Consider the following 287,064-nt stretch of genomic DNA (forward strand, 5'->3'; position numbering starts at 1 on the left):
ATTGTATAAAAATAAGTGACTGTAATCAGCCCAGATTACACTGTCAAGGATTATCTGATTTTTTTTTTTATTACATCCCTAAAATATGACAATTTTAAAATTATGAAATATATTTTTGTGAGAAATTATTGATAAAACAAATTCTAAATGCTGACTATGTTCTGCTGTAAATAAAGTTAGTTACTCCTCCCTGGTTGCCAGTTTTATTTATGGTGACTTAACTGCTGACCTAAGCGATGATTTATGGATGATGGAGTTTCACCTCTTATGAGTTTGCAGGTCTGAGTGCTGTTTCTCTAAGATTAATCTGATTTGACCAACTGTACATGCTGACTAAATGCAAAATTTAATTCTGACCCAAGCCCGGTGACTTTGACCAGAGGAAGCTGCACGTCTCAAATTCAACTCACCGCTGTCGTCTCCTCCAAAGTCCCACACCTGCAGGTCGGAGCTCCGCCCGTCGTTGGTAACAACACACCTGTCAAAACAACAAGACGTAACAAGACTCATGAACACCAGTCCTTCACAATACACCACGAACATCCTGCTGAGACGCACATTTCTCCAGCCCCGTGTCACATTATCATTCTGCTAAAGGGGAAAAACAAATCTTGGGCATCACTGAGCCCAGGATGCATCATAACCGCAGAATATAACTTCAAAAATAAAATTATCTGAATAAAAATCTCCATCTGCTTCTTTTTAACTGGCTAACACACTACTCACTGTGAAAAAATGTAAATACAGGTTCATTTAATCTGACTTGGTGGCAGCCATCAGAACAGCCATCCAGAAATAACTGATCTTCTTGCAGATCGTGTTGTTTGCTTTTGTAGGTCATCAAAAGGCATCAATATTAAATTGAGATTCTCTGATAATGACTTAAAACCTCCTTATGGCAGGTTTAAATGGCAACAAATCTATTTATTTTATCTTCACATCACTGGGTTTAATAAAATAATGTGAATATACTGAATATATAAAGTACTATTATAAAACAAAATAGGTGTAGGTTGATTCCAGGTGAGACAGCTGGACTGTTAGAACCTCACCTTGTTCCTGGGACGTGTGTGAGGCGGCGAACTGGACCGTCTGTGAAGCCACCATGGACAACTTTGAAATCCCGCTCTGCACAGAGACCCTAAACACAACACACACACACACACACACACACACACACACACACACACACTCAGTCACACTGTAGCAGAGGCTAAAAAGTGACATGCAGAGGTTGTGTTTGTATGATTGTTACCTTATTTTCATCCGCGAAGAGTTTCAGAGGCAAACGCAGCTCCAGAATTTCATTTTTAGACGAACGGTTTCCTGCGACACACACGGCTGCAAACAGAAGAAAGCCAAACATTATTATTTTGTCACTGGAAATCTGCACTGTGATCATTTTCTCTTGTAAAGTTGTGAAACATAATCAGACGTGTCCTGCTGATGTTTTGTGTGAATGTTTGTCATTCATTTTCGTCTCAGTGGATAAAAGACGGGTCTGTTGGGGGTCTGTATCTTCCTAAATCTGTCTCTTATTAAGTGTTATTTCCAAACATTGTGGGTTGTTTGTTATGTTTTCTCTTCTTCACTATTATCTGATAACTTTTAAAAATTGTCAGACAAATTTGCAGTCAGACCAACAGCGTTAATTTTGTTGACTAATAATTTTCGTTATAGTTTTTGTCAAAAACATTTTTCACTGACAAAAACAAGACAACTAAAACTACTGACACAAATCTATTAGGGAGGGATGAGTTCAGAAAGGATCCAATCAGAACTAATCTCTGTGTGATGGGGAGGTGAGCTGCACACAGTTGGACTGATACACCTGAAGTCAACAAGCTGCATAAACTGTTCAGAAATGTAAAATGTTTGGGAGAAAGAGAAGATTTGATGTCAAAGAAAACAAGTTTGTAAACCCTGTGGAGCCACAATCAGATGTAAAAACATAACAAACCTGAAGCGACATTTGCAAACAAGTTATCCCAAAATTCATGCAGACACAGAAAACTGAAACAAGTCAGACTAAAATATGACTGAAAGTAAATGGTATTTTAGTCAAAACACTACGACTAAGAGCATTTTCACACCTTCTCTGTTTGGACCGAACATTCAGTCTTTTCAGTTTGATCCAGACCAGAATCACAGGTCCGTGGACCCGTGGAGGTCCAGACCAAACTGGATCAAACTGAAACAAGGTTCATGGTGGAAGTTACGACAGGACATCACCAAAACAAAATGAGCCGCAGGAGCAGATGAGCACAGGAGGAAACCAGATGTTTAATTGACATCTGGTCTGACGAACTCATAAAAATGCAACACTTTTCTGTTGTTTCAGTTTGGTGTTGCTGTTAGTGGTGACATCATAATAATAACATGGTGACAACGATGTGAATCTGTTCAGTCAACTCTCCATCAAACCATAAACATGTCGATGTCAGAGAGACCAATCAGTGTCAAACAAAGGGAGACGCCGCCCACATAGGACGAATCTATGACATGTAAAGTTCTTTAGTCTGCTTGGATAACTGCAGTGTAAAACCAAATCTAACCGGACCAAATGTAAACCATGTCTCAAAAAAAAAGCTTTAAGGTGTGAAAGCAGCCTAAAACTAGATCACACAGAATAAACAGTACTTACTTACTGTAGATATAAGGTAAAGATAAGATTCTCATTCTTGAGAATTGGAACAAAACCCTGTTTTGAGGGGGTTTGATTTTTACTCTTCACTTCTGCTGGAAAATATATTTTAACAGATTGAATTCTACTATTAAACTTTGCAATGGGCCAAATTCGTGGTGATTACATCTTTTATTAAACGCAGACTCAAAATCAGACAGAGCTGACAAAATGTTAGATTGTTTTAATTTCACAGCATCATCAAGAGGGTCCCTCTAACATCTACTTAGCGGCTGCCCCAAAGCCCTGGATGATGGATGCTGTCACTGGTGCCACGTCCAGGGGCTCAAGGCAGCTGCAGAAGCAGTAACCATGGCAATCCAGTCCAACAAGCACCATCCTAGGAAGAAAGAGGTCCATCCCTCTGAGGTCTTTGTGTGGGAGCTCACCAACTACCGTGAGCTTGTGCAGCAGTGCAGAAGCCAGGGCTGCTGTGCTCACTGCGAGCCAACCGAAGTAAGCTGGTACGGTTTCGTAGGACGCTCAGTCTGTAAAGGCTCGGAGTCACTGGAGCTGTGCAGAGGGGGCCCAGAGGGAGCTTTAGATAAAGAGGGCAGACCCGTGGCTTATTGCTGCTGGGATGAAAGTTAGGACCTGATCAACCCCCAGCTGGGTCACCTGGGTGAGGGGGTCTGATGTTGAAAAACCCAAAACCCCCTGTGACCCCGGGAACATCACTGAGGATGCAGCCCAACGTGCTGAGAGATGTGTCTTCCAATCATATGGGAAAATACATTTTTTTTCAACCATCAAGCTGCAGCTTTTCCTAATTTCAAGACACCCTCAGTGTTTCATAAGCTGAATATTTTGTCTGTTTGACATTAACAGAATTCAAACGTGTGAATTTGTTTATGAAGCCGTTCATAAGAGTGACAGCTTGTATTCAGTTCTCTTGAATTATTTTAAGTTCAACTCAGATCATCACTCCTGTAAAAGCAGACGGTCCAGTCATCTTCACATTCCCTGTGTTAAAAACACGTCTCGGACCATTTTCTGATCAAATATATAAAACTCATATTGTGGAATGTTAATCAGCTCTCAGTCAGTCCCTGTCGGTGTTAAATAATATCTGAAAATCACTTTTTTTTTTTTTTTTTTTTACAAAATTCCAGAACTTGCTTTTATGTTTTTGATTCATTTTTGATTTTTAAGGTGAATATATTTTTCTGACAGGATGTTAGGTTGTGAAACTAAATAATCAGATGTTGTAACTGTATTTTGATTTGCCTTGTGGGCTTTTGACCTCTCGTATATTTTTGTTATTTATACTGTTGTTTTTGGTTTTTTAAAATGCACTAAATAAATCAAATTAAAATCAGATAATGGTGATTTTTTTTATAATGAAATATTGACTCACTCTTCCCTGATGTCCACTCGATGACCTGGGTGGGAGACTCCAGCTGATACACATACAGATCTTTGTACCTGCAAAAGGAAACCAGACAGTTGTTAAAGCCACTCTCTTTAATGTAAAAATCAAAATTAAATCAAATTAAAACATTACAATAATATTTCTATGGACATGTGGCAGTGTTAGGTTACTCATCATCAGTTAAGTTCATATACACATTATATATTTGTTATTCCAGCCTGCAGTATTTTACATTGACACCAAACTCCTGTCAAAAAAATAATAATATTTAATATTTCCCATGTCGGGGTTAAGCACACATGCCTCAGCTATAAAATATGACTTTATGTTTTTAATCAATAGAATCAGCTTTTTAATTCGACATGAATACAGTTCATCGAGTATAAGTTTCTAAGACAGAGTTCACACGTTGCTGCATTGCAGCGGAGTTGTAGCATCCTGCGATTTTCAAATGAGAAAACGTTTGAGCTGACTGAGCTAACCACTTCTCAAACTTCAGCTTTGAGCAGAGCGAGGGGCTTTTAAGTGTATTAAATGCGAGCCGAATTGAAAAACAGCCGAGTTAGATGCAGGAAATGTGTTGTAATATTATATAAAAGAAATGTACACCTGCAGGTAAGTAAGGAGAAATAAAACTACAGGATGTTTAAACGGGGTTCAGTTGGCGATGCTAGTTAGTAGCGCTTCTTGAATGCATGTGGCTTCTAGCTGTTAGCTTACATGAACTTTAAAGGTTTTAACAAGAAATAAACATTTCTCACGTTTTCAGGGACTCGATAAACCAGTCATCTAAAATATCATCAAACTCTGTTTCTTCCATTTCAGTCGTTTCTGCAGCGGTCAGACATGAGTCCGTTGTTACTTTACTTCCTCTGTTTCTTCAGTTCACTGGTTGTTCATTCATCTAATGGTGAAGGTGCACTGCCCCCTGCTGGACAGGCGCTCCTACTGGTTATACTGTCAGAATCAAACCACATTCAGGTCTGACACGAGGAATCGAGGATACTTTAATTATGACAAGAATGATGATTATAATAATAATAATAATAAGAAGAAGAAACCTGAATTTTCTTTCTAAAGCACATTTCAACAAAGTTAAAGTTATAAAGTGCTTCTCAACTGCAAAATAAAAGCAGAATCCAATAAAATAAAAGTATTTAAAAAGAACAAAAGTAAGAATTAACTAAAAATAAATAATAAGATATTAAAATAATGCTTCCTTAATCCCACCACCAACTCCTTGTCCTTGCAGTAGACGTATAAAGTTGCAGAAAATAGGAAATTCTCAAGTGTAAATACCTTAAAATTGCAGTGAAGTACAGCACCTGGGTGTTTGCTGCTGTCACCGCCCCAGTTAATGTAATCTGAAAAACATTTATTGATGATTTTGGTTTGAAAATAGAATAATAAATAGAACATGTTTTTTTAATACTGATTAACTCGGTCTGCAGGTCACTGTGTGCGCTCTCTCAAACTTTAAATTCATTATAACACAGAGACAAAGAAACAGGAGTCTGTGTTTAATCATCTCCAGTTTTAACATCATGATTTGCATCAAGAATCCTTCCTTTCTCAGGTGGCGCTATAATAATCTGTCTTGTTTATAAATGTTAATAACTCATTCATTCAAAGATTAGATGTGTTTCCAGTGGTCTAACTGTGTGTGAATAACTATCCTTCAGTTTTTCTTCACTTTTTAAAACTCTTATGCAAAACATTAATGAAAATAGCAAATTAACTGATTATGAAATGTTTAAAAGTTGGCGAATTAACTATTTAAAAGAAACAAACAAATTAATTAATATCCCAAAATGTTAATATGTGCACATTTAAGGGTTAAGTTCCTTGGTTTCCTCCCTGACAGGTAGGTTGACAGGCAGCTGGTGACAACAGCAGACACTTCGTTCGTCCCACGATGTGCAGAGCTCCATCACTCCGCCTGTTGTTTTCCTGCTCCTCTTCCTCCTCCTCCTCCTCAGCAGCCCTGTCGTTCTGCTCTTCCTCCTGTTTGACAGGAGAGAAACTGAGTCACGTCTGTCACTTTGTCTTCCTCTCAGTCCATCACGCCTCCTCTCAGACACCGTCAGTGCAGCTCCGTGCTGTGGATTCAACTCCCAAACAGAATATAAAGTTCTTATGTACTTTCACTTTTACTTGGTCAGAGTATTTTTACAGAGTCATACTGTTGGGTGGTTTAACATACATTAATATTTAAAGGGACAATCCACCACCAAATCAAACACATGGATTTTTCCTCTGGCCTGTAGTGATATTTAATCATCCAAGATTTTTTTGATGTGAGTTTCAGAGTTTTAGAGATATCAGACGTAGAGATGTCCGCCTTCTCTCCAAAATTAATGGGACTAGAAGGCACTCGGCTTGTGGCCAAAAAGTGCATTTGAAAAACTCAACAGCAACGTTTCTTTCCAGAAATCATGACCAGGTTACTCGAGATAATCCACAGGTCTTGTTGTGAGCAGTTTCATGTAGGAACTATTTCATTTCCAGGAGAAAGAAAGTAGTTCCCACATGCAGCTGCTCAAGATCTGAGGATTGTTTTGAGTAAGCAGGTCGTGACAAAACAAACAGGACCCTCCAGACTCCATTTACAATTTTACATTTACATTTAAATTTACGAGGATGTCGCAAAATATCAGATCATCATCCTGTGGCTGAACTAGACGATGTGTTGTAGCCCTTCATTCATAAAGTTCAAAAGCTGAAATAACACTTAAAGGAGAAATCTTTTTTTTTCTTCCTTTATCTTTTACAGTGTAGGACACCAATTCCTGAAATGAGACAACCTAAGTGCAATTAGGAGGAATTAACAGGCTTTTTTTTTTTTTGACTCATCAGTGAAATAATATGCACATTTTAAATGCTGCAGATATAATTACTACTTTGGGAATGGCTGAAGGGCTTGTAGGCCGTCATCAGGTGAAGACACAGACAGAATCAGCGTATTTTTAGGCAACAGTGGTGCACAGACAGAACTCTGCCTGTTAAACACAGCAAGAGTCAATTAACACATTGAAGGCTGCCGCATTACACACACACACACACACACACACACACACACACATACACACACACTCACCAAGTTATCAGGTAAGTCACTGCCACTCATCTCTGCAGAGGCAGTCCTGCAGAACAAAGAGTGTGTTTCAGATCAGCTCAGTTCGTCGCAGTCTCCTTCTCGCTGCTGTCATTTCACACTCGCAGCGGGACACAAAGTCTGTGTTTACCCCCGAGATGATAATTGTCGGACTGTCAGACGAGCCAGAACTGCCCCCTGCTGAGCGTCAGCAGGATCCCAGCAGGTACTAATCATTTCTGCTGAAAAACAACAGAGAACAAACAGTGTGTGGACGGTGTGGTGAGAGGCTGACGGGTGTTTTATCATTTTATATTTGTTCACAGATGTTTAACTACGTCTCACGGTGACTCAGTGACAGAGAAGAGTTTTCTTCTGATCTCTACAGTGATGTGATCACTGAAAAAAAAAGAGTAAATTACACTTAATTACTTTTTCAAAAACTACAATAACTTCACCCAACATTATGAATAATAACACTGTGGCTTTACTTAACCACAATTTGAACTATCCCTTTAAGTAGAATACTTGCAGCTCGGTCAATAATCCAGTTTGCATCGACCTTCTGTGAAGGGAAACATCTTCACAGGCTTCATTTTCTTTCTCCACAGTCTGTTTCTCTGTGCAGCCTCCTCTTCCTCTGCAGAGATTCATCTGCAGTCCTGTTTGTATCGATCGAATGTGAACTGAGAAACGGAGACCAGCGGGTTTTGTAAACAAAAGACTGAGGAGTGACCTGGGCAGATTTTTGGTAACCCGTCATTCTGTCTGGTCTGAGGTTTCTTTGGTTTTTTTTGCAACAAGTGATTTCAGTTTATCTGCGTTGTTTTCAACAGGACCGTCCTGCCCGTCTCCTTCTCAGAAACAGAAGCAGGTTTAATGCCAAGAAGGTTTTTACCTAACAGGAATTTGCCTTGATGTTGTGGAGAATAACAGTCAAAGTTGGTACAAAGTAGGAGAAACACAAGTACAGCAAAAAGTAACGTAAAATAGAAACTGAGAATAAAAATCTATACAATATATATTCTATAGCAGTGATTCTCAGAGAGCAGAACTGAGAAAAATGACTTTAAAGTTTTCTTGCTGTTGAGCCAAAATAGTTGCAGGCAGATTATTGGATATGTGTCAGTTTTATATCTTTATATCAGGTTATTGTTTCTACATATTAATCCTGACCTCTTATTTGACCTTTGACCTTATTCAGAAGTTCCTGTATTCTGCCTTTGCAGAGCGTACCAAAAAATATTGAGTCGTACGAAAGTAAAAGGCAGAAACTTCTATTTTATCTGATTGCTTTAGCTTTTTACTGTTATTCTGTACATTATTGTTGTATTATATTACAGTACGCTTGTGATGTTCTGAGTAACTTTTAAAATCAAATTATTTCAGTGGTTTGGGATGTTTCTGAGCGTTTGAGATACGAGAAATTTTGTGTATTTGCTCATTAATTTAGTCATTTTCTCCAGGAAAAACAGTGCAAGTCGTGATATACAGATGAAAGCCTGGCTTATAGGGAACCGCTCTAAATATGTATCAGCTGCATGTGCAAAAATGAGTACAGCGGTCCAGATATTGAGGTGTTAATGAGCAGGTGAACAGGTGTACCTAATAAAGTGGCTGGTGAGTATACATCCAGGAAATTATTCTGTAGTGAACTTTTTGAATTTAAACCAGGTTGAGTGTAAACATCAGCAACATGAGGTGATGAAAATATGGCTGACATCTTCACATAAAACGTTCTCTGGGTAAAACTGTAAAATAAATAGATAAGTAAGCACATACAGTCTAAACTTTCAAAATTTGATTAAATTAATTGGATTATCCCTGATAACAAGTCAGATAATGTCATATTTTGGTGGTCTTAGAGAATATTCTGATGCAGCAACAAGTCTGGGACGACATCCTTTGTAATATAAATCTTTAAAACTCTGGAAATGGGACAAACATTGTTTGTTTAGTTCTGCACATGAGGTTTTTGGACAATAATGAAAAATACAGAATAACACCAGAGTTGTCCTTCAAAAATTAAAGTTAGCAAAAGTTTTACGTCGGGATTTAAAGATTGTGTGAACAAAGAAAAATGTTTTTCGTGTGAAATGATCCAGTACACTTTGAAATCGTCTCATTAACCCCGAGGATCAGCGGTTTACCTCAAACCTTCGCTTCTGTTCCACCAGCTGCAGAAAGAAAAGATGAAAATCACCGACGAGTGATTTATGAGGTATTTACTCGACCGCAGTGTTATCGACCCAGACGCCGCCGCTCTCTCCCACTCATCACTTACTGAATAATTAGACAGCTGCTGTTCCTCCTCGTGGCTTTGTTTGTGTTTGCAGCTAAACAGAAAGCTTTAATCTCACTAAACTGTGACTTAACAACTGTGAAATCACACTGCAAACACTGTTACTGAAGACCAGCAGGGCAGAAAACTGCAGAGTCCTCAAATCACCACATCGAAACGCCTTTCTTGTGACTTTAATTGAACAAATTATCAGTCACAGGATGAGTTGAGGTGATTAATATCCTGAATCACAGCAGGACTGTTTGCTACGTTGGATAACACAGACATTACAATGGAAAACAATGCAACACGAATGCCTTCTGAAATAAAACCTGACCAAGTTTGGAGTGGAAAAGTGTGCTGTGGTCTGACGAGTCCACATTTCAGATCATTTTCACAAATCATGGACATCATGTCCTCCGGGCTGAAGAGGAAAAGGACCATCCAGATTGTTCCCAGCACTGACTTCAACAGACAGCAGCTGTGATGGTATGGGGGAGTGTTAGTGCCCATGGCATCATGGGTAACTGTCACACATACAGGTCATGAAGCAACATATGCTGCCATCCAGATGATCAGATCTTTTTCAGAGACGTCCCTGCTTATTTCAGCGAGACGCATTGTGGACGTGTTCCAACAATGTGACTTTATTGTAAAAGAGTTCAGGTACTAGACTGACCGGCCTCCAACTCAACATGTGGTGCGTTATGAAGCACAAAATACAACAACAGAGACCCCGAACTGTTGAGGAGAATGAGACAGAATATAACTTTAAAAACTTCAGCAGTGAGTGTCTTCAGTTCACAAACACTGACTGAGTGTTGTTAAAAGGAAAACTGAACATGGAACATGTTGCAATCATCTAATTTAGAATCACTGTATATTTACATAAAACAATAAAGTTTATCAGTTTGAACATTAAATATCTCGTCTTTGTTCTGTATTCAATTGAATATAGGTCAGAAAGTATTCCATAATGTTTTTATTGACTTTTTTTACACAATGTTCCAACTTGTTTGGAATCAGGGTTGTAATTCTACCTTTAAATAACAGCTTCAAAATCACACTGATGCTACTCTGACCTGTAAAAGATGAATGGTTCCTCTGTTATTCCCACTCTTCACTCTGGATGCCTCTTATCACACTGTGTAACTCTGACTGAGCGGACATGATCTCTGATGAGAAGTGTCCAACACGATGTCAGCTAACTGCAGCTAACTGTAGCTGCTGTTAGCTCAGTTGGTTGTGCAGCACCATTAACTTCTTAATGGCGATTAATCAATTAAGTTAATCATTAACATCCCTAGATATGACATCAGAATTGCCACGTTTCCTACTTTCCTGCAGAATTTGTAACTCTGAGCTGCAGCTTTTTACGACATTCCTGTCTAACCTTTCTTAAGGATGGAGTAGCTACCAGAGGAGTAAGTTCCAAAAAGAAAAGTGACCTAAGTAGTGTGGAGGTGGTTTGGTTACAAAAGATCAGATGTACAATAAACCACAGTAATGTGCAAGAAGTGACAGAGGACTAACTGTAAAAAGGGGCAATACAAAAAACTTTTCTGTCACAATTCTCCAGTCGGTACCCTGGACTAAGGTGTTGGCTTCGATCTGGACTTGGTCCTCGGGCGCTGTAGAGTTGCAGAGTTGCTGCCGAGCTATAGTTTGTTTCCTCTTCAGCTTAACATAAAGTTTAACCATTTAACACATAAGTAGTTAATAATTTCAGGATCTTGTGAGTCTGTACATGAACCTAAAGTGTATATAAGAGACAATTAAGATGTTAAAAATAATGTTGTGTGGTGTTAAAAGCAGATCACCAGAGTAATGGAGCTGTCCACAGTTTCCCATAAATGCTGAAACCTCTTGAAGATCCATTTCATAGGAGAGTCTCTGGTAGGCTGCTAAAGTCAAGTGGACGGATGGATGGAATAAAAGACAGACATCAGGTAAACGGATCGGTACACAGGGAGGAGAGGTGAGCAGCAGCAGTTCCTGTTTTGTGGCCCATTATCCAGAAGGAGAATGAGTTTTTTTTCACAAGTCCCGGTGTTTGCCGCAGACCCATCTGAGCTGAGGCTGGTCCCTGAGGTCTGTCGGCTCCAGCGTGGAGAACCAACTGCACTGGCAGGCGTACGCCCGTAAACCCCTCCTCTTCCTCAGCTTCGCTCTGAGCTTCTGACGGTCCGGCATGTTGTTCCTACACAGACGGACACACAGACAGCAGGGAAAGTTTAATGATTACTGGGGATGTGACCTTAATACACACAGCTCCTCAGTCACAAACATTTTAATCAATCAATACCAAATTTCATGCATGGAAAGTTACCAGATGGTAGCAATTATTAGAGTGAGACATATTAAAGGCCCTGATTGGTTGATGCCTAACTATTTTTCCCACCCACGCTCTGGGAACTCTGCCTCTGATTGGCTAGTCGGCTACTTGTTGCGTCTGATGATTGGGTTGGGCATGAATGCAGGTGTGCCTTGAGATTTTGGTCCTTGTTGTGTTCCTCAGGGACAAAAAGTTTGAAAACCTCTGGTCTACAGAACAAGATGTGCTGCAAATGTATTCATTCATTTTCTGTAAGTGCCTTTTCCAGAAGGGTCGCGGGGGGCTGGAGCCTGTGCTGCTGCAAATTGTTTTTGCAAAAGAAGTCTGGTTGCTTTAGAGAGAGTGATGTTTGGCTCATGCAACAGCTGATTTCTATCAGAAAATGCTGTCTGACCGCAAAGTAAGCCAATGAAAATATTCCAAATAAGATTTTTTTTTTTTTTAAAGTGGCCAAACTGTTGAGCGCCATCTACTGCAGGTAAATAAGTACATCACACAACCACACTTCAAAAAAAAAAAACAAACTATCCCTTTAATATTAATGGGTTTCTCCAAATCAACCAACTTCATACTTTCATAATTAAACGGGTTAAAAACAGCTCCTTCTCTGAGCTCTGAACAGCTACACTTTAATTCAAGTCATCACACCTTCATCATCGACAACTGTAAGAGCAATTATGAATTCATTTATAACAGTTTTTACGAGAGCACAACGCGCACTCGCATTTTCTATTAAATTACTAAATGACTAAAACGCCTGCACTGTTATCAACATTAACACCGTCTGGTAATTAAAAAAAAAAAAGAAAGAAGTGTGGGCGGCCTCAGTAATGGATGCACACGTTCTGTTCAGGCAAACATAAAGAACAGCGTGCAATGAAAAGGAAACAGTTTTGCTTGAGGAGGAATATTCAGAGGGTTGCAAAGGGAACATTAAACATCATATTTTTTAAAGGTCCAGTGTGTAAGATTTACAGGAATGGAATATAATATCCATAAGTATGTTTTCATGAGTCTATAATCACCTGAAAATGAGAACTGTTGTGTGTTTTAGAACAAAGGTGTGAAACTCAACTCAGCATTATGGCTGCCACTTATAAATGTAACACTATATAAATAACTTGTTACCGTATTGCACTGCTTATTTTTTTTTTTTTTAGAAATAACTGAAAGCAGAAGTCTAGAAAAATCATGTGAAGCAAACATTCACTTGTACAACCATCACATGTGTCTACAATGAGCGCAGGTTCTTTTACACATTTGCAGGCTCGGGGAAGTAATGGATTACATGTAATAAGACTGCATGATTCGGATACAAATAAAGGCAACTGTATCTGACTACAGTTACAGATTCAGATACCAGAGAGAAAGTAGTTCCTACATGAAACTGCTCACAGCAAGGACTGTAGATGATCCCGAGCAAACAGGTCGTGAGTTTCAGGAAAGAGATTTTGCTGTTGAGTTTTTCCAGACACCTCCAAAACTCTGCAGCTCACACCAAAAATATCCAGTTTTGATTCTGGGGTGAACTGTCCCTTTAAGCCTCAACCTTTTTTTTTTTTTTCAGGTGATGATGAATCAAAATATAAAACAACGGAACAATCAAAGCCTCAGACCTCAAGAGAAGCTTTGAATGTAAAAGGAACAACGTTTGGTGCAGCCTGAGTTGACAGGTTTGTAACATGATTACAGGAACTAAAGGACTGATAAAAATTGCTTTGTTTTGTTTCCTGTTTATTTTTAGTGATCCAGTGAATCACTTTTTCAGACAATCTCACCACATGTTGCCTCGTGGCCACTGGATCCAGCTGTGTTACGTTCTGGTTCAGTCACTTTGAAAACATCTTTCCAGCTTTTTTTTTTTTTTTTTTCAGATGTGGTAGCAGATGCTTTGAGGCCGTACTTTAAAAAGACGTTTCTGCGTGATCACTCATTTTACGGAGGAACAAATCAGAGTCTGTTTACAGGTGTTGGGGAGTGTTTGTTGTAAAAAGCCCTTTTTTTGTCTCCAGAGGAAACAGACCTCTGCAGCTCGCTCCTCATCTCTGCTGCAGGCCAGAGGCTCCAGGCTACATTAGCCGCTACTAGCATAACTCACACATGTCAGTTATTTGTTGAAGCCTCTGATCTCAAAGTTGAGCGTCTCATTAAGCGTCTGCAAAAATCTGAGTGAGAATAAACAGTCATAACTATTAGAAAACCTTCTTCAAAAACAGTTCAGAGCGTTTCTGAAGACTGTGAGGCGTGACACGTTTTGATAGATTCCATCCTTTTTCTGATGAGACACTGAAGGTGCCATCTGTGCTCTCATCAGACTCCTTTGACAAAAACAGATTTGATCTCGCAGAACACAGAGGTTTCTGGTCTGCATCAGTCTCTTAGTTGGTGTTATTGTGTGACTTTGGTCAATTCAAACCCAATAACTGCTTCTTAACATGTACACAAGACCTTAAATTACATATTTAAAAGGCTGTTGTGGGTTTGGTGTTTCAGTGGATTTAATGCTGCTCCAGTGGGATACAGGTTATGTCATTAACCTTTATTTATGTTATTTTGTCAGACAACGGGATCATAAAATTATTGTTGGTTCAATACTGATACCAGTGTCAAAAATGCCCCCAATACTTCCTAAAATAATGTCTTTGTAAATGCAGAATTAATCGAGTGAGAGACATACGACCCTCGTCCTGCTGTCGGCGTTATATTCCTGACTGCAAATAAATAAAACCAACATAAAACTGCAGTAAACCTCTGTGACCTTCTGTTAGTGTCACATGAAAACAAACTCTCATCTACACGCGCCTCCATCGGCCGAGTGTGTCTCTGTTTTCCCCCTGTGGTCTGTCAGGAGCTGTTACTGTAACAGACAACACTGTGTCAGCAGGAGTTAGTCTTTGGCCCTGTTCAGACCGGGTTTTAACCTGCTGATCCGATCACGAGCGGACAGCTCTGAGTGCAGGTGTAAACACACTCAGGACTCCCTTAAAAAACACACCATGTTTTGAGAGGAGAAACTTCAAAAACTTTGTGAAACGCTGTCACTGACACATTCTTCATTATCTGGGCTTTCTTGTAAATTTGAAAAATATTCTACATCAAGTAATTTCTTTCTTTGTGGATAAAACACCGGGCCTCACATCAGAACCACTCGTGCGAACAGATTTGTTCTGAAGTGGCGCCTACAAGTGATTAAGAAGTACTTTGTTTTTCAAGCTCAAAATGTCTTAAATCCTGTCTTATGTTCATATCTGAAAGAAAATTAAAATTACACTTCATAATTATGTCGAAAATTTCCTATTTTTAGGCGATTACACACTAATGAAAACATACTTGTGAATATTCTAGTCTATTCCTTCCATATTCTGCCTCTAAATCTTACATACTGGGCCTTTAAACAGTGTAACTGGTCTGTATGAGCCTGAAGAGAAAGCCTTCCTCACTGCACTCAGTTGTGTTAGACTGTGGTTTTCAGCGTCTAAAATAACAGCGCCTCTTATCCACCGTGTTCTGCAGCGGCTGAATTGTTCCCACTGGGATTAAAAAGTTAACAGCTTTATTTGTGGTTCGTCGAACACATGGAAGAAAAGACAAACAAACCTGAGTGTGGAAAAAAGTCATTTTCTCGTTTCATGTGCATGTAAGTTTGAAATGAGTTCATGAGGTTTTAACTTTGCTCTGCAAGGTGGAAATTTTTTGCCTCTTAAACAACCAACACGTTTCTGCACCTTCTCATTTCTTTTAGATACAACAGGCCTCATGCAAGAAGTTATATACCAACAAATTTCCTCTTATTTTTGCTCGTACCCACAATTTGTTCTAATTTTTTTAGTACCTATGTACAATACAAAGAAACACAAGTTTAATAATATTTAAATATGCATAATCATTAATTACAATAATAAATCATTGTTGTTATATAATTATGTGTTATTATAATTTCAATATCTATAGTTATGTAAAGTTTAAAAATAAGCATTTCAGCATGTCTGCTTTTGTTTAAATAAACAAACTGTCTTAAAGGGTTAAAGTCTTCCATCTGTTCCCTGCTTCGTGAATTTGCAGATTTCATTTCATTTCATCTTGTATTCAACAGTTATGAGTTTTTTTTTTACTTCTGCTCGGATAAAATAAGTAATTTGAATTTTAGAGATGTCAGTGGAGCCCATAAACTGACTGACTGATGAGTCAAAACATAACTAAATATATTATTAAATAATTCTGTTAGTTAAATATTTAAAAGACAAGTATATAAAAAAAGATAAAGCTTTTCTTTCTCCAGTTCTTGTATTTGCACACGGCATAAACAGCACCTGTCTTCACTCAGTGTTTACGGGGTGTAATCTGTGCTAATAACAGTCAGCCACGTCTGTCAAATTTGTGATCAAGAGGGATTCATCTTTGAGTAACTTCTTTGGGTAAGATTAGATTTGGATGATAAAGAACACATGCTGCATCTGGATCTGCTGAATTAAGAGAGAATTAGGAGAAAATGTCAGGAGTTTAAGAGAACATTGCTGCAGGAGGCGCATGGTTTCACTGGATGTAAAGCAGAGCTTCAGTTTCACGGCTCAACACTGCCGCCTTGTGACCAAACTCAAAAACATCACCCAAAACCAACCACTGACAAATTTCTCTCACATACAACATATAAATAACATACACAACCTGACAAATGAGCTGATGAGGATCCATGTTAGAAAGCAGTGGTGGAAATATGTTTTCTGTGTGGAGTTTTCCCTCCTAACATGTTCACCTGACACTCACCTGAGGAACAGGTAATCACAGGACAAGTCCCACTCGCAGTCATCAAACATCAGCACCTGGAAGTCACAGGATGTGCACCTCAACTGGTCACATGACCTGTTGATACAGTCCTCATTACTTACAAAAAAATCACATTGCAACAGTAGTAATTGTTAATCAGTATGTTAAATGTTACTTTGGTTTAACTGATTTAAACAAACGTTGTGGTCAGTGATCAGTAAAATCTCTGAAAAGTGATCTGCTCCAGAGTCTCGTATCATTACAAACCAAAAACAATCAGTCATGACAGACGCTCGCAGTATGAAATGATTTTTTCACACCTCTTGGAAGTGGCTGTTCCTACGCCGTTTGTGACGGAGCTGCCACCGACAAAAACAGGACAGCACCTGAATGAATCACAGAGCACATCGTGATGAACACTGCAGAAATTTAAGAGAATCAAAAAGACTTAACAGAACATATTGATTACTGGCACAGATTATTAGAAATATAAACCTAGTATAATATAAAAACTTTCATGTAAAAGTATTTAAGGGACAGTGGGCCTTTGGTGCATGAATTGTTCTTACACACAGATTTGATCTTAAATTGTGTGTGCAAACAGTTTAAGAACTTCTGTGGCATTCATCAATACTTACTTCCAGTTAGAGCTGCAACGATTAATCGATTATAAATGGACTAATTAACAGCTATTTTGATAAGTGAATAATTGTTTTGAGCCATTTTTTTAATTTAAAATGTCCAAATTCTCCGATTTCAGCTTCTCAAATGTGAATATTTTCAGGTTTCTTTACTCCTTTATGACAGTAAACTGAATATTTTCGGGTTGTGGACAAAAGAAGACATTTAAGGACGTTTTCTGCTTATAAAGGGAAATTATTATTCCCACATGTGTGTCTTTGATACAGAATGAACCCATCTGCTTACTTTCTCCCTCCAGACTGAGACGACACCTTCTTCTCCACTTGTTTTCCTTTAGGACACTGTTCAGTCTGAAATTAAAGGAGACATTATTTTTCTTAAACTGGCCATTTTTGCAGTTCCTTTATTCACCCTCTGTTAAAACACTGTTTTAAAACTGGAACTATTACGAACAGAGGGGCGGATCAGAAGAAGAATATTTCAAATATAAAATGAAGAGGATGACGTTCACAGGTGCTGGTGGCTATTTAAGAAGTTGCAGTGAAGCATCAGCAGCACCTGTAAGCACCAAACAGTACAAATCAGTAGGAGAGCTCAATATTTTATGAGGTGGTACGCAGTGTAAAAAGTTAGAGAAACACTGGGACGGGGCATTTGGAATAAATGTCAATACATCTTAAAATGCAGTAGATGGCAGTAAAATTCAATAGTGACAAAACACAGCCAATTCACAACTACAGCCAAGCCAACAGTTACAGTGGGGCCTTTTGGTTGGAAACATACAATCTTTGTCAATTTAAAAGACAATTTTACAACACAGGAGGCTTGCAATTTATTTTCTTTTGTTGTTGTTGAAAACACAGAATTGTAATATTGACCATGTCAGATTCTTTTTAAAACTCTCTATAAAAGTGTGGTTGTTTATTTTTGTAAAATGTCTGCTGAATAAATGACCAATTTATAAAAACACATTATGCAGTAATATTTTCAAATCTCCAGTCAGCTTTTGGCACCGACTTAATGTAGGGCCTCCATTAAATCTGTCATGGCTTTTCTCTGTTCCACGATTCCAGATGTGATTATTGTTGATGTCTCTATCTTAATGCTGCCATCAGTCTGTCACTCGTCCACACCTTCTTCCAGCTGAAAAAGAAAATACTACTTGCTATCGAGCCTGACAACTTTGCCGGGCAAACCTTTGTAAATGTTCAAGCTTCACACAGAGGGCAGTATTTTAAGCGCTACAGCTGTAAAATCACTACAAGTGTAAGTTTATTTCTCAAACTAAGGTGTGGCTGTTCAAACATAAATACACACAAATCCTTCAACTAATTATTCTCTTTTACTCTGAATCAAAACATGACTTTTCTGCAATAAACTCCTCAAGAGATGTTAAGAAAAACAAGAAATAACCACAATATTGACTACAAGGTTTGTACTTACAGATTTGCATATTATAATACAGTGGACTGCTGGTTTGGGCGGAGGTCACTCTCTGGGCCTGCTATCGCCAAATATGCCCTGGTTCTCAAACCAGTTCCATTCATGAGCCGAGTCTCAACACACACTTGTTTGAGGAGGAGAAAAGGGGGTCGCCACGGCTTGGCTGCGGTCACTGCAGCCTGCTTGGAGGCGGGTCAGGCGGACAAAAGTGCCAGTAGAAAAGCCCCATGAGTGACCTTCTAGTTATAAGTAGGGATGCAGGATAAATATCAGGGCCAACAAATTATCAGCCAATATTTGCCTATCCAGCTATATCGATCTATATCGGTATCGGCATATATTAGCCAATAAATTTGGGCTGTATTAATATCTGACTTCACAGATTATCACTGCATTTAATTTGAACCGTACTCGCCACATTATGGCTATAAAATACACATCACGATACAGGGGTTACGATTCAGTAGGTTGTGACATATTGCAATAATGTACGCAAGGTGATATATAGGTGTTTTTTAAATTTAATTTTAGGAAAACTGTCATAGTATAAAGAACACCCAACCTTAATAAGAGTACCCATGGTTTCTTACAAGAAAGTATATATCACCAACATACACGGGTGTGCTGACGGCTGTGGCTGAAAAGCTAAAAAAAGAAAAAGAAAAGAAAAACTGTGACTGCGATAACAGTATGGGGATTTTCTCCTCTTTATAAAAAATACATGTTCACCTTTAGTTGAGGGGAATCGCTGTCGTCTTCCTCCAGTAATTCCTCCAGAAGGGCGTCGATGTCTTCAGTGATGCTTCTTATTGGCTGTTCAGGTTTTGTTGCACTAAATCAGAGGAAACAAAATAATGAATTAATGACTTTGCTTTGTCTGTACTGCACAGTCAGATAGTGAAAAACATCAGTGAATACTTTTGACAGTAAATATTGGGGGTTTTTTTTCATTCATCACTTTAAACCTTACACATACTGAATTATTTTATAGACTGATTGTTGTATTTCTAGACTCAGTAGCATTTTTAGTTTTATACATGAATAAAGGGTTTAGTGTTTTTCCACCATTTTACTCCTGGTAGTTTGGAGAAGAGAGCATTAGAGCTTCATGCAGGACAGTAAATATGTATCATTTATAGTTTTTGGTGCCTGATGGACTTTTCTTTGAAGGGGATAAGGGGTGTGTTGGGTGGACTCTTTTGTAAAGGAAAAAAATCTGGACCACCTAAATATACCATAATAACATCATTTGGTAAAAAAAAAATGTCAAACTATTGTGGTGTACTGAGACGAGAAAAACAAACTCACAAGGGCCACAACTAATTTTCACTGTCAATTCATCTGTTGATTATTTTCTCAATTTCTCAAATAGTTGTTTGGTCTATTAAATGTCAGAAAATGGTGAAAAATAACAAACAGTGTTTCTTAAAGCCCAATATGACATCTTCAGTGTCTTATTTTGCCTACAACCACAAAGATATTCAGCTGTCAGAGAGGAGTAAAGAAACTAGAACATACTCACATTTAAGAAGCTGGAATGAGAGAATTTTGACATAAAGTTATTTGATCCAAATACTCAATTATCGGTTATCAATTGATTAATTTATTAATCAAGTAGTGATCGTTTAATAACCAATTAATCGTTGCAGCTCTAATGAAAAATACACAGTGAAGCCTGAATATACCATATATGCACATGTAACACACACAAACATTTAAAAAAGGCTCCACAGTATAGTTAAAAAATACAATTATCTGTCAGGTCAAAAACCTTGTACAGTACAAAGAGCTTAGTCAAACCAACTTGAATATCACATGTACAGCTGCAAAAATTTACCGATCAATTATGAATCAATTATTAAATTAATCAGCAACTATTTTATTAATCCATTTATCGGCTTGAGAATTTTTTTTAAAGAAAAAAGTCCAAATTCTCTGATTCCAGCTTCTTAAATGTGATTATTTTCTGCTTTCTATACTCCTTTATGAGAGTAAACTAAATATCTTTGGGGTGTGGGCAAAACAAGACATTTGAGAAACAATGATTGACATTTTCACCATTTTCTAACATTTTATGGACCAAACAACAAATCGATTAATCGGGAAAATAACAGACAGACAGATTAAGCAACAATAAAAAAGTTATTGTTAGTTGCCGCCCTAATCACATGACTGGAGAATCAGGTTTAAACACCCATAATGTAATGCAATAATCAAGATGTAAAAGGAAAATGCAGCCTAACCTACTTGGGAGGCTCATCTGCTAATCTAAAATGTAGTAATGTTGAATGGAAATCAAAACATGTCCTTTCTTGTCATGTAGCCTACTTCTGTACAGAATCTGTCCACCTATCACGTTTGGACGTGCTTGCTTTTGTAAACCTCCTACAAATAAGTGTGTCCCTGACGGCTACAGTTATCAAAACAACAAAAAACAACCAAAGTAACTAGTTTCACTTTAAAATGATATATTTATAGCTAGTCCACAGCTACTCTGAACACAAGCTAACTTTATTGACATCCTGCACCTCTACTTAGCTTGTTGGATAATTAGCTGACATTTAAGCCATTTAAGCTCGACAACATTCAGCTCTTTGACGTTACCGACACAGAAATGTTTAGAGGCTTCAGTAATGTGATAAAGTGCAGCCACACGGCATGTCTCACATGTAAATGTTAGCTTATAGCTGGCATTAGCTAGCCAAATTAGCATTGTTTACCTGTGTTTTCTCTGTCCTACATTGTCTTTCCCACATTTTCCCGCCTCGCTGGAGCCCACGCGAGCTGACGATGCGACAGAGACGTTGCTGCAAAACTTCTTTTCAACTTCATCCAGCAGTTCGTCCAGGTCGTCGTCGTCGTCCATGTTTAGGTTTCCTATCTATCCTGCTAGCTCTGGGGCTAACCCAGCGACCCCAGGCTGCTAGCACACAAGACAGACCGCAGCAGCACGCTCACGGCGTTCGTCGTTGCTAAGTAACAGGAGAACCGAACGGAAGTGGAGCAACACATCCTTCAAAATAAATGTCGAAAAATGAATGTCGCTTCGAGTTTGTCATAAGATTGACTATGTATTTAGAGTCTGCATAAATATTTATATATGCACTGAATATAAATCAAACATAATGAGTATTTTACGATCACTAGAGTGGCGCCACATTTCACATTATGGCGGTGCCTTTTCCTACTTATTAAAGATCTTATTTTGAAAATGTAAAAAGAAGTACTGTTATAGGCTTGTTCCGCTGAGATTTGCATTAGCACAACAGCATAGTTGAAAGAATAGTACTAACGTCCAAGCGTTAGTTAAATGCTTGTGAAGATACAGTGAGTTATTTTTTATGTGAAAGTAGAAAACGTTGTCGGCAGGATTCGAACCTGCGCGGGGAGACCCCAATGGATTTCTAGTCCATCGCCTTAACCACTCGGCCACGACAACGGGATGACTCCATAAGGTCTAGGAAAGCCTATTTAAAGAGCAAGATATACATCATCTGAACAACATAATTATACTTAGGAGGGTAGGCTGAAAGGTTCATAGGTTGGCCAAGAAGGAGTTACACCACAGCGATGAAACTTGGCATGCATTAAATTCAACCTTTCCTGATAAAAACTGCATTGTTTCCTTCCGGACACACACTGAAAAAGGAATTCAGGACATTGAGAAGCAGTACTAGAGACATTTTGTGAAAATTTGGCACCGTGGTGTTATCAAATATCTGAAGAAAAAGGGTGTAGCCCCCAAGGACAGTCATGCTGGCATGGTTGCTACATTAGGGGAAGATGCTCCAGCTTTATCAACAGTGCAAAAGTGGGCAGCTGAGTTCATGAGGGGTAGGCAGAGCCTTGAAGATGACCCAAGGTCTGGACGTCCTGCCACAGCCACCACCACATGGTGATGGATGACAGACGTTTAACTGTTAATCAGATAGCTAATGCTGTAGGCATCTCCCATGAACGAGTAGAGAACATTGTGCACAACGAACTTGGCATGTTTCCGCTCGGTGGGTGCCACGGCTTTTGACGCCTGATCAAAAGCACGCCGGGCCAGTCATGTCGCAGGCAAACTTGGCACTTTTTGAAGCAGATCCAGCTGGTTTTCTAGAACGTTTCATCACCCAAGATAAATGTTGGCTCCACCACTTCAAGCCAGAGACCAAACGGCAGTCTATGCAGTGGAAACACCCGTCTTTTTCCCCTCCAAAGAAGGCCAAGGTGGTGTCATCCGCAGGGAAGGTGATGGCCTCCGTCTTCTAGGATTACATTCTAAGTAAGGTTTCATTTCTTTGTGGAATAAATGAAGGCTTGATACCCCTGCACCTTCCTGCCCCCCCCCCCCCTCATAGTTCACATGTAAAACTTGTTTCTGTTCCGTGGAATTGAAAGTTAGACATGTAACTGAGGCTTTGTTGTAAATGAGGAGACAGACTTAGATAACCCCTCCCTCTTCCTCTTGCACAGCCACCTCCTCTCTGCCCATATATTTCCTTTCTCCCTCCCCTTTAGATCTACAGTTGAAAGAGAGTTGGTTTATGTTCAGGGGCTGCAAGCTAGTTTCATTTCTCAGGAAGTAAGAATCAGTCTTTGCCACTGACAAGTGAAATGGCGCAGAGAGGAGTTCAGCTGCACCGGGACACCTTCTCTTGTTGGCTGTGTCTGGATCTACTGAAGGATCCAGTGACTACTCCCTGTGGACACAACTACTGCATGAACTGTATTAACAGTTTCTGGGATGAAGAGGGTGAGAAGAAAATCCACAGCTGCCCTCAGTGTAGGCAGACCTTCACACCGAGACCTGTTCTGCTGATAAATACTATGTTGGCTGTTTTGGTGGAGGAACTGAAGAACACTGGATTCAAGGCTGCTCCTGCTGATCACTGCTATTCTGGACCTGAAGATGTGGCCTGTGATTTCTGCACTGGGAGAAAACGGAAAGCTGACAAGTCCTGTCTGGTCTGTCTGGTCTCATACTGTGAGAAACACCTGCAGCCTCATTATGATGTAGCTCCATTCAAGAAACACAAGCTGGTGGAGCCCTCCAAGAACCTCCAGGAGAACATCTGCTCTCATCATGATGAGGTGATGAAGATGTTCTGTCGTACTGATCAACAGTGTATCTGTTATCTCTGCCCTGTGGATGAACATAAAGGTCACGACACAGTGTCAGCTGCAGCAGAAAGGACTGAGAGGCAGAGAGAGCTCAAGGTAAAAATCCAGCTGAGAATCCAGGACAGAGAGAAAGATGTGAAGGTGCTTCAACAGGAGGTGGAGGCTATCAATGGCTCTGCTGATAAAGCAGTGGAGGACAGTGAGGAGATCTTCACTGAGCTGATCCGTCTCATGGAGAAAAGACGCTCTGATGTGAAGCAGCAGGTCAGATCCCAGCAGGAAACTGAAGTGGGTCGAGTCAAAGAGCTTCAGGAGAAGCTGGAGCAGGAGATCACTGAGCTGAAGAGGAAAGACGCTGAGCTGGAACAGCTCTCACACACAGAGGATCACGAGTTTCTACACAACTACCCCTCACTGTCACAACTCAGTGAATCTACAGACTCATCCAGCATCAATATCCGTCCTTTGACATACTTTGAGGATGTGACAGCTGCTGTGTCAGAGCTCAGAGACAAACTAGAGGACGTTCTGAGTGAGGAATGGACAAACGTCTCACTTTCAGCGATTGAAGTGGATGTTTTACTGTCACAACCAAAACCCAGGACCAGAGATGAATTCTTAAAATATTCATGTGAAATCACACTGGATTCAGGCACAGCATACAGACATCTGTTAATATCAGAGGGAGGCAGAAAAGCATCAAGAGTAAGACAAATGTGTTATCATGATCATTCAAACAGATTCACTGATTTGAATCAGGTCCTGAGTAGAGAGAGTCTGACTGGACGTTGTTACTGGGAGGTGGAGTGGAGCGGAGGAGGAGTTGGTGTTGCAGTCGCATACAAGAATATCAGCAGATCAGGCGACTGGAATGAATGTGCATTTGGAAACAATGACAAATCTTGGATGTTATATTGTACCAAGGACAGTTATAATTTTCGGTACAACAATATCAAAACTCCCGTCTCAGGTTCTCATTCCTCCAGAGTTGGAGTGTACCTGGATCACAGTTTAGGTATTCTGTCTTTCTACAGCATCTCTGAAACCATGACTCTCCTCCACAGAGTCCTGGCCACATTCACTCAGCCTCTCTATGCTGGAGTTCTGGTTAATTATGGAGACACTGCTCAGCTGTGTGAACCCAAATAGAAAGAGGTCAGGCAGTTAAATACTGTTTCCTTTCTGAAAATTGTTTTGTTTCCATCTGAGAGCTGATTGTTGTGGCATTTCTTCACTGCACAGAGATCAGCAGTCAATCAAATATTGTGGGCGGTACTTTGACACATTCACATTTGATGTTCTGTAGTTCTGTTCTGCTGTTCTTTATAAGTGTGTTCAATATTTGTATTGGTGTATTTCTATGTTATTGTGTCTCTTCCAGTGCGTGGGTCTACATTTACATTTATTGGTTTGTCGGACCAAATGTTATTTTTGCTGTTCAAATTGCTGTACAAATGAGGGACTATGAGGTATTATAAAACTGCTATTATCTTGAACATTATCAATAATGAAATCATTCCTTATTTACTTGTACATAGCTGAGATTCTGCTCAAACAAATTGATCATGTGGATGAAGTGATTCTGATAACAGAGTTATTTAACAGACTTTCCTGATGGATGTGTGAACAAACTGAGGATTTACATAATGAGCAAATAAACATGAACAAAGTATTTTCTTCTCGTCTTTATTCCAGGGTCTGACACAAAGCTGATGGAGAAAAATGTGAAGCTATTATGAGAGTATAACTGAGGCAGTTTTCCTGCTGTAGTATCATTTATCCAGAGTGTCTTGTGTTTTGCAGGATAAGAGAAGATCTTTAGTTTCACCTACATTTATTAAACACACTCTGCTCGCACCACGGCTGCAGAGAAACTACATGATTAAGATGTGTGCTCATACAGAAGGACAACCAGCGCCAAATCATGAATACACTGTTGGAAATTAGAGTGTGATTCTTGGATTTTAAAGTCTTCGGTTTACAAAGAAAAGAACAAAGGTGGTAAAATGGCAGCATCCTCATCCCATGATTGTCACTCTACACTTTATTTTAACATGAACACATGTTCTGACACATTTCAAGGTGAAAATTTAAAATGAAGCTTTAATAACTTAAAGTTAATAATGAGAATAAAAAGTCTGAGTGTGATCTCTGTAGATTAGTAGTGAAAAAAACATTAATGACATCTTTTAAAAAGGTCTACCACTTTACTGATTTATGAGCAGTGGTGGAAAGAATACTGAAAAACTGTACTCAAGTACAAGTACTGTTACATTACTAAAATATTACTCAATTACAAGTAAAAGTACTGGTGTTAGAAAAATACTTAAGTAAAAGTACAAAGTATTTGTCTCAAAAACTACTCAGAGTATTAGTTACTTTTGAAGCACTGATGTTTAATACAGTATCAGTCGCAGCATTCAGTCAGAGGAGTTTCTGTTTCTCCAAATCTTCAGTCTTAATTACTTCCAGCTCCTTCTCTGTTCTGCTTACTGCTCACAGTCACCTCTCCAAAATAATGATGCAAATTTTGTGCGTTTTTCTTAACTGGTAGTTGAAAATGCTAACAATCAATTACATATAAAACGTTTTTGTTAACTTTTTCTCATTTTTTCTCATCATGTTTTGTCTTTTTTTCTTAAGTTTACTTGTTTAACAAATGGATCCACCAGACAAAATAATGTCAGATGAGGTGCAATAACTACCATTTCTAAACCACTGATTGAACATCCATTAATACATTTTTAATTGGTAAAATTCTCATTGACGATTGATCGATAAACAACCTTACTCCAAACCTGTGCTGCTGCAGTGTTCAGTTTTCATCCAGATGTCCTGCTTTTCACCGGCCTGTTTGCGATCGATCAACTTATTGATTACAAAAATGAAGATGAAACATTTGGATATTAATATAAACTGTACTCAGTACTCAATTATGATTTTAAAAGTAACTAAGTAGACAGATTACATAGTGTAAAGCGTCCTTAAGTACAAGTAAAAGCCCAGATTTCAAAATCTACTCATAAAAGTACAAGTGCCACAAAATAACAACTTAATTACAGTAACTTGAGTATTTGTAATCAGTTACTTCTGCCCTTCTTCATCAGTTAGTGTTGATGAATACGTTAACAGAAGAAGCAGCTGATCTGGTTCCTTCACAGCTTTCTGGGTTAAATCTCGCAACAATACTTTGTTTAATGATGTTTGTGTTAGTATCTGTGGATTAAAATGCTGGTTTTGAGGATGATATTCTGAAATTGAACAATTTTGTCACAAATTCTTCAAAGTAGATTAATATATTAAATGTGAGAGATTTTTACAGTATTTTATCAGTTTAGCTTGATAACTCCTTGTTGACAGTCAACTGTTTTTCAACCAGTGGAAGAAAACTTGGGATAATCTGAGAAGGAGTTACTGATATATGGATCCATCAACAAAGCCTGAAGAACCAGGAAGTATTTTACCACTAAAAACAAAATGTTTTCAAACAGGGATCAGCTGAGGATTCATTGTAAATATGATTCACAGCACTGCTCCTCCTCCTGGAATGAATCAGAGCTTGATAAGCCCTCCCTCCTCCTCCTGCTCTCAAACACAGTGAGCTCCACTCTGCACATGTATTTCCTTGTTCCCTCCCCTTCAGATCTACAGTTTGAAGATGGGTGGAACCAACATGTGGTGACGTGCAGCAGCTGACAGGCCACAATCACTGCAGAGACACAGCTTGTTTAGATCAGAGCTCAGACTAGTTTCAGTTATAAGGAAGTGAAACTCAGACAGTCGTTGTTACTGAGAGGTGAAATGGCGCAGAAAGGAGTTCAGCTGGACCGGGAAACCTTCTCTTGTTCCATCTGTCTGGATCTACTGAAGGATCCGGTGGCTACTCCCTGTGGACACAGCTACTGCATGAACTGTATTAAAACCTTCTGGGATGAAGAGGATGAGAAGAAAATCCACAGCTGCCCTCAGTGTAGGCAGACCTTCACACCGAGGCCTGTCCTGCTGAAAAACACCATGTTAGCAGCTTTAGTGGAGGAACTGAAGAAGACTGGACTCCAGGCTGCTCCTGCTGATCACTGCTATGCTGGACCTGAAGATGTGGCCTGTGATGTCTGCACTGGGAGAAAACTGAAAGCTCTCAAGTCCTGTCTGGTCTGTCTGGTCTCTTACTGTGAGAAACACCTGCAGCCTCATTATGATGTGGCTCCATTAAAGAAACACAAGCTGGTGGAGCCCTCCAAGAACCTCCAGGAGAACATCTGTTCTCGTCACGATGAGGTGATGAAGATTTTCTGTCGTACTGATCAACAGTGTATCTGTTATCTCTGCTCCATGGATGAACATAAAGGCCACGACACAGTGTCAGCTGCAGCAGAAAAGACTGAGAGGCAGAGAGAGCTCGAGGTGAGTCGACAAAACATCCAGCAGAGAATCCAGGACAGAGAGAAAGATGTGAAGGTGCTTCAACAGGAGGTGGAGGCTATCAATGGCTCTGCTGATAAAGCAGTGGAGGACAGTGAGAAGATCTTCACTGAGCTGATCTGTCTCATGGAGAAAAGACGCTCTGATGTGAAGCAGCAGGTCAGATCCCAGCAGGAAACTGAAGTGAGTCGAGTCAAAGAGCTTCAGGAGAAGCTGGAGCAGGAGATCACTGAGCTGAAGAGGAAAGACGCTGAGCTGGAACAACTCTCACACACAGAGGATCACAACCAGTTTCTACACAACTACCCCTCACTGTCAGCACTCAGTGAATCTACAGACTCATCCAGCATCAATATCCGTCCTCTGAGGTACTTTGAGGACGTGACAGCTGCTGTGTCAGAGCTCAGAGACAAACTACAGGACGTTCTGAGTGAGAAATGGACAAACGTCTCACTGACAGTGACCAGAGCTGAGTTCTTAAAATATTCAACTGAAATCACACTGGATCCAAACACAGCAAACAGATGGCTGTTATTATCTGAGGGGAACAGAAAAGTAACAGGAAAGAAACAACATCAGTCTTATTCTAGTCACCCAGACAGATTCACTAACTGGTCTCAGGTCCTGAGTACAGAGAGTCTGACTGGACGTTGTTACTGGGAGGTGGAGTGGAGAGGGGGAGAAGTTTATGTTGCAGTCGCATACAAGAATATCAGCAGAGCAGGAAACTCAAATGAATGTTTATTTGGATACAACGACAAATCTTGGTCATTAAGATGTGACACAAACAGTTATACCTTTTGTCACAGCAGAGTCCAAACTCCCATCTCAGGTCCTCAGTCCTCCAGAGTTGGAGTGTACCTGGATCACAGAGCAGGTATTCTGTCCTTCTACAGCGTCTCTGAAACCATGACTCTCCTCCACAGAGTCCAGACCACATTCACTCAGCCTCTCTATGCTGGACTTTGGGTTTATTATGATGGAGCCTCTGCTGAGTTCTGTAAACTGAAATAAACACTTTTTTCAGAAACACCTTAAATCACCTGTCAATCAAACATGATGGGCGGTACTTTGACTTCTTCTCATTTGTTGTTTGAGTTTGTTTAGGCGGCGCTCCTTCCTGTGTCTGTTCAGCCATGGAGGCTCTCACTGCTCAGGATGACTTCTGTTTACCTGAACATGAATGAAAATGTAAATGTCTCTGTTGTTGTCTGTTGTCTGATGCAGAGAAAGCAACAGATGTTCATTTATCATAGACATTTGTTTGTCAGACTAAATGTTGTTTTTGTTGTTGCACAAATCAGTGTACAAGTGAGGAACTCTAAAGTTTTATAAAATGTAATTATCATGCTCATAATCAATAAGGAAATGATTAATTCTTTTCTTTTACATATCAGATATTCTGCTTAAAGAATCTGATTGTGTGGATGAAGTGAATCTGTACATGAACTGATTGATGAGGTGTGGAAACAAAGTGTTTTGCAGAATTAATAAACAAACATAAACTACGTGTTTTGTCTTTCTCTTCATTCCAGGTTTTCATACAAAGCTGAAAATATGAAACTAATATGAGAGAATAACTGAAACACCACATAGTTCAGTGTTGATGTTCAGAGCAGAAGAGCTTTCTTTTGCTTTTTATTAACAACATTTAATGTGAAAAAAAAAAGTCACAATTCATTGGATGAAGTTTTGGTGTGAAGAGGAGAAAACATTGTGCAGAAGGTCTTTCATGTATTTTTATATTGATTTTCTTGAAGATGAAACGTTATGAAACTAGATTAGAGAGGCTAAGGTGCGTTCACTGACCTGCTTCAACTTTATACCAGAGTACCTTCAATGATGTCTCTGTTTGTGTGTGTGTGGCTCTACCTGCTGGTTCATATTGATCTTACACTGAATAACTTCTGCACACTTTTTAAAAATTGTCCTTCACCCCAATGAGCCTCTGCTGTGTGACTCCCTCTTAACAACATACAGAACCTATACTGAAATCAACACACTGTTTATTTATGTTTATGTTTATCTTACTGAGTTGGGCTAAGAACAGACAAAAGATTTCTAAGAGCACAATCATACAAATAAGTAAATAGATTAATGAAAAAGGTGGCAGTAAAAAGTAGCATGTATTATTACACAGAGAACACACAGTCCTTCAAGTCCTTAAAGGACTTTTACACAGAGACTAGAAGATGTTTTTAGTTTCTTTGCAGGTGAAGTGTTTACTAATTCACAGTAATTTTCTTTTCATGCCACTTTTCCAGTTTTCAGCTAATCCAAGACAGTTTTTATTTAAAAGCAAGATATATTCCACCTATTTGGAGATACTCGGTTTTCATCAGACAGGACAGGTATCAAAAAGAGAAAATAACAAGGAGGTAAAGCTGCCAGACAAATGTACACGTGCAGGAAAATGTACAATATTTTCCTCTGAGATGTAGTGAAGTAGAAGTATGAAGTTGCTCAAAATAGAAATGTACTGAGGTTCATGTACTTTACATGTACCCAGCACATATATGGAAGTGCCTGGCAGGTCAGTTTCAGGGTTCCTGCAAAAAAACATTCTACTGTCACTACAACAGACAGTTAATACTGTCAATTTCAGAGAGGCTGAATAACAACAACATAAGACTCTGTTTCTTGTTTTTTGCTCTTGATCAATAAATGTATTATTGGATTTTGAAGCAAACTCCCCAGTGGCACAAACAACTAACAGAGCAAGCAGCATTGTGTTAATTAGTGAAGATGAATGTTTGGACATTGTACACACAACACTGATATATTTCTTCTATTATGTATTTCAGGAACATCATGTTTTAGAGCGCCACCTAATTTTGTCAAAGTCGTCTTTAAAGGGAGCTCGTGTCTTATTCAGGGGAGCTGAGCTACATGATACAGTTTCTCATTTGCTCTACATTTCTATTTAATTCTTTCTCATTTGCTGAATATAAGAAGTAAATGTAAAACAAATTGCATCATTTGTGATTTCGACAAACATTTTAGTGGATTTTAGTGAGTAAATATAATAATAATGATGATAATAACAATTTATACCAGTCTTAGACAATCAATCAAATCTATTACTTAATAATGTAATTAAATGAAACGGAAACGCTTCACAGGAAATGTTCTATTCTGAAAAGGTGAGAATGATGACACCTTACAAACCTACATACAGAGCGACGTGTAAAACCGAATGGATGGAAAGAAAAGTACAGGCTGTGATAAACCGCCTGAGCAAAGCTGTTCATTTACCGAAAAGCCCAGCTAAAACTGACATATATATGTTGTAGATGATGGTGGTTTCCAGTCTGGTTTGTGGGTCACCGTATCAGAACATCCCACATTTCATGAAGCTCAAACCTTCTGTTTCATTTTAAACGATCTCTCTGAGGCCTCCGTTACAGACACATCACTGTCAGGAGGAGGGAAACAGCAGGATTAGGATAAAAAAAAAAACATCCATCCATCCATTTTACCTTCTTCAGGGGCAAAAGTAGAACATAAAGGTCATGTCTGTGTTCAGTGTGACATTTAAGAACAAGCAATCCCACTTAATTAAAGGGGAACTCCACCAGTTTTACACATGTAGGTCAGATTTCTTATCACGAATGCACATCCCTTGAACAACATTTGAAGAAGATTGTGACAAGTTGCATTATGGGAACTAACTAACTTAAACTTTATCTTTTTGAAATGTGATTTCCTGGTGTTTGTTCGCTGTATATTGTCTCTTTTTGTGTTTTCTGTCTCTAACTTGATGTTTTTGAGGTTTCTAATGAAACTGATGAACTCAGCTCACTAACAAACGCTGTGAAAACAGAATGGAAACAAACACATGATTCATTTTTACTGCTGACTTTAATCTTGAACATGATCATCGTTACAGTCACTGCTTGCAGGCTACTTCTCCTTTTCTCCTTCCTTCTTTATATTTTAGAAACAAGAATTTTCTTTCCACTTTTCTGTTTCATCAGTGTCTTTTTAAGTTCTATTAGGTTTTAGTTGTCAGAGTTTTAGTTGCTCTGAAATTAAGTCATTTCTGCAAAACAGGAACTCACAGCAGCACTTCAGATGTAGTTCCCCTATAAAAATAAATGATTTGATATCCTGCCTACATGATTTCCTTTCATAACAACCACAAACCGACATGACAGAGTAGATAAAATCATGACTTTAGCTCTATTTAACTCTAATCAGATTGTGAACTTAATCATAAACCTCTCAAAAAGTCCTAATTCTCACCTCTGCAGCGGAAGCACACTAATCTCAGAGTAACAAGATCCATTTCTCAGAGAAAACTCTTTTTATTGTCTCATAGATGACACAAAATGACAAACACTGAATAAAGAACAGATATACAGCCATAACATCTCATTTTCAGACAATATCTACAAGCTAAGAACCCAAAATCCTATATACAACACAAATATACAGTTAATTCAGTCATTTTTTGGAGATTATCAGCAAATCTCCTCATTTTCCTCAGCGTGCTCCTCTGTACATTCTTCAGTTTCACATTATTTACATCGACATCAAACAAAAATTGACATTAAAAGTCTCAAGCTGAACGAAACAAGCAGCATTTCAACATCAGCCTGCAGCAGCATTTGACAACAAAGACATGAATGCAGACATAAAAACATCTGTGTTTCAACTGTAGTGCGACTAGGGGTGCCACAATTCTGCAAATCCGTTGATTTTAAGGCCACGAACTGACTTGATTTTTCGATTCATCAGGTTTTGATTTGTAAAGATGAACAGATCATTGGTTTTATGCCATGATAACTGTCATATGCATTTTCAAATTCTTCTTTAAAAGACAGTTTCATTCATACTTGATGGCATATACTGTGAGAATTTCTGATTCTGCCTTTCAGTTTTGACTTTTTCTGACACCCCTACTTAAAGGACATTGTGCAGATTTCCCCCAAAATATAAAGACTCGTATAAAAATAATCCACCTAAATCATCACCAGAAGTGTGTGGCGGCGCCTACATCCACTTATTCTCTCAGCTCTGTCAGGTGCATTTACGAACAACAACTGACAAATTCTACGTATTCTACCTTTAAGTAAAAGCAACAATACCACACTTCAAAAAAACACTCCATTATTAGTAAATCCTGCATAGGAAATGTTCCTTATTGTTGTTTTTACATTGTTCTACTTTTAACTTAAACTAAGTAAAGACTCTTCATCGACTTCTGTTACTTAAGTAAAGTTGTGGAAAGTAACCAAGTACATTTACTGGTGACATACTTGTAGTTAATACTGACTTACACTAACTAGTTAGTAGTTACATAACATATTCTGAGTACATTTACTTGTCACACTTTAAGTGCATTTTCCTGACAACAGTTTTGACAACTTTTGTACTTTTACTTGTGTAACTTTCTGAGTTTGATTTAATATTGAAATTGGAACAGCAGGGAAAAAACATGTCACATATTCACGTGGCTTCTGGGGGATGATTAAATTATAAAAGAGGAAGTGAAACATCTAAAAAGGCCACACAGTGATGACGTAGCAGACTGTGGGGGTTTCCCTGATGCCAAAACAAAAGTTCAGACAAAATGTAAATAGTACGGAGAGCGGAGGCGCGTGAATGTCATTCTTTCTCAGTTCCAGTTCTGAAAGGGCACGAAAGGCTCGGTTCTCACTGCAGCTCGAGGCGTCTGGACGTGTGATCAATCTATCAATCTATCAATCAACCTGTTTATAGGGAGTTTTTCCTTACCACTGTCCCTCTAGCAGGGGTGGAAGTATCTAATTACAAATACTCAAATTACTGTAATTAAGTAGTTTTTTTGGTTACTTGTACTTTTATGAGTAGACTTTAAAGTCTGTACTTTTACTCATACTTGTGTATGCATTCCAAGCTGTAATCTACTTAGTTACTTGTAAAAGTACAATTGAGTATGAATTTGAATTAACAGCCAATCATTTCATCTGTATTTTATTAACCAATCAGGTGATCTGATCGCAAACAGGCCAATGAAAACAAGACATACAGCTGAAAAACAAAACAAAAAACTGCAGCAACACACATTTGCAGTACAGACGTTAATTAATCATTAACTGATTAATTGTTGTGAAGAATTTAACCAATCAGAAATATATTCGTAGATATTCAATCACAAAGCCATTTGTTGAATATTCTGGTTCTTGCTCTTTTTGTTGGGATTTGTTAGGTTTCTGTAAATAACGCTGTTTTTCTGGCTCAGGCTTCACTTTTTTCTAATCTGTAAACTGTCACAGCTGTTTCATGGGACACAGAAACTCTGTCGCATGTTTGCTAAAGCTAGTTATTAAACTTTTCATGAAACTGGTAAATGCCACCAAAATGAATCTGAGTCAATCCTGGAAATGTTGCTTATGTGCACATCTCTGTTTTGTTCTATTTTTTTTGTTGACACTTGACAATGGACTACAAAATAATGTCTGTTTTGTCAAGCTGAATGTTTCTTCACTGTATATCATAACAGCCGAGACATTTTTTCATTCAGATTTCAACAGTAGGTAAAAGTTTAGTAGGAAAAATCCAGGCAGTACCAAAGCTGTGTACACACAAAGATTTTTAGCATTTTTTTTTTTACATGTACTGTAAACATTTGATCTTTCATTCAAAGTCACAAATAGAAAATTTGCCATAAAACACAACAAAGTTTTGTGTGTCAAAACGTGTCACCTGTTTGTAAGAAAACTTGGCATCCTGTATAACCTGAGCCTGAATATAAAACAGTCTCACTGAAACCTGAACCTCCCAGCATGTCGTTCTTAATTACAACTTCAAGCAGTTTCAAGCACGTCACATAAAATCTAAGCACGTTTCAAACACTGAAAACATTACATTAAAATTTTAAGGATTTCCAGCACCCGTAAAAATGTTGTTGAGAACTTAAAAAAAAATAAACAATTCACAGACCAGGGCCAAACAGCAAGTGAGAGTTAACTTTTGGCTTTGGAAAAGGGCAGTTTGACCACATCATCTTAACTCAAGGTCCACTTTTCTTGCTCAGTTGACAGTTTTGGGGTTGAGCTGAGGAGAAAGCTATTAAAGTGGGCGGATAATTTTGTCAAATTTTACAACCCTTCACTACAGCTGGTGCACCACACTCTGAAGTTACATAGGCTCACTTTAAGATGCTCTACAACCTCTATAGAAAGATGTTGCACTCTGCACAGAGATGTAGAGTAACAGATGGTGTTCAGCAGGCCATTTTCACACATTCGCACACCGATGGCGCCGATTTGGGGTCGTGCTCAAACACCTTATCTTTGCACTGAGCCACCAAACTGCCCGTCCCCGCTCTTCCTCCTGAGACGCAGCTGTCGTGTCTGCAGTGACGTCCAGCTCCCGCTTTGTGTCCATATCTGTTTTATCTCCACGAGATTGGTATGACTCTTTCTTTGTCCTCAGCTGAAGTTTGAATGATTCAATTAAACAAATGACCCGGTGACGTCGGTTCTGCTCCTCACTGTCCAAACTGGATAAGAGTTTCCTTTGAAGTGGCATCAGTTGAGGACAAGTACAGAGAGAGACATTTAACAACCTACTTAATGGACACTAAAGTGATATTTGGGACACGTCCTCGACCGTCAGGGACAGTCTTTCTCTCTTTCAGCATGCCTTTGTCTTTAAACGCAGACATGCTTAATTGTGGGTTGTTTAGACGTCTTAGGACCTAACGTATATATCAACATTAAGTCCTTTTTGTCAAGTGGTTTGAGCGGTGCGTCCAATAAAGTTTCTTTTTTTGGTGTCTTGTTTCTGTCTTTGAGGGTATTCTTCAAACTAACCTGTGATGGAGACACGAGGAAAGACGTTTAGATAAGGAATGAAAGAGATCAGTGAGGCATTAGTGTTTAAAAAGCTTTGTGTTGTCGTGCTCAAGTAAACTGGATTTCTTTGAGACACTGTAAACTTTTCTCAAGCTTTAATGTGTGCATAAGCATATTCTATTACTTACATAGCTGAATCGGAATATTATGAGCGCACAGATCAGCACTACTGTGGCGATAATGACCATGGAAGCATCTGTCACCAGCTCCTCCGTGGGAACGTCATGATCACAACCTGGAAGTGAAAACGCAAATTAAAGTTAGTCAAGTTTGAACCTGCATGAACTGCATCACACACTGAGCTGCTCAGGTCGCGGCTACTGTTTTTCTTAATGGAGGCTGGCAGCTTTGAGCAGAGAAATCCTTGACTCATAAAACTTCAGTTTCCTACTGCAGGTAATACGCTGACTATTGATCAGTACCTCATACAACCATCGACATGTACATCTAAAATGATGCACAGACGCTTTTGTACCTCACATGTTTTTCAGAAGCTGGTTTTGGTTGGATAGATAACGTGAAATTTCACAACTGAACATCTGCAGAGCTTTTCTGCAGATTGAAAATGTTTATTTTTCAGTAAAGGAGGTCAGTACAGGTTCAAAGTTAAAGCTGGGGGAGTAAAGCCTGGTTATAATGCTCTATGACCACTGATTTAATGTGCATAGATCATTAAAGGACCAGTGTGAAGAATTTAGTGGCATCTAGTGGTGAGGTTGCAGATTGCAAACAACTGAATACTCTCCTCACCCTCCCCTTCCAAATGTGTAGGAGAACCTATAGTGTCTGCAAAAAATCTCAGTCTAAGGTAACAAAAATATTATTATACATAAAACGTGTGTACACATCGACTCTTTCAATCAGTGGCCAATAATTGCTTTATATTGATTATCTTTTGTGATTTTCCTCTTGGAAATTGATTTTTTCAGGCTTTGATTCCCTGAACCAAACAAACAGTGTGATGTCTTTCACCTCCCACAGCGTCAAATATTTGTGTGTGTGGAGACAAACGGCGAGACTTTTACCTGTCACAGTGAGGAGCACCTCCCCCTCCCGGTTCTGTTCTCCCACAGGTGCTGCCAGGTGACACACATAGGCGCCGCCGTCGCTGCACGTCACGTTGGGCAGCGAGATTGTGTGGGACTCGTCCAGCAGCTCCACCTTTTGGGCAGCGTTGGCGTACCATCGCGTCGTGCCGTTGGGGAGGTCTCTGGTCAGGAGGCCGCTGAGACGAGACGGAGACGGAGGCTCTCTGACCTGTGACATCATCAAGGTGAGATTCATCAAAACCACACCAACATAAACCACTATTACAGTTTTATTACAATTTTAAAATAGCAGTAACACAATTAACAATTCATTATCATGGTCTAAAAAAATACTTTGCTGGGTGGAAATGTTGCTATATTTTGTCAATCAATCAATTAATCAATCAATCAACAAATTGAACACACCAAAAGATGGAACAGCTGAGGTAATCCAAAAGTAATGGAAAGTAATCCAGTTACGTTACTTTAACATTGTGATATTTAGGATTACGTTACTACAGTCTTTAAAAGGTAATTAGTAACTGTTACTGTTACTTGTTGCACATCAAATCATCCATTTTTGTTATTCTGGAACTGATTTTACTGAGACTGAAAAATTTTACTTGTAGTATAACTTTTAACCCTAACTTTTAGCAAAGTAAAGGCTCTGAATACTACTACATTCATTATTGTTACTTAAGTACAGGGGTGAAAAGTAACTAAGTACATTTACTCAAACACTGCATGATCAAACACAATTTTGAAATAATTATACACTTAATTAGACCTTTATAGTTACTATAGTTACATTAAAAAACACATTCTGCATAATGAACACTTTTACTCGTCATACTTCAGGTACATTTTGCTGATGACAGGACAACTTTTGTGCATTTTCAGGACTTTCACTTGTAATGGAGTATTTTTAAACTATTTTAAACTTTGTACTTCTTTCACTTCTGCTAAAGTGAAATTGAACTACTTCCTCTACTGCGACTGCTTTAACTTAAACAGCAGCACATCTGCTCGCACAGACAGTAAAAGTATTATTATTATATCAAGCCCATTATTCATTATATCACACATGCTGTATTTTTGGAGGGAAAGGGAAACAGAAAATAAATGTGACCTTAATTTGAATCAAAATCAGCCAATGAGAGGACGACATGTGCGATATTTCCTGGCGTTTTGTCTTTGTGAATGATAAAGTATTTTGCCTTAAGCCTTCGTGAAAACACATGAAATGAAAAGTTTTACCTTGTACCACCTGACTGCTCTGTACTGCACACCTGGCTTGGGTTTCGCGGTGCACTGAAGAGAACAATCAACACCGAAATCTGATTTAACCTCCAGCGTGTCCTCGCTGACAGCCATGCTCAGAGAGAGGCACACATCTGAGGAATACAAGAGTCCACACATGAAGTCATTGGGTGCATTTTTGTGTGATTCTGAAGAAATCCAAAAGTATTCAGATGACATCACATTTTTTTTTTATATAATTCAATGGATTATCGTGTCATAATTACAAAAAAGTGCCATGTAATTCTAGTAACTGACTATGAAGCTGAAGCATTTCATGGTAATCCTACACAGCCCTGTTCAGATTATTTATAAAATTATCATATGTAATCATCGTGTAAGGAGAAGGACAAAAAAAAAAAGACAATATTGCAAATGTTGAATCCGAAATGTTTCAGATACTTACACAGTGTTAATAGTAGTGCAAAGCTCAGCAAACGTGGATACATAATGATGTTCAGGTAGAGACACCGGTCGAGAAGCTTTAGCAGAGACAGACTGCAAGAACGGTGCCGGGAACCACAGAAGAGAACCTTTTATACGCTGCTTTGCTGGAAATTCCGAAAGTAACACTTCCGCAACAGACCGCTGTCGCTGGCATGTGCGATCTCTCAGTCATTGCTGAAGGTTGAAGGGTGGAGTGACGCTCAGAAAAGAGTCAAGCGGCGACACAGCAGCATCATGTTCCGTAAAGTCAGGGTTAAAACACATCTTTTCCCCTCATTTATCATTTTAGGTGAGTATCCCAATTATCACGATTTAATGTGTCTTCTGTTAAAGTTGATGCTTTTTTTTTTGTCTTGTGTGACTTGCGGTCCCATTGCATGTTGTGACGGGCGTCAGTTACACACGCCAAACTACATTTTAAAAATGTCAGTTAAATGTCTGCGTGCTTACAGCTTCATGCACATACTACTAACAGCACACACTGAGGTAGTTTGATAACATTTGGCGTTTACTGGTAAAATCGGCATGACAGTGATGCCTCAACTCGAATGGCAACCATGATTCCCATCCTATTACTTGAAACAGATTCGGTCTTTAAAAAAATACGCAATGTAAGTCATTTTAACATGAGCCGAATTAAAGACCGGATCATGCAGAGTTAGAAAAGTGTTAAAATATTTATTTGTTATCTAAAACCTTGGGCAGCAAAACACGATATAGTAAATTAACCGAATTTTGAATGACGTTTGGGGTTACTTTATAGGGGAGACCAGATTAATATTTTATTGCATGAAATAGAAAAGAAACACTAGAGTGCCTGTGCAGAAGGATTACTCATGCTTATTTACTAAATACTGATATGTGTGTGTGGTTTGTTGACCTTCCGTTTAGTTAATATTAGCATATAATCGCTGTGTCATCAATATGGCGTCCCGGCAGCCGCAGATCCTGCATTAACATGTTACTAACTATTTAATACTTTACTACAAAGGTAACATTTTTGTATTTCGGATGCCTCGAGCTAATGGTATCAACTTAACCATGTAATAATATGTAATTCGGCTTCAATGAGGTTGGTAAACAAATATAAAGGTAGGAGAAAATGAAAGCAGCCGGTTTTCCCCCACGTTTCCCTGCAAGAGGTGATTTCCAAGAAAGGAGGAAACAGGCTAGGAAAGTCCTAGAGAGTGACGTACCGTATTATTCTACAAACATATGCTTGCTCAATAGAAAACAAACAAACAAATAGAAAAAAAGACAAGCCAGAAAGTTCCTTAAAGTGTGGAAGCCCATTTCTGCCACCGAAAGAAAGAAAAATTTTTTTTTTTTTAAATGTCAAAATTATGAGATAAAAAGCTGAATCGTGAGATAAAAAGTCATATTTTGACTTTTTTTAAAAATCTTATAATTATGGGATTAAAAAAAATCAAAATCATGAAATAAAGAATCAAAATTATGAAATAAAAAGTTGAAATTATGAGATGAAAAGTCATAACCATGCAATAAGAAGTCGTTATTTTGACTTTTTTTGTAAACTCATAATCATGAGATAACCAAAAGCCAAAATTCTGTGATAAAAAGTCAAAATCATGAGATAAAAAGTCATAATTTAGATTTATTTTTAATATCATGATTATGAGATTTAAAAATAAAGTCAAAATTATGACTCCCCCTCATCACATCATCAAGATGTTAAACCAATAAATATAAGGAAAAGGTAAAAGCAGATTTTGGACCATGTGGATGAAGTTCTGATGTTTTGACTAAAGGGAAAGAGGAAAAATGACAACATGAGTTTCACATTTACAATCTTCTTCTTTGTGTTTAGTGACTGTTCTGTGGTCTGCCAGCTGCAGGCCAGAGGTGACGGAGACCACCTCACATTATTCCTGCTGTAAACCGACGCTGGAGTTCGACCAGCAACGTGAGAACACATGGACCATCGACAACAAGGTGAAAAATAAAACCCTGCATGCACTATGACAGTGCAGCGAGTATATTCTTACAAAGATCAGCACACAGTTCATTCTCCTCCTGTGATGTTTCTGTGCTTTAACTATTATTCAACCAGACATGAAGAAGCCCAGAGAAGAAACGGACAGGTAAAAAAAAAAAAAAAAACACCTGCTGCCAGATTACTGCACCTTTCAATAAAACTGCAAACTGCCATTTTCATTTTATTTCATGGGACCTAAAGTTATGCCATGATTAAAATCTAAATAAAGAAGCGCAGATTTACAGTTTTATTTTTCATTTTAGTTGAGTTTAGAAAGCTGATTCTCTGCTTCACTCTAAGCATCATTATAATGATGTCATGCTTATACTTGAGAGTTTACTAGAGATGTTTTTAGCCATGTTAGCAGCATGCAGCTGTGGATAGCAGCGCTCGCTGTGCACTCAGCTCTTAGATTATCATAAAACTTGGTTCAGATGTGTGCACATGAAATCATCTGCACTCAGTGATCAGATTCAATATTTTTTAATGCAGCACAGCAGCAGAACCTGCTGCAATAGGAATATTTATTCTTATCAGTGAGTGCTGATGATTTCATGTGCACATTTTCAGTTTTTTTGGATCATATACTAAAGATATTCAAGTTGAGCATGTCAGCTGTCTCTCTTTGTTTGAAAAATCTGGTTCAGTGTGAACTTGTTAGCTTTGTCACTGTGAGCGTGTTGCCATGCTAGTGTTAGCTGTAGCACTGCTGAGCTGCTCACCACTTTTACTGTCTTTTATTTGAGTGTCTGAGCGCCATTTTCCACCAACATGGAAATGGCATCGCTCCTGTTCGAGCAACTCATCTTAAACCGTTCTGAGCATTTCCAGAAAACATGGCTTCCAGCTGGAGCCAAAAAATATCAGGTTTTCATCGTGAACCAAAGTGGGCGTTATCTTTTTTTTCATACCCTCCTGACGTTTCACAGGGTTGTACGGTATCAGTGTAAAACTTGTGTAAAATGTCTTGTCCAGACTGTACTCCACGGTACTGTAGTACTCCCTCGATGTAGGCAGAACCGGTCGTCATAGCAACGCCATTCCCACAGCTGGGAACAACACACATGCGTGCAGGAGCTCAGCTTCGGTCTTGAGTAGCTGCAGCTTTTATTCCCTGACAAACTCAAACCCACGCTGCATTTACTGCGCCGTCGCTCCTTAATTTACTACAAGACCAACAACCTTTTGAGCACACGCTCTCCATCGCCATCGCTCACCACCACAGACAGTAATCAGTCTGTCTCTCGCCCTCTCTCACGGTCGCTAAAGTTACACAGTCAGTGTAACTCCACAGCTCCAGGGATCTTGAACAGAACCGGTTCTCAAACCAGACCTAATTTGGTGGAAAATGACCCTGTGTGAGAAATGACTGCGCTGTATACTGAACAACAGTGCCCTAAAACTTTACAAAACAAAAAAACAAACAGCTTTCTGCTAATGGATGTTGCAGTTGGGCAACTTTACACTCAAAACGCATCACTTCTAAGCTCAGGATAACTTATTTTTAGACACCTGTAAATAAATGTCTGTTCATAAAGTGATTTTTGTTGATGGTGTTTTGTTCCTGCAGCCCATCGCCCACTTCAACGGTGGGGAGCAAGAGTGCATCTCTCCATGCAAGAGGATTGAAGATGGATTGATGACGCTGGAGGCATGCGTAGATGTGAACACCACCGTGGTGTGGACCAATGTAGGTCACGCACCTTTTCATATTAAATTATGACTCCATTTTGTGGCTTTATACTATCTGAATTTTTGAGTTTTTTCAGACAATTAACTTTAATAATAAACTTTAATTATGATTCCCTCAGTGTTTGAGCTTTTCATATTTGACAAACCTGAACTCAAGAATCTGAAGAAGATCTTTTTATTTTCACTCATCTGTTAACAGGACAAGCAAGTGACGGTGGAGGAACGGACGTACTTCTCCGTCCAGCCATGCTCTGGTTCTCTCTCAAACAAGATGGCACCAGGAAATCAGGGTGGGTTTGTTTTACATACCAACAGGCTGATTCCTGGCAGTGTATTTAAATGATGTCTTTCATACACCTTAATTTGTTGCATTACAGCTGCGCCATTCTACCAGCAGCACCGAGACGCTCCGCTTCAAATACACACCGAGTCTGTTTTTGACAGATGCTGGGTCAGTTAGCACAGAGCAGATTGAACAGGCAGGAGGTCAGACACAGAAAAGGCAGGGAGAACCCACTTAATTTTCAAAATAAAAGACCCCGCGCAGACTCACCATCATAAAGACACACAGAAAAGAAACTATTTAACCATGTAGGCTGTTTATCCATGGTAGAAGCACAAAGAACAAGGAAAGAGCAGCTAATCAACAAAATCTGAGCAAAAAAACATAATCAGGTGAGCAAAATGACTCACTGCTGAAACGCTTCTGAAGCCCTGCTGGTGGGACCTGCAGCCGTGTGGAGGACGGATCAGAGTCGTGACACAGACGTACTGTGTTTGGTGGAATCAACTGGTGAGGCTCATCAGGAGATTTTCTGCACACTTCAGTCTCCTCCTGCATTCTGCACAGCAGAGCTGGTCTGGACTGTGAATGCTAATGTTAGTTAGCGTGTATTAGCCAGGCTAATGTCAGTTAGAACAGCCTTAAACCAGAGGTCTCCTGATTTGGAGCCGAAAATCTAGAAAAGTCACATTAATCACTGAATTGAGCTTCATCACTATCATGTTAATATGTTAACATGCATGCATGTTGAAAATGGCAGAGTTTTAGCATTTAAATATGGACACAGTTGACATGGTAACGGACTAACTTTGAGTCATGTCAGTGAAATGTACCTTTGTTACTTGTCTTTTGGCTGCAGGGTTCATCGGGCTGTTTTGGCTCTTCGGGGGACTGTTGGTGACTCAGATGATCTGTTAAGTCCTCATCCTCTGAGATCAGCAGGGATCTTCATTCAATGCTGCTATTCATGGTACAAATGTCAGGCTTCTTTCACTGACATATATTTCTGTGCCTTTGCTGACTGTTCTCTGCACTTTACTCAGAGTTAGCTTTTCTTTTTTTTTTACAACATATAATTTGTAGGAACCATATATATTATAGGAATAGTTTCGCACTGCAGGGCCATGCACACAGTATTATGTATGAATGTATCCTCTATTTATTCTTTTTAGCTTTAATCGTGCACATCAGTTCTTTCTTGGTCCATCCTGGTCTTGTCATATCATTTCAGTTGTGCATTGCTCAAAGCTTTTATTTATGAAGAAACGTGGATGCAGTGTTTCATGTTTACCATCATATTTATTGAGACATCTGCAAATTTGATTCATTGAAGTATAATTGATTGGTCACCTACATGCACTGCCCCCCTTTTGATATGATATTCCAGTCATTTTTAGCAAAGATTCCTACCAGTGCTGCTACTCAGAATTTAGATTTGTTGATTTAGATACACTTAGAAGTCAGCTTTCACACACTAAATGCCAAAACACTTGTTCCTCCCACAGTTCATAGAACAAAGCTGCTGACCCACTCAGACTCACTAAACCTTTAGTTAGCTGACAACATTTTAACAGATTTTTAGAAATTTTTTGTTTTGTAGTAAAATCACTGTAGAGTTGCAAAGTGGGATGAGCTGTTTCAGGTTCCAGAAATCCTGTGTATTTTTCCCATAAACTGTATTATGTGACTGACAATTTTAGCATGAAATTCTTATATCGGATTCAACGGTACACGCCTGTCGACAGAACAAAACTCAACAAAACGTTGGTGTTCCCTGTGGAGTTTCTGACCTCTTGTTACATCATCACACATACACGTTCGTGCCAGTGGTGCTACACTTTTCCACTGATCTGGTGCTGCTAAGGTCCCCAAGACTGCAAACCAGTAAACTTGAACGCACAAAACGCTGGACTCAAACTGTAAAAAAAGTCATTCTGAAAAAGTGTTTTGTGAAGAAGGAAAATGGCACAACATGTTTGTGTGAGGAGAAACACCAAGCTTGCAAGAAAACTTCACAGGGCACCTTTTACTAACTACAACCCCCATGGTGCACTTCTACAAGGCACAACCAGTCAACAAGCTTAAAGTAATATATTCACTATAATAAATCATGACATGACCATGACGTGTCATCAGAGATGAAGGAAACATGCAGTTAACTTGAAATACTCAGCGCTGCAGCCTGCATGTTCTCCTCTCAAACTTACATTCTTCATTCATTCAATACTCATTTTTAAACACTAAGAACTTAAATATTTCTTCTTTAAAAACCTGTTTCATGCTCCACTAACGGCTAAAGGCATCACTGTTTTTAATCAGATTTTTTATATGAATTTATTTTTAGATTTTGGGTTCATTTTAAATTAATTCAGAAACGTTTTGTTCACATTTTCAAAGTTCAGATGTTTGATGTGCTCCAGCTCTGAAGCTGCGTTCCATTTAGTCAGAGCTGGGAATGACATCACCAGTGTTGCCGCGTCCACGTTTTTCCCGCAGCGGTTGGTCCGGTGGATCTATTTTGCATGCAAATAGCATTAATAGCATAGAACAAACAACGCATACAACACTTAAGCCACATGTCCACACAGAATTTGACAGTACTGTGTGTACGACAGATTCAAAAACGTATTGAGACGGTGTACAACTACAACTTGAACGTACTGTTTATGCACAGAGCAGCCATCTTGGATTTTAAGGTCCGATTGGTAATGTTCGTCAGAAATCTGGCTGCTACGGTTGAAATTTCTGACTGGGAACTCAGAAACTTAAATTTCCAAATTCAAATTGAACGTAGCTGTCGGTCACTCCTCTGACTGTCTTCCTCTACACAGCAGTGATAGTATTTAAAGCCGTCCGCCATGAAAAACTGACTGAAACACGCATACGTTTACATTTACCCAGCTTATGTTAACACTGAGGATATTTTTTAAAGGAAAACCAAGAAACAGAACAGGGAAAAACACCGGCTGAACCTGCAGCTCCTCCCACCTCACAACCTGATACATTTCTTTATTAGGAGTTTAAGCCCAAAAAAACTTTTATTGTCTTTTAAACAGCCCCTCCAAAAAAATAAATGGTTTTAGAATATTAATAACTCGCTTACCTTTAGCTGGAAAATTTCATTAGCTTATAAAGTGTAAATTCTGGTAGCAGTACAGTTTTTCACACAGTAGCTAGTTTTAGTCAAACAGTACACAGGTACAGAACATAAGAAGAAGAAGAAGAAGAAGAAGAAGAAGGGATTTTTGTTTCAAAGGTAGAAATAAGGAAAAGTAATGGGAGCACTTTAAATGTTTACATGCAGCTGACAGACACGTAGAAAACAAATTTATACTAAACGCCTCCACTAATTTGACGTTTACAAGTCGATGATGTTAGGTACCCAGGTGTTACGGTTAGCTAGCTACAAAACCAAAGCCATATCAATAAGCTGATTCACTGATGCCAGTCGATCAAAGCTCCACAATGGAAGCCGCAGGTGACCACTGTGAACCCCTTTCTCAGATTCAGTCTCATCTCAGTTTATTTCATCATGATACATGAATGTATGAATGCAAAGTGAAGTAGAAAGCACTGAGAAGTTTATTTTTGCACTGTAAAATGTCCCGACCACAACATATCATGGTCACAGCTGTTTAACAGACACATTTAAGGCATTGTTTTAAAAAAAAAAGTGCCAGTACAGATGTGGCCTAAATGAACTTGAAGGAAGGTCAAAGAGTGTCGGAGCAGAAAAGAGCATCTGATTGTTTTCTCTGTCGGATTGGACTTAAAGTCCTGAGAGTGCTGCAGGGTGATGAAGCACAAATCAATACCAGCACACACCAGCACAGACCAGCACAGACCAGCACACAACAGCACAGACCAGCACACAACAGCACACACCAGCACACACCAGCACACAGCAGCACAGACCAGCACACAACAGCACACACCAGCACACACCAGCACAGACCAGCACACACCAGCACACACCAGCACAGACCAGCACACACCAGCACACACCAGCACACACCAGCACAGACCAGCACACACCAGCACACACCAGCACACACCAGCACACACCAGCACACACCAGCACACAACAGCACAGACCAGCACACAACAGCACACACCAGCACAGACCAGCACACACCAGCACACAACAGCACACACCAGCACACACCAGCACACACCAGCACACACCAGCACAGACCAGCACAGTATGATGAAGAAAATAGTATTTTTGTGAATCTGACAGTTGATTTCTGAGAGTCTCTGTTAGAGAAATTATAGCAGAGACCAAGTATTTTAATAAGATGCACTTTATAAACTTTAAATGATCAGCTGATGAAGCTGAAACTTTACATGCACTTTCTACCACACTGTGACGGAGACAGCTGAGCTCAAACCTTTCTTTTTCTTTTCTTTTTTGAAAATCATTTTAAGTCAGGCATCTCTTGCTATCCTTTCAAAATTGTTTGGTACACATCTTGAATCATTCTAATTCAGCGACGCCAGCTTTTAGCTGCTTTAGCAGAGTTGTTCCAAACTGTCCGTGACCTTCAGAGTTCTCTCATGTCATTTAACAGATCCCAGTTACTTTTCACACTTCATTTGACACTGAGCTGGACAGTTTACCAAATTTATCAAATAACAAACATAAAGAATCTCCTTCTGGCCTAAACTTACTCAAATCACACCTATCAATGATAAAAAAAAAAGTAAGATTCCTCCCTGAAACTGAGCAAATTCATGACATCTAAAAGAAAAAATAAATTAAAATGATGAATTAACAGTTCAGGGCTCAACAGTAAGGATTGCTCGCTGTCCTGGGGCAAGTTAAATGCCACGTTGGGCAAGTAAATGTGGCAACTCACGTGCCCAACCAAGTGGTAAAAAAGAATTAAACTAGTTTGATAATAGGTAACATCCACTAGTTAAAGTAATTTTTCATGCAAAATGGCAGGGGATGATGTTTTAAGACTCTCAAATATGGAGATTTCACACTTTTCTGTATTTCTGATCATTAAACTGATCATCTTTGGATTTTGAAACATGTCCAGTTCCCTCTTTGATTAATTAATTACATTGGTTTTAATTTAATTGTTGCTTTTTAATTGGTTTGATTCAGTTTATTGTAGTCTTGTGTTAAATTTGTTATTCAATCAATTTGGATCATAGACTGAGATTTTGATTTAAGGCTTTAAAGTCTAATTAAGGCTGCAAAGTTAATCAGAATATTATCAAAATTGTTACATGGCCATGTGCAATAAGGTGAAATCTTTTGACTAAAAAGTCAAATGTGTTACAAAATAGTATTATAATGAATTACTGTAGTGATGCAGAGATGCTCTGGTCTACAGAACCAAACAAATGTCACGTCGTCATGAAATAAATAGTTTCTTTCAGTGAAAATCAAATTTGTGATGCAAAAATAATCATTGCCACTAATCATGATATATCACAAATGCAATATCTTTCGAAATAATCACAGCATATAATAATTTCACCAAACAGTGCAGCTGTAAAAATGAAGTGTTTTGGGTTTCTCAGCTGCTCTGACCTACAAATCTTGTTCTCCAGATCTAAATAAAACATGTTTGTTTGGTTCAGACACCAAACAAAATGTTCCATCATGACGATCTTAATAGTTTTTTAAGTGAAAATGAAAACTGTGATGCAAGAATGATCATTCCCACTAATCGCTGACATATCTTTCAAAATAATCCTCATCTGTTTATAATTCAAAACACCCATCATCTGTTTTTAGTTCCTGTATTAAACCAGATGAAACATTTTAAACTTCACTGATGCTCTTCACTGCTTCTCGTCTCTTTGACCTTTTAAAACTGATCAAATCACTAAAATCTGGCATTAAGCATCATGTGGCCTTTACTGACAAGTACTCCACTGGTGTTGTTTAGGCATTAAAGACTTTTGTGTCAGTTCACAATAATTATTAGAATTAATGCCCCAGTAAAAAGCATTAAAGGGAAACTTGACTGAATCACCAAAGGGACATTTTCTCACTGCCATAAGAACACAGTGTTACTATGCAAGTTACAGCGTGGAATAATAATGGTGCTTCTGTTGTTTTTGGTTTGGGAACTTTTGCTTACTTTAATTGCTGGAATTAGATTTTTTTTTTTTTTTAATTGAGTGTTTGCATCCACTTTTAGCTCCTTAATACTGAATTTGTGCCAAAAAAATGAGTTCTCAATGTCCAAAATTGGCAGCTGGCTGAATATTTGTTGACCAACTGTTCAGCATGTTTTGGTTGTTCCTCAATAACGCGAGTACTACTGATGAAAAATGTGAAACCAGCACTGTGTTATATCTGTGTACTGTAAATTCTCATTTGTAATCACAAAGTCCTCCAAATTATGTGCTTTTTTGTATTTTTATACCCTGATAGCACAGTTCTAGACATTATATACTGTGATGTGTCATTTCATGCAGTAAGGACCAAAACTTTTGTGCAATCATTTCTGTTGTGTTGCTGCTCTTAAATCTTTCTGTGAAAATAAACAATAAATTTAGTTTAAATCTTTTCTGCGGTCTGTCTCATGTTCTTTATGTTCTGTATGTAGTTTTGTGATGAATTTGACAATAAAAACATTATTTTTTTTCATGAAAATACGGCACATGACCAGATGGATAAAGTAGACGTATTTATCCACAAATACTGAAATGCTTTTAATGGGGTGTGTTGAAGGTATTTAGAGGAATAGTTCACCCAAAAAATGAAAATTCAGCCATTATCTCCTCACCCTCATGCCGACTGATGGTCGGGTTTATTTTGTTAGTCTGCAAAACACTCCTGGAGTTTCACGGGAAAACAGTGTTGCGGAGTTTCAGTGAATGGTGACCAGTTTTCAAATGTAAAAAAACAAACAAAAAAAAGTCACCAATCACTTCAATTGAGGGCGAGTAAAGAACGACTGAATTTTCATTTTCAGGTGAACTATCCCTTTAAATGGCATTTTACCAGAGGTGTGGACTCCAGTCACATGACCTACACTTGAGTCAGACTCAAGTCACAAATTTGATGACTTCAGACTCGACTTGGACTTGAGCCTTCTGACTTGAAAATACTTGATACCGTCCCCCACTGAGCTCCAGCTGGAAAAAAAATGGATACCAAAGATCTTTTTATTCACGTACAAAAACTACAAGAAAGTCAACAAATAATTAACTCGCAGGTCGAAAATTACAGACGGAAGGTGTTTTGGGACATGCCGGATTCAGCAGTCGGCTTTTAGAGGCCGTTTTCAACTTTGAAAGAAAATTTCTCACAAATCTGAATTATTTATGTTTTCAGTGGACGACAGTTCTAATGAATCTGAAGGAACATGTCAGTTCTTGAAACATACAAACAACTGACAATTTAGTTTTTAATTTCTATTTAAATTACTGAAGAACTCTGAAGTCTGGAGACACCTTATTTCTGTAAATGATATCTCCTAGAATATTATATTTTAAAATGAATTTAAAGAAAAAAAAAGTTTCCATTATATCGTCACATAATTCGTGTAATTTGTTTACTTTTAAACACCAACAACTTAAAATTGAGAATTAATTTAGGTTGCATTTGTTCTTGTTTCATTTGGAAATTGTAACAGTGCTTTTATTTTGAAGTTTAAGTTACCTGAGAGCCTTGTTGGGCTGTTAAGCAGCAGCACCAGCATGCGAGCAAATTTAATTGGTCGTCACAGTGGACTTTAAGTGGACGTGAACATCTGAAAATTGAAGGCTGTTCCCTTTTTGCAGCATGCAGCCAATGAAGTATTTATTTTGTTTGTCTGTATTTTACTTTGTAAAATGATATTTCATATGCTGTGCAGGCTATTTTTATGTAAAGTTAACATGGTCTGAATTAATTTTTTTGACAATTAGTGTTTAGTTTTCAAGGTAGATTTGGAGAGAAGGCTTCAAGTAGCAAGAAAGTTGCTTGTCTGCCTGTGCTTCGAGCAAATCATACAACCTTTTACACACTAAAACATGGCGACTGACAAACTGCAGACTCAGATTAAAAAACATCAGACACTTTATCTGAAACATATTTCAGAGAACAGTACATGTATTTGAGATACTTTACAAAATATTTACATGTAACATTTTGTATTTTTATTTATGTAACAGGGGAAAACAAAAACTAAACTGTAGGACCGATTCAGTGAGGAATCATTTAGTGTTTTTTTTATATATATCAAATTACAACACATCAGATGCAGCTGCTCCTGACCAAAGCTGTGGGAGTTTTTTCAAACTTCATGAAGTACAAAACCTCTAAAATGTCAAAGTTCATTTACATCATTCTCCAACTCTGATGAAAAAGTCTTTTCTGTTTTGTTTTCCTGCTGTTTTCCCGTTTGTTACCAAACTTGCCCACCAGTGGAGTTCCCCACGGTACTATACTCAGTCCACTGACATTTTCAACAACAGTCAATGAAGAATAGATCATTCGCAGCTTTTAAACAAACTATTGTCATGAATCTATCAAAATCTTTGTCCCATTTAAACCCAGTCCCGATGTCACCTGGAATTCAATGAGATGAACCTTGAAGTTGCCACCAGGTGAATCTCAGATCTTCTATAATCTCACAGCGGTCCTTATCGCTCGTGTTCAGGTTCACATTTTTGAACTGACGGGTCCTTTCACCAGACCCTGCTCTTTGCGCACCACTGGCGCGTGAATGCTGCAGTCCCGCGCCTCGCAAAATCCAGGCACACCTGCGATGCCAACCATGCCAGGCTGGCCGACTGCACCAGGGAAGCCTCGGGGACCCTCAGGACCCTCCATGCCGTTCTTGGGCTCTGCTGGGTTACCTGGCAAACCTGCAGAGAAGAAATGATAAAATATATAAAACTAGGATTGGAAGACTTGGATTACACCAGACAAGCAGCATGGAGGCATTTGATGTTTTTTTTAACAGTTTTTTTTTTTTTTTTACGTTTGAAAACTGGTCACCATTCACTTCCACTGTTTGGGAGATTCTGCAGGACTGTTCTCCTGTGAAACTCCAGCAGTGTTTTGTGGACTAAAAAACTAAACCTGACCATCAGTCGGCATGAGGTAGATGAGTAGATAATGACTGAATTTTGGGCTGAAGAACAAGACTGTCCTCTTCCTTTTCATGTTATCATTAATTTAGGCATATCATATGATGATGAGAGCCCCTGTCTATATCAGTAATTTCTCAGTATACTTCTGAAAATAATGAAATTATATAAGCAAGTAAACCTTTGGACACCGATTGTTTTTCCTATTTTTTTCTCTTCCCTGATAGAGGATATAAAGCAAAGAGCAAAGTGATGTAACATTAGTTCCTCCTCTCCTCTCTTGAAAAATCAGCAGTTGTGTCTGTTGCATTTAAAGGAAACACTGAAACTATGTGTTGTCATGAAAACACACGCTAGAAGTGACATTAGATTATTAAAACTGAAGCATCAGTGTGGAGCATGTGTTGTTTCACACACTCAGACCTGTCTGTCTCCACAGAGCTGCACCAGTGATGCTGGAGGTGGAGCTTGTTTGAACTACCTTAAAACTGTATAGCAGCTTTATAATTACTTTATTCTCATTTTTAGATATAAATATGTGTACAGTTCTGTATTTAGGCTTTACTGTTTGCTGCTCTGCTGCTCTTCCATCTCTCCCTCCTCTGTCTCCCTCCATTGGCAGAGCTGCTGTCTAACTCCTCGAGTTGTTCGACACGACCAGATATTAAACATGCTTGATATCAACTGCGGTGTCAGCGAGTCACCATCGAGGTCTCTCTGAGCTCTGGATCACTGAACAGTTCACGGGTCGCATCCTCGCGTGCAGTGATTTGCCTCTGATCAGGGATGGTTTGTCCGCGATTTCCAGGATTTGTCAGTGAGAGGGAGATCTAAAAAGGCGAAGTGTTTTCCTAGCTTTACGTGAGGAGTGAGGGTTGGGAAGAGGTGACAAATGTAAAGTTTTTGACATTTTCATTTCCCTGTTCAGATTTCTAAAGACCCAGCAGCACTAAAACTGCAATCACTCAGCTTCTTCGACACACTAGACTGATGTTACATCATGAATGACTGTGTGGAGGTGAGCGGCGTCGCACCTCTGAGGCCTTGTGGTCCGTCAGGTCCCGGCAGGCCTGTACCTGAATCCCCGGCAACGCCTTTAGCACCCTTTGGACCTGATGATAGAAACACAGAGAGCCATTGGGAAAAGGTGCAAAACTAATTTTAGAATTAGCTAATTTTCTAATTGTCAATAATGTAATCCCTATGGGCAATCATGCAACGTCAAAGTCAGTTAGAGTGCTTTTTTTTTGCCACTGACAGGCTCAGACACTTTTTCTGTGTTCTATGTTTTGGGAAGGCTCCCTACAGATATACATCTTGTCTTATTTTAACCAGAACCAGCTGATCACTCTCGCCCAAAAACCATCAGACTCCATTTACAGAAACAGTAATTTTATAATTGCCATCTTCATTTGAGCTCGACAGAAACGAAATAAAACTCGGTTGAAAATCGAAATAAACCATTAATTCACAGAACTGGATGTGAAAATATCAGGAGTAGATAGCAGAACTAGAAGATAGTAGTAGTAGATAGTAGAACTGGAATATTTTCACATCAAACTCGTTGAATTAAGGATTTATTTAAACTAAACTAAAGTTGTCTGAACGGTGGAAAGACGAATCAAGATGGTTCTGGTGAGTCTGATTTTGTTTCTGTTGAGTTTGAATGAAATGTGTTTCACAATGATAAAACTACTGTTTCTGTAAATGGAGTCTGCTGGCTTTCTAAATCGTCTGTTTGTGGCTGAACAAAAAGGATTGTTCTCTTTAACATAAAGGTCCATCTCTGTAATGATCCTTTCCATAACGTTGTCAGACACTTAGAATAACAACCTGAGCCTGTCAGCGGACGTTCTTTGATGGCGCACAGTCACTTGGAGCGATTACACTGCAGCCTGTTTCGTCAGCTGCAGCGGTCTCGCTCAATACTGGACCAGTTTCAAAGACTGTTGTTTCCATTAGTCACTTAGACACATAAAAATAATTTTGGGCCTTGAAATGAGTATATGTCAATGCAGTCAGCTACAAACTTTTAGCACAGGATGTCAAAGAGCCAAAAACTTCATTATATTTACTCTACGTATCTGAGTCCATAATCAAAGTCAAACTGTTATTAGTCAGAGATCCACAGTGAGAATAGAGAACAGAAGAATTTTGAATTACTAACCTGAAAAAATGTAAAAGTATATTGAGCATGAAAATTAGTAATTTGATCTTGATCCTAACATCTGCAGCACTGAGCTCACTTGGATTATAATTTCACAAATCTACATATATTCAAACAAAAAAAGTACAAAAACGTGAAGTTTACCTTTGTTACCCTGCGCTCCTTCCTGTCCCTCCAGTCCTTTGTCACCTTGAACTCCTCTGGCTCCTTTGGCTCCAGGTTTTCCTGCTTTGCCCTGATAGGTGGAGGCAGAGACGGTGTTTTAATTAATCCTTAATGCAGGTGATATAATGCAACATAATCATCTACAAGAGAAATATAGTGTATTGTTTACTGTATTGTATGGAGGGATGGATCATATTGGACTTTTTAAAATCTGAAATGTTGATGTTTTCAACTCATGGCTGATTACAGATGTCGATACATGTAAATACTTTTCAACCAAACTGCAGGTGACATCAAGTCTCTCTTGACTTGGAATTAAAATATTATTCTGACTACTCTCATCCTGATGGCACACAGCAGTCTGAGGTAGAAGCAGGACTTACGGGTTTGCCTGGTGATCCCATCGGCCCTCGGGCTCCCGGGGGCCCGATGAGCGTCCGGTTGTTGATGGGGCAGCCCTGGGAGCACTTGGCCCGGATGGAGGCGGCGTACTGGGAGATCTGGGCCGTGACCACACCTCTGCAGAGCTGCAGGACCTGCTCATCAGTCAGACCAGGACCCTGCAGGAGAATAAATACTTTTTTAAGTTTTTTTTTTTTTTTTTTTTTTTTGTAGGACATGTTTTGGCTCAATAGTTCCTACATGAAACTGCTCACAAGTTCTGTGGATTATCTTGAGCAAGCGGGTCATAATTTCTGGAAAAACACTTTGTTTTTGAATTTTTAAAATGATTTTTTTTGGTGCTTTGAACGCCATCTAGTTCCATTACACTGAAGAGGAGCCTGGCATCTCTACAGCTGATATATCTCTATCAAAACTTGGCAACTCACAACAAAAATATCTAGATAAATAGCACAACAGGTAAGAAGAGAGATATGTGTTAATTTTGGGGTAAACTGTTTGAAAAACCAAAAACAAAAACATCCTGAGCTGTGTGACAGCTGAATAAGACTGTAAATACTGTTGGAGAAACACATTTTAAGTTACTTTACACAGAAACCAAGTTGAACATCATGTGCACAAACAAAAACCTCATTTTAATTGCACCTAGTGAAACGTTTACAGAGTTTGTCATTGCTCGACTGACAGAAACTGTAGTGAATGAATGGAAATGAGATCAAGTCAAAAAGTCTTTATTACTTTCTAATTAACACAGGCTCTTCAGGTGAAGTCGAACATCAAATTGAGGGTCATCTCTGTCATGTTTCTCTCTGTCTCATGTTTTAGGGGGGCGTGTCTGAGATAAATTCAAACAGAGGTGTCATTCTATAGTCGTGATCTTGTCAAAATAATCTTTGAAGTCAATTAAAAAACTGACTTTGAAAGCAGTTGCTTCGTTCCAATACACAGTGCTAAAGGAGCACCCCTTCACTGCTCATGAGAATCTAATGTGGTCAAAAGTTTTTGGAAGGAGGTCCTTGACAGATAACAAAACTGAAAATCTGAAACTATATTAAGGGTCTATCAGTATGCGTTTCCTTAGAAAAGGAAAGACTGGGAGTTTTTGAAAATATCTGGTGGCGCTTCACAGAGTTTCTGGAACTAAATGTTAGTGATGATAAATGGGGAGCTGGAATAAGATTATAAAGTGTATTAGCCAATGTGATCTTAAAGAGTTTTTATAACTTTTTGCACACTGTAATTGTGCTTTTGTTTATTTGCCTACTGATTTGATGGTTTACTGTATTTGCTACCAAGTCAGACCATTTTATAAAGTTCAGGTAGGCGGCTCTTCATTTTTAAACAGTTATTTTTTTGCACTTATACAGACTGATTATTACTCACAGTGGGACCTGGGACTCCTTTGGGTCCCGCTCGGCCTTTAACACCTAGGTCACCGATGGGGCCGCGCTCTCCTCTGCTGCCCGGGATGCCCGGCGGTCCCACAGGACCGGGCGTGCCGTCTCGTCCGACTGCGCCTTTTGGTCCACGCTGTCAGAAAGAAGACAAAAAGTAAAGATTAAGCAAGTAATTATTGTTTCATGAGCAGGCCATTCTAAGGTAAATACTGTTTACTAGGTTCTCTTCATATCACAGTGTCCTTTCTGTGTACTTTCAAAGTAAAAACACAATAGATTTTAACAAAAGAGGAATTTCAGGCATTTATAGGCATATTAGTATATTTTTGTGTTCCGTTTTTGACCGAGGTGGGACCAAGTCATTGATTTGCACATTACAAGTAAGTCCCAAGTCATGACAGACGAGTCCCAAGTCCTAAACTTTGAAGCGCTAAACAAGTCATAATATGCTCTTCACTCAATATAATATCACTTTAATTACAGAGCGCTGAATTACCGTTTTTGTGCAACTTCAAATGTCAAACAAAGTTAGTTGTTACATATCTGTGTGTAATTTTTTACCTGCATGTTTTTCATACTGCAGCTTGTTTTTTGTTGACCACCTCATAGTTTTTATAAACTAATTAAATTAACTCTGGAATCATTTTTTCCAGCTGGAGCTCAGCAACGTAACAATATTTCCTTGTGGTTTCCTGCTGTTGGATTGTTTCAAACAAAGTGGATCTGGTGAAATAAGTGTCGACTTGCGGAGAATTAACAGTGCTGACATTAACTGATTCAGGAAATGCAGGGAAATTAATTGATTTATGGATTCTCATGTTTCAAACAGACATTTTAACCTTTAGACTTGAGGAAAAGATATCAAGTATTTTCAAGTGATTCACAAGTCCAAGTCAAGGCACGAGTCACTGGTCGTCGTCGAGACAGGTCTTGTTGAGTCTAAAGTAATTTAATTTTAGACTCAGGTCTGACTTGAGTCCACATCTCTGGTATTTGTTGTTGAAAGTCAGGAAAAATGTATTTTTAAAAAAGTTCAACTTACAACCTTAATCTTCTTTTTCCAAACAGTGTTTTGGGCCGTTGTTATGAACCTGAACTTTATCATTTATATAAACTACAAAAATATCTGTAAAAATGTCCAGTGTGATGCCAGCTACAGTAAAAGAAAAAAAAAGTAAAAATGAAACTTTTGTTTCATGCCTTTATTTTGTATCCTGTATTATTGACTACTTGGGTAAAAGCAGGCAGCAGATGAAGCCTGTTCCGGAAACTCTTCAGCTAAATTTGTTGTGTGTATTTCTACAACGTCAGGAAATAAAATGTAAATAAACAGAGTAACCACCTGTCCTTTGTCTCCACGCTCACCGCTGCTTCCCTGAAAGGCAGAGGGAACAAACCGATCAGTGAGGAAATCCCAGCAGAGGAAGTGAAATTAATAATGTGCAGTTAAACAGAATGACAGTTTCATCATCAGACTGTAAACAGGTAAAATTACCTTTTGTCCTTTTGCACCTTTAATGCCTTTCTTCCCTGTTGCACCCTGCAGGAAAAAAACCCAACCACAACATGTGATGAAAGAGGAAGTTGTTATTACTGTCAGAAGAAAAAAAAACAAAACAAAAGCATCTGGCTGACTTCCTCGAAACATGTTACTCCAAAGGTGAAATAAAAGGTTGTCTTATAGTAAAACAAGCAGCTTGTAAAACAAGACCGACGAGACAGGTGACAAAAGAAGTCAGCCAACAGGGAAACTCCCTTCTGGGGGTTATTTAGGTCAGGTGACATTAATACTGTATTTTGAAGATGGCTGTTACTATTTTTCAAAACAATGGTGATTTTCTAGGTAAAAAAAGATTGGAAATATTACAAAAGAAAATATGAGAAAACATTCGTGCTATTATGTGCTAAAAATAGCATTTTACAGGAATGTAAATGTATGATAAAAATGATAATAAATAAAGAATTATCTTCTTGTTTTTGTTCAGCTTATAACTTTCATGGTGCGCTGTTTTAAAATCTTTGAAGAGATTACTCATGTTAATGTGGTTTATCTGAGGGCTGAAGCTCAACACAGACAGGCTTCCTTTGTATGAGCTGGCTCAACAAAACGTAAAACCCCCGTCGGAGATAATCTGCAGTGGTTATCAACTTTATTTGTGAGCCCAGACTTTCTTTTTCCGGCTCTGTGGGCGCTCACTTCTCACATAAGAAGGGGCTTTTGTCGCGCCATCTGACTTTTCCTCTGCAGGCGAACCGCCCACTTCAGTCGAAATGAACAGGTTCTTATGATGGAGCGCAAAGGAGAATATAAACAAAATATACACTACTACAAAAAGCAACACTTACTTTACTGTGTGGATGATCTGCTGTGTAAATTTAAAGTGTTAATATGACGTGAAGCAAACTGGGAAAAGATGACTCTGCATCACCAGACTGAGGTTCCCTTGACAACATGATGCACGCAGTTTGTGCTGCAGTAATACAGTTTTATTCTGCAAAGTCAGATGGAAATAATTTGTCTAAAAGTCAGAGATCACTGTGTGCACAGGAAGGATTCAGTATGAAGCAAGAAGAGAAAATTTGTGATTATTGTGAGTTGAATGAAGTGGAGGATGAAATTCATTTTATTCAGTTTTGTCTGTTATATCATGATTTGAGGCAAATATTATTTGAAAAAAAAAAAATTCTGTTTGTAGGTAATGTGTCTGAATAATCCCATATGGGGTGGGTCATGATAATTACCAGACACAGAACATAAAATATTAATTAATAAATTCATATTCGGTAAATTCACAAACATACAGCTCAGTTGCTCAGTTTAGAATCTATATAACTCATGAAGAACATCATCAGGAAAAGAATCAGTGAAAGTGATGTAATCTGAAACTGCGGCTGAACGTGACTCGCTCTTGACCGGGTTGTGAGTTCAGCATCAGTTACCATGGTGATCAAGGAGCTTAAAGGAGAGCCACCTTTGCATCACTGAAATCTGGTCTGCATATGATCTGATTTCAAGGAGGACTGGGTCAGATGGCACTCATTAAGAGTAACTATGGTCTTATTTTTTTATGCATGTCATCAGTATTAAATTGAAACTATTTCAAAACCAGTTAACAACTCCCTGTGGTGAGAGCTGAGCATCTCACCAACCATCACTTCAGTTTTAAAACATATTCTCAAAGACACTTCAGCGTACAGACTCACTGATGTGTGATGTCCAACACTCACCTTCTCACCATCAGGTCCCGTCTCACCTTTGGCACCCTGGAAGAAAAACAACCACTTCAACACTTATCACATTAACTAAACAAACAACGTAAAACCACACGGGGACTAAAGTTGTCACGATACCAGAATTTTAAACTGTGATAAAATACTAGATACCTCCTCTACTGTGCTGCAAGGCGGGTAAATAAAGCTGGAACTGAACTGAGGACTTGAGTGAAAAAAAAAAAAAAACTTTGATACTATTAAATGATTAATTAACTCATATTTTATCATCATATCAAACTTTAAAATGTTTATGACCGTCACAAACTGATTTGTTATTAGTATGAAACAGCAAAAGATCCAAAGTCAGAACAGTTACAATAAGATCTGGGACATCAGCATGAGCATTTTTCACTTCATCACAGTTTATTTAAAGATTAAATTTACAGTGTCCCGCTGTATGTGTCAATGTTCTGTAGGTGTCTGTATGTGTGATCGTAATAATCCACCATTCTGATGATGTATAATCTACTTTTTTTGATTTTGCTCTTTGTTTTAAATTTCATGTAACTCAGATGTGTGTTACGTAATTCCAAATTATATTAAAGTTGTTCTTTGTGGAAAGAGAAAACTCCCGGTGAAGTCTGGTATTTCATAAAGGATGAATCAGCCTGAATTAATAACTAACAGATAAATCTGCAGGTTTGTAGTCTGAGTGTTGTGTGTACCCACAGTCTGGCCCTGCAGGCCCTTTGGTCCTTGTTTTCCTGGTACTCCAGCATCTCCCTGCTCTCCTACAGCTCCCTGTTGGACAAATAGACAGAAAAATACTCAATCAATCAATGTGATCGATCCATGATAAAGAAATGAACTTGACAGTGTGTACATCTTTTTGCTTTTTTCTGTTTATTATTTGATTCTTTTTGCTCCTTTCATGGTCGTCTGAGACGTGAATTCTGAGGGACACACGATGTATGACCCAAAATAAAGGAGCTACATTCAGCATGTCTCATATACGCTGAATATGAATATTGATCTTGTATTGGTGAGCTGCTGCTTTCCTCCCTTTCTCTGCAGCGTCAGATTTGCTAATGTTATCAAAAACACAATGGAAATGCAATAAAATATTATATTTTTAAAAAAAGGAAATTATAACAAGAAAACTGATACAACTTCATAAAGAGAAAAAGTTAAGAAGAGGAAGTAAAAGACCTTTAGAAGTAACAAAAAAACCCTTCAGTGGGTATTTTCACCCTCATCTATAAAATGTCAGATTTGAGGAAGTGTGAACAACGGCTTTCTTCTTATCTTGACGGTCAGACAGTCTGGAGATTTTCTAACTGATTTAGTTTTGTGTTAGTCAGCACTAAAAAATTTTATTATCCAGTTACTGCAGCTTACTGTACTGTACTGTAACTTTTGACAGCAATGAGATACTGAAATGATGATGATAAGAAAACGAAAAAGTCATTTTCAGTCATAAGCCTGTTCCGTATGAGTGTTTTACGGTTCTGCTTGATCAGGGTAGAAGCCTTGGGGATCTGGGGATTTTTTTTTTTTTGTGGTTTGACTCAGAACAGTTTGACTCTTAAACCACTGAGAATCTCACCTTGGCATCTCAGAATCAAAACAAGCATGAGAAAAAAAAACACATCCCGTGTCTTTTCTCATCTTCTACAGTTGTACCACAAGACTCAGCATTGGGCCCCCTTTTATTTCTTTCATTTTTTTTTTTTTAAATATCCTTCTTTTGAGCCCTTAAAATACAACATTCACCACTATTGTTATATGCAGGCGACACTTGCACATAAACCTGGTGATTTTTTTTTAACTCTGTTGCTTAGCTGCTTTGAGGACCTCATCACCACCACCAGTGTGTAGACCTCAGGGGTTCTCTTCACTACAGCTTCATCACCCCCATTTATACATGTGCAAATTGTTTTCACCATGATGTGGTCTGACCGCCAAAGACTTTTCATGTTTCATATCTCATGCACGTGTCAATAAACTATTTTGACTGAAATACTGTTGCTTGCACAGCTTCCTCGCTCTCAGGTGGCTTCTGTGCGCTTGGGAAACATCTGGTGACAGAATTTTTTTTTTTGCTCTCTGATTTCTTGTGCAATAAGAATACCAGATGTAGTGTTATTTATCTGATCAGCTCATCCACGATTCCACGTCCAGACCCCTCAGATCTGCCAACCGATCACTGCTCTTCATTCAGTGATCAGGCATGTTTAAGACCATTGTTAGTATTAAACTGAAGAATGCAATAGTTTAACCCTCACTGTAAGCTCTTTCTCTTAAACTGAAATCATTAAAATTGGTTCTTAGACCTGTCTCATCCTTTCATGAAGACACGATCAAGAAATATATTTGTTCTGGACAATTTTAAAATTCCAAATATAATTTTTAAAGCACCACATTGCCTCGCTCTGAATTACATCATGTATTTATTGACCTTTAATGACCTCTGGAATATTCTGCCCATTGACATTAGATAGACTATATCTATAACATCTTAATTTTCCTGTGGTTTTACATTTTCATTGTTGAAGTTCTTTAAACTCCCTTTTTAACTTTTAATCTCCTGTGGTCGATGACGTCAGTTTGTTTTTATTTGCTTTATTATTATTATTATCTTTTTCTCTTCTTTGTAAAGTACTTTGTAACTTTGTTGAGAAAAGTGAGAATAAATAAAGTTATTTTATATATTATAATTATAACTCTTATTATTATTATTATTACTATTAATATTATACTATTGATGGACGGACAACATCTGTAGATTTTTAAAGTTCCCTATAATTTAACAAACTTCACTTGAAGTAAAGTGTTTACAGATACTGCATTCTCAACTGTTCCAGATGTATGTATGGGAGAAGTTTGCCTTCTGGGCTCTCTGCCAGAAAGCCCTTAGGAAGTCAGGTGACGTACCATAAAGAGTGATAAAGCCAGCATGGGAGGAAGTAAGTTATGGAGGATGAAAGGGTCAAAAACAAACAGGACTTTCATCTGGCAGATCTGCGTTCGTGTCCTGTCTGAAACCAAAGATTGACTCATCCTTTTCAGGCAGAAAGCCCTGAAGGCAAACTTCTCCCACATGCCCACACAATGAAATTCTGGATTAAAAGACTTCTCTGTATGTTGCAATCTGAGCGACCAGTGTGCTCTTTGTTCTTGTTTTTTTTTCTTTCTTTTAGGGACATTCCCTTTTTTGTTCCTGCTTTTAATGTCACTCATCTGACCACAACAATGTCAAAACAAAAAAAACTCCTGAGAACTGAACACTGGGAAATTTCTTAAGATTTCGGGTAGAACTACAGATGGTTTTTAATTACATGATGTGATACTTTGAAGTTATTAGGAATTACTTTCAATTTATTTTTAAAAAACACAACTGACTTCTTCAGAAATAAATCCAGATTACTACCAGATGTATTTTCAGCAGGATTTTCCCTGCAGACTTGTGGTTGGCTGATCTGTGTCACAACATCTGGTTTGATTGTTTATATCTGAGGCACAGGGTTGCCAGATTGGACAGTTTGGACAATCATCTTGCAGGTGTCCTGAACAGAGAATTTAAGAGTCAGCAGCTTTCATTTGCATATTGTGAGTAACACCAGCTCACCTGACCACATATCCTGTAAATCTTCTTAATCTATCTCAATATTTGGCTGTTTTATTTGATTATTTGTGTATTTTATTAATTACTTTTTGTTGGTATCTCAGTTCATTTGACTATTTGGTCTATTCATTTGCTTTATTTGTTTGGTCTTCCACCATCATCAGGTATAATCTTAACCCTTGTGTTTTGTTGGAAGTGTCATTTAGTACCCCTTGTGAATATGATATGAAATTTGAGATCTTTATTTAAGTATTTATGGTTGGTGGTAATTTTTTTTCTCTGTTCTTATTTTGCTTCGCTATTCAGGATGAAGTTGGGTGGTCATAAGGGTCCCACAGCCACCTCTAGTTGGGTTATTAGGTTTGGGGGATCATTCACAGGTCTAATGAGACAAAAAAAACCCTCTTCTTACAGGACAGTGTCTATAAATTAGCCAACTTGCTACCAAGTTTTATTCACACACTGTCTGTCTTTCCCAGATTGACTCAACAGGTGGTTTTCTGTTCTCTGAGTTTGCACTGGAACAACGGTCCATCTCTCGTGCTCTGTCTTCTGTAACTCCATGCTGATGTGTCAAAGCACAAACAACAAAAAAAAATTGGTTTGCAGCTGCTGATTTTCAAAAATGGTGTCTGAAATTAAATGGTGCAAGCCCTCGGCCAATCAGAAACCAAACCCCCAAACTTCCTGTGTTTTTGGAAAGTACTACCCGCTGAGAGGAGAGTTTTGGGGGGTTAAATAATGCGCCCAGAGTTCCTCCAAAGATTCCTGGTCCCTGGGAAAACCTTCTTGTGGTGGAAACACTCAGCAGTCAGGAATCAAACCCATGTCTTTGGAGTTACACAGCGGTTTTACTTGATCACTTGATCATCCTGTTGCTCACTTACCACGGCGCCCACTCTGCCTCGAGGTCCTCTCACACCACGTTCTCCCTTACTGCCCTGCAGACGTACAACAGACATTTGAGTTTAGCTTTTTTTTTTTTTTTATCTGACAGGTTAATTTTACAGCAGACATTTTGACTTTTTTACCAAAAGTAAAGAAAAGTAGCATGTGTTACTAATAACATTAATGGTTAATTATTCATTTTATTTTATTTTTACCTTTATTTAACCAGGAAGCTCCAATGAGATTGAAAATCTCTTTTTTACAAGAGAGACCTGCCCAAGGTAGCAGCCAATCACAACATAGTTTTGTGTGTCACGTCACATGGAGCCGCGTACACAATACCAGGACCTTGAAATGGAATTCAGCCATTAATCATGTCATGATTTACACCTGTGGCCACCCAACCTGAGCCTGGTTCTGCTTGAGGTTTCTGCCTGTTTAAAAGGCAGTTTTTCCAGTTCTTACATCTTGTAAAAATCTGTGGACGGCAGAGGAAATGATCCAGCTCCTGTCCGATATGTGCCTGTAATATAAACTGCTGGTCTGAAATAAAAGGAGTTTTGCTCACCACTATCTTCTGCTCATGGTGGAACTGTTGAGTCTCTGTAAATAATATTATTAAGATGACAGTCTGGACTTGCTTTTTATGAAAAGTCCCCTGAGATGACTTGACTTGCTTTTTCTACTGTCAATTGTCAACATGTCTTCTGTGTAAGTGACTCACAATTAAACAGAAAAAAGTGTGTGGGCGTTCTGACAATTTGCCAGCTGTTACGCACTTAGAAGATTAATAATAACAGCACAGTACAATAGTACAATAGTGATTGCTGAAGTCTTATCAGTTTTTTTCAATACTGGATGACTCACATGAAATTCTTCTGATGGGTGCGTGTGTGTGTGAGAGAGAGAGAGTTACAGTTTTAGAGATATCGGTTGTACAGATGTCTTTCAAATACAATGGGCTGAGTGGCACTCAGTACCAAAAAATGCATTTTTAATAATGCAACACCAGCGTCACTTTCCAAAAATCATGGTCCACCTACTCATGATAATCCACAGATCTTGTTATGAGCAGTTCCATGTAAGAACTACTTTCTTCTTCTCTATTTCCTACATTAAACTGCTCGCAACAAGGTCTGCGGATTATCTTGAGAAACCGGGTCACAATTTTTGGACACTGGTTTTGAATTTTTCAAACGTTTTTTTTTTTTTGGCTTTGAGCACCACAAGCCAAAAGCTATTTAGTTCCATAAAACATCTCTACGGCTCTGCAACTCACTGATTTTTTGAGGTTCCTTTAAAGTACATGGTGGTGTCAGAGGAACTCCAACAACAGATTTTTTTAGGACTTAACTAAATTTAAATACTGAGCAAATCTGTAAAGCTATTAATGTAATCTGCACTGGGAATCTATCTATATATCCGTCTTTGCTGTGCTGATTGTTACCTTGGCACCAAACAGTCCAGGGTCTCCCATCACTCCCGGCACTCCTATGGGACCCTGAGGACACAAACAACGGGGAGAAAAACAAGAGTTTGTAGCAGCAGGGGAAGCAAAGATGAAGGACAGTTTGTCGAGATTTGTGACTCTGAATCAACTCACATCTTCTCCAGGGTCACCATCGCTGCCCGGCACTCCGTCGAGACCTTGAGTACCCTGAGACAAAAAAGAAGAGAACTTGAGCAGAGAGAAAACATCTCTGTAACATCATCAAATCCTTTTTTAGCACAGAACTGAGCCTAATCAGCAAAATAGGGTAAACTGGCCAGAGCAGGAATTTCCTCTATTTTTTTCTACTAGACTGATGAGTTGGTTAAATCATTCCTCCTGCTCCTCACTTCCTAATGCATTTTTAATGTAGAAATTGCATCAAGCTTTAAAGCATTTATGCATTTTTTAAAATACAACCTAGAGGACAGGTGCACATAGGTGAGAGAACCATGAGAACTTTAAAGCCTTGATATAAGAGTTGAGTGTCTCATTAAGCATCCACAAAAATCAGAGTGAAAATAAACTATTAGAAAACCTAATTAAATGAGAGTGAATGCGCAAAAGTCACGGCTGCTACTTAAATACGTGCACGAATCCTCACGTGAATGTATTCACAACAATTGACCTCTGTGGCTTTGCAGAGTCCAGTGATGCCTCCTACAAGTTTATACAACAAATGAGCTGTTCATGAGTGATGAAACAAGGGTGTAGCTGAAGTGTAGGGGGCGAGAAATCATCACCAATGAAAAATGAACTCAGGTTAGTGCAACAATGACTCCCACATGTGCCTAAAACAAGCAGTTAATGGGTTATAAAGAGGCGGGCAAACTGGCATTATTGAAATAACAAGTGTGCACTATATTTAGAATATTTTCACCACTTCACTTTGCTGTCAAACAGCCCTTTTCGATGGGGAACTGAAGCTCTTTTCACAGCCACCAGACTTCACTGGCATGAACAGTAATTTTACCTCTCAGAACATGAGAGTTTCTGGTCCACCGCTGCCTCGATCTGTCAGTTAGTGTTTTTGTGTGACTTTGCTGTTTCAGCATGTCAGTTTGGATCCAATCTAACATTACTTGTTGACTGAGGCAGCAGTGGACCACAAACTCCTGTAAGACAAAATTACTGCATCTCAGTGGTGGTCATGAGGGGGAGTGCTGCTCTTTCACTTTCACTTCCCGACCCATATTTAACCTGCCGGTCTGGGGGCTGAACTGGCAACCTTCCATTTACTTTTACTTTTCTTATACTGATATTTTTCGGTTTACTTTTGCTTTCTTTTGCTTTAAATAGCTTTGATATCTACAACACTGACAGCTTTCATCCCACGCTGGCTGGTTTTGGTTTCAGTATTCACACACCCTGCACTTGATGAAAGATTTCTTCTTTTTATGTGTAATTTTGAGCTGATGTAACTGCATGAGAGAAAATGCAACACTTTTTAAGCCAGTCTTTAAAAGCCAGATGACTTTATTTTTCTTGATTCCCACAGAGTTCAAAGCAACAGAGAAAACTTTGGGAAACTTCAGAAACTAAATCATGCGCTTTAGTCATGCAGCTTGTGTGTCACAGGTGCTGTCCAGATGGTATCATCCTATCAATAAACAGACATAGTTATCACTGTTTTGGCATCAACTCACTTCTAGTTTCTGCTTTACTCTGATTACATCACAAACCAGACATCCGTCTCTTTATTTATTGCAGTCTAAATGGGCACTGACCGAGTAAAGAAAAAGTAAAAGTCCTTATGGTAATTTTGGTATTTTTCTTACTCGAAGTGAAAGTGTTCTGTATTGTGTGAGATAAGACTTCAGACATGCTAGAAAACTAATTTGAAATTTTCAAAATTGCACAGGGGACAGAAATGAGAGACAGAAATTTTCCATTCTTCCCCCTGGGAGAGTTAATCCTTACAGAATTTGCACTTGCTGCCAAGACAGATATCAACTCTACTGACTGACTCATACATGATTACCCATAAATCAGAAAAAGTCTTGTTTGGAGATGACTTTTTATATCATATTTCCTTGTGACTTGATCATCTGACAAAATTAGCCTGAGTTTTGTTGGGATGAAAAAAAGTATTTTGAAAAAAATTGTCATATAAGCCCTCAAAAGCTACAGCATGTCATCAACTTAAGATGACACAGAGAGAACTTAAATAGCAAATCTGATGTTGTGTCAAGTGACCACAGTCACCACCACCTGCTCTCGGAAAGAAAATAAAATATATATATATATATATATTTTTTTTTTTTTCTAACATTTTATGCCTGAAGTAATTCAGATGATTTCAGTGTGACTTAGCTGTCAGTCACAGTGAGCGAGGAGGTGGTGGTCAAAGACACTCAGCAGACCGTGTGACATTTGTAAAGTTCAAACCTGTGACCTGTCAGTCATTGTATGATGCTCTGTACTGGGTTATGTGGGTTTATAGACTGTGACCTATCATATTTTTTTGCACATGTTGTCATATGATGTTTTTTAATCACAACGTTGTGCAACACTTTCTTCCTACTGTTTTTTTTAACCATTTACTGTCAAGCAGCATTCAGCTGAGGCTGGTTTTTGAAGGTTTGTAATTATATGGAATTAAGACTATTTTTTCATCAGTCGGATTTTTCTTGAAATGCAATGAAACAAGCTTGTGTTTAATTTTTCCCAGAAAAAGAGGAAGGAAGAAATAGTTTCAGCTTCTGAAGGGGGGCATCCCCGAAAAAGTGTGAGAACCACAGACAGAGAGCAGTTCGTGAATTTTCAAAAAGCTGCCTGATGGCGAGATAAAGCGGTGAAAATGTTACAAATATGGCGTACACTTAAACTGAGGAGAGTTTATTTTAATCATTTTAATGTTGATGTGATATTTTGTGGTTATTTCGATGGAAACACTACTGCTTTTGTCCACGGGAGCTTCCAAAATTAACAAAATATGTAAGTTATTCTTGTAGTGGAGTATTTTTACAGTGTGGTATAAGTAGTTTTACTTAAGTAAAGGATCTGAATGGTTTTTCCACCACTTGCACCAATCATGACAGGTTGATTTTCTGTGGGTAATGTTGAATCAACAAGAACATTTTTCCATGTCTATTATTTGAGTAACTTTTGGAAACCTGATGACGTCAAAATATCCAATAATTCATTCATGAATTCACAGGAAAAAGACAAAGTTGTTGTTTCTCATTCACTGTCCTGTACATCATCTCACAACCTTTCAGATTTATTGTTCTTTACAACTAGTGGAGCAAAAACTTCTAAAGTCTGAAGACTCATAAAGTGTCCAGAAGTCATCCTCTGTAGTATATGGATGTGCTCAGTAAATTTCACTGCAGTCCGTCTCTTAGATTTTGATATTTACTGTGTGCAAGTCAAATTTTTGATCTGCTGGTGGGGAAAGAAGAAAGTTCAGGAGGTCGCTCTCAATACTTACAGCAAATGATAAAGGAATTTTATCGGAGATGTTTGAGATTTGTTGGAAGGATTTACTCACAGACTTCCTGGAATTACATCTTTCACTGAGGTTTCAGTATTTCCCACCTGGGATTACCTGTTGTCACTGAGAAACTAAAACTATCCACTGACGCGCAGGCTGATCTAACCACACACCCCCTCCCACACACGCACACACACACACACACACACACACGCCCACACACATACAGTCACACAGTGTGGTATGTAAACTGAGAACAAAGTCACGTTTTTGTACCTTTGGTCCAATGGGTCCGAAGGCTCCCGTCTGACCAGGATAACCCTGAGGAGGACAAACAAGAAAGATTTTGCTCAGATAATCATAAAAAACATCTCTGCACAATGAGGACAAAATCATTTCAAAGTTGCGGCAAAGGAGGAATAAATGCAGAAACATTTCATTCTGGAGTACGGACTGAGTCACCGAGTGAAACCAGTTATTAGAGTCACACTGAGTCTTATCTTCACATCGCTGAGCTCATTCTGAGAGGAAGAATTTGAGTGATGTCATCTGTTGCTACACAGACAAAACAAAACTCACTGACATGCAAACAGAAGTGAAACACTGGAGTCACATGTTCACTATTGTTTACCTCTTCATCTGTCATAACGGAAACACAACAATGGAGGAATTTAATGAAGACGTGTTGGTACACATACAGTCTGACTTAAACTCAAAATAAATCTTTGCTCTCAGTAAAAATGGATCATAAACACACACATAACAATATTCTGTACCATGTTTTCAACATTATGTGTAATATTACTTTTACAAAGCCTGATTTTGACGAATGGTTAAAACTGACGATGGATATTGCCTCTTTCGAGTCGGACATGGACCAGTAATTACCAAGTGAGGTTTTATGAGATCTGGACTAATTTTTTAATGTACATAAAAAAAAAGAAACATAAAGGACTGAAAATGTTCCTTCCTTTTTATTCAAATGTGCTTAGTACCCTCTTTTTTTCTTTTCTCTATTTATACTATTATTAGTTTTGCATTAGTATTATTATTATTAGTAGTATTATTTAGATTGTTGAGTGCCAAGATTTGTTGTTTGTTGCTTTTGTTTTGCCACTTGTTTTATGTTAACTCTCTGTGGTGTGCTGTATCATGTCATGTTGTATTGTTCATAAAACAGAAAAACTAATAAAAACTTGAATTACAAATAAAAGAGATACAGATACAGTGCCAAACGGAGTCTGATCACTGTTGATCTGCAGTGTTCAATCCTTTAAAAAAAACACCCAATTATGGTTGACATTCTGAGCCGTAATCCAAACCAAATGTGAAGTCGGAAGTTCAGATTTTCTCGCTGAGCGCAGATGATGATTGAGGATGATTTCTTACCGTGTATCCTCTCTCTCCAACGTCCCCTGGAAACCCAGGAGCTCCGGTCTGACCCTGAAAGATGGTTTATGAGATGTCAAGTTAGCCGTGTCGTCTACAGGCCTATAGAACTGCAACACGGCTGTGATATGAACCAGTGTCGCATTTTTCCCAAATATTATAGTTACAGTTAAAATCTAAAGAACAGAGATCTGGTGAAAAGGTCAGACATCAACAATTGTTTGGTGTATTTGTCCACGAAGTTCCTGCAGATAGACGGAACATTTCATGTCTGTTGCAGGAGAACGTGTACATCATGTACATGTATATAACCTCCTTTTAATTTTTCAGTGTGTTTTGTTTGTCATACCTTCTGTCCGTCTGGTCCCTCAGGACCCTGTTTGCCCTCATCACCACTAGAACCCTGAACACAGAACACAGAGAGAATCAGAAACGAAGGAAAGATTCAAAACAAATGATCAAACCTGACTTTGAGCTTTGAGCTGACACTTCACATAACATGTCGGTCTGTTATTATTATTAACCACAGGCCCAAAATACACAGACATGCACAAACAGGACCTGAGCAGTGTGCAGGAGGTGAACTGGCACCAGTCCACTCCAAACTGACTGGTCTGTGCTGGACTTAGACTGGCAACCCCCCGGTTCCCAAGCCAAGTCCTTACAGACTGAGCTACAGCAATAAGACTTCTTGAGTCTTTATACAAACAAAACTCTAAAAGCTCTGGAAAAAAAGGTCATTGCATTTTCATCACTGCAGGTACTGAAAAAATATTAACTGAGTTTTGAAATTTTAGATTATTTTCAAATTTGTGCCTGATTTATAACATTTTAAATGGTTTGGTTTGGGATGTGACTCTACTCGGTCAGAAAATTCTACTAGATGCTCAAGATTATCTTCTGTATGAGACTGTAACAAACCATTTCACTGCACTGCATTTCTAATCAGCTTTTTTTCTGTAAAAGCCACAACTCAAAATGTCTGTTAAAATCTTCTCAGCTCTGCACTCTCAATATTAAATACTGTTTTAGGGGTTTCATGCTCTTATTTGACAAGCATGTTTAAGGCTGTTATCTGGTATGATGCATCAAAAGGTGACATTTATGTTTTAAACTGCACACGGTCACTTTTAAATAATTAAAATAAAATAAATAAATAAATCAAGTATGTATGATGTTTCTTAAAATTAACAAAACAAGCATTTCTATTTGAAACAGGATTGAAAATCAAACCGCTCCGACAGATAAAAGATAAAATTTGATTTTTCAGAGTATACTTACTAACCTCATTAAAACTAAAATTAATTTAAATTGATTGTTTTTCCTGATTTGCCTTTACTCATACATTATTAGACTTGAGGTAAATATTCAGAGAAGAAATAGTAAAACAATTTCAAACCTAGAGATCTGCTGCTGCAATAATTAGTCAATTAATCAATTAGTCAAACTAAAGTAATTTAATTACAAAGTATTTTGATGATCAATTAATCATGTCAGGCATTTTTCATTTGTGGGTTCCAGCTTTGTGAGGATTTGATGCTTTTCTTCATCATGTATGACAGTAAATGAAGGATCTCTGGGTTTTGGACTGTCGGCTGGACAAAATAAGAATTTTGAAGATGGACTCTGGGAAATTGTGATAAGCATTTTTTATTTTTTATTTTTTAAAAGATTATAGACTAAAGAATTAATAGTGAAAATTCAAATAATCAAATAATTGTTGTACAAATAATAAAATTAAACTGTAGAAGTTTAAAAACTTCAGGTAAATATGTCAAGTGTAAATGTCTTTGTGTGTGTGTGTGTGTGTGTTTTCTTTACCTTGATACCTGGACCTCCCGTTGGTCCCAGAGGTCCAGCGTCACCACGAGCGCCCTGAAATCAAACAATTAATTAACTAATTTCACAACAGCCAAGGTGGTTATTTTGACCGTTTTAAAACTTATATGTGCAATAATTCTGTTGAATTAAAGAGTACAGTGCTGCTGGTACCCGACTTTTCCTAAAAGTATCTGCACTTTCAGAGTATTTCGTTTTGTTGAGATCATTTTTACCTATTTGAGCCATAAGCCGTCATACTGACCACATGAAAATTATCACTGTGAATCTTTTACTTTTTGCAAAGTTGGAGATGAATCTTGGTTGCTTAGCAACTATCATCGTGTCCATCAATAAAACTTAAAAAGTCTTGATTTCCAATTTCCCAAAATTAAAATACAAATAATGAATTAATTAGACTCAATTAAAAATAAAGACAAATAGCAATGATCCAAATTTGGGGTTATATTTTTCTACTCGTTTCCACCCTTTTCCCACAGACTATGATTATTTGTTGTGATGGTTCTAGGTGGAAGTTTGTTATCATTAATATTAAAATAACATGGTTATGAACATATTTATGTTTATAAAATACATTTGACTGTTTCTCACACTGAATAATTCTAAGTTAACCTTGACTCAGATCACTGATGGTTATTATCTTACAGAAAAATCCTGCTATGAATACATGTTACAGTTTACTACACACAATGACTGCATACTGACAAATTTATAAATACATTTTACAAAATTTGTATATTTCATTTTCATCATGACAGATAATAGAATTTGCAAGTCAAACTTCAAAATTATCTCTTATGGAAATAAGAGCGTCAGCAGCAGCTGTCGGCTGGTAAACCCCTAGATTCACCACCGGTCCTCCGTGCTGCGCCTCCGTTCCACCTGGCTGTTGATGAAAAGTAGGAGACTCCCTGACGGCTGGTTGACGAACCAAAACTTTGGCTCGGGAGGATGAACCAAAAGTCTGGGTGATTTCCAAACGTGTGAGGAAACAAACACCAAGCCAACAGATGAAGATCACCTGGATATCTACACAAATCCGGAGGTGGTTCCCCCCAACAGTTACACCTCCTGCCTCTTCATCTGCCTCTGTCTGTACTTACTGGACGACAAGTTTCTTTTCAGGATTAATGAAAATATTGATTTTTACATCACTGTCTCTGTACTGCGGAACCCTTATGTGGACACAGTTGCAATAATTTCATTTTTATCACATTTCCTCCAGAGATTTTTGTATTTCAGCATAATTACAACAGCTGTTTTCTCTTCCTGTACGACAGTTTGAACTAAAGTGTTTTTTAAAGGTTTGTTTCCAGGAGTCAGATAGTGTTTGGTGTTTCATCCCTAAAATATTAAGAATTAAAACTTAACTCTGTCACTAAATCTTCATTTATAGGTCACAATTTTAACATTTAAAATAAACTGGTAAAATCATTAATTTTGCATATCTCTTTTCTTCTATCTCATTATTGATACCTTACTTTCTATTCTACCTTTGATTTATCTATTTATAACATTACAGCTAAATTTATCCTCTTTAAATTAAACAGGAGCTTTTACCATCCATCCATCCATCATCCTCCATCAGGAACCTCTCACTCTCACCTTCTAAATAAAATGAATCAGTATGTTTTTTTTTTTACGGATTTTGGCAAGAAAATAGGAAGAGATTACACTAATATGTAGTTTCTTCTGTGCGGTTTCAGTTTCAGATCACATATGACAGAGACAAATGTTTCCACCACAGAGAAGTTGAGGTTGTGTTTCCTTACAGTCTCACCAGGACCTCCGACTCCTCCGCGGGGTCCCTCCATACCAATGTCGCCCTGTCGACAGGAAGACACGTCATATTTTAATAAAACACTATATATATACACTTAGGCCTGAACGATATACAAGGTGCAAAGGTTCCCTTAAGTCTGGAGAACATGATATGTGGGTCAGGGCAGCTGTCTATCATCACACAGCTTCATTTATGATGAATGGTAAGTTGTGACACATTTAATAATATTTTGATTAACTGTTCAGCCCTATATATTATATACAACAATCAATCTTTTTGCAACCTGTCAACAATCAAATGCAAAATATTCATAACCAGAATATTTAGTGTTGTGTGATTATTACACTAAAAAAGAGAAGTTTCACCAACTCAGTTACCGAGCGCTCAATTCTCCATTTGGCTAAAAGATGAAAATGTATATGATGTGTATTATTTATCAGCCACTTTAAGACGAGAACAGAATGTTTGGAGTGAAGTAGAAGTCACTGCTGATATCTACTGTGTGGTCTTAATAATAATAATAATAATCCTATAATCATTTTAAAGTTAAATGTATTTTAAACACCGGTGTTCATGTTAAAGGTGTATCCCTGGTCAGTGCATCAGTCTAACAGGTGTTTACCTTCAGACCCAGCTCCCCCAGCTCGCCTGGGTCTCCTGGAAGTCCAGGTTCTCCCTGTCGACGACAAAAGATTCACTTCATTAGTAACTTTTAAGTTACAAACAAAAATAATCAGCAGAACTCTGCTGTGGGACGGTCAGTGAACTCACCATGGCTCCAGAGAACCCAGAAGCTCCTTCTTCTCCGTCAGGGCCGGAGTCGCCCTGCGAGACAAGAGGTCAAAGGTCAAAAACCACCAACAAACAAACAAACAGGAGGAAATAATGTGAACTGTAACACATATAGTTAAATCGAACAGCTTTAAATTCTCTTATTAATTTTGCCAGAAAGCAGGTTTGTTTAGTTCAGATCTAGTTTGAATAATTATTTTTCAGCACATTCTAAACTCATTTAAAGTTTGGAGCATTTCAGATTTTCCTAAATATTCAGTAAAAATCTGCAGATTAAGACAGAAAATCATAACAATGTTGCACACTTTTGTTTTACTGTATTTGTTTCATTTTCAAATCAAATATATTTTATTTATTTTGTTGGTTTTAGTTAATGAGCATGTTTCTAAAGTTTCTACAGTTTCATTTTATTGCCCTTAAAAGAAAAAAATAAATAGTGGATTTAAAAGAAAAAAATATTGAACTTTTACTTTCTTTTCCATGTTGGCTTTACTTTCATTTTCACTTTCATTCTTTTTTTTCTTCCATCTAATACTTTTACTTTCTGTGTGTGTCCCCTATTTCACAATGTTGTCACTACAGTGTCAGTGCAGGTATATCTATAGATAATAAGTCATTATAATTATGCGTGGTGGTGTTAAGTTTCAGTGCTGCTGTAACCTGACTGACTCACCACTGGTCCCGTGTCTCCTCCTCTTCCTCGAACACCTTTGGTTCCTTTATAACCCTAAAAAACATCGAGATTAAACTCTCTGAAGCACCACAAACACCTGAACACACAGCTGTAACTTGATTTGTTATGTTATTCAGGTTTTCTCATCATTAATAAACATGCGGTGATGATGTTTTAGACGCTCACCTCTCTGCCTTGAATTCCTGGCTCACCAGTTTTACCCTGCAGACCTCTGGACCCCTGAATACAAGAGGAAATAAGAGTAGATCAAGATAAACATGTGCATTTATTGATTGATTCCTAGTGTGTACATTGAAGTATAAGGCATAATATAAAGATTTTCCTAAAAAAAATGTATACACTCATATAAACATAATTCCTTTCAATCTTCGCATATGTTCCACTGGAAGTGTGTGGTGGAGGTTGAATCTGCAGAGACCCTGCTGCCCACTTTCTCATTATTTTGACGCTTTACCAACCCAAAACATCAGTATTTAACATCCTGGGAATGAAACTCAATGATCAAATATCTTTCAGGTGTTTTTACAAACAGCTCGGACAAAACCTGCCGATTGTACCTTTAAATACAACTGTGTGTTCATAAACATTACTGAAACTGAAAGCAAAACAAAAATTCTCCAATACATCTGAAACTCTAGAAAAACTGATTTTCCTGCTGATGCAGTATAGTTTTCTAACAGTGTCAATATTTAGAGCGACACATATAATGCAGTACTTCTACAGAAAGGAACTTTATTATCCCATCAGGACAGGAAATATGTCTTTGTCTCATCAATCAAAACATTAATTGCAGTAAAAACAATTCAAAAACATGACTAAACTAAACATGCATCACAAATAAACAGAAAAACAGTAATCCATGTGAAAAGTTGACACAAGTCAAGAAAATCTCCTGCATATGATAATAAAGGATCATGTATATACCTATATGAAAGATGTAAAAATATATCGAATATCACAATATCACAATGAAAAATGTCAAATGCAAACAAAAAAGACAATTCATGCTAATTTTTTGCACATACTTAAGTCATGGCTTCTGCTTTTATTTTATTTTATTTTATTTTATAGAGAAGAAAAGCAGACGCACTTTAAGATAAAGGGAAAAACAAATTTCACCTCAATAAACAATGTTGTACGTATCAGATTTATAACTATTAAAGGACATTTTTTATTGTTATCATGATACTGGGGGACTTTTTTTTATCGTGGTGACATCACACTGTGAGTTTTTAGTATCTTTACATCCCTGATCTTCTTGTTTACCATTTGATTGGCTGATGGGAGACGGCATGTTCAGTGTCATTACCAACAAAAACAAGCTTTTTGGTGTAGAAACAGCAGTATTACACAGAGTATCTCATTGCTGCAGAAGAATATGGTGCATGAGATGTGTTACCGTTCAAAATTTAAAGTGGAAACATGTTATTAATAATTTATATTGAATGTGGGAACAGGTAAAAGCTGTTGTAATGATGTGCATTGCATAGTGATAACATAGTTTGAGAAATGTTATTGCTTCGCTCAAACAAGTATTTAGAGCAGGGCTTGTCATCGGGGTGGAGGGGGGAGTAACATCAGAAGAAAACAGGAGACAAAGCATGACTTTGTTCATTAATTTAGTCTATTATGAGAAACATTATTTTACCAGGAGAAATCACGTCTGGCTTAGAGGGAACCAGTCTAAATGCAGATGTGCCTTCACACTGTGCAATCAGCATTTACTTTAAATTTTGACAGAGAACAACAGCGCCTCCATCAGGTCAATCAGTGTAATGTTTTCAGAAGACAGAGGACAGTGAAGGTCCTCATATGATGAATAAAGTGAATATGATGTCATGAAATGAGTCGGTACCTTTGGCCCTGCGAAGCCGGCGAATCCGGGCTCTCCGGGTTCACAGTCGCACTCTGTCGGCCCCTCCTCCCCGAGTCCCGCTTCGGCCCCTGACTCCTCCTCCGAGGACTCTGTCTCTGGTCCTTCTGGAGGGTACTCATACGGGACCTGAAACACGACAATGTTACACCATGAGGAACATGAAAACACAACTGTCTGCTGAGATACTGAGGCTACAGTTGAAATATGCATCTCCTCTGACAGAAAAATTTAAATTCTGAGATAATGTGAGGCCTCCTTAACTTGTGCTGATCTTGTTAATTTGTTACTTTACATAAAAAAGCTCTTTGAAACTGTTCTCGAAACAGGGTTCAATAAAAATAAAGTTGGTGTCAGTTTTGCAGTTTTTACATTCACCTAACACATCAGAAGTTACTTTGTCATATATTAAAATATTTCCACCATTTCCTGACTTTTTTTTTTTTTTTTTTTTACAAACTTATTGATCTCTGACTGACCAGCTTGACATCTCAAAACCTTTCATGGACCGACCCCCTGGAAGATCCATGGACACCTGTTTGTGAACTATTGCCCTAAAAATTCAGGAAATTTTGGTGTCTTAAATTCTGAAATATAAGCAAACCTGAGGTTACGTATATTAAGTGGGTGGTAAAAGTGATAGTGGAGAAATGACAGGAGATGAAGGAGATCTAATAAAAGTCCTCATAGGCTGCTGATGAAAACTGTTTTTGCCGCCATGACATTTATTTTCCAGCACAAGCTGAGCTCTAATCCTGATTTATCATTCTGGTGGTTGTGCTCTTTTCTGCAAAACAATAATATACCTAAAATGATAAATGTTATAAAAACATACTGCAGAAAGTCTACACACTGGGACTTTTTAGTTAAAGTAAAAGTGATTATAATGATCCCCTTTAAAGTGAAATTAGACTCAGGTTCAAAGTTAATTACTGATCTTGGAAACAGCAGTCAAACTGACAAACGGGCTCACACTGAAGGCCATGCTGTGTGACTGAAAGCTCCAGAACAGCTACCAGAAGTCTTTTCTCTGAAACAGGAGCTTCTCTGACCCCAGAGAAGACCTCCAGCCTCAGCGGTCTACGTGTACCTGCATGGACTCTGTGTCCTCCTTGGCGTAGTGGGACTCGGCGGTGGTGGCGTAGGGGAAGGCGTCCTCTGTGATCATGGTGACCCGCGTGGGGGCGGGGCCGTAGGGGTCGTAGTCGCCCTCCTCGGGCCTCTGGTCCTCGTCGTAGCTGTGAGTCGGCTCAGGCGGATACTCTGATGGTGAAGAGGAGACGACGGGACATTTAGACTTCTAGCCCTGAGACTTCAGAGGTTACAAACTCCAAGTCACATGTAATCAGGTAAGTGAGGGTCAGTGTGCTCACCTGGTTGAGGAGAGGCGGAGTTGTCGTAGTGGTCGACCAGAGAGCCTTCATAGGTGTGTTCCTCACCTGGACAGACAGATTAAACATGTTAAACACCCGTGATCAGACTTGATTCTCTGCATCTACCTACATGTACGTGGCTCGTTGGTCTAGGGGTATGATTCTCACTTTGGGTGCGAGAGGTCCCGGGTTCAAATCGCGGACGAGCCCAAACTGTGAGACAAAAAAATCCTAAAATATTAGACCTAAAAACTACAATATAGAGTGAACTGGAATTTAAAACTTCATAAATTGTAAGTGGAGAAAAATGACAACAGAAACAACTTGCTATGAATTGAACTGAATCTTGTAATAAAACAAGGAGGTATACCAGATAAAATACGGTATGGAATAAAATATTAAATAATATAAAACAATAGATTATAATTATAATACAGCACAGTGATTAATAAATTAGATAAAACCACATTTTAAAAAGTGCATTTAGAAAAGATTTAAAAGAGGTGACAGCGTCTTGCAGGTCATTCCAGATCAACAGATCGAAAGAGTGCCTACTAATATCATTTCGAATCACTGATTCTAAAATGCGCTGCTACCATATGAAATGAAGCTAAAATTAAGGTTATGTGTACTCTTTCAGTAACTGAGTATCCTTTTTTTTTTTATTTCTGCTTATTTCACAAATGATTTGTTTGTTTTTATTTTGGGAGCCAATCAGACTAAGTCAGAATCCTTACGATAAAGCTGTAAATTCAGGTACACTGTGACGGATATTTGTCATTATTTTTTATATGTTCTAGACCTCAGAATTCAGTAAAAGTTGTACCTAACCTTGACACAAACACCTTTTTATTCAGCTCTCTCTTTAATATTTCATACAACTGTTTCCTACATTTCTTTTCAAAATAAAAGAGTTATCAACAATAAAAAAAAAAAAAACTCATTTAGATTTGCCTGTTTTTAATTTGGAATCAACTGTTTTCCTTGTTGTTCTGTGCAGTGTGGCTGTTACTGATGAATAAAAGTGAAATTTGTGTGTAATGTTCCATCACAGCAGTGTGTGTGTGTAGCAGCTCCGACCTGAGTGGTATCCAGAATATTCATCCTGGCAGAGAGAAGAGACGACACACAGCGTGAACACCAGCAGCCGTGAGAGGAGAGATGCCTGCAGGGGAACAAAAACACACAGCAGCTCTCATTTAAAAACCACGACGATACAAACTGTGTGAACAATTCACAGGAAGAGTCAAGAGCACCTCAACTCGAAAAGACCTGAAGATTATATTATTTTAAACGTACTGACCAGATCTTATTGAAAGGTGTGTCTGGAAAAAGAGTCTCAGATTCTCATCAGATAAAAGTAAAATTAATTTCATTAAAAGTAATAAATTGCCGCAAACGAATGAATTTGCTTGCTGAAGCCCTAACATGTTTACTAAGTGAGTAAAAGTGATAACGATACAAAGATATCCAAAATCTAAGACAATATCTAATCTCACATCAAGATGTTTATAATATCTATATATTACCCAGCTGTACTGGTGTGTTTTGTATTTCATATTTGTATGTTTAACCTGCTGTATATAAAACTGCAAGTGCCTAAACCAAAATTAATGCATGTGATAACTGCAGCCATGATGAATCAGACCAAAGCATGATGGTCATCTTCTTTCTGTCCTTATACAGACAATAGAGAACTGACAGCCTGCATCTAAAGTGGAACCAAAAGACCAGCAGGTGTGATGAAGTCAGAACCGTCAGTGATGGACTTAATAATGAGATCCATCTTTTAAAACCCCGCAGGACTGCGGTCCTGAGACTCTGTTGGGGTTTGGGTGAGGATCAAACGGACTGAGAGGTTTCTTTGTCAGGATGAAAAACGCTGACTTCTTCTCAGACTCGTCTGACATTCCTTAAGCTTCGCTCTGAGCCTGAACACCAACTGAGGAAAAACCTAAACATTTAACCACACCAGAGAAGCTGCACGGTAAAGTTAAAATTGACAGAACCACAGTTTCTTTGTCAGGTTTTTGAAATCACAGTTTGAGCTTGTGAAAAACTGGATTTTGTAAAATATTCCCCAGGAATATCAAAATCAGGATTTGTAACTGTTTCACCATAAATGCATCTCAACTTTCTGCTGACTGGCACCGTTTTTATTTTTATTTTTCACTGGTTTCCCTGAAACAGTCACGGCTGCTAATATTTTAGATTTTTCTTATTGTCAACAAATACCATTAAAAGACAGATGCTGACACTTCCTTTCCTTTTTCAGTTTCTTTCCGTGGAACTTTGAGGGGAGTTTTTGATTTTGTATGAATGCAGCAAAGAGCAGAGGGACAGTATTTTTTGTAGACCAAGACCAGGGCTGCTCAAAGTGGGGACCGTGGGCCAAAGTTGGCTGGCCAGATTTTTCCAGTGGGAGACAAAATATATATAATATATATTGCTATTTTATTAATTTTTATTTTATTCATTTATTAAAATGCTCTTCAAATATGTAAGATCTTTAATTATTAATTATTTACCATAATCTGAGCACAACAGTAAGACATTTTGTGCAGGACATGAGTTAATTATGGGAACTTTGGATCCAAATACCATTTTGCATCTTAACAATACGATACATGTTTGTTTTTGGTCAGTGGTCCACCGTTAAGTTTCATTTGAGGTAAAATAAGATAAACCTTCATCAGTTCCATAATTCAGAAGTTTTGGCCCTCTGAATGAAAAGGTTTGGGCACCACTGCCCTAAACTATAAACAGAAGGGTGGAAAGAATATAAAAATAAACGGTGTTGCATTTGTACAGTACTGAACCAAGATGAAGGAATGTTCTCACCATCCTGCAGTTCAACATGAACATTTTTTGCCACATTTCTATGGAGTATAAGAGGTTTTATAGTAAAGAACTGCATCATTCATCTTCGCTGTAAGAGGAGGAGCAGGTGGAGCAGAATCCTGACCTGCAGGACCTCTGGGACAGTGAGGTGAGACACTGCTGCTGCGCTCCCCACTGTTTCATATTTAACATGTTCTCATGTTTTTGGTTTGTTACACAAAAATCTTGTATGATGAAAATGTCACTGTTTTAGGTATTTGAGGTTATTTTGTTTCTTTTGGGACCTAAAATTAAAGGATATTCACCAGGATTACACAGTACTTTACTGAACTAAATTAAAAGTTCCTCAGATGAGTCCACATGGTCTGGCTTTAAGTTCGCACATTTAAGGAAAATAAATAATTTATTTTTTCATACAAATCAGTAAAGCAAGACGAGGCATTGTTATGATGAGTCTTTCAAAATGGCACAGGCAGCTGAGCGACTAAATAAAATCTGTGTTTTGTGAAGAACAACATAGATATAAATCTGCTTTTTCATGAATCACAGTGGAAAATGATACACAGCACAGAAAAATAACTTGTCCTTCATGGTTTAGGACAAACTGTCGAACAGCAAGATTCTCTCTGCAAGTCACAGTTCAATATAGGAGTTTGTTTTATCTGTTACAGGCCTTTTCCCAGTATGCTTTGCTGATGAAAATATCAATTAAAACAACAGACAGAAAGAAAACCTGCCAACATTTTCATGAAGAAATTAATACGTTATATATTCAAATTATATAAAAATATATTGTATTTGTACTGAGCATTTTCTCTGAGTAACTGAGTGTCACCATAAGCTAATGTTTTTATTTATTGTCATCTGTCTGGTTTGATGCAGCATTTTCTCTTTGTCCAAGCTAAGGGACAAATAAAGTAACCTTAATCTTAGTGTTTTTATTTTGTAAGGCATCTGCATTGGTAAATTGGTCACTTTCTAAGGTAGTTCATGTGTATTTCATATTGTGTTTTGTCCTGTGCAGTCTAGACTTACTGTTTTATTATGTAAGTCATCTGCATTTACTGTATTCTGTATTGCACTTTATATTTTATTTATTGCATCTCCTTGTTAAGTGTAGGACTACAGATGGAAATCAACGTCTTGGTGCAACCATGTTGTCATTTTCATGTAAATGATCGACATCATTGCACGCTGCTAACGAATTAAATAAACTAAATTTTTGGGAATAATGATTTTTAAGGCCTAGTATCTGCTGACACCTAAAAACCAACAAATTCAGATTAAAGAGTGTAAAAACCAAAACTGTGCTGTCTCTGCCAAGTGCCAAAACAAATGTCCATTTACTGTTTGTTCCATTTAACACATGTAAAGCTGAGCTTTATCTTTGATCTCTAAGGCGTCACATGATATTAACTGTCCAGTAACTCAAACCAACCCATGTTCCAGCGACTCTGTCCTGTTTGTCCAAAAGTAAACAGTCCACAGCTGACATTTTTACACAATCTTCTCTCCATTACATGCACAAGAACTGCATTTGATCCAAATCAACTAAAATTCCACCCCTGGTCCCATCAGGGAGCCAAAACAGACACCAAACCTGCAGGGCCCCGGGCCAAACGTGGACCCTCTCTTTCTTACCTTGTCACTGGAGGCTCCCATGGTGCTGCAGAGTCCCCTCAGACCAGACCAGATCGTGCACAGGACGCTCTCAGGATACAGATGAGGACAAAAAAACAACCTGATTTAGCTTTCCCTGAGCACTTCTCCTCACAGCATTATCACCCCGGTGGTTCCCCCTGTCCTCTCTCTGTCTCCTCTCTCTGTCTCTCCAGGATCCCTCAGGTTCCCAGGCACTGACGGGATCCTCTCAGTCTTTTTTTTCCCCTCTGTCTTCTTGTCCTCTGTCTCTGCGTCTCAACAGGGTGAGAAATACCTGAACCAGAATCCAGCACCAGCAGAGAAACACCAACACAGAGAAAAAGAGATGGATGGATATGTGCAGAAATTTCATACAAGAAAAGTCTTAAATTTCAGCCTTTATGATTCTCCTAACATGATGTTAAGTATTTACAGATGACAAAGTAATTATAATTTTAAAAGCTTTCCACAGGTGAATAAAACAGATGTTACAAAGTGTGCCAATATCAAGTACCCCAGCAGAATGTTTGAGTTGGTGGGATTAAGGATATTTTACTTTTAATTTAACTTTGACTTTTTTGATTTTTACTCTTTATTTCAAAGAACACACTTTGTATTTTGGTTGACTCTTTTTTTTTTTTTCATGTTTGTGGTTTGATTGGAAAGGAAACTAGGGGTTATAAGATTGGAAATATAATTTTCTGATTTACAGTGATGATGTTCTTGTTGTGTGCCAGATTCTTTTCTTTTAGAAACGACGCTTAATCTCAATATGCTAAGAAATAAATTTAAAAAGAGATCTGCACCAAAAACAAATTCCTTCGCTTCGTAATCGATCTTTTCACTGACAGACGACCAGACAGCCAACTTACAAAATGTCAGTACTTTGTAATTTGCAGCAGGTCTACTTTATTTCTCTGCAGCTTGAAATGGATCCTAAATATTAGTTTCTGTTGCACAGTGTAATTTAGTTGTTATTTTCTGTATGTTTTTTTTTTATTCATCCATTGTTTTTAAGCTTAATTCCTTTTTTAGTCCTTATGCTTGCCGTTTTATTTATTCGTTAAGGGCATTCAGGTATTTTATTGTTGCGTTTTATTTGTAAAACTCTTTGTAATGCTGGTTTTGATAACCGACAGAAATAAACTTTATTATTATTAGAAAATTAATCTGCAACTATTTTTATGATCCATAAAATGTAAAAACTTACAGCTTTTACTTGTTTTAACATTACTGTAAACAGAAAATACCTTTGAGTTTTTGACTCTTGATCAGACAAAACAAGATATTTAATGATGTCACCTTGAGCGCCGGGAAAATTCTTGTACGTTTCTTTTTTTTGACAAAACAATTGAGAAATTAAAATAAATAGATTGAATTTACACTGATCCATTTTAATTAAAAAAAAAAACTTGTAAAGAATTCTACATATAAACTTCTTTTGTTTGGAGTAATAACTACATTACAGTGTGATCACATAATTTTAAAATGATGACCTCCACATTTTAAATAGCATCTTTCTTTCTGAAATGGATTTCATAAAAACTATTTTGTAGCATTTTTCTAACAAATTTCAAGACTTCTGAAATTTCCTTCCAGGTCTTTCTTCTGATGACTGTGAAACAAGAGTGACCTTTGACCCCGTGATAAAAGCCTGTCAGCTATGACACTCCTGTCCAACATTCCATGTAGTCTGTGGTTGTGGACCGTTCCCAGCCAATCAGGAAGAGGCAGGAGGAGCCTGTTCAAGATTAGTAAACATGTAATTACACTGTAAAACACAGCAGTATTAAAACAAAACAAAAGAATTTTATGTTTTTGGTTCTTTAAACTTTATTCCCCAGTCATTTCTTTCCAAAATCCCCACGTTCATGAATTTAAAATGTTGTGACACCCGACATATTTTGACCTGCAGAGGCCACAGTGACCTATGACCTCATCTGATCGACTTCTGCTGATCCAGCACCATCACTTCTCCTTCTCCCTTTCGTCTTTCTTCTTTTTTTTCTTTTTCTTTCGGTCGTGGTGGTGGTGGTCATCAGGGGAGCGGGAATCCCTGTGACGATCCAGAAGGCAAACATTGACATTTAGAAGCCTGCATGTGCTTTACTGATACATGTTCGACCAATGATTGTGGCCATAAGTGGATTAGTTGGGGAAATAAAACAGTATCACTTACTGTTTGTCAATCCTCAATTTCTAAAGTAAATTAAGTTCTTTCTCACCTCTCCTTCTTCTTCCGCTTCTTCTTGCTCTCTCTGTCTTGACTTCGTTCCCGGCTGCGATGACGTCTGCTGTGGGAGTGACGAGACTCTGAGGACACTGACCGCCTTTCATCCAGCCGACGTCTAACAGACAAACAAAACCAGTCATCAACCCAGTGACCTTACAGACTGTTGTAGATAGACAAAGTTTCTGCTCTCTCAGCAAATCTCAAAACTGCACACGTCTTTAAGGGAGTCTGGAGATATTGGGGACACCAGTTCAATGGTGAAATCAGTTGAAACAGTGGTCTCAATAACATCTGTACATCTACTTTATCTAAAGAATTAGTTAAGACTAGTCTTTGGGATGTTGGTCACAACAGTCAGGTGTTGTTGTACCTGTGGGAGGAGAGTTCAGATCTCGTCGCCTCCTCCTCGTCCTCTTCCTCCCTCCACTGTCTGGAGAGCTCCTCTGAGTGGACGTTGATCACCTCTCTGATCACCTGCAGGGAAATCACAAGCATGCCAGATAGTTAATTTGTTTCTTCACATTAATTTAAACAGAAAAGAGTTTTTCTGAGGACGTCTGGTACACTGTACCACTAAACGATTCTGTGTTGATACACAATGCTGAGAAGAGGGGACAGCAACACATCTGATAACATCAGGTCAGCACAAACAATAGTTAGTTTTCTTAAAAGTTGCTTCTAAAGTGTTCCAATGTGTTTTTAATCCATGTTGGAGGATTAAAAACATTGTGTTTGTCACTTGTACCTCGGTGTAGGACTTCTTGGTGATGTGAACGTTCTTGGCTCGATAGGACTGACGCCGCCTCTTATAGTCCCTCATCTCTGCCATCAGCTCCAGGTGAGTCTTTGGTTCATTTTGTTCTTCATCTACACACAAACACACACACTCATTTTACCAGAGGACCACACTGATGGAGAAACAAAACTTCTCTTTCTTTATTCACCAAAGTAACAGCAAAATGTATTTCTTTCAAACAGAGGGTGATTTTAAAGTGAAATGAGTGTACAAACAGATGTTATAGTTATCTATTTTTCATGTACAGGTGGTCTGACAGGCCGTATTTTATCACTCAGTAATGTGCGAGTCTCACCCTTCTGGAGTTTGGACACCAAATCTACGTAAAGATCGTCATTGCTGGAGGAGGAGGCTTCCTTCTGTTGGCTGAGGACGCCGACCACATGATCGTACAGAGCCAATCGGTCGGCCACAGTGAGGTCACACACCGCGCGCTCGTGGGTCTGAGGCACATCAACAGGCTGTCCGGAGTACTGACCTGACGGAGGACCAGAAAAGGTTTACACACACGTCACCGCGGCACATCATTCAAAAATACTAACAGCACATCTTGATGGGGACAACAGAACTTGTCTCCACGTCCAGATGTTATTGATGGTCTTCGTCATCAGCTCCAAACCCAGAAACACTGTATGCATTTTTACTCCTTGCAAAGCAAATTCACACACGCATTGCTCTAAATCAGCGATGTTACCATGTAAATTTGACACAACCTCAGCTGGAGCACAGGTGTTACTGACGGCACAGAAAAGTAAAAAGGAACACAGTACAGTTATTTCTAATTAAGCAAAAATCAGCCTGTGGATCCTTGACAATTGCAGTTTATTTACAAAATGCAATGTGCTGAATGATGTAGTTTACATGCTACAAGTGATTAAACAGACTACAGACAAAGGTGCTCAACACGTTTCCCATCTAATCTACAACTCTGGAACCTCAATGATGTGTTTGTAATTCAGCTCAGTTTCTTTTTAGCTGCTGTAAAATATACAAAATATTCATACAGCTTTTTAAGAGTAAAATTCAAGCACTTTCAAGTTACCTAAACAAAAAACCTGCAGACTCTCTAAGCCTTTAGAATTGCATCTAAATTGTTTCTGCTGCTGGAGATTTCTCTCTCACAGCTATCTATGTATATTGTCATTTTGTTAATTTTTCCAGCTGTTCATATTAAGTTTGATTTGATGTTTTGATCATGATTTTGAAATACTCCTAGTTTCCTGAGCAAAGGATCAACATAGGACTTATCTAGCTATGAACGTCAAATATGTGACCTGAAATTATGGTGAAACGTGTCTCGGCAGAGTTTTTTGGCTGCTTGGAAAAGATGTTCAGCTGCTGAGCCAAAGTGTTATAATTGTAGGGAAATCCCTGCTTACATGTGTGTAAACACAATGAGTAATACTGAGGTCAGTAAAAACTATTGCGGTCACATAAGTTAGTAACACAATTATCCTGAAAAGCCTAAACATTCATGTTAACTGACAAGTCTGAATGCATGAAGACTTTCCCCAACACGTAATGGGAAAAGAATATATGTGGAAGTCCTGTGTCTACTCTGTCTGTGTGTGTGTGTGTGTGTGTGTGTGTGTGTGTGTGTGTGTGTGTATGTGTGTGTGTGCACACGCGTGTGTGTGTCCCAGCCCAGCCGTTTGAAAGGATATGATGTTAAAGGATACTACTCGTAATCAGGAAAGCCTGAACCAGAGCAGCAGAACTTTCAGTTCCTCTAATACTCACCACCCTGTTGCTGCAAAAAAAACAAACAACACACGGATTAAACATGTCAGCAGAAAAATGACATTAAATAATGATGACAATCCCAAAACTAATTACACAAGTTTCTTATTTCCTGGGATTACTGTTTGTGGGGACTGGAGGAAGATGCCGGTTGAGAGGGACCAAATAACTGAGTGATAAGTTAGCAAGGTCAGAACAAGATAATCCTCTAGTGACATCTAGTGGTTTGTTACTACATCTGCAATCTGAAATCTAACTGTGCCTTTGCTTCAGTTGGACAGCTGTCTCATCTGTGGTCAGGGTGGTAAACATCAGGACATCAGAGGAAACAGTTTAGCTGCGAATTGTTACAAATTAAGCTCCCACCTTGCCAAAAGACTCCTTCCATCCTCATCAGTGGTGCAGCAGATCTCGCCTGCAGGATCACCTGATGCTGGGTGGATTTGTCTGCATGAAGAAAATGACAACTGAAAAATGTACCAGTTTTTCATGTGTTTTCTGGACAGGATTTGTCAAGAAGCCAGAAACAGACATATTGAACTTCTAGAGTTCAGAGTGCGATTAAATATCACTTTTCTAATATCAGAAAGCGTTTCATTCTGTCATAAAGATCAAAAACTTTACCAAAGAGAACCACAGGTTCACAAGTGCACAGCTGAGGTACGTGGCTGTATTTTTTTTAAATAAAACCAATTAATAAGATCTCTATAAATTAAAATAATACTTGTAAATATCTTGCAGCTCACAAGGATTTTTTTCTTCTCTCTCCTTTAGACAAAGAAATCATCAAAACATTGAATAACAAGGACAACAGAAAGGTGTCATTGTTTTTAAGTTTTCTGATCTTCATCTTTAAATACAAGTTCATTAAGAGCAATTAGCACAAAAATGAGAACATGGAAATATTGTTATTTTCCAAAACATCTTGATTTTTCTTAGTTTAAATTTGGAGCTCTGAAAGCCGAATGACAATTTTAGCATCTTTCAAATATTTTCTTCAAATCTCAAAGGGGAAAAGGAACATTTTGTTGAACCCTTTACCTGAAGTGAAATTTGGATAACTCACCCATTGTAAAGCTTCTGACGCTGCTGTTCTCATAGCACACAGAAGGGTCGACCATCCCTGCCTGCAAAGGAGTGATGAAATTTTCTATTAATGATTAAGTGCATTACAGTGGCAGCACATCAACCCTGGAGTTCACGGTGTTTAATACTGCATGATGAAGACAAGCTTCTGCAGCCTGCTGCCATATTTCCATCCTCAGTGATATCACTAGCACAGAGGGAGGTTGTAAAATCTTCCAGCAGTGAACTGTACTGCAAATGAGGTGTGTCATTCTGGAATCCTGCTTCTTTAGATTCCATCAGAGCCGTGTGTGTGTGTTACCTGCTCCTCAGCTGAATAGCCCATCTTCCGGAGTCTGCAGGAGGTTTTATGTTTCTCCATGCTCCTGGCTGGGACTCTGTGGTTGGGGTCATAGGGGCACTGCTCCATCGCTTCCTGAAGAACAAAAAAAATGACAAACATCACCAGAGGAAGATTAGCTGTGAATTACACAGCTATGAAATGGTGAGCTCTGTGGTTTGGTCCGCACACACAAATATACTTTATCTTTGACCTGATATTTCCAACTTTATATCTGGCCATCAATCTGTCCAGGGAAACTTGGACTTCCAGGTTTCATATTAACACACAACTCCTGCAGAGTAAATATATTAAGCTACAAGCACTAATCAATGACTTGAAATAGTATAACATACCCTATCTATTGTTATATATATATATAAATTACAGCATCTTTAAAAGAATAAATTGGGCTGGTGGAAGCTGATAAACCAACCAGCCAAACTAACAGACTTTAGGGAAAAAATTATCAGCTTTCTTGTGGCAAGAAACATAAAAGTAACAACTAACGATCATTTTCAGAGTCGATTAATCAACCAATTATTTTCTCAATTAATCGATTAATTGTTGTTGGCCTATAAAAGAAAATAGTGAAAAATATTGATCAGCGTTTCCCAAAGTCCAAGGTGACATCCCCATATGTCTTATTTTGTCCACAACCCAAAGATATTAATTTTACTGTCAGAGAGGAGTAAAGAAACCAGACAATATTCATACATTTAAATACAATGTTTGGTACACTTAAGAAATTAAATCAGTGAATTTAAACTTTTTTTTTTCATACAAAATTACTCAAACCGATAAATAAATTATAAAAATAGATGGTGATAAATTTAATAATCGATTAATCAATGAATTTCTGCAGCTCTATTAACGTTTATAGCGTTAATTCAATATTTATCTTTAAAATTAACAAAACACATGGAGGGAATTTCCCAAAGTTTCTGGGTACTGCTTTCTGACTGAGGTTAGTCGTTAATATTAACAGTTTGATTAGCTAACACTTCAGCTCCTGGTTGGTTCGACAACAAATGAAAAGCAACGCTTTCCTTTTTGCGCATGTGAGTACTGTTCTCTAGCTGTGATAAAAACCAAGGTTAACTTAAAAAACACTTTTTAATATGAAAGAGTTTTACTTTCACTGAAAACGCCACTAGCTAAACTAACGTTAGCTAACGGTTAACTTACCTGTTTGCAGTCCTTGTAGTCCCGCGACCATCCCAGCGTTTCAAATATATCGTCCAGTTGTTTTTTACATCTCTCGGTGAACTCTGTCAGCTCCTGCAGACGCTTCAGTCGATCCTGAAGACTTTGTGTTTCTAACGAGTCCGACATTTTCAGGGTTTAAATCCAGTTTAGATGAGAAATTGCCCCGAAATCATCGGTGTTTTGTTTTCACTGCAAAGGCGGCGGCCATTTTGGGCGCGGCGTGATGACGACGAGGGCGTTAGCGGGAAAACAGAAGCAATGCATGCTGGTAGTTGAAGTCCATGATATGATATGAAATGATATGATATGATATGATATGATATGATATGATATGATATGATATGATAATTATATAGCAACAGCATCTTTATGTTTAATACTCATAGTTTTTTTTGGTTGTTGTTTGTTTGTTTTTTTTTTAGCTTTTATTTTCCAGGGAAAAAATACAGAATAATTCCTAATTTTTTTAAATTGCCCCTCTGGTGTGCACATGCATCTGTGAACTCTGTCAGCTCCTGCAGATACTTCAGTTGATGCGGCGATGGTGCTGCTGCAAAATAGTGTCGGGGAGAACTTGAGCCCTGACATAAATTTTGACAATTTTGTCATAAATAGAAATGCAATAATGACCGCTGGGTATGTGTATGTTAATGTTGTCCACTGTCAAGTCTCTATTTGATCACTTGATGAGACAATACATAAACAGTAGCTAGTTTAGGCGCTAAATCTGTGAGTACTGACAAGCTGAACACATGGATGAATCCCCCTCCAACAGTAATGTTAAGACAGCAACAGGTGTGTGTGCTTCATAAGCACTACACAGTGTGCACTGGGGCCTATTATAATTACTCTATGCCATAGCAACACACATCTCTACTGAGAAAACAGGTGGATGCAAATCTCAGTAGCTCCAAAATCTGTCGTGCCAAATAATGCACCCACCTGCTGGGTTTCTGTTTAGACACTTTTTTATATCTCAATTTTTAGAAATAAAAACAGTCATAACAAGTCATCTTTTTTTTATTGTTTTGTTTCCTGATGTAAACCTTATTAATCACAGTTGACAGTGGCTTTAAAAAGAAAAGACAAACAGCTCATCAAAAACACACTTGTACAACAACAGTAATAGGCTAAAAAAAATTACATATATGGAAGTAACATCTGCATACAGGACACACTGAAAGTTACACTGTAAAAAAAATAGTTGAGACAACTCAAAATTTCAAGGCAATGGACAATGGCAATAGATTTTTGAGTTTTGAGCCCAACTCAGACCCTTAAGTTTTAAAATAAACTTTAAAAAGTTTTGTTTGACCCATAATCTTTAGTTGAGATAATTTTAAATCTTTGAGTTTTAGAAACTAAAAAAGTTTAGTTTAGTTTCTCTGCCTGAAAAATTCAATAGTTTTAATTGAAAATATATAAATAAAAAACAAATTTAAAGCTTTCCATTTATCTAAAATGGAAAAAAATCTCAACAAAAGATCAGGAGTTGTTAAAACTTTTTCAAAACTTAAGAATTTGAGTTGGGCTGAAAAATCTATTGCAGTCTGCTGCCTTGAAATTTTGAGTTTTCTCAACTTTTTCATTTTGACAGTGTACTCAGGACTCATGTGGGGTACAGCTGGGCGTCTTGCAGCAGCTCAGGACCCAGGAGATCATCTGTATACATGTCCTCTGTTCTGAAAAGAGAAAAGACAGCAGCCATCTTTATTTATTTATCTTTTTCTTTTTACCAAACATGCACGTATGATTGTGATGGTGTGTGTAACACTAATTCTCTGTCAGACAAACAGGTAAGAGGAAGTAGAATGAATAGAAACAATTATATCAGTGGTATGATTAACTGTCATAATAATTCATACTGTACTCACATGACTTCTAGAGTGTCTTCAACTGCAACCTCCTCCACCACCTCCACTCCAACCACCAGGTTCCTCCTCACTGCATGAAGCAAACACGAGAGTGTTGTTATAGACATTTGTCCTTAAACCTTCATGATACAGGTTCTCTAATGATGGCAAACTAGACCCAATTTATTACAGATTATCAACACATTATCCTCTCTCTATTCTTTCAGTATTAGTAATATTTCAGTATGTGGTTGTGTCCAAATCCAAAATCCACTGGTCAGGAATCCAAAAATCCTGACCGGTAAGATAATTTGCTGGGCGACTGGGTCATGATTTCTTGAAAGAGACACCGCTGTTGATCGATATCTCCAATACTGCAGACAGACAGAAGTGCCAACAACAATCAGATAACACTCTTGTCAGCTGTAATCAGTAGCCCTGTTCTGTCTCATTGTTGTGTACAGTAATGAATGGGTGGTCATAGATGCATTTTAATCTGTGTAAAAAAAAAAAAAAAAAGAAGTCTGCCTGTGGGTGCTGTCTTGCCTCAAACAGAGGGAGGAAGTGCCCTGATGAAGGACAGCTGTCAAACAAGTGAAACTAGTTTTCAGTCGGTATGAAGCAGGCACAGCCTTCCACTGTGTTATGGCAGGGGATGAAGTGACCTGAGACTTACTGTTGAGGCAAAAAATGTCTGTGGGTCTTTCTAAATGTGTACTACCCTGGTTTCAGGTAGACATTTTTTTTATCAGCTGCTCATGTATGACAGGTTCATGGTATGAAATATATTATATATATATATTCTCCGACTTGGAAACACCAACACACAACATCAAAGGAGAAATCTGTAATATATTTACTGTAATAAATCATAAAATTACTACAGTGTGTCATCAGAGATCAAGGAAACATGTTAGGTTGAAATACTAAAGGAAAAAACAGAAAACTTCACCAAGTATACAGTTTGTTCATCACAGACCACCGTGTGAACACTCACCTCCGTAATAGATGTATGGAGATCCAGGCCAGCAGGGACCCAAACCCTCTGGTTCCCTCTGCCCATAAACACAAACACATCCCTGGGTCGCCATCCCTGGACCCTCCCAGCAGCGACCGCCAATCAAACGCTGCGATGCGTCTCTCCCATCAGCACCGATCACTGTTTTTGGCTGCTGTGAGGAGGAAGCACCAGGATCTCGTCCAGCCAGAGCAGAGCTGCAGGGAATCCCTGAGTGGATGACAGGTTCGGAGGTGGACCACTGAGCACCAGCAGCCTGACTGATGACGTCACCACAACCTGCAGAGTCAGATGAGACACCTGTGAGTCACCACTTCCTTTTTCTGTGGTTTTTGTTTGAAAATTGGTCACCATTCACTTCACTGGTCAACATTCTGCCAGAGTAATTACAGATTATGCTAAATTAATTATACACATGCTAACTAAACCAGAAATCTGACAGCTCTAAAGCAACATGATGTGGTGCCAGGGAAGAGGGAGTCCTCAGTCTGGGGATGACCCTGGCGTGCAACACAAATCTGACTTTTCCACTGCATACTATTAATCTTACTAAACTAAATTTAATCCTCATGCATGCAATTTACAGATAAAAAACAAACTTATTGGTTTTCACAAAGGAGGTCAATGGGTATATTGACTTGATTCAGTTTGGTTGTAAAAAATATTGATAGTCATGTTTTTTTTTTGTTTAAAACTCTCCCTAACTTAAAGTTGATATTTTTTTCCTCTGCAAACCATAAAAAACATAAAACACCTAAAAAAATAATTAAAAAAATAGCATCATAAAATGCGTTTTATTCTCACTTTAAATACACATCAAGAATCCAAACATGCACGGCTGGTTAACACGGCGGCTTGGCTTAGAGTTTCACGTCACGGCTGAATCATATGTCTGATCCGTCTGTTTCCTGCGCCTGCTGATGAGACCTGCTGGGTTTGGACAAGGAATGAAGTCACCAGTCGTCTACATGTACTGGCTCACATGCACACAGCACACGTGAACACACTGAGTGGGAGGTTTTCACAGCGTACGCCAAGTTGTTTTGATATGTGATACTTACAGGATGCTCTTTCTTTTTTTTCAACATGCTCATTTTTATAACATTTATTTCTTTTTTGAGAAGAAAATAAGATAAATAAGACACACAAAAAGACATAGAATTATTATTTCATGTGCAATTGCAATATTTCTTATGAACAATTGTGTAAATTCAGTCTTTTATAATTCACTGCAAACTTCTCTGTCATAGGATTATTTTAAAGGATTATCTTATCTGATAACAAAAACAATGACAGACATCTTAAAAATGTTCCAAATTAAAGTTTAAATTCCCCCAATCAGATGAGAAGTCTTTTGTGGTTTTTTTTCCATATTTAAAGTGCAAACTACTGGAAGGCAGTTCAGAGTTAGACAGTCCAGGGATCTGCTCTGATAAACAGTAGATTTTAATTTTAGAGGAAATGTCTGACATGTCTTCTAGTTGTGTGTGAGGACCAGCCTACTTTTCCATGCAGGGATGAATATAATATTTAGAATGAGCAGTAAAGCTGCAATGATTCGTCAATTGACAGAAAAATAATCGCCAACTATTGTAATTTGTCATGCAAAAATGGTGCTGTTTGTGCTGCTTATCATATTAAGCTATCTTTGGGTTTTGGACCGACAAAACAAGACAGAAGAAAAGACATCGTCTTGAGAAAGGGAGATGTACATCTGTGGTGAAAAAGTTCTTATCTCTGGTTTAGATTTCAACTGTTTTATTATGCGACTTAAAATACAACAGCTACTACACCTCTGTAATAAAAACACGCAGAGGCAAAATAATTTTTGCCGTTTATCATGTTTTATCTACAATAAGGGCATCAAAGACGACACTTTTTAATTTTTTTGCAGTTGGCTGATGTGTTATACCTGACTTAGTGCCTGACTTTGTTATATTGTAAATAAGAATTTGTTCTGAATTACTTCCCTGGTAAAATAAAATAAAAATCACCTTTATTGCCTCTCCACTTGCATACTAATGCATTTTTTTTAGAGTCCTGCAGTTTCTACTAGTGCATTAATTTATTAAACCTACCTGCAGTGTAGCAGCAAACAGCAGGATGCTCTCCTGCCTCTTCCTCCTCCTCTTCCTCCTCTTCCTCTTGATGGCTCAGCACGGCTGAAGCGAGGTTACCTGAATGTTGGGGAAGGAGACACAGAGGAGGTCTGGGCGACCAAACCCAGCAGTCAGGATTCAGTCTGTACATCCCGGCCCAAGCTCGGACTTCAGTGCCCTCCACCTGTGTGTGTGTGTCTATCTGTGTGTGTATCTGTGTGTGTGTTCGTGGTCTCCGTCCTGTCCTCTACCCCTCAGCTCTGTCTCTGAAACCAAAGATGCAGCATCAGATGGGTTTTCTCTGGACCGGAGGTGGACACAGCAGGACCTTATGAGTCACTTTAGAGAACAACATGATTGGACAGCTTGTTTCATCCACTGATGTAATGCCTTCTATTAAAGGATTATGCCTGTGTTTTGCATGCATTAAAACATTTACTACACATAAAGACTATTTTACATTACATTGTTTATGTATGAATGTGGTGTCCTCACTTCTAAAACTGCCACTGACTTCCATTTATTGCAACATGTTTGTTTTTAGTTTTTATTCATTTCAGTAGTTTTTAAAATGCTAATATTGGGAGTTTTCTTCAGGGTCAAGATTTAAGAAGTAGATATTGTAATACAAACACAACTTTGTGAAGGCAGTTGAACTAGAGGTGCTGCATTTTTCATCTTTTTTCTTTTTATGTAGTTTTTAAAGTAAACTAAGTTTTGTGAACTGAACTCAATGCACCACCACTTTAACTGGGGGAAACTGAGCAATATGAAACTAAAAAGTTTTATAAATTGAAAGACTCTGTTTTGCACTGGAAACAGAAGCATAAAGTACATATAAAATATAAAAAATATCCTCAATCCTAAAAAATATATATGCTCTTAAATTGCTGTGTTCATTCTTGCTGGACAATATATCAATATTATATCAATATCATGATACAAGGCTAAACATACTCTAAGGTTTTGGAGACTGTTATATTGTAATAGGGCACAATTATTGTCTTTTATTAAAGGCTGAATTACAGTAACATATTGTGATTTTCTTTTTGATTTTTGATATTATTTAGGTATTATTATTATGTAGTTCTTACAAATTTATTTTGGTATGTTCTTTGAGAGAAAAGTGTATATCGCAGCATAGCCTGAAGATATCGAGATCTTATTTATTTATTTTATTTATTTATTTTCCTCTATATTTTGATTTCTTTAGCTTTCAGATTTCTTTTTCCCCCATGACGTCTAATATTAATTTTTATTTCTGTTGAACTAAAACTAATGTGTCTTTGTTTTTTAGTTTTAATAACTTTGGTGTACATTTGATGTTTATTACAGTGTTTTTCGTTGTTGCGCAAAGCTTTTATCTCTGTGTATATCTGTGTTTGGCGGTCATGTGGTCACTCCCGGCCAATCAGAGTGCAGCAGGGTGGCTCGCGCTGAGGACACAGGATATTTAACAACCATCTCAGCGGTTACACCTCCCTGTTCCTAACCTGTGTGACTGCCTCATTCCGGGTTAAATCTACATTTAGACCCGCCTCGGTGCTTCAGACTAAGTTTTAACACTTTATAATCTCAGTTTTTGTCGTCTTTTCGCGCGGCAGACACGCCTTCTGAAGTTACGGAGGCTGAATCGCGGTGTACATTTCAGCTAGAATCCCTGTTTTTACTGGTTTTATAGTATAGCTTGTTAAAGAAAAAAATGGCATTTCCAGGATACGGCGCTGCCCCCGGTGGATTCCCAGGAATGGTAAGAAAACGTGAAAACATCGTCTTTAAAGCTGATTGTGTCCACAGACTCGACCACCGTCCTGGGACAGACAGCCTGTCCAAACAGAACCGGAAGTCGGTCGAGCTGAGTGAAACTAAACTGTCCAGCTCTGACTGCAGGTGTATTATCTGTTCACTCTGTTAAATGTAGAGAGAATATGGATTAAAACTGAGTAGCTATCAGGTTAACACAAGTCTGAGGCTTGTCTAATTTAATTGTTTCCATACAGTTGGTTAAAGTTAATCTTTTCAAGGTGCTTGAAGCTCTTTACTTCACTGGGGGAAGTATTCCAGTATTTTGCTAAAGTAGAAATAGCAGCACGATAATGTAAAAATACTCCGTTACAGGCAGTGGTGAAAAGTAACTTAGTATATTTTCTCAAAGTATTGTACTTAAAGGGATGGTTCAGATTTTTGAAGTGGGATTTTAAGAGGTACTTATCCATAGTCGTATTTCCAACAGTTTAGAGAAGCAGCAAGAGTACTGGTTTAGGAAGCTAAGCAATGTACTGCTGTGGACTAGGTCAGCAGTAAAATGTATTTTAGACACCTAAAAACTTCAGTATTAGTTAAAATGTATGCTGTATTTACAATGTTTTCACCGCTGTACCTTGCTGTCAGACCGGCTTTGCAGCTGGACAACTACAATTATATAAACTGAATATTGTTTTCTTCACCAGACTCCTTTGGCAAATACAATAATTCTACCTCACAGGACACAAGGATTGCTGGTTTAACGCTGCATCAATTGGTTAGTTAGTTTGTGTTATTGTGTGACTTCGATGTTTTAAATGATTAGTTTGGAGTATAAAATAACACAGAAATGAACAGACTGAGGCAGCGGAAGACCAGCAACTCCAGTGTTCAGCAAGTTTAAATAACTGATTTTGGCAATGGAGTCTGTCGGCTTTGGAGTGATATTTGGCTTATATAACTGCAGTGTCTCATCAGAAAAGGAGTGCAAATATTCAAAATATAGTGTACACTTAAACTGATATACATATATATGTATATATATATATGTATATGTATATGTATATATATATATATTTTTTTTTTTGATGGATAAAATAAGTTTGCTGCTGACCCTGTCCACAGTACGACATAGCTTAGCATCCTACAATGGTACTCCTGCTGCCTCTCACTTCAAAAACTCCAGACTCTCCCTTTAAATGCTGCTTACATGTTAATGCATCAGTAATAGTGTTTCCATAATATGATATACATGTAAACATATACATACATATAAACTCTAGTCCATTTGAAACAATAAATAATAGAATAAATGCTCTCATATTAACCAAGAAAGCTGAGTTTTCCTGCCCACAGAGTTTTGCTTGCAGTACCTCCATGTAATATGATGCTGTGGGCATTAGCCTGATGATGCCTGCACCCATGTTGCCCTGTATCACCATCCTAGCCTATAGCTATTAATTTGTTAGCCAAAATATAGCACCAGGTGACAAAACTCCTCATCTAGAATGGCCCCTGGATCCAAGCTGAAATAGCCTGTAGTTCTTCCTTACCAACTCGGGGTTCCTACATGTTCTGGGAAACCTATAAAACACATAGAACATTTAACATTCTCCTATTTAGATTGTTAGATTCCACAAAACAGATGACATTGCCACCTGAAAGGATTAAGTTTTGTTCAGGATCATATTTACATTCAAACGGTATATATCTCTATCTCTCTGGGTCGTAACTATGGTACTTTTTATTAGGTCTGTAGATTAATGTTGCTTTCTTTCCAACTTCAGTCTTAAAAAGCTTTCTTTCTAGCTTGTTTTACCTGCAAAGTTTAGAGGTTTAGTGTTTCAGATGTGGTTAGAAGCAGTGGTTTCAAATGTGCGCTGGTCTCTTCAAATGCAGTGCTGCTTTGGACTATAACATGACATGAAATTATCTTACAATTGATATACATAAGTGGAGCCTTTAAGGAGGGTAAAGTATGGTGTGATAAACTGATAAGAGTCAGTGAATTGTCCGTTCAGGTATGCGAAGTTCAGTTGAGATTCATTGCTAGCAAAAATAGAGGCTACCATTTCTGTTATTAGTGTTCAGGCAGCAATGGTTTATATAATTCATAAGAGCTCCAAGAGATTTAGGCTGTAAATTTAAATAAATACCACAAAGGGCTTTCAAAGAGAATCTACATAAAATACAATGATGGAATCCTACAAAATTATAAATATAATAAAAGACTGAGCATTAAAGAAATGAAAAACGATGGTAGTAAAGTTTATGCACATATGTAAATGTTTCTATAAAACTTGTCATCTAGTTGCAAGATTATGCAGCATTAAGTGAGGAGGACGGTGCAAGTTTAGGTTTATTTGTATATGCGAGATCATCACTGAAAATGTCCTGGAAAATAACCTTTAGAAAACGGGAGAAACCCTGTAACTGTGACATCACTGGATGCAGGAAGGACAACTAATTTTGCAGCAGGAGAAGTCAGGTTTCTTGGTCAAAGTTTCATGCACTTTATGTATTGCTTCAAGTCGACTACATTTACCATCAACACAGACTGGACATTCACAAAAAATGGTCCATTTTCCCTTCAATCTGAAATAAAGCTGTCTAGCAAATGTAGTAGAAAATTGGTGTCCTTGTTACATAAGAGAAGCCATTTTGTTTAACAGGAATCTTTGTAGCAAATTTTACTATAGTTGTCTTGTTTGTTGACTTTAAACTCTTTGACTGTTTGTCTGCAGGGATCCTTCGTAAACTTTTGGAGCTCTTGTAACCACATATTTTACCACCGAGGCTATCAATACTGCTTACATAATGTCTCTGTGTGTGTGAGAGTTCGTGCTTTATGGTGGAATTTACAATAAGTCTGGGGTGAGGACGGGTGGGGTTTCTCCTTTACAAGACCAGAGAAGGAGACATACACTAGATAATCAGCTCAATCCGCTCCAGTCTTGTCAGTGGTCAATATGAGCACTGAGTCAGCGCGGGTGGACTGTGTAAAGAATGCAGGCAGCTGGAATTGATTATGTATGAGAGAATGGGAGGTTTAAAATGCTAATTTGACTCAAATGCTGCACAAAGAACAGACTGAACTCTGTCGCATGTTTGTCACCCTGCATTGTCTTCCAGGGAAGATTTTAAAAGATCATTACAAAAGGGCAACAAAATTTCCTGAAACTCATTTCTCTTAACTTGTTTATATTTCTTGTTCTAAACCCAAGCTGTGCTCACACCTTTTATTTTCAATTTGTATTGTATTCTTATTTTCACGTAATTCTTGTATTTATCCATCTGTATCTGTTTTTTAGCAATGCAATTTAAATATCTGGGCAGATAAACTAGTGACTGATATTGGCTCATCACAGCTATATTGGTTTATGTTGGTATCAGCATATTTTGTCCACTGCTATGACTTTTTTTAATAGACCATAATGTAAGTTTTCTCTGATTGGCCAGGAATTGGCTCAATTATCCATATTTTGTTTTTCTCTCTCAGCAGCAGGATCCTCTTTTTGGATATTTTTCAGCTGTAGCTGGACAGGTAGGCCAAAACCCCCACAACGATTAACACCACTTCACCTCAGTATTATGTATATTTATTATGTTCTGTGACTTTTCCCTTCATTGTGTTTTCTTAAACTGTGACAGGATGGACAGATCTCAGCAGAGGAGCTGCAGCAGTGCCTCACACAGTCTGGCCTCTCCGGCTCATACAAACGTAAGAACACCAGACTTTTTGAAAATTAATTACCCCCATGGTTTAAAGGAGGAATAGGACAAACCTAAACCAACTACAGCTTTGTGTTTTTTTTGTTTTTGATGTTTATGCTGCTGTAAAAATCCTTCATTACTCAGAGAAAAGGGACTTATTTGCTAATTGATCAGATCTGCCTGCAGACATCATGTGTGTAATGCACAGTACCTCTGCTAAGTAGCAGTGTATCACAGTTTTTTATTCTAGGCTGACAGTTGAGATAGACAGGAAATGTGTGGACAGAGTGGTTGTGACATGAAAAAAGCTCTCAGTGACCCATATTTATGTTGTCAGTTAAATTCTGATAAAAGTCCCTATTTTTGTGTAGATTTTGACCATGCCCATCAAACGTGGCCTAATTTTTAGCAATACTGCATCATTATCTCACTAAACGTTTAACATGTAAATTGTGTTTTTATATTTGTCCATGTGATTGTGGACTTGGTCTCAGCCTGTGTGCTTACAGTGTGTGTTTACCTTTTACAGCCTTCAGCCTGGAGACCTGCAGACTGATGATCGGCATGCTGGATGTATCCTTCACTCATCAACCAATCAGAGAGGTTTTGTAGATTGTCTTACAAGATGGCAGGTGTTAATAATAGGACACATCATCAGTTTCATGTCAGACTAAACCCAGCAAAGGTAAAGATGGGTCACGTTCTGCTACAGTCATGTTAAGAAGACATTTTCACACCATCCACAGTTTGTTCATTTTGAGACTGTGCTTGTATTGATATAAACGCAAATTCATCATCATTACGTGTCCTTACGTGTCCTCCTCCGTCTCCTACCCCTCACATAAACCATACAGAGTATTTCTAACATGTGTGAACACATCTAACTCGTATAATCTCCTCATGCATGTTGCATATGTGAAAGAACACATTTGGATGATATCCTGACCTGATTCTCAGGGAATAAGTCAGCGTTCATATGTGAAAATGGCTTAGGTGAATACCGGCATTTTTAAGTACCAAGCTACCATCAATAGACCACAGTTTTTTGCAGGACATGTAGCAGAATACCACTGAGATACGTCTGAAAAAATCAAATACCATCAGACACAATAGGTGGTGAGTTAATTCTTACAAGTCTTTGTTTAATTTGCGAATATCTGATCCACCAACCAGTTCGTATTTTACTGAGAAATCTAAATTTTTGACACCGTTCACCTCTCATTCCCACTGTCTTCTCCCAGTAAATAGCCCAGCTAATCAACAGAGGCTGGTAGAGTTGAGACGAAAAAATTAAGTTTGTATGGAAATACACTTTATCTTTATGGATTATATTGATGCTGAATTGACAAGAAGACTATTGACAGGTAACTCACTTTATTTTGTGTTAGAGTTATGTGCTTTGTTGTTGTTAATATATCATACTTCTTAAAATTATTTTGCCATCATATTTCCCCTGGAGAGTGCAGGAAGCTTTATTTTATTCAAACAGCTAAAATCTATATTTAGTAAATTTATTATCTTTGTTTTAAGTTTGCCACAAATATTGAAACACAAGGTAACTGCATAAGTATGAGGTTGTCTGACATTTAAGCACCCAAAACAACAACCAGTCTGACAAAACACTCAACACAGAGTGATTCTGTGTAAGAAAAAAGACAGACATCAGCTTGTAGAAACAAGGGGAAGAGCAGGTGGGTAACAGATAATAGAATAATTACAATTACAATGTACTACTTCAGTACTCTACAACAGATATAACTGGGACCACTACAAAATATTGCAGATGAGCATTTAATATCCAGGAATTCACATTACAGACACTATCACTGTTTACCCTTGTGGAAAAAGTGGATGCATCCAGCCATATTCTAGGCTTTGACCTAGTCTTGTTTTTATTAATTCAAAAATGGCAGCCTGCAAAACCACAGTGTTTATTGATGAAGTCCAGAGATATCAAGAACACCACCCTCTGTTATAAGAGCAGCACAGCTCCTTTTTGTGTGAGGGAGAGGGAGTGAACGGCAGAGAGTGATGCAGAGGAGCAGATGAAAAGTCAGTGATCTTCAATCTGCCAGGAAATGTGCAGTGTAGCCTGAACTGACACAAGCAGGTTGAGGTAAGTCGAGTCAATCTGTACTGTGAGGTGGAAATGTGGCTTCAGTGTTCTTTAAGCGTTTCTTCTGTTTGCAGATCCTGTAAATCAGTACAGACTTGTAGAAGTTAACAGGATTTAGAAAATCAAAACATAAAGACATGCTGTAGTTCCACTTTGATATTACACTATATGACCAAACCTCATGAGACCTTGACTGACTGTGTTGTCTCAGAGGGACATGTCCGGCACCATGGGCTTTAATGAGTTCAAGGAACTGTCGCAGATTCTGGGCGGATGGAGGAATACGTTTGCATCCTACGACCGCGACCACAGTGGAACAGTGGAGGGTCCTGAGCTGCAGCAGGCCATCTCCGCCATGGGTACTAACAGAACAACCTGTTGGACAGCTAATGTATAAAGTGGAATATTAGGAATAAATATTTTAAAATGGATAAACACACAGATAAACTGCCAAAGTACAGAGTAAAAAGCACATGTTAAGTAATAACTGTCAGTGTAAAATGTTAATTGTAAGTTGTTCCTGTCCAGGTTTTAATCTGAGCCCTCAGGCCATGAACATCATCATGAAGCGCTACAGCACACAGGGTAGAATCACCTTCGACGAGTTCATGAGCTGCTGCATAAAACTCCGTGCCCTGACTGGTGAGTGGGCTGAAGGAAATCTCAGACATTCTTTAAAACAAACAGACACCTTTGTCACATTAACAGCAGAGAAAACAGTGAAGCGATACTGGCAGCTCATTGAGGGCTTTACTTATATTTAAATAAGCTGATTCAGCTTGTTGGACCGGTTTGCCTTTTATTGGTTGAGCAGCTTTAGCTTAGCATGTCCAGTAGCATGATATACTCTCTTTGTCTGCTTACTTCAAAATTTGTTGTGTTCAAGTTTGAGATAAGATGTGGCCAAACAAGGGATCAGGAAAGCATTTTAAAATTATTAATTAATCATTTTTGTGAGTCTGTGACAAATGTGGAATGTAGTTGATGAATGATCCCTATGGACCTTTGTTTTGTCAGTAATTATAGTAATTAATTATAGTACAGTGATTCCCAAAGCGTGGGTCGGGGCCCACTGGTGGGCCGTGAAGACCCTGCAGGTGGGCCTTGAGAGATCATGAAAGACAAATAAAGTGAAACGTTTTTAAGTTTCATTTTTATAAGTTTGAAAGGACCATTAATATTCATGATTAATTCTTGAAAAAGTTATCAAAACTAAGAAAACAAAGCCACAGGATTTAGATTGTGTGTGATAGTGGTGTAACTGGGAAGCAAGGTGTGCTTTTCATCATAGAAAATAAGATTATGATGTTTATTGCAACTTTGGCTATATCTCCCCAAGCACAAATGGTTTTTCAGAATCAACAACAAAAGTATTTAAAAAGTTCACCAAACAGGCTGTTTAAATGTTTGTGTGTGTTTTTCTTTCTTCAGATCAGTTCCGAAGGAGAGACACGGCCCAAAATGGCTCAGCCATGTTCCAGTATGATGATGTAAGTTTCCATAACTGAGATGTCATTTTATTTATTTATTTAGTCAGTCTGACATGATCTATACATAGAATCAACTGGATCAGTGATGAAATCGTCTCTTCTCAGATAGAAGTTAACTAATAGCTGTTGATTTTGTAAATAGGTATCACAAATTCAAACTAAATACTGTATATAGAACACAAAATGCAATGCTGACAGTGATCTATTGTGGCAGTAAATGCAGTAAATTCTGTACTTAACATTCATTCACTTTACTTAGCACTCAACTTTTAAGCACCTCTGCTAATTTCAAATTGGAAAACTTCAAAAACATTTGTGAAATGTTTCCTCCAGTTTCTTTATTTTGTGACTTTACAGATCTGTAGCATGGATTTACACAATTATTTCACTGTATTGGTCTTTCTGGATCTCTTGCAAAACATTTCCTAAACCTGTCCTAAGTGAGTTTTTGGCTATTTGGGTCAACAGAAGCTGTGACCACAAACTTGTGCACATGGTTTGCTCTCTGGGTTAACTTTTTCCTCTTGTTTTCTTTGTTAGCTCACCAAGTACTTTATTGTCTTTTTTCTTCAATAAATCTTTAGTTAAAAGTCATGTATTGTCCTCTCCCCTCTTGTGAAAAAAAAACACTTTGCAGCTAAAGAACAAGACATTTCTCTCAAGATGCAGTGGAGACCAAAGCAGAGCTAAAAGGAGAGTGAATATTTGTACACAAACATCACTCTAACTGATCGTCTTCCTCTGCTGGATGATTAAATAAATATGTGTTTGCTTAAGACGTTTAGGTGATGTTACAATTTTTCCAACTGTCCAACAAAAGAAATCTATTAATGCTGTTTTAAACAGCACAGCGGTGTTGTTCTGGTCTGCTCTGTCATCTTATAAAAGGTGTAGTTGATGACATGACCGCTGGATGATTAAGAGTTGGACACTAACACTGGATGTATTTGTCTCCCTCCCTAGTTTGTCCAGGTCTGCATGAACTTATGAAGAGGACAACACCTGACAAAGAGGACACAGTGGCCTATTCTCATATTAACATCATGTACTTTCAATAGCTATCTGTAGTTATAATCATTGTTGTATACACACTATTAAAATGTTACTGTCACATTCCATTTTACCAGGATTTTTTTTTTTTTAAAAGTGATTCATATTATAACAAACTAATAAGACTTGTAACCTCAGGCTGCACCAGTGACAGACACCCCTATGTGCCTATGTTAGCCCATAATGTTAGTTGGCATATGAGTATGTCTCAAACAAATAAACATGACCACTATAAACATAATCTCACAATCTGATGTTTGTTTTGTGTTGTTTTTAGTTGGTTTGTCTTTCTGAATTCTAATGCAGCACAGATCACCTTGCGAAGCACCTGGATTCATGAGATCACACGAGAATCCATCTTGCCAGGCTTCAACTTATCCGTATGTGTTTGCATCAGAAGTGGTGCAGCCAGTCAGCGTCCTAAGAGGGACTACTGGCAGCTATGGGTGTAGTTTTAGGTGTGACAACAGCAAGAAGCGTCCATGGAAGCGACTCGTCTCAAACAAACAATGGCGGCCCCTGAAGAAGTTAGCATAGATACTGTGATAGGATCAGTTATATCAGAACTGGAGAGAGTTTCTTTACTGAAAGAAGAGCAAAGAACGACACTGAACGCTGAAAAGATGTTTTCATCCTTCCACCGACCGGCTTAGGCAAGAATTGGATCTTTTTGGTTGAAATTAGCCAGTGTTAGCCAAGATAGACAGGTGGTTCATCCAATCACCTGCCAAGTGTTTTTTGAAACGGCTTGCCCTTTTCCTAACAGATTTTCCTAACAGAAGGACAACTTCACAGATGGTTCTGTTTAACAAACCATCTGGTGTGTTAGGTTATGACAGATGCAGGTTGCAAAATCAATCCGACCTCTACACTATTACAAATACATTAACATGATTCAAATCTTCCAAAGGCAATATATATATATATATTATGTTACCCTCCACTCAAGCTCTACATCAACTTTATTTCTCATTTCAACCAAAAGAATGCAGCTCAATCACTTCATACAGGAACGAAGCAACAACAGGCTTAATGCAGGGAGTTCATTAAGAACGTGTTCAATGAAAACATTAATATTTGGCACGGTGTATTGGTAGTATTTTAGCTGAAGTAGTACTGCAGTATCTGACCAAATCAGTTCTGTATGTTATAAAGAGGGTATCACACAACAGAGGCGCATTGGAGTGAAGGTAAATATTAAAAAGTGTGCAGAAGTTGTTCAGTATAGACTGTAAGTAAGTAGAAGAAGAAACAGCAGGTGGAGCCACACACACACTGCACAAAAAACACAATATGAAATATCCTTAAATTCATAACCACAACAAAACATTTTTACGGAAAAAACTTAACCAAATAAATTCTGACAATATTTCTATTTTTTTTTAAGTCTGTGTAATAAATCCTTTATTGGTTAAGTCCACAACCATAAACTGTTGGTTGTAAAAAGTGATAAAAAAAACAAACTGCACCTCTGTTTCAGAGGTAAAACTGCTTCAGTTATTCTCTCACATTATTCTCAGATTTCCTCACCAGCTTTGACCGAGATCATGGAACTTTGTTATACATCTCTGATGTAAATAAAGAACGTAAAAAAAAAAAAAAAAAAAAAAAAACAGGATCTGGCTTGTCTGGTTTGTCATTTCCTTATTGAGACCAGCGCCAACTAACAGCCCATCGTTAACACGAATTACCTACGGACGCAAAAAAGGTAATGTTACCAATATAACAGTGTTTTATACTTGGACGTGTCGGTGTTGTTTACGGTGTTTTTTTTGTTTTTTTTGTGTTATTGTCGTGCTGCATGTTTCGGTTGTTGGAGCGTTCAACATCTACACAAACACACACACACACACACACACACAGACACACACACACACACACACACACACACACACACACACACACACACACACACACACACAAAGAAAAAAAAAAGACGTAAAATGAAAGTACAGATTAGGGGGATGGTTGAGCCATTTGTCACGGATAATATAATAGTTGGTAATCAAGATGAATTATGATGAAATCAACACAGTTAATTATGTAGACACATTACATTATGTCTTTTATCTGAAGTCAGTCAGTCACATAAGAAACGTGGCATAATGGAGGAAGTGAATCAACCTAAGGTGATTGGTAAGCAGTCATGAAAAGCAACTAGTGAATAGGACAAGCTGACATGTAACGATGATGTTGCAAGTACAGAACAGAACAAAAAAGTCACTTTAAATACAGAATTTGATGACTAAATTTCTGATGCATGGCATTATACAATCTATGTAGAGAATGTGGATCAGTGAGGATGTTGAACAGCTTCAGGTGTCAGACCATGGAGACCTGGAGGAGGACAGGCTACATAAAGAAGCAAAGAGAGAGAGAGAGAGAAAGAGAAAGAGCTTGAAAGAGAAAAACAACTTGGAGGTGTAGAAGAACAGCAACAAAATGCCAGTTAATATGCCCTTCACTAAGCCCCACCCTGCTTAGTTATTGTTGCTATGTCTGTCAACCTTTAGACTCTTGTACTGTACAAATGGTGTTTACAGTGACAACAGTGGCACACAATAATAAGGCTGGGAGTGCCACAAACATTTTGTGGTATTTCCCAGCAGACATGATCAAGTAAAAGGCTTGCTGGATGATATGAAACTCACTTTTCTCTTAATAATGGTGGAATATTTAACATAGAGACTGGGAGTAATTGTTGAAACATGAGGTCTTCGACTCCTCAGAGAAGCTTCTCATTTCTGGATGACAACCATGGATGTTGTCGGCTAAAATGACAACGATGGCAGTTTTCATACGTGTAGCTGGCTAATGTGGACTAATGCTTCAACTCCTTTAATCAGCTGATAAGTCTGTCCCCAGCTGACTGTTTAATGTTTCCATCTGACATGTTTTAAAGGGAAACCCTGAGGTTAAAGCTAGCTTACACCACTGCAAACACTGGTCGGATGGTAAAACACGAAAAGTACATGTATACAACATATAACAGAAATACACTCATTAATGTGGGAAAAGGAAGCACAAGGATTAGATTAAGTGCAGTGGCCTTTTTTTAGATAGTCACCCAACTGGACTGCCTTTGCCTCAGGAAGAGTTACAGTTGCTAATCTATCTATCTATCTAATAGATAGTTCCTGTTTGTAACAGTCTGTTTGTTCTGTCTGTACAGTAACGTAACTGTGGACGCTGCTGGAATATCTACAGGAAGAAAACTATGCTCCATTAGAGCTCCAGATGTAGGAAGAGCTGTGTCATTTGATCTGGGACTTTTCCATCACAGGTGACATTTTTATGTTTTGCTGAAGGTAAACTTGTGAGGGCATGCATGTCGTGTGTGGCCAAGTGACTCAGGTGATTTATTAAAGTCACCACCAGGTATTCACATTTTCCTGATTGTTTTGAGTGAAATCTGAGTTAATAGCATTTTTTGTAAATTTACTTTTCAGCTGGAAAAGTCCAAACAAAAACTGAAAGACAATTCACAGCTGTCAGCAAAAAGAAAGGGCAGTAACTGAAGGTGACTACAGTAAGTACTTTTACATTCACTTTCAGCTTTACTATACTAGGGCTGTCCCAAACACCATGTCAGACACCCAAATATTTTGACATTTCACCAGTGCATTTAAAAAGTGTTTGTCTTTGTCACAGGAAAATCCCACAGATTTCTCCAAGCTGACCTGACATTAGTGCTACTATAACACATACTTTGGTTTGTGGGTTGGTACGGGTTCTGGTCATTGATTCATGCATATTTTTGCAATTTGGTGGTGCAGATTAGCTCTCATAATGGAGCAGGTTGATATGGAAAACCTTGAAACCCTGACGCACACATCACTAATTTAGAGGGTAATGCATAACAAAAAAGAAACATCAAAATTAGAGATGTTCCAGGCGACTAATTTCACTGTCGACTAAACCCAAATTTCAATTTAGACTAGTCGGCTAGTGTGACAGTAAGAAAACATGCAGAAAGCAGTTAAAATGGAGCATAATTTATTTATTGATAATGTTAAACATCTGTCCAAAAATACTGTGTGTATTACAAGATAAACATTAATGGCATCACCCTTGTCTGAGCTTCAGTGTTAGCAAGGTGATACGGTTGGTGGTTGTTGTTCTGTGGAAAAAAATCAGTTCCCATATGAAACTGCCCACAACAAGCCCTGTGGATTATCTTGAGTATCTTTCTGGAAAGACATGTTGCTGTTGTGTTTTATAATGTATAAGCCGAGTGCCATCTAGTTCCATTATATTGGAGAGAAGGCAGAAATCTCTACAGTCAATATCTAACAAACCTCGCCAACTCACACCAGAACAATCTGGACAGCTAGAGGAGAAATGTGTATTTTTGATTTTAGGGTGAACTTGGCCTTGGTCCCCTATGTTTTCCCCAAGATGCCCCAATAAAATTGTATTTATCAAAAGCCAAAGTGGCCTCACCCTAAAAACGACTAAATTCCAGGCCTGTGTTTGTGTGAAGGTCTATATTCCACCATGAGTCAGTCTGAGGGGGAAGAGGAAGTCCTGCCCTCCAACATTACTCTGTCAGAGGAACATGAAAGTCAGACTGAATCTGAGAGGCAAGATGAAGTTACTCATTCAGACTCTTGTTAAGTTTTTTCTTGGATGTAAGGAATTTCAATTTTCTTCAATTTTGGTTTTAAGCTACCTTTAAAAAAAATCTAACTTTTGTTTCCATCAGGATTCAGCAGCAGAGGCCAAATTCTCCTGCACCAAGCCATGTGTCCTTTAAGAGTGACAAATCCATGGAGTATCCTGTGGCTTTCAAAGACTCAAACTCTAAGTATGTTGCAGAACATTTCAATTATATAACTATCATCAAAGCTCTGCCTCTGTCATCTGTTGTACTGACCGTTATATGACATTCTCTCTGAAAGCAGCTCAAGACAGTCCATGTCCATAAGAGAGGAGTTGTAGATAGAAAGTTGTAGAGGAAATGTAGATATGCTCTCCTGATTCACCGTCAGGTATTCCTGTGTGATCAGATCAATAAGCTTGATGAGCAGTGGCGATTTAAGCTTATATTTATGTCCAGAGTTTTGCCTGCCCTGCCTTATTGTAGTTCTTCTTTTTACTTCTTTGGGTAAAAAGAATTTCTTTATGCACCTGTCTTCTTTTTTCTGACCAAGCTGGGCTCAAACTTGTGCACAAATCTGTAGCGTTACTTTCAAAGTAAAACAGTACTCTCCATTGGCCATTTACTACCTTTCATTGTTTTCAAAATTTTACTTTTAGGCATGAGGAGGAAAGAGCAGATTCTCCTGCACCAAGCCAAGTGTCCTTTAAGAGTGACAAGTCCATGGAGTATCCTGTGGCTTTCAAAGACTCAGATTCTAAGTAAGTACAATTCTAATCTAGATAAGTACATTATTTATGCCATGGGTTTTGCCTCTCAAGTCATGGAAATATGCAAAAAAAAAAAACAAATAAACAAAAAACCCCTATGATAAATATAGACAGTGGCAAAAAAAAGTGATTTGTGGATTGATGTATACATGCTCCACCTCATCCAGAACTCTGTTGCTTCCCTTTTAAACTAACAATATGTTGCTCCTTCTCTTCATCAGCTTCATACCATCTTTATGATTGTTTTCAAAATTATATTTTTAGGCGTGAGCATGGAAGAGGAGATTCTCCTGCACCAAGTCTTGTGTCCATAAAGAGTGATAAGTCTATGGAGTACCCTGTGGCTTTCAAAGAGGTCAATTCAGAGTAAGTTGCCGAGCATTCTTAGCACAATGAAAGTGTATAATTATATTATATAACACAGATCTATCAGTACTGCATTGTTTATTTAAATCCATCTGCCTAGTCTTTTAATAACCACAGCTCTGTGTCATCCATCTGTTGCACTGACCATTTTATGACACAGTCTCTGAAGGTAGATCAGACACCATAGTCCATGTCCACATGAGAAGAGTTGATAAAAATGTAGATATTCGCCATCAATTATTACTGTGTGGTCACATCAGTGAGCTTAATCAGCAGTGGTGATTTGAGCTGATATTTAGGTCCTGAATTTTGCCTCTCAGGCTTCATACAATCAGGCTGATCTTATTGTAGTTCTTTTTATTTTTTGGGAAAAATGAAATTCATAATCAGTAATGTTATTCAGCATGAATGTTCTCATAGAAAGGACATTGGCAAATCATGTAAATAATCAAAAAACACTTGATAAATATAGACAGTGGTCAAAAATGTATTAATGTACACATGGATGTGTAATGCCTTAGCTAGTCTGAACAATCTGTAGCATCACTTTTAAAGTAAGACAGTACTCTTCATTGGCTTTTTACCACCTTATGACTGTTTTCAAAATTTTACTTTTAGGCATGAGGAGGAAGGAGCAGATCCTCCTGCACCAAGCCATGTGTCCATAAAGAGTGACAAGTCCATGGAGTATCCTGTGGCTTTCAAAGACTCAGATTCCAAGTAAGTTGCAGAACATTTTAGCACAGAGTCTCCATGAAGGAGTATAATTGTATTATATAACGCAACTCAGTCAGTACTGCATTGATTATTTAAATCTATCTGCCCAGTCTTTTAATAATCGCTGCTCTACCTCATCCATCTGTTGTTCTGATTTGTATAAAGTGTTTTGTGTTCAGTTACACAGACCAGACTTCATCACTTGGATCAAATTTTCTTCACAGGGTTCATCAGGAGACGTCAGAGGTTTCCACTGGTTATAAAGCAGACTTGGACTCCATATTTCTGGTGCGTATTGTACAAGCCTACCTGAAGGGGGCTGTTAGTTTCCTCAAAGCAGCTCTCCAATAACTTTATAGCTGTTGTGTTTACTGATGGTATTCATTTTTTTATATTTAACACAAGTAGAAACAGGAAACAAGACATTATGGCTTGCTAAGCACACAGCTCACACATCAGAGCTATTTAAGGTCAAACAACAGCTGGATCCAGAATACACTGTTTTAAACATCAGCATGATATACTGACAGGAAGACACTGTGTAAGGCAGTGGTGCCCAACCCTGGTCTTCAGGGGCCCCTGTCCTGCATGTTTTAGATGTTTCTCTGCTCCGACACACCTGATTCAAATAATCAGCTCATCATCAAGTCTCTGCAGAAGCCTGACAACAGCCTGATCATTTGAATGAGGTGTGTTGGAGCAGGGAAACATGTAAAACATGCAGGACAGTGGGCCCTGAGGACCAGGGTTCGGCACCACTGGTGTAAGGTCTTTAGTTGCCCATGGGGAAGGTGTGGCTTCTGCTGCCAGTAGCATGCTCATTGGCCTGGTCAAACAGTTCTTTAGATTGGTTTTGCAATGATGCAATCCCCATACTCATTGGTTGTATGTGTATTGACTAAAAGCGGAAAAAAACCTCTTAATGAGAGGGTCTCTTTTTCTCAAAATGTAGGTGTATTATACATATATGGGCTCTTTTTGTCAGATAGAGCTTATGATGTATTGTATGAGAATGAGAATTCATTTTTTAAAATGGAAATTTAAGTCAATATTGTTTTGTTCCAGCGTCTTGAGGAAAACATTGTCACTTTTGTGAAGGATGAGTTGAGAAAGTTCCAGAGGATTCTGAGTCAAGATAAGTCAGAATGCTCAGGGGGGCAGTGTGAAGATGAGGAGGTGGTTGATGGTGAAGAGGAAGGTGAGTGGAGGAGCCACAGAGAGGCATTTCTGAAGATCACGCTGCGGTTGATGAGAACAATGAAGCAGGAGGAGCTGGCTGACACTCTGCAGAACAGTAAGAGGATGTGATTAAGAAAAAAATATTAAGATTAAGATTTAAGATATGCAACACCTGCATCAATTCTTTAAATTTTTCTTGGTGGCACACGCAGAGTCTCATCACACATATCTGTATTGCAATCATTTATATTTGTCTGCTGTTGCTTTAGCTTTATGTTTGCTTTTTAAATGCAATTTCTGTAATATTTTTAATTATTTATTGTCTTAACTTTTTGCTTTTGTCTTAATGACCTGAAATGCAATTTTAATGTTCCTTTAATGTTTATTTTAATGTATTTCTAAGTTCTTGTAAAGCACAATGAAGTGCTTTGTGTCTGAATGGTGCTATATGATTAAAGTTGCCTTGCTTTGCCATTATCATAAAACACCTGTACAATTCAAGGTAATCCAATACAATATGTCTTTTTTCCTCGTAGGAACTCTTGCTCCAGTGTGCTGCTGTAAACTAAAATCAAACCTGAAGAAGAAGTTCCAGTGTGTGTTTGAGGGCGTTGCTAAAGCAGGAAGTCCAACCCTCCTGAATCAGATCTACACTGAGCTCTACATCACAGAGGGAGGGGCCACAGAGGTCAATGATGAACATGAGGTCAGACAGATTGAAACGTCATCCAGGAAACCAGAGAGGCCAGAAACAACGATCAGATGTGAAGACATCTTTATGGCTTCACCTGGAAGAGATGAACCAATCAGAACAGTGATGACGAAGGGAGTAGCTGGCATTGGAAAAACAGTCTTAACACAGAAGTTCACTCTGGACTGGGCTGAAAACAAAGCCAACCAGGACATACAATTTACATTCCCATTCACTTTCAGAGAGCTGAACATGGTGAAAGATAAGAAGTTCAGTTTGGTGGAACTTGTGCAACACTTTTTTACTGAAACCAAAGACACAGGAATCTGCAGGTTTGAGGAGTTCCGTGTTTTGTTCATCTTTGATGGTCTGGATGAGTGTCGACTTCCTCTGGACTTCCACAACAATGGGATCCTGACTGATGTTACAGAGTCCACCTCAGTGGATGTGCTGCTGACAAACCTCATCAGGAGGAAACTGCTTCCCTCTGCTCGCCTCTGGATAACCGCAAGACCAGCAGCAGCCAATCAGATCCCTCCTGGGTGTGTTGACATGGTGACAGAGGTCAGAGGGTTCACTGACCCACAGAAGGAAGAGTACTTCAGGAAGAGATTCAGAGATGAAGAGCAGGCCAGCAGAATCATCTCCCACATCAAGACATCACGAAGCCTCCACATCATGTGTCACATCCCAGTCTTCTGCTGGATCACTGCTACAGTTCTGGAGGACGTGTTGAAGACCAGAGAGGGAGGAGAGCTGCCCAAGACCCTGACTAATATGTACATCCACTTCCTGGTGGTTCAGTCCAAACTGAAGAACATCAAGTATGATGGAGGAGCAGAGACAGATCCACACTGGAGTCCAGAGAGCAGGAAGATGATTGAGTCTCTGGGAAAACTGGCTTTTGATCAGCTGCAGAAAGGAAACCTGGTCTTCTATGAATCAGACCTGACAGAGTGTGGCATCGATATCAGAGCAGCCTCAGTGTACTCAGGAGTGTTCACACAGATCTTTAAAGAGGAGAGAGGACTGTACCAGGACAAGGTGTTCAGCTTCGTCCATCTGAGCGTTCAGGAGTTTCTGGCTGCTCTTCATGTCCATCTGATGTTCTTTAACTCTGGTGTCAATCTGCTGTCAGAAGAACAATCTACTTCATTGTTGTTTAAATTGTTCAGCAACCCATCTGACCTCTTTTACCAGAGTGCTGTGGACAAAGCCTTACAGAGTCCAAATGGACACCTGGATCTGTTCCTGCGCTTCCTACTGGGTCTTTCACTGCCAACCAATCATAGTCTCTTACGAGGCCTGCTGACACAGACAAGAAGAGGCTCACAGACCAATCAGGGAACAGTCCAGTACATCAAGAAAAAGATCAGTGAGAATCTGTTACCAGAGAGAAGCATCAATATGTTTCACTGTCTGAATGAACTGAAGGACACTTCTCTAGTGGAGGAGATCCAACAGCACCTGTGTTCAGGACATCTGTGCACAGATAAACTGTCTCCTGGTCAGTGGTCAGCTCTGGTCTTCCTCTTGCTGTCTTCAAAAGAAAAGCCAGGTGAATTTGACCTGAGGAAATACTCTGATACAGAGGAGGCTCTTCTGAGGCTGCTGCCAGTTGTCAAAGCCTCCACTAAAGCTGTGTAAGTTCAAAAATAGTATTAATTAATCGTATTAAAATTGAAAAAGAAAAACACTTATTTTTAAATTTTTCTCTTGATTTCATACTGGGGGTGGTGTTTACGAAGCTTAATGTAACAGTGTCTTTTTCTTTCTAATATTTCTTTAGGCTGGGTTGTTGTAATCTGACAGAGAAAAGCTGTGAAGCTCTGGCCTCAGTTCTCAGCTCCCAGTCCTCCAGTCTGAGAGAGCTGGACCTGAGTAACAACAACCTGCAGGATTCAGGGGTGAAGCTGCTCTGTGTTGGACTGAAAAGTCCACTCTGTACACTGGAGGTTCTCAGGTCAGGATTTATTAGTTTGTAAAACAGATGACCAGAGCATTCACAGAACATGTGGTTTTAAAATTGGGCTGCACAATTAAAGGAGAAATGTTTTTCTCCAGATATAAGAAACTATGTTCATGTTGACATCAACAAATGTCATCATGTTTTTAATAATTTTTCTTTCAATTAAAGTGAAAATTGTTATGCAAAACTGATAACTCCCACTAATTGTGAATCATATCACATTCACAGTATCAGTCAAACTGATTGTTGTAGCCGTCTGTGAGTTTCCCCTCAGCACAGACACACAGATCCAACTCTCACACAGTTTACTTTGTTGTATGACTCCTGCTCACAAAACTACAACGTAACTCAACAATTTAAGACGTGTCTGCGGCTGCCCGGCTCCTGCAGCACATGTCAAGGACAGGTCAGCTCAAAAGTAACTGAAAACTCAGGCAGAGTTCCTCTTGTTGTGGGAGCAGAGGTCATCTGACTGCTAGCATGCTACTGCATAAGAGGGAGAGAGTGTAATCAGGAAACCACCAGCAGCAGCAGCTGTGCTAATCAACTCACCTGACACTACTCTCATGATTCATCTCCCACACCCCTCCCCCCCTCTCTCCTGCAGCTGACTGTGAACCACATCCACCTCCACAGTCATGATATGTTTTTTTAACCATGTTATGCAGTCCTAGTCATGGGTCCAGTATTAAAAGATTTACTCTTGAATGGGTTTATATATATGAAATTGACTTCAGAAAAAATTTAATTGTGTGTGTGTGTGTGTGTGTGTGTGTGTGTGTGTGTGTGTGTGTGTGTGTGTGTAGGCTTTCAGGGTGTCTGGTCACAAAGAAAGGCTGTACTTCACTGGCTTCAGCTCTGAGATCCAACCCCTCCCATCTGCAAGAGCTGGACCTGAGCTACAATCATCTAGGAGACTCTGGAATAAAACTGCTATCTGATTTACTGGAGGATCGCAGCTGTAGACTGGACTTTCTCAGGTATGGACAGAGAAGGTGTATGTTGAGTTTGTTTGATTCAGGGGTAAAATAAGCAAATATATAACAAATTACAAACTAAATCACACATCTAATGGTATCTAATTTATCTGTTAACAGTTTTAATTGATATTAATAAGCACTGATGTGATTGTTTCTGCAGAATAGACCACAGTGCATCAAAGTCAATGAAACCAGGTCTGAGGAAGTGTAAGTGTATTTTTGTTAATAATGAGAGGAAGTATTGATTGATTGTTTTTGATTGACAGTGACGAAGGAGAGAAACTAACCTTCAAAACACAGAGATTAATTTAGAAGCTACAAAAGAAGTGAGAGCTGAAAACGCTTACAAAAACCACCTTCTCTCTGCTCTCCTGCACAGACAGGAGGCCAGTCTCACATCACATGATTGTTTGAGGGGAGAGGAGGGGGGTTTGAGTTGCTGAGGTCGAGAAATATTTTGAACCCAGTCTGCTGGAAGTGGGAGACTCACTGCAGCACAGCGTTTCTTATGTGTGTCATGGGAGCACATGATGTGCATCATATAATGTGCTGCACCAGGAGTGTATTTTAGACTTTAAAGGGAAGATGGGAGGGAGATGACATTCTGATTGGTTTAATTCATGTTCCACAACTTTGGGCCCAGATTATGCACCGTTTAACTAGGAGAGTGGAGTACGGCCTAAATGCACTTGAGTCATGCACTTTGGACCATGCACCCTAGATGGATTAAATAAGGCCCCTAGTCTTTAAACTGTATTAAATTGAATGTTGGTCAAACAGGATTTGTAAATCATCTTATTCTGTTCAGCATCCCAACTTTATTGGAACCGGGGTTGTAAAAATAAATGTATTAAATCAGCTGGAAAATACAAGAACTGCTTCTATCTTTTGTCCTTCAGATGCCTGTGAACTCACCCTGGACCCAAACACAGCAAACAGAAATCTTATTCTGTTGGACCACAACACCAAGGTGACAGTGGGGACAGAGAAGCAGCCATATCCTGATGATCCAGAGAGATTTGACTACTGGAAACAGCTGCTGTGTACAGATGGTTTGACTGGTCGCTGTTACTGGGAGGTTGAGTGGAAAGGTCACGTTTATATAGCAGTGACGTACAGAGGAATCAGAAGGAGAGGACAAGGTGAAGACTGCTGTCTTGGAGGGAACGATCAGTCCTGGAGTCTGAGCTGCTCTGATGAGCGTTACTCCGGCCTGCACAGTAACAAAAGTGTGTCCATCCACATCCCCCCCTCGAACAGAGTGGGAGTGTACCTGGACTGGGATGCTGGGACTCTGTCCTTCTACAAAGTGTCCTCTGACAAGCTGACCCACATCCACACCTTCCACACCAAATTCACTGAGCCGGTCTACCCCGCCTTCAGGGTTAAGATGGACCCATTTAATTCATCGGTGTCTTTGTGTTAAATAAAGTAAAACACTTTGCCCTAGAGACAGACACACAGCATTAATGTTTTGAAGAGAGGGCAGCTGTAAAGGATACACTCCCTGAATGGTGTGTGTGTGTGTATATTGTTTGTTGTAGTTTATAGTGTGTAGTGAAACCTGCAATATAAAAAATGGCCATGAGCCGTGAGACAGTCTCAGACACTTTCTCTGCGAGGGAACAGTGGATGTTCCACGTTTTGTTCACTGAACGTATTGCACAGTTAACAGAAGTCCTGAGGAGCTGCAGCTTCTCTTCCTCTCCCTCTCCTTCTCCAATGAGTAGGTACAGGAATACATAAGATAGAAGGTTTTTAGCGTTCTTCTCAGCTCACTCGCTCCTTCACAGAACGCCCGTTTTCAGCTCACTCAGTGACCTGAACTGGTCGGTTGGCAGTTGAGTGTGTGGGGCTGCGCAGCAAGAGCCCCAATAGAACTGAAGGGTTCGGTGAACGAATCTTAAAAATATGCTTCATATCTCATGCCTCTTTACACAAACAGCTGTAAGAGCACATCAGTTTTGTGATGTGCATTGATGAACACCTAAGCCTCCTGTCAGATCATCGTGGATTTGATGAACTGAAAAGAAAACAAAATTACCTTTCAACCACTTTCCACAATAACATTCTCCCCTAGAGACAGTTAATATAATCTGTGAAACCTGCAGTGTAACAAAACAGGCATGAACCTGAGACTGTCCCAGGGAACAGTGGATGTTCCTCGATCGTGTTCTCCTTCCTCCTCATGCAGATGTAGGAACATGAACATGCTGTACGTATTATGTTAAGATTTTGAGCTTGTTTGGAGCTAATCTTGTGTCCTACTGGACGAATATAACTAATTTTTTGTTATTACATTTGTATTGTTTGGGGAAAGACCTCTTTTGACTGCTCTGTTTTATACAACCACTGACAGCTGACTTCTCCCTCTTCTTCTCAAGCCACTAAGGACCGCAAGTTATCAACAGCTGCTTCACTTTGAAATCTTGTTTCAGCTCAGGACAGCGTACGTGGACGTCATGGTAATGTTGGAGGAACTTGACAAACTTCCTTTGGTTGTATCTGGCAGTTATAATGGCTGGTGGGGATCTGCACTTTTTTCTTTTTTTGTGTGAAACTTTTAGAACATATATGTGTATGCAGTGAAAAAGAAACTGAAAAAAAAAAGGTTGATGTGGAGCAAATAATTGTCATTGCGTACCCAGATATGCTGTATCTCCAAAGTTCTCCCAGGCTGGAATTGTCAGTGCTCGGTCACAGTTTGAAAATGTCCAGTGGGTGAGTTTTTAAAGGTAATTCAGATAAACATTTTACATTTATTCAGCCTTTCGATGACCTGGCTACTTGTCCAGGTTGTACCCCGCCTCTTGCCCAGTGTCAGCTGGAATAGTATCGCTTCATGTGATAGTTTGCAGCGCATGATGATGTCTGTCTGTGTCGTGCTAACAGCCACATCCAGGGCTCTTCTGTCACTTTATGTCTGACAGAAGCAAGAATGAAATTAAACACTTTATCACGTTTGAACGCCAACGTGCATCAGCTTTATAATCTGTAGCTCAGAAAAAAATAACAAAAAAACAAAAAAAATAAACATAATCTCGCACATGAGCATGTGTTAATATGTGTGTGTGTACACACTTTCCTGCAGCCTCTGTGGAGACCAGTGTGTCTGTACAGACAATGTATGGACATGATGTTACTCCTCCAAGGTGTCGTTATATCTGCTGTTGCTGTATTGTTGCATTAATGTTTCTGCTGTTTGCTGCTGTAGATGTTAAAGGTTGAGCTCATTTTAACTACTCTGTAGGCCACTGGCTAGTTTAATCTGCAGCAATGCTTCATGGACTATAAGACCATGTAATGTCTGTAGCATCACTGTCCTGAGAGAACCATGTAACACTAAAGAGTCAGAAAAGAGCCTTTTTCAGCTTTGTAGATTAAAAAGTACTGCATTTGCCTCTGGGATATAGAGTAGAAGCATATTTTTGAATAAAATGGAACTCAAGTCTTATGTTTTAGTATTTTCTTAATGTTATATATTTGAAAATTTCATATTCATGTTAATGTCAATATTCAGGTATCTTAAGATTCCACACAAAATATTCTATTCATTTAATATTATGTTTTGTTCGTCATTCTGTTCTACATAGATCTGCTTATTCTTTGACTGACAGATGCACAATGAGACAAAAATGGATGGAAAACAATCTGGCATTTTGATCTGTATTTAAACTTTACACTACATAAAACAGGTTGATGATGCATCAGATACTTAATGTTGAATAGAAAGTCTTGAAATTCATAACAGCAGAAATGCAGCAGTGCTGTATAGTTTCTAAAGAAAAAAACACTCACTCTGCTCTGAAATGATGTCAGGATTATAGTCTTTGCTAAACAAAACATAAAAATGTTTGTGGTTCTTAGTTTTTTTTCTGCCTGTATTTTTTTCTTTCATGTTTTTCTTCTTGTCTTTTCATATTACCTGTCCATGTCAGACGCGCTTTAAAAAAGGACTTCATGTTTTGAATCTCAATATTTAGACTCAAAGTCATGATCAGTTATTGTAATCGCATTTTGATTTGCTCCAATTTATAACCGGCGGAGACCCATGATTATCCCTGCAGGATTATCCTGTGCTTGTTCTTGTTACAGTTTGTATTGTTTTATGTTTTTTTTTTTTTTAACGTGCTGAATCAAATCATGCATTTTGATAATATTTTCCTTGCTAGTTATTTTTTCAGTTAATTATAATTATTTTCCTTTTTCTGTGCTTGTTTGCTTGCTCACATGCTTTTAATAAAGACACAAGAGAAGAGAAATAATAATCAGAACATCCAGAGTTTTTTTTTTATTAAACTCTTCCATCATGTTCACATCTTTGGCCAAAGAAATAGAAATATTTGAGAAAGTGTAATGATTACTGCAGCTGAGTATTGTTGTTTTCTTAACTGTAAGAGATACAACACTTTTACAAAACCTCAATTCATATATGTGATCTGAAAATACAAATACACAATTAAAAAAACATAGAAACGGACAAAATTCAACCTCCAGACAGTGAGACCAGCTGAGACTCACATCAGCTTATTTTTAGTGTTTAATGCTCCTTTAGCACTTTTAGAATGAAGGTTTGTTAATGAAGACGATTAATAAATTCACTCTGTGGTACAGATTTCTTAATAAAAACTTTCCTCCTCTGATCCATTCAGCTCCTCTGTGATCCTCAGATTATGACCGATTTCATGAACTGAAACGAGAAGAGAAAAATTCATTAGTATAACACAATGAACTGCTCACATGACTCCAGAATAAATAGGCATTTTATAATTAACCCACATTAAACAAAATATATTTTGTTAAAACAATATTAAAAGCTGACCAGCAGCCATTTCACTTTGGTTTTTGTTTGTTTGTTTGTTGTTGGTTTGAGCACCACAGGATTAGTACCATGTGGCTCCATTATATCAGAGACATCATTACTTCCAACATCTCCAAAACTCTGCAACTAACACCAAAACAACACAGATGGATAAATAGCTCTTCAGGCCAGAGGAAAAAGTATGTACTTTTGATTTTGGGGGTGAACTGTCCCTTTAAACTCACCTGCTTGAAAGAGAAGCCGGCGACTTGACAGTCACATGGCACATTCAGCAGATGGGCCTCGAAACGGTCTGAGACAGGAAGCAAATATTTAAAGTGTGAAATAACTATTTTTACCCAAAACATGCAATAATTTTTAAACAAGTTTCAAAAGTCTGTAGACAAAACTATTTAGGAGATACATTTCTCTGTCCTTGATTATTAATAGCAGGCTGTGTTGTAGGCTACTACTCTGTGACCTCACCCAACCCAAACCTTCAATCACAACTCTGATCAACACTCGTGACTAATAATACCAATGATGATCCATAAAATATGTTATGGTGTTAATGTGACAGGTCACCAAATATGGCATAACACCTGTTAAACGAGGTCAGATAAATAAAAAGTGTGTAGTGTGGAGTTGGTAAACAGCTGGATGTGGTTCTTATTACCTCTGAGGATCCGGAGTTTTGTCATAACTGCCACAAACTCATCATAGTCGATCCCACCATTGGACTGATATTCGTTCCACAGAACTCTGAAGGTGTCTTCTTCTAAATTGAATCCTGCATTATAAAGACAGTCATGCGTGAAAAGCTTTCCACAACGAAAACGAGAATTATTTTCTGCTCAGTCAGTTAATATTTTCTTCAATATGTCAAGAAGCCTTTGGCTGAGTTAAACTATTTTTTTATTCAACAACTACTTTGTAAGAAATGTGATGTGTGTTGTTATTATACAATTAAAGATGTATTACTTTGGGCAGACAGAGCCTTTTTCATTTGGTTTTTAGTGACAGACGGTGGATTCCTGCTCTCGTAGTTCTCCACATACTCCCTCCTGACAACAGCCACATAGTGCTCCAGTCTGAAGACCTCCACCACGTCCAGATCTCCAGACTTGTCTGCCTGAAAGTGCTGGTTAAAGAAAATGAATTAACAACATACAGTAAAATGGCTCCAATTACAACCAAATCCATGATCAAAGTGCGTTCAGAATGAATCCGGTAGCCCCGCTGAGACCATCGATTGCGGGACAAGTCGTGACGTGTGAGTTGCAAAGGATACATCCATGAAAGTCAAGAGGAGGCGGGCTGTCCTAAGACTCAGAGCTAAATTGGGGGGAATAAATGTATTCATGAGCGTACAGAATTCTCATTCATATGATTACACAGTGTTGTTAAAAGTAGTGGAAAATAAACTGACATTTGCCACGAACAGAAAAGCCACCAGCGTTCAGCTTAGCAAGAAGACGTTCAGCATTCAGCATCTGTTTTAGAAAAAGGACAAATAAAATTAGATGAACAGAGATCTTAGGCTCCAACTTCATATTACATGCAATAACTTGATTACTTTAAGTCTGAGGTGAAATGCAGTAATAACATATATATCGTAGATAAATTTGATGCATGAAATCACATTAAAATATTGTACAAGGTCTAAAAAAGGAGTTACAAAGTAAAATTCCACGATTTCCAAAAATCTGTCAGAAACATTTTGGGATAGATTTACAAGCAAAAAGCACATGCTGTCCCTCCATGTAGACAACCTTTCCAATTTATAGGAGTCACTCATGTAGCAATAAGGACATGACCCCCCCCACTGGTGTCCCTTACAGCCAGGTTGAACTCAGCAGTGGTGGATGACAACTTTGCCCTTGGGCTTTATGGACACCACTGTATTGACCCCTTTACTTACCAAGTACTGTAGTGATGTGGATATTTGCATCTTGATCAATAACAAATATAAAATAAACATGTTTTATCTTGAACAGTTACAATAGATGTGTGAAATACCTCAGCCCTGCTGTCTTCCTGTGGAAAAAGGAAAAGGAAGAAGTCAGGAAATATTCTGAGTCATTGCCATCACCAAACTGAACTTTTAAACATGAAGTTGTCAATTACTTACAGATACACACATTTCCTCTGGGAATGAGTTACACTGCAGCTCATTTGGCCAGGAAATGCCAAAACTGGTCATCAAACCCTCACAGCCCTGTTTGGCTCGCTCACAGAATGACCTGCAGGGCCGCTGCACTTCCCCTGCAATACACTGGGGGGCGTACACCATACACACGAAGAGGCGTATGTCCACTGAGCACATAGTTTGGACGAACGAGTTGAAAAAGGACATCTTCATTACTGCTTCTCTTTGACTTGTGTGTCCCAGAAGATTTGGCATGATTGTCATGTTGTAGGACAGGTCCTGACACACCGGTATGGTGATTGGCTCACAGATCCCCCCGCTGCTGCCCACTCCGTACTGGAACAAGACACAAATACACGCTGTCACTCAAGTCGTTTCTTCTGTGGCCACAAGTTTAGTGAAAAATGGTCACTGCATGAAGGTTGGGCTCAAACAAAACTTGGATAGATTCATAGCGGTTGGCATGTAGCAGAAAAATGTTTGTTAGAGTTTATCAGTCATGTCAATTGTAAATAAATTCTCTGTGTGGAGATACTTGAACTCCTCCTTGAATTCTTGTGACCTTTAGTGATTGGTTAGGGTTAGGGTAAGAATATCCGGAACCCCTTTTCGACCGAGGTGGTGCCAGGGCCGCTTTGGAGCCAGAGCCTGATTTAGAACCAGTTCTTTGTGTTTCCACAGCCAATGGATGGTCTCTTGGCTCTGAAAACCAGTACCAGAATGGCACCAATTCTTTGTTGAGCCAAGAGTAAGAACCGCTGTGTCAGGCACTGGGAACAGGTTTATCACAAGCAACATCTGCCATTCATTTTGCTAACTGTACTGATTTTATTTATTGTGCTGCGCTGTCTGATTGTTTTTTTTTTTTTTTTTATCAAGGTTGTTGAACTGCAATGTAAATTCCATGTGTATTTATATTACTAATATTTATTAATACTGGTGTTGTTGGTCTTGATTAATTATTATTCTGAAATTCTGCACTCTACTGTTGTTTGTACTGGTGTTGGAAGATCAACCTAGAGCCACTTTTCTTTTCTCGAGTCCACAGCTTTCATTGCCTGTACCTGCCCACTTTGATGTACCTTTGTAGACTTTTTGTGTGTCTTTTCTTTTTATCTGTCTTGCTGTAAAACCAGTTGCCCTCCAGGGACAAAATAGAGTTGAAAGGTGAAGTTAAAGTTGTGGCCTAGATTTTGAACCAGGCTAAAAGCTGTTAATACGTCACTTTATAAATGTTTAATGTTTTTTCAGGTGGAAGAGTAACCATGAGGTTCCCTGTATGTGGTTGTTTCATCCAAATAAAAGGTTGCTGTGACGTGTTGTGGGGATGCAAAGGGCTGCAGACCAGTGTTACATTTACATTTTCTGGTTACCTTCCAGGTCCTGCGACTACACATTGCAGTATGCATTGTTCTCAGATCATTTACTTAAGTAAAGTATTGGAGTATCTATCCGCAGCCCGATGTGAGTACCTCTTCCAACACTGCAGGTTACATAATAGGATGGGTTACAGAATATAGTGCAACATCAGGTGAGATCACAGTGGTCAGTCGTGATACAGTCAGGTGTTGCTTCAGTACACTTGAGTGCTGGTAATGGCTTCTTTTTCTTTCTTTGCAAATGGCAACCAGTGTTAACCAGTGTTAACCAGTGCTTAACCAGTGACCGCTACCTACTGTGTCAGAGCGAGAATTTAATGTTGCTAAGAAACCAAAGGGATGTACAGTTACGTAATGACTTGGCTCTCTAGCCTGCGGAAAAGCAATCCGGTTCTTAGATGGTTTGCAAGTTGAACCAACACCAAACTAGCACTATTTACTTGTTGATTGAAAAGAGGTAAGGGTTAGCCAGTCAGAGGCAGAGCATGGCGACCCTCCTGGGGAAAAGAAGGTATCTGTAGCCCTATGAAAATAGAGCTATTTTTAAATTGTTCCCTACAAATATAGATATTATTATTAAAACCTGTACACCTGGTGGCTTTGGAGACAAACATCCTCGTAAAGCTCTGCACATCTTTACGTCGGAGTCAAAAAGATCAGACTTACGTGTTCACAGGACTCCGTGGTATATGCTTCACACCTGAGGGATACTGGCCACTGGAAGCCGAACTTGTTCATAAGTGACTCACAGCCGGACCGTGCCTGCTCACAGAGCGTTCTGCATGGAGGTCGAGGGTTTCCTGACACACACTCGGGAGTGTAGACGGAGCACAGGAAAGGCTTCAGGTGAGGGGAGCATGCCACTTTTACAAGTGGTGCAAACTGAGTCACTTCCAGGCTCGCATCCGCCTGAGTGTTGTGGCCCAGACTGTTTGGCATGACAGTTTCAGTGTAAGACAGTTCTTGGCAGAGAGGGACAGTGATTGTCTCACATCTTCCAAATGGTGTTTGAACTAAGCCGACGTCATGACCCTAGAAGAACAGAAACATAAATCAGTGAGTTCTTTTCTCTTAATTGTTCGGCTCCTGTAGTTTTCATCAACCACACATGCACCTGCCCTTCTTGCTCCAAGTGCCAAAGTGCCTTTTTCAACAATTCAATAACTTATCGATTTGACAGGGTATGTGAGAAGGCCAAGTGCCCTTATGTTTGTCCAAGCAACTACAAATGCCCCTGTGGATTGGGTGTCCATACCATACCATCCAACAAGCACTTCTGATGGAGTATATTTGTGCTTTAATGTGTCCATCCACCACTTCAGTCATGTTTCTTGACCATTTGCATTTCCTATCCTTTGTTTCATTGTGTAAAACACTTGAAATGTGATTTGTAAAATGTGTCTTGCTTTTCTGTGTTGGCCAACTCTTTCCAGCACACTCAGCATCATACTATGGATCGACAACTGGACTAGTGACATCTGTCCGATATCCGATGAATGAATTATGTCAGCACCAGATATCAATATTTGATTCAACACTAATTATTATGAAAAACTCTACACCTGGTGGATTCTGAGACACAAAAGTCCTTGTAAACATCTGTTCAGCTTCATGCTGGAGTCAGAAAGATCGGACTTACGGGTTCGCAGGACTCCGTGGTAAATGCGTCACACTTGAGGGACTCTGGCCACTGGAAACCAAACCTGTTCATCAGTGATTCACAGCTGGACCGTGCCTGCTCACAGAGCGTCCTGCATGGAGGTCGAGGTTTTCCTGACACACATTCAGGAGTGTAAACGGAGCACAAGAAAGGCTTCAGGTGAGGGGAGCACTCCACTTTCACGAGTGGCAAAAACTGATGTACTTGCAGGGCTGCCTCCTCCTGAGTCCTGTGGCCTAGGATGTTGGGCATGATAGTCTCAGTGTAAAGCAGGTCTCTGCAAAGAGGGACAGTGATTGGCTGGCATGTTGCAGGGGGTGTTTCAGGGAGACTGGTGACTGGACCCTGGAAGAACAGAAAGATAAATCAGTGAGCTGCCAGAAAGGCAGATTTTATAGTCCCTGTACAAAGTAAAGCTAACAGTTTCTAGGCTTCGTGCTAAGCTAAGCTAATCTTCTGCGGTATCTAACTTCTCATCTAAATCTCAGCGACGGAGAAGCTGAACAAGCGTATTTCCCAAAATGCCAAACTACTTTTTAAGGAGTCTGTCCACACCACTGATTCAATTCTATATTGTAAAGAACAAAAACAACAAAAGGAATTTCAAAATTAATAGATGATATCCACATTATTTCATACCTACCTCTGCACAGTTGGACTCTGGTAGGGTTTCACATCGGAGTTTCGTCGGCCAGGTTAACCGCTTCGTTCTGAAGGAAGACTCGCAGTCTCTCTTGACCTTCTCACAGAGAGCTCTGCACGGCTTCATCCGGCTGTTGTTCTCCGAGCCACATTCAGGCACGACAACACGACACATGAGCGTGGCGATGTTCGGTGAGCAAGCTGTCTCCACCATCTGACCAGTCTGCTGCAGGCTGTAGCCCGTGACTCCGGTTGGATGGGGGGTCGTGGTGTATCCCAAACCTTGACAAAAGCTGGACGTCACGGGCCTGCAGTTTGACCTGTCATCTCTGTTGCTATGAGCCGGCTGAAGAGACAGCAACACACCCAGAAACACCACAACCAAATGCTTCATGGCTCTCAGCGATCTCAAAAACTGTCCTGTGCTGTTTAACAAATCTGTTTGAGGTTTAAGACCAGTGTGTCTCTGCTGCTCTGCTGAGGAGGTGGAGTAGGAGTCCACGAATGGAGTTTCAACAAACGAGGCACTGATTTAGAACCACTGCTAAGGTCACATATCAATAAGATGCTCAACACAAAATGAGAGCCAAACTGGTCCCAGAGCAGCAGCCCTATTCTGAGAAATTCAATGCCAAGAGCTTTGTAACAAGCACAACATCTGGTTGTGATTGTGTGCATTCTGTGGAACCTGGGGGGTGAGAATTTGTTGCATAAAAGCTGGCACAATAAACCCAACTTCTGGATGGAAACTATTTCAAAACTAACTGTATTGAGAACATTTTATATAATTTCTGCCAAGATAATGAAAAAGAGACCCTGTGGATCATTATGACGAACAACTTTCTTGAAATAATGACTAATTAATAACTTTCAGAAAGTTTCTCATTACCTGAGGTACAAGGTGAGTATTTTGAGATACTAAGTCATCATTCTGAGAAAGTTTTGCATAATTTTAAGATAGTGAATCATTATTTTGAAATACTATACTGAAAAAAATGATTATGGGAGGAGGTAAATGTAACTCTATAAAATCTATGATGGTAACAAGAAAAAACATGTCATTTCCTGTTGCCAGTCGGTGGCGCTATGACTATTGTTGAATATTGTCCTGTAGATGTGTTCAGGGAGGGAGTGTTATCAAACATGTGAAGTTTAGTGCAGATCGGATCATTTATACTAAACTTAAAATGTTTCAGGCATTAACATCCACACTGTGGTCCCGCCCTACAAAAACTCATCGTGGTGAGGTGAAATAAAATATTGAATGAAACAAGAACTGATACACTTCATAACTTGGTCTCTAGACATGTATGTAAATAAATATTTGATTAAATTACAAGATGTACACTGTCATTCCTAAAGAGATTAATATGCAGGTTTACAGATCATGTAATATGTTGATTATTTATAGCCTATTTATGTTATGTTGGCTTTGATAATTATGACTGGTAACATTTATTACAATGACAGAATGTTAGGTATATAAAAATATTTAATAAATAAATATGAGTAATTAGTTCCCTCTGTTAATAAGCTAATTTTATATTTTTTGCTTTCTATTGACAAAAAACACTTGCAGCTTCTACAGTATGTTTTAGAAACTTTATTTGCAATGACAGTATTGATAATCATACCTTAGGAATGACTTGCACCTTTCAAATGGCTGCTAGCAATTGTGCTTGGTTCATTGTCATCCTCTTTTTTTTCCAAAACAATTGCTCAAAATATTCACCCGTTTACAGTGTCTGTGAAGAAAAAATTTCAGTCTCTTTATTTTAGTTCTGCTTATTTAGTCACTTGTAACTACTGGTAATCATGGATGTCGCATGTGTGCGCTCCTCTGTATGATCTTGACTACATAGCAAGCTGATATTTAAATATTACAAATTTTGTAGTTTTTGCATAGTATTATGTTTAAATTGATTTATTTAATGTTTTAAAAATATTTCTGAAATTCCACCATGTACCACTAGAGGGAGCTTGCATCCCACCAGTGTTACACGTAAAACAGTTTGAAAATCTAGGCTGCAGAAATTATAACTCATGTCTGTTGGGAACACAGGTGCAAATCAGGTGATGTTGCATAAGTTCTACTGAGGGAGAAGGTTGGGGAGGACAGATGGGTCAATAAGATATGCATCTAGTCATGGATGAGAGGTTACAGCTCAGCCGTGGAGGTCGTCATTAATGTTTACATCCCGCACTGTCACGCACAGGAGCCTCTCGTCCTGATGCACGCTTCCTTCTGAACAGCGATAATCAGTGCTGGGTGTTGATTATGCCATGATTTGGGGAAAGAGACACTGTTGTTGAGTTTTTCAAATGTATTTTTTTTTCACAAGCTGAGTGTCCTCTAGTTCTATTATTGGAGACAAGGCAGACATGTCTCACAAAACTCACACAAAAGGTAGGAAGGAAGAAACATATGCATTTTGATTTGATTTTTCTGTCCCTTTAACATAAAGCAAATTATGAACACATTAATATTTGAACTCCATGCACTGTCTATGCGCTGTGCTGGCATTCTAGAACAAAAATGTTGTTTCAGGTCATCGATGAAGATTAAATCCAGTAGAAAACTGTGTTTTGAGCAGATTTAGATTATAGCTTGTCTTCATCATCTCACACCATGTCTACCTGTCACCTCAGGTGGATAAACATCAGCATGCTGAGAATGAAAACAGACTCATGTAGCTCGTCACAAAAACGAACTCACTGATGGTACCCGATGTGTTCTTCCTTGTTCAACTGTCCTGCAGTAACCCATTTTCCCATCATTCCCACCTGCTTCACACACGTGTTCCCACTTTTCCCATCAGCTCACTGGACTCCTCAGCCTGAACCCTCTTGGTGAAGTTATTTTCTGACTCATGCATCCTGTTTTTGGAGCGAGTAAACATGAACATTTCCTCATCTCTATTTGTCTCTGAATCAGCAGCATATCAAACCTGTTTCTCTTCTGAGTCATTTTAATAGTTTTGTTAGCTTTTATTCTGATTGAAAACTGCCTTGGAAAAGTGCATCACAAAGATATTTTTTGTTATCGTCATTATTAAGTGGTGCTAATAAACTGAGCAGCAGTTTCTGTCATGAAAAGAGTTTCAGTTGCAAAAACTCACACAAAGTCTTATTATGAGCTGTAATAACATCTCCAGCAGAGATGGGCTTCCCCTCCTCCTCCAGAATGAACAGCTGTATGTAAATAAGATCGCTGCATTTTGCTGAAATTGAAATGTGTTTGGGAAGTCCTACAAATTTCCACAAAATCAGCTGACGTGATAGAAGCATTAAAGGAATAGTTTGACATTTTTTTGAGAAATAGGCTAGTTCTCCAGCCAGTGCCATTAATCCATTGTAAGAAGACATGTCTTGTAGTGTCGTGTGTCCTGAAAGTTCTTGTTAAAGTTTATTGCAGTATTTCAACTTTTTTGAAATTTCTCACTCAGGTTTGTTTTGTCATGCGAATTGAAAGCGTGCATCAAAAAGAAGGAAAGAAACTTAAACCCAAATTAGGCTTTTATTTTCATTTTAAGAAATGCTTTCCTTTTGCTGTTTTGTTGTCAATGTAGTGACTCCATTGAATGGTCTTGATGTCTAAGTTTTATTTTGAACGTTGGTTCAAACGTTACTGTTTCTTTACGTGTTAAAGCCATTCTTGTTTTCCACTAAAACGTCCTCAAAATAATCAGAGGATAATCTTGAAGAGAGATTAGAATCAGTGCATCATATCAGGAATCTAAACATCACATTCACAACATGTTTCTGTCGTGAAGGCAGACGCCAAATGTTTCACTCAAACTGTCTGTGAGGATATTCTAGGTTGCCATTTTGGCCAGGTCTCATGTAAATATTTGTTTTTCAGCAGAGAATGAGTAATTTTTGAATTCTGGAGAGAGCCCCACCAGCTGTTTACCTCTGCTTCCAGTCTGTATGCTAAGCTAAGCTAACTGCTTCCTGACTGCAGCTATAGCTGGACTCTATATTTACACTGCACAGATGTGAGAGTAGTATATCAATCTGCTCGTCTTCTTAGTAAAAAAGCAAACCAGGAAAATTTGAAAATATCCAACTGAAAAGAAAAAAACACTCCCTTCAGCCTCCCTCCAATGTTTTTAGAAAACTATAAGAGTGCAAGCAATTCATTTGGATATCACTGATAACCACATATCAAAAATGTTTCTAAAATGACTTTTTTTTTTTAGTTTAAAGCTACAAGGAACTGTCATATATTTTGGATTTTGGAGACCCCTGTCGACAAAAGTGATAGTCTTTTCACAGTAATAACCACAACATATAACATCAAATGCAAAATTATCTAAAGAAAAATCCTCTATGTATGACTCATGATGACTTGGGGAAATGTAATGTAAAGATTTGACCAGGAATTGAACTTCTAAAATCTCCAGAATCATCATGTGAAGCAGCTTCATGTGGTCAAACAGCATTTATCAAACTTTAAAATCACTTGGGTGCTTGAATGAGACCTTTCAGTTCATAGTTGTTGTATCAGCCAGAGGGAAGGACCTGATTTTATCTCGACGGGCAGCGTAATAAATGTGATGAGATGGAGGTGAAAGTCTGCGCCGTCAGATCCTCTCATCTTCCTCGACAGCCTCTTCGCAGACGTGAGTAGATCATTCAGAGGTAACATCTGGAGCTGCAGCAGATTAAAAGAGATTTCATATTTGTTAATGATGAGATTTTTGTAGATGCAGATTTTCCAGTTTCTGTAGCTGAAATTAACCTGTTAGTGACACAAATACTATATGTGGTCATTTCAGAGTGAAATACTCTTTACTTCACCAGCCTACATTTATCTGACAGCTTCAGTTACTTTTCAGAATAAGATTTTTCCATAAACATATGAACCACCGAACAGTTTATTCAAGAACAGCTAAAACAATTAGTCGATTAATTAGTTGATTGACAGAAAATCAACTAGCAACTATTTTGTATTTTTACTTAAATAAAGAGAGTATGTGAGGCTCAGAATGAATTATGAATTGCTCTGTCGCTCATACTCAACCTCACTCAGCTTTATGATTCAGTTATTTCCTTTTCCTACTGATTATTAACATTTTTCAGTCTGATTTAATTTTCCCTGAACTTTTTTACTCCCTCAGAACCTCAACACAGACTCAAAAATGAGCAAGCTGGAGTCGGCCATGGACACCCTCGTCGAAGTGTTCCGGTACTACTCTTCAAAAGAGGGCGACAAGTTCCTGCTGAACAGAGTGGAGCTGAAGAATCTGCTGCGAGGAGAACTGAGCAGCTACCTGAAGGTACTGACCCCAACCGTGTCTGTTATCAGTAACATAATAACATAATTATGTTATCAGAATTTAAACTTTTTAGCTCAGAATTATGATTTTTGTAATAATTTTGCTTTTTCTCATAATTTACACTTTTTATTTCAGAATTTTTACTTTTTTTCTCCTAATTATGACTTTTTACCTCATTATTTTGACTTTTTCATCATTGTATCATTTATTTTGTCGTTTTTTTAAATCTCAAAATTATGGCTAATAATTCCAACTTTTTTTTTTATCTCATAATAATGGCTTACTGTGGAAATATTTCTTGAACTGACAGAAATGAGCTTCCATAATAAGCAGGTTATGATGTGAAAAATAGTTTTTTTTTTTGTAATTAAATATTATTATTTCTTGTATTTATTCCTTTACCTTTGCTTTCCAGTCCGGCAGAGACCCCAGGATGGTGGAGGAGGTCATGGCCGAGCTGGACATGAATCTGGACGGCAAAGTGAGCTTTGAGGAGTTTGTTGCCATGGTGACTCGGCTGACTGTGTGCAGCACCTCCTTCTTTTGTGGCTACACTCCTGTGATTATTCAGTGTGGTCAAATGCAAAATGGGCAGTTTCAGAAATTTTGAATGTCGAGAAGTCACAGGCTTGATCTTAAATTACATTTGGATACCTGAGGTTTTAATTTAAGATTCAGTCACAATGACCTTGTTCTGATTTGAACCTTTTCTCCCAAAATGTTCATAATTTCTCTCTGAAAATTAAAGATGAACATGTCTGATGAGTTCTGCTCCATTTGTATTTTTTCTACACCACCATGTGTCTAATCTCCAGCACTGTTTACCTGGAGCTCTGATGTTTGATGCAGGTGCCTTCAAAGGCAGAGTCAGTAGGATTTGTTCCAGCTGTTCCTAAACACATCAGGTCGTCAAGTAGGAACGTTTGTGGTTGGTGAAACGTCCCAAACAGCCAGACAATGAGAAAAATGAAGTAAATACAAACAGAGGGCTGCAGGTTCACCTCACACTTCTAGTGGCTCATAAACTATGATTGAAAGGGATTATGTAACATGAGTCTATACATTGTTTTTCAAATACCTTGCGTCAGTCAGTGAAAACCGCTTATCTCCAGATTTATTATTTGGAAATGTTTGTGATAAACTGAAGGATGAGGTCAAGGGTGTAGGAATAAGTTTAACATTGGGGGGGGGGGGGGGGGGGGCATATCAGAAACCTGACAGATCCATAAATAGTTTGAGCAAAAATATATCATAAATTAACTTCACTGCAAAACATTCACAAAATGCTATGTGATCTTTTACTTTCTTTCTTCTTTTTTCAAATGTTTCTTGGAAAAATAGTGTTCTGCACACCCATGTTAATGCATGTATAATATATGTATGTATATGTTTTATGATCTTAAGACGTGGGCAAAAACACTTCTCCCTCGTCCTCTTGAACAAAATGGCTTGAGTCTTTAAAGGATAATGATTATGTCATTCCAGGGCTGTACTCTTACTTTATCAGGTGGTTTCACTGATACTAGCAGGCTAAATACTTCAGTAACACAAAGACACATTTAGTAGCACACACAGTTGCACAGTTATTGGTCAAAATCCATTTGATATTGGTCAAAAAGTTTTCACTAATTTATTTTAAGACCTCACCTCAAGCCCTGCACGATCCTCTCTTTTTCCTCTCCTTCGTGCTGCTGCATTGCTGCTCCTAAACATACAAAATGGCTTCAGAGATGCACGTCTAAGGCACAGCTCCTGAGCATAAAGGTGGCTCATTTTAAAACCAAACAGGAAAAAAATCCACTTATTGGTCACCATGGAGTAGCATTTGACTATATGAATGTGCAGAACACGTGTGGCGTGTTCTAGTGCAGCTGATAACCTAATCATAACCTAACCCAAACCCTTATAGTACTGTGGAAATAATTAAATAATTATTGAAAATTTATCTTTAAAAAATCAACTTGACATCAGTCTCACCTGTTCTCCATTCTGGATCTATTATAATCAATAATATGATTTTTAAACCTTACCTCACACCCTAAATCTCCACCAGGCTTTCCTATCTCTTACCTGTCCTACTGTCACCTGCTGCTGCCTCCTGCCTCCCAAGCACTCTCAGAGCAGGTGAGGGAGGGGGCGGGACAGTGACACGACGCTGTGCTGCGCTTTCAAAATAAAAGCACATGAGTAAAAGATTTCAAAACCAAATATTTTTCTCCTCTGCGGTATTATTTTTGGGTGGAACAAATGCCCCTGTCTCCAATATTAGAGGGGACGCCTGTGTCTCTGCTCATTCAAAATTGTTCTTCTCATCAACTTAACATTCTACATTTCCAGAATACTGAGTCATTCCAGCATTCATAATATTAAAATATAATTTTTACACTGTACTTTGGTATGTATGTATAAACTTAATAAGGAAACAAAGAACAGGATGATAAGTCCAAACTTTTCCATTTAAATATTGTAATTTATTTAAAACAGTTTATTCATTTAGAACATTTTGTTATTTATTTACAACATTACTAGCAACCAGGCAGCTTTACAACAATATAACAGACAGAAATCTCGATTATAAGGAAAACTCACAGAAACTGAATTTTTAAATATTTTACACCTGATGTTGCCTGTAGAGGCTGCAACCTCAGAGGAAGTTGTGTTTATTCAGGAGGTTCATGTTTTGGTGCAGAGCTGATTAGATCACCTACAGTAACTGAATTTAATTACAACAAGTCACAACATATGTAGTACATGCAAAAAGAAAATACATGGAACACTTTATGCTAAATGCTAAAAAAAAAGAACACTTGAATGAACATCAGTGTGATGAGAACCTACAATGACAGAAAGACACTGATGATGATGAAAAAATAAACATAAAGATCAGAAACAAAACAAAATCATTTTATGCATGAAAAAGGTGACAACAGAAACAGAAAGCTAAATGTCAATTGAAATAAAAATTAAATAAAAGTAAAATAAACATACATCATGAATATCATCATCCTGTTTATCTCTAGCTGCTCTGTTCCACTGTCACACAGACCTTCAGTGGTAATATCTTCAGTGGGAGTTCCTCCACAGTTCTAATGAATGGAAACAGCCTCTCAGTGAAAGTGTGTGTGAAGGTGTGTATGTGTGTGTTAGTATCAGGATCAGAGAACGACAGCTTTCCTCTGTTCAAGTCCAGATTCACTCTGATCCTCTGGAGCTTCCTCTGCGCTCTGAGAACAATGGGCAGATCTGGGAGAGACTGTACTGAGTATTTACCTTTGTGGAACTGTATTCTCCATGATCCAGACTCTATGAAGTCCTTCCTCTGGACAGACTCTGCACACACACCCAGAACCCAGTCTGTATTGTCTCCAACCTCAACATCCCAGCTGTGAGTCCCTGAGTTAAAGCCCTCAGAGCCGAGGACAGAACAGTATTTATTAAACCTCTCTGGATTATCAGGAAGCTGCTGTTTCTGTCCATGTCTCACACTGGTCAAATCTTCAGACAGGATCAGTCCTGGATTTGCAGTGTTTGTGTCCAGAATGACAGGAGTGTAGGAGACCATGTCCTTCATCTTGTTCCAGATGTTGAAGGTCAGGTTGCCCAGGTGTTTGGCCTGGTCTATCAGAGCTCCTGAGAGCAGCTGTGGAGCCTCCAGCAGGGGGCGCTGCTGGACTCTTTCCACTGCAGCCTTGTATTTGTGCAGGAATGAGACGTCTTCAGCTCTCAGCTGCTCCTCTGTGTCTCTGACTGTGTGTGAAAGAGCTGCTATCTCTCTGCTCAGTGCCTCCATCTTCTCCTTCATCATCTGACTCTTCTGCTCCTCTTCCTCCCTCAGTGCAGCCAGCCTGGCCTCCTCTTCCTCTTCTAGAAACTGGTGAAGCTTCTTAAACTGATCCTTAATCTGCCTCTCTGTGTGTCGGGCCTGGACCTTCATGTGTTCTGCTGTTTGATCAAACTTCACTTTATCTTGTTCAAAATCCTTTAACTTCTTCTTTAAAGGCTCCAGAGTTTCCTGAAGGTTCTTCTTGTGTTGTTCTGCAGCTTCATCAATGGGTTTGAATCTGTGGTTGGTGTGTTTCTCTGAATCTCTGCAGACCAGACACACTGGCTGCTGATGGTCCAGACAGAAGAGTCTGAGTTTCTCAGAGTGCAGACTGCAGAGAGACTCTGAAGATCTCTGATCTCTCTGCTGTAAGAAGGTCTCACACAGCTTCTTTAACACCAGGTCACAAGGTGGGAGTTCCTTTGAAGATCTTCTCTTACAAACTGGACACTCACGTGTTTGTTTCTCTTTCCACCAGATCTGCAGACAGTCTTTACAGAAGCTGTGGCTACATGACAGAACAACAGGATCTCTGAAGACGTCATGACAGACCGGACAGCAGAGATCCTCCTCTGATCTGGAAGCCATTTTCTCTCTGAGTGAAGCTGAAAACACAGCAGACAGACAGTACAGTCAGTCGTGGCTCTCCTCCCTCCTCCACTAACTTCACTGAAATTTACTTTGACTTTGAGTTCAGTTTTTAGTCAAACTCACCTTCAGTGTGTCAGAGTGTCAGCAGGTTATAGTTTTCCTCTTTTCTCTCCTGCAGCTGAACTCACTCAGAGGAAGTTGTTGGTTTGGTCTGAAGGTGAATCTGATTGGTTGTGTTTCAGTCTGTGCATCTCTCTTGAAATGAAGAAAAAGAAACTGTTTTCTAGTTTGCTGCAGGTGAATCAGGTGAAGGGTAAAGTTTTGTCACACCTCCTCTGTTGAATGCTGTTGGTTCACATGTATGACAGAGGTGTGTTTCATTCTAAGATATTTATTTGTTGATTGAAACTGATAATGTCCAGCAGGCTGTTCCCTCAGTACAGTACTTCAGATACCAGACATTGTCAAAATGTGATGAAACATGTTATTTTTCACTATGAACTGATGGTGACATCACACAAAAGGTCAAAAACACCAGATAGTCTATTTTGAACTGGACTGAAGTAATAGACAGACAGACAGGAGGACAGAATGTGTCCACCAGGGGCCTCCAAGAGAACTTGAAATGTTCCACAAGAGGGTTATATTAGGCTGAGAACATGTCAGTGGTCATCATACAGAAACTAAATACTCTGTTAACAGACTGGATGCTGATACTACAGGTTGAATTAATTCCTGCTGCCTCTGTCAGAGCTGCTGTCACCTTCATGTTCACTGTAACAGACGTTAACTGCAGTTTGATGCTCAGTAAAGTCAGACAGGTCACATTCCTCTCTGCCGTGTCGACCGAGAGGCCTGCATGTCAGTAGATCTTATCAGTGGATGGATTAGATCAACAGATTCTGCAGGAAATGATTCAGCAATCATTGTGCTGCTAAAGTAGAATATTATTTTCTTCTATACATTCTCTTTATACATCTATGATTATATATTATGATTATATTTGAAAGAATTTAAATAAAGAGACAAAACAGTTGTATAATTATTATTGTAAATAGTGTAATATTGCAGTGTTTAGCATCAGTATTTAAAAATGTACAATTAAAATATCAAACATTGCATATAGTTAGTAATATTAAATTCTAAACACAAATTCTGAGTGTTCATATAAAAGGAATCTGACTCTGTTTTTTCATTACTTCAGGATAAACATAAAAGCTAAGAACAAGGACAACAATGTTTAACAAGTAAAGATAAACCCTGTGTTGTGTAATGACAATAAATGAACTTGTTACCTTGATAAAGAATATAAAAAACTCTAGATGCTGTATTTACACAAGGATTTGGAAAAAACAGTGTATACTGGCCTATAATTATATAAAAGAAACACTGGTGAGAAACAGTTAAATTATAAAGTATGTGAAGTCTGCAGGATGTAACTTGAAGAAAACATGTGAATCAGTTGTGATGACGTCTGCTGAGGTGCTCCTTCACAAGCTGAGAACATTCTCCTCTAAATAAACTCTTTAAAAAAACGTCTTGGATCAGCTGAAAGCTCATAAAATATGGACTCTGTAGAGACCTGTGGGTCTCACAGGACAGCGATGTCATTATGATCTTATAGACCATGATGCACTGCTGTAGATTAAACCAGCCAACAGTATATAAAGTAGTTAAAATGAGCTCAACTTAAAACATCTACAGCAGCAAAAGTAACACTTAAAGGGAAAATCTTACTGCACAATCAATACTTTTACCATTAAAACCTACATTTATCTGGTGATACTTACATACTTTCACTTGAGTAAGGTTTTCAATGCAGGACTTTCATTTTTACTGAAGAACAGTATCTGTTTGTCAGAGTTTATTTGATGAAAACAGCTGTCTGCTGCTGCTGGAAATGAGTTTAATGACCCATAAAACCAACCTGTATCAGCTGAAGGTGAAAATATGCAATTATTTGCTTGCATGTTGGAATTACAAACTTTATAAGATGATAATACATAAAGGACTGTGATGGACAGTAAAGTATATTTGTGCTTAAGTTTGGTATTTCTATTTTATCCTAAGTTGTACTTGTACTACACTACATTTAGGACATATTGTTCTTTTTACTGTTACGTTTATCTGACATGGTTTTGTGCTATAAATCTCTGCTGCCCCCTAGTTGCTAAAATAAATAAAGAAAATATTGCAATTTGTGGGATACTGACACAAGGAAATTATCTTTACTCCTTAACAGTCCTGCTGTGTTGAAGGCTACATACAGCACCCATATTCTCCATCAACTGAAAAAAACATGACAAACTTCAGACAGTTTGACAGTTACACAACAAAACAACAAGTCAACAGGTTCCTGCAAATAAAATGAAAAAGGTTTGTTTATTGCTTTGAAGTACAGATGCAGTAAAGTTCAAAACATGATTTCTTGGTGTTTTACAGAACAACAGATATTAAATAAAATTTAAAAAGACATGCAAAACCACAAACGCATACTGTACGTTTGCAGAGACCAAACCATACAATGAAAACAAAAGCCAAACAAATGACCGCTTCTGTGCTACCAAGAGGACACGGAGTGATAAACCTGATCTCTGGATGCTGTAAAAGCAACTGTCTGGATTCGCTGTATTCCTGGTTTTTATCTTCTTGTGTCTTCTTGTCGTCTTGGTACAGAGAGATGCAAGATCGAGCATGTTGCTGTGTCACATGAAACTGATGATCTGAAGGGCTCCACGGCAGGAAGGACGCGTTCTGGCAAAAATATGTAACAGGATATCCAACAAAGAAAAAAAAAACTTCCCTTTAAGAGATGGTTTGGGTTTTTTGAAGATGGGTTGTGTGAGGATTTTATCCACAGTCAGTATATAATATAATATAATATAATATAATATAATATAGTATAATATAATATAATATATCATACACTTCAAGTGATAGTTTTTCTTAAGGTGTCTAAAATTCATTTTGCTGCTGATTCTGTCCACAGCAGGTAATACACTGACTATAGACAGGTAACTCATACAACCACACATCAAAAAATCTGAGTTATCCCTTTCATACTCATAATTTAATATCTATAAAAACAGAGGCTAAAATCAAAATAAGCTTAAGACACAGGGCTCCTTGTGTTGTTTAAAAGAGAACTGGACGTTCGTAATACTGAGTCATTCTGGAAAAGTAACTGACTTGGGACTTTTTCTAATCCCTATCCACGCCCTTTCAGAGCCACCAGCACAAAGTTTCTTGGAGAAAAGTTTGGGTCGAAGAGAGGAACGAGCTGGCTGTCCACACCTGCAGAGAGACGAGGCTTTAGTACACTGAGTGAGTTGACAGCGGTTTATTAAAAACCCCAGCGGCTCACCGTTCTCCTGCAGGTAGATCATCCTGTCCAGCAGCACCAGCGTCTCCACCACAGGGGCCAGCAGCAGGGCCAGGCTGAAGTACACCACCACCCTGCCCTGCTGCTGCAACATGGCCGCCACCCGCTCTGGGTCCAGAGGCAAGTCGGGAGGCAGACTGACCCGAGCCAGACCCAGACGGGCGTACCTGAGAGAGGACGGTGACTTTTATTTACTTCAGATGCAGAGAAAACCTGATGTGCATTAATTTGAAAAGGCCTTTATTCCCAATTTCTTCTGTTTTATAAGGAGTATAAAATCCTCCAGTGGCTCAAAGGGCATCATATCTCTTTTTTCTTTCTTTGATATATTTTTATATTTACCAAAGTTGAGCAGCTGTTGTTGTAATGCTAGAATCAGTGCTATGGAAATCTCCTTTTTACACAGCCCTTATTAGTGCTTGCCTTTATTTGTTCATTTGATCATTAATCAGTTACCAACTTTAATTTCTAAGAATTTAGAGTATCTGCTGACTAATTAAAAATTTAAATTTTAAGAGCCAATATCCAATAAGTTTAACTCTGGCGCCCCCCAGTGGTAATGTTTAAGAAAGGCAGTAGTGTGCTTGTCAAACACACACACAACCACCACCAGAAAATATTTAAAGATGCTGAAAATCGACACAAAGTCGCTTTAAATATTCAACCAGGTCTTTACTTTTAGGCGCTGGTTTTAAAGACAGTGACTTTAGTGAACAGACTCATTTTTCAGGGGTGGCTTAGATAACATGACCATGAGGGCGTGGACATCAGAAGCTCGTGCACAGTGCATCCTGGTACATGTGGGCACTGCGGGCTAAGGTTGAATGATTTTGAAAAAATATTTAATTGCAATTCTTTTGACTGGTATTGCAATTGTGATATGATTTGCAAAAGTGGAGGAAATTATAATTTTTACATTATTATTCTCATTTTAAATTGAAAACCATATTAAAACTGTGATTTTTGTACCAAAGAAAGATGTTTTTTGAAGTGTGTAAAATATGATGTGTAGACCATAATCAAATTAAAATGTTATTTTGACACGTTTTGCCTTTAACAAGTATTGCGCCTCCTGCAATTTGAGAATTGCAGTGGAACATGTCGATATTTCAGTCAAATTTCAATTCAATTGTTCAGCTGGCACACCTCTGCGAGCAGGAGACCTCAGCTGTCATGGTTTATATATCTATGTAAAAAAACAAAAAACATTAATGATCCCTTTAAGAACTAGTACAAATGCTTTCTGGCTGCAGTGTTGACTTACTCTGTAAATGGTAATAAGTGGGCTTTCTTTATGGTCTGGATTCCTGCCCTGCGCAGATCCGGCCTTGTATCCCTGATGAAGGTCTCCAGCATCGCCCGGTAACAGTGTGTCCTCAGCAGCTCACTTTCCTCCCGCAGCCTCCGTACATAGTCCTCAACAGCATGACACGCCCCCTCCCGTGCCTTATAGGACAGCTGATGTCCCGGCAAACTCCGCACCCAGGAGCTCAAGGGGTATCCGAACTCTGAGGGAAGCGATTCCTGGCCTGGTGTCGGTGGGACGGGACATTCAACTAGTCCTGGAGGGGTGGGATTTTCTTTGGTTGTGATTTTCATGTAGCAACACGCCACAGAGGTGATGCCGAGCACATGAGGGCAGTTGACAAAGTGGCGGAGGAGGGTGGCGCTCAGGTCACCGCAGGCGTGAAGGCCGGTCAGGATAAAGTCTGGGTGGCCTTGCTGGCTGTTTTCCTCAGGCCGGACGCCCTCCTGACACACAGGCTGGACACACGAGCAGCAGTTTTCAGAAGACGACTCCTCTTCAGACTCGTTTGTGCTCAAATCAAAGTCCTGTGAGTGAGAATCAGAGTCTGATGACGTCTGGACCGCATGAGAACATCCCTGATGCTCAGAGCCACGCAGTCTTTTTTTGCTCGGTCCAGATGGAGTTCGGGGACCTTCGCTGACACAATCAGCAGTCCTCAACTGCTTGATGAAGGACTCCCATGATGCCTTGGGGTTTACCCACCCGGCCAAATGACGAGGAGAGGACTGCGACGCTCGGACCAGAGAGGAGCAGTTCTAAAAAGAAGGGAGATATTTATGGTTATTTTGGTGCTAATAGTTCAATATCAATGATGGGGGGAGATAAAACTCAAATGAAAAAAATCCACTTTAAAGCTGCAATAATCAATATTTTTATATTAACAATAGATCTGCAGTCATTAATTGATTATAGCAAAAAGCTGCTAAAAAAGTGATTTATGCTCTTTGAAAACCAATGTTTGACTGTGGACTAAAAGTGTCGAATAAGTTCAGCAAAGCTCTCACCTTTTTCTGCTTTTCCTTCTCTAAGGCCCACAGTAACTGTTCGTCATACCTGGACGCCATAGTAACCAGCGTGTGATCAGCCTCAATGGCGGTCACAGAGAGTCCGAGCCCGAAGGACAGGAAACGAGTCAGATGACCCTGTTTAGGGCAGAGCGGTGGAAAACTCTGTGTTTATTGTGGGATGATTTACTGCCTCGTTTTAAGACTATGCACTTTTTTACGCTGTCATTGATAATGTGACTCCAGATTTCCTCCTGGATCATTTAAGTGTTATTTTATCGAAGCTGGTTCATGTGATGTGCAGATGTGGTAACCCTGTAAATCCTGACGCATCGAATAATTGCCACAAAAAACATCTTTTTTTAAATGAATAAAGACCTTTTGACAAATATTCCTGAAAACATATATCATTTACATATATGACATTATGTTTGTATCATATTTGATATGACAGCCAAGAAATTGTTCTAGTGAAAATCTATGTTGCACGTTTTCTTGCTCTGATTGGCTGTAGGTCTATCCAATCATGCCAAAAGGCCTGTGTGCATTTAATACACCCTTTGTAAATAAAAATGAACTGAGATGCCAGTTAAAAATCTGCTGTGATAATGTAAAAAGGAAAACAGTAAAAGCACTGGCACTGAATCCATTTTAACAGAATCATCCAGTATCAATGTCCGGTCAATAGTCAATAGTGTCAATAGTGTTGGAATGATACCTGTCCAGAGCCCACATCCACCACTCTGCTGCAGTCAGTCTGCTCACAAAGTTGTTTTACTAGCTAGGATTAAAACAAGGAGAAATACATTAAATAAACACTGTTAACAGAAAAAAGACCATGTTGTTAAATTTAACTTGAAAATGTGTGAATGTAGCAAATAAGCAGCCCTGTACCACGCCCAGTTTGCGGATCTCGTGCTGTTTCTTGGGTTTGACGTGTTTCCTGAATATGTGTCCCAGCAGTGAGCTCTGACTCTGGTTTTCCAGGAACTCTTCAGGCCTCACAGAGCCGGCCACCCTGCCTCGCTCCTGCCTGCACTCTCTGGGAAACGCCAGAGCGTGAGCCGTGGCTCGGTACGCCAACAGCGACAGAGGCCACACCGAGGGATATCTGTGATGACAAAGTCTATGTGGTTATAATTTAGATCATAAGGCTGGTAGTATTCTCTCACTGTAAACAAATCCCACAACAGACCTGTGCTGCAAAACTACAAAGATGAGTCGAAGAATATACTTTCATTTTTTTAGCACCTCTACATCAGTAATTTCAGAACTAATGAGGCTTTGAATGTACTTTTTGACTCAGTATGAAATGAACAACAGCCAGAGACCCCTGATCAGTCTAAACAAACAAAAAAATTATTCAGGTATTCATGTTTATTCCTGACATTTTTCTTCTTATTTCTCTATTTTGTTCTTTGCATTAAAGGGACAGTTCACCCCAAAATCAAAAGCACATATTTTGCCTCCCTCCTTCTTCCTTATCTGTAGAACTATGTATCCATCTAGCTGGTTTTGGTGTGACTTGCTGAGTTTTGGACATATCAGGGGTAGAGTTGCCTGCCTTCTCTTGAAATAAAATGGAACTAGATGGCGCTCAGCTTGTGGTGCAAAATAAATACTTTTTAAAAACTCAACAGCAAGGAAATCATGACCCGGTCACTCAAGATAATCCACTGACCTTGTTGTGAGCAGTTTTATGCAGGAACTGTTTTCTTTCTACTGAACTACACTTGCCAACCGTATCATCGTGCAGAGGGAAGCATGCATTTGATTTCATATACTGGAGAGAGACATCTCTACATCCAGTGTCTCCAAAACTTGGACTCTCACACCACAACTCTAGATGGATAAATCACACTACAGGTAAGAGGAATAACATATACAGGGTGAACTGTCCCTTTATGGATTTGTGACAAGCCTGATAATAATCGAGTTGTACCTCCTGTCTTCATGAGTAGCATCCAGTAGCAGGTCTGCAATCTGTGGATATGAAAGGTCTTGCAGCGCAGGCTGCCAGGTGTTGGGTAATGTGTGCCAGAGATCTTCAGTGAAGAACTCCTGCAGGGGAATAACAGACAGTTATTAGAGAAGTTACTAAAAGATGGGATATAAATCCAGTTGTCAGCTGTCCAACTTTAAATAAAATTTATTTAAATAGTTCTTTAAACACAGACTGAATATATCAATATTGTGATATGATACTAAATATAATTTTGGATCTGGATACCATTATGTCATGGTATGACATATGTGTTGTCTTTTTCTAGTTTTAAATGCTGCATTACAGAACTTACCAGACTATTCTATTATTTGACTTTGTCATTATGTAAGAGATAATGTACAGTGAGCTGGTCATTATTGTGAAATAAATCCCAACAGGATACTGCAGGACCATCCTATTAATTTTGAAATGATTTTATGGCTTTAACTTCACAATAGTGACCTGCTCACTGTACATTATCCTGCTTGTTACACACAATATTAATTTTAAAATGATTTTAGTGATTTGACACTGATTTTTATTATTCCTCCAGTATTTATGATCAGAACTGTGTTCATAGCAACCGTCTATTCTGGATAGCACGGTCTGTTATACAGAAATAATAGACCATTGGTATAACTGAACAGTCAGAATCGAGTATTCAGCAAAGCTATGTAATAACACATTACTGCTGATTATTTATCTAAAATTTTGTTGTGTTAATATTTGTTAAAAGAAACGATAGTCATCCTTATAAAATTGACACAATACTGATATTGAGTTGTTTGAGACTCAAGATTATAAAGGATTTTAATTAGGTGCAGATTTAGCTCACCTACTGGAGTCAAGAAAAAAAAGTAGTAGACAAATGTGATGAAAACTAGCACATCTCATAAAAACATGATGATTAGTGGACCACAAAGTCTAAATACAAATGCACACAATCAAGTAAATAAGCTATGCAATGTATACAATATGGTGCCATGGAAACGTCAGCAGCCAAACCAGAAGGATTTGAAAAAAAGGGAAAAAAACAAAACAAAACAAAACATTTGTTTCAAAACACAACAGACTACACTGATCTGAGTTGAGTTAAACTGGAGAGGCTGCAGACTTCAACACAAGTCAGTCATCAATACGCACAATTATATAGGAGTCAGATACGTGGCTGTAGTGAGACAGGAACGTGGTGAGTCTTTTCGCCAGCTCTCTCTGTTGTTCTGCTGAAATGTTGGGTGTAAACATCTCCACATCCTGTGCTGCTGACGGTTCAGCTGACATGAGACCAGAGGCGAGCTAATGCTAACATAAGTTAGCTTGTTAACGCTACGTTATTTTTCCGGTTAAAATGTGTCTAAAATACATAGACAGTTACTAGCACTCAAAGTTCTTAAAAACCGCATTTATGACGAAAATCCTGTGCTTTTCATTTTAAAAATGGTTGTTGTGTCAGTCACTGACGTTAGCTAGCTAGTCGGCTAACTGAAACTTTCACATGTAGAATGAAGGTGCGTTCAAGTGCTACGAGGAAATTCAGGAAGGCGCTCGGTAGGAAAGTAGCCGGGAGAACTCATCTGACAGAGGCTCAGCTTTGATAGCAATAACTGCAACTTATTCTGTGATAAAGAGAAAGAACATTTTTTCTCATGTCTGTATATCAGTACATTCTGATAATTATATAGCCTATATAATTGGCTAGAACCAAAAATCTTTCATCTTTCCCACTTTAAATTATGTCATATTTGGAATCATAATTGATTACACGAACATTTAAAAATATTTATTCATTTATTATTAAAATGAGTATTTTTCTGTCCTTTATTAAGTTATATTTCCGTAATATAGCTGTTTACGTTTGCAGAATGAAAAAAACGTTAGTAAAAGTAGCTTATTATAATCAAATCCGACAGGTAGTATGACAACATAACTATTGTCCGATTTTCTGGTTGTACACGAAGGCAGCATGACCCGGACGTTGATCGTTTGTTGTGAGCAGGAAGTTTAGGAGGAGGACGCGTGTGGTTCACAGACAGCAGCAGGTCTGGTTTTACATTTCATCGAGTTATTTTCAGATATTTCCTAATATGGAATCTGTCGGTATCAACCGACCGATGTTCACAAACACGCCGAACCGAATTTTCCGTGAAGAGACCATTAAATCCAGAAGTTGATAACCACAGAATTAGCATGGTAAACCTCTGTTAGCTAGCCAGCTAACGTTAGCCAGCTGTCGGTGAACGTAAACAGCGTCAGAGTCAGACCGTTAATAATTTCCTAACAAATTAAGACAAGGCATTTAATTTGCTTGTACACAGTATAGTTCCAGTAGCTTGTAAATCACTTGTACAGTGGTGTGGAAGATGAAGCCCGTGAAGGTTTTTAATGTCAGATGAGGTAAATTAATTACGGTAAGTTTAGAGCTGCAATGATTAGTCGATTAACTATTTTGATAATCGATTTGAGTAATTTTTTTAAAAGAAAGAAAGTCCAAGCGCTCTGATTCCAGCGTCTTAATTGTGAATATTTTCTAGTTTCTTTACTCCTCTCTGACAATAAACTGAATATCTTTGAGTTCTGACTAAAACAAGACATTTGAGGATGTTATCTTAGGCTTTGGGAAACACTGATTCACCTTTTGCACCATTTTCTGACACTTCAAAACAAGTAACTATTAATCTATTACTTGAGAAAATACTCAGCTGATTAATTGACTTTGAAAATAATCGTTAGTTTCAGCCCTAGGTAAGTATAAACTCAAAAGGAAAAGATGCTTGTTGCCCCACACCTAACAATATGATCAGATAAAAGTGCAAAAGTACAAATTCTTGTAAAAGTGAATGAAAAATTGATATCAGCTCAGATGCCCTGATTAAAGGCCTAGTGTGTAACATTTTGAGGCATGTCAGAAATGGAATATGTTCTGAAGTGTGTTTTCGTCAGTATATAATCACCTGAAAATAAGAATCATTGCCTGCATCATGAATTCCATACTGGCTGTTTAGTGTGTAAAAACAGCATTTGAGATGTTTAAACCTCAGTATGAAACTAATAGTACATGAGGTGAATAGTATTTTTGGGGAAATGCTAGTGCTGGACACTATGCTGGCAAGTATCCCACAATGCAGTTTAGCAGTGATGAAAATAGCACACAGCGATTATGGCAGTTCTGGTGAAATGTCAGTAACATTTCAATGGAAGTGTAAGTAGGGTTTCACTTTGCAAGGCGTAGTGTATTACCTTAAGTAGTCTGTTGTCATTGGCATGCGCTACTACAAATCTGCATCTCCAACCAATAAGGAGGCTTTCAGAAAATGATGTCATATGTGCGGAGCAGTCAGTCCTGTATTTCTACAGTAGCCCAGAACAGACAAACCAAACACCGACTGTAGATATGGTCTTTTGCATTTTGTGGAGTTTCTCAATTTTTGTGAGTTTCACAACCTCTGTAGATCCTTCTATACACTTGAAAGACGAGGATGGGATGACATGTTTGCTAACTGCAAGCTCACCACTACATGCCGCCAAATCCTGCACACTGGTCCTTTAAGTTCTTGCTTTATCTAGCTGGTTGGTGCACATAGATAATATAGAAGTTAATCAGTCAAGTGCTTCAAATCAAGGCAGGGTCTGATAATGTTGTGTTTGTCTTGCAGGATGGTACATTTAAACTGGTTTCAGCTGATACAGTCTGGACTACAAAGAGTGAAGATCTGTTAGAGAGGTCAAAATAAGGTAATCTACACAGTTGTTGTGTATAAAACCGCATTGAGGAGACATTTCTTTGGACCTCTGCTGGACTGCAACTGCAACCATGTCGGACATAATGATCAACATGTTCTATGATGAGAGTACACCAGTGAAACCTCAAGCAGAAAAACGAGTGAAAGTGAAGAAAAGCCGGTTCTTTCGTAGGAAAATGCAACAGTTAGAGAAAAAGGGCTACGTGGATGTTAATCATAAATACAACAACAGTGCGGGACAGTCCAGACATGATCAGGCTGCGCCACGCCCAAACGGAGCATCCAGAAGTCAGCCATCTTTTCCCACATCCACAAGCAACAGAAGTTTACCTCCTCCACGCAGCACAGCTGCCGCTTCACACTCTAGCTCCAAGCCTTCAACATCCATAGGGGGACCTGCGAACACAAAAGCAACAACCACCACCACCACCCCCCACCGGCCCGCTGCATCAAGCAGCTACAAACAAACATCCACAGGAGTCCCCTCAAAGTACGTCGCCATTGACTGTGAGATGGTGGGTACGGGACCAAATGGGAGGATCAGCCAGCTCGCACGCTGCAGTATAGTGTCCTATGAAGGAGATGTGGTTTACGATAAGTTCATCAAACCCTCTGCACATGTGACTGACTACCGTACCCGATGGAGTGGCATACGGTACAGTGACCTCACCAACGCCACGCCATTCTCTGAAGCCAGGAAAGAGGTAAGGAAGTGATTATACGTGTGTTCATCACATGTAGCCAGCTTTCTACTGTTCTCCACCCGCTCTGGGGACAAGCTCCCGGAATGATTTTTGGACACTCAGGATGTGATTCTTTACTCGAGCCCCATGTGCTTTCAGGGGTCGCTGGCAGTGCTGTTGATTGTGATTGATCAAACAGATGCATCTTGGGCTGCAACTAATAATAAACCTTTTTCACAGCAGCCATTTTGAAATTACACTAATTCAATTTCTGTTCCATTCAGATCCAACAGAATCAGAGTTGTTATTGTGCATGTTGAGTCTGCTACACTAAATGGAACGAGACTTCAATTTTTATCATTTATAACACCTGTGTTTACTTTACCCTAAGTATGGCTGTCGTGAAAAAGGTTTATTTCATTATGAAGTAAAAGCTGCCAAATAGGGATATACAGTATGTATTTTTTTAGCTGATACTTGCCTGCTTGTCATGGTCAATACCAGTAAAATAACAAACAATTTTACATTTTTGTAATTTAAAAAAAGTTCACGTAACCTGTAGTCCATGTACACTTGGGGGTAAGAAAGGAAAGATGGATTATTTAAGCAATTTATGCAATATGTTATCATGCAATGCAGAGAAGAGTGGCAAATTTCCAAAACAGAGAAGCTGGAACTAGCAAATGTTTGGGATCTTGCTTGATAAGTTACTTAAAAGAATAAACAGCTACCAAGATAGTTTAGTGTCTCTTCTACAGTCATTTAGCAGTGGTAGGTCACTGCAGCAAGAAATTCTCCAACTCTGTAGAAATGAAAGTCATAAACTAGACTTCTGTGCACCAAAAACACAAAAGAGACAAAATGCTAAAGGGCTAACATTTAGACTTATGAAATAGGTTAGCTCTGCAACTGGCAAACTGGGACAAAGGCATGTACCAGAGTTGAAATGACCCCAAAATAACTCTCATACAGCATAAACCTAATGAGTTCAGTGAGCAAACGCCTTTTCTGTTTGCAGATCCTAAAGCTGCTCATGGGGAAGGTGGTGGTCGGCCACGCCATCCACAACGACTTCAAGGTCCTTGGTTACTCTCACCCCGCTGTCTTGACCAGAGACACGTCTCGAATCCCTCTGCTCAATGCGAAGGCCGGCTTCGCAGCGAACACGTGTGCCTCACTGAAGAGACTCACCAAGGCCATCTTCAACCGTGACATCCAGGTAGGAGGGTGTCTACAGTGCCCATGTCTCTAAGTAGCAAGAACTTTTTGAAACTGTCAGCAGTTAATATGCACATTGTACCCACCCAGACATCACAGCAGCAGAGTTCCAGATGGTCAGAACTGTTTTAAATGACCTGGTGTAGTCTCTTTTCATACATGCACCTCATTCTAGAAAAAAAGGTGGTGCTGGTTTCACATCTGAATCGACATTTATGTTCAAGTCATCATGGCAGTTGGACCCAGTAACATCTCTATAATACTCTGAACACAAGCCTGAATTGAATGGTGCTACAGTTACAGCAGCAAGAGATTAAATGCACGCAGAGATGTTAAAGGCATGTTTTATTTGAATTAATGAAGGGATAGTTCAGATTTTTTGAAGTGGGGTTGTATGAGGTACTTCTACTATCCACAGTCAGTGTAAACCACCGTTATAGAAGCCGAATGTTGCTCTGTCTGGACGAACCTGATTTCTTTGGAAAACCCAGTAATTTTACCTCACAGAACACAGGAGTTGTTGGTTTACAGCTGCCACGTTTGATTAGTTTCTTTGTGTTATGGTGTGACTTCTGTGTTTTAAAGTTTTAGTTTAGATTCACCGAAGTCACAAATACACAGACAAACTAACTGATGTCTTATGCACAAAACAGTGAGAATTAACTCATTTTTAAAGGACCAGTGTGCAGAATCTGGTGGCATCTAGTGATGAGCTTGCAGATTACAAACACCTTGCCTCGCCCTCTCTGCCAAGCATGAAGGAGAACCTTACAGTGAAACCAGCGCAAAACTGACAAGGCCATATCTAGAACCTGTGTTTGGTTTGTTCATTCTAGGCTGCAGTAAAAACAAAAAATGTTCACAACAATAACAGTCAAATCAGTGTTCATTCATTGATGAGCTCGTTTTCAGTTTTTAATTAACTCCATCTGCACTCATGAATGCTGGGCGTTTAGCCCAGCAAAATGCTTTACATCCCAACTTAGCACCTCATCGTTTTATGGTTGTGCTCTGTCGAACTTTATAGGTGCTTATTTTAAGTTAGAGAGCAGAATTTTCTATATAAGAAAATCTGAAATTGGTTACTGTGTTCATCTGTATATTTGAGAAATGTTGGATTTTAATTTATTTTTTAAAAAAGACAAAACATTTGGCTCAAATCCACTTTGAAGAAGTCAATGACTGATGTAAACCGCAGCTTAAAATGAACCTGTAGAGTTTTGAGAATGTTTCAGCTGACGTTTTGATGTCATCATGTCTTAAAATGTCTTGAAATCGACATCAGACTGTCTTCTCTTGCGTCCTCAGACTGGGAAAAAGGGTCACTCTTCCGTGGAGGATGCCAGAGCCACCATGGAGCTCTACAAAGTGGTGGAGGCGGAGTGGGAGAGGGAGCTGGCCTCCAGATCACAGGCCAGTTAGTGCCGGATTTGAAGAGTCAACGTGGAAAATAAACTGAGTTTAAAATGACATTTGGTGTGGCCGACTGGTTTAAGGATTAAGCTCTTCTGCTGTCCTGTTGACACATGAATGAAGATATCAGAGAAACTGTACCTGCTCTGGAACAGCTTCTACCAGTTGCCTGAAATTCAGAACTGTCATGTTATCATGGGAAAAGAATATAATAACTATTGAGTCCCACTGACACTTTGCTTTGACCTTCACTTTCAACAGTCACATTCTTTCTCAGGGTTTGCATTGTGTGCAAAAGGTGCTCCTGCCACTAGGGGGCAGTCATGTATTCATTCCAACAACAGAGGGACATGATCGAAACGGTGTCTGTGATCCCAGACACACACAAAAAAGTTTTTAAGATTCCATGAGGTGATTATTTTAAATCAACAAGCTCTGTCATGTGTCACCGATCAGTTTTAAGGTTTTATATTTTAATTACCTTTAAGTGAAAAACTGAGCCAAAATTATGTCATAATTTTTTGATCAACCAATGATGTTCTTCAGGGAGGTAGATACGGAGGTCATTAGTCCTGCATGTGGCTTTTAAGATGAGATAAGGATGATAAATATTTTTTGACTAACCAGTAGCCTTACGGTTATACTATTTCATCACTTCCAGACAATAAATGTTCTATTTTTTAATTCTAATGTTTGAAAACCATGAACGTCTAGAAAGAATCCACTGTTCAGCAAAGTTGTTGGTGAAGTATATCACCAAAAAAATGATTTTATGGGCTCTTATAATCCACAGGATCTGTCATGTTGGAGCAGGAGGCCTGTATTTCCACTTAAAGTTACACATGGTTATGGCAGGTCAAAAACCCCCTCAGACCCCAAAATATAGGACATGACCTCTGTGTCCTCAGTGGAAGCTACAGCCCTGATGCTCTTCATGTCTCTCTTTGCTGTCTATAAAACTGCTACTTGTCACAGCGGCCGACAAAACCACTGTGTTGACCTGACCTCCTTACAGTCAGTTAATGTAAATCTATTTTGGAATATGGAAGTGGTCAGTTTCCTATGCAATGTCAGACGACTCCAGTTGTGTACTGTACATTCAGCTCGTTGAACTTCAATAAATCACTACCACAGTCATGTTGAGGTGTTGGAATAATTACAGTAATGAAGCCGTCGTCATTAAGCCTTCTTCGTTGCATTTTATTATTTGGGCTTTCCCACCAAAACGGAACTGGCACCCGTTTGGGTTCAAGCATGTAATTTTGAATGGTGTCGAGAAGGGAACCAGAGATTTGCCCTGCTTGTGCTGTGGTTAGTTCTTGTTACCTCGACAACGCATCCTTGTGATCGCCAGAAAGCCTTTCCAACAGTTAACCATAAAACATCTTTTCCTAAACCCACCCAAGTAGTTTTTGTGTCTAAAACTACCCAAACTGCAACTGAAAATGAAAATAATGAAAAACACCCTGGAAATAAGTCAACTAAATCTAAAAAAAAGTGGCATTGAGTGCAACTGCTCTGAATCGTGCACATGCACAAGAGTTTTGCAAATCCTTGGTTCCCCTCCAGATGTAACCGTATTTCTGAACCATTGTGAGCATCTCCACCAAAACTAAATTGGTTCAGAACCAGAAACCTTGGTTCCCAGCGAGTTAAAAATAGGTTCATGTGAGATGAACTGCGCCTCGCCTCGAGATCAGGCAGCCACAGCAGGAGGTGGAGACAAAAAGCTGCAGTCAAGTCGGACAGTTTTCAGCTGCCTTCAGAGAACATATATGAAGACATGCTAACATCCTGTTAGATCACCTGTAGGCCACCTGTGGTTTGCAAACCATGTTCACAGCTCAAGAAATAAAGTATGTTCTCAATCACTTGCCAGAAAGCAGCTGCCTTGATCTCGCAAGGTTCGTTGCCCACGCGTCTGTACCATCAGAGCAAGTTGGGATAAAGTCGGACATGAATCTTTGTGTGGCGATCGCGGGTGATAGATTCTGTGCAGGCCGGTCTCATTTCAAACACACCTAATAGTAGGTTTTCCCGGGGAACCAAAGTCGGCATGTCGTATTCTACAGGTTGTTTTGCATTGTGTAACACCCTCTGTTGATGACACGCTTGATTACAGTGGTTCCAGTCAAAACTGGCTGAAATATGGGCTGGTTCACAGCACCAAGGTTTCAGGAATCTCAGATGGTACCAGTCTAAGAACCAGAGCTAGTTTGGTGGAAAAGGACCACATGTCATCTTCATGTCACATCAGCTTAGAGCTGGTCTGTATATTCATTTGTCAAGTTAATTGTACTGAGAGTTGTACGGAATACTTTGTCCATCCCATTTAAATCACTGAGGACAGACACAATATTATAAAGACCTTCAGTGGTGGAAGAAGTTCTCTAATTCTGATCTCCACAGTGCTCCACTTTCTGTATCCTCTAGCAAAATGTTTGTCCTTAAAGTTGAGGGATCAGCACTATTTCCCTGCTGTGAATTCAACACCAGCACATTAATTATACAGCACGCCATCCTTCCTGAAAAAGCCACACCAGACACAACTGCTGGAGAGGCTCATTAAAGAGGAAGAAACACCAAATCTCACAGGCAACACGCTGCTCCAACACTGACAATGATCCATCAGCACTTCCTCGTTTTAAATCAGGTTGGTATCAAGGACTTTAAATAAAGTGTTTGGAAGTTATGTTTGTGTGAGATTAGAGTCTCTGGAATGAAGGAAGCGAGAGGTGTCTGAGGTAGAGACAAGTCCTGTGTCTGTTCTTTGTCTGCTGACCGAACAGGCGGCTGAAAACCCCTCAGTATCACCACAGAGGATGCCAAAGCATCTGATGGTCACAGTCTAAGTAGCTGGCAAAGGAGGCAGTGGAATCTCCTGTGCTGGAAATTCTTTAGCTGTGAACACCACAGTGTTTTAGTTTCTCAATAGAAGACAAGAATAAAGTACACAGTAGAAATCTGGAACCACAGTCGAAAAGCTTTTGTTCACATAGAAAGACCAAGTTAATAAAGGCTTTGAGTCTATTGAATTTGCAGCTTCTTCCCTCTGTTTAAAGAGCGCTGTGGTCTGGGTGCTGAAAGCAGTACTGTAGCACAAAAGGACCAGTTCACTTTTTTTTTTGTTTTTTACAAAAAACTTTTTTTTCTTTAAAGAAACTTCCCCCAAAAAACATTTTCTCCATGGACCATCGTTATAAAAGAGACACTGCAGACGAGGTCAGTTATTAATCTTTGTACTGTATCATAAATTTTGAAACTTGGAATATTTTATATTAGTAAAACCTTCCCAGAGCCTCGAAAAACATTTTTATGTGTGTGACAAAGTGGTGGAAAGAGTACTGAAAATCTGTACTCAAGTATTGTTACATTATTAAAATATTACTCCATTACAAGTAAAAATACCAGTGTTTAAAATATACTCAAGTAAAAGTACTCTTCTCAAAAACTGCTCAGTCCCTCCAGGATTTCACAGGCCTTTTTTCAGGATTGTTTAGCATAAAAGGCCTGATTTCATGGCAGCTTTTCCCAAAAAAATTGCAATGCATGTTGAAATGCTTTTAGGCTTTTTTGCAATGAAATTGCAGGAGGAAGTGAAAACTACAAAAGAAAGTTGCTAATTTTTCTTTGTTTAATTCATTTATTCAAATCAAAGGTAACTTGTTCCAGGAAGAAATACAACACTCTGTCTCAGTCTTACAAAGTCCAGCTCATTTGATTAGTGTGAAAACTGCAGACCATATTTGGATATTGTTTGTTGTCCTCAGTCATGGTGTGGTTTGTCAAGGGTTCTTTGTACCCTAATATAATATGGTTCTCAGTAGAATCACCTGGATGGGTTCTAGATAACATCCTTAGGCTATGAAAAGCTTCTCAAGAGAACCCTGTGGTTGAGTTCTTCTTAGCACCCTTAGAAGGTGGAAAAGTTCTGGATAGAACCATCAGAGGCCTTTTTTCCACCAACATGGAACTGGCCCTGTTCCTAATTTTGAACCATTCCGAGTATTTTCACCAAAAAAGAACCGATTCTGAGCCATAAAAGTTGGTTCCCAGCTTGAACCAAAGTGTGTGTGCTGTGTTCTACAGGTCGCTGTGTTTCCTGCAGCACCCCCTGTTGACGACATCCTTGATTATCAATGGTTCTGTTCAAAACTGGTGGAAACACAAAATGGTTCTCTACATAGCATCAAGAATCCAAGAATCTTGACTCAAACCGGTTCAAGAACCAGAGCTAATTTGGTGGAAGGTTCCAGGTTGAAACTATTACACCATATTAAGGTTCTTTATAGAACATCTCATATGGGGGTTCTGAGTGAAACCTTTCACACATGGTTCTGGGTACAACTCTTGATGCTGGGTTCTCGGTAGAACTCACAGAAAGGGTAGCAAGTGGAAGCTCTAAAAAAGGTTCTCCTCAAGGGACAAGCAGAGGAATGCTTCATGGTTCTAGTTAGCACCTTTATTTCTTTTCACCTGCCCGTCCATCCATCCTGTTCGCTCTGATGAAGGTCTGATAGAAAGTTTAAAATAAAATGAAACACTGCATTGATTTAAGTTTGCTGAAATCTTAAATGTAATGATGGTTTCACGAAGTGACAAAGATTTTTCAAACACACACCAGCTCAGCCCTCAGACGGGGGTTCAGGTTTCTGTTAGACGATCAGACACTCTTCTTTTAAAGCACACTAAGGTCTTAAGTCCTCATGTGAAGCCCCTCACTCACCAAGTAGCCCTGGACTTCTTTAGCTTTTGGGTTTCAGACAAGGCAAAAATATTGCAAAGCAACATGTGATTTAATCCATTCCCTAGTCTAGATTATCCCATACTACTTATCCCCCCTAAATCTCCTTGTGCATGGGCAATAATGTGAATAGTTTGATTTTATGCCCTGTTATTAGCTCCATAAGTAAAAGCCAGAGCTTTAAGACCAAAAGAGGCTTTGGATTTTCTTCTGTGGGTGTTTTTGAGTTTATTATGTTAAAAACAAGATTCTCTTCTTCATATCTGAGGCCGAATAACAAATGAAAATGAGAAACATCTTTTCAGGCTCACTGATCCTTTTTGTAATTCAGACCTTTGTTAAATGTCCCTCCACATTATTGATTTAAACACTATTCTCGACATTTGAAATGAAAGAAGATTAAGTGTCCACCTGCTGTATTAATAAGGCTCTGAAATACATGAAAGAGCACCGTTGGACTCATTAGGTGCTACAATATGGATTTTATGGATTTTATTACCCCCTGGGTCAAGTTATTGGGAGTCAGAGTCTGCAGATTACCCTTTCCACACACACATCATACACCACACATATTAGGCATGACCCGGCAGCAGCCACATGTGCATAATTCGTTTTTTATTACCCGCTGCCAAGCCATCAGGAATTTGTCCATTTTGCAGATTTCCAGTTAACCTTACACATACAGTACATTGAGCACAGCAAGAGCTGGTGGCCGGATCAGCATATGGAAGCATGAAGGGTCTTATACGGTGTAAGACCATGGATGAAAGCTGCAGAGCAGGAAATAGATGCCTGTGCAACAAACCAGGTAGTCTGGACACAAGTTTCAGTCCGGATTGTATCAGAAAATAAATCTCATGTTATGTAGTGAGCACAAAACGATAGATTCATCCTGCTTGACCAAATTCATCTTTAAACTGCCTCAGTTTGATGTGATGCTGTTCTGACCTGCAGCTACACTAAAAATATTTACAGGGCTTTTAGATTGATTTGCAGTATTTAAAGCTAATCAATATTTTTATGTCAGAATCAGAAATACTTCATTGATGGGGAAACTGTTGGCATTACAGGTGCTCTGTTCAAGTACAGAAAATATTTAGAAGCATAAAGAATTATAAGAATAGAAAATAAGAAGTATGTAAATATATACAATAATACAAATATATACAATAAGAAGTGTGTAAAGGTGCATGTCTCTTATTTACAATATATAACAGCAATAAATAATCTAAAACTATATACTATGAACTATGAATACTATGAATAGGATTATGACAATGGGTGTAAAGTTATGTGCAAAAATGTGAATAAGATAAATTCTCTAATATCGCTTCATGTCTGCTGAAGTTGAAGTCTGCTGGAACTTTGACCACAGCTCGCTAACTTGAAGGCTGTGTCTGTCAGTGTGTTTTGGGGCTCCTCTGCCCCCTAGCGACCACAAAAAAGTCAGGTATTGCAGCTTTAATGTTGATGTATTCTTCTCCTAAAATAGGACAGCTCAAGGTCAACGCACAACACACCTCAATATATCGGATTCTAGTAGTTTGGGGAGCTGTGAATACCTTCAAACTGGCTTTTCATCTACTGACAGAATATGGAAAAATAATTGATAATCAGGCTCCATCCTCATTCGTTCACCTCTCAGTCTGTCCTGCTACCTCAGCAGGGATTATGATGTTCCAGGCAGGAGGAGGAGGAGGAAGAGGAGGAAGAGGAGGAGGAGGTGTTGGTCTTTTAACACTGCCCTCATCCCAGTTCCTCCTCTCTTCACCTCCTCTCCTCTTGGCGGTCACAGTCTCTGTCTGCGTGCAGCTGATCGAGCTTCAGCTCTGAGAGGCTGCTGCAGGACTTCAGGTCGGAACACGGACACAGAGATCGACCTGCGCCCGTTCTGGAGGCTCCGAAGAAGAACTTCTGCAGAATCTGGACCCGACAGCTGATGAAAATGAAGTAAGTCAAACCCTGATCATTATTATCATTTCACTCAGTTTGCCTTTGTCCTTTATTGTGCAGCTTTATGACAGAAAACCGGCAGCAACATTTAGATCTGAAGAAATACGTGATCTGTGCGTGATCAGGCTGCATCCAGAGATAAAGTACCACTGACAGCAGCATCAGTTGTCACCTGCTGCAGCATCACTGTCTGTTCTGTATCAGTGTCTGTGAGAACACATGGGCAGTGTGAAGAAGTCAGTAAAAGTAATAGAATATAAAAATACTTGGATTCAAAGAAAAAGTACATAAGTTTCATCAAGAAGTTGTACTCAAAAGTGCTCATGATGCAGACTGGCTTCTTTCAAAGTGTTGTATCATAATGCATATGTAATAATATGTATGCAAGATGTATGCAGTTTAATTTTGTGGCTGATGGAGATGGAGCTATTTGTAACAGTTTTATATACCGCAGGATAAAGGGATAGTTCACCCAAAAATGAAAATTTCAAGTCAAAGTCATTATCTACTCACCCTCATGCCAGTTAAAGGTCAGGTTTAGTTTTTCAGTCCACAAAGTCACAGAATCTCCCAAATAATTGAAGTGAATGGTGATTAGTTTTCAAACAGAAAGAACAACGGGAAAAAAATGCGTAATCCAAGTCTTCTAAAGCCCCGACATACTGTTCACTTACAGCATACAGCGTCACACCACACACAGCCAGTTCAGACGGTGTGCACACACACGTGAATGTGGCTCCAAGCTGAGGATCTACACAGAAGATTCAAATGAAACCCACCCTTAAACTGACTGAGTACATAATGACTGAATTTTGGGTAAACTATCCCTTTAAGATATCATAATGCATCATATTTTTTTTCAAGTTTTTAAGTCTTCATCTGAGCAGTAACTATTTTCTTAGGCTGTCAGATAAATGTAATGGAGAACAAAAGTACAATATTTCCCTCTGACATACACCAGATGAAAAACTTATCACGAAAGTGAAGTTTCATATCGGCTGGTATCAATAATTATTGATCATGTAGGTTGTGACTGATGACATGTTGTGTCCTCCAAGAGGTGGACCTGACTGAGCTGATAAAACGAGTAAATATCACAATATTTTGGACCAAATATCTTGATACTGCAACAATATTGTAGGGATGACTATTGGTGCTTTCACAAAATATTAACCCAATAAGATTTTTTGATAAATCATCATCACTAATGTGGAAATAATGACTAAGTGGGTAAAGGCAAATAGGCAGTTAAAAAAATGACAACACTTTAGTCTCTGCAGCCTTTAAAATCAGGAGTTTCATGTCATGATACAATATGTATGTATGTAAATGTAGTGAAGTAGAAGTTAAAATTAGGCCCAAGTTTTAAACTTTGATAAAATACTATAGTGTGAAAAAAGCAATACTCTGTACCTATTTTAATACCACTGCAAACTGAAAAAAGTCCCAGGCATACAAAATCAATATGTTTGTCTTTTCTTTTAAATGACCAACCTGCACACAGTGCTGGTACAGAGAAAGTCACCAAACACCATCTGGTTTTGCTGCAGGCCAAATTTTCGGCAGGACCATAAAGACTGAACTGAACTGAGGTCTTGATTGAGCACCTTAGATCATTTTTCTTATAGCTTTGGTACTTTAATTACTATAATTAACAGATTTTGTATCATTTTAAACATGTGGTATGGGAAAAAAAAATTTAAGCATCAATGCTTCTGACAACTTGAGTCTGTAAAAGTATTCTTGGGGTATGACAATATATAATTTAATTCTGAGTACCAAATTAAAACTGTAAGTGTATTTTAGTGATACAGTAACCAGGCTTATTGTCTGTAAAACATGTAATCAGATTACAGATGCATTTAGTATAAATGGGGATTATCAGCAGGGTTACAATCCCAGAATAAGTCCCAGAAAAAGTTTATGACAGTTTAGTTCAAGTTTTAGAGTGAACAGCCTACTTGACAAAGAACATTTAAAAGTACATAATTACTGATATCAACTAATATGCTTTTGCACACAACAAAGGAAGGAAGAGCAGGACAAGGATTTAATAAATCTACAACTAACTTAAAACATTATATTAAACTAAACAATTTCACCATATTTTATATTGAGTTAATCCAAAAGTAACAGAAAGTAATCAAGTTACATTACTTTGATATTGTGATGCTTGGATTGATTAATACTTGGATGTAAATCAACACACATGTATTGGCCTGATCACATCATCATGAGATATGTTGTGTCTGAGTGCATTTAAAAATGAGCTCATTTAATCCACTGTCAAGATACAAGAGATATTTATTTATCATTATAAAACATGGGCTGTATAACAAGTTTAAGATGTAGCTCTCTTTTGCTACTCACAAAAAAACACACAAAAAATATATACAGCAGGTTGGAAAAGTTCATTTAATTAAAATGATCTGCTGCAGAGTCCTCCTGTCCTGAGCTGAGACATCCCATGATGCCAGTCTGTGATGTTTCCAGTCAGGATGCTCGCTTGTGCTCCTCTGCACAGGAATTTCAGAAATACAGCTATGTGCTTCTGAGCCTTCGGATATCTGATGTCCATGACAGAGTCTGTGTGACGGTGATTCCCAGGAACCTAAAACTGTTCACCTGCTCCACCTCGGCTCCAACGCTGCACAAAGGGGTGTGTGACTCTGCCTCCTTTCTTCTTAAAATCAGCTCTTTGGTTTTGCTGACGTTGAGCAACGGGTTGGTTTCTTCGCACTGTTCTGCTAGACTGTTGATTTCTCTCCTCCTTTCTCTATGAAGCCAGACTTAACATCCAGCCAACTAACTTAAAGCTCAGTGTTACATCTTTACATTTGGTTTATTTAAGTCAGGATACAATATAGAACATAAAGGCTGATTATAACTGTCACACTGAGTGATAATGACAGGATCAAGGTTGTGACAGGCAGCTTACTGTGAATACTCAGTGCATGCAGGTGTGCAGGAGTTTAGGATTCAGATCTGTTGAGCAGTCAGACTCTTCACAAATATACAGAACAACATTCAAGTATTTGGACATTTAGAGCACATTAAATTTAGGCTATGCATTTTCCCCACACACCAGATCTGAAATAAAACTATATCAAGATGAGGATAAAGTGTTTAATTTAATGTTTAATTTGAAGGTCTTTACATACATATTTAATGAGCAGAGGAGGTTTGTTCTGCACTGACCAAACATCACATGACTCTGTACAAAACAGAAAGTTAGAGTTCCTAAAAATCTACTTTCTGTTTCACAGAGTTGCAGAGAAGGTTAGAGTAAAGTAAAAGAAGTAAAGTAAAAGACAATGTGCTGCCATTGATTTACAGGCTGCAAAGTATGGAACATACATGCTTTAATTGTCTGAAATCTGAAATTTGAGGATCATCTTGTAGTTTTAGTTGACTAATGTCAGAAGACTGAGCAGCGAGATCTGGAATCTGTGGGAAAAAAACAGTGATGCAGTCTTTCTACAAAAGTCTTCAAATAAGCCAGGATTTACTCTGAATGACTAATGATAAACCGAGTTACACCCATAAATTCATGGTCAAATCCCCCCAGTGCTCCCCTCAGAGTCAGAGACCCAAAAGAGGATCTCTAAAATGTTTAAATTTACCTTCATTTTTCATATTTTCTTTATTCAGTTTGCTTTTATCTATTTTGTTTCCCAACATGAAGGTCTAAACTGTGTTTCAAAGCCTTTCTTCCTCCTGCAGGAATAAGATAATGGTTGAGAAATACTGAAGCATGCAGTGGGTTTTGTGTGTGAGTGCGTGTGAGTAAAGCTTGATATTTTTTGTGCATTGTATGCTCAAGGCCTTTCATGTTTGCTGTGATTCACATTTTTTGAAAAACCCATTTTATTGACTCCTCTTAACCAGCCGGCAGGGGCCGCAAGTCATTAACAACTGCTAGGATAAAAACAACGCTTACGTACTAGTCTGTTGCAGTACACATTTTGGCCTTTGTCATGGCTCAGGTTTCATGTCATCTTAAACCAAAGGATCTGCAGATTAATTCCATACCTGATATGTTATGATTCATTAACTTTAGGCTCAATACCAGATGAATAAATCCCTCTTAGAGCTAGATAGTATAGTTGTGATGTTTTTTTCCAAATCAAGAACGATCAAGTGCAGCAGTAAATCATGCACACTGCATTGATTATGTGTTCATGTTTTGCAAAAGTCTCAGGTTACACGGCTTATTTTTATGCAATAAATGGAGCTTATTAAATCATCCTCATCTTGTGTTCAGTTTATTTGAAATCTTGAATATTCTGAGCGAAGAAGAACTTGAATGCAGATGGACTGTAGCTGCGCCATCTGACCCAAGCCGACCTTGTCTGTTTAGGGTGTTTTCGGCGCGTACTGCCAGTGTTTCTAGGGGAAACACCGAGTTTTAAATCGTAATTTGTGTTGGTTTCTCCGTGACTGATGGTGCAGTTGGCTCTCAGTGGGAGCAGCGGGCCATGCAGGTTACTGTGGTTGCAGCAGTTTGTCTGTAACTTCAGAGGGTGTAGCTTCTCAGCGGCAGCATCAGTAAGTTTCCTGCATCACCTCTTAAATGTGACTCAGACTAAATAATGAGTGCAGACCAGTGCTGTGTTCGCTGTTGTTGTTTTTTCTGTCACTCTGTCTGAGGTGTAAGCCCTTAAAACTCACAGCAATTCTACCTAATCAGCTTGTGGCACGCAGACTACAACACACACACACAGACTCACACAAGTTGAAACACAGAGTGTTGTAGCTTATGGCTTTTGTCACTTCTTTAAAAGTTTTGCCCTGCGGCGCTCCCAGTCAGCGGCTAACAGCTAATAAGACATGGCTGCTGCTTGAGGCCGACTGGTGAATCGTTTCCAAATCATTCCTGTGAACTTGATGTCTCTCTCAGCACTCAGTCATGCTGTACCGAGCCTCTTTATTCCTCTCTGCCACTCTTTTCTCTGAGAAGTCCCCGCTGCTTCCAGCCCTCCCCGGCTGCTCCTTGCTTCCTGTCAGATTGTGTCTGTCAGGGGGGTTCGGGTTGCCCCTGGAGATGGGCAGACCGAGTCATTCGAGGTGACGTACACGATGTGGGACTGGTGGGCCGGCGTGATGGAGGGGCTGCCGAGGGGCGAGAGGGTAGTGGCGGTGGTCATTGCCGTGAGAAAGCAGAGGGGTACAGCGCAGGGGAAGTGGTGGCGTCAGGTTGGTCCAACGATGGCTCAGCAAGTGGTTTTACGCCCCTTTCTCATATCTCAGACAGGGAGGCTGTGCAGTGCTTTGTGATTCTGAGTGTAAAAAGACTCAGAGAGTAAGTAGGACAGGTCACTAAGTTCCTTCACATTTATAGATTTAGTTTCTCATTTTGCATCCTTTCAAAGATTCATTTTAGACCTGTGATCATTTTATCCACAAAGGCACTTTGAGTGAATCCAAATGAATGTGAACCTGTAGAGCATGTGTCCAAATGTTTTCTACAATGGGCTTCAAGTGTGACTGTTATTGTCATTGGCCTTGTTGATGAGGCCAGTTGCAGATGGGAAGAAACTGTTCTTACGGCGTGAGGTTTTGGTTCTGATTGACTGCAGCCTCCCGTTGGAGGGGAGTGTCTCAAAGAGTTTGTGTCCAGGATGGGAGGGGTCAGCTGCAATCTTACCTGCATGCCTCAGAGGAGGTGCACAGGTCCTGCAGGGATGGCAGATTGCAGCCGATCACACTCTCAGCAGAGCGAATGATATGCCTTTGTCTGCCCTTGTAGCGTAAGGGATTACAATTTCCAAAACAGTAATTATATTACAGTTACTAATAGGGTTGGACTGATGGATGATGCCATCATCACTGGCAATCACCGACCACTGAGCCCTCTACCATCATATCATCGTGATTTAAATGCTCTCTGTATTTGAGGAGGTTTGTCCCCTCAGGGTTGCCTGAGAGTTGTTGCCTAAAGTTCTGCTTTTGACATGTGGGAGAGAAACTAAAAGAAGCTGTTGCTGCTGTTCACTGCACTTCGTCTCCCTGTCATGTTTATCATTTTCTTATTATTACTACTCTCTGCAGTAGAATCGAACAGAATGTCTTTAGAATCTACTGGAACTACTTTCTTTCTAATAGACAGCAGTTCCTACATGAAACTGCTCACAACAGGTCCGTGAGTTATCTTGAGTAACTAGGTCATGGTATTTTGAAAAGAAACACTGTTTTTGATTTTTTTTAAATTGATTTTTTGGTGTTGGAGCAACACAGGAGTTGTGCCATTTAGTACCTTTATACTGGAGAGAAGTCATATCTCTTCAGATGATAGCTCCAAAACTCTGCAACTCAGACCAACAAAATCTGGATCTATAAATAGAACTACAAATACAAATATATGTAATTTTGATTTTGGGGTGACCTGTCCCTTTTTCACTGTGGACATTGTAATATTCCAATTCCTAACCCTAGTAATCCAAGTAACTCTAAAAATACTGAGTTACTTTTAGATCTAGATGTGCAGCAGGATGAGGGTGAGGGAGAGAGGCATATTTTCCACAGGTTGAAGTATTGTCATTATTTTTCTGTTCTTTGAGTGCCAGTTGTTCGTAATTAGCGGTGGGAAATGCTCCACCAATGTGAGAGCATGAGACTGCAGGGCTGTGCACACACAGAAGTGACACACGGAAAAGTTGAGAGAGAAGTCAAGAATTTCCAAATGAAAATCTAAAGTTGGTGGAGTACCAGACTCCAAACATTAGAAAAACTTTTGAAGTGGACGTACTGATGCAGGAAGTAAACAGCATGGATCCAAGCACACTTGACCCCAAATAGGTGTGAACTCTGCGCATGGTTCATGATCTGTATATGTATGTGGGCAGCATGGGCTCATTTAATCCTCTGAGTCTCAAGGCTGCATAGGAAGGCAGGTGAGAGGGTCGCCGTTGACAACGTCTCTAAAACATTAACAATAGCAGCCATATTATGATGGGTGACCCCATTGTATGACATCTCAGATCATGCAATTGGCATTCACTGTTTTGTGGCCAAGACATAAACAAATTTCGCCTAGTTGAGGCACACTCTTCTTCTACGTTGTGTTTATTGGTGGATTGCAAACCAGCTAGGTGAATGCTGCCACCTACTGTGTTGAGTGTGTACATACAACTGGCGGGGCGGCCGTACTCTGGCACAGTATGAAACAAGCGTACCTAAGGTGAATCCACTTGATCTTTTGTTTAATCCCTCTCCTTTTCTCTAATCTCTTACCCAAAAAGACCTGTGAACAAGAATAAACATATAGACACAAACAATTCACACACACAACTCTCATTAGCTTCAGTTTAAGAAATGCAATTACAGGTATAAGGAGTTGCCCATACGTGATCAGTTTACATGACAAAAGTAGCAGAAATAACTCATCATGCTCTTGTCTGTCATGCAGGTAGGAAGACGTGTCGTGTTAAACTGTGTGTGTGCTGCACTGGGCTCTCCACTGGAGCAGCAGCGCTCTCGTCACACACTGGGTAAAGTGACAAATGGGCCAAACTCTCACAAAGCTGGTGCAGTCCTTTAAGAATGTAGTTCACCCCCTTCCTCCTCCTCCTCCTCCTCCTCCTCCTCCTCCTCCTCCTCCTCCTCCTCCTCTTCCTCACCCCCCACCCCCCACCCCCTCCAGCCTCAAATGACCTTCTCTGGCAAACGGAGCGGTCAAACATCCTCTCTATTGGCCCCCGCCGCCTTTTCCCTCAAGGTGAAGTCATTGACTATTCAGCCACTTGTGATGGCCGTCTTTGCACTTCTGATGTTGCCTGGGATGCGTCCTCTGCCCGCTCTGCCTCCTCACAGGAAAACCTGTGTGTGTGTGTGTGTGTGTGTGTCTTAGAAAGAGAAAGCATGAGTCAGACAGATAGCTGATAAGTTTGAAATGAAGGCACTGTTAGATTTGAATAGTCAGACACTGGTGGAGGATTGTCAGGAGGAATTATGTCCATTTGATGTAGAGAGAAACTGGAACCAGTATGACAGGGAGCTGACAGGCTGACAGTGGGTTTGCTCAATTATCCATCGACCGTCTCATTTATTTTAACTATTCAGACTGTAATGGAGAGAGTTACATCTTTATTGTTAAAGAAGCTTAATCTTTATCACATCTTTTTCACATTTATGTGTCCAGCGTTTGACTAAGATCTGGTGCTCTGTGACGGTTGGATCAGTCTGAGCTAACAGTGGTGGATTCACCCTCACCCTGGTGCCCCCATGTTAGAGAAAAGCACAGTCAAAGTGCTCTCTTAGAAGCCCTGTGGCAGATAATACATGTTAAAGTGCCCTCTCTGGTGGCCCAGGGTGCAAGAATGTGATACGAAATGGCTAAATAATTTAAAGTGTTTTTATTGTCATGCATTTGGTTATGTGTGTGCATGTGTAGGGCTGTAACAGTGAAAAAACACCAAATTCACACAGTATGTCGGTTTACCATGGCTGCCCAAATAATTACATTTTATTGGATTTTTTTAATCATAGTGTAGTTCCTATTGTTAGCAGTAAGATGTCAGTCTTGCAGTAAATGTACAGTTACTCAAGTCCAAGAAAAGTCTCGCCTGTACTTTCCCACCTGCCGGAAAAATGAAGGAGGTTAACTGCAAAGTAAAGGCTAACCCAGTGAATGCACTCATTCTGATGCACTCTTGTATAACGTCAGCCACTGTCAAAAATCATTGGTCATATTTCAGGCATATAACAATGAGAAGTGTGGCTTCCTAACCTCATTTCTTTAGTCTATTATCTAGCAGTATTAATAATTATTAAGGCAGGAGAACACCATTTTAACATTAATCAACATAATAATATTAGCTGCACATAATGCACACTCTTGACCTTTGCCACAGCTGCAAGGATGAGAGTTTGTGATCTGTCACTGTCTGTCTGAAAAAAACTCATGTAAGTAATATTTTACAAATTTTCTTTGTATAAACATTCAGAGGTGACTGCTAAGGCTAAGGCTGTGGCCAGCAAGGTCCATCTCGACTGCACCTCATTGGCCACGGCTATGTGTCTGCACGGTTGCCATATTGGCAAGGTCAAGATCCACCATTAAATGTGTATCGAGAGCTGCAGATTTCACTAGAAAACTGGCTATAACTTTCTTAATTTTGAACCAGTTTTTATACAATTTGGTTTGTTACATAGGTGAGAAATTGAACATGATACTGATTATTTTTACTGGAATTGAATTCAGTTACTGGGTCAAATCAGCTGTGTGCCAAAATATTAACCTAATGTTGTAATGTTTAAACTGAGAAGTTGCACTTATTGTCCCATTTGTTGTCTCCTTATCAATATTATACAGTTATTATTTCTATTATTTATACAGTTAGGTGAATCCAGGACACTTGGTTACAACAGCATTACATTATTCTGTGTATCAGCCTCAAAAATACAGTATTAGTCATAATGTTATTTGGAGTTCTAATTCATAATCTCACGGTGACTGGAACAATTCAGCAGCTCATTTCTGAGACAAAAGGACATTTTTAATACATCACATTTAAATGTTCTGGATATCGACATCTACCAGCCTGCAGCTCTGATCAGAGAAATGATTTCAACAGCGAGCTTTATCCCGAGTGGCATTTCTGTCTTCAAAGCCTTCATTCTGGAATGACGGAGCCAAATTTAGGCATTAGAAAACCACTGAGTGATTATTTATTAATCCTGTTTTGATTAGAAATGTGTCTCTGCTGAGACCCACAAAACAAACTTTAATTTCCTTCGTCATTTCAAGTTTAATACCCCTTTCAGTCAAAGGGAAGAACTCATTGACATACAATAATTGTATGTCTGTGATTTTCACCCTCGGCTGAGGCTCTCCCTCTCCGCCCTCCTTGTAAAAGAGCTCGTATAAAAGATTAAAGAGTCTGGATTTGTTTCCTCCAGGTGAACTGCTTGTTAATTCAGGCCTGCAGGTGAGACGCTGACAGGTCTCGCCCTTGTTGGTAAGGAGTCAGCGAGGTGTCGGAGGTCACCGGCTGTTTTCTGTTTGTTTTGGATGGTGTGCGCCTGCAGGAACTGACAAATAGTTTCATCAGCCACAAAAACACAAAGAAATTGAATCGTTTTTACTCACAGGTCGCAGCTCGACTGTTAATTATTTTTCATTTCTCCAGCTGGGGCCTCTGATCATTTATTCATTTCCTGCTTCTTCCATGGAAATGCAGATTTGTTAAGTGACACGGGGACAAGCAGAACTTCAAACAAACAGACAGATTTGTGGGATCAGAAGGGGTGATCGCTGCACCCTGGTGCCACCATGTTAGAGTTAGTGCTGAAGTTTGTTTTGAATCTGCCAGCTGGTCGGGGGTCTTAAGATTTTGTGGGAGGGGCAGGATCTTTCTTTGTGGGGTTTTCTGCAGGAGCTCCATCTTTCTGCCATGATTCAAAACTGGTGACTCTAAACTGCCTGTATGTGTGAGTATAAGTGTGAATGGTTGCCTTTGGGAACAACCCAGGTCTCTTATTTGTCATGTCGAGTTTTGGAGATGTGGTCTTTGAGACATCTGTCTTCTCTCCATTATAATGGGACTAAATGGTCACCCAGTTAATTCACAGACCGTGTTGTGGGCAGTGTCACTTAGGAACTACTTTCTCCCCTGTAGAACAGAAAGTAGTTCTGGTAGATTCTACTGCAGAATTGTCCCTTTAAACAAACTTGTCTGGAGTCTGAGATTTTGTGATTTTGACTTCAATTTGTGGCCAATTCAGTGACTCACAGTTTTACCTCTCACTACCATTTGGAGCCAACAGTGTTGTTTGCAGTTGCCTCATGCAGCTTTTTGTAAGCGTAAAGACTTTCTCTTATTGGATCAAAGTCTTTCTAAACAGGTGGTTGGTCAGCACGTTTGTCAGCCACCACTGTGAGAAGAGAAGTGAAAACTTGAGTTATCCCCAAGCAGAAAAAAACAGTGTTAACATACGGAGAAAACAGGATTATAATACAACAAAGGGAAACAGGAGAGAACAGAAAAGTGAATATGCTGAAGGATAAAAGCGGCGGTAATAATGGTAAATCTAGTTAAGTTGGAGGCTGGGCTTCAGTCCGACCCTCCAGGGAGTTTTGAGGGAATCAGAATTCAGCTCACACTCTGCAGCTCCTGAAGTCTGACTCACAGCAGCCCGAGAGCTCCAAGGACACACAGGCAGTCCCTCTGTCTGTCTGAGTCTGTCTGCTTCACACACACACACACACACACACACACACACACACACACACACACTTTCATCAAACAAAAACCATCAGTATCCCTGCCATGAGATCATGTGCCACTTCCATGACTGAGTGAGTGCGTGCGTGATCAAGGGACCTGCGTCTTGTCTGCAGCTAATCTGGCACACTGCCGGACTGATCAGCCACATTTTTTGTGCACATTCATGATCGTATGCTGTCGGACCTTTGTGATTCAGAATTTATTAAAAACTTTTTGTAACGGCTCAACGCTGGCGACAGCTGTGGCCATGTTTCCAGGTCACCCTATTCTTCTTTTGAAGAATGCCTTGAGGGAATATCTTCAAACTACAACCTAATTATTACAAAATTGCACATTAGGTTAATATGATGAGGTCATGACATTTTATATCCTGAAGGTCAAAGCTCATCTTCCCTGCAGCATCATCATGTTCAGCTCTGTATCAGTCCTCTGTCTTTCTCTGTAAAAATAGTCTCAAAGTGAAGACAGCATGTTTCTCACTGAAATCACACATTTATAGTGAGAACTTCCATTTTGCCCCAAAATACACTTACTACCTTTTTTTATTAATTTGCTCAAAGAGGTAAGTTCCATATTAAATTCCCTCAAAGTTTTCATGACAGACATTAAACGAGTCTGGATGGACATGGATGTAAACTGTAACTTGCCAGGCTGGTGGAGACAAACAACCGTGAGGCAGTAATTCTATTTTCTAGCTGCTCTGTTTTATGTGACCATTGACAGCTGACTTCTCGCTCTTCTTAATCGGCCACTAGGGGCTGCAAGTGAACAACAACTGCTTCAGTTTGAAATCGTGTTTCAGCTCGAGACAACATATGTGGACGTCATGTTAATATTGGCAAATATCCACTGGTTGCATCCGGCAGTTGTGGTGACATTGCAGTAGGTGCTTCACCACAGCTAAACAACCTCTTCTAGTTGATTGAATCAATAGTTTATCTGCATGAATTTCAACCTTCAAAAGCACTGATTCATTTTAAAGTTAAGCAGAAATCTGCACCACTTCTGTTTCATTATTTATTTAATCTGTATTTACTGTATTTAAGAGAGCCTCACTGACATTACAAATATCTTTTTACAGTAAAGAGTGTCCTTCACTCTTGAGACATGAAAAGAACCTTAAACAACCTATGAGTTGTTTAAAATCATAGAAATAAAAAAAGTTGTAAATCAAGGTCAGTCGAGGATGAATAGCTGGCATCCATGGTATTTGATATGATGGATAAAGACATCATATCTGTATTCTAGCAGAGATAGTTTACTGATGAGACCACCAAAACAGATGCACGCTTCAATTAGTCAGTGAAGTTGGGGGAGGAGGCCTAGTGGCATCTAGACGTGATCAAATATGAATCAAGATTATGTTTCTACATTCTGCCTGAAATGTTTTCAGAAACACATTTTAGTGCACCTGTGCAGCTGTGACATGAGAAACTTACAGGCCACTGGTGCTTTTGGCCGAGCCGAGTCAAACCGTGCTGCTCTGATTTTCATCACTGCTTTTACTGCGCCGAGCTGCGCCTGTTTGTGCCAGAGAGTGGAGCCAAAGTGAGCCGGACTTGCCTTGACGTCTAGGCCAACCTGTGAAGACCCCCTCCATCAGGCAAGTGTTGTGACACTCAGCTCATGTGTGTGCAGGAGAGCAGAGAGAAAGACGTCTCTAAAAGTCTGTGACTGTGTCTTCTGCTCCAAGTTTGTTCGAAGTTAATCTCTGTGGTTTGAAGTTTAGTTTCTCTCTTTTATGTTCAGGTATCTGCACTTTTTCACCGTCATGTTTTTGCCGTACAGGAGTCGTGTCGAGTTACTGCTGTTGAAATCCGAAAATTTCCTGGTTTTGCTTCTTAACACTAACACAGGAGTTTCATTGTGAAGAATTTATAGGAACTTCAGTGTTTGGTTGCTGTTTTACAGCTACTTCACTCAAGTTAAAGACACACCTTCATGTGAGTAACCCTGTTGTAATGGAAATGCAAATACCTGCCGTACTGGGCTGATGTGCCGAGTCAGAGTAAATCAACCTAAGCCAGCACATGTGTATGGAGAAGGAGTCTAACCTGCACATCCCAGATAAACAGAGAAGCTTGGATGACAACACAGAGAAGGATTGTGACGTCATTCTCTGCTTAGGACACCATTATTCCACTATATCTTTACATAACAAATAGTTGTTTTCTGACATCTAGTGATGTAAAGGTTATGTACTGCACCTTTAATAGAGTTAAGACGTGGTTCTGGTCTTTTCATTTGACGACAAAAGGGAAAATATGAAATATCCCCAGACTTATCCTTTAAAGAATTTAATATATTTTCATCAGGTCTGTCTGATGACAAACCCTGCTGCTCCCATCTTCTGTGTTAAGTTTCAGCAAGGTCTTTTTTGATATAAATCCTGTAACCATTCAGATGCTTTAAAATGCTTTGCTTTGAAATCAAACTCTTGCTGAAACTCTGCAGTCTAGAGTTTCTCATCATTTCAAGTTCAAACATTGTGTCCCTCCCCCTCCCCTCTTGTCTTTTACCCACAGACTGGATGTGCTTCTACCTGTGCTGCTGTGTGCCATCTGTCTCCTCGTCCTGCCGTCGTCCTCTACCCCCCACCACGAGTCAGGTACGCACCCCTCCCTCTCCGTCCCCGTCACTTCCATTGCTGCCATCCACCGCTGACATCCACGGCTCCATTAAATCATACGTGACCTCTGACTTTTTAGGGCAGCGGGGTGCTCTTTAATCACTTCCTGTCGTTCATTGTTTTTGCCGACTTGTGCACTCTGGGGGCCATTTTCAAAGGTGATCCGACTGTCCCAGCAGAAAATCAAGGTCAACTGATGGGCTGAGGGATACAGCTGAATGTCTTTTCCTTTAATTGTGTCAACAGAAGCACAATGAAGTATTGACCGTAAACTGTATAAAAGAAGTGGACATACCTGCATTCTTTGTAATGGCCAAGAGGGGGCGACTTGTAAAGCATGTGGCATGGCGTGTGTACATTTAAATAGCTGTGAATTTGTTTTCAGGAGTCGTCACATTTTGGTCGCCTAAAAATGTCTTGTTCAATTAATTTTTCCCAGTACTGTAAGTATAGCCAAAACTAGCTGCCCTATTAACTTCACAGTAAACATGAATTATGAATGCACCTTGCTAACCAAGCTGGCAAGTGTGGATAATTAGCATTACCCCTCTCTCCTCCCCAGCTCCACCCTCTCATCCAAATATGGTCACTTCTGACTGGAAAAAACAAGATGGCAACGGTCAAAATGCCAAACTCAATGCTGTCTATGGTATTGACTGGTGTCACAAATTGCCCACAACATTATAGCAAAACTGTTTGGGGAAATGCAAACTGAAAGTTTACAGAAGCAAATGAACTATTATATAAAATTATAGACCTCTGCTGGTGACCAGCAGGAACTGCAACAACTTGACAGAGCTACTCTTGCGCTTTGCTAACAATCCAACAAACCTGCTTATAATGTAAAATATTCTCATTTTGTTTGTTTGAAGCAGCAAAAACACACATAAATAATCAATCACCTCCATCCAATTAAAACTTTTGGCCTTTAGTCCAGCAGTGATATTAAATGTCACGCTGTGGCTGAAATAATAATTGGTTGCAGGGTTCTGCTTCAACACTGGAAAAGCAAAGAGAGCGTGGCTTTCAGGGGATGGATGAATAAAATGACTAAAAGAGCTTCTTGTGAGCATCTCAGCTTTAAACTGACTGACAGATTTATTTTTAGGAAAACTGGGACACCTTCATTTATATGATAGATTAGATGTGATTTAATAATGAGATGATTTACTCCATCTGTCTGAATTTCCCACGTCTTCTTCTTCATTTTCCCTCTTTCCATATGTTTTGTTACCTTTGACAGTATGTGTTTTTTAGCCTGCAGTGTGATTTTAGGAATGGAAAGATAAGCTTACCACTTTGGTCTACACTGAAGTATCTCAGCGACTATTAGATGGATTTAGACATTTATGATTCCTAATGATACTGGCGATTTCCCAACACCAAAATATGTGAGGATATTTCTCAAAATGTCAAGCTTTCCTCTCCTCAGATGATTCGAAGCTTCTCCAGGTGACCATCCCGACCACCCCGCCTGTGTTTGCCGTGTTGGGCGGCTCTCTGACGTTACCCTGCCTGGTTTCTCTGGCCCATCCGCCGCCGTCCCCCTCCACCAACGGCCGTCACGCCGTGCTGTCCTTGCCCCGGGTCAAATGGAGCGTTCTGACTCACGGCAAAGAGACGGAGATCCTGGTGGCCCGCGGCGACAGGGTGAGAGTCAACGAGGCCTACAAAGACCGAGCCTCGCTGCTCAATTACGCCTACTCCCCCGCCGACCTCACCCTGCGGCTAGAGAACCTGAGGCAGAACGACACCGGCTTCTACCGCTGCGAGGTGCAGCAGGGCCTGGAGGACGCTGACGATGTGGCTCATGTCAAGGTCAAAGGTGAGATAAATTCTGAAAAAGTATAACATTAAGAAGTAAAGAATGTTAGACAATAAAATTAAAGCAAATGCAACAAAATATTCCCTTTTTAGCCATGATTCATTGCTTTATTTAAAAATAAATTGGGCATAATATCAGGAACACACTGCTATATAATGCAGTCCAGTACAACCAGAAAACAGTTCCTACATGAAACATGAGGCATTTAATGTTTTTATTCTGTTGTTTTTTAGTAGTAGTAGTAGTAGTAGTGTTTTGTGGACTAAAAACTAAACCTAACCTTCAGTTGGCATGAGGGTGAGTAGATAATGACTGACTTGTCATTTTTGGCTTCACTGTATTTTGCTGCGGGTGACACCTGCAACCTACAGACTCATTCACAGGTTGTCAGATACTGAGGTTTGGGGTTGGAATCTGGCTCTGATTGGTTGTTTTCATTCAGACACTGTTGATTCTTGCAAATTCCATTAGGAACAGTAGGAGGAGCCAGAAAAACCTGATTTTTCCACATATTATCTGTCTCATGCATTACTGTCAGGATGCAGTGACAGTGACAAAGTTTTTTTTTTTATATAGAAGTTACCAACTGTAGCTTTAAGGAAATATGGACTCTCATATTACATAACATATCAAGCTAATATTTATATGATGTGGATTTAAAAATATCAGTAGCCTAAAACCTCTGTGTAAAAGATTTCAAATGTTTCTTTGATAAGAGAAAGCATAAGAGAAAGTTGCTCTGAGATAAACGGGCTCAAAGCAACATTTAAGCTGCAACAGGTTTTCACCCACGTTGTCTCATTTTTCTCCAAGAAATATGAGAAATTTAAGAAATCAGTCTGGTGGCACTGACAGAAGAGTTGTGTGAGAGTCAACATGTGGTGTGTCGTCTCTGAGTCGGTGAGACGTAATTCAGGACGTCACAAAAAGAATCAAGGTCAAACTGACTGTCTCCAGGATAATAGAAGGAGCTGCTGTTTCTCTCACATTTCTGTACCTTCATCATGCAATACACACTCAGCGCCTGTGATGAATGGCCGTCTCACTCAGCGCCTCCACCAAGTAATAGATTATGGATTCTCTGACCACAGTCATTTGTGAACTAATATATCAGACGCTGGATGCAGCTTTCAGTATGACTGTGTTAAATATAGACAGTAGAAGGTGCAGATTGGTGATGCCACCAGAGACATACACTGTTAATCCAATAAATGAATCTGTTATACTACATGGTTTGTGTATTTAAGAAGATTAAGTGTGTTTGTCTCTGCGTCTCCTTATTCTAAAACAATGAAGGTTCTTAATACTTAATTGGTCCCAGCAAGCAAGAAATAAAATTATGCAGAAGAATTATATTTATGCCCTTTTTACAAAGCTGCTGTCGTCCGTCCTCTGAAGCTACAACTCACTGCTAGGTGTCAGTAAATCCTACACACTGGTGCTTGGGTAATATTTTAATGAAAACGTAACTACTGACACCTTTCTGTATGTCACCTGTCCTCTAATACTTCTTTGCAGAGTGATCGCATAAAACACAACAGGACCCAGGATTCATAAAGCTTTTGTTTTGGGGGTTTCACAGGGGTGGTGTTCCATTATCGTGATGCATCCAGCCGGTACGCCTTCACCTTTGAGCGGGCCAGAGAGGCCTGCGAGGAGATCGGGGCTGAAATTGCCACTCCGGAGCAGCTCCTGGCCGCCTATCAGAGTGGATACGAGCAGTGTGATGCCGGCTGGCTCTCGGACGGCTCGGTGAGGTGAGCACCTGAGAGAACGTGGTCCAATGTCAAACAGGACGCATCGCTCAACACTGGATCAAGTGGCCTCTTAGCTCGGAAATTCTGCTTTCGGTGTTTTGTAGAATTATGATTTGAGGCACCCAGATGTTCAGTGTACATTTGGCAGTGGCCCACATCCTTCATGCAGCTCCACAAAAACAACAACACTAAATTGCTACACTGACGTGTTGCTGTCCACGTGGCTGAGGGGACATCCAGCGTGGAGGTCGGTCAGCTTGGAGGGCTGATAGTGGACCACTCAGCCAGCTAACAGCTGATATGCTTTCTACATGTGCACATCAGAACACACAGAGCATCGAGTAGCTGAGAGGCACTCGCCTGATCTGAAACCAAACATTTCTCCCTGCTTCAACACTCACTCAGAGAAGAGCTCAAACAAGTGTGATGTTTGGAGTGCTGCCATTACCAAAGAGGAGGCACTCAGTGTTTTCAGTCCTCTGCAATATTTCCTTCCACAGGTATCCCATTCAGATGCCCAGAGAGGGCTGTTTTGGGGACATGGATGGGCTGCCTGGTGTGAGGAACTACGGACTGTTAGAGTCTGATGAGCTGTATGACGTCTACTGCTACGTGGAGAATATTGAGGGTAAGACAACAAAAAGGAATTTTTGAAATCTATTTATTCAAACCTGGGCAATGTTTTCTTTTTGTTTTCTTAATTTGTCCATTCTCATAGTTAAGGAAACATTTCATCATCAGCTTTAATCGTAGGGAATCAGTACAAGCAACAAAAGTGACACAAACAAACGGTGATGGCAAATTTTACATTTTCATTCGAGCGACTTGGCCGATTTGTTTTTTTTCTCTCGTGCACTGACAAAGACAGTTCATGCAAATTTTTTTGCACATGTTTAGGTCATGGTTTGCCTCTTTTATTTTATTTCCTTAAAGAAGGAAAGCAGAAGAATTCCAAAGAACTGAAAGTGAAAAATGCTGCACACGTCAGAATTATTTTTAAAAAATACAGTATGTTTATTCATTTCCTATGTAGGATGTATGTCATCAGGTTAATCGTAAGTATGTACGACTGCATGTAAACTGCATGGGATATTAGTAGTTATTTATTTTCATTAGCCATGTAAACAGCTTAGCAGGAATATTATCTTTTTCAAAATAAAGGCAAAAATTTGAATATTTTGTGCATGTCAATGTAGTCCAACTTTGTGTTAATAGTTTGTGTCCCTTTCCTGTTTCATAATGGTAATGCCAGAGTAACAAATCCAGGTCCATTTTTTCCAGTTTGGTGTTGAAACAACCCAGAAACACAGCGTTTGACCTCACTGACCTCACCTCTGGCGTCTAAATGAAAAAGCAAAAGGTTTAACATCTGCAGGAAAGACTGAAACCAGAAGACTGGAGGTTGTTATAGCAGCACATGAGATGCTCAACAGTTACATATGAGTGCAGTGTTCAGTTGTCGATATACTTTCATGTCATGAGGTGTGTTTAAATGATTGATTGTGTGTTTGTTTACAACTTGTCAGTGTGACCACTCATGCTGCTGCACTTCGGAATTTCTCACCTGATGATCCAGTTCATCATGGACACCACAACAAAGAAACAGGCAAAGGATAATCCAAACTTGACACCTGTCTCTCTGTGTAAAGGTGAAGTGTTCCATGGCTCCGCCCCCCAGCGTTTCACCTTCTGGGAGGCCAAGGCGTACTGTCTGAGTCACGGGGCCGAGCTGACCACCACGGCTCAGCTGTACGCGGCCTGGAATGACGGACTGAACCACTGCAGTCCGGGCTGGCTGGCGGACGGGAGCGTGCGCTACCCCATCGTCACCCCCAGAGAGCGCTGTGGAGGTGGTGAACCCGGGGTCAGAACCGTCTATCGCTACAGCAACCAGACGGGCTTCCCAGAGGTCCACACTCGACATGACGTCTACTGCTTCAGACGTAAGTAAGCCAGCGGTTGGTGTCAGAAGATAAATCAGGTGGTTAACAGGACAGGAAAAAAGAAAAAAAGTTCTGTTATACCAAATTCTGTTCTTTTGTCTATTTTTTTTCTTGTCAAATACTGCATGTTTGGACCTCATTTATGAAAAATATGCAGTTTACACATCCTGAGAGGATTATGGCTGGAAATCTGCACCTCGGTGGAACTGTTCTCCACTTTAACACCTTTCTCAGTCTGTGTTATTCTCTCTGTTTGTGCCTGAAACTCCATCAGTCACGGTACAACTACTGTTCCAGCTGAAAGACCACATTTAACCAAGAAAGGTACAACTGCTTTAAAGTCTTCTCTCTCTCTCTGTTTTATAAAGGATGTTCTTGGAGCCGACTTGTGAGTGAACTGAGCTGTGCAATTTTATTTATTTATTTTTAAAGAAATGTACCATTTAGATTTCAAATATGTGGTCAAAATATTACATTTATGCCGACTTGAATATTTTGTCAGACACTGTTAGTCTTTTTGTTTGTTAAATAAGGTTGAAGTTTATATTTGACAGTTAATGTTATGCAGTACTGCTGCTTCTGTTGCTTCTGTTCATACTTTGCCAAAGGATGGGAATTGATGAGATTTTATTGATGCAAATGCCATCATCAATTCTGCTTATTGGTCCAGTTCTGGATCTTGGATTGATTCCTATATTGATTCCTTTTTTGGGGGACATTTTTGCCTTTATTGAGTAGGACAGCAGAGGACTTTACAGGGAGGCGAGGAGAGAGGGGGGTGAAAACACGCAGCAAAGGGCTGCAGGCTGGAGTCGAACCAGGGCCTAATTCAGTTTCAGTACATGGGGTGGATGATTTACCAACTGAACTGTTGGGGTGCCCTTCTTTACTGATTCCTGATCAGTTTTCTGTGTAGGAAGAAGTAGACCTACACAGGTTTTCACACAGGCTGTAGCAAAAGTCTGACATACATTTTCATTTAGGTTTTCGTGGACAAAGAAAAAAAAACTGCTTAGCCGGCCTGTGTGGCTCTACTGTTATCATACTCATATTATCCTCAGTAACAGACAATATCAATATTCTACATCATTTTCAATATGAGGAAAAAAACTGACTCAAGATTGAGGGCATTAAACTTTAGATTTTTATTAAAATACAAGGCTAAAACATGACAACGGATGATCAACTGGAGCAAATGAGACAAGTGTTGTGAAAAAGACAGCACTGCCGGTAAGTAAGAGGAGGTGGGACTGTGTGGATGCTGCTGCAGTGTGTGTCAACTCGCTGTCAGAGGGAAGAGACAGCGAGTTCAGTGTAGCTGGTACTGCTGGTAGCATCCAGCAGGGTAGACGCATGAGTTTGACGGCGTTGTGTTGGATCGTGCAACAGTCAGAAAAAACCTCTGGGAACTGATGAGCTCAGAGGCGAACAATTCTGACAGATTAGAAATTTGTTCTTGATTTCCATGTCTAATCCTGCCATACTTACCCCAAAAATGCTATAGATGAATCCGGTGAAGTACCCAACGTTAACAAGCCGCCATTACTGTGGTGGCGTCTTGCTACAGTATGAGCGCAAACAACACCTGTTGTCTTTGTCACAGTGGGACGGTTATAATGCTGCTTGTAAATGCTAAAAAAGTTGTCTTTTTCCGCTCCACTCTCAACCAAGTGTTTTCCTCAGTGGCACTGGGAACAGGGCCAATCAAATCCTGGACATTAAAAACAACGTTTTCTAATTCTGCTCTTTATTCCAGGCGACAACGGCCCGTACACAGAATCCCCTCAGGATTTTCTTGCCACCGAGCCAGAGGACATTGGCCAGGACATTGTTTTCTTAACTAATCCTGCAGAGGAGGAGTTCAGCCTGAGCGAGGTGACGGCGAAGGCTGGGGAAGAGGTCCAACATGCCCAGACAGTCAGTCCTGTGAAGCAGGGCCCTGTGGAGGCTCAGTCCCCAACATCAGGCTATGACAAGCAACCATCGCTGACGGTGGACGTTCATCAGTCTGTCACTCCTCCATCTGAGCGCTTGTTCACAGAGGATACAGAGGAGATAATAGAGAAGGCCAGCTACCCAGAGTCCTATCAGCCAGCACCTGAAGAAAACCCACACACAGATCATGAAGAGTCTCATCACGTACTTCCCACAGCTGGTGATGAATCCACTTTACCCACAACTGATGCAACAACCTCAGAGAGTGAAGAGACCTCAGAGCATCATATTTCTGTGACTGAAAGCCTGGATACGCCGGGTCCTAATGCAACATCTGGAACGGATGCAAATGAGCTCCTCAGCAGCTCTTCAGTGGTTCCTCAGGAGGGTGACCTTCCTGTTTTACAAGAGGACCACACTCCAGATGTCCACTCAGAACACTCCTCAGAAACTGAGCTCGTCTCCTTGAGCACCTCTTATGATGTCTCAGGACAGCCAGAAGAGGCCAGCGCCGGTACTGTCGAGGAGATCTCAGCGCTGACTGCTTCACCCCACACTGAGGAAACAGACGTTCACTCCACCACCGTGTTGCCGTCTTTTGACAACAGTGCGCCTGAGGACCATCCAACAGAAGAGGAGTCTGGAGAGGAGAGTACAAGTCCTCTTCTGGATGAGGAAACACAAAACTCAGTGACTCAAAGTCTGGTTGGTGTGGACGCCTCTGCCACCTCTGAACTGGTCCTCACATCTGAATCAGGTAAGTGTTCGCTCGCTATTCAAACTTTAAAGTTAGCAAATAAATAAGTGCAGTAGATGAAAGTGTGGTGGTACACTGTAGTCTTTGCAAAGTGCAGAAGTTGGTGGTGCTAGATGAAAAATCAGGGCATCACCAAAGTTAAAGTGTTGGACTGACAGACTGACTGAAACAACATGAACATGTCCACTGCAGCCACGGGGCGTCACAACTCTACTGCATGTCTGCAAAAAGCAGTGACTCAACTAAAACATTTCATTCATGACTCAAACCTGAGTTGTTGTGTAAAGTTGTTTTCCCATCATGTGAGTCGTACTGTTCGAAATGTTTAGATGTTTTTTTTTAACCATGGCAGTCCCTTCTGGAGATATTTCTTATACACAAATCTGTGTTTTGTTCTACTTGACACTACAGAATGTCTGTTTTGTCTGGTTGAATGTCGTATCACATTCAGCTTTTTGCATTCAGAATTTAAAAAGTAGGTAAAAGTTTAGCAGGAAAAGTAAATTCTGCACAAAACTGTTGTTTCACTGAGAATCAGCTAATCAGAACTGATCAGCGAGCCTCGTGCAAGAGGTTTTTGTGCAAACTGTAGACAGTTATACCTTCTCTTCTCCACACATACACCAAATCATGTGCAAATTGCTTGAAAGATGATTAAATTTTGTGTGAACAACAAAATAATTGTTCAGAGATTTTAACTTGTCAAAAAAAATAATTAGCAAAGTATCTAATGTTAATTAATGCTCTGTGTTCTTCTACACATCAAAAAGATGTCACACACAGTTCAGGTTCATACAGTGACATTATTTGGAGTAAATCATCCGTCCTGAGCTCCAACTGTGCTCTCTGAGAAATCATGTAGCTCTGTTTCCTCTGCCCTGTCAGGGTTTTAACTACAGTTTTTAGTTTTGCTGCTTAAATGTCCCACGGTGTTTTCTGCGGTGATGTTACTGTACACATCGACAAGTTTAAAATGATTGAAAGCAGCCTCAGTAAATTGTGAGAGAATACATACATACATCAATGCAACGCAACATAAAGAAGTCACCTGGAAAACTCATGCTGCTACCTCACTGAAAAGGTAATAAAGCCTACAGTGACCCGTAGAGATCAATTGAAATGTCCATACGCATGTGAATCTCTAAAATCTGAGAATTTAATTTGTTGGGGTGGGTGACGAGTGGATTATTTATGCATACATGCAGATTTGGATGATGTCAGAGCTCATCTGCTCATCACTACTCCAGACACATCTGATGGAGATCTGCACCCTTTTCGTTTCCTGTTGTAGTTGTCTGTTTTCAAACTTTATTGCTTAATTTCAGATGATCTTTTTGTTTGGACAGGTTACGATCCTACTGAAGAGCACCCAGGTGTAACTGCAGAGCCGTCCTTTTCAGTACATCATGGTGATGAAGAATCCAACAGCACCTCAGAGGAGGCAGACGCAGAGGATCCAACTGAACAGAGTGGACACATCCATCCTGCAGAAATCCCAACAGCAGAGGTCATCGCAGTCACAGATGACTCAGCCTCCAGTGATGTTCCTGTCTTAAACAGTGATCCGGTCACTTTGTTCACCTCCGCTGTATCTGTTACTCTGTCTCCCGGCTCAGTGGAGGTCGAAGCCAGCTCCCCAGAGATTCTAACCTTCATACCTGAAAGCAATACTTCATCTGAGGCTGAACCTCTGGAGGACATCCAGGACAAACACGAGCAGGAGGGATTAGGAGAAAGCCCAGAAGTATTCCTCAGTGTAGCCCAAAATATCACAGACAGAGATCAGGAGGGGAGGGAACAAGATGCCGCAGAGGGATCAGGTGAATCATCCGGAGAAAGCCCAGAGGTCAAATCGGCACTCCTGCTGACAAATCCAACTCTTTCAACGGACCACACCTCTGAGGGAACAGACGGCGAGGCTGGCACTGATACGCCTCCTCCATCAGATGTAAAAATCACTCTGATCCCTCATCTGACCCTCTCGCCCGGCTGGGAACCGGAGCCTTCCACCCCGGCACCGCAGGAGTCTCGCTCTGATCGGGAATACAGCGCCGAGCCTCCTGTCACTGAGGAGTCTGATGATGAGCAGGAATCCACTGCTGAGATCACCACCAGGAGCATCAATGGTGAGTTTAAAGGAATACCAAAAAGTTTTAACCACTTACCCTGTAAACTTTAAAACTGTCTGACACATTTAAAGCTTACATTCCTCAGTTATGCATCATTGTCAGGAAACAATTGGCGAATATACAACAAACTTTATTTTTAGATGAGGTCATTCACTTTGTTAGAACTTTGTTGTTTTTTGATGCTCACCACACCAAACAATTCATCATCAAGAAAACAACTGAAAATCAACTGGTACTGAAAATAATTATTTGCAGCTCTAATTATACATAATACAGAGGGAGCAGCAGACGTTAAGTGTAATCTTTATGACCATGAATGGCATTAAGAAATAAGTTGTGACCCTAACCTGTCTCAGCAGGACATGGATCAGAGGGAGGTGAGGGGGAGACCAGCACAGATGAGCCTTCAGTTAAAATATGTACGTGGCGTCCTGATGAGGAGGAAACCATCAGTCCAACGCTCACCGCCGACAGCAGCGATGTCACGATCACTGCTCCCACCATGTTCCCAGAGTATTTTCACAGAGATGACAAGGAGCAGACTGCCATGGCCGCCTCCCGTCCTGCTGCCAAAGTGTCTGCTGCAAGACAGGGAGGCCCTTCAGGTACTTGTACTCCATTACCAAGTACCTGTACTCATTTAAGTACCTGTACTCCTTAATAAAATACCTTTACGCCTTAACAAGGTACTGTATGTTTGATGATAACAGAAACAACAACTGGTGTTCGTGTGCTTTATCGTTGATCGGGGAGAGAGGAGGGAGCTCTTGTCTCTGAAAATGCCCAATCAGGAAAGAGATTTACTGGATGCTGCAATTCTGTGCATCAAGCTGACTCAGCACGGCGCAGAGATTACCTTCTCATTTTCAGTTAATTCATGGAGAAAAACTCTCAGCAGCTCCTCACTGTGTTACATAACAAGAGTCTCATTGAATTTCATTGTTAGATTATGTGAAAAATAAAATATAACAAATTCTATTCTTCAGGTTCTAAAAGGCTAAAAGACAAAACATCCTTAATGGCTATACATTTGTTCATATTCATATTAAATTTGTGACATAAAAGAAATAGGACATGACATTTTTTTCTAAATTGTACAGAATAAATGTCTTTTCTTATTATTGCTGTTCACTTCAAAATGTGTGACTGGAAAAATGCACCTTCAGTAGTTTGTATTGTATTTTCAGAATAAAATATAAAGTTCACTAATGCCATTTCAGTTTTAAGTCACAATATTTATTTTACTCACTTTAAGTTGATTTGGATGTTGACTTTTTTTTTCCCCTCAAATTAATACAATATTATTAATTTGTAAAACCAAAATATCCTTGCAAAAATAACAAAATGTTTTTGTAATATTGATAGTGGCACATAACTAAGCAGAGGATCTTATACCTGGTGTAACAGCTCCCTCTGCTGGTGGCTCCTGTGCAGTTTCATTTGATCGTCAAGAGGGTAAAAGGTATTTGATCTTTTGAAGATGTCTTAATTTGTTTTGGGGGTTGCGGTACTCATCAGCTTGGGAAAAAAAACACAATAAAATAACTGTTGAAAGAAAAACTAAATATAGAATACTGCAGAAACTCCATACAGTGTTCCCAAATTGATTTGATGTTTTCCAGCCCAAGAATTGTTCCAAATCTGCCTAAATTGATTTTAAAAAACAAACAGCAGGAGGCTGCATTGTTCAGTGCAACTATAGAACTATTTTCTATTTCTGCCCTCTGGAAAAAAACAACAAAAAAACGGACACTTTGATTATCATATCAAACATGAGTTCATTCATGAAAAAGCGTGAATTCACTGTTCATCATTTAGCTGGTTAAATGTGATCTTCAGTATAAACCACACCCTCTTCTGGTCTTCTATCAGAATACAGATACAGAGACGGATAATTTTGTTGGTTGAACAGATACAGATAGTGATGTCTCTGTGCACATTTGTTGTGTAAATAAATACCACCATCTTTACATGGCTGCAGACTCCTGCCTGGAGAACCCTTGTTTAAATGGAGGCACATGTGTCGACGGGGAACCAACGAGGTGCATTTGCTTACCCGGTTATGGAGGAGACTCGTGCCAGACAGGTTGAGTGTCAACTATTTGATAAAACACATATTAACAAAAAACATAGACGACTGTACTGTAACAATAATTATCAATTCTTTTTTCCCCTCTCTCATTCTGTCCTGTGCAGACCTGGACGCGTGTGAACCCGGCTGGGAGAAGTTTCAGGGATTTTGCTATCGTCACTTTAGCAAGAGGCAGAGCTGGGAGGCGGCTGAGCAGCACTGTCGCATGTGTGGCGGACATCTCCTCTCTGTCATGACCCCCGAGGAGCAGGACTACATCAATGGTAAAACATGAAACCCCTGAAGAACACGGTTTAGTTTGATCAAAGTGGAAGCATAAATAATCAGATTTCATAGTATGGGAGACTCATCTTTGCTAGCTGGCGAGTAAATCTGTTCAGCACTTTGCATTTCAAGGGAATATGTGAAGATGATGACCATAATTTGTGCTGTAAACAATCCTCCTTCTGCTCACCAGGCATCTATATAAATCTGAGGTGCTGGTAGCAGTTTGGTTTCGTGCTTTGCTAAAACACCCCTTCAGGGACGGACATATTTCCTGCAGCAGATATAAAACTAGTGATCTTCCATCTTAACATTCCTCTAATTCAAACTCTTGAAAAATCCCAGGTGATGAGTTTGTTTGAACGACGAGGCCTCTCAAAAAAAAAAAAAAAACCCCAGACAAGACACAACAACGATCTCTCATGTCTTCCATCTTAATGAATCCGTTTATTTTCCTAGAAAATGTCACCGTTTTGAAGTTGGTGTTGGTATTTGGTCTGGCAACGAGGCGGTGAGATCTTTATCTGACATTCCTCTGGTGGCTGCTTTTACGCTGCGGGCAGTTGCCATGGAGCTCATAGACTGATACCCTGTGTGCTGTTATGCAAGCAAGTGTCGAGGAGTCATCTTTATTTCTTTACTTTGTGAGGATGTCAAATGCATGAGTGTTTTGTCCTGCATCATTAACTCTTGCTGATGAAAGTTCCAGGTAAGAAATGTCTGGAGTCACTGAATACTTGAAATATTGTGAGGAGGTTTCCAGCACTGGACTACAGTCGTCTTGGCTGCAGTTAGGCCCTCCAGCCAGACTTTGCGTGCTTTTTTCGCAAGGCAAAGGCGAGAATTGTCATTTAGAAGTTGTGCAGCAGGATCCATTAGTAAAAGTACCCCAGTTAGTCCTGCAAGGATATTAACAACCTTTCCCCCAAAAAACCTCCCACACAACATGAATGAAAGAGCCAACAGTTCTGTAAGAACAAAGATGTGGGTCAGAATATGGGTCAGGGACCAGTCCCATTTGATGCCCAATTCTCAGTTTTAGATATGCTCTATGACAAAATTTCAAATGTATATACTGATGGTTTGGGTTTTTCTTCCAAATTGCATCCCAGTCCATCTCAGATACCTCTTTCCCCCAAGCCTTCATACCTGGTGTGGGCATAAATAGGATGTTCTTGTGAGGCTGATCCACATGGGACCTTGCAGGCTTTACAAGCTGACCTCACTCTGAAATAAGAGGATGTTTATCAATATGATATCAGGAGATAAGTTCTTGGAATGGAAATCATCGCTGAAAACCTGTTTATGACTTACTTACTATAACATACTGTGTATCCACTCTGTCTCTACAGTAAGTGACCTCTGTCTCATTTTCTCTCCTCGTACTTTTTCATTTTAAGACAAATACAGAGAATATCAGTGGATCGGACTAAATGACAGGACCATTGAGGGAGACTTCCGCTGGTCGGACGGGAACCCTCTGGTGAGTTTTACTGAGTCCATGACATGTTTTGACTTTGTGTGTTTCAACTTGCAGAGAGTATCAAACATGTGACACTTTCACTTTGGCAAGTTCAGTTTTTAAGTTGTCAACCCCAGAAGAAATAAGAAGTGATATTTAAAGGTACGCTATGCAATATTTCTGCATTTAAGTGTCTAAAAATACTAGACATGTTATACATTTGGTTGGATTACATTATCCCAAATATTTCCAACAATGTTTAAACTCAGAATACATCAGAAATTGAGGACGGACGTCGGCAAACATGTCTTAATGTAAAGTGAATACAGCTGTGACAACAACTCCCCACAACAGTGGCAGAACTTGCATATTGTGCATTTAAAAATCATCACTCAAAACCACGCGACTCTGTTTTGATCCGCTCTGCTCTCCGTCAGCTCTATGAGAACTGGTACAAAGGCCAGCCTGACAGCTACTTCCTGTCCGGTGAGGACTGTGCAGTGATGGTGTGGCATGACGGCGGCCGCTGGAGCGACGTGCCATGCAACTACCACCTGTCCTACACCTGCAAGAAGGGCGTCTGTGAGTCCACCTGCTTTTAAATGCACCTTTTTTGAGTCTTATTTTTAAATCATCACTTGTGGTTAGGATCTAAGAAACGTCTCCCATCTAACAGCGTCTTGTGGCGAGCCCCCCGAGGTTCCCAACGCAAAGGTGTTTGGGAAGAAACGGTTGCGCTACGAGACCAACACCAAGGTGCGGTACTACTGTGAGGAGGGTTTTGTGCAGAAACTGAATCCTGTAATCAAGTGTCTGCCTGGCGGTCAGTGGGAGGAGCCTCTGATTACCTGCATGCCAAGTAAGTGCATTGATCCGATTAGACATCTTTATTAAAAACCACAGAATCGATCACAGAATATGATGAAGTGGAGAGGAACAGGTTTGCTCAGAGACACACAGGTTAAGTGGAAGTTCAGTTACTCATGATCCCAAAAACAGGCAAATAAATCTATCAAAGAGTGAATGGGACCTGCAGGGTTGATGGGAAACGTGATAACAGGTGTGCAGGTAGGCAGGCGATGTCAGATATTAACCCCACAGTGATAAATGGTTGTGATTGGCCCAACTGGATCCAAAGCTGCTAGAATTCTGTCTGACTGTAAAGGAAACCATGTATCTGCCAGAGCAAATGAAAAATGCTGATTCATCTGGTTCCCAGCCTCACATTAGCTACTACCTATTAGCATAACACGCCAAAATCTTTGGCTGAATTGTCAGCAGTCAGTTTAACTGTAAGTTCTTCTGTTTCCAAGTATTTTATTTTGCCACTGATGAAGCGCAGGCTCCTTGAACATAAATGCTATAATCATTTACTTTTTCCTGTTTGTCTCCCACCTTTAGGCCATTCAGTGGAAGAAGACTCAGTTACCTCACTTCCTCACCAGCCTGAGGAGGTCATGGACGCCATGGAGGCGGTGGGCACAGCCACAGAGAAAGCAGCTCGTCTGTTCTGGGACATTCAGTGGAACAACTAAAGCCATCCTGCCTTTTTTAAAAAAAAACAAACAAAACAATATTCCATCTCCTCTTATCTCCCTTTTCTCGTGTCTCAAAGACTTTCAGTTTCTGCATTAAGTTAAACTGTATAAAACTAAACATTTTATATTCAAGTCATCTCAAGGCCTAATTCCTACAGTCATGTAATCCAGTGTGTTTCAATCTGTGTGCTTCAGTACTGCAAAAAGTGATGAATGCATCAAGACAATTATAGAAGCTTTAGGAACAAAAACAAACAAGGAAAACATTCTTGATCTCTATATACCTTTGGAAAAAAATATTTTTCTTATGAAACAGTCATGTAAGATAAGAGAGGATCCTCAAACACTGATTTTTATCAAGAAACAACGCTGTGATTCCATCCATCCATCCACCTTTCCTTTTTGAAAAGCTTTCTGTTTGTTCATGAACCAGTCTTGTTTTAGCTCTGGACCTCTCTTATCTTTTGACTTTCACAAAGGACAACTTTCATTTTAATGTAAAAGACCTGGGATCTAATTCACAAAATACATATGAACCCTGAATTCTCTTATTTCTTTGCAGAGACTAATCCAACATCAGAATGTTTGTTTCTGACTCATTTCTGATTATGTTTAAAATCATGTAAATGTACATTTTGTCAGTCTCCATTACTCTAAATAAACCAAATTAAATATAGGCTATCATGTAAGTATGTAGGATTATGTCCCAGACAGTATAGAGGGGGGTTAAGGGATCCAGAAATACTAAAAAAAAAAAAAATTATCCCTCTGTCCTTCACTGTACCTACGTAATCAAAAAAACTAACAGTAACCTGTGGTTTGCTTTACTCTCATAATCAGCCATTTTGTAGCTTTAGTTCAATGACAACGTTGAATTCATGAATTTGACTGCTGCAGCTGAACACGCTGTATTTTAACACAAACAAACTGCTGTTCATGATTTTAGTCTTAGTTTAAAGTTGATTAATTCTCAGCCTCAGCTGGTCTGACATTCACTAAAGTCTGCTGTACTTAGAACCTGGAAGATCCCTTCTTTTGACTTTTGTAGGGCTTTGTATCAACGTTAAGAGCTGCTCCAGTCTGTTAGGTTTAATTTCCCGCAGACTGCACTCTTGAAAAAGACGTGTTCATTTAATGTGTGTCCGGCTTCAGACAACATGCATTTATCAAGTGTTTGACATGTGATTGCCGCTTGCAAAATGATTGTTCCACATGCAGTTGCTCTTTAAAGCTGCACTTGGAAACATTGCAGAGAAACACAGAAATCATGTTTTTCAATTAATCCACAAACAGTGCAAAGCAGTAAGGTGGTACTTGGAGAGCTCTATATTTTCTGAGGTGGTACGCGATGTAAAGAGTTTGAGAAACACTGGTCTAAGATGGAAACCCCGGACCTGAAAGATCATAACAGGGATTAATTGCAGAGTTAGAGTCATCAGTGCCAGTGTTGATGCTTGCAAACATCACAGCGGTCCCTCAAGGGTCTCTTGTAGTGATGCTGCTGTGTGGACTTATTTTTCAGCTGCAGTGTGTTCTGTGTGCCTTCTGTGTTTGCATTAATGTGTTTTTCCTCATTTGAAGATATCCATGTGCTTATCATAGTTTGATACCAGGTGAAAATGGGGCAGACCTGCAGGGTAATGGCTGGTACTGAACTCGCTCACTCACTTTAAAAAGACACCTAATTAGTCACCTGGTGGAGATCCCTGCCAGTGATCACACCTGAAGTTAATCTGAGAAATCAGACTGAACTTTGGCTCTGAATGTTCTCAGATACACACATCTTTTCATTTTGCAAGTGCAGCTTTAACATGAGCAAATATTGTGATAAATGAATTTTCTCTCAGAAGACACGTGCTGAAAATTCAGCCATATTCTTAGAGTAAAAAACAGGCTGCTCCCTCACCTTCAATTCTTTCATTCTAATTTCTAATGAAGAAAAAAATACAGACAGGGAAAAAGAATCAGATCACACGAGGCTGAACCACCCGAATGTCTCCGTGCACGTGTGACGTCTTTTTTTTAAGAGTGCAGATCACTTACTGCTCGTCCTCTGGTGCTTTTTTATTCAGGTGTCCCTCAGACTTCGTTGTATGGTTTGTTGATATGAGCTGTACTGTATCTGTATTCAGTCAGAGGTGTGTTAGCATACAGTCTCCTGATCAGACAGTTTGATGTTAAATGTAGATCATCACTCTGTAGTGGCGCTGAGGCGACAGCTGTTCTTTGGGGATCGATGAGGAAAAAAACAAAAATTTCGATGATGCAACAATATCTACTGTATTTTTTCTAGTTTTTAAAGTATTAATGTAATAGACTGACAGTACAACACAGGTGATGTTAATTGTTGATCTAACAGATAATAGATTTAATAGTAAAAATGGATCCAATGAAAAAGGAGAAACAAAATGTAATTTTTTTATGTAGTCTGGATTTTTACTGTTGTTACATGTTGTCTATTGATTTGCGTGTATAAAATCTAACACATTAAAAATGTTTGTAAAAATCTATTTGTAATATATACCATGATCATTTGTCTCCTAACTAACAGTAAAACGTCTGATCAGATATATTGTTCTTGACTTTGCATTGTTCTTGTCACTTTATGGCAGAATTCAGCAGTTTTCACAGAGCTGCGCCTTAAAAACTGTCCTTTGTTTTCTTCTCTGGTGAAAAGTTACACTGCAGCAAGGGAGGACTTGCACACACACACACACAAAAAAAAAAAAAAAAAATCAGACTCAACTCTTGATTTGAAATATTTCTCTAGGGAGACAATTTAGATTTAGAATTAATGAATGTGAAAGTGCTCTCCGCCATGCTGATCCTAAATTATATTTTGGATTTGCATTTTGCAGAACTGACATAATGATTCTTAATTGTCATGATGGAAATGTGGAGTCAGATATATATATATATATTTTTTTTTACCTTAAAACGCTTCAGCCCAGTGGCTTAAATTGAGAATTTGACATGACTCTTGAGTTTCTAATGAGCTTTAGTAAAAAAAAAAAAAAAAAAAAGTGCACACTAAGGGTTTATTTCTCTCAGCTTTCACAAATTTCTTAAAATCTTTGTTAAAACCCTTTGCCAAGATAATCACCTGGCAGGTGTGGCTTATAAAGATGGGGATCAAACAGCAGGATTATTGCACATGTGTGTCTTGGACTGGTCACAATAAAAGACCACTCTCAAATGTGTAGTTTTATCTTAAAAAAAAGACATTTATTAGGCAGTGAACTATGATTATTTCACACGGGGCTACAGATATCATCTTTTGTTTAAACGGCATCTTGATAAGTCAGGTGCATTTGTGAACAAAATTTAAGATAAATACATCTTTTGAGTCCAGAGATGAAGTCTTATTTTTTTTAGTTGAACTCTTGTTGAGTGTTGTTCTGATGTGTCTGTAAGGACTTGACCTGCTGCCAGTTGGCTTCATGTGTGTTTAATCAAGCTCTGGATCATTGACTAGGTGCACCTGTAGAGTAACCCTTTAAATGGGGTGACTCATCAAACATGCATCCTACTGCACTGAGGGAAGTCCAACATGGACTGAAATGTTTGTCCTCCATGCAAGCGTGCACATTTTTCATTATCTGTCCAGCCCTCTAAAGGCTTAAAAAGAAATATATAAAATCAAGACTCAAGTCTAAATCTTTTTGGCCCTGTGTCTGTGTGCAAGTCTCCCTGTGCTTCTTTATCCTTTAGCAGTTTAAAATTATCTCCAAACATTTCCACTTCTGATCATTTATGTTCCAATTATAGTTTGACTTTTCACCACCTCTGATTCAGTGTCTAATTGAATTCTGTTTCGAAGACTTGGCAGACTATTTGAGGAGTAAACCTGTCATTGTCTCCTAAACTGTCTTTTTTTGCTACTTCCACTCGAGGTCACCAAAGTAAAGTTTCTTTTATGCTCTAATCATAAGGAGACTCACACATCTTCATGACTGCACGCTCACACCTGCAACTATGCCTTGAATGAAAAATATGGCAATATTGAGTTAACATTAAGCTCTTTTGTTTTTAGTAAGGGATTCTGGAGGAAGACAGTTGATTGTTGATTCTTCGAGCCACTGAACAAACAACCCAAAGCATCGGTGTTTGACTATCTGGGAATGAGACTCAACAATCTTTCTCCAGAATCAGTTGCTCCACCCGTACAACGTTTTTGCCTGCTGGCACCTGAAATGTTTAACAAAGGGACAGTAACCATATATAAATCAACTGAATGTTGAAGTGAGCGAACTTTAGTTTTTCTTTTGTATTGGGAGAGAAGGAGAACGGATGGAAATGATTTAAGAGCATTTTATATTCAAACTGTCACATCATCACTCATTCCATGGTCAAGTTAGCAATACTGGAGCTCAACAGTGAGGTTCCCGAAATGAAAATCCCATTCATATTCTGCATAGAAGATTTACGACATCAGCCATAATGTTGTAATCATTGAATGTGGACTTGGCACAACCTGTGAGACTGTCAGTCGATGGTATTTGCTTCTGTAGTTCACACAAATCCCTCCTCGTTTTAGGAAAAAACTCATTGTATTCACAATGTCATTTAAGTACCCAAAATCCTAAAGTGTAACAGCGAGATCTGTGATTGGATTTTGCTGTTACCATGGTAATGTTTACTGCCCTGAGGACAGGGAGTTCTGCTAGCAGGCTGGTTCATAGCTGACTAGCTAACATGAATCGTACTAATGTTGTTAAGGCACAGTTTATATACACACAACACAAACTACAAGATATTACAAAACTTAATTATTAACAGCATAACAACAAAGGGAGTTTCATGTCATGATTGACAGCTGAGCGCTGGATTGAGTCGGATGGTTGTGTAGGCGGAGCCTCCAACCCCGTTCACCGCTGCAGGCTCTGGCTCCAAATTATGTCACCAACGCCAGATGGCAGTGCCAGTACCTGGAAACTGTCCTCTGTCGGTGTGTGTCCATGTCCCTCTGGTACTGAGTGACTCTGTGAAGCTTTTTAAAATACAGAGCTCAATTTACTACGTCAGTCTAAATGAGGATGAGTCATTTTAACCCCCAAACAAACTTTAAATAATGCACAAATAATTTATTCACAAATAAATACACTTGGATGTGGACATTTTTATTGAACATATTAAATTACATGCAATTTACAGATAAAAGTTCATGGTGAGAGACTGACAGTTTTAGCTTCTCTGAATGAGCTCACAGGAAGCAGTCCTCGTGTTAAATGGACAGGTGCAGTGATAAGCTGATAAGTTACCCAGTGCACAAATATCAACACTTTATTATCGGGTTAGTGGAAGAAGATTGTTGTGAAATGTCTCCATTCTGCCTGTTCTTGTGGGTTCCAAAATAAATGTTTTACAAGCCAACAATTATTTCCCATACAATTATTAATTTTGAGAGAGTGACTGGGGAGTGAAGACAGCCACAACTAAATTTTACCAGCATTTGTCACCAAACTGCAAGCATCCTGGGGATTTTTTTTTTTTTTCTCAGTTTAAAAAGACAGAAAGAAATAAGAAAGAAAGAAATAAGCCCTATCCATGGCAGTCATTTGGCTTCCTTCCTTCTTACTGAGTAAAACAAAAATCAGTTTAGAGTTACTATATGATGCTCTATCTGCCCTCTAAATTAGTTCTGAGCTCTAAAAAATTCTGTCTCCATCAAGTTATATGGAAAGGGGACACTGAGCTAGAAATTACTCAAATCAAAAATCCCTGTTCACAATAAATAACACAAAATATAACTAATTAAATTTTGAAAATATATAAAAACCTCATAATTCCACTGTCAGCATCAGATATAGAGTTACTTACTTAAGACTTAAGTTGTATTTGCTCTGCAGTGAATTCTGGGCCTCTCTGGTTTTCTTGCTTACCCCCCGTCTCGACCACAAACGAGTCAACAGTGTTTTTTTACTCACATTGTCTCGCGTAAAAGAAATGCTCTCATTTTGATCTATGCAGCTGTCTGCACCAGCTCTGTGCATTTCCTGTCCTAGCTGTGTCTGACAGGGGTAAATCAAGCCTATTTTTTGACAACAGACACATAATTGCGAGACTGGTGTCCAGTAAAAGGCACTGGAAATGTATTTCACCTACATCTTGTGACCAAAGTGTGCTCCACAGCCAGAGAGCAGCTCCCTCTGCTCCGGTTTGATTCCACAGACGCAGCAGCAGGAAAACAAGGCACAGGAACTTCTCCAACTTCTGCAGCATTTATTTCTAGGCAAACTGTACATTTACTGCTACTGGACAACTTTTCTGCTAAACTTTGCTCTTATGTCCAACACCTGTCTGCTCTGAGGACATCCACCTACACTATTTTTTCCCCCCCCTTTCTCTCTTTTGCTCATCAGCCACTGGCACACAGACACACACTTGCCTTGCTTATACCACAATCATATGAATCTTGTTGCTGCAAAAATTGATCATGAATTATTCACACGTACTGAAGGAAAACTGCCAAGTACATAGAAATTTTGGATGCTGCTCATGCTTCAAAATGAAAGACACTTCATTGTGGCGTCAACACTGTGGTCGCCACCATGATCCTGTGGTCTAGACAAGGGGCTCACTCTGTTGGGACACTGATGGAAAAACGGTTTTGTCGTGTGTCGTTTCATTTTTTTAAAATTTTATTTTAGGCTACCTATAGCAGTATGCACCATAAAGATGCATCATCTTGTTGGGGAATCCAAATGAGCGCACCCCCGCCTCAGGGATGCCTCCACAGCGCTCCCTGGGGTTGCTGATGGGAAACCGTACGCTGCCGTCTCTCAGCCATCCGCCGTCACACTGGTCATATTTTTGGAAGCGCCAGGCGGCGTAAAGATGGCCGACCAGCGCCAACTCGGCTCCCTGACGTCTACAGGCGCGTTCTGCCTGCTCGAAGGAGAAAGCCCCGGATATGTAGGAGACGGAGCCTGTGAGGAAAAAGAAGAAAGATTTATGGAAACGCGTCCAAAGAACTTCAACCCACTGACTCGTTGTCATAGAATGTTCACATAGTTTTGTTCAAGTATTTTCCTACTAAACTTTTCCACGTCTCACCAACAGATTTTTATTGTCCTCTGTCAACCTACTATCAGTCCCACTCTCACACTGCAGCTACTAAAGGTCAGCTTGTTGACATTCACTATCACTGCAGAGAAACACTGCACAATGACTTTAAAATTAAGCAACAACATTTGAGGGCAAAACAACCAGTTTATGCACAGGTTCTTTCTTACAACACTAAAGAACTGTTTCGGTGCATCAATCAAATTAATTGACTTTTAACAAACTTAGCTTCCCTGAAAATCTGACCTTTGCAAACCTTCAGTGGTTTAACTTCTCACCTTGCTGCAGTGATGTACAGGTGTACTCCAGGACCCTGTGACATCACTGTTGGGGGCGTGGTTATAAATGCAATGGAGGGCACTTCTGTGCAAACCCAACCACACCCTGCAGTGATGATGGCTGTGGTTTTCTGCCTGGTGTTACTATTACTCTTTGGCATTTAGAGGACAAATCTGCTGTTTTTTATCATATGTCACTCAGGTAGGAATCATGACTGATCTTTCTTTGAAATTCTTTATTTTCAAATGACTTTTTTCTTTGTGAATTAGACAATGATGGACCCCAGTTTAAACAATGGCCAATCAGAAAACACTTGTAAGAATCCTTTTTTATTGATTGTGGTTTGAAAGAGACTGACAAACAACACTGGGGCTCATGCAAGAAAGACTTGCATGGAGAGATTTGTTTTTGTGTACAAAGGATTTAGAATAACTTGCTGCATTTTACCAATCTTATCGTATTTAGAATTTTCTTTTAGGTACAAATAAAAATTGATCCAGGCCTGTCATAGGAGTCACATGCTGTCACTCTGCTGTTATCCAAACTAAAGTTTTTCATGAATGCTTATGTTCCCTTTTGAGGAAAACCTCCAAAAATGACTTCTTAATTATGTTGACATTTATCTGTTTGACGAATGACATAATTATTAATTTAAATTGACTATTACTGATTGTCACGTGTATAGGCCACATCTTCACATGCAGAGATGCCCTTATGGGCCACAAAGCATAGCCTTATATGGTATTATTGGGGAATTAACTATGCTAATTTACAAATAATTCAACTCATTAATGTGCCTTCAAATACACATGCTTAAGCCTGTCATCTGAACTTAGGAGCTTTTGTTGTGGCACAGTTATACTGTTTGAAAAAAGTCAGAGAAAGTTCAGATAAGAATAAAAAATGATCTTGCATGAGATCCTGATCCTATGATAGGGTTCAGAGGGCAAATACAAGCTGTGTACTTTGTAATGTAGAAACATCTTCACCCCTGCAATCCTCCAAACTGCATGACAAACTCTCTGCTCTGGAGGAATCTCACTAAAAGCTAACAGAGCAGAACATCAGCTGATATTTAATGTAGGAGTTTTATTTACATTTTCATTCATAGCAGCTCTGCCTTGAACAAACTTCATGCTGCTTCCAGCTTTCTTTCAGGAAACCAGACTAAACACTGATCACAGCCAACCCACTCAGAGCTTACCAGACGTCTGGGAGGTGAAGCAGAAAGCGTCAAACTGATCCTGATTCTTATCTTTTGCGCCGTAACTGCGGATGCCGGGGAGCAGCTCTCCTCCGCAGACAGGTCGAGGACGAATGATGGGGTAATTAACGGTCCCATCCTGGAGCCAGCCTGCATTACACCAGTCCAGACCCTCCGTCCAGGCTGCAGGAGGAGACATGCTGATTAAAGAAAGCTGATATAACCACAAACATCATTTTACTGGTTGGAACTAAATACTTTGTCCAATCTGTGGTACCTCTGTACAGCTGGTCAAATGAGGCTAACGTGCCATCTTGCCCAGAGCAAGCCTCCTTAGCCTCATGGTAATTGAATTTGTAGCGACCACTTTTACTCTGATATGGGAACACCACACCTAGAAACAGAAGCCATTTGTCATCAGGGTTTGTTTTCACACTTAGAATATTTTGTGTAAGAAGTGAATAAAGCCATGAATCATCAGCTGTGATAAAATCATACCCCTATGTAGGTGAGAAAACATTTAAAACATGTTTTACTTTATTTATACCAGTAAAAGTTAGATCTTTTAGCTACTGCGTCAAGTACAAAACAAAGTTTTGTTCTCCCTTGTGCATTAATGTTAACTTGTTGAAACCAACCAGTGTGGAGTCTATGCTGATCAGGTCTCCCTTATGGATCGGGTTTGATATAGTCAGTTCTGCATGGGTCCAGGTCTCAGCTTTCAAATATTAGACAGGTCTGGTTTGGTTCTGGGTTCTACTTTTCTTTTGTACCCATGAAGACCTCTAGCGTGGACTGCAGTTACAGCAGACAGGGAGGCATTCCTCCAGCTTAACATTTTGATTAGACACTGGGCTCCTCGTTGCTTTAGTTACCTTCTATCCTCAAATTAACCTTAACACTCTCATCCTCGATGCCGTTGACGAGCTCACAGCGATACGTGCCTCCATCTTCAAGCTCAAGAAGGCTGAGGTGCAGGGAGGCGTCCATGGTGTGAGCCTTCCGGAGAGACGCCCGCTGTCCAAGATGGCCATACGGCTTGAAGTCGTGTGCATTTGATATCATGATAATGTTCTCTGGCCCCACGTGTTCCGGTTCCAGCTTTGTCCATTTCACTTTGTAATGACTGGGTTTGGTTCTCAGGATACACGGCAAGGTGACGTTTCCTCCTCTTTGGCCAACGACCTCAGCGAACACAGGCGGCTCAAGGAGGTACTTCAGCTTCTTAGGTGCTGTGGGTGAAACAGGATCCAGACGGTGTTGATGCCAACAAAAGTCAGTCTTATTTTATGTGACATGCTGACATTAATGCAAACCAATGCACAGTCATTATATTGAGAATTAATCTAAAAGGTTTAGGAATAACAATTAATCAATGATTGATGAAAATTTAACAGATCTATCAAATAAAGATCTAGAATATAACAGATTATTTTGATTTTTATATTCAAGTATATGTGTTTATGTAGTTTGTTTCCTACATTATGCAGTGTTGCCAGTGAATATGCAGTATGTTGCTGTAGAAATAAAGCTTTAATTGAAAGGTAAAAAACAGCATTGGTATTTTCTGTATTCAATTTTTTTTAAACCGATTAACTGATTGATAATATTACCAATGATTTAAGGAAAGTGCTTTCAATTTACAACCCTAAAAAGATATAGAACTTTAGAGATGCGCACTTTATGCAAAAATAAGAACATATATAGGATCAAAATTAAAGGTGAGTCATGCAAAAAAGGAAAAATTCAACCCAAATCACACAAAGCAGAAAACTACTGCAGAACGGCCCTTGAAATCTTCAAGCAAACCCTAGTCAGTGGTATTTTCCTTTAAGTGGCCTCCATTTGACCATGCCTTTGTGGTTACATGGCGGCAAGGGTGGGAAAAGGTGTTTACCCAGTGATAAACAAACAGCAGCAGGTAGTGTTGATGCTGTGGTAGTGAAGTCTTGTTGCATGAAGCCAGCGTTTCAAGTCAGCATACGTGTTGTTTTGTGTGTGGAAATTGAAATAAAGTGGAAACCACGCCCACCCAGCAAAGCATGTAGAGCCACACTTTTCTCCCTTAAATGTTAATCCATTTGACTTTACTTTTTAAAGGACCAGTGCATAGAATTTAGCTGCATCTATCAGTGATCTTGCAGACTGCAAACATCTGATCTTGTCATCAAGTGTGTAGGAGAATATACAGCTGTAAAACTTGCACAAAACATGACGAAGTGTATCTAGAGCCAGTACATAGTTTGTCTGTTCTGAGCTACTGTAGAAACCCCTCTGCAGACATAAAGGGTTTATAAATATTACACTCCAGTTCTGACATTTTGCCAATAAATCCCCATAAATCTTATACACTGGACCGTTGGAGAAATTCCTAAGCAGGCCTACGTTTGAACACTGCCTGAATGTTTCCTACTGATGCCATTTGCAGTCTGACATCTCCATGAGTTTCAAAGCCGTGTTTCAATCAAAGTGTAAAGTAAATTTCGAGTAAATGAGCAAAAGAAAATGCAAATGATTGCTCGTTTCCCTACTGTTATGTGACTATTAGGAGATGGTTCATTGAGATAAGTGGTAGGTAGCACCGAATCAGAAAACCATCATACCACATACCATGTAAGAGCAGCAGTCAAACTCCAAAGAGTAAAAAAATAATAAACCCAATGTAGTTAGTTTCATGTTAGGAAGGTTCCTTCAGATCTGTTCGGTGCCATCATGGATGTATTATAGAACCATGAGGAGACTGTGTGAGCAGAAACAGCTGATCAGTCGTGAATTAAATGTTTGCTATGTTAGAATTTCTATGGAAAAAATGTTTCCATATCCCACTAAGAGCTTTAACTCTTAATGTTCACATGTGGGAGGAGCAGGTTTCAGAGGTAGTCAGATGATATCATTCATTCATTAGCTGCAGACAAGAAGGATTTCCAAAACGTCATTCATCACAGTCAGTGCTGTACCTGCTCTGTCGGGGGTGTATATAGCTGAAGACCAGGTGAAGCAGCTTGATGTTAATATGAGAATCACTGCACAGTTCATTATGAAGGGAGTCACTCTGCCAGCTCCTACAGATCAAAAGAAAACAGAGCAAAGTTTTTACTAAGATTCAGTTTCTGCTGCTCAAAACCAACCACATTTTATCTTCTCTTTATGCTCTCACACACCGCCTGACAAATTTCCACCAATGAAACAGTCAGGAGAAATTAAACTAAATGTGACAAATAATCCAAGGTTTTTATGCACTTGTTGTATTTTATGACATGGCAGATTTTAGGTCAGCATGTACTACAAACTGTATTAAACACTGAATGAAATTAGTAACAGTAAAGGAAAAAAAAACAATAGTTCAGACCTGTGAAGCTGAGAAGATGCAGGTGTGCGGTCATCCTCCTGCGTTGTCCCACATGACGGCGATGCTTTTAAAGTGTCTGAATTCTTTGATAATTCATAACTTCTGAAGTAGAGGATGCTGTTTATCCCTGTTTGTTCCTCTGTCCGAGCCCTGAATGTCACACACAGTTCATCCTCTCACTCTCACCAACCCCTCCACCCCTCATTCTGGTCATATGGTCCAGTCTGTTGTCAACAGTGTGTAAACAGGATTGTTGTCCTCTCTGCTCCAGATGTTGATGACCGTATGAAGGTCTGACATGCTGTCTTTGTTTCTATTTTCCGCTGAGTTCTTCTTCGCCAGTGAGACAAAATAAAAATAAAACTGCAAGACATTAAAGTCTGAGGAGTTTTGCAGTTTTGCAGTTTCTAGAGCTGATACTGAAATATTGTAGTGCTGAGTTAGTATCACTTCCTGTGACTATTAAACCCATCTTTGTTTGTCAAAGGACTGTTGTGGAGGATTTAGTGACATCTAGCTATGAGCTTTCAGTTTGCAATCACTTTTACCCTCCCCAACCAAGATTCAGTGTTTGGTTTGTCCATTCTGGCCTACTCTAGACATGTGGTGGTGCAACATGGTGGAGGATCCTCCATGGACGAAGACCCTCTGTAGACATTAATGGTACACTGGACCTTTAAATTTGTGATGCAGAAGACCACAACTGCACTGCTTCTGGTGCAGCTTGTTAGACTTTAAAGAAGAAAAACCTGAACCGGGGTCGTACCTGCATCTGTAAGACCCATAGACCCAAACTGCACTGACCATAAATGCACGCACACCCGCAAGCATCATGCAAGTCACCTCTACTTTTGCACAGCTGGTCTATTGGCAGCCTGTTGGAGGGTTACATATGTCTGTGTAAAGAAAACAAAAAAAGAGGTACAATCTGTTTAAAAATTATAAAATAAACGCCTCATAGTTCAAGAGGTGGTGTGAGGCAGCAGAGAAGCCTTGTAGGTGTTTTTAAATTGCACATTATGGTAAATCAATCCAAGCAATGTGTATCCATGAAACTCTAGTTAAAATGGTTTGGTTAATTAAGTCAGTACCAGTAATTTAGCCTTCCTTTATTACCCAGATAGCAAGAAAGCTCTTGCACCTTGTTTACTTTAAGTCCTCCAACCCCATTCTAGAATTTACCTCTTAAACATCCTGAAAATATGCTTGGTAGCTGTGTCTTGCTTTCCAACAGTAAAGTTGTGGTTTGGGCTCAGACACAGTTCAGAATAGAAAAAAGTATTTCAGTGTCCCTGTGGGGACGGACGCCATTAACCACACACTGGTGAAATGAGAAGTCTTGCACTGAACAGCTAAAAAACTTGCATGCTCACTAGTGGGTTACCTTGTTTGCTCATTAGCTGATAAGCCTGCTTGTTAGCTGTGCTGCCATTTCTTCCAAATTGGCAAGGTTGGTCAAGGACATGTCTGTGCCCTGCACCACAAGACGTCTCAACAACAGTCTAAAATGTGCATGTTCATTCTAGCCCCAAAACCTGTTGTATTTTGCACCAGTTAAAACCAATTAGCTGTTTTTCTAGGGTCAGAAAGATCGCTCTCCACCTGCAACAAGCAATAAGTTGTAAATTCCTGTAGCAAGACAAATTTTATCAGTAGAATTACTGCCAAGGGCTAAATGTGGCACATGCTTGTTTGTTTTTGCCACATTTGACCAATAAAAAGTCAAATTAGCATCCTGGCTACTATATTGGCTCCTGCTGTCAAACAGCATATTGTATCATACAGTGGTTACAGTGATGAGCCATCACTGAACCCTGCGGACAACAAGCCCTCCTGTGTATTCTAACCTTTCCCAGAGGGCTGGTGCCAAAGAGGACTATAGTGTGCATTCAGCCATCTTTGTTATTGCCCACATGGCTCCGGGGGCAGTGGGAGAGGAAGCTGTGTCGGCTCTAGTTTCCTCTGCCGCCGTGGCCCCCGGGCACAAGGGCCGCATTGTGACAGTCACGGTCTCCACGCAGTGACAGCAGGCGGCGGTCACACAAACACGGTCCAATGTGGAAAGAAGATGAAATAATGGGATTCTTCTGTTTTTGCTTGTGTTGCTTCTCTATTGTGCTCTGTCATCAATGGGACTCTTTCTTATCCTCCAATTAGTATTCACCCAAACACCTCTAGGTGAAAACGGCCAACTGTCTCTGCAGCACTCTTATCTATGTATGTATCTATCCATTTTTTTACGCTACAATCAATGAAAAAAGTTAATAGAGCCATTCAATTGATCTTTGATAAAAGTTGATCTAAAATGTATTATGTACAAAAAGTTACATACTTAAGGTGGTATAATAGCAAAGTATATGAGAGACATCTTCAATCATGGCTTAAAAGTGATGAATCCTGACTGAGATCAGTTTCAGTTAAGCAATGAAAAGTGCTTTTTCTTTGTTTCTCTTATTTTTGCATTGTTAGAACACGTGTAAATGCACTGCAACTTACAGTAAGAAAAAATGCAAATTGAGAAGCACTAGCAAATGAAGAGAAGTTCTGCTAGTTCAAGTGTTTAGTTTGACCACATGTGACATTTAGAAAAACATGAATGCAAATAAAGATGCACAATCACCAGTTTCACAACAAACGTTAAGACACTGCAAATACCAGCCTGTGAACTGGTGGGTCAAACAAACACAGGGGCTACATATGTTAGCTACATTTGTTTGTGCCTTTTTAGCTGCAGTGTGAGCTCCTTCAGACGTGATAGGAGGGTGTTATGTATATATGTATGTATTTATGTATGTCTAACAGTGGGTAAGTTTGTTGGTCCAACACTTTGGCTTGAAGTTGCTGCAATGTGATGCTCTGGACCAAACGACAGATGTTTGTGGTCCCCAGTGATGACTCTTAGTGACCGTGCCTACCTTTTCTCTAGTGCCACCATCTGGCCAAAATGTCCACTTGTCCACATCAACACATCGTCAGTTTTGAACACATGAGTTTTTTTCAAGTCATTTATCAACACCTCTTCCTCCTTTCCTTCCTCCCTTTTGCTTCATTCTTTTCCAGTAACTCCTCTGTTTCTTCTCTCTCCATCATCAGCACCACTCATTCTGGTGAATAAGCAGAACAAACATTGCCCTCTGCTGTATGTAGACTGCATACATAAATTGGAAAGTACCATTGGACAACAAGCCTTCATTCCTGTTTTATTCTGACACTGCTGTGGTTTCACATTTCATCCTGACTCTGATCTTTACAAGTGGAGTTACAGGTCAAACATGAGTTGTATCTTGATGCCATCAAGTTTTTAAAAAGGCAAGCAAAACAAACTAAATTTTAAGCTGACAATGGCACTTTTTTGCACAATATTTAACCATTTGTGAGTGAATATCAATGAAGCCAAAATACTCATTACATTTAATTGCTTTCATGCCACCTTGTGGTAGTTTGAAAACAATTTTTATGATGCAAAATGTTCACTAGATTCTTTTCATAATGGGCGCGAGACTGGGAAAAAGCCTTGATAGATTATGTTTTCCTTTAAAGAAATGAGGATCAGTAACTTCTTGTCACTCAGTTCTCTGACTGATTTCCTGCTTCTTCTCCTGTGCAGCTGCAGAAAGTTCTCAGTAACTTACTCCAGCCTGCAGGTGAACTCTCCTGGCCCTGCAGCTCGCTCTGACACTTCATTTCCATGTGATTGATGGCTTTGTTCTCATTGCCCTGCAGGTTGTTTTCGAGAACTGCTTCTGAATCACTTATTTCAGTCACTGAATTACAAATTCTGATTATTCCTGTTTATCCTGTTTGTTATTTCAGAAACAGAAAACAAAGATCTGTTGGGAGCACAACCCGCCCTTATTTTCAGCATATTTCTGCTGTCATAACTAGCCATTTGTCTTTAATTGAAGCGCTGAAAGTCCCTCCTGTCAATGTACAATAGATGAGCGAGGCTGATAAGAGAGCAGGTCGGCTCCACCTGCAGCCCCGATGTCGTATCAGTTTGCGGGGTGCACCGGTGCATGACTCTGTTGACGAAAGGCGTGACAAGCGGCGGGGTCACTAAGACGGCCTCACAGGTAAGGTTCCCCCTTCCCCCTGTGAAGACACGCTACCCCCTGAAACATTTTTAACATTCCTCCAGATGCCCCGTCTCCTGAAGCCCTCGCTGAGAGTGACGGTTTTTGAGCGTCGTGACAGATTTGCCCTCCTCACAGTTCAGGAAGCTAAATGTTCCTGACATTTTGGAGAGGCTCCCCCGTGTGACCCAGGGTCACCTGTATCCCCCTGCTATTCATGCAGGTACATGCGGGTACCTTTTTGTTGTCTTTGCACGCCTCACACATGTTGGGTTCAGGAATCCAAATGGACCTGGATTTGACTTTTGATCTTTCATTATGAAAGAAACAATGAACATTTTCAAATAAGCAACATGGAACTGAAAGCAGTTTCCTCTCCTCAGTGTTAAGAATCAGTGGAGCCTTTACATATGAGATTATGTTGTGATTCCAGTGAAAATGTCGGAACTTAAACAGAAGCATCATTTCAGGAGAACTCATTCGTTACCTCCCTATTCTCCCCCTCATGAATCGTTCACCAGTTGCATTCAGGGGCAGTTAGGGGCTGTTTTCATGCTATGGCAGCTGATCCAACATGAACCTAGAAATACATTGTTCTCTAAAATGTGTTTTCTAAAAAGTCCATGCCCAAACTGAACAAAATGCATTGTTTTCCATGTGAATCTCAACACTGGTTCAGAGTGATGCAGCGCTGCACAGTGCGGTTCCTGTTGGATGCCCCGTTTCTATTTGTTCCTGTTGAAACCAATGCAAAATGGTTGATTCATCAAGTTAAATGAGGCAGTTAGGTTAGGTTTAGGCACAAAAAGTACTTAGTTCGGTTAAGGATAAGACCATGTTTGGGGTTACCGTTGCATATGTCACGTGACATCACTCACGGCATTAAAGTCACATGAAAAAAGACAAAGGTCACATGATAATGTTATGTGCCTTACAACCTTTTAAACAACGTATTGGTTTCCCACAGGACATGAACCCTGGCCTCTTGGGTGAAAGTTCTGTGTTTCTTTGAGCCATTCATCAATTCCACCTCCCCCATGTGTGGACTTTCTCCCTCTTTATACTTAGTCAACAGCCCCGGGGCATCTCACAGCCTCAGGTGGGTTTACACTGAAGGTGGTGACTGGATCAGATCCTCTGTCAGGTGTTATTAATTTCATCACTGACTCATTCCAAGAAAGCTGCTCACAGCTTGTTGCGCTTTAATATTGTTTATTTTTCAGTCCAAAGTGTACCGTTTTGGTGAAAAGCATGATTTATTAATGTAAATGAATCAGTTGTACAAAAACGGAGGGCATACGTCTAGACAAAAACAGCAGATGAAACGTTTGACCCGTTGTCCTTAACGTGGAATGATTTACTGATGAGCCTGAGGCTCTTCAGCCAATCACTTACCGGTTAAGTTAGTTTTGTAACATGTCGACGCCCCACGTGATAGTCACACATGTAGATACAGATCTGAGAGCAGAGACAGGAGAGAGATAAGTCAACATTCCCATACCTGTCGTACTCTGTTTAGCCTGCAGCGAACGCCACAACACAAAACCTGAAAACAATACAACATTGTGTGTGTGTGTGTGTGTGTGTGTGTGTGTGTGTGTGTGTGTGTGTGTGCATGAATATTTGCAGCGTCTACAACTCTGCAAGAACAACAAGGACACTTTTTATTTCTTTCTTGGGAAAAACGTGATAACATATACTTACAGATACACCGATATTTCAGAAGAAAAATACCATTCATCCCATAAACCTGGAATATCACTTATATTAATCTTTAAATAATTGCTATTAATAATAGTGTCAAGATAATAAATTTATGTCTTTCACAAACATTTCTTCGCTTATCTTTAGAAAATATATCATGGATGAAATGACTTGCTAGATGTTTTTGCATTGCACACATTCTCAGTTTGAAATGAGCGTGTCGGCCCCCCAAAAGCGCCCTCACTTCAGTATAATGGCTCTGCTGTGCATTAGCAAGCTAAGTGTGAAATACCTGTACAGCTTCCTAATGTATACTATCTCTGTGTTATGTAACAGGCAGGTTTGGTCTTGCTTTTATCTCACTTCATCTGGTGCCAGGCCTCTTGTAGCCTCCATGGTGTTACTATTGATGCCCTCCCGTCTCTGATTGGAAGATTGCGTTATCAGTTGGGGCCCAGGAGCCAGCCTGCTGCACTGATGGAGTGACAAGAAGCATCCACTTCCACAGGAGAAAAAAAAATCTGTGGCACGCATATTTGGACTTCTGGAGTCCCCGATTAGACTCAGGTGAACCAACAAGTCCTCGTGCTTAAATAGAAAATAGGTTGGAGACAAACGGTGTTGGGAAAGTTACACAGCAAGTGCAATAACTTTTTACTCATTACCTAATTAAAAAGTAATAATGTTACCTTATTTTTTACAAAAGCTACCACCATATCCCTTAGCCCCGCTACCTTGGGATGTTGTTTCATTGTGATGGACGCTGCAGGTCCCAAAAATCCATAGTTAGGAAAATCTGCTTTGTTACTGTGCCCCACATACTTGGAATTTGGTCCAGGAAAAATTAAGATGTCCTCATCATTTCCACTGGGACAATTTTTTGGTTTAATTGCTGCTTTTATTGAGTTTAATTGCTGTGTTTTTAAATATTTAATTGCTTTTTATTAGATATTTATTTGTCTCGCTGCCAACTCATGTACTTGTTTCTATTACCATTGTTAATTTATTACTTATTTTAGCCATGCATTCTTCTTATTTTGCTATTTCAGAGTTTTCTTTTATGTCTGTACCTCGATACAAATGTATTAATTTTGTTTTATATTTTCACCCTATACCATTCTAAATTTAATTGATTATGTGTATGTATTTTGTGTGTATAATGAAGTACAACCCTGTGATGTATAATGAAAATGAATGTCCTTGAATCCTTCAATGTCCCACAGTATTTGTTGCAGTGAAATTGCTGCATGCATGGAAACAAAACTGAAAGCTGCCTCTTATCATTGAAGTAAATCCTTAAAGAAAACACTCAGACATCAATGCAACATACAGAGAAATCACCCAGAAAACTCGCGCTGCTCAGTATCGTTTCAAAGGTAATATAGCCCACAGGGACAGGTGGTGTGGGTGCTGGTCTCTAATTGGAGAAAGTAATATATTCAGGTGAGCGAGCGGGTGAATGATTTATGCAGACTTGGATGAACTCAGAGCTCATCTGCAGATACCAACTGTATAACACGGTATTATTTGGATTGGTAACTGTAATTTAATTACTGTTTTAATCCCTTGCACTACTCAATGCTGGGAAAAGTAATAATATTTTGTGGAAAAAGTTTATGTGCTTTCCTTTCTGCTTCTCTACAGTGCCAACAGTGTGCAGCTAGTTGCTTTGGCCGATGCTCGCTCAGTGCGAGCAACAAGATGCTGACTGCAATTTATTGAACGTCCTCGGTTTTCTGAAAACTCTGTATACTATTAAGGCATACTGTTGCTGGAATTAGAGCTAAATATTTAACTGCCATGTAATGCTTTATTTTACAGGTGATCTTATTTTTACTGGCACTTTTTCCTTGAAGAACTTTGATCTCAATTTTTGGATGGATTGCTGTGAAATTGAATAAAGACTTTCATTTCACCCAGAGGATGAAACCTACAGATTACAGTGATGCCCTGACATTTCACCACCAGCAGGTTCCAATCTGTGTTTTAATTGAAATTTGTGGACAAGTTGTGGATGGATTACCATGAAATTTGGTTTACACATTCATGAAAAACTTGACTACTTGACTCTGAGGATGATTGTGGACTAGCCGTTCATCCGTGCTCAGAAACGTTAAATAAACAGAATTTAAGGCATTTAGAGAAGGAAATCCTCCTCCTGTCCCTCCATGAAAGCAGTCACATTGTTTCTGCAGTCGGACGGTGTGGCCATCTTTTTCACTGCTATCACTTAGCTGCTTAATCCAGTGGAAAGTAAACAGTGAGAGTTGTCAGATCATGGACAATTTCATCTAACTGAGCACTTTGAATTTAATACAGTTTTGTTTTGATTTTGGACAGAGATATGTGGATATATTTCAGCTGTGGTTTAACTTTGCTTGTTGTGTGCAACACTGTGTTATCTCGATATAAAAATATGTTAAGCTGGTCAGGGAAATTGTTTGACATGCTGTGTTTGTTTGCTCAGACTACAGTAATATTTGGAATCACTCACTGAGTTTGCATATTTTTTTGTTTAAAGTAAAGCAAATCATCAGATCAGAAACTAAATCTGGCAAGCTTTTGCAGAACCAAAGTTCCACCATTTAAATAAAAAGCAGGGTTATTGAAAGCATTTTCTACAAAATCTTAGCTTGGGGGAACTGGCTAACAGCTAACACATGATACAGGGATAACAGTATTGCAACATTTCCGGTGCAATTCAAAGTATTTGAGGAATTGTTAGGTCTTATCTACAATCTGACATGAATGTCAAAGTGACAGGGTCACTTTACTATCACGAGACTCACGCAAGACTTCAAGCATCTGCCACCAGTTTCCTCAGCTGAGTAAATTCTGGAATGACAGCGACTCTTGGCATTTCTCTAACATTCAACAGAATAAAACAAACTAAAATCAGTGCAATCCCACTGGTTCATCACAGGCAGGGGAAGTGGAACAATCATTTCTAATAAAGTTGCAGGTCCACAAAGAGAAAAATGGTAGAAAAAAGTGAGCATATGTATAGTTAAAAATTAATTGTTATGAAAAATAAAGAATAATTCCAATTTAGTGCAACTTTGGTCTTATTTATATAGTCATTTCCATTGGTTTTGATAACACTGTACTTGCCTAAGTCATTATGCTTCTTGAAAAAAGGGATTAATTCACTGTTCCAGTATGAACTTCAATCATAATGACATATTTTTAAGGAAAATAAAACTGTGAAGCAGCTGGTTGATTAAATAACCAAACTAGAAAAATAATAATGATGATTTTACTTTCTCTCCAAAAAGCAAACTGATTCGGAAATTCCAGCAAACATCTAAAAATTCCAATTTATTATCATAAACAAAACAATTCTTTTATTCTTCAGTATCTAAACGAATCCAGAAGCCGGTTTCATGCAGCTTTTTGTGAACACTGTTCATACACTTTTTACAAATGGTGGACATGTTGTGTTTCCCAAAAGACTGTCGATCGCAAAGTGAATTTTAAAATCTTTGGACTCCTGCATGCTCATGAACATACCGCCTGTCCTTAGTGGCCACTTTATTAGGTACACCTGTACAATCTAATGTAATCCAATGAAACTGTTCTGCTACAAATCATACTTTTATCCATCCTTTAATGTTCAGTTTTTTGAGGTTATAATGGTGGTGTCATACTGGACCACATTATAGTCATGTTAGAAAAGTTAAGCATTTTTATCTTCCCTATTTTGATGCATGACACACTGAAATATTAGAAATACCTCTTAACAACAACACCACTAACCATGACCTCAATGCTAAAACAAAGAACATAATGAACTGCAGAAAAATTTGAATGAACATGAACAGATATGACAATGATTTGGTGAGATGAGATTTAGAGCATTTCTGGGCAGCTAACTTATTGAAAAATAACAACATATGGCATATCTGACCGAGACATTCAGTCATTTTCCCAAAAATCTCTCAATAAAGGGAGTTCACATGAATTCCTGTTTAATTCGATCTACTTATTCATGGCTTTATTTAATTTAAATGTAAAGTTGTATTTCTTTTAGGGAAAAGCAGAACTCTAATATGAATCAAACTGTTGGATTATTTTGATTAAGAAAAACGTTCATTTGTTTTTGCAAATGGACTCTTCATTTTTTCTCACTTTTTATTTTTAACTATTTAATATGATATTCATTTGTTAAGTTGCTTTTAAGAAATACCTCTCTTTTAGCGCCGAGTAAAATGTAAAGAAGCTTCAACAGTTTGAGTCACTGTAGCCTAAATAGGAGACAAACTTACTTCATCAGATTGTTCATTTGCATTTAGAACTTCAGTTTATTGACCAACAACCTCATCACCACTTTCTTTTCTTTTTTTTTATCTTTCTATGTTTGGTGCAGATTTAATTTGTTTACCCTGCTGCCATTTTTCCATTGGATCTCCATGATGTTTGATCACCAACATGATTGTGAAGCCAATAATCTGCTTTCTAACTTGTTTTCTGATGACACCCTCCTTATTTTATTGACTTCAGAGCACACATCAATCACCACAGTGAAGCCAGAGGTCAGAAGTCACTGTGTTAATCAGTTAAGATTGCACAGGTAGCTTCATTCCCCCCAAGGCGTCATTAACACGGCGAGCCGCATCAGTTTATTGAATCTACACCTGTGGACTTTTGCCTGACCAGAGTTTCAGTGTGAGAACGTGTGTTTGGCCAGGAGGCTTGTTGATTTAAGTGAGACTCTAACTGCTGAGATGAAGCGATGAGGAACGCGCCCGGTTCAATGGAAAAGACGAGATGAGACCTGTTGGCATGTATGAACAAGAACAGAGGTCCTTATGGCTTGAAGTTTCAAGTTCCTGTAAGTTGTCAATCCAACAGGTGACATAAGATAATGGGTTTCTTTCCAAAAACAAGACTGTACCTGCACGAATCAACTCCTGTGTACAGTAGATGAACTCATCGTTTTCTTCAGATAATAACTTATTTGTGCACCGGGATATGAATCATCAACTGCAAACAAACAGTCCAAATATCTGTCTCAGCTTTAGAATGAGTTTCAAATCTGGTTTTTACACTTAATATATTGCAAATTAGATATGTAGACAAATTCACAGTGAAATGTATTTATTTTAAGAAGATGATGTAGCTGGTTAACAACAGTTAAAATAAAAGTAAAACCAATTTCTTTTAAGAAATGGTACTTTACATAATATTGACCTCTTGGCTCCACTGAGTTTATGGCAGCGACCATAAACTGCAAGTTTGTGTGTCTGAGTCTGGCCTTTGACTTTTGTTGAATGTCATATTCCATTACAAAAATCTATATATTTATGCATTATAGCGGGAAATCATGACACACAGAGACACAACTGATTTAAAATCCTAATTGCAGAGAATTAATTTGTCGTTAAGATGGTGTGTAAATGAATAACTTTTAAATCTATTCTGTAAAATCTAACATTTTTGCATTAAAATATGCAAAAATGCCAAGCATACCATATGTTATTGATGTATCCGGCGACCGCTTTGCACCGCCATAGCTGTGGTTGCACGTCGTGTCCATCACTCTTGGTGTCTGCCGGTTGGGTCTAGAAGGCAACCCCAAATCTGCAAGGCTCTCGTGAGATTTTTCATGTTTTTGGTCAAAATGTTCACTCTCACGAGATCTTGCGGATCTGGGGTTCTGTTCTAGACCCGGTGTCTGCTGTTGCTTTCTAACATCACCGATGATTGGATGAACAACAGTCCTCAGTTACTGCTGAAGGTTCCTTTTTATTAACATTATTCAGATGTTACATGGTAGTTAGACGTTGGGTGTGACAGAGTCAGGAAGGAAGTCGGCTAACGAGATCCGTCATAGATTTTCATCTGCAATGGTGGTTGTTTAATAAGAAGACAACTCCCATGATCCCACACTACTTCATAACAGCAAACTACATCTTTTGTTATTGTTTTGATGTGACCCCTAGTGGCAGAACTTACACCGTGTGCCTTTAAAGGATAAGTCTTGCATCATTTTATATTTTCTTTATGGTTAACATGAAAAAAAAAAGTTTCGATGTTAGTCCCTCAGTGACATCCTCCACCCTGTCTGTGGATCTCCACCCTGATCCCATTTGTTTGTTAAAAATAAGTCACAAATATATAATTTCACTTTTTAAAAGCTTTCTCTAATTTGCTTTTATCAAACTTTCTCAAACAGGAGGAAATAGTGCATTTGTTGGGGACTATTTTCAGTGGCGGATTAATCCCCATTTCTTTTCATGGGATTTATTAACAATACGAGGAACATATAATATGTAGCTTTATTATTTAATACAAAGTATATGTTCCAAGTTTGTCACATATCATAATAAAGCCATACAATCTTAAGTCAAGCTGACTTCTGACTGGTGGCAGGTGGCTGAGGAGACAGAGAGGCCTTTGGGGGAGAGAGAGAGTTCATGGCTTCTCTTTGACGCCTGTGGTCTCAAGTGGTAATAGTTCAAATTCCCCAAAATCATAACAACATTCCAGCCAGTTGTTTCGCTTTTCTGAAGAAAAGGTTGTTTCTGCTGATGGACGATGCTGATACATTGGTGAGTGACATCTCTTATCAAACTCAACGGCAGGAAGAGGAGGAGGCACACAAGTGTCCCTTGGCCTGACCCCACCCACAGCTATAACCTATAATATTTAATCCCCTCTCTTAAAGATATATGTCCTCTCCTTAAAGACACCACCATCCTTTCTCTACCACGACTGTGAAAGGCGCAGTCAATCATCTACGCTGTTGTGGTTTCTCCAACAAGTTGCGTGACCATTTCACTGCCAGCAAATAATGCATAAAGAATACTGCAGTAGTTATTTTATCTTTTTATTACAATCAACAAATTCCTTGAAAAGACATACAAATGAATATCTTAATAATGATCTGTGTAGCTTTATGTGCATTAAAACTTCATTGTTATCCTGAAATAACATTAGCAAGAACAGTTCCTCACTTCATTTGAACTTGAACTTGGTCTTGATCTTGATTCATTCTCTCCTGTCTTTGTGGTGTCGACTTGGTCTCAACCCCTCAAAGTCCTGGTCTAGTCCTGGTCTCAGTGCACTCCGATCGTGGTCATGATTTGGTCTCGGTTTAGGTGGTTTTGACTACAACACTGAAAATACCTTCAAGTTAACCTCTGCTAGCTAATTGAGCTAGCGTTGTGTATTTAATTATTGCTCTTGCATTTATCGGGAAAGTAATGTTGAGTTAGCATCTGAAGTCTCAACATTAGCTTCCTGCAGAGCAGACAGAAGACATTACCATCCTTTGGCAGAGTTGTTTGATTCACAGAATTGCTGCCAAACAATAGCTAAGTTTCTGCCCAAATGTATCGCAAACTTTAACCAAATTTAAAGAAATCAGCAAAGGAAAATTCAAATGAAATCTTGTTTCTGTCAACTACTGTTCTGTGAAAATTAGGAGTCGGTTCATCAAGACAAGCAGTAGGTGCTGCCAATTCACATTTTTAGCTCTATTTGCATGGGACAGGTATTACAAGGTGTGATTTACAATTTACTTCCTTATCTGAGTTTCGTACAGCACATTCACACAGGAATTAACTTGTTTAATTAACTGATGTAAACGTTCTGTGTAACATCAGCATGTCTGTTCTTCAGAGGCCAAATTAATAAACTAGTTTATGCTTGTAATACATGCAGACAGTGGCCAAAAGAACTCTAAATACACATTTGCAGCTAACTCTCCTCGTGATTTGTTTCAAACATCAGTATAGCTGATCTCACTGCACAACTGTTGACTTCTGTTCAGCATATTCTGAGCCACAGTCAAATTTCATATTTGTTCAGTCGTCTGACAACAGAAAACAGTTAAAACATCAGTGTAAGTTCAGTCAGGAAGACCATCTTTACGCCTCATTCATTCACAACTCTCCCTCTCTCTCTTACTTTATCAGCTGATTATAGGTGTTTGCTTTTCAGTTAACTAACCAGATTTAGCTACCATCTCCATCAGCCAATCATGTCATTGCCATCAAACTTTAAGATCTGTTCTCCTCTCCGTTGTCGTCAGCTGTAATTTCACTGCAGAATCGTTGCAAAACTCCTCCGCCCCGTTCACCTCCAGTTCTTCATATCCAGAGCCCATCAGAAGTCCATTCTTCATCACATCCTGATCTTCAGCCAACCCTTCAGCACCACCAGTGTCCTACATTAATAGTGGCTTCACTACCTCCTTATACATGGTGACGTCACGATGGGGTTTAATCACCAAAGACGTACCACATACCAGGTTGTGCACATGTCAATTAAATATACTTCGTCTGCTCAGAATGAAGGCTCTTCTGATTTAAATAAATTAAGGACAGGGCAGATTTGCACAAGACAACTAGAGGTCCCCAAGTAATACACGTCCTGTGCAACACAGCTTTTGTTGCATTTTGCTTGGATCATTACACCACTTTACCACCTGTACTGTAAAAGTGTAAAAAGTTTTGTGTGATATTCCATGATTTTGTTGAAATGTTTGCATTTCCACTTCCATTTTTTTTTTTTTTTTTTGCACAAATGTAAAATACATGTGACTATGTGGATGGAAAGAAACCTAGTGATTAATGAGGCATAATTGATGCCTCTGGCTAAAGTCATATTTCTCAAGACTAGTCGACCCCAAAGTAGCTGATGAGTTGATAAAACCCCCGAACACAAATCACGAAAATAGAGTTCCAGCCACACATTGATGGATTATTGGTTGTTACTGACCTATAAGGTGAGCTCCAGCACTTCAGACCACCTTAAAAAGTACAGTAGCAGAGGGGTGGGGCTCAGAATGAGCCCGCATTATTCATGGTGGAGGAGGCAGATCCAGTAGGTGTGACCCAGCAGAACAAAAACACACATGAAAGACCAGCTCTTGTGTCTGTCTGCGAGCTGCTTCTTCCACCCTCACACACACACACACCAGTCTCCTGTCTCTGCACTGAGGACACCCCTGGGTGTGTGTGAGAGAGACAGAGTGTGTCTAACTTTTTGTGCTGGATCTTTAATCCCTCTCATCCCCAACTCTAAGAACGAGCCTCATTCACCCCCTCCACCTCATCTCACTGGGAGGAAAACATGACGGACGCAGCAACCAACATGCGGCTGAAACTGCCGATCACCTGCTTCTTCCTGGAGATCATCCTCATCATCCTCTTTGGCGCGTTGGTGCAGTACGACCATGAGACAGATGCAAGGGCATGGCATAACCAGACCCACCCTGACTATGACAACGACTTCTACTACCGCTACCCAAGTGAGTGTCCTGTGGGGGTTCGGGGGTTCAGGGTCAGAGGTTACAGTGGGGCTTTGATTCTCAGTCTGTACTCTGTTTAGATGAAACATCAGGCAGACTTTCTCAAGTGAAAAGACTGTACATCACTCTTTCTTAACAAACACTGACAACTAGACAAGAATAAATGCTTTAACACATATATATTTTAAAAAATTGCAAAATTTCTATATTTTTAAACATTGCACAGATTAGTGTTGTCAGTATTATCACATTGTATATTTTTGTAAAATACTTTACTAAATACTTAAAAAATTAATTAGTTCAACTAATCCATCCAGTTTATCCTTCATTTTAAAACCAATTGCTTGGTTGCAATTGGAGAAAAGACACTGACTACAATCCCCATGATGCCATTCTGCCTCTTCCTTTTTAGGACATGCAGCAAATATCAGAATTGGTAACATAAATACAGCTCGGAAAGTCATGGAAATAAATTAAAAAAATAGACTTTGAATTTGTCAATATTTATCCATTATCTTTCTCAGATGGCAAAAGTCTCTCAAAAAAAGTCACTTAACTTAAAACCTTTTTAGGTTATTTATGTTGTTTCAACACTCAGATACAGGTCTCAAATGAGAAAATGAGAACAGATAATAGATGATTAAACAGCCATTTTTTTTACATCATATGTGACGTAAAAAAAAGTCAAGGGGAGGTAAAGTTTTCACACCTGAAGATTAAATTCTTTGATATTTTGTCCACCACAAACAGTAGTGTCTTTTGGTTTTTGGGGCGTGGACTCTCAAGTGAATCCTTTTTGTCTAATTTTATTGTAATTTCACAAACAGTTTTTGTCTTTCCATCGATGCTTACTGTTCCTCTCTAACACCATAATTCTACCCTCTCTTACATGCTCTCTCAGTGATCTTTACATATCTGTAAGTATGGCATTCATGCATGTTACACAAACTCTATATTCAGAATATTTGGGTTTCTGTCTAACTGTCAACACAACATAATCTCATGGGATGGTGTAAATATAGTACGCCACTATTTAATACATTTAGCATCACATGTCTGTACATTTTAAAGCTGCACCCTCGGGTCTGAGCCTAACTCCACCCACTGCATCATTTTGAGAAATGCTAAGAAGTGGGCGAGGGGCTGAGGACGGTGGTGGGGCAGGAGTGCACAGGAAAACCACTGTATTAGGGTGTGGCCTTGTGGCTACATAGTGTGTGACCTGGGAGGTAAGGAGACGCCGATCAGAGCAGACTGACCCGGGTTCACTGTAGCATAAACAGCATAGCACTAGGTCATCAGAGCTAACTAGAACACAGGGAAAAAGTGTTGCACACTCTGGCTCTGCATGCATTTCTTTTTATTTTTAAAACCTATCAGCCTTCAGGCCTTCTTCAAAATCAAACATCGTGGTGAAAACTAGAATTTCCACCTTGCGGTTGTGTCTCGCATACCTACCAGACAGGTTCCAGTTTGCATCCATGTCAATAGTGAAGACTTTGAAGGATTTTAATTAAAGGTATTAAATGTTGACCCTGCGAAGCAGCTTCAAGTTTCCAGCTGGCTCTGCTGGTAGTAACCTGACACACCAGATGGTTTGGGTTCTTGTGTGATCTCATGAATCCAGCTTCCACGAGGAGGATACTCTCCGACATCATGTGGTTCATTGATCTGATTGGTTGAATGAATTTAGCCCGTGTTAGACGTGAATGACAGATAGTTCATCCAACCACCTACTAAGTGTCATATGAAAGTGCCTGCCCTTTTCCAAACAGGACAACTTCCCAGATAGTTCTGTGTAACAAACCATCTGGAGTGTCAGGTTAATTAAGTGAGTTTTTTTTCGGTAAGAAACATGCTGTTTTCAGTTTTTACAGCGAAGCACAGAAGACTGATAGAGAGCAAAACAATATTATGTCACAGTGAAGCTGACCTTTGACCTTTTGGATATAAAGCGTCATCATTTTGTGTGATATAGCTCAGCAGCTATCATATTCTGTGTCTGCACTGAAACACAGAGAGTCTGCTGGAGTTTTGACAGTCACTAGAAGCCCGTTCAAATCATGGCTCTTGGTAATCGATTCTGTGTGATAGGTTACGTGTGTTGTACCTGCTAACTGTTAGCGGCTCAGAGAGGCTGAGAGGCTCCCCAGTGTGTGTCTGCGTACGTGGTCATCAATTGAGGAAAAGAATGCGCTTCTTCGGTGCTACTGCGGCTGTCAAAAGCACCAAAAATACAAAGCAGAGATGAATGATGCATGTAAAAGTGACAACCATGACGAACCGTCTCTGCTTAATATAAGTCAGTACAGACTAAATGGCATGAAATGACATGCAAAAAAGAAAATCGGCATGTTATTCATAAGCCATCTGATGATACTAAGCTGGTGAACATTGTCATCTTGTTGGGGAAAGGTTTTATTCTGAGTAAAGTGATGAGAAACGCTCTTGTGTCCCTAATTGGACGGGTCTCATTCTTTCTGAGTGAACATTTTACAGAGATGTCTTCCACTCCGCTGCTGTCCCATGGAGGCAAATCCATTGATCGTTAATTTCCTGATTCATATGAATAGATGGTGTAGAATAAAAGCCTTTTTCCTTCACAGGCTGGAAGGGAAAAAGGCTGCTGATTACAGGCTGTAAAATGCTCATTACTGCTTTCATAAAACACTTTTTTTTTTATCCGCTGACACACTACAGACAAAACTTAATTGTTTTTCAGCATTTATTAATCTTAATCAATACAAGAATGAATTTATAGCAGTGTAGTCTGAATATGTTCTAGGTTTTATAAATTTGTGTTTGATGTCAGACTTAAAATATTAAGGAGACATCATTCAACCCTGTTCTCACCTAATATGCCACAGCAAATACATGATTTAAAAATGAGGAAAATCAAATCAGTGCAATCAATACACATTTCCATGTGTATTTTCATTTTCCACTTGCAGTTGTAACAAAAACTTTATATAGCGTTCTATAATTCATCTCCTCACCGTTCCACCTTAACAAATCAGCCTTGAGTAACATGACAGAGGGCCGGTGGGCGTGTCTTCACAGACGCTTTCAGCCTCTCTTTCTCTCAGGTGTGTGGGGTCATGTCCCGGAGCAGAGCAGAGAATGATGGGAATGTAAAGAGGCGCATTCTCTCTTCTTACTTAATAACATTTAAATCTCCAACATGCAACCTTCCTCCTGCAGGCGAACAGCATCCACACCCTCTTCCTGTCAGTCACTGAACTTTTCATCTAAAAGTTTGGCATCTGACCTGAGGCAAAACTAACCTGCAGGAGTTTGCAGGCCGCCACAGACACTAGAACCAACCGAAGCCGCTAAAAGCTAATATTTTTTGCCACATGTCAGCATGTTTAATTAGACTATTTTAGGTAATTCTTTCACCCAATGATTTTCTTTATTCTACTGATATTTTATACATTAAATGTTTTGTAACTATTTCATGAAACAGCAAGAGAAATCAAACAAAAGAGAGAAAGCTGCAGAAAACTAAGGGCAATATTATTTAAAAGTGATCTAAATCTAATGACTCTGTAAGAAAGTATTCTTATGCATATTTGCACAGAGACTGACACACATGGTTTCAGGATACAAGCTGATTGTGTGTGTCAAGTTTTGATAGCTAATAATACAGAAGGTTGGAGGACCAGATGTGGAAAGAGTCATTTGAATGACCTGAACTTTCATGAGGGAGAAAAAATTCAGTATGTCAACTGTGTAAGCTTTTTCCCAAAAGTCAGCCAATTTGTAGTAACTAGAGTATGAATGTATTTTTTAACATGCACATTTCACTCTTTGTACAGCATAGGGTCAAAACAAGATTAACAGGAGAAGTGCTGCTGAAGTGCCCTTGAGCAGTTGACTTGTTACTGGTCTGTATCAAAGCATGACATGTGACCTCTGTTCTTTGTCTGAGTGTGACCCCTGAAACACCTATTTAAGAAAGCATGCAGAGCGTTAAAGACTTTCCTTAAGAAACAGCTTTGCAGGGTTTCCCCCAGTGAAGATGTTAGGCCTGGTGGCATGTATCTTATCCATCCCTCATTACCACTGTAGTGGAAATTCTGAAGAACGGTTCACTCAGACACTGAAGAAGAGTTCAGGAGTCCCAGATGACTTACACAGGAGTATTTAATGAAGCTCGATCGAGGAATAATTCAGCTACACTAAGAAATTCTCTGAGCTAAACCAGAAAGTAGGCGACACATATTAGCATTCTTATGGTCTGATGATCCGATGATTCAGTTCATTCCTAAACCATAACCAACAATTGTTTAAAGAGGACTTGAATACCTGCTGCTGGTGTTTGATTAGGTTTAGACGATGAATAGATAGATAAAGATCATAAGAAATGGATGTTAACAGTTCGTAAAAAGCAGGATGTCCTCCACTCCTGACACACACAAGAGGAGACAGACTGTCTGAGGTTAGCAGTGAGTAAAGGTTCATTAGATTTAATGGTTTCAGATAATCTTTAACTTGACGCCTTCACTGTTACGGGAGGTGAAACAGAAGTTCACCTTCATGTGTCAGTGCTCTGTACACATAACCTCCATCCTCCATCCTTACTGCACGCTTGGAAAAAAAAACAAAACACTAAAATAAACAGACAACTTCACACTCAACAGGTCAGAGACATGCAAACACACCTGACTATTGTTTTTTGTTTAAAGCAGAATCATGTGCAGCCTGTAAATCCTGTGTGTGTTGGTGGTCTTATAGTGAATGCATTGTCTGCTCCATATGTTCTCGTGAGATAAGGATGGTATGTCAACTGAAAATATGCTTTACAAGTCTGCCTGTTGGGCAACAGATCACCTGAAGGTGAACGAGGCAGACGAGTGATGTCCTGTGTCCTGTCCTGTGGTTGTTAGAGAGGTCACAGGTTTGATCCCTACAGCAGAAAAACTTTCCTGTTGAATTGTTCACGATTTAAAAAAAATGACAAGTAGGTCCTGTAGTTTTAGAAGTGTTGGAATGGCTTAAAAAAAAAAAAAAAAGAAAAAAGCTGCCCCTGATTGGAGTATTGGTTGACTCTGCGACTGAATTTGTACAGATTATTGTCAAATTTCTTTATGGTTCTGACAATATAGCAAGAAGGGTGAGTGGAACATCATATGAGAGGGTGAAATGGACATTGTGGAATTTTTTTTTTCACTATTATCTTACTTTATGCCATGACAAATATAAATATATGCAAGTATAAATTATAGAACACGCAACTGCATGAAACAATCTGTCAAGGTAATTTTAGGTGTAGTTTCAAATCATGTTACATTTTAGTCTCAGCCCGGCTGTCTTTTCCTCCAAATCACAAAAGTATTAACCTCTTTCCCATGTGGTATCCAGCAGTTCAGATGGTTTCAGTTTTGTTTGCTGACTTAAGTCTTTCTAGCCCCTGAGGCTGTTTTTTGTGATTTACTGTAGGTGAACTGTCCTTTTAAAGAGAAAGTGAAGAGATAAGATAAGGAAGATAAGAAATCCATTAGTAGAGAGTTCACTTTTGCGGAGTTCAGAGTTTAAAGTTTCTTTTTTAACCTATAGGCATGAAATAACTGGGGGGAAACACAAAGGTCAGCTGTGGCTCAGGAGGTGGAGTGGGTCATCCACTGATCACAGGGTTGGAGATTTGATCCCTACCCTCCTGTCCACGTTTCAAATAGTCCATGGGCAAAACGCTGTTTTGGTCTGTCCCATTTGACAGCTGCACAGTAGAATATGACACCCCAACTTTGACTCCCAACCAACTTTTTCGGTTCCGAACCAGTTCGTTTTTGGTGGAAATGCTCTGAACAGTTCAAAATCAGGTGCTTAAAACAGAACAGAACATGCCTGAGAGCTTTAAAATGGTTCTTCTGAAGTCTAAGCGTGACATAATTGAGAATATGTCTATATTTTATACAGTCTATGGACCAACACCCTGCATGGTACCGTGCTGCCTTTAGTGTGCACTAAAAAAAAATGCATTTACCAGCAATGCCAGAACTCTGATGACAGTTAGACACTAATTCTACCCAGCAGAGCCTGTCATTGAATTGATTGTACGGTGTCCTCCTGGATGTCTGTGCGTGAATCTGGGCCAAAATGCCAACGGGGACACTGGCAACACCTCCGCCCAGCAATGCCAATGGACATCACCATGGCGACAGCAGCACCAGCACAGTGCAATATTGTGTGTGGCACTCTGGGACAAATAAGGAGAGTTAGGAAGCAGTGGTCCCAAACTGTGTGAACCAAGACAATGAGGGTAGAAGGACACATCAGGCTGCAGGTTGACAGAGTTCATCATCCTTGTTTTTAGAGTTCATCTGGTTTTTTAAACTGTGGATGAGCTTTATTTTGATAATATAAAGTCATATGAGAGCTTTTAAAGTCTTGATTTTCTAAACATGACCATCACTTAATAAAATTTCCACAGTAACGCTGTGTAGGCATGAGTCACAGCTGAACCTACAGTCCCTGTTAACTAAAGCTTATGTAACTGTGCTCATTCACAGGCTGTTTTCAATGACAAAGACCAGTGTCTCAGTTGTTGGCAGTGATTGGGTGTTTTTGTTGAGGCTTTTGAGGAGCAGATATGAGGTTGATGTAAATGACTGGGATCCTCACTGAAGTGCTCCAGACACTCAAGACACTCAGATGATTAATCATCTGAGTTGGCTAAAATTCTCTGGTTCCAGCTTCTCCAAAGAAAGTTTGCTGCTTTCTCAGTTTTGCATCATTGGAAACTGAATATCTTTGGATTTTTGACTGTTAGTTGCATAAAACAAGCAATCTGAAGACTTGGGCCCTGCAAAATTTAAATGCCATTTTTCAATTAATCAAGAAGGTAACTGGTAGATTACTCAATAGTGGAAATAACTGTTTAGTCGTAGAGTTAATCATAAGCCACAAAGCTCTGTGCTGTAATGTGCTGGAAACTTGGAGTCACTTTCAAATTGATGTTAGAGATACGTAGACTGGCACCTGTTGCTCATAGAGAGTTGAGTGTCATCTGCATAGCAAAGGAAATAAATACTGTGCTTACAATGTTTTCATTAGTAATAAAATAAAAAAGTTTAATTGAAAGTAGCAGTTAAAAGTAGTGGTCCCAGTATTGAGCCTTGTGGAACTCCACACTGAAAGATTGAATGTATTAGGTTCAATGTTTACAGCTGTGCATAACAATTTTTCCAACTTATCAATAAATTGTCAGTCTGCTTTTTCTTTCATGTTTTATATGTTGTGGGCCCCTGACCATTTCAGCCCATTTTACATCTCCAGCATATAAAACTAACAAAAAGGCCACAACCGACACAAAGCACTGGTCCTCAAGCTCGTAGTCTCCATAATCAAAACCCATATTTTCTACGTTGTGCAGGTTTCCAGGATGTGCACGTGATGATCTTCATCGGTTTCGGCTTTCTCATGACCTTCCTGCAGCGCTACGGCTTTGGCAGCGTGGGTTTCAACTTCCTGATCGCAGCCTTTGCCTTGCAGTGGGCCACGCTCATGCAGGGCTTCTTCCACGGCATGCATGGAGGCAAGATCCACATCGGCGTGGAGAGGTATGTGGTAAACATACTGCACATGTATAAATACACACAGGCCACACACACATACACAAACAGCATGTTGAACATACAAAATCTGTTCACCACCTATTTGTTTTTAAGTTAATATTTTTTCATATACTTCAGAGCAAGACACATCCTGAAGCATGTTGAAAAGTTTTGCCTCCCAATGACAAGAGCTCCATATATGTAGCATGAGTGTTGCTAATTACACCAAAACGTTAAAAAGTACTCAGGTCTTCAATAATTTGCATGCAAAAGTTCCAACATCTGAATGGCCCCCATGGCAAGCATGGTAAGAGAGAAACACAATAAAACAAAACAAAACAAAAAGAGTTAAAATAAGTGAAAATGCTCTGTTGAACTGAAGTGGAAATTCCAAAGATGATGTAGTGCAGCTTTAAATTTTCTCAGATCTTAAGCTGAGAGGAAATGACAACACTGACGTAAAAAATACTTCATGGGATATTTGCAACAACCCTGATAACTATATCATAAATATTAATTTGTCCCTGCACAAGCAACTGTAGTAATGTCTTCTATTTAACTCTTTTTTTTTTTTCAGTATGATCAATGCTGATTTCTGCACCGGCTCTGTGCTCATCTCGTTTGGAGCTGTTTTGGGTAAAACCAGCCCTGTCCAGCTGCTGATCATGGCCATGTTTGAGGTCACACTCTTCGCTGTCAATGAGTTCATCCTGCTGTCTCTTCTGGGGGTGAGTTCCAAAAATCAGATGTAGTGTAGCAGTAACTGAAGATCTTATATAATGTATCAGCCACCAATGGTTGATAAAATATACACGTATCTCATTTTTAAAAATCAACTTTGTTTTAGACCAAGGATGCTGGAGGCTCCATGACCATCCACACGTTTGGCGCCTACTTTGGCCTCATGGTGACCCGAATCCTGTACCGGCCCAACCTGGATAAGAGCAAACACAGGAACAGCTCAGTGTACCATTCTGACATGTTCGCTATGATTGGTAAACATCTAACAACACACAAGCTTTATTTGTACATAATAATACTGTCGCTAACTTTAAGCTGAATGACTCATGACTTTGGTTGGTCTTTAGTCATTCGAGTCGGGAGTTTAATAAGCCTCCAATCCCAAAGATTGAAAATGAACTTAAGCTACATTTTCCTGACAACAGATGTATTTTGAATCAATCTATCAGCAGCCAGTAACATTGTGCCAGCTGGAGGAATGGGGCATTTATCAGTAAAAAAAAGAAACTGTAAAACTGTAAATTTATTATACCAAACGTTCTGTTTATTAAATTTAAAATGTCATTACATTTGCAAACTTTTGCACTCAGACTTGACAAAACAAGGACTTTAGCAGTAAAAAAGGGCTGCAACATATACATGTCTCCCATCCCCTTTAACTGGGATTTACCTAAATTAAGTCCTAAGTTTATTATCATGCATAAAATCTCACATTGGCTGGTAAACATGAGTGTGTTGCATGCTGTTTACAGTTGCACGTCACTGCTATTTGGAACTATAATTTGTGGAATTGCCCAATGCAGCTTTAACCTCATTTGTAGTGATAAACCAGTCGACTGCCGCCCTAACTGTTGTGCCTCTCAGGTACCATCTACCTGTGGATGTTCTGGCCCAGCTTCAACTCTGCCATCACAGCTCACGGAGACGACCAGCACCGCACAGCCTTGAACACCTACTACTCCCTGGCAGCCTGCACCCTGTCCACCTACGGCATGTCCGCCCTCACAGCGCACGACGGCAAGCTGGACATGGTGAGGACACTATCATACTATCATTTCCAAAATCAAATCAAGAAAAAACAGTAATGAAGACTCATGAATTAGACAAATAAGATTCACAGATTTAGAGATACAAACATATATAACTTAGAAACATAAAGGGTTACACCTATAACCATCTGTGAAAGGTTTCACCCAGAACCCCCTATGACAGCTTCTATAGAGAACATGTGTATGGTGCAATGATTTTAAAAGAACCCTCTGGGCCCTTTCCCACCAAATAAGATCTGATTTTTGAACCAGTTCCAGTCAAGATCCTTGGAACCTTGGTGCTATCCAGTGAAACAGGCCAACATTTCCACCAGTTCTGAGCAGAACCATTGTAATCAAGGATGTCATCAACAGAGGGCGCTGAAGAATGCACCTGTAGATTATGACACGCAGACTTTGGTTCCCAAAGAAAACCTGCTATTGTTTGGTTCCTGCCGGGAGCCAACTTTTCAGGTTTCAGACTAGTTAATTTTCAGTGGAAATGTTCAGAACGGTTCAAAAGATTCACGAACTGGAACAGTTCCATGTGGATTGAAAAGGGCTCTCACTTCAGAACCTTTTAACATTCTAAGGGTGCTTGTTATATTCCAAGGGTTTTATCTAGAACCCACCCAAAGGGTTCTCCAGAGAACCCTTTTATATTATAGTACAAAGAATCCTCGAAGGAGTTCTTCTACAATCTTTGACAAAACCTTTCTTCAAAAAGAGTTCTTCAGAAGCAAATGTTTCTGAGCAGAACCTCAGCAGAACCTTTATTTCTGAGTGCAGTTCACAATAAAAAAAAAACCCAGGGAAGGTGAAAGTTAGAATAAAAACAGCCCGACAGCAGGTGTAATAAATTCTCTCACTGACAGGGAAGTACTCAAGTAAAGACAAGAATCTAGAGAGGTTTTGTAACATTTTGAAGTCTTGTCAGCAGGGTGGATCAGAGTTTAAAACTCATGACCGAGTTACTCAAAAGATAAAAGCTGATGAATGTGTCACCTGAAGATACACTCCTCCCCCCGAAAAAAGTGAGTTGTGACTAAGTCACATGAAGGCTCATGTGAGTCAAACACTGTATGATCACTGTCAAGCTCAGCTGTCAACAGTAAATCATCCTGAGATCAAGATGAGACATTCCTGAGCTGATAGTGATCAAACCTCAGAGTGAATCACATTCAGTGGACATACCATATGGCCTGTTGATAGTAAAGACAAGCTAATCAGTTAATGGAGTCAGCTTGTCTCTAATGCATACCACCCGTTTACTGGCTCACCTGTATGTGGCGTGAATGAGGCAGCAACATGTTGGAACCACACTCATTGTTCCTGCTGCTCAAATCAGTCTCATCTTATCAACTGTTACGCACATTTTTTAAGTTGCTCCATTTACAGCTGTGCAGATCCATTTATGTTTCCTCACTTTTCCTTTACAGAATTAGAAACCAAAAGGAAGATTTGTTATATTTTTAGTTTAATATTTAGTATAGTGCAAGTAGGAGATAAAGCAAAAAGACTCACAGTAGACAGGTGTTGGCAATCAGAGCAGAGGGATTAAAGATAAGCAGTGAAGTGTTGTCTAGTGGCAGTAAATGTAAAGTTTGTACACAAAAACACTGCAGGGAAAGCTCAAGAAGTTCTTGTGTCTTCATTCCCATCATCCATCCATGGTTGCTTCATGCTCTGTCTGCACTCTGTACACGAAACATTGTGTACAGCTGCATCATAGATGTGTGTGGTTTATTGCACTTGTGACCACAGCTGACCTCGCCCATCTGTGCAACATGCTTGAACCTTTCAACTCACGTGCAGCATGCAAGATTTAATGTGTGAAATGAGAGTGCTGATTTTTAAGTTGAATATATGAAGTTGTTAAATGATCATCAGAGATCTAGTTTGTGTCTGACTGTGGTTTCTAAACTTGAAAGTGGCTCAAATCCCTTAATGTGTCCTGCCCAGACACCAGGACAGAAAGTCTCCTCATTTATTTTAGTTGGATTTGTTAAACACTTTTTATTCAGTTAATCTTCAATTATACTTTCAGTACATTTTATTTATTAATGTAAAGGCCTCTTGTAAAATTTTGGTAGAGAAATTATGTGTATACTTTATTTTAAATATTTTTATAGGCCTACAAGTAGTCCAGTGTCAATTTATTGAGCCTAAAGGTACTGGAACATCCCCCACGTTGCTATACCACCATTTTCTCAGAAAAAAAAAGACCTCAATGTATTCAATAGTAGTTACAATCCAGTAGCAGTTATATAGTGCAGAGCTAAACCGTGAGTTTGGGGATTAAATTGTGTTTTACTGTTGTTTTAAAGTTTTAAAAACTCCTCTGCCTCTGCAAAATGCTTAAACACAACTCATTAAAAATGTAGTAGATTAAGTCTCACCCTCTGTTCAATCTCTTTAGGTCCACATCCAAAATGCTGCTCTGGCCGGTGGAGTTGCAGCGGGAACAGCTGGCGAAATGATGCTGACGCCTTACGGCTCCATGATTGTCGGTTTCTTGGCCGGTATCATCTCTGTTCTGGGCTTCAAGTACCTCTCAGTAAGGATGATTCAGCATTTAATATTTTATGATGAAGTCAGTGAAGATACTGTAGAAATTAGAGGAAGAGGCTTCAAGATTAAACCATAAATTTTCAGTTAATTAGTAAAAGAAAAAAATCGATTTTTAATGGCTTAATGTTTTCAATTGTTTCTGCTGTCAAATCTAATAACAGTGTGATGGTAACAGGCAAGAAATGGCAGCAATGCACCTGGAAAGTCTATTTATATTAATGGATCTGGAATATATTAGCGAGTGTATGTAATCATACATTTCATTACTGCTGTAATCAAACCTAAAATAATCTGCCACACACAGCCCTGATATTACATTTAAATATGAGAGAACAGTTAAGTGGGTGTAGTGTGGGATTTGATTTCCACTGAGAGCCGCCTTTATAAAGGATATTAGTGAAACTGTAAAGAGCTGGGGATGAATGTGTTCGCCAAATGTTATAAATTAAAGGGATAAGTGTGTTCAGTTCCATCCACAACACTGACAGAACCACATGATCAGCTGCCTCTTTTCCTCCTTTCAGCCCATCCTGGAGGAGAAACTGAAGATCCAAGACACCTGCGGGGTTCACAACCTGCACGGCATGCCCGGCGTCCTGGGCGCTATTGTGGGAGCGGTGACTGCTGCTGTGGCGACCGCAGACATTTATGGAGAGGGGTAAAACATTTTTTTTGTGTTGTCATTGCCATAATCACCTCATGGCTGGGAAAATCACACTTGTCCGTAAACATGGCGGTTCGTGGTGCCTGGCCTGGCATCGGCACACCAATTCACAAATGCAAATTAGTCTGGAACCACTCAGTCCAGTTTTGATTTCCAAAGGGCGTCATCAATGACTGCAGACCAAAATGCCTCTGGACACAGAAGTGCTTGTTCTTCCACTGACAGGTTCAGATTGTTGTTTTAAGTATCTGATAACTTTATGTAAAGGTTTGCTATCGAGAGTAAGATCGTTTTTGTTTTACCAGAATCAGTTGTTATATTGCAACAGTAGTTTTATCTCACAGATCATTGTAAAACATCATTCAACAAAATGAAACTCACTAAAACCATCTAGGTTCGTCTGTCCATTGGGCCAACAATCACCATACCTCACTTGGTTGAAATAAACCCTTAAAGAAACAGTTCACCTGAAAAAATAAAAATGCATATTTTTTCATTACAGCTCAGCTGAGGAGAACGGCATTAATGTTAACATCCCACACAAGCATGAGCCTCTTATCCATGAGTAGATGCATCTATATCATATCAAACCCCATATATTTTTTAAAAGGTTGTGATTGGTCACACCAGATCCAGGTTGGCTGAAAATCAATCTGAATGGGAGGGGGACCAGACACATCTGCCACAGCAAACAAAACATTTTTTGCAGATTCTTCTGGTTGCAAACTGTCTGTAAGGCGTCATAGTAGATAGACTCACGGTAGTTATGTTGGAGGTCCAAGATCAGTCTGGCAGGAAAACTTTCAATTTGATTGTGTTCTGTACTCAGCAGTGAGTGAAAGTTAAAAACACACAAATGGGAACCATCTTCTGCATACTGCTGTTAGAAACTGAGAATGACTGAAAATGAGCCTGATCAGTAATCAATTAGTAATCAATACACACAGTATTTATCAAATAAGTAACCTACAGTGGTCAGCATACTTTAGCACTTACCTGGTGTTTCTGTAATGGTCACAAAATGTAAAAAAAAAAAATATGCGTATTAGCAGTTTGAATTAAACTAAAGCTCCTTCTGCCCTCTGGGGGAAAATTTTACACCAAACTCCCTTCAAGAAATATGACATATTAACAATTCCTCAAGTGTCTGTAATTACACATAACCCTAGAAACTCAAGATAAAGGCCATGATATGTCGACATGTTTTTGTCAATTCGGCATCAGCATAATCCATAAAGGTAAACTGTATTTGCGTAAAAACTTTACATTTGGATCAAACACAGACTCATTAAATTGTCAGCTTGTTGTATCATACATGTGTGGTGTATTTAAGAGACTTTTTCGATGTTACTGAAGTAAGTACCAGGTTTGCTGCTTCCTGTTTGGTGCTGTAGAGAGTGCACTTACCAAGCGATAATACTAAACATGTTTTATTTTATTGGAACGTCAAGTCAAGAAAAAGACGGACTTGAAACAGCTCGGAATGAGTTTTACTGAATGAAAAGTGGGGATGCAAAGTCACATCTTTGCTGCTCCTTCTGCTCCATTGCTCAGGCACCACTGGATAGAAACATAAGATTTTAAACCAGGCTGTAAATTTGTGTACTTACATGAATGCAGAAGCAGAATATTGTTTTAAATCAAGCGCATAAGTTGGGTAAAACGTAGCTCGACTGTCACCTAAAGGCGTCTGCTTTGTAAACTACATACTGTATGTATTTACTAATAGGGGTTATGGGTGATATCAGCCTGTAGCATGTGAGAGATGAGAAGATACATGTCATGTGACTTTGACAAGCCTTCACTCGACTGTTTTCAGCTGAGGGACCAAAAACAACGGCAGTGGTTTGTCCTGAATTTCCACATTTTTCACTTCACTGAATAAGATAAACTCTGTGAGGGTATGAACGCAGGACGGTTACAGATAACACCACTGACAGATATCAGCTTTCTTCAGGCTCCTCTCACATTCTTCATTAAGTGAAAAGTCAACATGCAAAGAAAGACGTCAAAATGTGGCATTAGTGGCAGATAAAGTCTGTTTACTGTATCTAAAAACCATCTGTGCCTCTGTGTGTTTTATTTTGTCATTTGAGTCGAACAGTTAGTTAAATTATTCATATCTCAGTGTCACCAAGACCGATCTTTGTATACGTCTCTCAAAAACGTGAGACTGATCCAGCAGTGTCAACTCTCTCTCTTTTCCCCCTCTGTGTGTTCCAGTATGAAAGACGTGTTCCCTAAAGTGGCAGATGGAGATTCTACGGCGTCTTTCCAGGGCGGTATTCAGGCCATTTCCCTTGCTGTCACCCTCGGGATCGCCCTGCTGGGAGGGCTCATTGTCGGTAGGTGTCACATCCTACCCAGTTACTCGCATAAAGCACTCACAGCACTCTTAAACTGGACACTGGACGAGCATTTGAGCAACACACTGTTAAGCACTGAATGGAGATCAAAAGTTTCCAGATTAGGTTAAAATTTGGCTTAATGTGGTTAAAAGCTTTTATCAGTAACGCCACATTTAAACATACTCCCTGATAACTCAAAAACTCTCAAACTTTTACTTTCAAACAAATTTGGTCTGTAATTAGCTTAGACTTTTAGATAAATTAGTACTTGCAGGGAAGACTCATTAACATGGATTTAAAAAGTAAGATTTTTACCATCCTTTATCATGTAATGCAGGTGCTCGTTGGGTTAATTACAAACACAAATGACTCACTCAACAATTAACTTTCTCAGCTGGTAGGATTTCTGTGTTTCAAAACTCCCTAAACTGTGTTTTTGGAAACTACAGAAGCAAATCCTCATATTATTTAACTCTTCACTGTGCATTCTCAGAACAGAGGTCATTACAGAGAGAACAAGTCTAATACAACAGCTGATGTATGTTATAAATGACAGAGTATGTGGTTTTTAAGAAAGAAAGCCAAGGTTATTTTATGTATGTAACACATTTTAGCACAAAAACACATGTGTAAACTCCCACCCCTCAATGTGTTTTCATGTGCATTGACTCTGTGACTCTGGAGACGGAGTTGATTGTTGAGTCTCATTCCTGTTCATCTCTTACTCCACTTTTAACATTAGAACATTTAACTGACGTGACTGATTAGCTGTTTCTGCTCCGACAGTTTCCTCGTGGCTCCATAATCGCTCCACACAGATCTGATGGAACCTTCCTCACATTAATGTCTGACTTCATCCTGTATTTTTACTGTTTGAAGGTCGAATGGCGCTCTTTTAATTGCATCACTTTCTTGCACCCTGCTCTTCAGCAATCGTTTAATGGTTTCCCAACTGAAGAACCGACTCCTAATAACTGGTAGTCCATTGAAACAAGCATTTATTCATATTTTTGAGATACATTTGGATGGAAACATGGATACAGACAGTAACAAAGGCACACACTGAAATACATGCAACAGAAACCTAAATGTATGGCTGCAGATTTGTGCTGCAGAGTGCTGGAGACGAGGGGCGTTTCCACACTTTTTTTGACTGGGGTGGCCCAAGTGCAGTACTGACGTATGCAGGAGTGGCATGAAGTATGCACTTAACGCATGCGTGCTGCACGTGCACCTTAATATCCCATTTTTCACATCTAATTTAATTAACATTACAGTGTCTTACAGCCTCTAATATTCCTGTGTTTTTAAAAATATAAATAGTAGTACTAGTTACAAAAAAATTTAAATAATATATTACATTACTGAAGTAAATTAACCTTGCAAAAAAAAATTAAAGTAGACTACATACAAAAGGAAAACAATGCACATTTAAGAACACTCAAACAGCCCAATGCCCCCTCTCTAGAGAGACACAAATTAATGATGAGCATGAAGTTTTATTCATCTGTCCAGTACAACACTGACTGGCTGATATAATTTAAATAAAAGATTGTTTCTTGTTGTGTCTGTAATGGACATGAAAATGACACGGTCTCTCTTCTTCTCGTGTAAGGTTTTATTTTGAAGCTGCCCATCTTCGGTACTCCCCCTGACACCCTCTGCTTCGAGGACAGCATCTACTGGGAGGTGAGTCTGACAAAACAAGATGGTAATAATTTTATAATTCTGTCTCGATCATGGGGAAAATGGAGACAGTGTTCAGTTAGTACCAGGACTGTGCAGAGACCTTTAAAAGGGCAGGTGCTCAGAGTTAAAAGAGAGCACGAAAAACTGCACAATAACAAAATTTACACCAACCTGTTGAGAAAGCTGGTATCACATGCCTTTAGATTCTTGAAAATTGTAGGCCTATTTTTCTTAAATATTGGGCCGTCCCTTAGTAAGATGCAAAAATGCATGGATGGGAAAAGAGAACCTGTCTGTCCTTCAAACTAGCAAAACAACCGGAGAACTGTTTCTTACAGTTTAACTACCAGTTTAACTGCATTCAGGACCATTCTTAGATCAATGCTGATGATGCACGATGCTGTGAAGCACTTATATGGGTGTCTGACTGGCAGAGGACAAAAAGTCATAAAATATACAGAGCACAGATTGGAACTTAGCAAACTGATTCATTTCACTTCCCGGCAAATCCATACTGAAGAGAGTTTTAGGCAAAGCAGAGAAGCTCAGCTGAACATGCAAAAATGTGACATTTGTCTACAGGCAAGCATACAATATAATTTAATATAAATGGGAAATAAGTTAATTAATTATTTGGGTTGAAATGTCAAGAAAAAATAAATTTTCTCTATAATTACATGGTTGTTCCCTGGAAATATATTTTGAAATGTTTATGAAATGAGGGACCCACAAAATAAAATGTTGTTATCTCATTAAACTTATTAACAACAAACCATACATTTTAATTATAGGGAAAATATAGGCAGTGTTCAACTGATAACATTACCAATTACTAAATTCTAATTTGTGAAGGAATTTTCCTCCTTTAGGCTAAAGGTAATAGGCTCTGGTCATGTTTGGGGTCAGTTACGACTCCTAAAAACGTATTTATTTTGTCCCAACGTCTCCTCTCTGTCTCTGGGCCGGGGCAGCTGTCCTCATAATGTTGTATCCATCCCGCAGAGACCGAGGCTGTAGGAGGATATAGGATATAGGAGGCTTGTGCTTTACCTGAGCATGCAAAATGTGAAAAGCAGAGTTCACAATACCAAGGCTGAATACTCCTCGACAGGAGGAAATCTACAGAAGTGGGAGGCAGTTAGATGGTGATTTACTTTGAGCTTCAACAAATGCTTCGATGTAATTCATCAAGGTCTCCTGAAACTCCTTCAATCACACGTTACACAGCTCACAGGATTTCCTTCACATAATTAAATGGTGAGGTAACCTAGAAAAATCTTTTAGTTACATTCAGCAGGTCAGCTGATCATGCAAACGTGAAACTTTTTTTTTTTCTCGTTATGATAAGAATCAAATTACAAAACTCTTGAGCTGTAAAATAAAGTGACTGTTCATAAGGCTTTTAAGCTCAAATTAACACCACAAAGATTGAAGTATTTTCTCCAGTCACACATGACATTTTCCTGCTGCAGAAAAGTGTAGCATTTAATCTTGCGACCACTAGATGGCGACGTCACACTGAGTCAGACAATCAGTCACCATGACGACACTGATCTTTGCCAGACGAGACACTACTGCTGTTTGACCAGCAGGTGGAGCAAACGCACCATCACACGATGTTATCGACCAGGTGGACGAATCCCTCCTGGATGATGTCACACCTTTTCACTTTGGGCTGACGTCATTCAGATTCCCCCACAATGCAATGTGCAACATGTCTGTGGCTCATCAGGCTTTTGTTTAATGTATCTGTGAGTAACTGCACGTTGCATATACAGAATTAATGCCTCTGGTTTCATTCGATCATCTACTAAAAAAGGCATTTTCTCATTGTGTTACAAAGGAATTAAATTATTAACTTATCAACATTACAGTGTTTCATCAACTGTTAAATCATAAATATGCAGTGTGAAATTCATTTTTAGACATTTAAAATACAGAAAAAGATAAAAATGTGTTTGTATATTTTCATTAAAGCTCGATGTTGGCCTAATGTGAGCTTATCACAGACATATTGGTATTTATTAAAGAACATATCCCCAGCATTATTTCCTGCTTTATGATATAGATTTAGCAAAAATAGAAAATATTTATGGTAACAAGATGAGCTCGCTGGCAGGTGTAAATACTGAGAAACTGCCTCTTGTTTTACAGCCTCCTTCTATTTGACTGACAGGGTTATCTAGCAGTGGACTGATACTGAACAGTGCTGATGTTTATTTAGCTATTTATTTTATTTATTAAATAATTTATTTTATTTTGGCAGTGTTCATTTCTACAATTGGTTGACAGCTTACATATTATTTTTAAAAAACAGCCTTCTGATTACCTTTACATAGTCAAGCTGGTGCAAAATCAGCGCACAGTCCACACAGAAAAAGTCCATTTATTTCAGCTCAGAAATTCACTATATTATCCACCATATTTGTAATCTAAAATTGATATCGGTCTGAAAAATCTCATATCGTTCACACTCAAATTTTTATAAATGTTTTTGTTTTGTCTTTTTTTTGAAAAAAAACATTTTTGATTCTATGTCCTAAAATGTAATTCCACTGTAATTGCTTTCACTCAAAACCAGGGCCTCAACTTAATGATTATTTTCAATTAATTGGTCGATTATTTTCTCAGTTAATAGTTGTTTGGTCCATGAAATGTCAAAAAAGAGAAAAATATCAATAAGGTGACGTCCTTGAGTGTCTTCTTTCACTCACATCCCAAAGATATTCAGTTTACTGTCAAAGAGGTAAAGAAAAAATACTCACATTTAAGAGACTCAAATCAAAGAATTTTGACTTTCTTCTGAAAAATGACTCAAACTGATTCATTAATTATCAAAATAGTTGACAATAATTTAATAATAGGTTATTATTTTTTTAATATATATCTGAAAGGTGAACATAAGAAACCAGGAAGCAGCCGTCGTGTAGCTAGAAAAACCATCAATCAGACTGTGTTTAGTCTGTGTTTGAGACAAGGTATCTCATTCTCCATCTTTCTCTCTGTCTTAGGTGCCCGGAGATGAGGGGACTCACGAGGGCCAGTTGACCACCGTGAGGACGGAGGAGTCTGAGAAGCTCAACAGCTAAACACACACGCAAAGAGACACGTAGACAGGATCACACACACACAGAGACACACACTCTGAGGTTTTAACATCCCAGCACTTGAGTATTACACCCTTTAGATTGTAAAAAAATAAATAAATAAAAATGTACACACATCGTGCTCATGTCAGCTGCCAAATGTCTGTTTTTTTTTTCTTGTAAAAAATATTTTTTCTGCAAAACAAAAAAAAAAAAAAAAAAAAATCCCTGTTTTAGGTTATTGACAGCTTTGTCCACTAGAGGTCGATCTAGAGCCACGTCCCTCTGAGCTACAGGCCTGTGAAAAGACTGCATTGGGAAATGATGTGTCTATTTGATGAAAGATGCTGTCTAATTGTCCCCTAAACCAGGCCAAGACACGGCTACAGAATTTAATTTCAGCAGCCGTTTCAAACCAAAGACAAACAGACTCCTTCAGAGCCAGAAACCTCCAGTCAACAGAAACGGCCTCACTGAGTTAAAAAAAAAAAAAAAAAAAGGATTACATTTTCATAGCAGACCAATTTTGTTTTTATTATTGTCTTTATTTTAAATAAAGGGATTTTCATGCAACACAATGCAGAGGAATAATGCTGTTTTTATGTATGTATTATCTCCTAATACTTCTGGATTTGGGTTTGTTTTTAATTTTATTTTCATTTTAAACTGTGTATGATTAGTTAGAATAGAAATGTCACTGTTGGTTCAGTCGTGTACATTTTATAGTAATTGTACTGTATGTTTTTTTTTTGTTTGTTTGTTTTAGATTGGCCTAAATCCATTTGGTAAAAGCCGATAGCTGCATTGAAACAATTTAATGTGAACTGAAACACAATATTGGATTAGTTTTTGGCAAAATAAACAGTTCAAGTGTGTGTGTCTGTCTCATTTATCATAAATGAAAATTAATAAATCATAAATCACAATTTATATCAATATGGACACAAAGAAATGAGGAAATAATCTGTCATTTTCCTTGACTTTTACTATAATAATTCAGTAATTTTATAAAAAATGTGGGAGAAAGGCGACTGGCTATGCAATCAACTCTCTGCTTGTTATGATGAAGGCCAGTCATCATTAGTCTTTTTGTTTTTTTCTTGAAGGCTTAATGACTGTGTAGCAATCACAGCAGAAGGGGTTAATGCCTCCAATCCAGATGGGGTTTGTCTCTCCCTGCGTAATTTACACAGTTTTACTTTTGGGGATCAAACGGCAGAAGAAAGCGGGTGTCCTTGTTAGATATGGTTTCCTCAGGGCCTGAGTATGAGGGGTGATTAATGCCACTGAGGAAGAGGAGGAGGAGGATGAAGAGGAGGAAGAGTCATCATGAACAACTACCCTTTCATTTGAGTAGGTCCTCCAGGATAAACACACTTCTCATGATCAGTTTGTGTTACGCCGGCAAAACGCCTAACAACATTCATTTTGAGCTTGACGAAGCAACTTTAAAAAACACGGAAATATTAACATTTTACTGAAATAACAAAATTATTCCATCACAAACCAACTGACCGACGTCAGGGATATTATAACGGAATCACACTCATCAATGAATTTTTACTAGAGGCCTTCACACTTCCCAGAACCAAACCAGACCAATGGGACCCATGAAGAACCAAGAAATGTCTGACCCAAACCCAGCCAGGAGACACAGACCCGATCGGCACCAAATTCACAGCTGATTGCTGTTAAGAAGTTAACACTAATTTACAAGTTGTCAGACCAAATCTTTGTGTCTTACCTAAAGTAATCATCTCCAGGGACGGATTTAGTCATCTTTGGGGGGCTAGGCCAAACCCAACCACTGGGCTCTCCACATCCCTTGTTCCCTCCCCCTTTACAACCCTCAGATAAATAATAAGTCATAAAATTAATTCATTTGTTTATGGTAGAGTGCAGAGGATGAATTGGGGAGTCTCATGGCTGCAAGACAGAAGCTGCTCTGCAGGCTGGTGGCAGCAGATACTTCTGTATCTCTTGCCAGATGACAGCAGGGCGAAGAGGCTGTTGCTGGGGTGAGAATCTTCCTGGAAACTCTCCTCCATCCGTTTGCATACAGTGGAAACTGCTCATAGTGATCACAGTTTCAGTGATCAGCTGCTGATATGGACTAAAAAGCTTTGGGACAGAATAATTCCTGAACAAATGCTGTTTAAATCATTTGCTGAAAGCAATTTGTAAAAATGTGGTTCTATTGTTTTTATTTTTCTTGCAGTGGCCCGTCTGCCTCCAGCTGACTACCTGATGCTGCTGCTGTGTGCACATCAACATCATGATGAGAAAAATAAATTTATTCTCAATTAAAAGCATCCTTTCCTCAAAGCATTATTACAAACTGTCAGAAACCGGCCAACAAGATGCAGCAGCGAAACTATTAGAAGCTTTATTTTTATACACAGTACTGGGCTGTATTACAGTGTAGTTGTATTTGAATTTTACACAGTAATTCAATTTTTACAGTAAAGTTGAAAAGTGTTTGTGTAAATAAAGTAAATAAGACCCAGTACATACCAAACTGTACATTTCATTTCTTTATATTCATGCAGCAAATATACAAATGTCAGTTAGATGGCGATCTGCATGAGAATCTGCACTAAAGAACTAAAGAACTATTTCAAATTGTGTAAAGAGTATCCTAGAACATGTATATTACTATACAATTCAAGTGATGGCACTTCTGATTTGTACTGCAAACACCTCGCCTCTCCATCCCCTGCCAAGCATGGCCACTAAACTCACAAAAACAAAAAACCTGCATAAGGCCGTATATAGAACCAGTGGTAGGTATGTCCATCCTTGGATACCGTAGAAACATGCAACAAGAGGACCTGCTCCCTCTGTAGATATAAAGGCCACATTTTAAGGCAGGGGCCTCAAACTGGCAGCCCTGGATCCATCTGTGGTCTCCCTCCGGCCTGTGACATAATGTCAAAAAAAAATGTCAAAATGATCTTATTTAATTATTTATTCTAGTTGTTTATTAACAATTTAAACTTCAATTGGATCTTAATTTAAATAAAACACAATTCTATGTAAAAATGCAGTGTATGTATGTAAATCTAAACAGCTAGCTAAAATGTATAGAAACTGTTGTTTCCATTTTTATTAAGTATGATGAAAATATGTGAGAAATTAAAAATTAAGAAATGTCATGTTTTCTTGCAGTACTTGAATGCTGAAGTGGCCCCCCTATGAGATTCCAGCACCATCAGTGGCCCCAAGACAATTTGAGTCTGAGACCCCCGTTCTAAGGTGATTATACACCAATGAAAACATACTTAAGAATATTATTTTCCATTTCTGCCATATTCTGCAGATAAATCTCCCTAAATCTTACACACACGACCTTTGAAAAAGCAAAACTTAAACAGTGCCAAGATAAAGTTTAACAACGAAGAGACTCCCAAGCTTTACATTTTTTCAGGATTTAATTTTTTCATCATTATTATCTATAGAAATTTAAATCACTAGCAGTCTCAACTATTGTTAGAAATCACTGAATTTCTGAAAATCATGTTTTTAGAACTAATACTTTCGGCAGTATGTCTTTTTTTTCTATATTCCTGATAAAACTTACGTTTTGCAATTTCTTGTGATAAATTACTTATTTTAATCTTTTTCTATTAATATCTTTGTCAAGTTTTAACTGTAGTAAGCGAGCTATTAGCATATCTTAATGATGTCCTTCCTGTCTGCCTGCCTCTCTGTGGCATTAATCGCCCCTCATACTGAGGGCCCCTTGCAGGCTGCAGGGGCCTCGTCTGACCCCCCACCCGATTTGGTGATGGTACCTCGGCGTGAACAGGCGCCGCAGCCTTTTCCCAGGAACGAGAAGACAGGTGGACAGCTGTTTACTGAATAGGCGCTCGTACTGAAGAGCTTAATTGAGCTTCATAGGGCTAATTAAAATGCAGAGAAAAATAATCATGATTATGGTAATTATTCTTTTGTCTAATATGTCTTCCGGAGATTGTGCTTGTTTGGCATCATACCTGCAATATGTTGAAGGCTCAGAAAAATAAAAATAGAAGTCGTTTTGCGGTCTTCAAACCTGCACCACAGCTATCATTAGATTAGATGAAATGTTAATTGTTTTAATTTCTATTGTTTAAGACAGATAGTGAGCTGATATAATAACTGCACAGTAACATGTAATTAAAAGCTGTGGAACAAAATGCCTTTGAGTCTGGCCTAAATTATCATTCAGGGTAGAACTTTTAGAATAAATGTTCTTTATATAACGGAGTACAAAACTCAAATCCTCTTTGATGTAGTTTGTACCATAATGTCTATTATTCAGACAATAAAGAAGAGTGATGAAAATCCTCTTACCTGTTTACAGGCCTGTAGATTTGAGGACTTGTCCTCTTTAGCAATCTGTACCTACATGTAACTTTTAATTTTCTGGGACAGTTCAGTGCGGAATTGATATACTGGGATATTGATCAGTGACTACAACAACTTTTATTTTGAAATTTAGGTCTCTACTTTGATATTTAACCATTGCACTTGTCTTCTTTTAGTTGTGGCTGAAAAAAAAAAGGTCAGAGATGCCAACCTGGATTAATAGAATAGAATTAAAGGGGCAGTTCACTGCAGCTGGTTTGTGGTGCTCAAAAGGCCAAAAAGAAATAAATAAATGAAAAAAACTAAAAAAGCAATGTCTCTTCTCAGGAATCATGAACATGTATTTATTGTATTTGTATATTTTTCAAATGTATTTCTTTGGGTCTTTATTTGAAAATTAGAAATCTGGCATTTTAAAAACGTAGCGTTATAATAAGATAATGAGAAACTACCTTCTTTTGAGAAGCGGTTGCACAGTGAGGTCTGAGGATGATCTTGAGTAACCAGGTCATTCATGATTTCAAGGTTTTTTAGTTTTTTTTTTTTTTATGTTTTTGTGCTTTAAGCACCATGAGCTGAGTCCCATTTAGTCCCGTTATTTTCCAGAGAAGCAGACACCTTTACAGCCTGTATCTCCAAAACACGACAATTCACACCTAAATAATCTGGATGGATAAATAGCACTACAGAAGAAATTGTGTAATTCTGATTTTGGGGTGAACTGTCCCTTTAACAGGGTCTAATACATTACTTCAACATCAACTTGTTTTCAAGGAACATTTTTTTTACTTTAAGAAATCTGAAAATTATATATATATGATCATATATTAATAATAACATTAATGTTACTGGTGACACAGTGACTCCAGCTTTTGTAAAATCCTGCCTGTGACCCTGCTTGATTTCACTGTAATTACACATGATTTCCCACTTTCCTTCAATGGAATATGACATGTAAATCCAAGAGGCCATATTACACTCTTGACCTTATCACCTTACTTCTCTACATGCGGCCCTTGAGCAAAGCTCGGCATGGGAATGGTGCTGATCGGCGCCCGGGGCTACGCGGGTTTGCTCTAAGCAGCTGTAGGCTCCTGTGGCTCAGCCTCCAGCTTGTATGTGATTGTTGTCCGTAACACCGCTCTGGAGGTGAACATAATGGGTTAATAGGCTCCCCCAGGACCTCTTGGTCCCCCTTGGGACCCCTCAGCCGGCTCACGGCCCCGCGGAGGCCGTAATGGGCTGAAGTTAAAACCATCATGGTGATCTGACACGCTGACAGGACAGCGGAGGCTGATAAGATTCATACTCATTTGTTCAAAAGTTCATCCTTTCACCACTATAGGTGGAGATAATTGTTCCATGTGGATTCAACAAGGATGATTTATTACCCTTAAGTTTGACCACATAACTACTAGAGTCAACATTATAGCATGATGAAGTAGGTATGGTGACATTCATGAAATTTCTAGTGTTTCTTGCAGCTTGTTTTGTAAGATATTATATTAAAATGTGTTTTTTGTGGTAGTAAATGTGGCAATTTAAATATAAATATAGTGGAGTAAATTGTAAAAATACCTCCACGTTGGCCGCAGGTCCCAGGGGATAGATGTTGTCCCTTGCAATAAATTATTCATAAATAAATATATAATTAATAATAAATACTTAAATAATTTGAACATAAACACAACACTTTTTGAAGGTTTTGTTGATGTTCCCCTGTATCCTGCTCAGTGGTCTGAACCTTTTCTTTTTTGGGTGAAAAGAAGTTCTGTGAAGGTGCTGGTGGCTTCATGCCTGAAAGCTGCTGCATTGCATTTTGCACATCCAACAGTTAAAAAGAACCAACTTCCCAGAGGAAGAGATCCGTGCATTCAGGCCATCCACAGAGAGGATGATAATGGTTAACTGTGGGACCTCGGCAGCCAATATGTGTTGGTCTGTGGCAAACACTTCATCACAAGTTAACGTGTGCCGATTGTGCCTGCAGATAGAAGATGGTGTGACTACAGTTTTTATTACAAAAAATATGACCCTAACATAAAATATCTGCTTTTAGAATGGAGTTTGGTTTAACAGTCTGTCCACTCATAAGACCACCGGGAGCAGCAGGTATTTTAACCTTAATAATTCACATAAATTGCCCTGACCTAACTTTTCATAAAGAGCCTTGTAAAGAGGATAAAGTAATGTAGAAAGTGGACTAAAACCAACCTGTATCCAGCTTCTCTTGGTTTGTTGTTAAAGGTTGCAAAAGGAGCACAAACATACCAAACTTTATGCACTTTGGAGAAAATATACTTTGCGACTTTACATCTTTGCATTCCTTATTCATAAGACACAGGGCTAATCTTTTGATTGCATAATTATTCTATGTGCTTATGTTTTTTGCTGAGATCCTCCACAGACACATTCTCAGTGTAAATTGCACTCAGAGCATAAATATCAACACTTTGCTGCTGCATCTGGAAGTGCACACTCATCAGAGTTAATTTAACACTCGGTTCAGTTTTGAACAGTCATCTCAAAACTCGTATCAACTCTCCAATCAACACTTGTCAACTCTGAATCATCGTCACAAAAAATCTGGAAATCTGGAAATGTTTGAGCTGCACAGGTAGCAGCCATGCAGAGAAAACAGAACAAGAAAACAGAGAAATCGAAACTCTGCTGCGTTTGTCGTTTAGTTCCAGGTTATATCCCAGAGCAGAGCTGCGGTCGTAGCCCCGTCGTCACTGTTCTGGAAGGAGAAGCGACCCGCTGAGAGGTTGTGACTGATGCCAGCCAAGCAGGGTGATGATGGAGCAGGGGTGTCGGTGGGGGACGCTGACTAAATGCAGGAAGTTGTTCAGCTGGAGAGGGTTTCAGCCACTTGACTGAGGGGAAATTGCCTTCAGTGCTCCATGAGTGCTTGGGAGTGCTTCACTTGAATTTCCTCCCCGTAAAATGGCCAGCCGTGTGAATGCCAAATCAACAAAAGTAGTGGCAGTGTTCAGTTTTCAAGGCCCACAAATTCTCGCCTCTTTCTTTGCTCGCCTGTGGTCCACAAATCCTTTGTGTGAAAGCAGAGCGCGACCCGCCACACCAGGACCTCCCCTCACGTCCAGTGTGGACGAATATGTATGATAATTATAGAGATCTAGTTGCAAGTCACTCACCTGAGCAAAAAAGTATTTTTTTAAAGGAACGAGTACTTTTCATGTTGCATTTCTAAAACTGTACTTTTACTCTTTACTCAAGTATAGTTTTTATAGTAATTGTTTTTATAGAATTTGTTATTTATCCCTTCTTTGCATCTAGTCTGCTCTAAATCTTGGGGTTCTGTATAAGGACAGAGTGCGCAAGGATCACCTCTACAAGTTTCTGGCTGCCTGGGAGAAAAGGTTACAAGGTTAATTTAGCCTATTTAATAAATTCAGGACTGATTTAAATAGTACATCATAAAAAATAAAAGTATTATATATATAAGAATAAGAAACCTGTGTAGATGTGCCACCCCTGCATAAGTCAATGCCTCAGTTGGGCTACCCATGTCAAAGAAACTTAATTTATTATATTTACATCATTTACATTTGCATGATGTATATGTTTGGGCTCAGACATGATTTGTTTTGATATATTTATTGATGCTGTTGTCTTAGCGATTATACGAACATTATTAGAGGAGGAGGGCTGTCAAACAAGGGAGGGGAGGGTAGTCTGCATTTTTTGGAGAGGCTGGAAAATTTCCCAGCCTAGATTTATATCTTATTTCTGCAATGCCTTGAGCTGCAAAGTGTTGCTGAATTGTGTTTTTTTTTTTCATTTACATATTTATCGGGGATGTACCTGCAGACAGTGCAGATCCTCCAACAATGCAACTGGCGGTTAAGGGGCCCTTGCAGGTGATTCAGATTGCCACCTCGAGAATATGCCTGTGTTTGAAGAAGAATTAATTTCATGTATAAATAAATAAATACATTTATAGTGGTGCCATTTTTAGTATATGCTCTCAATGACAAACCTATCTCAGTCATGGGTTTCAGTTTATTTTGGTAAAATAGCCAGTGGCAATCTTTCAGTGTATCTTTCAATTTATTTAACACAGGCCTTAAAACTATAAATAAACTATAAAAAAAACTTTGTGTGTACGTACTTCATAACTTCTAAGTAACTAGCAGGTTCATCATAAGTACCTTACACCACCACTATTTCAGCATTGTTTAAGATTAAACAAGTGTAGTCAACATGATTGTACTTTGAGATATTAGGAAGGAGGGCGCTGCAGTTTTTTGGTAAGTCAAAGAGAGTCAATTGAAAATTTAAATAAATTTTCATACAATCCCTAAGAGGATAAACAAAATGGCATTTGTTACCAAATTAGGGACAAATGTGTTGAAAGTTGCTCGTCCTTTCAACACCAACATGCATGTTTTGCCTCAAAGCTTCAAGATAAAAAACACATCCAACATCTTATCACAAAGCCAAAGAAAAATTAACTCAAGTTCTGCCACTTTTTTCATTAATAAGCAGCTTTCCTCAGACTTTATTGTAAGGGTCTCTTTAATTCCTTGAGGTCATTATATCATTGATGTGCCACTCTGTAATTCACACTCCTCTTTATCCTTCCTCAAACTGCATACTGGGCCTTTAATTCTGCCTTAGATGACTAAGCAAACCCAAATTTAAGACCCTTAGATAGAACAAAAAAGCTTTGCAATTAGGAAGATCTGAAGAAATCATATTCATCCGCTGGCTGAATGACCATTGTGACAGAGAAGGATCACATTTAGGGCAGAATGGGGCAGCCTCTAATCCCAGAGTTCCTGCGAGGTCCCCTGGCTTAGCACCCCGCGCACTAACAAGGCCTCCCACTGGACCCATTACAAGAGGAAAAACCAACAAAGGCAGTTATTACACACTCCTTATGAAAGACACCAGGGGTGAAGGGGGGCAAGCTGGACACCACCAGAACAAAAGAGCACTGACCGACCCCCCCCCCAGCCTCCCTCCCTCATCATCACTCGTCCCCTCACACCCTCACCTCCGCCCCGAATCCGCCCCCCCTCCACCGTCCCACCAGCCCGCTCGCCTGTACTCCTCCAAACCAGCCTCTTCCACCACACGCATGCCTCCGAGGTGCGTGACTCGAGGGGGTCGGCGGAGGTCGGGAGAGGTCGGGGGCTTCATGGCCTGTTAATTGAGTGAGTCCATTGAGGGAGCATGTGGCCCAGCAGGGCCTCACCGGGGGCCGAGTCGGGGCTGCGAACGGAGGGGAGCGGCTAGGAAGTCACGCTAGGCTAGCTGGGAGAACGCAGCCAAAGCTCAGGAAGAGACGACAGTGAGAACTTTCACCTCACGCACACACAGATGAGACAACATGATGATTGTCTATAAATGTGAAAAATACATGTCTGGTTGTCTTTATCAGGTGAACACTCTCTCTCTGCCACCACACAAGTCATTTATTTAGATCATAAAGTGAAACTCTTCACTATTCTTTGTGTACTTCATTTAGTGAAGCTGAGCTGTCAACACTGAAAGAATTTTCATTAGTTGTTTTATTTACACACTTTTATTGAACAAACTTTTTAACTTTTTAACTTTAAACTTTTAAACCCTGATAATAGTCATGTTTTGGGAAAACACTGACTTGAATATTTAGGCCTTGAAACGGTTAAGTGGTGTAAAATAACAAACATGCATCAAATGCCTGAAGGTAGGAATATCTTGGCCCTACATGTTTCCTTTATTGTGTTCTTGTGATTTTGTTATTTTGTCAACACTTGAACTTTATTGCCCCAGTTGTGATGGAAAAAAATATGTGCATATGAGTTTGCTTTGAGGGTTTTCTTACTTGCAGAGCAGATTGTCTAAAGGAGGTGTTGCGCATTAAAACGTGATTATTTATTGTGGCCTGTGCTGCTGACTTTACTGGAGTTACTGGTGTCTTGCAACAGATTGATTAAGCAGAGAAAGAGCGGCACCATGTAGGCGTTTAAAATAAGCTTTAGGTTGAAATGGCCCTTAAACTCAGCATATTGTGTTCCTCTGAGACGTGACAGTGGTGCCGCCTCACTGCTTTTCTGTCCACAAGTTTTATTGTGACCAGGAAGTGATGCAGTATGATAGATGTGAGAACATCATGGCGTGCACACAGAGCTGTGCTGTGATGAATGACAGATGATTTCTGACGTGTCTGAAGCAGATTTGATTTGACTTTTTTGCAAACATCACTCACTGCACTTCAAATCTGAGACGTGAGTCTTAATGAGTCCTAAGTTCTTGAGGTTGTCAACCTCACTGATGAGCTTTTTCTTTATTTCTTCATTAATGTTTCATTTACATGTGGAAAAGCCTATTGAAGTTTAGTTTTTTTGACATTCAGTGAGAAGATTCAAGCCAATGTGATACAGAATGTATGGGTTCAGTAAGCTGGTCAGAAGCCTCACTAGTTGTTCTAGCAGACGTATGAATGGAAAAGAGTATGTTTGTGTGGGACAATGGGGGACACATTACCAATAATCTGAGGTAGTCTAAAGTTTTCTATCTAATTTTAACAATATAAATACTCCTAGTCTGCTCTTTAGCTCGTAACATCTCTATGCTTTGCTCTCTGGTTAATTCACCAGCTCTTTAGCATGTGAAATATGTTCTATTTAAATGCATCTTTCCCAATTCCCATGTAAAGTACACGCTGTACAGTTCAGAGTGCTGCACAGTGTGGTAAAAGTCAGATTTCTGAGAAGTGTCTGTCCTGCAGTGGTTAAACTTTTGAAAAAGTCAATCAAAATGTGGGACATCATCGCAGTATGTGGGACATCGGACAAGAGATAAAAATGCTGTGCTGTCCCACATAAAGTGGGACACATGGTCACTCTGTCTCTCAGACAGGTCACTGCTAAATAGCTCTGGATCTAAAACTGACCTCTGGATTATACCCATGCTGTTGGCATGGAGGGTGGAGTCCCCCCCCAATCAACCCTCACACTTTACATCCAGTGTTCAGAAAATCCACCTTTTACTCTGATCATGATTTTCAAAAGCTTTAGACACTGTGTTTTCAACTTTTATTCAAGTAAAATGTCAGCAAGATAACTCAAAGAAAAAGAGCAAAAAGATGCATGTGACATGAAGCTTCATCTCCAGGGATCTGGGTGTTGGTTCCTTCTCACTCGGAGAGCCTTTCTTTCTGAAGTTAATCCCAACCTTTACCCAAGTTGTTTCATTTGCATAAGCCCGAACATTAGCTACCCTTTCAAAAAAATACTCACGTAGTCTTCACATAGTCACGTCAAACGACAATCTTCATGTCATACTTCATGCTCATCTCACCATTTTTAAGAGGATGCTTGAAGAAGACAAAAGATTTGCAGAAAAGCAAACAGTGACAAGTCTGAGCCATGTTAGAAATGATTGCTGAAGCATTCATAACCCCTGCAAAACTCTTCCTGACACAGTTTTACCCTCCACTCTGTCTGAGCTCTAATATCAAACTGTCCAAGTCCAATCCTCTTCCAGCAGATCACACTGACATCTGAATTCATTGAACCTCACTGCATCGTATGTCTTCATATTAGCTGAGTCCTCCCTCGACTCCCTTTCACTAAACCATGAAGCGACCAAATAACAAAGACAGATCAGACTCAAGTAAAGGCGGCGCTCATTTCCAGTCCTGCAAATGAAAACTTCTCCAGAATTTGAAACTACGAGGTCTCAGCTGCCCTGAAGTTAGTGCGAGGTTGTTTGGAGGAGATCTAAAGAGCAGTGCTAGATCTAGAATCTAGATCTTCTCTGTGCACATGGCTTAAAATTATGAATTCATTCAACTATTCAAATTCAGTCGTTAAGCCGTCACTATCTCTGTTTGAAAAGGTCCCTGAGGGAATCGAGGGGGGACCCACCCAATCCTCCTCTCTTACTCCCCTCACGCTGCACATTACCTCATTCTCATCAGCGAAAAAGACAGAAAAGAAGGCTACTGATAAAAGACAGAGGAAAAAAAAAATACCCAGAATCCGATACAATCGAAAGAGAAAGAGACAGCGAGAGGAAAAGATGGGGGGCATGCGTTAATTAACGAGCGACTAATCTCAACCAAATTAATAACCGGGTCATGGATGTGAGGAAGAGAGGGATGAAAAGAGGGGAGAGGAAAGAGGGGGAAAAAAGGAGAAAAGAGGAATGTAACATGATGGCTGTGGGTTCGCCGATGGGAATTTTGTTCCTGTCTTTTCCCCATAACCCCTCCTAACCTCTCCCATTCTCCTCAGCGCTCCGATCACAAACCCTCTTTGTGGCTCTCCCAAAAAACCTTTATCGGATGCCAATTTGCATAAAGGCAACAAGCAACAACACTTTTTTCTCTCTCCTGTGGGATAGGACAGCAGCAGCTCCTCCCCTAGCAATGGCAGTGCAATTCTTCTTGTTTTAGGGCACACACACACACACACACACACACACACATGCACACACAAGAGCATACGTGCAGGATGACATGACGATGAATGTGCTTGTTTTATGATTCCCTCAGTGCACATATCTTACGTTTGCGTACATTACTCACATACACAAATGTTGCTACACATGCACAGTCCTTGCTCATGCATTCATAAATGCAGCACACACACACACACACACAGAAAACCCTCACACGGCTCCCTTTTGAGCGTAATTAAAACAGGAGGTGCTCACACAATACGCTTTTGTCTTAGGGCATGGTGAGGAGAGGCGGGGCGAGGGGCCGCCGCATATTAATTAGGAGGCTATGGTGTGAAAGCCAATCAGGCGTGTTAAACAGATGACATACTGGGACAAATATGGTACTACTTTCTTGCTGCTCTCCCACGGTGGCGCATGGATACAGGCGGTGCACGCTGCAACTTCCGGCCATGGCACGCTGCCAGTGGTTGGAAATTAGCAGCAGTGGCTGCTGGGATGAATTAGCGGCCTGAACAATGCAGGAGGCTGTGTGCTACACAGCAGGGAGACAAGAGGTGGCTGACGGCTTGAATGTCAAACCAGTAGGTGGCGACGTTGAGTCGAGCAAGCTCAGACGGGCACAACAGCTCCTTTTGTTTTTTTTTTCTTCCCATAAGCCTCAGAATGTGCATTCAAAGATGAGGTGTAATTAAATGAATGTAATCAGAAAGGTATGTTTTGGATTTCTCATGAAGCCTTTTCACGGCCAACAAAGACAAGAAGAAGGGACGTCACCTGGAAAGCATTGCGCCAGGAAACAGAGTTTTTATTTCGACTGAATGAGAACAGCATCACACACAATAAGCCCACATCTCTATTGAGCGCCCGGCTGCCAGCGTACAGTATTTCCCTGACAACAAAAACCGTTAGCCCAGATTTAGCGTCAGATGTTCATTCCAAACTGGACACATCTGTTTGGTTATCAATAACGTCGGGACTGTTTGGCATGCCGGCAGCTCCCCTCTTTTTCTCCCATTCACAACTCTGTTAAAGGAGAACAATTCAGGTGTTATAAATCACGGAGAGGGGAGAGAGCCAGCGAGCGGCTGACAGGCGGTACAGTGGCAGAGGGAGACCTCCAGCACCCTGCCACCGTTTTTTTTTTTATCCTCCTGGGCCACCCAGCTTCATTGACGTGGGCGATCCCAACCTCCGTTTCTTTGTTTTTCCTGCTCGATTTCCCTTTTCTCCGGGGTTTCTTTTCTCTGGCGCTCTGTGTTTGGTTGCGAGGTTTGTACCCCATTTCCTTCACGTCCTCTTTTTTTATTCGCTCCTCCTATGCGCCAATTGAATTTGTCTTATTCGGTTAATCTCTCCTGCTCTTTCTCGGCCTTTCTTTTCGCTGTGGCCTATCCCCACCTATCCCTTCCTCTTTGCTTTCCCCCTCTTTGCCAACTCACCCCTCTGTCGTTTTCACCCTCCCTTTCTCATTCTCACCAGCCCTCCCCCTCCCTCCCTCAGCTCTACCCATCCCTCTCTGCCATTTCCCCGGTAAGGGGGCACTTTGCTGCTCCTGTCTTTCGATCTCCGCTGTTGGCACTCAGTTCTGAGCGGCCGGCCCAGTGTGTGCGGAGGGGAAGCTGTGTGTGAGCAAACGGGTGCCCACGCCTGCCCCCGGCGCCACAAAGGAGCCTTTCTTCGCCCATCAATGGCTTCCATTAACGCCGGGCCCTCTGCCTCTGGAGGGGATGTCAGGCTTCCCGAGATGGCACACAGAGACGGCCATTAGAGGCAGGAAGCCGGGGGCAGGGGCATCATGGGAGAGCTGCCAGGGCAGAGGAGGGGAGGGGGGGGACAAAGAGGGCATGAGGCGGCGTTTTGTGTTCTGAACTCAGCCCTGTGCATATACAGACACAAACTCCCTAAAGGACACATTTATTCTCACACACACACACAAAATGATGCATGCATGCACGTGAGTTTGTGCACGCCAGGGTTCAGCTGCTGCAGGCGCTTGAAACACAATTATTGTAGGGTTACATGTATAGATTTTCTACTGATAATTATTGAGTTCTTGCTATGTGAGTACTAAAATCTACTTGAAGGGGTGGTTAATGTTGTTTAGGTTCTATTTTAAGCACATGGGAGTAAAACACATAGACATTTTGACATTTTCTTTCACAGCATGGAGTCTTTTTTAACCCTATTCCTACAAAATGAGAGATTTACACTTTCTGTCATATCATATTCTGTCACATGTCACAGACGCTTCATTCAAACATTTCAGTTTTTCTTGACTTTGTCAGTCAGTTTATTGTAATGACCTCATAAGGACACACCTAAATCTGAATATGTTATTCTGAAAAACACAAATAATACAATGGAAACAGACATTTCCTCTACCTGAAGTTGCTTGTTATTATTTGAGCAAAAATCATTTCCAAAATGTAATGCAGTCACATTCAGAATCATACTTTACTTTTATTTAAGTACCTTATTACACAAGTACTTAATTTTAATATCATAACATTAATATGATATGTATAATATCCTAGCATTGTGAACCGCAGTAAAAATCTACACTTAAAGAAACATAAATGCAGCATTATTGGAATTTAAGATTATTCTGTTCAACTGAAGGATATTTTTCTATACATCTTTACTGCAAAAAATGAAATATTTTCCAGTGTAAAACAGAATATTTTGATTTATCCTGTTTTTGTGTTGCTCAATATCCACCAGTGACATGGGTGGTGGTGGTGAGGTTCAAGTTATAAAACTTAGTTTAGTTAAAATATATTATAATGTATATTATAATATAATATTATAAATTGTACGTCAATATGAAATCATCCTTATTTAACATTTCACACAGTATCAGGGTGGCAGCTCTGTTTTTGTTTGATTTTTGTTTCATAAAATATATATATTGATGGAAACTTTCCTGAAATAATAAAATGTTTTTTTCCCATTCAGATTACATTAATTACATAAGGGAAGAAATAAGTTATTTTGCTATATGTTGGTATGATGATGGTTAACCTGTCACCAACTATGAGTGTCAGCCAGTTCATCAGCAGAAAGTATCACCATAGTGCTGACTTACTGAAAATGTCATGGGAACAGTGTCTAATATTAAATTTGAGAAGTGCATCAATTAAACAAGAGTTTAAAACATTCACATTCAACAAAATGTACAGATTGTGTAGCTTTATGTTCCAGTATGACTCCTGTATGAATCCAAATACACCAGTACAAATTCACAACTTCTCTTTCATGTCCTGCTGAAGATTTGAATCTTTAAAAATGAGCCACACATATAAATGTGCTTCTTTTTTTTCAAAGGATGAATAATTTCCTAAAACAGCTGGGCAATGTTGTTTTTTAGCAAATGTAACTCAAACAGGAGGAAATGGTGCATTTGTCAGAGACTGTTTTCAGCCACTGTGTGTTCATGGTAATGAAGGAACATGTAACTCAACAGTATGGCTCAATAATGTGTCTTTAAACACCTGTATACAAAGTTTCTGCATCTTAACAATATTACAAAAAACTGCTCTTTAGGAATATTTATATATTATATCTACTGTAAATCAATATTATTCAGTAAGTGCCCTGTAACAAGTAGAATTTATTGTATTTTTTTAAATCATGCTCACTAATAATTATGACTTTTTTTATGTTTGTCCTGTTTGTGTGAGAAAAAAACGTTTTAGTCTCTCTGTTAATCTAAAACCAACTGCTTCCTATAGATTATGCAAATTTTTAAAATCTGAGTCAAAATAAACTACTGTGTGTGTGTGTGTGTGTGTGTGTGTGTGTGTGTGTGTGTGTGTGTGTGTGTGTGTGTGTGTGTGTGTGTTCATGCTAAAGAAGGAACATGTCAAACAGTGTGACTCGCTGATGTGTTTTTAATAGTTTTTGGACAACAATGGAGCTCCGTGGCACAAAGGAAGAAGATTCATCAGGCTTTGGATTCACACGCGTTTCACACGTGTTTGTGGGATCAATTGTTTGTTTTGGTCTTTTGTGAGATTTGCTGATAATTGAAAAAAAGAATGTGTGAGTGTGAAAGAATTTGAAAGTAATTCTACACCCCACATGGAGAACTACAATTCTTCATGAAATTTAATTTTTGTTTTTTCAGGGTCTTTTCTGGCAGAAAATACAACCTGAACCTGCTTCAGCTCTCGCCTTTCTTTGGACAACACTGCCTCATTGGCACCAGTTTCCAATAAGACTACCCCAATAAATAATTTAAAAATGGTTATTAATTAGGTTGTAAACACTTCATAGATCATTAATAAACAATTATGAACAAGTTACAACTCAGCTTTCAGTGGGATCACTGGGAAGGTTGGCATGATGCTCACTATTAATTAATTTTACTAATATCTGGCAAAAGGGAGCCTTTCTGTAAAGTGTAAACTACATCACCATTTATTAATGATTTTATTTATTAATGTCAAACAATGTTGTCAAAGCCTTAGTGTAAGAATCTGGAAAATGTTTGTGTTAATTTGATGCCAAATTAAACTTTCTGACTGTTAATATATGCTGACAGCAGTTAAATGTCAGTAAATATGATGAAGCTGATAGATATAAATGCAGATTATGAAGAAGACAAAGTAAGCTCAGTAAACAAATGTGGGCTCACTATTTGGCAAGCAACAGCTCACTGCTGCCCTTTTTTTCTTGTTATGACCGGCTCACAGTCTGCAACAAAGGAGGGAGATGCACACTTTGTAATAACTGGCTAAAATTTATTAAACTTTTAAACAATATTGTTGTAACGGCGTAGTAACGATTTATTAAGTCTTTGCAACCTAATTATACACGTTTATAAATATATATTTAATGTAAAATCTATATAAATGAATCATTTATAAGTGTAGTCTTAAAGTGGTACCAAAATTCCAAACATAACCAAATTTAAAAGGCCAATATCACAGTGACACATCAGACGAACATTTACTGTGATACACAGAAACGAGAATACAAACCAGAAACAACACAGGGAAACACTTGGCTGGCACACACATTCAGTACATGTGTTTGCATGCACCAGGGGCTCACATGTACACACACACACACACACACACACACACACACACACACACACACAGACCAACCAGAAGCCTCTTGGCAGTCGGTGTTGTTGTGCCACCACGGCTCCTGTTGCAGCCCTGGCCCTCCGTGGAGGGAGGAGAAGTCCCTCTTATTTCCTTTTTTTCATTATTTCCTCAGGTTTTATTGTTTTTATCTTGGGCTCAGTTGAGAACTGATGCTGTTGTGTTTCCCACTGAGACAAAACAAAGACAAAGAAAAAGAAAGACAATCTAAATTTTATCAACTGGTTTCTACTGTTGAGCCTTTTAAGTCTTGTTGATTTTGAGCAGGTTAAAACATCTACTGCACTGAGATGATTTCAATGTTTCCAAATTAATTGAGAGTCTTTTATTTTGAAGATATCTGCACCAGAATGAAGCAAAACGACACTTGACTCCAGAAACAAGTTGATTTGTGCAGGAAAACTGACATTATTTTAGGAGAGTGAAGCCTTTAAGAACACAATGAGACAAAAGACTGCAATGGTGAATTTATAAGGCAATCTCACCATAGCACAAGCTTGAAAGACACGAGCAGACACTATACACCAGAATCAAGGTGAAAACAAAACACGCTTGCAGCACGAGGACGGTCTCACAGCTCTTCCTGTGGGCGGGGAGGAGTTCTATCTAGTCAGAGTGAGATCACAGCGGTGTCTGAGGCGTAGATGTGAAAGGAGGCAGGTCAGCCTTCTCAAGACCTTCTAAGAAGACGCCACGGGACGGTGAAAGGAAGGGTCCGCTCTGTAGGGGGGGGCGTGCTGTGAGAGCAGGTGGGGCAGTGAAAAAGATGGGGAGTGTGTGCAGATCAGAGGGGTGCATACGAGCTGGGGACGGTCAGCATCCACTGATCTAATGACGGCCCGACTTCAGAGCGACGCTGGCTCCCTTTGCACAGCGCCAATTAACTCCAAGGGTGGGGACAGTTGATGGACAAGTCTATTATTAGCATGTGAGGAGTGCCGCAGTGCCTCAAAGAAATCAAAGAAAGAAAAGTCTTGAAGGAAGTGGCAAATGCAAAGTGAATGCGCGTGATATGCTTCATTGGCCCAATTGTGGCCGTATTGCTTTCTTCTCCCACTCCCTCCCAATACCGCCACCGCCGCCGCCACGTCTTCTCATGAGCAGAAAATACAACACAACTCTGCAAATGATGTAATTTGTGGCTCTGCAGAGGTGTCCCCTCGCTGCTGCCGTACTCAATTATACCACTCTGGGAAACAAAAAAGGAAAGTGCACCCCTTCATTCAAAGAGGAATATCAAAGGTACCTCAAATGCTTAAATCCTTCCAGCTGAGCAGAGCGCCGCTCGCTGCCCCTCCCCGTTCATCCCACCTATCATTGTCTTCAAGCAGGAGGGGGGTCTCCCGTTGATTGGGCTCCATTTCAAACACATTTCTCATGTCCACCAATAAGCTTCTTCAAGGACAATCAGTGAACGGCAAAAAACGCACCGAACAGCGTTTCAACCCAACATCCAATCACGTTGCTCGGCTGCTTACATTTCGCTTCACTCATTATGTTCTTCAGCTAATGTTGTCTCCAAAATCACTCCCTCGCTCGCTCATTCATTACTCCCTCAACACTTTACCCTGCAGTGATCACTAAACTGATCACAGATTGTAATCAATCATCATTTTGCACCATCGCTGACAGGTGTAGTGTGTCATGATGATAATCTGGCAAAGCATCTAGCAAAACTAAAGTGTTTTTAGCAAAAAAACACAGCTACTTTTGTTGTGTGGATTTTTGATAATGGCTACAACACTCATATGAAATGGAGGGATACATTTTAGAACAAGAAGGGAAACTCCATCTGCTGAGGAAATTCATGTGAGAGCTCCAAATAATGCACCTTGTGATGAGATTATTTTTCCAGCTTTTGTTTCCACGGTTTCCATCAACTTTCAAGGTCAGTGTTAGAGCCAACATGGACATCCAGAGCAGTGACTGAGTGGGCCTTCATGTGAGATCTGATGAGCAATTTTGCCAAACAATTTAAGTAAATATGTTCCAAAAGTAAAACAATGCAGTCTGGGATTTCTAGCAAAACATTACCTGTTGTTAGCACTACATTTTCATGGGAACATTTGAGGGTTCTATACAATGAATACATGACGGGTGAACATACAAGTACATTTACTCAAGTAATTTAACTGAAGTGACATTTTGCAAACACAACCAGTCATCAACCTGACATATCTGACATCGTCGCTCTCTGCCAGCATTCCCTTCCGTCCGTCCTCCTCCCATTGGTCCAAAGCTCCTGTGCTAGCGGTGTAAACACTAACACCCCCCTCAGTGCTCTGAGCTCCAACGCTGGGCAGTACGGCTAAGCTAACATTTAGCTGCAACATTTAGCTGCAGTTTACTTCACTGTCCATTAGGAACCTCTGTAAATCACAGACAGGTGAGGTGGAGCAGCCGGAGGACATCAGAGAGAAATGTGATCTAGTTTCACCCGAATCAGTGACATATGTGATAGTGTGCGGCTCTGCTGTAACCAGGCCAACAAAGGTACTATACAGAGGTACCATCGACCCTATTACAAGTCAGTGTAGCATTAAATGATTTTGAAGCTGTTATTTTAATATATAATAGTTGCTTTAAGTGCAGTTTGGGGGTATTTGTGCTTTACTTGCAAGTTTTTCTTCTATGCTCCACATTACTGACAGTCTCACAGCGGTCCTTGAGGTAAATTTTGCAGGTCAGACTTGCAAAGAAGTATTTTTTTACATTGTGGTATTGCTACTTTTAGTGAAAGCTATTTGTCCAAGCTGTTCATAAATCTACCAGAGAGACAGTGGATTGTTGCATCTCATTCCCAGGATGCTAAATACTGATATTCTGGGTTGGTTAAGTGTCCCGGGCAGCAAAATAATGAGAAACACAGGTGTAGAGCTGCAGGTACAGACACCAGCACACACTTCTAGTAGATCATGAGGGATGATTAAAAAGGATTATGTTTATACGAGTCTATTTAGGAAAATGTTGCATATAACACCTTTAAATAAAGGCTCTGAATACTTTTTGCAACAGAAAGTAAGTAAGTGAAATGTGTATGAACATTTTGAAACTGGACCACCCTCTCACCTCCTTTTTGGCTCTTTTCAGGAGGCTAATTAGTGACAAAGATGAGCTGCTGGAAAATGAAGCTACCATCAATCAAAAAAAGAGGCTTTGAATATCTCTTGCTCAATACAGAACATGAACACGTGCTCTGCTCCCCTGTTTGTCCAGCCTTAAAGGAACCCCGTCAGAGCAGATCTCACATGATGGAGGCGATCAACTGCTCTCACAAATGCATTTTGCTTTGCCACGAGAGCCAATCAGGAGACGTGCAACTTCAAAAGATTTAATTAATTCTCATTTTTAATCAGGTCTTAATCTTAATGTCTGCTCAGCAGTATATGGACGTCTGATATAACATATGCAGGGATTAAAATGTTGAAAATGAAATGCTAATAAGAATGTAATCAAGAGGAAGGGAGGCTAATACGGAGATTCACGCTAACTGTTGAATGACATGTTTCAGAGTGCAATTAGAGCATCAAAACTGTGCAGCTGAAGACGTGAAAGGGATTTTTAAATATTCTTTATGCGGCGTTTTAACTTAAATATACACTTGAGGTTTCATTCATTAATAAAAGTTCACGTCAGATGTCCTCGGCTGACATTACTCTCTAGCCGAGGCTGTTCTGGACTTGTATGACTATTTTCAAAGGGGTCCTTTGACCTCTAGCCTCAAGATGTCTGAGTGAAAATGGGTTCTGTGAGCTTCTCCTTTACAAACATGCCCACTTTAGGCTCGTCATGTGCAGTTTGGAGCAAAACCAATGCAGTTTTTTTGCATGCAGTATAAACGTGTTCTTCTTGCCTGTTATATTTTGGTATTTCTGCACACTGGGGTCCTTAAACAGAGCTGGAATTGTATAAATTGGGTCTAACTAGAGAGCTGAGACCCCTGTGGTTTCAGTGTGCTTAATTGTATTCATGTATGATGATATTAGTGCCCGCAGGAGCCATTTCATTGTAGTGAGAGCACTTTTAAAACTTGACCTCACTGTATAAAACCACCTATGGTGACCTCTGGGATAATCACAGCCTCATATAAAAGTTCACAACCACAAATAAGTTTTAAAACTCAGATAGCAGCATGGCTTCATCTGTACTGTTCCTGCAGGATCTTGGGGTCTTAATATACATGCTAGACCTTTTTCTCAAGTCTTGTAATAGTTAGATTTTACAATAAATCTGTGTATTAAGTGGTATCAACCCATAAAATGCTGCATTAACTTACGAGTCATAATAGAGCAGTTATTATCTACACATTTAAACACTCTGAACATTGAATATTTGAATAGATGCCTAACCAAAACACATTGTTTGTTGTTTTGTAAGATTTATGATTATAAAGACTCGAAACACTGAGCTAAGCTGCATCTCAAATTAATCTTCCCAGCTTTCAGATGATGATGTTGTATTTAAATTTAAGAAAAACTTAAAAAATTAACAATTATTGGTGATTAAATGAGATTAAAAATACCATAATCCATATTCAGGTCGCTGGGAAATAGGCATGAACTTTTACAGCAAATCACTGAATGAACCAAAAGAGAAAATAAAGAATCATAGAATTAAATGAGGCTATATGTACTTAGTGTACAGTTTGTACAGCTGGCTGATAAAGATTTTCCTGAAGATCGGTGTTTGTGTTTTTGTCTCATCTTGTTGAAACTTGAAGTGACCTTTAAGGAGCTGGTTGTGTTTAGGTTGTTGGGTATAATGTTGTATATTCAGTTGGAAGGTTTTGAAGAGGAGAGTTTTATTCTGGCTACAAAGACATTACAGTTTCAATCTCTTTCTCATGGATGCCAGCAGAATTATATCTCTTAGGCCATAACGTAAATGCTGAAGACGCTGTGTATGTTTGTGAATTTCTTGTCCATGCAAGTAACTCCTCCTAACTGATTTTGAGGTCTGAAAGCTACTTTTTCCACTTGCTGTATTCTTCTTCTGCTGTTCAAAGTCTGGATGACTGCAAATTTAACAGTCATCATAGAAACGAACATGAACAAACTGTGTGAAAACAGAGGTTCCTGGACAGGATACGAGATTTTATCATGGCTGCAAGATCACAGGAGACATATGACCTAAAATAAATACCTTGTTTGTTTGTGTTGACACTTTTCAGTAAGGAAATGAACATATTTCACTAAATTTGAATGTGAAATTACTTTAAACTCAATTCAAATAATTAAAATCTAGTTATCACTGGAATCGTCGTCCAGTCCAGAGGTTCTTGTATTTTTCTCAACAAGGAAACCTTAACAAAATATACCAGGGACCCCCTCACACATGTTGCTTTGGTTAGAAAGAGTTTCCACGATTAAAGGGTGACACGTGCTCGACTGGCAGGGGGAGGAAGATTTAAGAGTTATAGATTTATGAGTCAGTATGTAAAACGTTATTTGTCGAACTTTGAAGCATGTTGTTGTTTCACATCATAATAGTTTAAATAAATTAATCTGAAAACTTTTCAAGGACCTCCTGGCAGAGTGCCAAGGACACCTGGGGGGTCCCCAAACCCCTGTTTGAGAACCACTGATCTATTATTCTGCAAAAGTAGAAATAAACTTTTGCTTTGAATGCAAACTATTCCTGACATCGAAAAACAATTTGAACCATGTACAAAAGAATCTTAAGTAACGTTATTAGATACCACAGCAGTAATGCTTTGGGTTAATATGACTTGACAATTGCCCCCAGTCACTGTTATAATTGCCCCCACCAAAGGGATCAATTGTATTTGTGTGTGTATGTGTGTTTTCTATTTAAAACGATGATGAGTGTATTTCAAGAAGTCTAATTTTTGAAGGAAAATTATAAAATGTTTAAATAAATCAGTAGAAAAATATTATTATTACAGTTTGTAACATTTATTCTGCACAATAATGTTATAGTTTTGATCAGGGCCTTAAAAATAGTCTTTTTTGTCCTGGAGGGACATTGAAAATAAGGATATTTTGTCAATTTTTTTTACTCTTCAGTATTTTTTTTTACTGGGTGGATTTCTCCCATATATGTTAATGCTATTTTATCTATAATTTCCTATGTATCGGAGCAATCTGAGGCCAAAGTGAAATTTAAATTTTTAATGGACTACAAAAAGAGGTAATCTTAAACTCTGTGCCACCCCACCCCCCTTCCCAGGCCCAATATCACACTGCAGGAATATTATAGGAATAATGACCCCACAAGAGACTTAAACAGTGAGATCCCCACAGGTTCACTTTATATTGTGCATCACGGGACTCCTGAGGAAAACCTGTGATTATTACTGTGATTTTTTTTCCTCCTGTGCAGAGCAGATCCATGCTGGTGTGAGGGAGGGATAATCACATGCACAGCTTATCTTGGAAACGTGTTCTCCTTTATGTGAAGAGGACATTTTTCTGTTGTTCAGAAGTATCTGTGCGCTGTTTTTTCCTCCCGTCACTGGAGGAGGTGGAGGGCGGATTAAAGTGAGGCTAATCTCCAATCCGGGCCTCCTCCTCCTCCTCCTCCTCCTCCTCCTCCTCTTCTCCTTTTCGTTCCTTCAGTTCAGCCTCCCCTGCAGCTGCCAGGTTGCTGTTCCACTTCTCCGCGGCGGCTTTTATTCATGAGGAAGAGGGACGAGGGGGAAACAAGCAAAATGAAAATGGCAGCTGTTTGTTTACGCGTTCCCACGACTCCATGCCAATTAAGCATCGTCATTCCGTCAGCCGCTTGTCTTCCCTGATTAGACACCCCTCAGCAGACAAGACAAGAGAGGGACACAGAGGGAGAGGAGACAGAGGGGCCCGGAGGAGGAAGAAAAGGCCCCGGAGAGGAGAGCTCCTGCCCGGGCACCGCCACAAACCAAGGCCCGCTCCTGTTTTTTAATCAATAAATATTATTTTAACACACTTTTAGGATCATTTCAACCACTTACATCATATATAATTTACATAAAGATTTAGATCACATTTGTCATAATATATGTGGAGATTTAGGACGCTTCTTCTTATGTAGAATCACTAATAGGCAACTTTTTTCCTGCAGTCTAATTTGATGATTTAAGCCACGATTATATTCACTCCTCTGTGATGAAATTAAAGAAAATTTACACCATTTCTATGCTAATTTGTAGGATAAATTATGAGTTTTCTTAATACGTAACGATTTTGACCAAACAATCAAGATCTGGTATGAAATGTAAATATTTTGTGACGTGTAAAAGTTTTAAAAGTGCAAAACTATTTCTTAGTCGCTCCGTGAACACATTGTCAAAAGATTTAATGAGCAAATATGGAGAGAAAATAAGAGAGTTTAATGCAGTTATTCATATTTTCTGCTCATTTATTTAAGTTGAAATATCTGGTCCTGAAAAAATAGTCTAATAGTTATATATAAAAAGACCTAATCGTAGTTTCTATTGTAAAATCATTTTAAGACATTTTTAAAAAAGTGCTAGTCTATTTAAACCAGCGAATTATATAGCATAACAGATATTAATTATGTAATGTTATGTATAATGTTATAGCAACTTTTTTAAAATTAATTAATTGATTTATTTGATGAGCACAGAGCACTTTAATGTATGAAAAACAAAATCTAAATGTGCCAGATTTGAGCAAGAATATTAATTTACATCCGCAGTCCCAAACAAAAACAGAAAATACACTTTCGTCAGGCCTACACGTTTGAATCTGAAATTATTTTTAGAAAATGAAACAGAAAACAAAAAAACTTCCTAACCGACATTTACTGCTCGTCTATCGGGAAAAAAAAGCCGTTTAGTGGATCATTTATTTTTTCAATTTACAAACTAAAAATAAAGGTTGTGATACTTCGAGACACATCTGATCCTGGTGCCACTTCTGAAAATAAATAAATAAAATATAAAAGTAGGCCTCTGGACACTTGAACCTTTCTGAAATAATGTATTTAACGAATTGTTGATTATGATTAGTTTAACCTGTGATACAGAGCTGCAGAACCAGCGTTCCCCTGTTCTACACTGCAACAGAACCCTTCACTCTGAGCGGCGAACTGAACACACAACACGAGGAACTAAAACTAAACTTCTACATAAAAACGCTCCCTTTTCTTTTTTATTTATTTATTTTTAAATGAGGCAGGTCGTCCTGTTTAAGGTTTGACTCCAGCAGCAGCGATGAAAACTCCTTCAGCATAACGGATGGTGTGTTTCTGGTTATTATTGGATTACTTCACGGTTTAAATTGCAATTAGGCTCAAATGACTCACCAGATATGAATAATGTGAATTTAAATCCATGCACTGCAAAGGAGTTCTCTTAGACCTGGAAATTTTCAGCTATATGCTCTTATTTTAATAATATTTAATAATTTCATTTTATTATTATTATTATTATTATTATTATTATTATTATTATTATTATTATTATTATTATTATTATTAATAATAATAATAATAATAATAATAATAATAATAATAATAATAATATTAAGATTAATATTAATATTATATTATATTATATTATATATTATATATATATATCTCTGCATATTGTCCTGCCATTATATATAATGCTGCTGCAGTTTAACTGGTTAAAGGAGATCATGAGGCCTATACTTCAGCTTACTGTAGGAATATTAAAGGAATAAGTCATAAACTCAACACTGAGCGCACACATAAATATAAATAAATATATACATATTAATATGTGGTCTACAAAACAAATGTTTACATTATTATTATTATTATTATTATTATTATTATTGTTAAAGACTGTTGCAGTGTTGGCACACGATAGCTAATTCCTGAGGAAAAACTTCCTGGTGTTTAATAACATGTAATTAAAAATAAATTGTAAAAGCCCTGCTAATGTAAAGTACAAACAGACTCTGAAGTGAAACTCAAATAAACTTTATTAAATAATTTGTTTCACTTCACTACATTTCAAAGAAACACTTATCTTTTTTTTACTTTCCTTTCTTAACCCAGCATTTTGTTAAATTGGACTTGAAATGATTCGAAATTGGCGTCACACTCTTCTTCAGGTGCAGTATAAAGTAAATCCTTTAAAAAGTGAAAGTCTTTTATGTTCCTTGGCGAGTTAGCAGATCAGACTGAGAGAGCACCATGGCTGACACAAAGATGTAGTTCCACTAATGGCCTTTAGATGCTGACTTCAGAGAAACTGAAAGATATGGAAGTGGAGAAGTTCTCAGATCTTCTGTTTAAGTAAAAATAGCAATATCATAAATATTAAAAGAAAGAAAAGCCTTTTCTTAAAGTACCAAAAGAAAACACTCTCCACGCAGAAAAACAAAAAACACCAGTTTCAGAATAATGTTCATTACTATATTATTACTATACAGCAGGTGGATTGTTAATTTACCCCTCAATTTATTTATTTGTTGATTATGTTTTGTATGACTAATCTGAATCTGTAATGTAACGTGTAATGTGAGTATAAAGTAGAAAAAAATGGAAATACTCCAGTAAAGTACAAGTACCGAATACTTGAGCAATCTATGAACCTACAGTCTATCAGCTGGTGATGTTTTATCCTCTGTCCAGACGTTTCTGACTGAGGGCACTGATTTAGTGACTCACTGACATACAGTCCTGTACAGTCCATACAATCCTTAGGTTAGATTAATTCTCAGCATTCCATCATGAAAAAATAATTTTATTTTTATGATTCATATATTTATTTGTTTGTTGTTTACTTCTCATTTGCTGTATATAGCTTTTTGTGTATGGTTTCTGCTTTTGTGAGTGACATAAAGGGAACTACGAATAACATCTCATTACAATATTATGTTGTAAAATAATCAATAAAGGATATTAATATATTATATATTAAATAATAATAATAAAAGCAGGCTAACAGATTACAAACAGAAACCAGTACTTTACAGTAAATGTATTTTCCAGCACTGGTGGGATGGTATAAGCAAACTAAAATATCCATAGACATACTTTATAGGGTTGGTATAGGGCTTTTGACTAATTCAGCACAAGATCACAAAACTGTCATCTTGTTTTTTTTTTAGCCATGTAGCTGTTATTCAATAGCATCAGTAGAGATGTATAAGAGAGGGGGAGCGAGAGAGCTGGGAGGTAAGAACATGCAGAATAAATTAAGTTTGTTGTGTAACAAAGGTCTCTCGCCAGAATCAAACCATGCAGATATGCATCTTAACCTGTGATGCTACAATAATGCCACTGTGACACTGTGACAGTGGCCACTGCAGTTTCCAAGATCCCATTTTGTCTTTTTCTGGCACATCATACTCATCACTATAATGCTGTTACAGAGACAATCTGTCAATCAAAGAATCCAAACCAAACAGATCAATGCTGAATCAAACATCTGAGCAGGAAATCAGTCCCTCTGCAGCAGAAGATCTGTGGAGGACATGTTCGTCATATCAGGTGATCAGAACAGAAAATAAAAAATATAGTCTGAAGCTCTAATTTGTTGTGTCAGAGTGAGACAGAACGGGACAAAGACAAATCTCTTTCAGTAGCAGTGTCTGCAAAATGAATCCCCCCCCCCCCCCCCCAAAAAAAAATTGTGTTTTTGGCATTTGCACCCCAAGCCAGTAGGGGGCAGTAACACAGTTGTGGTGGTGGTTTTCACTGTTACCTCAGCACCTGGCTGTTTGTTTGGATGGTGGGAAGAAACTGTTCTTACTAACTCAAACACGATCGCAAGAAAAACCATGAACAACAGCAACAACGACAACACGTGCATGACAACAGGAAATGTTCTCCTTCAGGTCAGTGATTGTCTCACACCGTAACCCTAGCAACAGTCCATTATCACCATGCCAATTAGCTATATTAGCTGGTAAAGGTTTGGACAAGAAGGATTCATATTCTTTACTTAAAGGCACAACATGCAACATTTTCCTGTTAAAAAAATAGCAATGTAGACTCAGAAACATAATCCCCTTCAATCATCACTCACTGTATGTCCCACTAGACATGTCTGGTGTCTGTATCTGCAGAGACCCTGCAACCCTCTGCCTGTATTTGCAATTATTTTGCTGCTTGGGACCAAAAATGTCAGTATTTGCAGCTCGGACAAATCCTACGCTTTCTCCCTTTAAGTAAAAGTACAAATACCACACTGTGAAAATACTCAAAGCTACTTAAAGCTAATACAAGGAACTTTCATACTTTGTTGCATTGCATTACGACAACCCTGACGAATACCATGACCTGGATGCCTGAGACTCTCCAGACATTGTGTCTTTTATATTTTTGTCTTGTTGTGTCTTTTACATAATTTTTGTCTTATAGTGTCTTTTCAGTTTTTCATTTTTTTATGTTGTTATTGTCCTGTTACGTATTTTATGTCTCTTTAATCTTGTTATGCATTTTTCATTGTTTTTGTCTTGTTACGTCTTTTACATTGTTTTTGTCTTGTTGCATTTCTCGTGTGTGATGGATAGACCAAGGAGTCGTCTTTTCTATGTGTTATTGTCCCATCCGTTTAACCTGAAATCAGATGCTTGTATTAAAATGAAGGGAGTAAACACTCAAGTAAAATATAGATACCTGAAAAATCCAAAGACATTAACAAAGTATTTGTGCTTAGTTACTTCTCACTTATGTTGAGCGTGTTTTCCATGTGTTGAGGCTGAGTCGTATGTGGCAACATCACTGTTTCGTTGCCACATACAACAGTTTTGAGACCAAAAAGAAGTCAGAACTTATCAAACTTTTCATGAAGCTTTGACTCACTGCCTTCATTACACCTAATGAGCTGTGTAAGTTTTAGACAACATTATGGCTTATGATTTTTTTTTTATTGATTTCCAGTTATCCTTTTTTAAGAAATCTGAATCACAACTGTTCCTAATGTGTCTCTTTCATCTGGAGGAGACGTCATGAAACAAACCAACATCTCAGATGTCTTAAGTGAACATTCCTGTGCTGAGGCCTCTCCTCTCCTCTCTCCTCCGTCTGAACGGCCTCTCCACCCAGACAGCAAGACAAGCAGCCTGCAAACATAATGCTTCATGTCTGCATGTGGAGGGGCCTCTCTCTGTCTCCCTCTGGCCCCTTGCAGAAAAGTGGAGGCTCGTTGCCTCTCAGACAGGCTTGATCCCACAGCCTCCTCCTGAGAGGCAGCCAGCCAGCTACAAAAGGGTGGATGTGCGTGTGTGTGAGAGAGTGTGATCGCCACCTCCTGTTGTTAAAAACTTGACTTTGTTGCTTCTTTGTTCTTTGCTCTTGATTGACCAAATAGTCACAGGAACTAAACTATATCTGCCTTCACACAGCAGGCAAAACTGTCCCAAATCTGATTTCTTCTTTTTTGCTCCTGCCCTGTTTTTGTCAGGTTTAATTTAGTATATTAAATTAATTTTTTAAAAAAAAGGCAGCATGCAATGACTTTCATAATTTACATGAAAATGAAAAATGGTTGCACCAGATTTAGCGAGATGCTAATTTCCATCTGTGGTCCTACACAAGCAGACACAATAAATTAAATGCGAAGTGCAATACAGAATACAGTAAATACAGGTGCCCTTACATAATAAAAATAGTAGGTACACTCTGCACAGGACAAAATACAAAATACACAACAACTACCTCTTAAAGTGTCCGAGTTACCAGTGCCTATGCTTTATACAATAAAAACAGTTCCAATTTTTAATGTTAAGGGAGAAAATGTGATAATTTGTGATATTTTTCAGATTTTGTTGTCTTAGGTCGGGTATAGGTTTTTTTTTCCTGAAGTGTCTTGAAAGAGTCTTGTGGAGGAGTGCTGATGGATGAAGATAAAAGTACCCCTCGACATCCTGAAGTCTGTGAAGACACTTTTCCATCTTCATCCTTGCTATCATCCGGTGATGAGTTTGCGCATCAACTTATAAATGAGGTGCTGACTTCAGTGGCCACCATGTTTACTTTCATACAACAGTGTGCATGTGGGTTAATTCAGGACTGTGACAAGTTCATACTGGTCTGATATTGGCGACATTTGAAAGGCAATGTGAACAGCCAAACAAAAAAATCAGTTATGAGGGGAAATAATCTGAATTAAGAATTAATGCTTGCAGTGTGATTGTTTCCTAAGAAACCTGATCAGGAACTCTTCTTGGATACATTCATTTCTACAATTATGTCTCAGGAGCCAAGAAGATTAAGTCAATCAAAGTAGACATATACCAGCTGAAAGCAATGGTTAGTTTTAAAATAAAATCTTTGCACACAACAAAACAACACAGAGTTCTCGAATTATTCTTCGTAATTTGCTGGAGCTTGGAAACAAAACTGAACAAGGTTGTAGGTACAATTCTTGAAAGATTTCCAGGAAAAGTTCCCATGCTTGACAATTTTGAGCCAATTGACAACCTCCAACCAGCATGTCTATTTGATAAAGTTTTAGTGGTTCTGGTTCCTGTAACTTTAGCGGACCACCTTTTTCCACGCTTGTTGTCCCAAGAAAAAAACAACACCATCAGTTTTTCCAGTGAGTGTCCCAAACATCATACAGTATGTCTAGAAGGAAGTTAGGAAACCGCTGTCCATTTTCTGCTCTCTGTTGACAACTTTGGTCTCTTTTAATGCAACAAAAATGGTCACTACCTGACCTTGAGATCAAGGTTATTTCTGTTCTACTAGGTACTAGTTTGGTAGTAATATGCCAAACAAGGAGCCAAACAACCTCAAAATAATGGCGATATTTCATCCTTTGGCTGACATGAAATACACATCGTCATAAAATAGTAACTCAGTAACTCAGAATTACTTGGACTATTAAGTGTAACACAATACTGTTTAAGACACTGTAAGCCCTTATGCTACTCACTACTGGGTAAAGTCATAATATCACAGTAACAAGTTACTAAATAATGCATCACTGCCCAACCCTGCCAGTGAGTCTGTGACACTGTGCTACGAGCTGAAAAATGCATGTGAAGTAATTAATCTGTCGATGGTTGGCTATTTTCCAGCAGATATCTTAGTTACAACAAGGTTGAGCTATAGTAAAGCAGTTTTATGTTTGTATGTGTGGTTTTTATTCAGTTTGGGAAATCACTCGATCTCTAGAAAGCATTAACATTAGCTCAGTTGTCTCTGCTGCAGGTTGTTACAAGGGTCAAGGGTCGGCCTACTTCCTGCTACTTTTCATTACATAGGAGGGATTCCAGTTATTAGTCAGAACCCATGTGTTTCCAGGGAGACAGATAATACAAGCAAAAAGTACTTTATTTTAAAAGCAACTTGCCCCACAATAATATCTTTTATTTTGTCAGCATCCTGATGTATAATTGTAATATTACACCAGAGATGAACCTTTATCGTCATTGCTGGAACCACAGTGATGCTGTGATCAAGACCGAGGCTCACCCTCTCATTTAATATTACTTAACTGAATCATTTTGTTGATTCAGAAATCTGATTCACAGCAAATTTATGTGTGAGGTGTTATATTTTGAATGTGTCCACCAGAAACTGCTGGACAGGAGGATCCACTGATGCTGCATGTGTAGCTGTGATTCACAGTTGTTTGCCACTTGCTTAACCCTGCGTAACACTTCCTGTTGATTTTCGTGGATTCCTCAAAAGTGTCGATCATTATATTTTGCATCATATTCATAAATGCCTCCATCCGGTGCATCACATTCTGCTCTAACAGCCTTGGAATGATGCAGACTTGTTTGTGACGGCATTACCATGAGAAAGCACCTCCATCTCACTGCACTTATTTGACCCCTGACCTCCCCTTTGTGCCACCCAGACAGCAAATTGCTGCCGTGGTCATGACGGGTCCCTCGCTGTTCGACTGCCGCTCCCGTCCTCTCGCTGGGGGAGAGGACTGGGCGGGGGTCTCTCAATCAGGTCGTTTAATACCAAAGTCAATTCCCATACAGCCCCCCCCCCCCTTCTCCAAAAACACACATCATCACACACGCTCCCACACTCCTAACCAGACAGGCTGGAGGACTCTGTCTCAGCAGCCTTTCTTTGCCTCTCTGCTCCTGTCTGCACCCCCTTTTCTTGTCTGAGTTTTAATGAAGAGAGGGGGACCCATGGAAGGAACATGATTAGGGGGACCCTGAGATCGAGAGGCTGTGGACTCTTCGTGTGTGTATATCAGTGTGTGCGCGTCTGTGTGTGTGTGTGTGTGTGTGTGTGTCTGGCTTTGGAGGCTTAATCCCATAGAGTTGCAATAGGATAAGAAACATATGCAGCATATTATGGGTGCATCGCATTCACAGCAGCATCAATGGTGTCCTCTGTTTTAGCATCAAAGCCTGGGAACGTCTTTGTGCATGCTGCTGTTACCATATGGTAATCGCCGCGTCAGCCTTCAACACTAAAGCGGTTTTGATTACAACAATGTTGTTTTCAGATTTTTGTAGCGCTACGCATATGCGGTTGTTTTTAATGCAAAACCCAATTATCATAAAGACAAAGTGGTGAGGATGTTTTATAGCAGCGAAGAGTGATGTTTCGCAGAGGTTTGCAGGATGAACTACAGCAACTGTGTTTCAGGAACGGCTTTGTGTTTTGCTGTGAAAATGTAGTTTCAGTTTGGACTCGTGCACATGACAAATGTATTATTTATCTAACTTAAGATAACTATTGGTAAATATCAGCCAGACATCTATTGCTGAATGGCAGTAATGAATTCCAGAGCTCTAGATCCCAGTCACTGAATTCACGTGTGTCAAAAGGTCATGCATGAAAGAATTTCATTAATTTTTCAAAACAAAGTTTGAACATCCCTTGATGGTCTAAATTATGTTTCAGAGGCTTTCCCTCCTCAGTTAGAGCACAGTCCTTAAGAGACACTGAATGTTTGACTTAAACTGCAAAACAACCCAGCAAATATGCTTTTTATGATCAATTTATTCGTCTGAAAAAGTCTCCAGAGAGACAAGGGACAGGGGACAAAGCTAGCTAAATCTGGACAGTTTACATCCACATCCAGATTTCTGCTTTTTTTTTTTTTTTTTCAAAAAACTCCTTATAATCCTTTCCATACCTGCTCTTCATGATTAACCACTGTGTATCAACACAGCCAAAGTTATGCTTTTATTCTTCTAATTGAGTGTGTTTAAATGTAGTATCCTGGACCCCGAGACACTTGAACTCCATCACTGGGGGTCTTGTTCTCGAGTAAGGGGACAATGGAGCATGAGATGGGCTGGAGACTTGGAGCAGAGCGAGCGGCATTGTGTTCGTTTTACCACACCATTGTGACGAAAAGAGAGTTTAGTCACAAAGCTCTACTGGTCATTCTTCATTCTGACTTTCACCTGTGGTCATGAAGGGTGGGTCATGACGAGATTGCAGAGACAAGTGGATGAAATGGGTTTTCTCAGGAGGGTGGCTGGCATCTCCCTTAGAGATAAGGTGAGAAGCTCAGTCATCTGTGAGGGACTTGGAGTGGAGCCACTGCTCCTTTCCGTAGAAAGGAGCCGGTTGAGGTGGTTTGGGCATCTCGTAAGGATGCAACCTGGTACGTGTTCCAAGGCACGTCCAGCTGGGAGGAGGCCACGGGGCAGACCGAGGACTAGGTGGAGGGATTATATCTCCACCCTGACCTGGAAACACCTCAGGATCTGTCAGACAGAGCTGGTTAATGCAGCAGGGGAAAGAGAAGTCTGGGGATAAGAGGTTGAAGATGGATGGATGGATGGATGGATGAATGGATGGATGAATGGATGGATGGATAGTATCCTGGTTATGATTGAATATCCCAGTTATCTAGCACTCTGATAGAAACCAGAATACTGTGGCTTGTAAACACCTCCTGTTTTCTGAACACTCTTTGTTGCAGAACATAGTGACACACCTGCAGGCAGATGATCATAATCCTGGATAATGTTATGATCATGTTTACGGGGATGTGAATAACCAGGTTTTTCATGCCCCATGTAAGCACCATGTCCTGAATATGATCAAAAATAGGACACTTATGTGCATGCAAACACGGTCAGTCAGGTGTTTTTTATGTTTTGTTGTCAGACAGCTGAGCACCTGCAAAATAATGCTTTTATCAGAGCTCATAAATGCTCCCCGTTAACCAGGTCAAAGGTAAAGGAGTCATTCAAGTGCTCGCTGGATCATCAAACAGCATTTAAACCCCCTTCACTCACACCCTGCTGTCTTATTGTTGTGTGGAGGTGTGAAAGAAGGCTGGGCGGGTGTTGCACTATGAAACTCTTTGTGGAGAGACTATCTGAAAGTGTTAGCTGTTAGCCTTGTTGTTAGTTTTTGCCTTTCTTTTTATCCCTGCCTTCCATAGTGGCTGTTCTGAACAGCTATAAATACATTTCCATTTAGATGTCATGACAATTTGTCCAAACTAGCTTATTTCAAGCGTATCCTGGCTGTAACCACTGAGGTGTCTTTTTTTTCTGTGACCGACAGATATATGAAAACACGGTCCACATTCTTCCTACGAATTATTAAAAGGCAGCCCTACTTTACATGCAGTGTCTTTTGTCTGGGATCAATCCTCTGTTGCTATTCTTGAAGTTGCCAATGCAGGAAAGTTTAAATAAGCAGGAATTTTACCTTAAAAATGTAATTGAATGTAATTTGAGGTTTTACATCCCGTCGTGTGTTAAGGCCTTTTCACATCGAGGACAAAACAAAACAACAAAACGAAAATGTGGAATATTTCTAAACGATTTTTCACGTTCAAACCTTTCACACCAAGTCCGACACAAATATCCACATTCCTCACATGTGAAACAAGCGATCTGCCATGTTGAATGTTTTGAATGTGACGTCTAAAATTCAAGCTCACAAAAACTGAAAGCCACGATGTAGCTCTGCGAAATTCTGTCATTGTTAAAAATATGATTAACCTGTGAATTAATGGCACAAACGAAAGTGTCTCATGTGAAAAAGGTCCTCGAGAAAGGTTCGATTTCAGGTTTAGACGTGGTCTGAGAAGACTGCTGGCAGCTGATGTTATCATGAAGGTTCAGTAGGTTCACTGGAGACCAGGTCTGCACTGAGTGTCTCCCTAATCACCAACACTTACTCCTGATTGCTCATTGTCCTGGACAAGTCAGGAGCCGGCTGTAGGAGGCCATCAAGATGCTCTGTCCTCCACCTTCCTCTTTCCCAGGGGGACAGTCAGTCACACGTAGAGGTCAAGTGATGAGTGGCAACTTCCCTTCCTCCTTCTTCCTGCACCCCCAGGTCTGATCTGAATGGTTTGATTCCCAACGGCGACTCAGTTCTCCCAGGTCAGAGAGCGTTTCTGCCAGTCTTCACCTGTCCTGTTGTTCTTGCTGAGGTCTCGTGAAGGAACAATGCACATCACACACACACTTGGAGGTCCACCTTCCATTGTGTGTCTCAGCCCTGATATGTTCAGGAGGTAATGGTGGGGTTTAGAGTAAAATGGTTGCCATGACTGCTGATTTGAGGGGAAGGAGAGTAAAGGCTGAAAATAACTGCAGTGACATTGTGGGTTTGACCTCAGGTTCTACTTATGTTCTTGTATTTTAGGCATGCTTTTGTGCAGAGAAGCTCACAAACAGAAATCAATTGTCAAGAAAAGGGGGACAGGACCCTGCCTGAGAGAAAATGTGTGACTCAATTTATTTTCCTTATCAATTCGAAAATAGTTGGTGGCCGACACTGGATCCTGTTTTGGTGATGAGGGAGGTTGATTCTAGAACTGCAGCCAAGTAATATTTTCAGGATTTTATTAATAAATCTATGAATTGTTAATCTATACAAACAATCTCAGAAAATAGTGAAAAAAGATCTATAGCCCAAAACTCAAATATATTCAATATAGAAGAATATAAAGAGAGAAAGAGATAAAAACAGAAAATCTTCATATCCACAAACTTTGAACTGGCAGATGTTTTGCATTTTTGCTTGATGAATGATTTAAAAGACTGAGAAACAAAATTTTATGTCATTGGATTAACAAGAACCAAGCCATGCTTCAGATCTGCTCAAAATATCTGCTCATCTAAGCAAGTGCCCAAAAACAACGCATATTTGCGTTCAAGTGACAAAGCCCTCTTGCGGCTCTTGCAGCAGTTATGACTTATGTTTGCTGGGAGCGGAGGAGGAAGTCAGATGACACTGTCCAGAGTCACAAAGTCTGCAGATTGAGGAGGTCGGGGGGATAAATGGGTCAACAAAATGTTTGTCACCTGACGTCAACCTGATCCACATCTTCAAACTGCTCTCTGCTTGTGTCATATACTAACTCTTCTGTCATCTCAGATCCTGTCACACCCTCCTGCCCCGCAGTAACCCCCGTGTTTCCGTCATTCTCCGTCGCCCGACCTTCCCACCTGCACACCTGTTCCCACTTTCTCATCAGTAGCATGTCTACGGGCCTATTTCCATCCACTCCAAGATTAATAGAAAGTAAGATTCTGATGCTATTGTACTTGTGCGTATGATGACACACAAATGTTGTCATGGTTCATTTCATGCGGGTCGGTAAGAGTGCAGAGGTCAAACCAGAGCAGCCTGACAGTGTGAAAATACTTCCTCTCAGCATCAAGTGTTTTTTGTATAAACAGCTAATATGTGATTCAAATGAAATCACAGACTGCAGAGCACTTTCTATTTATTGCTTTGTAAAGAACAATACATTTGACAACCTATTCACTTATATTTTCATAGAGGAAAACTGCAACGATGGGTTTCTTTTTCTTCGGTTTAATCTTATTACTAGGCAACCGCGTGCAAAAATTCAACTGCACGATGCCATTTGAGAGCTTGCTGTTGAAAAAAAAATAACTTTTTGTACTCTCAAACTGGATAAACAGCATGACTCTGAGAACAAAACCATCTGTAATGAGCTGTATTTGGAGATGTGGAGTTTAACTTTGATCAAAACAACCTTTCAGTCTCTCGTCAGCCATTATTTTTGCCTTTTTCAATCATATGTTCATTGTGGGACGTAATATTTGCTGTATCACTCGTTTTGTTGTCTGATCTTCAGTCTCCTTATACTCCATTTGTGAAGTTCCTTTAAGTTGATCGAGTAACTGAAGCCTTTCGTTTAATGCTAACATGCAAATATATCAGATTTGAGAGAATTTGGAAACTGTGTGCCGACAGCGTATGGCGTTAAGATGAAGCCGTCTGATATTTAGCAGCAATATTCACCCTCAAAAGGGATTTTAAAATGCCATTATTCAAATTTCAGCTTTGCTTTCTGTGGATTCAAATCTAAAATGCACATGATTTACACTGCTGAGAGGAGATGTTTGGTTAGCTGTGAAAATAATGAATGAGAAGAGGATAGTGTAATAAGAGCTACAAGTGATATTGTATATTTTGTACCCTTTTATCTGACAAATGCATCTGATCGCTCTTATAATTCATGCAACTTTTTCTTTATTGTAAATTCTGCTGTAGTTGATGAGACAAAAATCTGATATTACCACAGTTAAAAAATAGCTTGCTTTATTTTCATTCTAAGATGGAAAGAAACGTATTTAACCATTTTGTGATAACAAGAAATGATATATTAGTGCAGCTAAATTGTAATGGATGACAGTCTGGAAAGATCCTGTGCACTCTGATCATAAATTTAAAAATTAATTATTAATTCATGGATACACCAACAACGTTTCAACTCAACATGCTTCAACAGGCCACAGAGTGACAATCAGAAACAGGTGTAATTTTTTTTAAATGAATCAGGTGGTCATGTGACCTGTTGGTTCTGCCACTTGGAAAAAAAAAAACTCGCAAAACACAACAAACGAAACGTGAAATTGTAAACTTAGAACAATGAAACCCACATCAACTGAAAAGGAAAATAAATTAAAATGAAAACAGAAATAAAAATACCATCACACAAAATGACACTGAAAATTAAACTAATGGTGATGTAATTATTCTAAAGTAACAATAATATAAATAGCACCCTGCAAAATGAAATATTTGCAAAACGAATATTTTCTTTATGTTAAAAGACACTGAAGCATCTTTTTTTTCTATTTTGCTCAGATGAAATCAAATCACCTGCTTAAGATGAAGCTATTAAGTGGTGGTGGAAATGAAGGATGTGTGTGAAAGAAGCTGAATGCAGCTCACACACACACACACACACACACACACACACACACACACACACACACACACACACACACACACACACACACACACACACATCACTCTGTGTGCACCCTCCCTCCTTTCTTCCATATGCCCCTCTTTGCAATGTCTCTCTCTCTCTCTCTCACACACACACTCTCACACACGTATGGGCTGAGCGGTGGTGTAATCCAATCAGAGCTCCTGAATGAAAGAGGGAGGAGGCGTGCATGTGGATTAAGGTACAACAACTAACCTTATGGGATCAAATAAATTGACACCGTCGCTCTCAGGAGCAGGGCCTCACTACAGAGGCCCCACAGGGCCCCACTGAGCCGTGGCTACCTCAGTTAACCATACATTCTAGCTATTATATAGAGATTAGGCTACTGCAGAATTAAAGAAAAAAAAAAACAGTATGTTAGAACATCCATTTGTGGTGTTTTGTAAGAGCAATTTTGTGCAAAATTGTATTTTTAGGACATTTCCACATGAAATTTCTGTTCCAGGCCAGAATGCCCATTTCACATTAATTAGTGAGTTCAAATTAATGCCGAATGTTTGCTGAATGCATACGTGTCTATTTATGAGTCACAAGAAATCATTAATAATCTTGTAGAAGTCATAGATGTTGATTACAGATAAATTCAGCAAAATGTTAATGGAGTCTGGCAGGCAGTGAGGCTGTCACTGCACTCAGAGTGTGTATTTTCACAGCAGTGGGACTTTGTTTTCAGGATAATAGGCTTGACTTTAGTTTTTAGACCGTTATAAACAGCTGATCAGCTTACAGTGTAGGACTTGTACATGCTTGTCGATGTTGCTCCTGCGGAGCTCCTGCAGCCTGCAGAGCTTCCCCAAATCTGCGGAGGAGGAGACGGGGGAAGCAACTTGCTATAACCATAGATTATAGAATATATTAAATCAGTTCCCAACCTCCTTAATATACGGTCTATGACTCAGACTGCTAATTTAACCACCTGTGCCTCTTTAATTCAGTCACCTGTGCATGCCTATGTAAGTCTGTCTCAAACCCTTCTCTCCTGTTTGTCTCAGTTCTCAACACTCCCCCTCCCCAAACCCTGGTCTTCTTCTGTTTCCCTTCTCAGTGGTCAGGACGATGGCCCCACAGCAAGGCTGGTGTCACCTGTGAGACCACTTCCTGATCCTAAGAAATCACAGGTAGTGTTAATGCATCATCAGCTGGTTGTCACCTGAGGCATCGACGCCAGAGCCACACCATTGCTGCATTCATATCATGTGGGAGTTTCCATAATTACTAGTTTCTGACTTGTAAAAATATCAAGAATAGTTATTGAGGCTATTTCAGAAAACTCTGATATACCCTGCTTGCCTGGAGAGGTAATTTGTTATTTAATAAAATTAAACCTATATTTAAAGGAGACATGGCTCCATGTTAACCCTCATGTGACTCTGCAGACTTCCCCATGATGTGAATAGAGCACCAGCATGTTCAGGTCAACCTCAACAACAGTTTTCTGACCAGAAAAAAACACCCTGAATCCATGCAGCGTAGGTCAGTGGTCCTCCATACTGATCGTAAGGCTGCAGAGCCCTGCTGCTTTTCATTCTAACCCTCTAATTAGGAACTGATTCACACCAGGGCCAGCAGGTGAATGCAATTAACTGCAATTAGCTGGTCAGACAGAAAAACAGCAGAGCTGCTGGTGTCTGTGGACAGAGTGACAGCGATAGCAAAAGCATGGCGTGGTTTTTCTGATAGATAAAAGAAGTCAGTGGTTGTACAGCATGCCACCAAACAAATCCATCAAAGAACAGACTTCTAATGGTGACAGGTGCAAAGAGACAAACTGTGGCAGCATTGCATTGTGGTTGATGAATTTGAGTTGCTGGTGAAGAAACTGCTCTCTCTGTAGATTTCTCCCTGTGTGATTTTGGAATTATTAGTAGAAGATGGTGGTTCTTGAAACAACCAGTCTGATTCTGAGGGAGCGACGCCACAATCTTGACATTTACAGCTGACATCTCAGATCACTGAAACATCAGCTGCATGTGTCTTCTGTTCCGATAATAATCACAGTGTGACAGCAGCAGCAAAAACTGAATAAACCTTCTCCTGATTTTAAATGCAGGAATCACATTTTCTGACAAAACTGTTGCTTTTGTAGGAGGTTTGGAAGTTTTAAAGCAAACTTCTTTTTCGGTCTTCTTTTTCTTTTTTTTTTGGAGTTTGAAAAAAAATGGTGGCTTGGTGCATTTAGCTCAGTTGTTCCCAAACGGTGTGCAGAGACACACAGACAAGTCCAAGTGCACCGTGGATTTTTGTGACAACTATACGGAGGCCAATTCTACACCTAAATTAAAATTCCTTTAAAAACCTTCCATGTAAGTGAACCCCAGATTTTCTTTCTAAACCCTTTAGTCATCATGTGACCTCTAAGATTCTGTCCCCAAGGCTTGCTTACATACTTGAACCCTTCCCCTCCTGATGGAGCACAGGTCATCTACAGACCCTCTCCATCACTCTTGGTCCTGGACCTTTTGACCTCAGACCCTGGCATCGAAAGCTCATTGTGGATGTTTCTGTAATCATTGTTATCCACCGAGTTAAGGATCAACCCAGCAAGCTTCACCTTCAGAAAACAGCCCAGCATACATCACCACTGCCTGGACAAGGGATAGGACGGCTTATTTTGTCTTTGTAACTTGTAACTGTTGTTGCCTTGTGAGGCAGCTTGATTTGCAGTATCGCACATGAAGGCTTTTCTCCATGGAAAAGATGTTTTCGCTCTTCTCTCGACTGACAAGAGTTTGATCTGATCAGTTCAGATGTGATAGACAGATGGTTCATCCAATGCACCAAGTGTTTTGGGGTTTTTTTTAAAGTGCCTGCCCTTTTCCAAACAGTTTGTAAGGGCGACTTCCCAGATGGTTCTATGTAACAAACCATGGCATGTCAGTATGGTAATCTGTCCTTGTTGTGTGTACTATGTGATTTATGTCATGTGAACAAATTCCTATCAGCTGTGGTTCATAAGGCAATAAGTGATTCTATCTGAAACTCTTTATTTTGTTTTCACACTGACGTTAGCTGGAAGTGTGAGAGGCTGCGAGGGCCCAGAATGATATAAAAAAGGAATGGGACAGCACTTTGCAACATATCAAAGGGACAGAAATACATGAAGAACATAAAATGAACAAGAAAATTACATTTAAAATAAGGGTAAACATATAGACTATACAATTGTAATCATATTCAGTCAGAGGTTTCATAATGTTTCAAAAGCTTACTGCTTTTGTTGTTTAATAAACTCTGATTAAAGTAAAGAATTCAAAGGAAATGTGAGAGCTAGGGTAGTGATTTAGAATTTGTTAATATAAGACATTCAAGAGTAAAATAAAACAGAACTAAAACTTCAAACAATAGAGATAAATGCTACTAATAAAAAAGAAAAGACAATAATAATGATTATAATATTAATAAAAGACATGTTTTATACCAGTTCGAGCCCTTGCAGTCGCATTTGAGCGCTACCAAGTGACGTTAGATAAAGTCGGTGAGTGTTCAGGGCTGCAGGCATCGGTGGGGACGCTGGAATTGGCCCTCGTTCTTCTTCTTCTCATCACTAGATGTTACAGCTAATCTGCTACATGGTGCCACCTGCTTCAGTGGAGGAGAATGTAGCAAACACACCTTTTTTTCTTTTCTTTTTTTTATTAGAAAGATTAAAAATATGGAAGATTTACAAGTAAACATTTCCATGGGAAGACAGACGGACAGGGGTGAAATATTGGAGAAGAAGGGTTGCCATGTTGATGTGATGTCAGAGTTCATACGTGACCATTTATTCACCTTAACAAACACAAACAAATGGAACCATGAATGTAAATATTGTTTCCTAAATATTTCAGTATCTGAAACATAAAATTGTTTAACATAAGTCATTTATCACCTTTTACAGTCACAATAAGCTGCAGACATACAACCTCACACATACACACTAGTAATATAGGTAAAATGTATTCCATGCATATGATTTTTACATAACAATATGCACATTACACAACAGAATCAGTCTCCATAAATTACAGGAGGCACTTAACAGACAGCGGCAGTCAATTACACTCTATTACCGCCTTTAAATTATCACTGATTGTGTATTTCCTGTCATTCAGTAATTTCTAGTCGCTTTTATTGTTTTTATTTTTTTTATTTAATGCGTTCTACAAAACGAGAGAGAGAGCTCCGACATGTCTTGGTTTTGACGATGTGGTTTTGTGGTCTGTTTCGCCGCCAGGCCACTAAAGTGGATGTGTAGTAACACCAGGCATAATGCTAATCCTGCACTTCTCACATCTCCATAAATTAATTTGTGTGTGTGTGTGTGTGTGTGTGTGTGTGTGTGTGTGTGTGTGTGTGTGTGTGTGTGTTTCCTGACCACGTTTTTGTGTGTGTGGCTGCATTTGCTGCTCTTCATGCCCTCCCTTTCTCTCTTCACGTTGTACTCGACACAGTGCCAACACACACACACACACACACACACACACACACAGCCAGTTGCCAAGGCAACCAGGAGCTAGCATGAAAGCTGTGAGGAGAGGTGGAGCATGGCACCAGTCTGACAAGCAACTGCCACCGTTTGTGCGTGCGTGTGTGTGAAGGTGATGCAGTAATGTGTTTTTTTGTTTTTTTTTTGTGCATATTCCTGCGTTGACCCATAATGAGACCGGGGAGGCGGGGGACGGCGACATTAACAGCCAGAAAGAGTAAATAACAAAAGATGCTGTGTCCATTAACCGTCATCTACTTTCCAGTTACACTTGGCTGTTTAAATTGAATAATTAGATGTGGCTTCATGGCTGGATAAACATTTTCACCCCCACATGAGTTTACATATAGTCTATAGTGTACACATGTTAAAACTGAACCTCACAAAGGCTTTATTGTCACAGTTTTTACCTCCAAGTTAAAGGCCACACAAGACGATTTCAGTGCAGTTCAAATCAGATTGAACCCAAGCAGATTTTTATCAAAGATATTTGATTTATTTTGTTGCGGTCATATTTATGTAAAGCATTACAAGTGTTTTTTACAAGAGAATTAATACTGATAGCAGTCCTGTCAAAGACCAAAGAGTTTTTTGGCTGAAGAAGGTGGGAAAAGACGATAAAAGGAAGAGAAGGAAGTTTAAGATGAACTAAATCAAAACTTTGAGCCCTACACCACTCCCAAAAGCAACACATCCTCATACCTAAATGACAGGATATGTCTAATTCTAATACAATAAACAAAACCACATAAACTGTTGAGTGGAAAAGGAAGAAGAAGAAGGCGGCAGGAGGATTTGTTGGAGCTGTTCCTAAACACATCAGGACAGCAAATACCAACATTTTGGGTTTGTGAAACATCCTGAGCAGCAAAACAATGATAAAAAAAAAGAAGATACAAGACAGCAAGGTCTCTGCAGATACAGCCACCACCAAACAGTGTTAATGAGTCATATGTGATTATGTTGTAAGTTTTCTTAGGAAAATGTTAATACCTTAAGTATGTTACATATGTTTGACGTAACGTGGTTAACTCAAATGTGGTAGGTGTTGTGAAACAGTGGCAGTTGGTTACATTTAGGCTCCAGAAGTATATGTGCATTTTTTCTGGTGGAGACCAGCTGCACAAAAGTATAAAGACTGATCAGGATCTTAGTACAATGCTTTGATCAGCACTTTAGGGCACAGCTGCTCACTAACACGAGGTTACATGGCTATAAAATATCAACACGCCCTGTCTGATCTCTGAACTGGATAGAAGAATCTCTCAGTTGCTTCAGATCAGAAAGGATGAAACATTCTGGACTCTCTTGTCGTGGCATCGATTTTCTGATCCCAGTCTTTGTTTCCTCTTCATGTCAATGTCCTTGAGCAAAACACTAAACCTCCACTGGTGTCCAAGCACCTCGGATAGCAGCTCTGTCTCTGACAGTGTGTGTTTGTGTGTGTCAAACAAAATCAGTCCATTTACTCAATTACAAATTATGTGACAGACTTTTTTAATGCAGAATTTGTTGATTGTTTGGTGAGCAGAGGAGTAAAATCTAGTGAACTTCTGCACAAATCTGCAAAATATTTATTGAAAGGCAACATTTTGGTTATAGACCTTCTGTCAGACATCCATTAGTTACAGTTTAAAATGTAATTTCATTATTTCAGTTTCCTTTTATTTACTATTTTTCCTTGGATTATATGATTCAAGATTGACATACACTCTGATCTATGAATTCCCTAAATATTAAAGGCCCAGGTAAGTAAGATTTTGGGGGGCGGGGGGGCGGTTGTTGGCAGAATATGGCAGAAAGTGAAGACAATATTGATAAGTATGTTTCCGTTAGTATATAATCACCTGAAAATAAGAGTCATTGTGTTTTCATTACCTTAGAATGAGTTCTTTATATCTTCAGAGGGCGCGGGTGTTCCACCACAGAGGCTGTGTTGCACCACCATGTTTCTATAGCAGCCCACAAGACAGATCAAACACTGGCTCTTGATGCCTTTCGAAAGTTTGGCAACCTGTGTAGCTTCTCCTGCTTGCTTGGAAGGGGAGTGTGAGGTGAGTGGTATTGTACAGTTGGTTGCAAAATGCCACTAAAACCTACACAGTGGTCCTTTAAGTGAAACTTTACTGATTTGTAAAAAGTTTTCACCTGAAGGATCAGTTGGTTAAACATCACTTCACTGTTATGTGGAAGCCTCATATCTCCATATTTTGTCATTTTCATTTTTTCCGTCACCCTTTACTTTTATTCATCTGTGGATTTTGCACTTATTTAGCAAATAAAATGTATTAAAAAGAGCCTGTGACTAAACCTTGTGTACACATGGGAGAGGTTGGCCTTCAACTGATCCATCAGCTGACATCTATGCATATTCCCATAGTGCTCTGCACACATCAGATTTGAAAAGTCTAGAGTTTGCTGCTATTATTCTTATTCTCATTATTGATGATAATGGTTTTATTTAAATAATTATAATGTCCAAGATAACTTCTATCCTGTAGTTAGTAATGACAATTAGAGAACTTTTCGCACATCAGAAGACGACGAATTTGAACACTGATATACCGTATGTCAGAGCAGCCACAGCAACTACACAGCTAACAACACTAATGTATGAGAAATGCCCACAACAAGTTCATCATAATTCATAATGCAGCACAGTGAGAACACAGAAGTGTCATAGATCAGATCTGTTGATGCACATTCAGCCATGTACTTCTGAAACATGTGAATCAGATGCATTCAGTGCAAGATTTCTGCCTGACAGTGCCAAAATACAAAAATAAATATATGGCTTCATATTTAAAAAAAAGTCAGTAGTTTCCTAAAACAACTCCTGACTGTAGTCTTTATTAAATAAACAGCAGAAAATAGTGCATTTGTTTGGGACTATTTTCAGCAGCAGATTAAGCCACGTTTGGTGCTCTAATGAGTCTTTGTGGCAGCAGGATGGTGTGTGTGTGGGATTTTGTAAAATTAAACAATAGTATGTGTTCATGGTAATGAAGCAACATGTTACTCGACAGTGTGGCTCAATGATGAGTTTTTAATAGTTTTTGGACAACAATGGAGCTCTATTGCACAGAGGAAGACGACACAGTATATCAGGCTGTGATACACACAGTGTTTGTTGGTGGGATCAATTTTGGCCTTTTCATGACATTTATTGACAATAAAATAATAGAATATTTCCTGACTTTTCCTTTAGAAAACTTGGAGTAGTCCCAAGAGGAAAAGTTCAAAATAACATCTCATCTTTGTCCAGCCTGTGTCTTCTAGACATAAATGAGCTCAATTTAAGACTAATATGAGACTTTGACCATTTTCTCATTCTTCTTAAATTTGGCTCCTGAGAATTAGCCTTTGTCTCATCTCAGCCGGAGACTAATTTGAGCACAGTTGAAGATCTTAAATATTCTTTTTTATTGTCTCAGTGCACTGATCTTAAATTTGTCTTAAATAATCAGCTCTTGGGATAACAGTAAGATCTAGAAGAAAACTCAATTTTCTTAAATGAGAGCTTAAATTCGTCTCAGTGGTCAAATTAAAGTCTTGTTGCTCCATACGGTCGTCAAGGAGAAACCTCTGAGACGTCTGTAAGCTCAGCAAAAGATCCCTTTTGCTCCTTTTTTTCTCCTGAGCGGTGGTTTTAGGAGAAACAGATGAGACTTCAGTGAGCACAAAATAATCTTGTTTATTTCTCATAAGACAAAGAAAAGACGATTTATGAAAAAAAAAAATTTTTTCTCTGGGTCAGACCAAACGATGGCAGGTTTTCTCTATTTGTACAAACTTGACATTCTGAAGATTTTAACAACCACCAGTGAAATGCTTAACATTGTTCTGTGACAAGTTCCTTTTTTTTTTAACTTACTAAAACACCACTACACCTCCCCTGAACTGTCAGTGATGGTTCGAAATTGACTTCAAGCTGCAGTTGAGATATTTATCTTCACTGCGACGTCCCACAGGTCTCGGGGGGTGGATGGCCAGCAGGCTGGGGTGTGGTGTGTGTGTGTGGGGTGTGTGTGGGGTGGGGGGGGGGTCAGGGGTCGGCTTGCGGACATGTTGTGGTTTGTCTAGTCCGTTTTGAGGGCAACAAAGAGACCCCTGGGGACACAGATTTCCTACCCATTGACCTTCCATTGTGCAGAGGTTGGAGAAGTGACGAGGGGGTCAGCTGCGATGTGGTGTTTTATGGGGTGACAGTGGTGGTCTGCCCGACCTCTGACCTCTGCCTGGTCGCAGACAAGAAAACAAACATATGCTCTTTTTCTTTTTTTCAATGGGCTCTAAATCATGAGGGACAACTTGTGGTGTTCCAGTTCATTAAATGGATTTGAACTTTTGCTCTGTGGTCAAGATTAGTCAGCACTGATGTAATGTCACACCCCTCCCAGACTGAAGCAACAGACCAGGTCCTGTATGACTGTGAACAAGGTCAACACAGGCTTTCTGACCCCTCTCCCAAATCTAGGGGTTAAACAGTCTGACCATAATTACCCTGCCCTGTCATGGATGAATTCTAGATCACAAAAATGGCTAAAAATTCTTTGAGAATGATTGATCTGTGATTGTAAAGCTTGAGCTGCTGCATCAACTTTTCACACAGCCACATGGTGAAATTGTACAAGACTGTTTGCACCCAGTCGGCACTGATTTGGTGTTTTGCAGAGAACTAGACATGTAGGTCAAAAACAGTCTAAGAGGAGTGTAGCTCACATTCTGCTCCTGCTTTTATGTGCTTTCTTTGATATTTTTTTTATCTGCCAGGGACTGCAGATGAAAATGAGTCTGTGAACTAAATCTGGCACATTTACATGATGACCCAAGTGCTCATGTTAATTAATGTGCATTTTTCTTTAAATTGCAACATTTCTGTTTTTCTTGTGTTATTGTTATGTTTAGACACAAAAATGTGGTTCAGGTTCAAGAAACAGGCAGGGCATGCTTACTTTTTCAATATTTAACCAAAATCTCCATCTTTCTCAGATCTTAAGGATTAACCAAACCACTTGTGGGCTACAGGATGTGAATCCCGTTGATTTAAATGTAGTTTGAAGCTGCAGTGTAGGACTTTAACATAAAAATGAACATTACTGTACATTCAAGCCCTTGCCAAATGAGTTCACTGCGAGTTTACCGAATCAAAGCTGACTGGATGACATCAACCATGTTGAATTTACAGTGTGCAAAAATCAAAACATCACTATTAAACTGTGACGTGCAGGGAGTTATGGTTGCACACTTGCATCTCATGTGACGTAAAAACTGTCTACTCGGGATAGAGGCAGACGGAGCCCATGTTTGGTGTCCCATGTCAGGCACAGTGCTCAAGTGTGTGTTGAGAAAAGGACATCAGTGACTCTTAGCGGCAGCTTGTTTTGTCCTTTGCGTGTTCTGTGTCACCAGCCCGACCATAACATCACTTCTTAGCAGCCATGATTCATACAATATGTGATGACACACAACGTATTTCAAGGTTGCGGCAGATTACATCTCCTCCCGCCATGCTGAATTGTTTTGGCATCCTAATGTAGCCTTTGACATGAGAGAGAGGCAGAAATAATCGATATAATTGACTTTAAAAATCTCATTAGGCCATTGTTCTGCACATCCAGCAGAATCTTCTTCTCAATGCTCACATTCTGTCCACATTCAAGACAAATATGACTATAACAATATGAATGAAATATCTTACATAACCACACAGTCATACTCAGTGTTTATCTGTAATGGAGGTTTATTTAAAGTGTTTACATGTGTGCATTCAGTTATGCACTGATTATGAAACAATATCTATGATATAACTGATATTTTCACTTTAAATTCTCTCATAGAATTTAGTCTGCTCAGTTGATAATATCTGTTAAAAAAGCATCTACAGCATCATAGGGAGCTTTTGGTAGCTTTTTAAGTCAAGGTAAACCACCTCATGTTCTGAGATGCTGGGATACAAATTAATGTATAGAAATATTAGCAATACACCCAAAAAAAAAAACTGATGAGAGCATGCATGAGAAGTCCTAAAAGTGCTCAGAATTTAATCTACGGATGTGAACCCTGAGATACAGTCAAAAGCTCAACAAGCGAGTAATGTTAGATATGCAAGACGATACAGATGGAGCATTCTGGCCGTTTATTTCGTTGATATTTCTGCAAGTTTTCTGAAAGCTCAGGGATATGGACGAAACGGAGCGGTGCCTCGTGGAACCAGAGCAGCCAATAGTTCAAGCAAGACACGACAAAGACATTTTAAAAAATCTGAAGTATGGCAAATGACATTCATCATCAGTTAATTAGTGAAAAGAAGTCTCCGCCCACATGCTGCGATGTATTTAATCTGCACAGACCAACACTGTCTACAACAGTACCTCCGCTTCTGGCTCTTTCTCGTGGGGAACATTATAACAACCTCCTCCAGCATCACCGTGTTATTTTTCTCTTCTTCTTGTTTGGGATAACTTTTGACTCTCAGTGACTCCCTCCAGTGGATGCATTGCTTAACATCCAATATTTACATTATCATTTTGATAATTGAATGAAAAAATGTACAAAGGAAATGAAAATGCATGTTTCACAGTGTAAATATCACATAGCTTCAATGAAAAGCTAGAACATATTGTTGAGACAGAGTGGAATAAGGCTGCGTTCAGACTGACTCGAGCCCCATGTGAGTTTTCAGAGTTGTAAAATCCTGCGTGTTACAAAGGCTAAAAGTCTTGAAACACATTACTCTGTTACTCCAACTGGACTTCCTGGATCATAAATCATGTCTCGCTGGTATCTGAAACAACACACACCCCCCACCAACACAGTCCCCTATGCTGTTTTAATGTGGAGATTGTCTGCAGTCTGAATCCCCACAAAGATGATTTTTATAAACTCGGAGCTCCTTAAGGTTGAATCAAAAAGGCAAAACTGTACATTTAGGGCTTCAAAAGCACATTAGGGGCTCTTTGCATGTTCGGCATAAAGCTCCAGGTATCCCTGAGCAACTGTACTATAATCAGCTGCTCTCTCATGCTCAGTTTGCTGACCTTTGAGCTAGATGTTGTGGAGTCCTCAGACAGAAAGGGTTGAAGTAAGTCCTGTGGAGGAGGATGACCTGTGATTGCTTCATTCTAAAAAGTTAAGATTTTTTCATCACGGTGCATCTCAGACGTTCCCGCTGCAGTTACGATGCTTTTGGTTTAGCCAGACTAACAAGTCCCAAGTCCTGAACTTAGTGTTCTTTGTGCAACTTCAAACTTAAAATGAAGTTGAAAGTTGCTGTGCTTGCCTCTTTAATTTTTGCATACAGCAATTTTTTTTTTGTTGACCACCACGCTGTGTTTGTACGCAAACAAAATTATCTTCGGGTACAATTTTTTCCAACTGGAACTCAGTAAGGTAGCATTAGTTCTTCAGTTATCTCATGCAACTTGATTGGATGCTGTCGGATCGGTAAGAAAGAATAACTGACTCGAATTCATGGATTCACACTTAGATAACACACTTTTCAAGTCAAAAGGCTCAAGTTCAAGTTAAGTTACAAGTCACTGGTGTTGAGTTGAGTTCCGAGTCTTTTTTGATTTTGTCCCATTGAGTCTAAAGTGATCACATTTGTGATTTCAGTCTAAGTCAGTTGACTCACATCCTCTGTTTTTTTTCAGGAGATGAATCTGAAAAGGACATGTCTTTACTCGAGTCTCTTCTCTCACCCCAGAGTCGTCTAGACGCATTTCACATTTCATGCAAGTCACTGAACATTTCCTGTTCTTCGCCGACAGTGCCACCCACTGCCGCCGAGCACACAAAAACCCCGACGGCGGTTCTCCCGTGGAGGCCATCGCAAGCTCAAAATCTCACGCATTACCATGAGAGCGGCCCAGACGAACCTCAAACTCCTTGTTGCTTTTTGCCTCTATGTGTCTCCGATACGTGTGAGACAATGGCCAGTTTGTGTGTAGCTACAGATTTAATGTTGGGGAGTACGTGGAGATGTGGGGGTGCGGTTCTTGTTTCAAATGGACGTAGAAGCACTCGGAGGGTGTGGCGCGGCTGTTAAAATGCAGACACTGACAGTCGCCTTGAACTTGAACCCCCTGAGGTCCCCTTGACCTTAGCTCTTTTCCCGTGCTCCTCTCTGCCCTCGGCGGCGGTGGCGGCCTTTGTTGAGCTGTCGGCATTAACTCTTCGCGCCCCCTCTCTCACAACCTCCCCCTCTTCCTTCAGCACTCTCTCCTCCATCTTCCCCGGGGGCCAAGCCTCTTCTTCTTCTCCAGCCACTTCCCCCTGTGTGGCTGATTTTCGGGGTACACCCATCTGGTCTGTAGCAAACGCCCCAGTGGGGAATTTTGTTTTCCCAGAATGCTAATCTGACCCGAGGGGGTTTCATTCCCACATTCTGGGATCTAGGATTTATTCTTTTGTTTTTGCGAGGAGAAGCTCTGCTGGATTCCTGTCATCCCATGATAAGTAAAATTAGGTGCAACCTCTGGAGTCTGTTGCAGGATTATGGTCAGGATTTATGTTCAAAGTGTGACTTTGGAGACTAAAACAGTCACAGGGTTGAAGGTTTTTAAGAGTTCTGTGAAATTAAAACATGTTGTCACTCCCAACTCTGATCAGTGGCCTTCAAACTATCCCTCTTGCCGGTGCAGGGCTCCACTGTCAAGTTAGCAATCATAAATATAAAATGCACAGGTACGCTTTAAAGTGCAGGGATTTTTAGGCCATGAACCCTGAAACCCTATTTTTGAAAATAATCAATAATTTTGAAAATGATCAAACAATAATTTGGTGGACCCTCTGCAGTAACTCTGAGGACCCCTTAGGGTCACAGACCCCCTGCTGAGGACGTATGATATGCAAATTCACCTATGTAACATAACTTACATAGATTACATAACTTGCATGTATTATGTAAGTAGGTTTAAGGAGCAATATGTAGCAATTGTGCGTCCAAAAGTACCACAGTATGTCATTAAATATATGATCCATGGTTGAAGTGAGCTGTTTTCCCTCGCCCCCTCCCACACAGACTCATGGAAGCTGAAGTCGGCTGCAGGAGTGCAAGACAAACACAACATTATAAACCAACAATAACAAGTGACGACAAGTCCTCCACTGTGAGCTGATCAGCTGTTTGTAACTCT

The 287,064-nt window shown here is 39.3% G+C and overlaps 19 protein-coding genes and 1 non-coding gene across 25 annotated transcripts in view; 9 read left to right on the plus strand and 11 right to left on the minus strand.

Moving 5' to 3' along the window:
• Positions 1-7,932, minus strand: part of wdr73 (WD repeat domain 73) — a 12,491-nt gene extending 4,559 nt beyond the window's left edge. Inside the window, exons 1-8 of the mRNA XM_084727446.1 lie at positions 7,153-7,932; positions 5,883-6,059; positions 5,355-5,419; positions 4,817-5,012; positions 4,041-4,108; positions 1,256-1,341; positions 1,053-1,141; positions 411-478 (exon numbers count right to left, since the gene is read on the minus strand). Of these exons, the coding sequence (XP_084583572.1) occupies positions 411-478; positions 1,053-1,141; positions 1,256-1,341; positions 4,041-4,108; positions 4,817-4,875 (370 nt within the window). The 5' untranslated portion in view covers positions 4,876-5,012; positions 5,355-5,419; positions 5,883-6,059; positions 7,153-7,932. The remainder of the gene's footprint in view (positions 1-410; positions 479-1,052; positions 1,142-1,255; positions 1,342-4,040; positions 4,109-4,816; positions 5,013-5,354; positions 5,420-5,882; positions 6,060-7,152) is intronic.
• A 3,134-nt stretch (positions 7,933-11,066) lies between these two features.
• Positions 11,067-21,578, minus strand: cfap418 (cilia and flagella associated protein 418). The gene is made up of 6 exons (XM_084727462.1): positions 21,335-21,578; positions 19,344-19,446; positions 17,457-17,521; positions 16,850-16,915; positions 16,530-16,625; positions 11,067-11,630 (listed from the first exon to the last, which is right to left on the minus strand). The coding sequence occupies exons 1-6, from the start codon at positions 21,478-21,480 to the stop codon at positions 11,468-11,470; spliced, it is 639 nt and encodes a 212-aa protein (XP_084583588.1). The 5' UTR covers positions 21,481-21,578; the 3' UTR covers positions 11,067-11,467.
• A 393-nt stretch (positions 21,579-21,971) lies between these two features.
• On the minus strand, positions 21,972-22,053 carry trnas-aga (transfer RNA serine (anticodon AGA)). The gene has a single exon. It is a non-coding gene; the product is annotated as a tRNA-Ser (tRNA).
• An 899-nt stretch (positions 22,054-22,952) lies between these two features.
• On the plus strand, positions 22,953-25,395 carry LOC146322089 (tripartite motif-containing protein 16-like). Its single transcript, XM_084727423.1, has one exon. It carries the CDS (start codon positions 23,217-23,219, stop codon positions 24,870-24,872), a length of 1,656 nt encoding a protein of 551 aa, XP_084583549.1. The 5' UTR covers positions 22,953-23,216; the 3' UTR covers positions 24,873-25,395.
• A 1,976-nt stretch (positions 25,396-27,371) lies between these two features.
• LOC146322090 (tripartite motif-containing protein 16-like) lies at positions 27,372-29,653 on the plus strand. Of its 2 annotated transcripts, XM_084727426.1 has the most exons (2): positions 27,521-27,706; positions 27,754-29,653. In XM_084727426.1, exons 1-2 carry the CDS (start codon positions 27,655-27,657, stop codon positions 29,157-29,159), a joined length of 1,458 nt encoding a protein of 485 aa, XP_084583552.1. In that variant the 5' UTR covers positions 27,521-27,654; the 3' UTR covers positions 29,160-29,653. The 2 variants fall into 2 exon arrangements, with proteins under 2 accessions (XP_084583551.1, XP_084583552.1); XM_084727425.1 differs by having other exon boundaries at positions 27,372-29,653.
• A 4,713-nt stretch (positions 29,654-34,366) lies between these two features.
• cd83 (CD83 molecule) lies at positions 34,367-38,876 on the minus strand. Its single transcript, XM_084727461.1, has 5 exons — positions 38,723-38,876; positions 38,275-38,411; positions 37,015-37,246; positions 36,118-36,224; positions 34,367-35,947 (listed from the first exon to the last, which is right to left on the minus strand). Exons 1-5 carry the CDS (start codon positions 38,763-38,765, stop codon positions 35,786-35,788), a joined length of 681 nt encoding a protein of 226 aa, XP_084583587.1. The 5' UTR covers positions 38,766-38,876; the 3' UTR covers positions 34,367-35,785.
• Positions 38,877-39,865: 989 nt separating this feature from the next.
• LOC146322092 (uncharacterized) lies at positions 39,866-49,137 on the plus strand. The gene is made up of 5 exons (XM_084725881.1): positions 39,866-39,905; positions 40,559-40,716; positions 42,330-42,449; positions 42,651-42,741; positions 43,594-49,137. The coding sequence occupies exons 1-5, from the start codon at positions 39,866-39,868 to the stop codon at positions 43,650-43,652; spliced, it is 468 nt and encodes a 155-aa protein (XP_084582007.1). The 3' UTR covers positions 43,653-49,137.
• Positions 49,138-50,740: 1,603 nt separating this feature from the next.
• On the minus strand, positions 50,741-84,203 carry LOC146322093 (uncharacterized). Its single transcript, XM_084727478.1, has 26 exons — positions 82,787-84,203; positions 79,385-79,469; positions 78,305-78,370; positions 78,022-78,194; positions 76,914-77,060; positions 75,224-75,277; positions 75,038-75,091; positions 74,344-74,397; positions 74,195-74,248; positions 73,562-73,615; positions 71,772-71,825; positions 70,300-70,353; positions 69,951-70,004; positions 68,838-68,882; positions 65,240-65,293; positions 65,084-65,137; positions 63,636-63,689; positions 59,853-59,924; positions 59,139-59,174; positions 57,406-57,450; positions 57,253-57,285; positions 55,897-56,043; positions 54,495-54,671; positions 54,091-54,181; positions 52,814-52,891; positions 50,741-51,554 (listed from the first exon to the last, which is right to left on the minus strand). The coding sequence occupies exons 1-26, from the start codon at positions 82,805-82,807 to the stop codon at positions 51,349-51,351; spliced, it is 2,016 nt and encodes a 671-aa protein (XP_084583604.1). The 5' UTR covers positions 82,808-84,203; the 3' UTR covers positions 50,741-51,348.
• Positions 84,204-84,594: 391 nt separating this feature from the next.
• Positions 84,595-90,405, minus strand: snrnp48 (small nuclear ribonucleoprotein 48 (U11/U12)). Its single transcript, XM_084727448.1, has 9 exons — positions 90,149-90,405; positions 88,943-89,056; positions 88,622-88,682; positions 87,922-88,002; positions 86,111-86,293; positions 85,765-85,886; positions 85,390-85,493; positions 85,012-85,134; positions 84,595-84,842 (listed from the first exon to the last, which is right to left on the minus strand). The coding sequence occupies exons 1-9, from the start codon at positions 90,293-90,295 to the stop codon at positions 84,755-84,757; spliced, it is 1,023 nt and encodes a 340-aa protein (XP_084583574.1). The 5' UTR covers positions 90,296-90,405; the 3' UTR covers positions 84,595-84,754.
• A 1,254-nt stretch (positions 90,406-91,659) lies between these two features.
• Positions 91,660-95,385, minus strand: LOC146322095 (uncharacterized). The gene is made up of 4 exons (XM_084727463.1): positions 95,119-95,385; positions 93,020-93,319; positions 92,044-92,113; positions 91,660-91,851 (listed from the first exon to the last, which is right to left on the minus strand). The coding sequence occupies exons 1-4, from the start codon at positions 95,288-95,290 to the stop codon at positions 91,779-91,781; spliced, it is 615 nt and encodes a 204-aa protein (XP_084583589.1). The 5' UTR covers positions 95,291-95,385; the 3' UTR covers positions 91,660-91,778.
• Positions 95,386-96,551: 1,166 nt separating this feature from the next.
• On the plus strand, positions 96,552-105,334 carry sri (sorcin). 2 transcript variants are annotated; one of them, XM_084727465.1, is made up of 8 exons: positions 96,552-96,889; positions 100,385-100,426; positions 100,534-100,603; positions 101,126-101,169; positions 102,924-103,071; positions 103,241-103,354; positions 104,144-104,202; positions 105,166-105,334. In XM_084727465.1, exons 1-8 carry the CDS (start codon positions 96,842-96,844, stop codon positions 105,190-105,192), a joined length of 552 nt encoding a protein of 183 aa, XP_084583591.1. In that variant the 5' UTR covers positions 96,552-96,841; the 3' UTR covers positions 105,193-105,334. The 2 variants fall into 2 exon arrangements, with proteins under 2 accessions (XP_084583591.1, XP_084583590.1); XM_084727464.1 differs by having other exon boundaries at positions 96,554-96,889; positions 100,382-100,426.
• Positions 105,335-108,689: 3,355 nt separating this feature from the next.
• LOC146322097 (NLR family CARD domain-containing protein 3-like) lies at positions 108,690-118,625 on the plus strand. Of its 3 annotated transcripts, XM_084727403.1 has the most exons (14): positions 108,690-108,781; positions 109,736-109,845; positions 109,968-110,059; positions 110,512-110,613; positions 110,887-110,988; positions 111,262-111,263; positions 111,621-111,708; positions 111,930-111,993; positions 112,771-112,999; positions 113,421-115,218; positions 115,365-115,538; positions 116,351-116,524; positions 116,685-116,731; positions 117,424-118,625. In XM_084727403.1, exons 2-14 carry the CDS (start codon positions 109,750-109,752, stop codon positions 117,948-117,950), a joined length of 3,495 nt encoding a protein of 1,164 aa, XP_084583529.1. In that variant the 5' UTR covers positions 108,690-108,781; positions 109,736-109,749; the 3' UTR covers positions 117,951-118,625. The 3 variants fall into 3 exon arrangements, with proteins under 3 accessions (XP_084583529.1, XP_084583527.1, XP_084583528.1); XM_084727401.1 differs by lacking the exons at positions 108,690-108,781; positions 109,736-109,845; positions 109,968-110,059; ... (1 more) ...; positions 110,887-110,988; positions 111,262-111,263 and having other exon boundaries at positions 111,602-111,708; XM_084727402.1 differs by lacking the exons at positions 108,690-108,781; positions 109,736-109,845; positions 109,968-110,059; ... (2 more) ...; positions 111,262-111,263; positions 116,685-116,731 and having other exon boundaries at positions 111,602-111,708; positions 117,424-117,566.
• Positions 118,626-121,123: 2,498 nt separating this feature from the next.
• LOC146322098 (uncharacterized) lies at positions 121,124-127,753 on the minus strand. The gene is made up of 11 exons (XM_084727482.1): positions 127,157-127,753; positions 126,493-126,858; positions 125,520-125,885; positions 123,457-123,810; positions 123,345-123,362; positions 122,755-122,818; positions 122,617-122,660; positions 122,307-122,457; positions 122,002-122,115; positions 121,571-121,638; positions 121,124-121,214 (listed from the first exon to the last, which is right to left on the minus strand). Exons 1-11 carry the CDS (start codon positions 127,547-127,549, stop codon positions 121,191-121,193), a joined length of 1,962 nt encoding a protein of 653 aa, XP_084583608.1. The 5' UTR covers positions 127,550-127,753; the 3' UTR covers positions 121,124-121,190.
• A 4,487-nt stretch (positions 127,754-132,240) lies between these two features.
• LOC146322099 (protein S100-A1-like) lies at positions 132,241-133,202 on the plus strand. Its single transcript, XM_084725768.1, has 2 exons — positions 132,241-132,437; positions 132,853-133,202. Exons 1-2 carry the CDS (start codon positions 132,300-132,302, stop codon positions 133,045-133,047), a joined length of 333 nt encoding a protein of 110 aa, XP_084581894.1. The 5' UTR covers positions 132,241-132,299; the 3' UTR covers positions 133,048-133,202.
• Positions 133,203-134,940: 1,738 nt separating this feature from the next.
• LOC146322100 (E3 ubiquitin-protein ligase TRIM39-like) lies at positions 134,941-136,995 on the minus strand. The gene has a single exon (XM_084727483.1). The coding sequence runs from the start codon at positions 136,846-136,848 to the stop codon at positions 135,454-135,456; it is 1,395 nt and encodes a 464-aa protein (XP_084583609.1). The 5' UTR covers positions 136,849-136,995; the 3' UTR covers positions 134,941-135,453.
• Positions 136,996-139,214: 2,219 nt separating this feature from the next.
• Positions 139,215-146,049, minus strand: mettl25b (methyltransferase like 25B). Its single transcript, XM_084727484.1, has 8 exons — positions 145,674-146,049; positions 144,489-144,607; positions 143,441-143,657; positions 143,265-143,327; positions 142,547-142,684; positions 141,498-142,297; positions 140,216-140,400; positions 139,215-140,145 (listed from the first exon to the last, which is right to left on the minus strand). The coding sequence occupies exons 1-8, from the start codon at positions 145,809-145,811 to the stop codon at positions 140,060-140,062; spliced, it is 1,746 nt and encodes a 581-aa protein (XP_084583610.1). The 5' UTR covers positions 145,812-146,049; the 3' UTR covers positions 139,215-140,059.
• Positions 146,050-146,456: 407 nt separating this feature from the next.
• On the plus strand, positions 146,457-152,721 carry isg20l2 (interferon stimulated exonuclease gene 20-like 2). The gene is made up of 4 exons (XM_084727485.1): positions 146,457-146,569; positions 148,184-148,974; positions 149,972-150,172; positions 151,480-152,721. The coding sequence occupies exons 2-4, from the start codon at positions 148,342-148,344 to the stop codon at positions 151,591-151,593; spliced, it is 948 nt and encodes a 315-aa protein (XP_084583611.1). The 5' UTR covers positions 146,457-146,569; positions 148,184-148,341; the 3' UTR covers positions 151,594-152,721.
• A 5,402-nt stretch (positions 152,722-158,123) lies between these two features.
• bcan (brevican) lies at positions 158,124-188,775 on the plus strand. Of its 2 annotated transcripts, none has more exons than XM_084727486.1 (15): positions 158,124-158,278; positions 172,035-172,117; positions 173,571-173,963; positions 175,546-175,720; positions 176,221-176,348; positions 177,370-177,663; positions 179,420-180,355; positions 181,702-182,481; positions 182,841-183,089; positions 184,466-184,570; positions 184,681-184,839; positions 186,241-186,323; positions 186,740-186,884; positions 186,979-187,161; positions 187,704-188,775. In XM_084727486.1, the coding sequence occupies exons 1-15, from the start codon at positions 158,268-158,270 to the stop codon at positions 187,835-187,837; spliced, it is 3,858 nt and encodes a 1,285-aa protein (XP_084583612.1). In that variant the 5' UTR covers positions 158,124-158,267; the 3' UTR covers positions 187,838-188,775. The 2 variants fall into 2 exon arrangements, with proteins under 2 accessions (XP_084583612.1, XP_084583613.1); XM_084727487.1 differs by having other exon boundaries at positions 182,844-183,089.
• Positions 188,776-194,176: 5,401 nt separating this feature from the next.
• Positions 194,177-199,943, minus strand: hapln2 (hyaluronan and proteoglycan link protein 2). Its single transcript, XM_084727488.1, has 6 exons — positions 199,738-199,943; positions 199,346-199,450; positions 197,264-197,620; positions 196,666-196,782; positions 196,389-196,571; positions 194,177-194,769 (listed from the first exon to the last, which is right to left on the minus strand). Exons 1-6 carry the CDS (start codon positions 199,769-199,771, stop codon positions 194,492-194,494), a joined length of 1,074 nt encoding a protein of 357 aa, XP_084583614.1. The 5' UTR covers positions 199,772-199,943; the 3' UTR covers positions 194,177-194,491.
• Positions 199,944-214,342: 14,399 nt separating this feature from the next.
• rhbg (Rh family B glycoprotein) lies at positions 214,343-235,328 on the plus strand. Its single transcript, XM_084727489.1, has 10 exons — positions 214,343-214,770; positions 222,146-222,332; positions 222,904-223,054; positions 223,174-223,321; positions 223,932-224,098; positions 226,515-226,652; positions 227,191-227,324; positions 229,554-229,675; positions 231,294-231,367; positions 234,379-235,328. The coding sequence occupies exons 1-10, from the start codon at positions 214,593-214,595 to the stop codon at positions 234,454-234,456; spliced, it is 1,377 nt and encodes a 458-aa protein (XP_084583615.1). The 5' UTR covers positions 214,343-214,592; the 3' UTR covers positions 234,457-235,328.
• The last annotated feature ends 51,736 nt before the right edge of the window (positions 235,329-287,064 follow it).

Source organism: Lutjanus erythropterus, chromosome 9 (genome assembly GCF_056507025.1).
Source record: "Lutjanus erythropterus isolate fLutEry1 chromosome 9, fLutEry1.hap2, whole genome shotgun sequence".
NCBI lineage: Eukaryota > Metazoa > Chordata > Actinopteri > Lutjaniformes > Lutjanidae > Lutjanus > Lutjanus erythropterus.

Excerpts from the sequence above, each read along its gene's own strand:
- LOC146322099 (XM_084725768.1), top strand. The coding sequence starts at position 132,300 with ATGAGCAAGCTGGAGTCGGCCATGGACACCCTCGTCGAAGTGTTCCGG. Across the intron at positions 132,438-132,852 it reads AACTGAGCAGCTACCTGAAG|TCCGGCAGAGACCCCAGGAT; the intron begins GTACTGACCCCA and ends TTTGCTTTCCAG.
- sri (XM_084727464.1), top strand. The coding sequence starts at position 96,842 with ATGGCATTTCCAGGATACGGCGCTGCCCCCGGTGGATTCCCAGGAATG. Across the intron at positions 100,604-101,125 it reads CCTCTCCGGCTCATACAAAC|CCTTCAGCCTGGAGACCTGC; the intron begins GTAAGAACACCA and ends TACCTTTTACAG. Across the intron at positions 104,203-105,165 it reads CCATGTTCCAGTATGATGAT|TTTGTCCAGGTCTGCATGAA; the intron begins GTAAGTTTCCAT and ends CTCCCTCCCTAG.
- LOC146322089 (XM_084727423.1), top strand. The coding sequence starts at position 23,217 with ATGGCGCAGAGAGGAGTTCAGCTGCACCGGGACACCTTCTCTTGTTGG.
- rhbg (XM_084727489.1), top strand. The coding sequence starts at position 214,593 with ATGACGGACGCAGCAACCAACATGCGGCTGAAACTGCCGATCACCTGC. Across the intron at positions 223,055-223,173 it reads TCCTGCTGTCTCTTCTGGGG|ACCAAGGATGCTGGAGGCTC; the intron begins GTGAGTTCCAAA and ends ACTTTGTTTTAG. Across the intron at positions 224,099-226,514 it reads ACGACGGCAAGCTGGACATG|GTCCACATCCAAAATGCTGC; the intron begins GTGAGGACACTA and ends CAATCTCTTTAG.
- cfap418 (XM_084727462.1), bottom strand. The coding sequence starts at position 21,480 with ATGGACGACGACGACGACCTGGACGAACTGCTGGATGAAGTTGAAAAG. Across the intron at positions 19,447-21,334 it reads GTAGGACAGAGAAAACACAG|TGCAACAAAACCTGAACAGC; the intron begins GTAAACAATGCT and ends CCTCTGATTTAG. Across the intron at positions 16,916-17,456 it reads TCTCAGTCTGGAGGGAGAAA|GTGCTGTCCTGTTTTTGTCG; the intron begins GTAAGCAGATGG and ends TGATTCATTCAG.
- mettl25b (XM_084727484.1), bottom strand. The coding sequence starts at position 145,811 with ATGTCAGCTGAACCGTCAGCAGCACAGGATGTGGAGATGTTTACACCC. Across the intron at positions 142,685-143,264 it reads TGGATGTGGGCTCTGGACAG|GGTCATCTGACTCGTTTCCT; the intron begins GTATCATTCCAA and ends TGCCCTAAACAG. Across the intron at positions 140,146-140,215 it reads GATCTACCTGCAGGAGAACG|GTGTGGACAGCCAGCTCGTT; the intron begins GTGAGCCGCTGG and ends GTCTCTCTGCAG.
- LOC146322092 (XM_084725881.1), top strand. The coding sequence starts at position 39,866 with ATGAAAGCAGCCGGTTTTCCCCCACGTTTCCCTGCAAGAG. Across the intron at positions 39,906-40,558 it reads CCCACGTTTCCCTGCAAGAG|TTTCACATTTACAATCTTCT; the intron begins GTGATTTCCAAG and ends TGACAACATGAG. Across the intron at positions 40,717-42,329 it reads CATGGACCATCGACAACAAG|CCCATCGCCCACTTCAACGG; the intron begins GTGAAAAATAAA and ends TTGTTCCTGCAG.
- LOC146322093 (XM_084727478.1), bottom strand. The coding sequence starts at position 82,807 with ATGGGAGCCTCCAGTGACAAG. Across the intron at positions 70,354-71,771 it reads CGGGAGGTCCAGGTATCAAG|GGTTCTAGTGGTGATGAGGG; the intron begins GTAAAGAAAACA and ends TTCTGTGTTCAG. Across the intron at positions 56,044-57,252 it reads AGCGTGGAGACAAAGGACAG|CGTGGACCAAAAGGCGCAGT; the intron begins GTGGTTACTCTG and ends TCTTTCTGACAG.
- LOC146322095 (XM_084727463.1), bottom strand. The coding sequence starts at position 95,290 with ATGTACAGACTGAATCCTGACTGCTGGGTTTGGTCGCCCAGACCTCCT. Across the intron at positions 93,320-95,118 it reads TGTTTGCTGCTACACTGCAG|GTTGTGGTGACGTCATCAGT; the intron begins GTAGGTTTAATA and ends CTGACTCTGCAG. Across the intron at positions 92,114-93,019 it reads TCCATACATCTATTACGGAG|TGAGGAGGAACCTGGTGGTT; the intron begins GTGAGTGTTCAC and ends TGCTTCATGCAG.
- snrnp48 (XM_084727448.1), bottom strand. The coding sequence starts at position 90,295 with ATGTCGGACTCGTTAGAAACACAAAGTCTTCAGGATCGACTGAAGCGT. Across the intron at positions 88,683-88,942 it reads GCTATTCAGCTGAGGAGCAG|GCAGGGATGGTCGACCCTTC; the intron begins GTAACACACACA and ends ACTCCTTTGCAG. Across the intron at positions 85,494-85,764 it reads CCAAGAAGTCCTACACCGAG|GTGATCAGAGAGGTGATCAA; the intron begins GTACAAGTGACA and ends ATTTCCCTGCAG.
- isg20l2 (XM_084727485.1), top strand. The coding sequence starts at position 148,342 with ATGTCGGACATAATGATCAACATGTTCTATGATGAGAGTACACCAGTG. Across the intron at positions 148,975-149,971 it reads TCTCTGAAGCCAGGAAAGAG|ATCCTAAAGCTGCTCATGGG; the intron begins GTAAGGAAGTGA and ends TTCTGTTTGCAG. Across the intron at positions 150,173-151,479 it reads TCTTCAACCGTGACATCCAG|ACTGGGAAAAAGGGTCACTC; the intron begins GTAGGAGGGTGT and ends TTGCGTCCTCAG.
- LOC146322090 (XM_084727425.1), top strand. The coding sequence starts at position 27,525 with ATGGCGCAGAAAGGAGTTCAGCTGGACCGGGAAACCTTCTCTTGTTCC.
- bcan (XM_084727486.1), top strand. Across the intron at positions 177,664-179,419 it reads TGACGTCTACTGCTTCAGAC|GCGACAACGGCCCGTACACA; the intron begins GTAAGTAAGCCA and ends TCTTTATTCCAG. Across the intron at positions 186,324-186,739 it reads GGTCGGACGGGAACCCTCTG|CTCTATGAGAACTGGTACAA; the intron begins GTGAGTTTTACT and ends GCTCTCCGTCAG.
- LOC146322097 (XM_084727403.1), top strand. The coding sequence starts at position 109,750 with ATGAGTCAGTCTGAGGGGGAAGAGGAAGTCCTGCCCTCCAACATTACT. Across the intron at positions 110,060-110,511 it reads TTCAAAGACTCAAACTCTAA|GCATGAGGAGGAAAGAGCAG; the intron begins GTATGTTGCAGA and ends TTTTACTTTTAG. Across the intron at positions 116,732-117,423 it reads GAAACCAGGTCTGAGGAAGT|ATGCCTGTGAACTCACCCTG; the intron begins GTAAGTGTATTT and ends TTTGTCCTTCAG.
- hapln2 (XM_084727488.1), bottom strand. The coding sequence starts at position 199,771 with ATGACCGCACACCTGCATCTTCTCAGCTTCACAG. Across the intron at positions 196,572-196,665 it reads ATTTGACCAGCTGTACAGAG|CCTGGACGGAGGGTCTGGAC; the intron begins GTACCACAGATT and ends CTCCTCCTGCAG. Across the intron at positions 194,770-196,388 it reads CTTCACCTCCCAGACGTCTG|GCTCCGTCTCCTACATATCC; the intron begins GTAAGCTCTGAG and ends TTTTCCTCACAG.
- LOC146322098 (XM_084727482.1), bottom strand. The coding sequence starts at position 127,549 with ATGAAGCATTTGGTTGTGGTGTTTCTGGGTGTGTTGCTGTCTCTTCAG. Across the intron at positions 125,886-126,492 it reads CCACGGAGTCCTGCGAACCC|GGTCATGACGTCGGCTTAGT; the intron begins GTAAGTCCGATC and ends CTGTTCTTCTAG. Across the intron at positions 123,811-125,519 it reads CCACGGAGTCCTGTGAACAC|TACGGAGTGGGCAGCAGCGG; the intron begins GTAAGTCTGATC and ends GTCTTGTTCCAG.
- LOC146322100 (XM_084727483.1), bottom strand. The coding sequence starts at position 136,848 with ATGGCTTCCAGATCAGAGGAGGATCTCTGCTGTCCGGTCTGTCATGAC.
- cd83 (XM_084727461.1), bottom strand. The coding sequence starts at position 38,765 with ATGTATCCACGTTTGCTGAGCTTTGCACTACTATTAACACTGT. Across the intron at positions 37,247-38,274 it reads GAGCAGTCAGGTGGTACAAG|GTCAGAGAGCCTCCGTCTCC; the intron begins GTAAAACTTTTC and ends ATGATGTCACAG. Across the intron at positions 35,948-36,117 it reads TAATATTCCGATTCAGCTAT|GTTAGTTTGAAGAATACCCT; the intron begins GTAAGTAATAGA and ends TCTCCATCACAG.